This window comes from Cervus elaphus, chromosome 14 (genome assembly GCF_910594005.1).
Source record: "Cervus elaphus chromosome 14, mCerEla1.1, whole genome shotgun sequence".
NCBI lineage: Eukaryota > Metazoa > Chordata > Mammalia > Artiodactyla > Cervidae > Cervus > Cervus elaphus.
This window is the reverse complement of record NC_057828.1, coordinates 26,084,631-26,372,988: the sequence shown is the minus strand read 5'-3', so window position 1 is coordinate 26,372,988 and position 288,358 is coordinate 26,084,631. Positions and strand designations below refer to the sequence as shown.

At 41.1% G+C, this 288,358-nt stretch overlaps 4 protein-coding genes, 2 non-coding genes and 1 pseudogene across 10 annotated transcripts in view; all 7 read right to left on the bottom strand.

The window, feature by feature from the left end:
• MTARC1 (mitochondrial amidoxime reducing component 1) overlaps window positions 1-5,607 on the bottom strand; it is a 22,642-nt gene extending 17,035 nt beyond the window's left edge. Inside the window, exons 1-2 of the mRNA XM_043923631.1 lie at window positions 5,132-5,607; window positions 1,625-1,798 (exon numbers count right to left, since the gene is read on the bottom strand). Coding sequence (XP_043779566.1) covers window positions 1,625-1,798; window positions 5,132-5,403 — 446 coding nt within the window. The 5' untranslated portion in view covers window positions 5,404-5,607. The remainder of the gene's footprint in view (window positions 1-1,624; window positions 1,799-5,131) is intronic.
• A 1,180-nt stretch (window positions 5,608-6,787) lies between these two features.
• On the bottom strand, window positions 6,788-44,779 carry MTARC2 (mitochondrial amidoxime reducing component 2). The gene is made up of 8 exons (XM_043923630.1): window positions 44,135-44,779; window positions 35,444-35,617; window positions 27,623-27,785; window positions 26,279-26,419; window positions 17,006-17,067; window positions 16,846-16,917; window positions 15,585-15,723; window positions 6,788-7,646 (listed from the first exon to the last, which is right to left on the bottom strand). Exons 1-7 carry the CDS (start codon window positions 44,404-44,406, stop codon window positions 15,597-15,599), a joined length of 1,011 nt encoding a protein of 336 aa, XP_043779565.1. The 5' UTR covers window positions 44,407-44,779; the 3' UTR covers window positions 6,788-7,646; window positions 15,585-15,596.
• Window positions 44,780-63,323: 18,544 nt separating this feature from the next.
• Window positions 63,324-64,883, bottom strand: LOC122708036 (annotated as a pseudogene).
• A 10,067-nt stretch (window positions 64,884-74,950) lies between these two features.
• On the bottom strand, window positions 74,951-75,023 carry TRNAW-CCA. Its single transcript has one exon. It is a non-coding gene; the product is annotated as a tRNA-Trp (tRNA).
• Window positions 75,024-79,568: 4,545 nt separating this feature from the next.
• C14H1orf115 (chromosome 14 C1orf115 homolog) lies at window positions 79,569-91,756 on the bottom strand. Its single transcript, XM_043923993.1, has 2 exons — window positions 91,337-91,756; window positions 79,569-82,010 (listed from the first exon to the last, which is right to left on the bottom strand). The coding sequence occupies exons 1-2, from the start codon at window positions 91,631-91,633 to the stop codon at window positions 81,891-81,893; spliced, it is 417 nt and encodes a 138-aa protein (XP_043779928.1). The 5' UTR covers window positions 91,634-91,756; the 3' UTR covers window positions 79,569-81,890.
• Window positions 91,757-108,844: 17,088 nt separating this feature from the next.
• MARK1 (microtubule affinity regulating kinase 1) lies at window positions 108,845-248,319 on the bottom strand. 5 transcript variants are annotated; one of them, XM_043922801.1, is made up of 18 exons: window positions 247,955-248,319; window positions 176,599-176,802; window positions 175,272-175,325; window positions 163,030-163,078; window positions 161,867-161,932; window positions 158,067-158,137; window positions 153,426-153,482; window positions 145,774-146,010; window positions 145,567-145,686; window positions 140,263-140,362; window positions 139,123-139,235; window positions 136,247-136,400; window positions 128,076-128,269; window positions 124,444-124,544; window positions 122,853-123,017; window positions 121,179-121,433; window positions 114,879-114,923; window positions 108,845-110,972 (listed from the first exon to the last, which is right to left on the bottom strand). In XM_043922801.1, exons 1-18 carry the CDS (start codon window positions 248,003-248,005, stop codon window positions 110,618-110,620), a joined length of 2,391 nt encoding a protein of 796 aa, XP_043778736.1. In that variant the 5' UTR covers window positions 248,006-248,319; the 3' UTR covers window positions 108,845-110,617. The 5 variants fall into 5 exon arrangements, with proteins under 5 accessions (XP_043778736.1, XP_043778737.1, XP_043778738.1 ...); XM_043922802.1 differs by having other exon boundaries at window positions 121,179-121,430; window positions 247,955-248,290; XM_043922803.1 differs by lacking the exon at window positions 114,879-114,923 and having other exon boundaries at window positions 247,955-248,259.
• On the bottom strand, window positions 204,756-204,826 carry TRNAG-GCC. Its single transcript has one exon. It is a non-coding gene; the product is annotated as a tRNA-Gly (tRNA).
• Window positions 248,320-288,358: the final 40,039 nt, after the last annotated feature.

The following is a 288,358-nucleotide window of genomic DNA, read 5'->3' as shown; positions in this document are numbered from 1 at the left end:
TAGAGGAGTCATACTCTTGTTGGTGAAACCACTGCTAAATTTTCCCTAAGGAAATAATAAACAATATGAACAAGAGATTTATGCCAAGTTATTCATCACATTATTCTTCATAACCTAGAGAAAAACTGAAAACAATCCAAATGTTTAATCTTGGGGACATGTCAAAAGGCATTCAAAGACATTCATGGGATGAAATATCACACCAACATGAAAATGGTATGTTTGAAGACTTTTTTAACAATCTGAAAAATACTCAACATGTCCACTTAAGTATGTGAACCATATTCAAGACAGTCTTCTGTACTATTTCAATGGTTTTAAAAGTATTAGCAATTAGAGACAGAAAGAAGATATGTCAAAATACGAATTATAGATGTCTCAGAAGGGTTTTGTTTTCTTTTTTTTTTTTGTTTGGTATTTTCCAATTTTAAACAATGAATATGCATAAATTTTATAATCAGAAAAACCAGCAAAATGTTGTTGAGTCTCTAAGTCGTGTCCGACTCTTTGCATTCCCATGGATTGTAGTAGTCACCAGCCTCATTCTATCCATGGGATTTTCCAGGCAAGAATACCGGAGTGGGTTGCATTTCCTACTCCAGGGGATCTTCCTGACCCAGGGATTGAACTCGAGTCTCCTGTATTAGCAGGCAGATTCTTTACTGCTGAGCCACGAGGGAAGCCCCAAATTAAAATTAAAACATTATATTTAAAATTCTGATATTATGGAAATTATATTAATTTTGCATTTTATGAGTTTTGGGGTGTCTTTAGACTTTTTAGGTAACTTCCTTTTTTTTCCAATCAACTAGCTACATTTTTTGATGTGATATTATTCTCTATAATAGGCTGTGGACTAATTTAGCATTCATGTTGCATTTTAATTCAAAAGGCAGTCATTATTAGAACAGTATAATTAGATTACATTTGACTTTCCCGTAATAAGATTTTAAAAAACCCAACTCTAGACATGATTCCTTACGACAGAGCCATTTTTCCTGGAATAATTGCCCCCTTGTCCTTCTGATGTTAAGGAAAGAGCCTCTGTACAGAGCAGCCTCCTGGCTGAATATCTACTCTCACTATGACAAGGACCCCTGGACATATGCAGGTCAGGTCACTCTTCTGATTGCAGACATTCTTGTCTATTCTGGAAGTTCCTTTCATTAGGACTAAATATCATGGGCCATATAGCCATTTATGACTCCTTCCATAACTCAGATTTGGAAAGTTCCCAGTCCTTCCTAGCAACACAGAGATGATTCCAAGGTAATACATGGATCTAACCTCACCTCTTCTAGGATCCTCTCTCCACGCCTTCTGCCCCAATTTGCATCCTTTATCCACTGGTGATGTTATGTCAATATGCCTTTGTTCCCATAGTTTACTGCAAAAGACTTTTCTTTCTCTGCTCCACATCGACACATATTTTTTCTGAAGTTGCCCCCTTTCCCACCTTCTTTTAGATCATGACCACGTTGAGAACTTGACCCTACATATGGTCCATCTGCAATCAATAGTTAATTATTGATAGCATTTCTCTGAATTCCCTCCACAGCCCACAGCTTGCCAAAACTGTACGAAGACATATTCATGTCAAGATCAAGGTCTAGCCTTCCCTTACCTGCACTTGAGCACCACATTTGTGGTGGGCGTCTTGATGGGCAGCTGCAGGTCCTTGGTGTAGGCCGCACTGAGGGTCAGCGCGTCACCCTCACAGGTCAGGGAGATCAGGACCAAGCGGGGCTCCTGTCGCGCTGTGACCATGTTCCCCTCTTTGTTGATCACAAGCCAAAACCTGCCATTTTCAAAACACAAGATATGCATGGACCACCATGCCAGAGAGCCAGTCTCTGGGGGAGCTTCAGGGGTGCACTGTCATCTTTGATTTCCTCGCTGTAAGCCTGGTGTTCCTGTGTGTGTGTCTGTCTGTCCTAAACATCAGTTCATCAGTCCAGCAAGACTGAATCTGTCAGTTCATTTCACAGTGTTTAATAATCACTCATGCGTCGAACAAAATATCTGCAGAACATTCTGAGCTCCTTGATGGCACAAAAATCAAAGAAGTTGCATCTTCATCTCACTTGCCCTAAGTAGATGATATCTCAGAGAAAGACGAGGAAGCATTGTGCCTGGCACCAGGAGGCATTCCTGCTGGTGGAAGCAAGACACTGCTTATTGTCCGCAGACTGTGGAGTCCAGCTGAACAGCCATCAAGGCCACTTACCCTTCGCCAAATCCACTCCCACCTTTCAAAAAACTTAATGTTTCAGTAATCAGAGCTGTGACTTCTGCAATTTGTCAAAAGGGCTATTGTTAATGTGGACAATATTCTTTTCTGGCTCAATACTCAGAGTCTAGAGGTACTTCCCAGAACAAAGAGAAATCGAGAAAGAAGAGCAATAGAATGAACTGTTTCCAGGAAAAAAAAAAAAAAAACTTAGGCATTTGCATAGAGGGCGCTTCAGCTACCCAGGAAGCTAGACACAGTAACATTTTGGTCATTTCCATTCATTCTAAACAGAAAGACCCTGACGCTGGGAAAGATTGAAGGCAGGAGGAGAAGGGGACAACAGAGGATGAGATGGTTGGATGGTCAGAAAGACCCTGACGCTGGGAAAGATTGAAGGCAGGAGGAGAAGGGGACAACAGAGGATGAGATGGCTGGATGGCATCACCAACTCAATGGACATGAGTTTGAGTAAACTCCAGGAGTTGGTGATGGACAGGGAGGCCTGGTGTGCTGCAGTCCGTGGGGTCACAGAGTCAGACACAACTGAGTGACTGAACTGAACTGAAGATTCACACTGAGTGGAATGATTATGACAAGAGTCAGCTTGTGTTTCTTTTTTTCTTTTGCGTGTATCTTTTTTTTGGCCATTCATATTTTTTTTATTTTTCATTTTCTTAATTTTTATAATGTTGTGCTGGTTTCTCTCATACAACAATGCAAATCAGCTGTAATTATACACACATCCCATCCCTCCAGAGCCTCCTTCCCCTCCCGCCATCCCATCCCTCCAGTTCATCACAGAGTGCCAGACTGGGCTGCCCATGCTACACAGCGACTTCTCACCAGCTATCCATCTTACACCTAATAGTGTCTATACATTGATGCTACTTTCTCCATTTGTCCCACTCTCTCCCTCCCCAAAAATCCACAGACTTAAGTAAAAAATATGGTAGATAATTAAGATCACCACCTCCAGCAGGTGGCTGAGTTGCTCAGCCCTGCTAAAAAATAAACTTAGTGTAAATCCTGTCCTAAAGGAACTTCCTCTTATCGGTTCTTCATCCGGGACACAGTTCTATCCTGGGTCAGATCCCTGGTACCACCACTTGAATATTCTTTCTGCTAATCCTTCCTTGTAATGGTGGTAGTCTGATATTTCTAAAATACAAATCTATTCATGTCACCCTCGTGCAAAGTTCCCCCATAGTTAAATTTTTAGAATAAAACCCTAACTCTTCTGCAAGACCCTTTACAATCCAGCTGCCCTCCCAGTCATTCTCACCATCCGTGATCTCACATATGCCAGCCTTTCTTTTCCTTTTCAATTTTTTCACTGTGGTAAAATACACACAGCATAAAATATCCAACATATTCTTAGGCATATACCCAGAAGAACTAAAAGCAGGAACTCAAATAGGTACTTGCGCACCAGTGTTCACTGCAGCATTATTCATGATGCCAAAAATAAAAACAATGCAAATCTCCAACAACAGAGAATGGATATGAAAAAAATAGGATCTGAACCATATTTAAGCACACAATTCAGTGGCATTAAATAATTTCACAATGTTGTGCAACCATCACCACTATCTATTTCCAGAACCTTTTCATCATCCCAAACAGACACTCAGTATCCATGAAGCAATAATTACCTATTTCATTCCCATCTGGCCCCTGCCCCTGGCTATCTCTAATCCACTTTCCCTGTCTATGAACTTGTCTATTCTAGGTATTTCATATAACTGGAATGATACAGTGTTTGTCCTTTTGTCTCTGGCTTATTTCACTTAACATAATGTTTTCAAGATCTACGCTGTAGCATGGATCAGAACTTCATTCCTGGGTAAATAATAGTCCAGTGTGTATAGACCACATTTTCAGTTCCAGCTAGGAAGTCCTTCCACCCGCTCCTTCGTCTGGCTTCCCGGGCACTTGTCACATTGAGTCAATTATCATCTAGGACTGCAAGCCTGTGTTTGCTTCTCTTTATCACATTTTCTGATGAGATGACAACAAAAACAGCTCACCTTTCCACTGCCTCATGAATTACCCTCTGGGCAGCCAGAAGAGGGAAATTTACAGCCTGCATCAGTCCTGCCTGTAACTGTTCCCTGCAGAAACTGAGGACTGGTCTGGGAGGGAGTCTAAAGTGCAGCCTTACAGTGAGGCTGAAGCCAGACCCAGAAGAGGACAAAGCTGCTTGCTCTGGGCCCCGGCAATCTTTGCTGAACCCCAGGAATTCACACAGGTCATGACCACCCAGGTAGAATAAAACCAGGGTTTACAAAGCACCAGCATGCTAAAGGAAACAAGAACCATGATTCCACTCACGATGGTGTGGCTCTGAACCTGAGAGGTTTTTTTACCCATAAAAGAGTGCATGAGAGAATTAGAGAAAATAACATAAGCAATAGCACTTTTTAAGCTGCAAGAAGCTTAAGCTTTAACTGCTATTATTACGATTATGTGCTCCACCTTGGTGTGCTCCTTGAAGGCTGGGCTCCAAGGCTCCTTGTGTCCCCAAGTTCTCAAGAGATAATTGCTAAAAATAGAGTGGCCGGGACGAAGCCTGTGAAGCTCGCGTTTCCCGCTAAACTAAGTTGAAGTCTGCTCGCGCACCGGCGGACACCTGGGGACAAATGGGAAGATGCCGCACTTACTCTGGAGCGCAAGCCGTGAGAGAGCCGGTGGGAGGTGGAAATAAAGCCATATCCCCAAGGCGGGTCGGGACCCTGGGTCTGCCTTAGGCAGGTGATGGCCCCCTTTTCTCTTTTTCCTTGCCTCCCTCCGTCATCCCCCTCGCCAGATCCCATTTTGTAAGGGAAGGATCCTGCAGGCCTCCGCCGCTCCCGCTGGCGTTCTGAGCCCATCCCGCGCTGTTCCCGCGCCCGGCCCTACCTGTCCCGCAGGTGGCCGCTGCGCAGCCCCAGGGCCGTGCACTCGGCCGCGTCCACCGACACGCCCTTGCAGGACTTGACCGGGTAGATCCACAGCTCGCTCACCGTGCCCACCCGCTGCAGCCGCCGGCGCCGCCTGGACCGCGCGCGGCGCCAGGTGACGGCTCCCAGCGCCACCGCCGCCAGTCCTAGGGCGGCCACCCCCAGCCAGCGGGGCCCGGGCGGCGCGGAGAGGCCCGGGCGGGCCAGAGCCGAGGAGCCGGCGGCGCCCATGACCCAACGATCGCGGGCGCGGAGGGGCCTCCGGCGGGGCCCACCAAGGACGCGCCAACCTGAGCCGCGCGGGAGCGCGCCCGCCGCCCGGGGCTGCTGGGGGAGGTGCGGCCCTTGGCCCGGAGTCCAAAGGAAGGACGACTTCTGAACCCCTTTCCGGCCGATCGGAAGGTCGCGTCCTTCTCCCGAGGGGTGGCCCGGGGGAGCTGCGGGTGGGAGGGGGGAGCACCTCCCACCGCCTCCTCCACTTCCGCCGCCTACGGCTGCAAAGCGAAGTACCCTCCCCCATGATCGCTAAGAGTGACCATTTTATTTACGTATTTGTGGGTTGTTTATTTAACCTAAATTTTTTTTAAGAGTTCGCAGGACGCATCAGGCAGCCGGCAGATCCCTTTCTTGGGAATAAGGAGCAACGGGCACCCGGTGGCCTTCGCAGGGTGCCTGGCTGCCTTCAGCCACTCCCCTCATCTGCGGGCTGCTGGGGCCGGGGAGCTTTAGGCGGGTGGGAATCTGAGGGCGAGACAGGAGACTAGGGTCTCAGGACCTGCAAGCCCAGGTATTCAGGGCCGCAGCCGGCAGCTCCGAACAGCAAAGCCGAGCAGAGACTGCCCTCTATAGGACTGCACACTTGGCTGGCTCCTCCAGACACAAAGCCTCAGAGATGCAGCGGCATTTGCCAGGAAGCCTGGCTACGAGCACAAGGTCCCGAGGCTTCTTCAAGGCAGCAGGGAATGTCCTGGGCAACCCTTTCGAATTGTGTTGCCAAAGACTCTTGAGAGTCCCTTGGACAGCAAGAAGAACGAACCAGTCAATCCCAAAGGAAATCAACCCTGAATATTCATTGGAAGGACTGATGCTGAAGCTGAAGCTCCAATACTTTGGCCACCTGATGCGGAAGAGCTGACTCACTGGGAAAGATTTAAGGCAGGAGAAGGGGCCACAGAGGATGAGATGGTTGGATGGCATCACTCACTCAATGGACATGAATTTGAGCAAACGCAGGGAGATGATGAAGGATGGGGATGCCTGGCGTGCTGCAGTCCATGGGGTCACAAAGAGTGGGACATGACTTGGCAACTGAACAATAACAACAAATCCTTGTAAGGCACTGAGGTCAGGCTCTTGTCACGAAATCAGGTCATGTTTGGGACTTTCCTGGTGGCTCAGTGGTTGAGAATCCACCTGCTGGCGCAGGGGATATGGGTTTGATCCCTGGTAAGGGAACTAAGATCCCACATGCAGCAGGGGCAACTAAGCCCAGGCGCTGCAGCTACAGAGAACTCCACCCACTACAGTGAAGGGCCTGTATGCTGAACTAAGACCCAACGCAGCCAAAAATAAATAAATAGATAAATATTTTTAAAAAGAAATACCAAAGAAAAAGTACAATTGAGAATCACATTTATTCAATATATTCAATGATATTCAAGAAAACACAAAATTATAGGTGAGTTCATTCATTCACATGTTACATCAGTGAGAATTCTTGTTTAGTTATACCAGAATAGTTCAAAAATTACTTGCATCTAAAAAAAAAAACAGGTTCATGATTCCTTCCTCCTATTGTTATTCTCAAAATTCCTTTTGCTTTCAAACCCCATTCTCTTCTTTATCATACTTGGAATTTGCACTGTTTGTCCCTGTCAGTTACAATTACTTTTACATGGCTTAACAGAGGCATAATCAAATCAAGAAACAAAGTCTGCAGAATAATTTCCATTTCAAATACAACACAATTCCATAATGATGGGGGCAAAACCACATGAGCAAAACTCAACAGGACTCAATGGCAATGTTAAACCCAATAAGATGGATTTGTGTGTTAACGTGTTAAGGCACACTGGAAATCTTTTGTTTCCCATTTTTCCTAAAATACACAACAATACATAATAAAATATAAACATTCAGAAGAAAATTGTAGCTTTTCAGTTGATTCTTTCAACTTTCTTTACTCATCAGTATTAACGTCAGGGACTGAAGAAGTGTAATAGCTACCATCACATTCCAAATAATTTTATGGACAATTGTATTTATTTTAAAAGTCTTCATTACCTAAAACCTATATGCGTTCTTATTCCCAAATCACCTTTAATACTTTCCTTGTATTAACTCAGAACATTCGTAACTCCAAAAAGAGGTTCATTTCCAGGATGAAATTACCGGCTGGGTAATAAGGATTTGCCCAGATAGTGGTGCTGCTGCGGTCATAAAAGTGCTGATCAATGCCTCTCAGATGCTGAAATCTGAATAAATTGTAAGAGTCTCTGATTATTTTTTTTCTCTTATCATTCACAAGTAATTCACACATGCACAAACCAGTCACTTATTAAGGTTAAAATGCAGGAAATATAAAGTATGTCCCGCACCAAGTGACCCTGGCAAAGGCCAGAGCCAAGGATCTTTCTCACATAACAAGTTGGGGGCGGGTGGGAAGAATCGTTTTGAAAGCAATTGGTCAAAATGCTGAAAAAATGCCTATACCCCACAAGTCAATAATTCCTCTTTAGAAATCTAACTTATAGGAAAACAATCTTACAATGTTCTACATACAACAATGTGTATGTGCTCAGTCACTCAGTCCTATCCGAGTCTTTGCTACCCCAGGGACTGTAGCCCACCAGGCTTCTCTGTCCATGGGATTCTCCAGGCAAGAATACTGGAGTGGGTTTCCATTTCCTTCTCCAGGGGATCTTCCCAACCCAGGGATTGAACCCGTATCTCTGTGTCTCCTGCATTGGCAGGTGGATTCTTTACCACTGAGCTACCTGGGAAGCCACAACTGTGTCTACTAGAATTTTACTGGTAACAAAATTGGATTATAGCCTGAGTGTCAAATAGTATAAAGTGGTCTTTACAAAGTGTCATGTAACATTAGGAAGCCATCAAAAATGACCTTTGAACATGCTGGAGGACTATGAAAAAGCTTATGATACATGGCTTATAATTCCTAGATACATATTTATAAGCTCACAGTTCATAGATATACATGTATACGTGTGACATATGGTATGTGGACAGGAAATGCTGCCTGCCCTTTCAGTAAAAAAAAATGTTGCCCACCAACCCAGTTTTACAAGAATCAAGCCATTTGTCCTTGCAGCTGCCCAAGGAAGGTGTGCCCTGAGGGCAATTCAGGATGGAGAAAAAGAGCATTCTGTGCTTTAGGCCCTGGCCCTAGATAGTTAAGATGAATATCTAAGGAATCATTTCAATGAGCTCAGATTCCTGCATCTTCTCAAACATAGAAAAGTACTAAAATCATTAACTTGAGATTTCTATTCTTTGTGATTACCAGTAATCCTTGGATGTTCGACTACAAGTGTCAGACTCCTCCCTTACCTCTTTGGAGCAGTTCCTCAGAGCTACCTGAGAGGCTGTCTCCCAGGTTATAGTCCTCAGTAAGATCCTCCAATAAGATTTCACTCACAACTTTTAGGCTGTGCATTTTTCTTTAGTCAACAGATCCATATTTGTATATATAAATTATATACAATAAATACTTGTATTATATATGACACATATGATTCTATCATACAGATTATGATATATCATATAGATCATGGCTACCTTAAACAGACAAAAAACAACCAAAATAAAATTTACAAACAGTAACAATGGGCAATTTTTTCTTCTACATTTCTGGTGTCTTCAACATTTGCTGTGATGATCATGAATTGCATTTATAATGGAACATATAAGCTTCTATATAACTGTATTTTAAAAGGACCAAAAAAACCAACTCAAGTAACCCTTGTGCAAGTAGTAACAGCTATTTTTTTTACTGACTTTAATAAACCTGTTGGAAAAAGGAGACCCTCCAGAATCAGAAAGCATAGTAGGATCACCATCAAAGTAAAGGGGCAAGGTTATTGTTTTTAAAGCCCAACAGAAATGCCCACCAGAGAGGAAGCCCCTGGTAGGCAGTAGGGATGACTAGATACCATGTCCCCCAGGTGGGACTCTGAGGGGCTGACACTTGACCCTCATGAAGTGGAAGCATGTTTAGAGCAAAGAAGCAGGAGACAGCCATCAGGAAGCACTCGGGGTCTGTGCAGGGGAGTGGTGATGAAAAAGCTAAAAGGGAACTTAGGACCAAAGGTCAAACAGCACCTGTGGCATGCTGACAGTCTGGGCTCTCCACACTGACTCTCTGCACCTGTGACCTCCACCCCACTTAGGTCACATGCTGTCACACCTGCCTGACCTTTCATCTCTTTCCTGCCTCCAGTCCGTCCCCCACACAGCTCTCAGAAAGACCTTCCAAAAGCCCCGTTTTTTAACATATTATTTATTTGGTTGTTGGGTCTTAGTTGCAGCAGGCAGGATCTTTCACTGTGGCTCACGGAGTCTATAGTTGCGGCACATGGGCTCAGTTCAGCTCTGCAGCTTGTGGGATCTTAGTTCCCTGACCAGGGTTAGAACTCGAGTCCCCTGCATTGCACAGCAGATGTTTAACCACTGGACCACCAGGGAATTCCCTTAAGCACCTTTAACAGGCTTCACGGGTCCTCTTAGTTGACCCGAGTCTTTGTTTATTGCCCTTTGAAATGCTGATTATCACATCTACCTCATGGAGACCCTACAAGAACTGGAAAAGGCAACATGTTATCTTAGGCTCTCTAACACACGGTCTCCTGGGAGTGGAGACAACTGGAAACAGCTAGGTGTGAGCAAAACACGGGTGTTCCTTGCTTCCAACCACTGCAACACAAAAGGATCTGACTTTGAGGGGATTTGAGACTGAGCAATACAGTGGAGTATCCATCAGAGGGCAGATAGAATGGAAACCACAATTACAGAAAACTAACCAAACTGACCAGTTGGATCACAGCCTTGTCTAAGTCAAAGAAACTATGAGCCATGCCATGTAGAGTTCTGACAAAACATGGTCCACTGGAGAAGGGAATGGCAAACCACTTCAGTATTCTTGCCTTGAGAACCCCATGAACAGTATGAAAAGGCAAAAAGATAGGATACTGAAAGATGAACTCCCCTGGTTGGTAGATGTCCAATATGCTACTGGAGATCAGTGGAGAAATAAATCCATAAAGAATGAAGAAGCTGAGCCAAAGAAGAAACAACGCCCAGTTGTGGATGTGACTGTAAAGTCTGGAAGTAAAGTCTGATGCGGTAAAGAACAATATTGCATAGGAACCTGGAATGTTAGGTCCATGAATCAAGGTAAATTGGAAGTGGTCAAACAAGAGATGGCAAGAGTGAACATCGACATTTTAGGAATCAGTGAACTAAAATGGACTGGAATGGGCGAATTTAATTCAGATGACCATTATATCTACTACTGTGGGCAAGAATCCCTTAGAAGAAATGGAGTAGCCCTCACAGTCAACAAAAGAGTCTGAAATGCAGTACTTGGATGCAATCTCAAAAACGAAAGAATGATCTCTGTTTGTTTCCAAGGCAAACCATTCAATAGTAATCCAAGTCTATACCCCAACCACTAATGCTGAAAAAGCTGAAGTTGAATGGTTCTGTGAAGATCTTCAGACCTACAATGGTTCTGTTCTAGACCTACAAGCTCTAGAACAAAAAAAGATGACCTTTTCATCACAGGGGACTGGAAAAGTAGGAAGTCAAGAAACACCTGGAGTAACAGTCAAATTTGGCCTTGGAGTACAGATGAAGCAGGGCAAAGGCTAATAGAGTTTTGCCAAAAGAACACACTGGTCATAGCAAACACCCTCTTCCAACAACACAAGAGAAGACTCTACACATGGACATCACCAGATGGTTAATACTGAAATCAGACTGATGATATTCTTTGCAGCCACAGATGGAAAAGCTCTATACAGTCAGCAAAAATAAGACCAGGAGCTGACTGTGGCTCAGATCATGAACTCCTTATTGCCAAATTCAGACTTAAATTGAAGAAAGTAGGGAAAACCACTAGACCATTCAAGTAGGACCTAAATCAGATCCTTTATGATTATACAGTGGAAGTGACAAATAGATTCAAGGGATTAGAGCTGATAGATAGAATGTCTGAAGAACTATGGACAGAGGTTCATAATATTATATAGGAAGCAGTGATCAAAACCATCCCCAAGAAGAAATGCAAAAAGGCAAAATGGTTGTCTGAGGAGGCCTTACAAATAGCTGAGAAAAGAAGAGAAGTGAAAAGCAAAGGAGAAAAGGAAAGATATTCCCATTTGAATGCGGAGTTCCAAAGAAAAGCAAGGAGAGATAAGAAAGCCTTCCTCAGTGACGAATGCAAAGAAACAGAGGAAAACAATAGAATGGGAAAGACTAGAGATCTCTTCAAGAAAATTAGAGATACCAAGGGAACATTTCATGCAAAGATGGGCACAACAAAGGACAGAAACAGTATGGACCTAACAGAAGCAGAAGATACTATGAAATATGCAGTGCTTCCTTTTCAGTAAGTCACTCAGTCATGTCCAAAACTCTTTGCAATCCCATGCACTGTAGCCTGCCAGGTTCCTCTATCCATGGGATTCTCCAGGCAAGAATACTGGAAAGGTTGCCATTTCCTCCTCCAGGGGATCTTCCCAACCCAGGGATCAAACCCAGGTCTTCCACATTGTAGGCAGACTCTTTACTGTCTGAGCCACTAGCGAAGTCACATATTAAGAAGAGGTAGCAAGAATACACAGAAGAACTAAATACACAGAAGAACAAAACAGATTTTAATGACCCAGATAACCATGATGATGTGATCACTCACCCAGAGCCAGACATCCTGCAGTGTGAAGTCAACTGGGCCTTAGGAAGCATCACTAAGAACAAAGCTAGTGGAGGTGATGGAATTGTAGCTGAGCTATCACAAACCCTAAAAGATGATGCTGCGAAAGTGCTGCACTCAAAATGCCAGCAAATTTGGAAAACTCAGCAGTGGCCACAGGACTGGAAAAGGTCAGTTTTCATTTCAATCCCAAAATAAGGCAATGCCAAAGAATGTTCAAACTACCACACAATTACACTCACCTCACACGCTAACAAATACTCAAAATTCTCCAAGCCAGGCTTCAACAGTACGTGAACTGAGAACTTTCACATGTTCAAGCTGAATTTAGAAAAGACAGAGGAACCAGAGATTAAATGGCCAACATCCATTGGATCATAGAACAAACAAGAGAATTCCAAAAAACATCTACTTCTGCTTTATTGACTATGACAAAGCCTTTGACTGTGTGGATCACAACAAACTATGGAAAATTCTTCAAGAGATGGGAATACCAGACCATCTTACGTGCCTCCTGAGAAATCTGTATGCAGGTCAAGAAGCAACAGTTAGAACCAGACATGGAACAACGGACTGGTTCCAAATTAGGAAAGGAGTACGTCAAGGCTGTGTATTTTCACCTTGCTTATTTATATGCAGAGTACATCATGCCAAATGCTGGACTGGATGAAGCCCAAGCTGGAATCAAGATTGCCAGGAGAAATATCAATAACCTCAGCTATACAGTTGATACCATCCTTAGGGCAGAAAGCAAAGAGGAGCTAAAAAAAAAAAAAAACCTCTTCATGAAAGTGAAAGAGGAGAGTGAAAAAGCTGGCTTAAAACTCAACATTCAAAAAACTAAGATCATGGCATCTGGTCCCATCACTTCATGGCAAATAGATGGGGAAACAATGAAAATAGCGACAGACTTTATTTTCTTGGGCTCCAAAATCACTGCAGATGGTGACTGCAGTCATGAAATTTAAAGAGGCCTGATCCTTGGAAGAAAAGCTATGACCAACCTAGACAGCATATTAAAAAGCAGACAACAAAGGTCCATCTAGTCAAAGGTATGGTTTTTCCAGTGGTCATGTATGGATGTGAGAGTTGGACTATAAAGAAAGCTGAGCGCCAAAGAATTGGTGCTTTTGAACTGTGGTGTTGGAGAAGACTCTTGAGAGTCCCTTGGACTGCAAGGAGATCCAACCAGTCCATCCTAAAGGAAATAAGTCCTGAATATTCATTGGAAGGACTGATGTTGAAGCTGAAACTCCAATACTTTGGCCACCTGATGCAAAGAACTGACTCATTGGAAAAGACCCTGATGCTGGGAAAGACTGAAGGCAGGAGAAGGGGACAACAGAGGATGAGATGGTTGGATGGCATCACCGACTTGATGGGCATGAGTTGGAGCAAAGTCCAAGTGTTTGTGATGGACAGGGAAGCCTGGGGTGCTGCAGTCCATGGGGTAGCAAAGAATTGGACATGACAGAGCGACTGAACTGAACACAGTGGACCCCTAATTGCTAAGGTACCTCTGAGACCACTGGTTCCTTCAAATGCAAACAACATGTGAAAGATGCTGGCTTAGGCATCAGGCCGGGTCCAGTCAATGGTAGCCTGACCAGCAGGAATACAGAATCAGGTCAAGTTAGATGACTCAGGCTTGAGCCCACTTTCCCCAGATGCTTTTAGAAATGGCAGGTACTCGGGAATTTCACAAGCTTTTCTGCAGTATTTACCGTAATTGGTCAAATCCAAAGTACGTCAGTCATAAGATAACAGCATTATTTTGTGCACATTAAGGTTTTTCTAAAAGACATCTTGAGGGACTTCCCTGGCTGTCCAGTGGCTAAGACTCCAAGCTCCCAATGCAGGGGGCCCAGGTTCAATCCCTGGTTAGGGAATTAGATCCCATATACCATAACTAAGAGTTTGCATGCTATAACAAAGATCAAAGATCCCTCATGCCACAAGACCAAGCACAATCAAATAAAAATTTTGTATTAAAAAAAAGAAGACTTTAAAATGTTATAAGAAGTTTTATGATCTCAGAGGTTTTAAAATGTGGGGAAAACAGGCATTGTAGAACTGAAGAAATAGGTAACATGTATGCATAATGTCATATGAAAGATTCAATATGGTTATGTACATGCCTGACCATCACCAGTAGAAATTTCTTTTTTGTCCAGCCTCTCGCATCTTTACATTCACTATGGCATCTAACACCTGGCCTTACATGGAGGACTTGTTGCAATGATGACAAGAAAGATCATAGCTCTTATTTATGAACCACTTTTCAGGCAATGCTGCAATTTCATACGAATTAACTCTCAAAAATTACCTTTATTGGTTGTTTTCGAAAGTACTATTATTATTCCCACTTTACAGATAAGGGCACTGAGGCTAAGAGGCTTTAAACAACTCAACCAAGGTGGGAAAGGGGGCTACTAGGGTTACACATCCAAATCTACCTAAGGCTCAGTCTAGATGGTCTAAACCACTGTGCCATGGGTCCTGAAGTGTGGGCAGGCCAGAAGGTGAGAAAGCCAGGCCAGAATTAGAAAGATCCTCAAGAGTTTTGGAGATGAAGTGACTTTAAAATTGGGGTTCTGAATATTATGAGAGTTACTTATAAACTTCAACTTGAGGTCTTCCGACTGACTTCCCCATTCCTATAATTTAGGGGGGTAGGCATTTCACTCCAGGAGTCTGAATTTTATTTGACCTGATGCACTCAAGGTGAGAACAGTATTTTATTCCTTGAGATTCAGAATCCAGGCACCCTACCCTGTTGCACTGACTTTTTTCAAACTTTAAATCATATTTTTAAACTACATTTGATAAAAAGCATTTGATTTAACATAAATCCCCCAAGTTGACTTTGAATAGTCTATATATTTCCCCTTCACTTTTCTATCAGAGACAGAAAAAACAAATATAGAACTCTGGAGAATCGTTCACTTACTTATTCCTTCATGATATTCCCGAACAAACCAGGACCCAAACCTGTCTTCCTGCCAGGGCTCCTGCATGCACATTGTGTAACTGGCTGGGGAAGTGGGAGGGAGGAGGAACACTGATTGCTGAAGGGAATAAAAATAAAGGTCAGGGGCCTCCCTGGTGACCCAGTGGTTAAGACTCTACACTCCCAGTGCGGGGGGCAGGCGTTCAATCCCTGGTCAAGGAACTAGATCGCACATGCCACAACTAAAGATCCTGCAAGCTGCAACAAAGATCGAAGATCCTGCGTGCTGCAACTAAGATCTGGTACAGCCAAATAAATAAATAAATAATTTTAAACAGAAAAGTTGTTCAAAACAAATAAATAAAGGACATTTTCCACCTCCAAAGATAAGAACAGAAACTGCTCATTCTCCCAGGAGTTACAGCAGCAGAACAGAAAAACATCTCCGTACAAGAAAACGTGGCTCTGGCTTCAAGGCACTGCACTCCAGGAGCAAAGACTGCCCTTTACCTGCTGGTTCTGTCACTGCACCATCTGGTACACCGGGTCACCAACTTTCAGGCTTCCGATTTTTTCCACCGAATAATAGATTCCAAACAGTGGGGACGACTTGTAAAGTGACTTCTCAGAAGGATCACACAGGCGGTAACTGAAAGAAGCAAAAATTCACCCTGAGGCACAAGAAGGGAATAATCTAGGTGCTCTCAATGGAATTCAGCTTCCATGCTCAGCTTCTCTATAAATAACTAGGAAACCTTTTCTAAAATGTGGACAGAGAAGTCTGGGTAAGTAGTCAAACTGCAAATAAACCTGGTTTTTCTAGAATATCCTGAGAGTCTAAACAATTTTTCTATGGCTTCGGTTTGAAGTCCCAATGAAAAACTTGTACATGTCACTTAAAATACTTTGTTCCCATGCGTACCTTCAGTTTCACAAACATGGGCAATAAGTGCTCAAACAGTCTCACAATGGACCTGCCCTGAACGCCAGGCTTTCTGCCCCTCCACGGTTATAAGTCCAAACCTGGGATCTTTGATAAACAAAACTGAACACAGAGATGCTGTTGGCAGGTGGACTGGACTGTTACTGAGGTTAATTTTTTTTAAAGGCTTGTCTAAAGAAAAAATAATCACTTCACTTGGGTCTTAAAAATAAAAAACAAAATAGAATTGCAAATCTGAAGGCTTTAAGAAATAATCTCCTCTGGAACTTAAATCCATTAGAAACAAACAAAAAACAGATGAAAGGGAAACAGAACAGAATACAACTTCCAGAAAAAGTTAATTTAAGTTTAAAAATACATTCTATATTGAGAACGAAAGTTGGCCAAAATTCTTTAAGTAACAAAACACCCTAACACAAAAGAAGTTCTTGAATAAACAAACTCAGACAACTTGTTTCATTCCCCTTTTCAACTATTTCATTATACAGCTCAATTATTCTCATCCTCCTGATACTGATCCTAAAAAGTAAATGAGAGTTGCAAACAAGGTCTTAATTTGGAAATATGTGTGTAAAGGTTATTAAAAATTGAAGTCAGAGAGATGAAAATTTCAAACTGTGGAATCATACAATTGAAAATTTGTCCAAAACTCTACAAGAGTCATCTGGAAAGAAAGAAAAAAAATAAAAAGGAGGCAACAAATACTCACTGACATTAATAACACAAAGAACCAGAAGGTACAAAGGTGCCCAGACAGAGCACCTAGAGCCACAAGTGGCTCAAGGCTGGGGATAATATAAAAATACACCAGACACATAGATGTTCTACCTCTTCAGGGTTTCGAGTGGCTCCTTCCTGTCAATCACTCCAGTATCTGGGTCCACCGTGGTCATAATGCACCTGTCACACAATAACAAAGGGTCAGGGGACAGTTAAGAACCAGTGACCCTGCCACACCCCAGAGGTCCAGTCTCACAAGAATCCTTACCTGGGGCAAGCCAAAATCTTTTTCATTTCTACATTGCCAATGAGAAGTTCATCCCAAGTGTCCTAGGAGAAAAGGAGAAGATATCTTTTAAATTAAGGCTCCATCCATCCTTATTCCAGTTTATTCTTCGGCTGGTCCTATGAAGCTAGCAGAAGAACACAGTACAAGTGGATGCCACAAAGTACCCCAGAAAGGACTCAAAGGAAGGAAGGTGTGGGATGCGGAGTTTTGTGGGGTTTTTTGGCTGCATCACGCAGCACATAAAATCTTAGTTCCCCAACCAGGGATCAAGCCCTTGCCCCCTGCACTGGAAGCTTGGGGTGTTAACCACTGGACCAACAAGGAAGTTCCAGGACGCAGTTTTTGACTGGGCCTCAGAAGCCTTCCTCTGTCAGCACAACAAAATACATCTTCTTCAGGGGCCAGTTTGCCATGAGAACCATTAAGCAACTCCAGGTCAAGTTAATGATATATAATGAGAAGTGGAAAGCTTGCAAGACTGCCCACTCTTTCCTTTTGCTAAGCTGCAGTGGAAGCCAAGTTACAATCTGATGGTTCTTTGATGAGTGGGACATGGCCCAAGAGAAGTCAGTTCTAAGACGCACCCATTCAGCACCGCCGCTGGTCCTGACCAGCCATAGCCAACCGCCTGCCTAGTTTTCCCGATCTTAAACCATGGTAGGTCCAGCCAATGTCTGCCTTGGGATTTCCTTCAAACCTTATGACTAGGGGAGGATTAATATGGTCCCATGTTTACACAAATATACAGAGGCAGAGAAAGTTTACAAAATATTTTCAGGGTCACAGCAGCTAGGTTTGAAAACTTTTCTGATTCTGAAGCAGGGCTTTTAACCACCCAGCTTTTAACTATCCCCATGTCTATACCACTTGGTATAGGTCTGTCTAGTCAAAGCTATGGTTTTTCCCATAGTCATGCATGGATGGGAGAGTTGGACTACGGGGACAATGGACTATGGACTAAACTGAGTGCCGAAAAATTAGTGCTTAAACTGTGGTGTTGGAGAAGACTCTTGAGAGTCCCTTGGACTGCAAGGAGATCCAACCAGTCCATCCTAAAGGAAATCAGTCCTGAATATTCATTGGAAGGACTGATGCTAAAGTCGAAACTTCAATACTTTGGCCACCTGATGCAAAGAACTGACTAACTGGAAAAGACCCTGATGCTGGGAAAGATTGAAGGCCAGAGGAGAAGGGGACGACCGTGGATGAAATGGCTGGGTGGCATCACTGACTCAGTGGACATGAGTTTGAGTAAACTCTGGGAACTGGTGATGGACAGGGAGGCCTGGGGTGCTACAGTCCATGGGGTCGCAAAGAGTTGAACACAGCTGAGCGACTGAGCTGAACTGAAGATTCACACTGAGTGGAATGATTATGACAGGAGTCAGCTTGTGTTTCTTTTTTTCTTTTGCATGTATCTTTCCTTGGGCCATTCGTATTTGGGGGTTGGTGATGGACAGGGAGGCCTGGCATGCTATAGTCCATGGGGTCACAGAGAGTCGGACACAACTGAGCGACTGAACTGAACTGATACCGCCTGGAGTAGAAAATGGTTAGCCACTCCAGTATTCCTGCATGGAGAATTTTCCATGGACAGAGGAGCCTGGCGGACTACGGATCATAGGATCTCAGAATCAGACACGACTGGGCACACACACACATTTATATACCTATCTGTACACACGTACACAAGTACACATACATACATGTAAACACATAAGTATGGAGGTTGTACTAATACAGTATATATACATATATGAAAGTGAAAGTCGCTCAGTCGTGTCTGACTCTTTGCAACCCCATGGACTATAAACAGTCCATGGAATTCTCCAGGCCAGAATCCTGGAGTGAGTAGCCTTTCCCTTCTCCAGGAGAATCTTCCCAACCCAGGGATCGAACCCAGGTTTCCTGCATTACAGGCGGATTCTTTACCAGTTGAGCCACAAGGCAAGTCCATAAACAAACATATATATATATGTGTATATACACACACATACAAATATGCAATACACACACACACACACATATGAGGAGGATATGTTACAGGCCTCTCTTGCTAACAGGAAAGCCATCTGCAAAGCCTGAATTTCACAAGCCAATCCTTTGTCCAGGTCCCGAGGGAGACATGGGAGGCATCAGGGGATAGGTCCTCACTCTAGGCTCCATACACCAACAGTTTATCTATAACTAGATGTGTTAGGGGCTGACCGAAACTGCCCGCCCTGGCCAGGCACCATAGTAATCATTTGCATGAGTTGTTTTATGACAGGAGGTCCTGGTAAGGAACACATAACTAATAAGCCACCACCAACTGGAAGAACTCGGGAAAGGTCAAAAGGAGACACCACGTGTCCGACCACCTCCCAGAATCCTTCTCACTGGCATCCATCTTGGCTGAACAAGGCGTGCACCACCAGGAAGGACTCTGAGTCAGAATGACTGGCTAAAGACAACCCAGAAACTAATCCCATCACCATAAAACTCGAGAGACTGTGAGCCATGTGCAATGTGCCTTGAAAATTTGTTTCCTGATTTCAACCCAAGTGAGCTTTTAGAGACCATGGGTCTGAGGATTTGGTGAGAAATCAGCCTCTCAGTGAGGCAGTGGGACATCCAGTCCTTTCAGCTGGAGGCTCACTGCCCTGGGGACAGGAGAGGAGACCAGTCCATCCCTGAAGGAGGCAGGGCAGACAGGGAACGGGGCCTCGCAAGTAACATCCCCCCTCCCCTGTTAATGACCAGGCTGCAATCCTGCTAGGGACCTCTTTCAGGGTACACTAGACCACCCCACCACCCCAGGCCTATTTGGGGAGACTTAGCAAATGCACTAAAGAAAGTCCAGTGCCTAACTGGATCTTCCCAACTCAGAAATCTCTGTGGGATATGACTGAGGTAAGCAGGTCTCTGTGGATGCCTTGGGTTCCCAACTGTCATTTATGAAACTCTGTGATGTAAGAAGGGAAGTGTTATCTGCCATATCAACAAGGATGTCACAGCCATCAGCCCTCCAAATGTGAATTCCTGAGCCCAGAGGGCGCCCAGGAGAAACAATACCTGCTATCAGGCAGCCATCAGCCACTCCCCACGGTCAGCACTAAGGAGCTGGGAAGAGTGGGGGAGGGTGGGGAGAGTGGGAGGGGTTTGGGACAGGAGACTGGGAGGTGAAAAACGCAGGAATCTGGCCCTGGAGAGCTGAGATGCATGTGAAAGGAATGATTTCAGTGAGCCCAGAATCTTGCATCTTCCCATATGCAGAAAAGGGTGAAATTCAACTTGAGATATCTGTGTGTGTGTGTGTGTATGTGTGTGTGGTTAGTCGCTCAGTCATGTCTGACTCTTTGCGACCCCGTGGACTGTAGCCCACCAAGTTCCTCTGTCCATGGGATTCTCCAGGCAAGAAGACTGGAGTGGGTTGCCATTTCCTCCTGCAGGGGATCTTCCCGACCCAGGGATCGAACCCACGTCACTCATGTCCCCTGCACTGGCAGGTGGGTGCTTTACCGCTAGGGCCACCTGAGATACGTGGTCTTCCTTAATTAACAATAATTTTTCGATATTCAGACTACCTGACATTTATTGAAACTTCTATACAACCTAAATACACCCCTCCCACCCACACCTCCGCCCCTGCCTCCTAGGCGCAGTTCTCTCAGGGTCACTTGAGATGCTGACTCTAGGGTCTGAAGTCCTAAAAACTCCCATCGAATAAAACATAATTCTCCGCTTCTAGGTTGTGGCTATTTTTTAAGTCAACAGTGGAAATAACTGTTTCAAACAACTAATTGAGGGATGAGTTTCAAACAACTAATTGAGGGATGAACTATATAATAACTCCTGTAAAAGGCAAGGCCACATCATATAAAATCCTTTGTTGTTGTTATTCAGTTGCTAAGTCAAGTCATGTAAAATGGAATCTCTAGATTCTAGCCAGGACTTTTGACGAGCCATGTTCAAGTGCAACACTGCAAGACGGTCATAGCGCCTGGCTGGCCTCCTGAAGAACAGTGACCTCCCAGGGGGTGTGACCAATAATACAGCTCCCATATCTGGAAGTGACGGGTCCCTGGCGCCCGGGCCTGGAAGGAGATAACAAGACAAACACATTCTGCCACACGAGGGCGCTGCGGGCACAGGCATGCAAGCCCATCGGGCAGCCAGGGCAGAACCCTGCCGGCTCTCCACTCAGCTTCCCAACTAACCTCTCCGTTCCATTTCTTTTTACACGTGCTGATGAATTTCATATATCAAAGCCACATAGCTGTGTAAAGCCGGCCTTGTGACTATTATATAAAGCGAGAAGGCTGAAAAGTTCAGTTAGATTTCCTAGTTTACAAGACATTTAATCTGCTCCTAACCGGCTTCGCAGGTGACTCAGTGGTAAAGAGACACAGGAGACAGGGGTTTAGTCCCTGGATGCGGAAGATCCCCTGGAGAAAGAAATGGCAACCCACTCCAGTATTCTCGCCTGGGGAAATCCCATGGACAGAGGAGCCCGGCGGGCCACAGTCCATGGGGTCGCAAAGAACTGGACACGACTGAGTGACTACACAGCAGCAGAAGAGGAGCTGAAGCTCTCTAGGCTCTAGCTTCACATACTTCAGCCCCTCTTTCTCAGCCCCTGAAAGTCTCTGTGGCAAATATGTCAAGTTACCGAGATGCAATCAAAAAAGCAAAGGTATAGGGAGATCTCCTTAAGTAAAGGCAGCGACACCATCAACAGCTTCTTGGGGAACAGCTTCTTGGGGAGTCTGACGGCTCCCTCCAAACAGAACTCCCATCTCCCGTGTGCTCATCATGTTGGCTTTTCTAAATCAGGACTAATTTCCCTGAGGTCCTTTGAGGTCCCCTAGCAAAGTGGGGATGTCATAAAAGTTCCCTGGAGGAGAACAGGGACCCCTATTTGAAAGGCATGTCATAAAGGGATGAGGGGAGCCCCTGTAGTCGACCATATGCATACAACACCAAGAGTGAACCCTAAGGCCAGCTATGGACTTTGGGTGATTATGACGTCAGTATAGATTCATCCTTGGTTAAAAAATGCCAAGCAAGTGATGCTGATACCAGGGGAGGCTACATATGGGGGCTAGGGGTAGATGGGAAATGGTCACTGAGATAAGAAGCATTGGTCAATTTTATCATTTTGTTTTAATATTTATTTGTTTATTTATTTGGCTGTGTAGGGTCCCAGCTGCAGCACTCAAGATCTTTGTATCGTGGGAGATCTTTCGTTGTGGCTCACAGATGCTCTAGTTGTGGCATACGGGCTCAGTTGTGCCAGGGCATGTAAGGATCTTAGTTCCCCAACCAGGGATCCAAGCCTGCATTGCAAGGTGGATTCCTAACCACTGGATCACCAGGGAAGTCCCAATTTTATTATTTTTTAAACTTCATCGCTCCACATTCCCAGAGTTCAAGCATACCACACTGGCCCAAAGGAAACCACTTAAAAAAAATCTGCTTAATAGTCTGAATTACATGGAAAAAGTACAAAGTGCTTTGGGTCCCAAAGAGTAAATGTTGCACAATGCATCCTCCTATTGCTCTACGATTTTGCAATAAATAACAGCCTGAATTTTTGCACTATGCTTAGGTTTGCCATATGTTTATTATTAGTTGGTCTATGAAATATTTAGGTGCACTATCATTTTACACTAATATTTAACAGAGTCCCGCTAACTGGAAGGGTTATAGATGGTGCCAGGTAGACAGGTTAGTGCATCAGGCCCTTAACTCTTGGGCTTCTTAATTTAAAGGAGACTAAATCAGCCCCATTAGCATCATTTTATAGTAAAGATTTTTTTAATATGCATTTCCAAAGGACTCTTCTATTCAAATAAGAATACCATATGTACTATTTCTGTAAGCCTATCACAACGCAGGAAAAAAACAACAAATGGACATGGGAGTACAAGGTCACTTAACATTTTTTAAATTGAAAAAACAAGGCTCCACCCACTCAAATTGCCTAAGCAAATATAGTTAGGCTTACATCAGCCATGGGTTCAGTTTGACAAGTTAGAGGTGAGCCAAAAATTCTTAGTTGGCAAGTTACAGAAAAGCAAAACGTCTTTAGCCAGGAATGGGAGTATCTTTTCTTCTTCTTCCTCTGGTTCAAGATCTTAAACTAAAATTAATATCTTTAGTGGAGACAAATCAAGAAAAATTGTATTCCCTAAAAGAAAGTGTCTCATCAAAGTTTTACAGGCCAGTTTTACAGGAGTCCTGTGCAAGAATTTTTGCTTCATGGACTAATTTCTGATCAGTCTTCAGCATTATTAATACTGAGTCTCATTTCATTCTGTGTTTAACAACTATCTAATGACTCTGAACTTCTGCACACTCTATTCATCAATACAGAAAAACAGAACAGGGGAGAAATAGGTGGGTTTACTGGGAATGTCTCTGACGGGGCTTGAGCCTCAAGGTCTGGACCCTTGTGAGGCCTTGCACTTAATCTTGGTTTTGTTCTTTTCTTCTCTTAAAGAGCCCCCTCAAACTGTACCCACTTCAGGTCACACCAAATCTGGGTTATTCCTGGGGAGAAAAACAAGTCTCTCCCATCAGGCAGCCGATGCCCAGAGAACGTCAGCACTCCTATGTCTCCACCCCCTCTGCCACCCTTGCCCTTCACCCCTCCTCAGTCAGCACTTTCCTGGGCACTGTTTGCACAAGAGTCACCTAGGGTGGTGCTGCCAACATAGTCACAGGCCTGATCGTAATTCTGACGCAGGTTTCAGGTAAGGCGGGCTGATCTCCCTCTGGGGACGAAGCACGGCACGGATGTTTCTGCCTCAGTTTCCCTAACTTTCCAAGCACTTTCTAGAGAGCTGCCAGGGTAAAATCGTGCAGCTTGCAGTATCATGCAGTTTGGTCCTATTTGTTGGGTGCATGAAAATAATAATTACTTCTTTATTTAAAATCATTACCAACTCTTCCTTATCCACAATAGAAAAATCTAAACTCCTGGGACTTCCCTGGTAGCCCAGTGGTTAAGAGTCCACTTTGTGATACAGAGGACATGGTTCAATCTCTGGTTCTGGGAACTAAGATCCACATGCTATGGGGCAACTAAGCCTGTGTGCTACAACTAGAGAAAGCCCTTTGCCGCAATGAAGATCTAGTGCCGCCAAAAAAAAAGGAGTTTTTAATTTATAAAAAGTAAAATCCAACCTTCTCGGCATGGTGGCCTCTAGCCAGCTCCAGGTCCAGCCACCTCATGCCACTTCTCCTTTACCTGCAGCGTCCCTGTGATTCTGAAATTATCCCAGGCACCCTAATGTAACAGCCTGTGCTGCTTTTAGGCCTTCTAACTGGTGGCCTCCTTTACCCACCGTGACCCTCACTGCCCCTCGCCAGCACACACAACAACACACTTCACAGCACAGTTCCTGGGTAGCTTGATCTGACCCCTCTCTGCCCCCACGCCTCCTTCTCCAGTAGCTGTAGGCACTTCTACTTCTAAGCATCCTTGGCCCCTGATAAGTATGTGCATTAAAGCTCTCCTCATGCTGGCCTGCCACTGCCTCCCGGCCATTCCTCTCCTATCAGGAAATTCTGAAGGGCAGGGTCTGCATCTTTTCATCTCTGTATCCAGGATTCTTATTATGGGCCACAGCGCCAGTCTGTAATAGATGATCAATTTTAAAAAATCATTTTTAAATAAAAAATTTAATTTAAATCAATTTAAAAAATTTTTAAGAAATGTAGGGAGGGATTCAAGACATTAGATAACAAACAACAGGATAATATTAACAAGTAGATAACATCTGTATACCCTAGTTATTGCTTTCATTATCAAATAAAGTGAAGTACCTTCATGTACGAGGATTCATACTAGCCTCCATGCAAAGGTTTATCCTAAAGAACAACATTTACCAGCAAATAGGCCACAGTTTACTCACACAAAAGGATGCGGGGGTCACCCAAGGGAGCAAAGAATTGAGAAGGTATGTTAGATCCTCTAAGAATTAGCTTCTTGGGATCTCTCGATTGGAATCATGATCTCCATTCCTCAGAAGCTGGAGCTGTAAGTCCTGGGTTCTAATCCAAAGCCACTACTTCCATGCCTAACACGTTATGTAACACCTGCAAGCTTCTGTTCCCTTATAAAAAGGAGAAAATAGTACAGACTTCACAGCACTGTCCTAAGGGAAAAATAGAGTAATTTGCATGAAGCCATCCATTGATTCTGTGTCTGGCACCCAGTAAACAGTGAACGAATGGTTACTGTTATTTCCAGTGCTTATAAAGTTAAGCTTTATAATAGAATCCCAGTGTTCACTAAGATTCCCAGTACTTGTTATTACCGAGCAGCATACAACTATATACATTTCACATACAGGTCGCAGGTACAGGTGCGGATGTGGTTGTCCTTTTAGGGCTAGAAGGGGCTGAGTCTTTGGAGGGTGAAAATTTCTAGTTTCAACCACATAGCAGAGCATATGAGTCCTCTGGGAGATAATTCAGACCACAGAGGGACACGTCTCCAGGTCTGGGTTTACATGTCCATCTCCTGTATCCTCCTGGCCTCCACTTTTGGAGTCTGGAACTTTCAGAAGTCTCAAATCTTTCAGCGCTCCTGGATGGTACAGGTACAAAAATGGGCTGTTCTCTTCATCTTTTCTTCCCTGTAGCTATCTCTGAGCTATGATTATAAATACACTCTAGCCTAGTCCCATTCTTGTTGTTACTCAATCTGACTCTTTGCAACCCCATGGACTGTAGCCCACAAGTCTTCTCTGTGCAAGTAATTTCCCAGGCAAGAATACTAGAGAGAGTTGCAAATTTTTTCTCCAGGGGATCTTCCCCACCCAGAGATGAAACCTGCCTCTCCTGCGTTGCAGGCGAATTCTTTATCGCTGACCCACCAGGAAAGTCCCAGTCTAGACCCAGGCTTGCTACAATTTGGGAGTTCCGATTGCTGGCTTGGGGGCCAGAGCAGTAAAGGGTGAGAAGCGCCCCCCTGAGGCCAGAGAGGAGATAGCGGCAGCAATAAGTGAACCACTGCACGCAAGACGCAGGCGAGTCTTTCAAACCACCAATCTGGCCAACCTCGGAGGGTCCGACTTGTCGCTGACTCGGGAGCACCTCCCCATTACAGTATTCTTGCCTGGAAAATCCCATGGACGGTGGAGCCTGGTAGGCTACCTTCCACGGGGTCGCAAAGAGTCGGACACGACTGAGCGAGACCTCCTCCTCCTCCTCCTCGGGAGCACCTCCAGACATCATGCATAAAAGCAGAGAGCCGCTTACCTCCTCAAAAGCATTGCAGCCTGTCACCACGATATTTGGCCTGAAATTGTTTATTTTCACTTTCTTCTCCACCCTGGTATTCAGATCTGCCAGGGAGGCTTCCGACAGGATCATGACCGGGCTGCAGTCCGGGTACGCCACCTGCGCCAAGGACACGGCACCATCAGGCCTCGCCGCCCGGAGAACGGGCTCAGCCCAGCAGCCAGCCCGCCAGACTGCAGAAGGGGACAGCTGTGTTCAGGCGGGAGAGGTGACTCCGCGGGCTTGGAAACGGCCAGGTCAGCGCCGGAGCAGGGTTCCTGCCCCCAGCCCCCACCCCGGGGCGCAGATGGGGCTCCCTGTCCACACACAGAAAGCAGCGGGGCCAAGGCTACCCTGCAGCCTCATCTCTCGTTCCTCACGCCCGCCCAGCAGTGAGTCCCCTGCCGCATCCCCACCGCCATCACCAGACAGGGGAAGGGTCTGCTGCCAATCAGCTCTGCTCTAGCCCTGATTTTCTTTAGCTGCGCCATTCACTCCCGTCCATTTATTACGCACCACCTATGCATCAGACACTGTTCTAGGAGGGGAAATAGCATGAATACAGCAGATAAAACCCCCTGCATTCAAGGAGCTTGTAGTTCAGGGATCGTGGGGAGAGACACCCCGAGATGGATTTTGAGCCTCATCTCACTGCAGAATCAAAACCTTTGGTTTGGGGGCTGTAGCTGACTCAGGGGAGGTGAGGTGCCTTTTAAACACCAGAAATGATCACACCCCACTGGTTGTGAAGGGTGGACTTGGATAAACTCTGCTTCTGTGACTTTAGAAGACTTGGATTTAGAAAACTTCATGGACAGAGGAGCCTGATGGGCTACAGTCCATGGGGTCACAGAGTCGGGCGTGACTGAATGCGCACATAAGCACATAAACCTCACTTTGGCCTGCCAGCTCATCTTCTCTGTCCTCGACACCTGTCCAGGTAGCGCCCTCAGTACCCCCTGGGTCATCCCTTAGTTCTGTTCAGTTCAGTCGCTCAGTCGTGTCCAACTCCTTGCAACCCCATGGACTGCAGCACGGCAGGCCTCCCTGTCCATCACCACCTCCCGGAGCTTGCTCAAACTCATGTCCATCGAGTTGGTGATGCCATCCAACCATCTCATCCTTTGTCATCCCCCTTCACCTTCTGCCTTCAATCTTTCCCAGCATCAGCGTCTTTTCCAGTGAGTCAGTTCTTCGAATCAAGTGGCCAAAGGATTGGAGCTTCAGCTTCAGAATCAGTCCTTCCTAACTGGGGCCCCAAGGGAGGCTCTTTGTGGGCCCAGAAGGAAGCTGGAAGGGAAGGGCAGGTCCCTGCAAGCTCACCTGGTAATTCTGGTCCAAAGAAGGGAAAATTTCATTTGCCGCTCTTCCCCTCATGTTCTTTTCAAACTGAACCAGCCTGAAAGCGTCCGTTTTCAAGAAGTTGGTGAACCACTGAGCGGCCTCGTCGCCACAGTCCCTGCCCTGGATGTCGAGACCAAACACCCTGGAGAGGTCACGGAGAGCAGGGGGTTACGTTCATACATCAACACACAGAGTGGTGGGGTCAAGGTGGAAGCGCTGGGCTGCTGGGGTCTGACTATCCTGGGGGACCAGGGAGTGGTCCGCGGGCCAAAACTGGGCAGAGGCAGAGCGGGAGGGAGCAGGGAAGAACTCGGCAGATGCTCCTAACTCATGCAGTTACCAGCTGAAATACCGATTTTGTTTCAAGAGGCAGGGCTGGAGCCTGCTGCTCTGCATTCCTAACAAGCTTGGGGATGCCTAGGCTGCTAGTCCATGGACCACAAGTTGAGTTGCAAGGATTTAAGATGCTTCAGAAAGGGAGAGGGACCATAGTGTGGTAGAGGCACCCTGAACTTGGATTCTGATAGACCTGGTTCAAGCTGGAACTCTGCCATCTCTAATCTTACGACGTTTAGCAAATCATTAAACTCCTCTGACCTTCTGTCTCAGTTACAAATTGGAAATAATAATATATTACCTGCTTCACAAGGTGGACACAGGCTCCACCAGATAATGAAGTGGTCTTCGAGGATTTTTTGCTTGAGCGACCTCAAAAGATAAAAGCTATATACCCCCCCAAAAAAGCTATGTACCCCTCACAGAACTGCTAGTTGACATGTGATTTCTTCTTTTTTTTTAACTGAAATATAGTTGATTGACAATATTGTGTTAGTTTCAGATATAAGTGATTGAGTTATAGATATACTTTTTCAGGTTATTTTCCACTACAAGTTATACAAGATATTAAATAAAGTTCCCTGTTTTATGGGCTTCCCAAGTAGCCATAAGGAATCCACCTGCCAATGCAGGGAGAGTTGGGTTCAATCCCTGGGTAAGAAAGATCCCCTGGAGGAGAAAATGGCAACCCAATTCAGTATTGTCATCTGGATAAGCCCATAGACAGAGAAGCCTCACGGGCTACAGTCCAGCGGATCACAAAGAGTCAGACATGCCTGAGCAGCCATGCACTGTGTGTGTCCCTGTTCTATGCAGCAAATCCTTGCTGTTTATCTATTTTATGTATTGTAGTTCACATCTGTTCCTCTCATACTCTTAATTTTTCCCTCTCTCCCTCACTTTCCCCTTGGGAAACAAGAAGTTTGTTTTCTATGTCTGTGATTCTGTTTCTGTTTTGTATATAGATTCATTTGTATTATTTTTTAGATTTCACATATATGTGATAGCATATGATATTTGTCTTCCTCTGTCTGCGGTTCATGGGGTCACAAAGAGTCGGGCACGACTGAGCGACTGAACTGAACTGTCTGACTTTATTTAGTATGATTTTCTCTAGGTCCATCTGTATTTTTTATAAGTTTAATTTGTTATGAAAGATTAAATTTCCATTGAATTGTAAATATTAACATTTAAAGTAAAATTATATCATGATTTATGTGTTATACCTTAATATTATTAATGCATATAAATTATGCTTTTAAAAGCATGCAATGGAATTCAAATGTCAGGGTAGTTTGATAGCTATTTTTAAAAACTATTTTTAATAATACATGGTTAGGGACTTCTTTTATGGCCCACATTTTAAAAATTATTTTCAAATTTTTTCCCAATCTAAGACTCCCCCAGTGGTCCAGTGGTTAAGATGCCATGCTTCTGCTGTAGGAGGCATGGGTTCCAACCCTGGTTAAGGAAGTTTCACATGCCACCTGGGGCAGCCAGAGGGGAAAAAATGCTTTCTTAGTTTTACTGAGACATAATTGACATACAGCACCGCCTAAGTTCAGGGTATAAAGCATAACGACTTGACTTACATGTACTGTGAAATGATTACAAGTTTAGTTAGCAGTCCTCATCTCATATTTTTTTAAGTTCCTTTTTTCTCATGCTGAGAACTCTTAGGATTCACTATCTGCACAGATGGAATGAAAGAAGTTGATTTATAATAATTCCACTCATCCTTTGAATTCTTCTGTGATCTTTGGCACTTAGTAATCTTTCATTAAAAGTGTTTTTAATAATTTATCAGCAACAATTTGACTAGAGGTGCTTTCATTTTAGTGTAAGACAAAGACTTTGAACCACCATCTTGTGGAATGACTTTACCCCTGTCATTAGAAACATTCTCCTTTATCAATACCAGCAGGTTTTTCCCTCCCAGGGCAGTGCTCTCTACTAAGACAAGGGATGGGCAAGCCTTTCATCTGTACCAAGGAGAGGTGGAGAAGAGAACTTGCCCCCTGCAGGTAGCATCACAGCTGGAGAGAGAACCAATAAGATTCAGGGATCTGGAAACTGATTCCCTTAAAGGGATCCCAGCCCTCAGGTACCACGGGAGGTGTTTGCACTTCCCTCTGAGTGCCTCCTCCAGTCTGAAGGCCCCTGGGGTGATGTATGTGAGGGAATCCGAGGTGGACCATGAGATGCTCCCTGAGGCCCACAGACCTTGTCTGACGGCTAGACTCACCCCACCTCCTGTCAAATCTCCATGCAGTTCTGAAGTTTCTTGGACCTTTGCCTTCTCTCTAAACCCTCTTCTTGGAGCCACGGTTCGGCCTCTGACTAACCCCTGGCTCCAACCCCACGGTCCTCTCACGGTCCTCTCCCTCACCGCCCTCAGCCTTTCCCCTAAAATCTCCTCCACCAGTCTGCTACTCCATACAGATCTGCTCCCTGGGCTGAGCGCTTCCTTCAAGCCCTTCGGGACAGCCCTCCTGTGTAAGTGCACACACTTCCACCCACTCAGGTCAGCTTAGTGCGGGCTCTTTGAGAAGTAGAGAACACCCAGCGGGGCAGGGGAAAACTACTTATCCAGTGCCCCTGAAAGTTACTCCCCCCCTAATCCTCCCTCCCTCCCCTCCCTACTGCAGGCTCTACCCTTCTGTCATTCCACCTCCTGCAGTTCTCTCCAAATTTTATGAAAAGTTCACTTTCTTCCATATTTCTACATGAAATGTTCTATCATCAACACCCCACAGGAAAGAACCGCATCTCCCTGAGTGAGCATAACAGAACTACATTAGTTAGTAATCTAATTTAGTTCAGGGTTGAAGGACATCAACTCTGAATATTCACTGGAAGGACTGATACTGAAGCTGAAGCCCCAATACTTTGGTCACTTGATGCAAAGAGCTAACTCACTGGAAAAGGCCCTGATGCTGGGAAAGATTGAAGGCAGGAAGAGAGGGGACAACAGAGGATGAGATGGTTGGATGGCATCCTTGACTCAATGGACATGAGTTTGAGCAAACTCTGGGAGGTAGTGAAAGACAGGGAAGCCTGGTGTGCTGCAGTCCATGGGGTCACAAAGAGTCAGACACGACCGAGGGACTGAACAACAACAAAGTTAGTGATCTACTAATTCACAAAGCAAAATAACTCACTAAAAATACTTGAGAAGACATAAAAGCTTGAACGGACTTTTACAAAGAAAATCTAGGCAGTTTAACTGGAAAGTTTCACTAATGATCAAAGAATAAAAACTATCAAATATAAATAGAAAAAAATTTAATTGTCATTTAAAATAGGACAAAGAGATAAGATGTCTCGGACTCAATCTAACAAGAGATGTACAATTCTATTATAGAGAAAATTATGAAATTTTGTTAAAGAAATAAAATAAGACACAAATAAGGGAGAAAAGATAACACATTCATGGATAGGGAGGCTATCGACAATAAAGATGATAACTATGTGAGACCTATCATTTATAAGGGCCTGCTATGAATCAGGAACTCTTTAAATAAATACATAAATTCATTTCAATTTTCTCTAAATGGAGCCTCAAATTCAATGCAATTCCAATCAAAATCCCAAAAGGATTTTACATGGAATTGGACAAGCTGATTCTCAAATTTGTAGGAAGCAATTCCTTGGCAGTCCAGTGGCTGGGACTCTGCACTTTCACTGCAGTGGGAATGGGTTTGATCCCTGGTTGGAGAACCAAGATCCTGCCTGCCACACAGTGAGGCCAAAAAAATAAAATAAAAACAATAACAATGTCCCATTGATTAAAAAATAAAATAAAGTGTGAAGTCCAAAGATGGTCAAGACACTCGAAAGATAAAATAATGAGGAGACTCACTCGATATCAAGATATAAAGTTAAAGAAATTAAGACAGTGATGAATAGGATCAGGAATGGATACAGAATCCAGTGCAAAGGACAGAGAGCTCAGAAAATAACTGATACTTCCTAAAGAAGCAAGTGGCTCAGTGGTAAAGAAGCAGGAGATGCAGGTTCAATCCCTGGGTCAGGAAGATCCCCTGGACACGGAAATGGCAACCCACTCCAATATTCTTGCCTGGGAAATCCCACGGACAAAGGAGCCTGGCGGGCTGCAGTCCATGGGGTTGCAAGAGTCGGACATTACTTTGCGCCTGGACAACAACAACAAAGATCTTAAGATGCCACGATGCAGGTGGCATTATAGATCACTGAAAAACAAATGGGTTGTTCAGTAAAATATTGGAACACTTGATAATTGTATAAGAAAATCAAACTGAATTTCCACCTCAAATCACTATCAAAAATAAACTCTAAAAAATAAATAAATAAACTCTAGATGCAGAAACATAAGTGGAAAAGGCAAAACTTCAATAGTTTTAGAAAAAGAATAGTAGGAGAATTTTTTATAACTTTGGAATGGAGTATATTTATTAAGACACAAAAAAAGGGCTAATTCCCCCACAAAAGATTAATTAATTTGAATATCATAAAATGTAAAATGTCTATTTTTCAGAAGATACCATAAAAAAGATTAAAAAAATAAATCACAAAGAAGGATTTTGCATCTCTTATAATTGACCAAAGATCTGATCCAACCTAAAGAACTCCGCATCAATAGGGAAAACTTGGGCATGAAAAATAAAAAATAATTTCATAGACAAAAAGAACACAAGGAACCAATAACTATAAAGAAAAAATATTTAGCCTCCAGATTTCAATGAAATGCCTAGGAATGCAAATTAAAACTACAAAGAGATACCACCTAATTCATTTTAAAGATACTTGCAGAATTAAAAATATAAGAAAAGCCAGAGGATGAGGACTGGTAACAAATCTAATTGATGAGGACAAGAGGCAATGAACCCTTACTCTGGTGAGGTATAAATTGCTACAATTTTGGGAACCGATTAGGCATTTCCTTATCAAAATTAACATGCAGATACCCAATGACTCAGTAATTCTATTCCTAAATTAATGCTCTAAAGAATTAAAGATACGTAAAAAAATGTTCTTAGGACATTTTTCATATTAGAAAAAAACTGCAAAATGACATGAGTTAATGGAGAAGAGCATAAAGAAGTTGTAGCAAAGTCATATAGTGGAAACTATACAGCAGTGAAAAAACTCAACTACAGCTTCCAGCCACAAGGCACAGATGAATCTTACAAGGTTGAAAAGAACAAGCAGCTACAGAAAAATACATATTGTGTAATGACATTTTGTAAACTTGAAGCAAAACTTAACCATATATTATCTAGGAGCACATCCATATATAAAAAGAAGAGTAGCAGGAACCAGGAAAAAAAGAAATTGGGGACCCTGGTTTCTCTGAGGGGCAGGACATCATGAAGGTACTTGAAATAAATCTATTCATGTTGTATTTCCTAAGTTGGGTATGGTGCTACAGGTGTTTGTCTCAATGTTGTGTTTTATAACTTACATATGCTTTATGTAGGGCTTCCCTGATAGCTCCGTTGGTAAAAAATCTGCCTGCAATGCAGGAAGGAGACCCTGGTTTGATTTCTGGGTCAGGAAGATCCGCTGGAGAAGGGATAGGCTACCCACTCCAGTATTCTTGGGCTTCCCTTGTGGCTCAGCTGGTAAAGAATCCATCTGCAATGCTGGAGACCTGGGTTCAATCCCTGAGTTGGGAAGATCCCCTGGAGAAGGGAAAGGCTACCCACTCCAGTATTCACACCTTGAGAATTCCACGGACTGTGTAGTCCATGGGGTCACAAAGAGTCGGACACAACTGAGCGACTTTCATTTTCATACTTTATGTAGATTCCTCACATATCAAATATTTAATTATATTATATTGTCAGTAGTCAATATATCTCATAACGGAATGAAACCCAGCTAGAGAAATTTCTTCTTCAAAGGAAACTATTACTTCAATTATAAAGAAAAAAAAAACTGTTGGACTGTCCAGGTTTGAAGTCATTTCTTTCTCCCACCTAAAAATACGTTTAGACTTTTTAGACATCAATCGTTCATAAATCCTTATGATAATTAAGAAGCCCTACTGCTCTACAATCGCTCTCAAAAAAATAAAATAACATCACACAGGGTGAATAGGGAAAGCTGGTTAAAGAAACTAACAATGAAAGTTAATCAAATCCATGACACAGCATCCCTGTCTCTATGGCTGTGTTAAGGAATCTCCTTCACTTTTTCTGAGCTTGGTCTCCTCATTTGTAAATTGTACTGATATCTGCCTCATAAACTTACCGAGATAATTAACTGAAATACTATAGTCAATGAATGATTGCTTCAGGCTTTCAAAACTGTAGAACCTCGAGTGATGGGTTTCACTTCAGACACTGCTAATAAAAGCACACCATGAGGGTACAGGGGGCATTCTGAGGCTCTCCAATTTCCACATGCTGAGAATTCTCAGGTTGTTACAAAGGGAGCACCTATGACAAGTGTCTAAGCCTCTAGGATGCCCTGCTAGCACAGGACAAGACCTTGAAAAGTCATGCAACTGGATGGCCCTGCAAGGGTCCCACAGACTGAAAGGAAACCTGGGCTTGAGGTGCATGTCTGGCCAGAGGTCAAATCTCATACCTCCTGATGGAGGTGCCTAAGTCTCAATCTCAGGCCTCAGGGGCCACGGAGTCAGCAAGAAAAGCCTCAGCATCCGTATCATTCAACCCAGAGATACAGGCGGGAACATCTGCACTAATGAACGCCCTTGTCTGCTTGGCAATTCTGAATAGAAGTCCATTCCTACGTGAACAAAAGGAGACAAATCCTAAAGACTGGCCCTCTGTATCCTCTCTATATTTGTATTACTTTTCCTATTTTTAATGCGTTTGATATCTTGGGACTTGGTGATTCTGAAGGAATGCCCCCTTCCAGGGCTAACCAATTCAGAGAGATAGTAAAACACTGGGCTTTCATATGCAAACCAGCCAATCCAAAGTCCTCACTCCAACCACCTCCCCCATTGCATTTTACACTCCGGCCACAGTTCCCTGCTCTAATCACCAGGGTCAGATACCAGACAACCAAGGACAGCCTCTGTGCCGCAGGACCAATTTTCCCAGAGCCTGCAGAAAGCAGAATAAAGACTCTTGGAGGTTCCCCTGCACCCTCTGCCTCCTGGCAGACTCCGGTATTTCCCCATGTGGTCCTGCATGGTTTCTACGTGGCCTCTGGTTTCTAAGCATGTGTGAATATAAAAAAAACCTTCTTTCTTCATGACAGTCATTTCTGTGTCTGCATGTCTTGCCATATCTAATGAAAACAAATCTAAATATCCTTAACGCAGTATTCTATTTCACCCACTCACACTTGACCACTGGCTTGATCCCAAAATGGAATAGACTTCTCTTAAATATTTCTGTACCAGTCTCATCATCTACTGGACAAAGTGTAGCAAGGTGGAGCACAGGGAGAGCCTAGATGGAAATGAGTCCTGGCACAGGTCCCCGGAGCCCCAGAGTAGAGCACCTGCAGTCATGGAGCTTGTTTGAAGAATGCAGCTTGGTCGGCAGAACCAGCTGGTCCACGCCTGGAGCCCTGAGGATCAGGCGGTCATCCTCAGAGGTGATGGAGATCAACACAAGGCGAGGCTCCTGCCGGCCAGTCACCATGTGTCCGTCTTCCTTTATCACCAGCCAAAACCTGCCAAGGAACCAACAAGGGCACACTCAGAAAAGCCTTTGCCACCCACTCCAAAGCTCCCCTCTAGCCTTCTATTTCATTGAAACCCTCCCTCTCTGGGACTTCCCTGGTGGTCCAGAGGCTGAGACTTCAAGCTCCTAATGCAAAAGACCTGGGTTCGATCCCTAGTCAGGGAACTAGATCGCACACGCCGCAACTAAGAGTTCACATGCAGCAACTAAAGATCCCAGGTGCTGCAACTAAGACTCAGAGCAACCAAATAAACATTAAAACAAAACAAAACAAAACAAAAACTCCCTCTACCCCCACTCAGGACCCAACAATTTCTAGACAATATCCAAATCTAGCCAAATTCTTCCGGTCCAAGAGATAGTGCTACCCCCGACCCCAAAAGGAGTTTGTTTGGTACAAAGAACACTGGGAAAGAGCATCTGGCCAATGTATGAAAATCCCCAGTCCCCCGAATCCTGGTGAGGCTGGTGTAGGAACCTCCTCATACATTGCTCACTTTGGGCCTTTGTTTTGGTCAGAGACTTCCCCTGGTTAAAGCAAAAGGTCTTCCAGGTCTTTCTGCTGTGGAACAAGAGGGCACTGACCAAATGACGGCTGGTCCAGGGGGACTGAAACTCTAGACAAAGGTCTTGAATGTGTGTGACTCCAGTGGATGCAAACCAGCCTCTGCTGGGTTTACCTTGCTGGGACACGTGGACCTTGATCAGGAAACCCGTAAACAGCCTTTCTTCTTCATGCACACATTAAAACTTACATAACATTATAAACCAATGCCGTGTCTGTATGTGTGTACTCAGTTACTCAGTTGTGTCCAATTCTTTGAGACCCCATGGACCATTTTTAAAAAGAAAGAAAATGTGGTATGTCTATATGGTGGAATATTATTTAGCCATAAAAAGAAGGAAATTCTGCAATTTTTGACAACATCTATGAAATTTGAGGGTATTAATAGTAAGTGAAGTAAGTCAGACAGAGAAAGATAAATACTGTATAATCTCACTTTTAAGTGAAATCTAATAAGCTGGGAATTGCTGGAAACAGAAAGTAGGGCATTTCCCTGACAGTCCAGTGGCTAAGACTCCACTTTCCCAATGTGAGGGGCCCAGGTTTGCTCACTAGAAGGGGAACCAGATCCCACATGCCGCAGCTAAGACCTGGTGCAGCCAAATAAGTAAATATTTTTAAAAGAAAGTAACGGAGAGGAGATTGGTGGCTGCCATGGGTTGGGGGTGGGGGAAATATGTGACCACCTTCAGGTGGTCAAAGGGTACAAACTTTGAGCTCTAAGGGGAAAAGATGTCTGTAATGTACATTATGACATCTACAGTTAATAATACAGTATTTACACTTGAAAATTGTTAGGAGAGAAAATCTCAAATGCTCTCACAATAACAACAGCAACAAAATGGAAATTATGTGTAGTGAAGGATATGTTCATTAGCCTAATTACGGCAATCATTTCACAATATATGTGTGTATCTAATCATCACATTGTACACCTGAAACTTACTCAATGTTATATTTCAGTTATCTCAGTAAAGCTGGAGAAAATAAATGACTTAGGCAAATCATGTGTTAGATAAGAACTCACCTTCTACACAGTCCCCACCCCCCACCTCCAGTTCTGGGCTCAGCTTTCACTCTGTGTATCACATCCAGGGAGAGAGTGGGGTGCAGAGTGAGCTGAAGAATGGAATGTTAGGCTGGTTATGCTCTTATCTATAGGAATGCATATACTGACATTTTGGGTTATACCACACATATGATGTGATTACTAAGTGTGCCGCCCCTTGGGAAAATGAGTTTCAACATCACTGTTTTAGACAGAACAAGAGCAGTGGGTGAGGAACTCTGCAGACTCGGATGAGTGAACCACCACTGAAAGCTGAGGCCTCCCACACGTGAGCAGGATAAAAAGGACAGCCCCTGCTAGAATGAGGGAGATATTTCAAAATATGCCTGGAGCCAGACGGAATGGTGAGATAACCTGGTGAGGCAGGTCTCTGCCCTCTCTGCCTCTGGCAGGGAGTCTCCTCTCTGGAACCTCCCCTTCAGACAGCCTATCCCTGTCCAAGTGCTGGAGAACCCGCCTCCAAGCTGGCAGACCCGGGCTGGATCCCGAGCCCAGCTCCCTGGCATGCATGCTGCTGCGAGGGTACCACGGTGGCAGTGGCGATGGTGACAGAGCAAAGGCATTTTGGGAATTGCTGTGGCTACTCTCCCCGGAGCTGAGGATGCTGGGCAGTACTAGGTCCCCGACCCTCTGAGGAGGCCTCCTTTTTTTTTTCCCAGGCATCTTTGGCTTTCAGGGTTCCCTAGCCCATTCACCTGCAGGGTGAGAGTGGGTTCTGTGACCCAGGGCTTTCCTGCCTACCTTGTCACAGCCCTGAGATGCTGGGAAAGATTGAGGGCAGGAGGAGAAGGGGGCGAGAGAGACTGAAGTGATTGGATGGCATCAATGACTCAATGGACATGAGTTTGAGCAAACTCCAAGGGATGGTGAAGGACAGGGAAGCCTGGTGTGCTACAGTCCATGGGGTTGCAAAGAGTCGGGCATCATCAGCAGCTGAACAACAACAAGTCCCTCAGGGCTGGGCCGTTCCTTATTTCCAGCTTCATCCTTGCACACAGAGTCCTGGGTGGCCCTGCTCTGAGGAACCCCACCAAAGCCTGCACCTGAACTTCCAACATGGCCCGTCCTGCTCTGAAACGAGCCTCTCTCTGAGAGCCCCATACGACCAGGCTTATCCAGACAGGAGTCACACACCCCCACGGACCATTATTTCTAAAAGTCAGCCCTTCCCTGGGCCAAGTCTTCTCACCTCCCATCTTTCTCTTCACTTGAAACCCTGCAGTCAAGTGTCACCCTCAGCTTATTATATAATCACCTGGGTGTTAATCCCTGGGAGGAGGCAGAAGTGGTTGCTGGAAGTTCTGTGCTAACTTGCAATGGATGGAGCAAGAGGCAACTTGCAAGCAGCCTGTCACTGGGGCAGGATGATCACAACAGAGGATGCAAAGTGCTGTCGACAACACACATCAGCTACCCCCGTTACCCTGTAGCCGAAGTGATGTTATTTTTCACCTCTGGCACACAAATGATGCCCAGGAGTGAATAATGACCTCTGCTCTGCCAGACGGGCAAGAAAGGATCTGTCTGCAGTGTGGATTTGATCATGACCCACTTCTTCTCACCTGCAACCCTGAAAGCCAGCACCTTCGTTTTACACAGAAAACACGAGTGTGTGGCATGAAGAGCATTGCAGAGCCCAGAACTAAGTCTCCAAAGGAACAGCGATGCCCTGAACGACCCACAGCAGTGTTCAGGGAGCAGAGTGCAAGACAGATGGAAAGTGTCATTTCTAAACGGACAGACTGGCCTGGGAAGCGGGAAGGACCGAGCCAGCAAAGGCAGGAAAACAGGAGCCCCACCACAAGAGGGAATAGTCCGTGCAGAAGAAATGAAGGGCTGGCTTCGTAAAGGGCTGGGGTGGATTTATCAATGGGTGAGACATACAGTCAAGGAGGACAGCCCAGAATCTGTGCCAAACAGCCAGTGTGAGCGTTTTGCTGGACAGTCTTGAAACCAGCTCAAAGCTCAGGGCGCTCAGGCCCAGTGCTCACAGATATGTTAAAGGCTTTGACTAGAACAGCTCTAGAAATTGAAGGCCCAGAGCACTTATAGAGGAAGCAGTCAGCGTCTGAGAACAGTTCCAAAGACACGGGTTCAAAGTGGAAATAAATCAAGGCGGCCTTTTCCTACCTTCGTAGACTCTTCATAGTTTCATGATGGAAATCTCAAGTTGGGAGAATAACAGTGTTATAGCAAAGTTCTTTCCAGTTTGTTTTCCAGTTTCAGTTATCTCTTCATAAATAAAATATAGATTAGACAGGGACTTGGAGATCATCAAATTCAACCTCTTTAGCCAATAAAAAACAAGCTCGGAAGAGGTTAAGTGACTTCTCTGGAGGTCTCCTGAGACTTGGTGTGATCCTTGCCCTTGTAAATCACATACTGGCTTCACAGCAAGGGCATGAATGTTGCCCTCAGAGATCTGAGTTCAAATCCCTCCAGCATACAGTGGTCTTGTTGTTGTAGGAGACAGATGGGCTCCAGGTTAAATAGTTACAACTGGCCTCCTGTTTGCATTTCACAGGGGCCCAAAGAAGTGGGCTTCAGGCTGGATACTTACAACTGTTAGCATTTTCTGAGAGAAGAGATAGATGGGCTCCTGCTCATTAAGAGGGCTGCCTACACCCTTTCTCTCCACATTGCTAATAATAAACTTTGTATCAGCATTTACAATTTCTACCTCTGTGATAAGTGTGTTTTTCACTGGGGGTAAAGATCCAGGGGAAAAATAGCTTCTAGCCTCCAGCCCTTGCTGGCCTGGTGGCTAAGATCCTTGATTCTCATCCAGGCTACACAGGTTCAATTCCTGGGCAGGGAATTAAGATCTCACTTTACTGCCGCCTCACCGAGATCACTGTGATCTCAGGTAAGATACTCATCCTTTCTGATACCATTTCTTTATTTGCAAAGTGGACACAATATCTAGCCCGCAAGATTGCTATGAGGCTTAAATTATATTATCTGTTGAAAGGTCTTAGTTCAGTGTCTGCTGAGTATGAACCACCAAATAAAAGTATTCCATTGCTTTCCCCTGCCTCACCCCAGTCTCCACACCACGCTATCCCATCTCAAGTATATATTGTTCAAAACAAGGGAACGCTGATACAGTTCCATCTATTTTCAGACGTCCACAGAGGCAGAAAAGCGAAGGAAAAATATTATCTTTCCATAGAAGCCAGTCACAGCAAAGTAGTGGCAACATGCAGTGGGAAACAATAGTTATTCCTGATGAAAAGCGGACACACAGGCAAGCACTGAATCTCTGTGAAATAGCATCAGTGCTTCATGTGAAGAAGGAAGCACAAGTGCTTTTTCTCTGGATGTGCGGCATGAGAATTTATGTCTTCACTCTGGCTCAAGTCTTCCCAGCAATCAGGAGGCTTTTCTAATCCTTCACACTTGAGGAGCTGTTTAGCTCAGATTCTTCTTAATGGTCCCAGAGAAAACCCTCTAATGATAGCATCAGAATCACCTGGGGAGACTTTCACACCTGAGAAGTGGAGTATTTCCTGCCATATCAGCAAACAAGGATGTCACGTGAGTGCTAAGTCGCTTCAATCATGTCCGGCTCTTTGCGACCCTATGGACTCTAGCAGACCAGGCTCCTCTGTCCAGGGGATTCTCCAGCCAAGAATATTGGAGTGGGTTGTCTGCCCTTTTCTAGGGGATCTTCCCAACCCAGGAATGGAACCCGTATCTCTTACATCTCCTGTATTGGCAGGTAGGTTCTTTATCAGTCAGCAGCAATTTCAGCCCTCCATTGCGAGCTGGTGAACCCTGAGGGAACTCAGGAAGAATACCTGCCACTCCCTTGGTGAGCCCTGAGAAACTCAGGCTGTGAAAATAGGATGCTGGCCCCAGACAGGTATGGTGCATATCAGAGGAATGATTTCAGTGAGCTCAGACGCTTGCATCTTCCCATTATAGAAAAGCGCTAAATTCCTTAACGTGGGATATCTAGTTTTTTTTTAATTTACAAAAAACTTTTGACAATCGGACTGACTACCTGCCCTCTGTTGCAAAACTCCTATATAACCTGGCTCCTCTCTTCTGCCTCTTCAGAGCAGTTCTCTCAGGGTCACTTGAGATGCTATCTCCTGGGTTTGAGGTCCTAAAAATTCCCGCCAAATAGAACTCAACTTAGAACTCAACTTGTAGGTTGTGACTATTTTTTAAGTCGACACACCCTACACAAGCTTGTTTCACTCCTACTCCATAGGCCTGGGATGGGAAACTCAGGATACTACAGTCTTAAAAAACTCTCCAGGGACTCCCCTGGTGGTACAGTGGATAGGAATCCACCTGCCAATGCAGGGGCCAAGGGTTCGTTCCAGCCCTGGTCCAGGAAGATTCCACAGGGTGCGGGGCAACTGAAGTCCATGTGCCACAACTGCTGAGCCTGCACACCCAGAGCCTGCGCTCCTCAAGAGAAGGCATCGCAACGAGAACCCTACGTACAGCAAGGAACAGCAGCCCCGCTCACCGTAACTAGAGAAAGCACGTGCAGGAAGGAAGACCCCAGCACAGCCAAAACTAAATAACTCTCCAGGATTAGACATCTGGGTGAAAGGGGTGGAAAATCCCCTGTGAGCTTCACACAACACTTTCCTAAAACAACCGGAAGTTTTTCCATGCCGTGGGAGCCCACATTTCTTTAAGGGAAGAGCAATCTTCAGCAAAGAGAGAATACACGCATCCCGGGAGTGAACTCAGGACAGCAGACATCCTCTGCTAGAAGGCTCCCGCAACGACCAGTCTGCAAACCTCCCTCCTCTAGACCCAGGACCACAGCTAACCCATCCCAGCCAGACAGCAAAGCGTCTTCATCCTAAGGAAGCAAAAAAGGAGGTTCCGTTCTTCCTTGATCACTCTTTCTAGGGTTTGGAATCCTCCCCTGTCTCAACTACCGATCGGCACATGCCAAGGGACTGGCCATCTCCCTCTACAAGGATTAAACCACGTGTTGCTGCAGCTGCTGACCTTCAACACCTCCTGAAAGGGGTTCAGGGTGGAGAGCGGAGAGGCGCTCTGGGAAAAACTGCGAACACAGGTCCTCAGATGGTTAGACGTTTTCAGGGGCCAATTTTGTGAGCCCAATTTTTGTATCTCCTCACATTTGGAAAAGCACTAAAATCCTTGGAGGTGATGACTGTTCCTCATGACAAGCAAAGCTTCATGAGACTAGTAGAAATCTTCTGGAAAAATATGGGCTTGATTGCATGTATTCCCTCTTCCCGAAATCACATGCGTACTGACCTTTCCCCTCTGTCTCTTTGGAACAGTTTCTCAGAGCTATCTGAGGTTCTGGCTCCTGGGCAGCAGTCCTCATTTTGCCCCAAGTAAAACTTAACACTCACGTTGTGCATTTTTTTTTTTTAAGTTGACACTTGCCAGGATGGCCTTCCCCTTATGCACCTGGCACCATTCTGTGTCCACGAGTATGTCTGTGGGCTCACCTCTAGGGGGAGAAAAATGACAGGGCACCTTTTCTGAGGCAGGAGGATGAAATTCTGATGTGTCAGGTCCTATGTAGATCAGGACTTTACCTAAAGTTCTTTGCTGAAGACCACTCTGCCTCTGGGGGAGGGGACACACTATTCTTTTAGTGGCAAGTATTACACGCACGGTCCACCTGCCATCTCCTCTCCCCCACAGAAGACTGCCCTCTGCTCATTACGTATTACAATGGGTCAGGGCCCCAACCTCCAGCATGTCTCAGGAACCTTCGCCAGGGATTGGAAATGGTGAGGGACCAGCCCTGGCAAGGCCAATGTGCTTGAACAAGCATTGGTTTCAGCATTGCTCCCATCTACCCACGAGTGCCAAGAACATTTTATTTTTCTACTATTGTGTTCATACTAAGAATCAGAAAATTTAGAACAGCAACCTTGGAGATAAGCAATCAGACCCCATGTTTTTATAGAGCCTCTCCTCCAGGGAGGGACAGAGACTTTGTAAGCAAGCAGGACCCTGTGGGACTTTCCCAGGACACTCCCTCCCCCATCTCTGCTCTAGGTCCTCTCTGAAGTACCCTGTTGCTCAATGGCTAAGTACAGACTCTTTGCAAATCCATGGACTACAGCACACCTAGATAACAGTATTTGATACATATTTCCTGGGCTGTTTTACAGATATAAAAACCCTCACCAAATGGAAGATATTAACTACTAGACGACCATGAGTACACAGCTCCAGGCCTCCTGGAGCCTGAGGAATGAAAACATTAACTCCTGTGACCCTCCCATGATACTTCACTGTAAGCCAGTCAAGAGAATTGTGCAGGATCTTATTTCTGACCCTGCGACACCCCCTCACCTGGCGTTAAAAATGCTCTGTCAGGGGACTTCCCTGGTGGTTCAGTGGCTGGGACTCTGATCCCAGTGCAGGGGCCGGGGTCTGATCACTGGTCAGGGAGCTGTATCCCACGTGGTGCAACTAGTAGTTCACCGGTCACAACCAGAGATCCCAGTGCAGACCAACAAATAAATAAAGATAAATTAAAAAAAAAAAAAAAAGCTTTGTCAAAACCTTTCCAGGAGAGGTTTGGGGGAGGCCTGTGACACCAGTCTCCTTGCATGGCCCTGCAATGAAGTTTTCTCTGCTCCAAACTCCAGCCTTTCGGGTTGTCTGGCCTCACCGAGCCCTACAGGTACAGAAACTCGCAGCTAACAGCTGCAATCCACTAGCTTTCCAAATCTGAACCAGACAAGAACTTGACCTTTCCAGATACAAGATCAGAGGCAGATGACCCAACAAGCAGCCCAGGAAAGCCACGCGGCAAACCTCTGTTCTCCTTCCCCGGGACAAGCCCCAGCTCCCCCAACCCGCCCCCTCCCCGGCAGGTCCCGCGCTGTTCCCGCGCCCGGCCCTACCTGTCCCGCAGGTGGCCGCTGCGCAGCCCCAGGGCCGTGCACTCGGCCGCGTCCACCGACACGCCCTTGCAGGACTTGACCGGGTAGATCCACAGCTCGCTCACCGTGCCCACCTGCTGCAGCCGCCGGCGCCGACCGGGCCGCGCGCGGCGCCAGGCGACGGCTCCCAGCGCCACCGCGGCCAGTCCCAGGGCGGCCACCCCCAGCCAGCGGGGCCCGGGCGGCGCGGGGAGGCCCAGGCGGGCCAGAGCCGAGGAGCCGGCGGCGCCCATGACCCAGCGATCGCGGGCGGCGGCCTGAGCGCACACGGGGCAGCGTTGGAGAGAGGAGGGCGCCGGGCGCTCAGAGCTCCGGGCGAGAGGGCGGAGCCAGGGCTAGTCCAGTCACCCGCCCTGGCACTCTCCGCGCGCCGAGGCGGCGGGACTGGCTGTGCGCAAGGAGGGGACCCCTAACTGCAGCGCCGAGGACCCGGCGGTAACCGAGGGACAGGAGACAGAGCGGGCCGGGATACTCAGACGCCCCTGGGGGAAGCAGGGATCAGGAAACCGAAGCCGGAGGCCTGGCTGCCCACTCTCTCTCTCTGACCGGTCACTGTCGCTTTATTGCTCCGTCTTCCTGGTGGCCTGCGACGCAACCCCTCACCCGCCCACATTCCACCCGCTCTCCACGGCCTCTTGGCTTCCTGCACACGGCCCACTTAACTGCGTGACTGGAGCCCAGCGAACAGGGAAAGCGGACGTCGAAGGGAGCATTTTAAATGTTTAGCAGCTCCTACTGGCAGATGGCTCTGAGAACTGCAGAACTTTAGACCCATAACCCGCTCCGTGGAAAAGTCTGTGCTGTGGGTAAACGCCACCATGGCTTCTTGCTGCATAAGGCTAAGCCCCGAGGATGACCCCAGCTTCTAGTTCAAATGCCTACTTGAGAAAACTCACTGCTGCCAGGAGGTTTCAGTGTTCTGTTCCTGCCAATATCTGAGGGCTGGCCCCTGGATCCCCACCTCCTTTCCTTGTTTACAGACTTTTGCTCTGGGCCTCCTTAATCAATAGAAACCAGTAAGAGGCAGAGGGGAGACAAGAAATTCAGGCAAGGCTATGTTGGAACTTGAACTGCAGCACCAGGAAGCAAAAACAAGAAACAGATTCCCTCCCTTTGCTCTCTGAGGGGGTGGGGAGTGGGGGACTGCTGACCCCTTATGTGGGGTGAGGGCAGGGGTGGATCCAGGGGTAGAGCTGGAAGGGTAGCTTAAGTGGGTTGCCCGCCCTTCAGTGGTCCTAGGTGCAGGGTGCATGAGCAGTGCAAAAGCAGGGTGCAAAAGTAGACCCCTGCTTTTGCTGGGTTTGGGGTCTTTTTGTATCTTCTTGTTCCTAATTTTCCCCCACTGCACATGCACACAACTATTTTTAGTCCCTTGTAGTTTCTTTGTATTTTGTTGCTGCAGGAGACCTTTGTCCAGGAGCAAGCATTGCAGCAAAGGGTCCCAGGTCACAACCTGTCTCACTTTCAGAGCCCTTACTCGAAAGGCTTCACCACTGCGAATCCTCCCTCTGTCCTTTACAGATGTGTACGAATCTCCTACAACTCAGAAGTGTCTTTCTCAAGGGCCTGAGAACCATTCCTTTGAACTGTAATCATTACCGCCTGCCCAACACCATCTCATTGCCCCCATCCTTGTCAGTTTCACCTGAGACCCATTTCCTCTTATTCACCCTTTAAAACCCAGTCACCTCTGCATTCATGGGGATGGAGTTCAGTTCTTTCCCCTCTGTTCAGTCAGTTCAGTTGCTCAGTCATGTCCAACTCTTTGCAACACCATGGACTGCAGCAAACCAGGCCTCCCTGTCCATCACCAACTCCTGGAGTTTACTCAAACTCATGTCCATTGAGTCGGTGATGCCATCCAACCATCTCATTCTCTGTTCCCCTTCTCCTCTTGTCTTCAATCTTTCCCAGCATCAGGGTCTTTTCAAATCAGTTAGTTCTTCACATCAGGTGGCCAAAGTATTGGAGTTTCAGCTTCAGCATCAGTCCTTCCAATGAATATTCAGGACTGATTTCCTTTAGGATGGACTGGTTGGATCTCCTTGCAGTCCAAGGGACTCTGAGTCTTCTCCAACACCACAGTTCAAAAGCATCAATTCTTCGGCACTCAGCTTTCTTTATAGTTCAAATCTCACATCCATACATGATTACTGGAAAAATCATAGCTTTGACTAGATGGACCTTTGTTGGCAAAGTAATGTCTCTGCTTTTTAATATGCTGTCTAGGTTGATCATAACTTTTCTTCCAAGGAGCAAGTGTCTTTTAATTTCATGGCTGCAATCACTATCTGCAGTGATTTTGAAGCCCAAAAAAGTCTGTCACTGTTTCCATTGTTTCCCCATCTATTTGCCATGAAGTGATGGGACCAGATGCCATGATCTTAGTTTTCTGAATGTTGAGTTTTAAGCCAACTTTTTCGCTCTCCTCTTTCACTTTCATCAAGAGGCTCTAGTTCTTCTTTGCTTTCTGCCATAAGGGTGGTGTCATCTGCATAACTGAGGTTCTTCATTCCAGCTTGTGCTTCATCCAGCGCAGCGTTTCTCATGATGTACTCTGCATATAATTTAAATAAGCAGGGTGACAATATACAGCCTTGACATACTCCTTTCCTGATTTGGAACCAGTCTGTTGTTCCATGTCCAGTCCTAACTGTTGCTTCCTGACCTGCATACAGATTTCTCAAGAGGCAGGTCAGGTGGTCTGGTATTCCCATCACTTGAAGAATTTTCCACAGTTTGTTGTGATCCACACAGTCAAAGGCTTTGGCATAGTCAGTAAAGCAGGAGTAGATGTTTCCCACTGGTCCCATAAAATTCCTTTTTACTGCTTTAACTGAAGTCCAGGTTTGTTACTCCTTACCAGCTCCATTCACACAAGCTCTTGGGTAAACAGTGGATTTTCTTAGAGAAGTTAAGGTTTGAGGCCATTTGTTTATTTTTCAAAGACTGTCCTTTAATCTGCTGCCAGGTTCTGAAGAGTTACCAGCAGGCCACCTCCCACCATCAGGATTGGTCATTCACAGGAGAAAAAGGCTGCCCTCCAGGCTGGGAGGAGAGCAGAGGAGGGCAGGGTGCACAGGAGCCAAGCTCCCTTCCAGGGTTCCTCCTGCAAAGTGAAAGTCAATATCTCCCTGTAAACAGACCCTGTTGGAAACTCCAGGCCAGTGCACTCTCTCTCTTCAAAGAGCACATATTCTCATCATGCTCAGAGACCAAGACTTGGATTTCTTTTTCTAGTGCGGTGTTGTGAATGAGGTGTGTGTTTCAGCTTGCACCTGATCCCCTTCGCCTCTCCAGATACCAGACCCCCGAGTCTACCATCAGCACGAGGTCCTTATGAACCCATCCCCCACACTGCCCTGAGCTCCCAGACATGAGAAACTGTCTTGTTGATTGAGCATCTGTTCCTTTCCACACACACTTATTGCTCATTCCCCCTAGATTGGCCCTGGGGATTTAATATTTAGAAGAAGCTGCCCCACCATCCAGGAGCTTACAGAGCCCCTGGAAGACAGACTGGGAGGATAATGTCAGAGGGTAGGCAAGGTCAGGGTGCAATGCAAGTGAGCAGGAGAAGCAAGGAAATCTCAGGGCAAGTTGTGTCTTCAGAGGAAGGAGCTTTTGAGCTGTGACTTGAACAAAAAGGAGGGCTTTGGAGAGCGACCTGAGAGGGGATTCTGAGCCAAAGGAGCAAACTGAGAAAGGAGCAACGTGGAGAAACTGAAGGAACAAGAGCCTATGGCGTGTTTGAACAGCCACTAGAAACCCTACCTGTGTCTGCAGCCAGGGAGTTGAGGTAGGACAGGTGGGCGGGGCCAGGCCACAATACACTTGTCTCATCTTTTTTTTTTTTTTTTTTTTTTACTTGTCTCATCTTAACGTGGAGACCCCTCAGGATTCAGAACAGCAGTGAGGCGCCATGAGGCTCCAGTGTTTGAAGGTCACTCTGGCTTCTCTGGGAAGGAAAAGTGCCAAAGGTGGTTAAATGAGAGGCGCCCTAGTTCAGGCTGAAATAATCCCAAATCAGGGAAAAACAATGGAGGTGGAGATGGGGGGTAGGGGGCTCCTTGGCGGTCCTGTGGCTTAGGGTTTTGTGCTTCTCCTGACGGGAGCCTGGATTCCACCCCCTCGTCAGGGAACTAAGATCCCACAAGCCTCACTGTGTGGCAAAACCCAAAAAAGTTGGAGATGGGGCTGTGGATAGGAGAGATAGACAGACGGCAATTAGCAAGAGGTGGAGACAGATGGATCAGTGAGATTGAGGGAGAGGGTCCATGGTGACTCCCAGCTCTCTGGCGTAGCTGTCTGGGTGTGGGTGGGAGGTGCCATTCTTCAAGATAAAGAATTCCAGAAAAGCTCGTATGGGGAGAAAGGTGATGAGCTCTGTTGGGAACAGTGAGTGTGAGTTATATGTGGAACATCAAAGGAGAAATAGTTACCTGGACAGGTAACTGACCTTCCTGTGCCATCTGTAAAATGATGACTAGAGATCTCTGAGATATCAGCTCAGAATTCTGTATTTCCTAGATCCATACTGGTTGGCATCAGTTCCAACAGCCAAATAAGAGAGGAACTTTGCCATAATGAGCATGAAGTCTCTGCTACCCTCACCCACCATCACCCAGCACCTAGGCTGCCCCAACTACCATTTCACCAGAGCTCAGGGTTGGGGTGATTTCAGGGACCAAGGGTATTCCTTAGTAGTAATGTGCACACTAGCAGCCCTAGTATCTTCATTGCTAGAATTTATGAGAAGCAATGGGAGGTTGAGGATCTATTCATTTTATTGGTTATTTGCTTTTCTTTTCCCTTTTGATTTGGAAGATTGCCTTGTCTGTCTTTTTCTTGTTGATTTATAAGAGATTTTTGTAAGTTTAGAAAAATACCCTTTTATCATAGGTGACTCAGAGTTGTTGACCTTTCCCCTAATTGGTCAGTTTGGGGGCAACTTCTGCTTATTGAGACATCACTGTCTGCCTTGAGGCGCTGATACATCTAAATAAAACTCAGATGATTAGAGTACCAAGCCAGGAAGCAGTGAAAAAGTCTAAAAGACAAATATTGCTCTTGCTTAGCCAGGCCTTTATCAGGAGTGTGGGTCCCCACCAGCCAACAAAATTATTAAGTAGGGCCACTCAGCAGTGTATCTCTCATGGGCAGATGTACAAATTAGATTATCAGAATGTGATGATAATCAACCTTCAGCTCACATAAGAAATCTTATGAGTCACATAGGCTAAAATATTTTAACTATCTCAAAATCGCAACAATCTGGCAAAGTAAAAGTTTATTTTTAACTCATATCCCAATTCAAGGCATATGGACAATGGAACCAGTAATTTATTGACCCAGACTTCTTCTAGGTGGTTGCTCTCCCTTCTATTCAGTTAATGAGAGGAGAAAGCAAGCAATGCTCTAGTGTGGGAGGTTTTATAGTGGGTTGATCTGGGAAGTGGTGCCAATGCTTCTAATCTCAGAGAGACAGCAGTGAGCAGTCCTGAAGAGAGATTGTAGTTCCCTGCCCAGGAATTGAACCCGGGTGGCCTGGATCAAAACCAGGAATCCTAGCCACCAGACCACCAGGGGATAGAGGTCAGAAGCAAAGAGGCCCTAGCTCTTTCCTCCATTTGAGATCAAGAATGTTTCAAAGAGGCCAAAACTCTAAAAAACAGGTACAAAGTTTATTATTAGAGACACAGCATAACTTGTGGAAGAGCACACACAGAATAAGTTTATTTATTTAAGACAGAAGCAAGGCAGAAATACAATCCCAGAGAGAAAGGGTGTGGGCATCCTCTCTAAGGAGGAAGAGTGCAGGAAGTCAGAAACTAGACAGAAATCCACACTCAGAAAGGAGTGAGAGCGTCCTGAATGAGGAACACAGTTTAGAGGTGATTTAAATCACTTACATAGGACGGTCCTTCTGGGCTTACCTTTGTCCAATTATCTTGTTTGTTTTTTCACACCTGACTCGTCCTAGGACCCTCCCCAATATCCTTGGGCAACATTTTTTTTACTAAGATGAATCCCACTTCAGAGGCCTGTGGATACATGTCCAAACTTACTATGGGGAGGCACCCCTTCTTTTTTGGCTCCCCAAGGAGCCTTCCTGTGCAAGGGCAAAAAGGAAAGTTCTCCTTGACCTCAGGAGTAGTCATCTTACTTCATTTTACTCTTGACTTCAGCAGAGCTCAGCTTCTGCCACTAGCTTTGACCTTGGAGTGTCTGGGTGAGAACAAAGCTTCAGTTTTACTCCACCTGACAAATACCAGCTGTCCAACCCCCTTCTATACCTCACTTCTACTCCATCCAGAAGCCAGAAGCCAGTCCCTCAGTCACGTGGGTAGAGAGGTAGAGAGACTTGAGAGTGTGCAGGCTGTTGGGGACAGGAGGAAATGTAGTCTTTCTGTTCCCAGCAAACAGGGACTTTGGAACTGAAGCTAGTGAGCTCTACCACTGCTGGTGCCAGCTCCACAGCCCCTTTCTAAGAAAAGCCCCCTTGGGGTTATTTCCGTACAAATTTGTCCCCTGGGTTGAAGGAATCACCTTTACCACCCTGAGCACTAAACCAAAAGTTAACCATAAGGGAACCAACCATCTATGAAGTGACTTGACCCAAAACCTTATTTAATAAGAAAAATCCATATTGTGTAGCAACAAAGCGACCCAACTAGATCTTCTGAGAAGTTGGAATTGGGAGACACCCACAGGAACGGAGGCTCGCTGAGCGGTTGCCAGCGACGCCATGTTTTCTCCTCGGTGATTTTTCCGGCTCGTTACTTTGCTCACGTCCTCCTCCCTCTGCCTGCCTGTCTCACTCTGAGTGGGTGGCCTGGCCTCTGAATTCACAGCAGTAGAAGGCATCAGACACGGCTCCCTCAATCCAGCCCCTGAGTGTACACACTCTCCCACCACCCATTTGCCCACCTTCTCCCTCTCCTCCTGTTCGGTGGGTTGCAGGCCTCCCCTGCTGCCGGAGGGCTTCCCTTATAGCTCAGCTGGTAAAGAATTTTCCTGCAATACGGAAGACCTGCGTTCGACCTCTGGGTTGGGAAGATTCCCCGGAGAAGGGAAAGGCATTCTGGCCTGGAGAATTCCATGGACTAAAGAGTCGGACACGACTGAGAGACATTCCCTTTTTTCCTTCCCGCTGCCGGAGGCTCATTCAGCCTCTGTGCATGGGGTCCTGTTTCTACCTTGGGATCTACAGACTCTCCAGCCAGCACATTATCATCTTTCTCCATGGAACTTTCAGCCTCCTCTCACTGACTTAGTTCCTTCCAGCATTTAAACACACTAAAAATACTGAAGTATTTTTCATCTTTTAAAGACCTTTCGTGATCTACCTTTTCTCCTTTCTTTCTACCTTTTCTCCTCATCTTTACAATCACACCTTTAAATTAGCTATCTGTAGTCACCATCTATAAACACTTTCTCATCCCTTCCCCTGCCCCAGACGCAATATGGTTCCATCCTCATGTCCTGGATTGCTGCTCACCAAGAAATCATGCACCCCAAGAACACTCCTGTCTTTCCCCTGAGTTGAACTTAACCCTGGTGATCACTTGCCCTTTTTTGTTCCAACTAATGTGAGTGCATGCTAAGTCACTTCAGTCACGTCCTACTCTTTGAGACCCCATGGACTGCAGCCCACCACGTTCCTCTGTCCATGGGAGTCTCCAGGCAAGAATACTGGAGTGGGTTGCCATGCCCTCCTCCAGAGGATCTTCCTGACCCAGGGATCGAACCCACATCTCTCATGTCTCCTGCACTGGCAGGCAGCTTCCTTACCACTGAGTTACCAGGGAAGCCACCTGATAATATAAATATTTCAAGCCTATATTGGGACTTCCCTGGTAATCCAGTGGCTAATACTCTGAACTCCCATTGCAGGGGGCCCAGGTTCAGTCCTTGGTCAGGAAACTAGTTTCCACATGCTGCAACCAAATAAATAAAATAAATAAATAGATATTTTGAATTATTCAGTGAAATAACAGGAGGATTTAGAATTAACTACAGAGATAATATAGAAGTAAACATTCATTACATTCATTACTATATGAATGTTAAATATAGGACTGATCTTTGTATATTTGATATAAGAATTTACAGCACTTGAGAGCTTAATATATTAGAGAATAGCTGGAAATTTTGGAGATTCCAATTTAAATTAAATTATGTAATTGCTTACTTGATTCAGATTTTTTTAATGACAAATGTCATAACTAAAAAAAAAATCCTAGGCTTATAAACAGTGTTGGGAAATATAAGGGAACCTAAGAATTTTCTTATTTATAAGATTAATTTATTACATTACGAGAGCTATTGAAATGCATAGGAAGGCCTGTTTGTTAGTCGTACAACTGAAGTATTTAAACAGAAAAACAGTAAGTTGAAGAATGCAATTCAAAAGTCTGTAAGGCCAAACATTCATCAAACATCTCCTTAAAAAAATGATTGTAAAAAAAAAGAAAGAAGCAGCAGCAGCAGCTATGTAAAGTGGGCTTAAAAGTGTAAGGAGATTTTATTTTGAAGATTGAGTAAATAAAATGCTAATTAAATACATAAGATAGCCTCTTCAGGGCCTCCCTTGTACAAATATATATATATATATAGTAGGCGTTTGTGACACTCCAGAGTCACTATCTTACATGTAAATTTTGTCATTAAGAATCTGAGTTAAAATATCGATAATAGTAATGGTAATGATCACCTTGCATTTTACAGTACTCTACAATTTATGGAGTAAGTTGACATTCGGCGAGGTGGGGGGCTGAGGTTTGAGAGAAGGCGGTTAAGTTGCCCTGTGGAGGCAGAAGGAGGGGGTGAATGATCGGAGACAGCTGAGTGTCTGTCTATAAAGTCCCCACAGAGAGGATGGAGCAAGGATCGCCATGGCCCGGAATCTTCCTTTTCGCCCTTTAAAGCAGAACCTCTGACTTTTCAGTGTCCACGAGCTTACTGGACTCAGGGAAGAGACTGATGATGAAAGCACTCTGCTATGTTATCTACTCCCAAAGAGAAACAGCTCTGCCGGCCCACAAGCTTGGGCCTCTGCGTGACTAACACTCGCCGTCCTCCCAACCGGGACTGAACTGGGAGACAGCCCTCACCGGGTTACTGCGTGTCAGTCCGGCGCCTCCTTCAGGCCGCGCGGAGGAAACACATCCAGCTTGCGTTCGAGTTGGGGGGCACCGTGGGGTGGGGCATTGTGGTAGAGACACCCTTGGAAGTTAGGCCTCAGCTGGCAAACTTGAATCCCAGAACTTCCAGAGGCTGAGGGCTCAGAAATCCCCGAGAACGAGTCCAGTGAGAGGAGAGCCGCTTTCATTCCCGCCCTGCTGTGGGCTAGACGCTGGTCACTAGTCTTTAGTAATGAGTAGTCTCAGATCTCAAGAGGTCCAGAGCCTGTGAAGGGTAAACATCGGTAAACAGGGAATTAGGTTCAAGGGGAGAAGAATTAAATGAGGGGAGGAGAGTCTTGGAACCCACTGGACCCTAGCATCACAGACCTGCTGAAGCCAGCCTGATGAGAAACATTTTGCTAAATAAAAACAGGGTGAGGGAAGAAGGTGACAGAGAGCAGGGCATTTTGAGGAGCTAAATTCAGCATAGCCTGGAAAGTAGAGGGCCAAGGCTGAAGGTAGAGAGAGGACTGGACTTTATCCAGAAGATATGAACAGTGAGTAACATCATTTACTCAAAGAGATACTGGGTGGCTGGATACATGAGAGAGAGGAAAAGTTTTCAACTTGAACACACCTTTATACCCTTTGCATTTTGAACAGTGAAAATGATGACCTATTCAAAAAATTTAAAAATAAAACCATTTTAAAATGTATTTTAAATTATCCTACTTACAATAAATCTAGCTTCGTCCAGGCCTTGGGTGAGCAAAACCTACCCTATCAGCTTCTAATCTATGAGGTGTTTTCAACATTTTACATTCCGTCAGAGACACAGCCCCACCTCTGGGTAGATTCCAATGCCCAAGATGTATAGATAAATAATTATAATATAAGCAAAATGATTGTTATCTTAGAGATATGGCCTTAGAACTTTGAAAGCAGAGATTGGGAGTGGGCAGTTTACTATGCCTGAAGGCTTGAGGAGGTATCCTGTAAATGGGGTTTTGGTAGGAGAGAGCATGAAAACAGGAGTTGTCTTTTTTTTTTAAAGGATTATTATTATTACTTATTTGCTTATTTGGCTGCATCGGGTCTTTGTTGTGGCATTGGAGATCTTTAGTTGTGGAATGTGAGAACTAGTTCCCTGACCAGGGATTGAACCTGTGTCTCCTGCATTTGGCAGGTGTGGATTCCTATCCACTGTACCACCAGAGAAGTTCGAAATATGCTTTTCCGAAAAGGCCTGAAATGCTCTTGGAGGAAGATAGTTTGGTATGATGATCAGGACACTGTGGGAAATAGTAGGAGGTAAGGCCAGTAGGCAGGATGAGGCTAAATTGTGCAGGCTTTGTATGTGGTACTGGGGAGTATGGATTTCTTTCCTAAAATATTCAAATATACCCTCATGGGCATTGGTACTCTGGAAGCTGGTGAATAGGTACCTTTAAGATCATTTTTTTTTTCCATAGAACAGAAAAAATGACAAGAATTTTTTCTACTTTGTGTTTTCCTCTCAAATTTTTCTAATGACGTCTCTGAGTTTCCCCTGGTGAATATAAGAAATTTAAAAAATCAGTGTAATAAGTAAATATGAATGGGAAACCTCAGAAGCAAGTGAATAAACCTGTTCTTTTTCTTCCTTGTCAAATATTTTCATAGTTGTGATTTTTACATTTTATATAAGATTTTCTGTTACCAAGACTGTTCCTTGTTTATATGTCGGGATTAACTAATATCCATGCTTTTCATCTTTTCCACGGAAATCAAAGCTTCCTGACGGTTTGCAGGCCCAAACTCTTGCCTACCGCTTGATTTCTTTGGCTTCTACAATTGGTTTTGGTTTTGGTTTTTTCAATAAGAAGTTTCTAGCTTGTCTTGGAAATCCAAAATAACTGGTAATGTGCGGTCTATATTCTGCATGACAATAATCAGTAGGACCTGACTGGAGCCTGTTCTTTGTAGGCATCGCCCCCCTCCCACCATGTAGCCCCCCAGTTCCAGCCTGCCCTAAGTTCCAACCTACTCCTCTGAGCCTTTGGGCTTGCCCTGGGTCTATAGGGCAATTGCTCTACATTTCCACCAGAGGGCGCTGTGATCAGCGTTTGGGCGAGGAGGGCGGGGAGGAAGTGCTGGGAGCTGGTTCCACAGGCTTTAGGAAAGGAAGCCCTCCTTTCCTTCCTGGAGAGAAGTCCTAAGGCACAACTTCCCTTGACCCAGCTCAGCGAAAAGTCAGGACCAAGAGCTACTTGCAAACCACGTGTTTTGAAATAAAAGGTGGAGAAACAAAGCGCCCTTTCTATTACCCCTGACACTTGAATACTGCTTTGCAGTCAATACAACTCTTAGAGACACCTTGTTACTCTGTCCTCTGAGCGGTCCTCTGTCAGAAATAGGGTTCGCTGTCCACCCCTGTACCGGTGACACTGGATCCCGTGTCTCGCCTAAGAGCACCTAGCCAGCAAGAAAGGGGCAGGTCCCCCAACACAGCTGCTTCCTCACACTTTCTCTTTGATGGAGAGACAAGGACCCTGGAAGAAGTCAGGAAAACAAGGCTACGTGGCTGAAGGAAGGAAGCGAGGACCGGGACCTGAGAAAGAAGCTGAGATTGTCTGTCGTGGCTGACTTCCTCACTGTGAGACTGGCTGCCATCGCTGGGCTTGGGTGCCTACCTGTGTATCTTGGGCACAGGAGAATCTCAGTTTATATTTCGTGAATAAGTAGATTATCAAAGGAACTCACTGGGCCTCTTCATACTGGAAGGGCACTGATATCCCTTTGATGTCGAAGGCAAAGCTGGAGGGGGTTGGGCCGATGACCCTGAGGGCCAGGGACTGTCTCTCTGTCTCTCCTCTGGACAACCTGGTCCTGGGTGTCCCCCGGCCTCCTATAATGGCCATGACCATGCGTCTTGGAGGGTTTGATTCTGAGGATGTTATCAGCCAGGATGCAGAATCCTGCTTCCTCTCTCAGTTTTCAGTTGCTTTTTCTGTGTTTGTTTTCTTTGGCGGCTGCAGGGAGATTTGCTTTTCATCTGAGCAGCATGTGCTGTGCTTGGAGCGAAGGATGAAGCTGAAGCAGGATATGTGTGTCTGGAAGGGAAGAGAATCTCCTTGCTTGGGGTTGTCCTTGCCCAAACACAGCTGCTTTGCTGTATAGTAAGGGCTTGTCGCCGTGTCTCTCCAAAGTTCCTTTCTCCCGTTAATCCCCCGAGAAAATAAATATGCAAGATGTCTCCTCACTCCCAATTGGTCACACAATAACCTGTTTGCCAGGCTCCCATTCATTCTACTTTTTTAAAAAATTTAAACTGCCAAAGTCTTGAACACTTTAGTGTGTATCATATGCTCAGTCATGTCTGACTCTTTGCAACCCCGTGGATTTCCTGCAACCTCCCCAGGCTCCTTTGTCCATGGGATTCTCCAGGCAAGAATACTGGAGTGGGGTTGCCATTTCCTCTTCCAGAAGATCTTCCTGACCCAGAGATCGAACCCGAGTCTCCTGTGTCTCCTGCATTGCAGGCAAATTCTTTACTGCTGAGACACAGGAGAAGCCCAAACACCTTTAGTGAGTATGACCAGAAAATAATGACATAGGTATGATCTACTCTGCAACACTTGAGCTGCAAGTATTGTCAGTTTCTCTTTTGAAACTGAGGTGCAACTCATATACCATGAAGTTCACCTTGTTAAAGTGTACAATTCAGTAGGCTTCAGTAATGCCATCATCACCTCTAACTCATTCCAGAACATTTCCATCACCACAGCAAGAAACCCCATACCTGTCAGGAGTCAGTTCCAACTTCCTCCCCTGCTCCCTCTCCCTTGACAACCACTAATCTGCTGTCTACATGGATTTGCTTATTCTGCATATTGCATGTAAATGAAATCATATAGCATGTGACTTTTTGTGTTTGCTGTCTTTCACTTGGTGTAATGTTCTCATATTGCAGCATATTGTATCCATATTGCAGCCTGTGTCAGCCCTTCATTCCTTTTTTTTTTTTTAATCTCCTATGCACAGGTAAGAGTGTTGGGTGTCTGGTTGGGGAAGGCTGTTAGAACCACTGAGACCATCCTACCAGGAAGCAGCACAGAGGGTTACAGCCTGGAGTTTGCCTACTCAGCACCCAGCTAGGGCTCTGGGGGCCTTCTTGGAGGGGGCAGGGGAGGGAGACAGCAATGAGGCTTGGGCAGCATTCAGGTCACAGGTAGGGTACTTGGGCCAGGGTGGGGCAGTGTGTGTGAGGCACTACTAAAGGTAGGGTCCTCTTAGGAGGGGCAAGTTTGAGGGTTCACAGGAGGTGATTAAGCTGTTTCTTTTTTTTTTTTAGTTCTACCACTTTATTGCTACCAACCCATCTCCCCCCACCCTCGTGCACACATGCTCTGTCATGTAATCCCATGGACTGCAGCCCGCCAGGCTCCTCTGTCCATGGACTTTTCCAGGCAAGAATACGGGAGTGGGTTGCCATTTCCTTCTCCATATTCCTTTTTTTAAAAATAGTTTTATTTATTTATTTTTGGCTGTGCCAGGTCTTCACTGATGCCCAGTCTCTTCTCTAGTCGTGGTGAGCAGGGGTTACTCACAAGTTGCAGTGTGCAGACTTCTCACTACAGTGGCTTCTCTCGTTGTGGAGCACAGGCTCTAGGACACGTGGACTTCAGTAGTTGTGGTTTCCGGGCTCAACAGTTGTAGCATATGGACTCAGTTGCTCCACGGCATATGGCATATGGGATCTATCGTCCCAGATCAGGGACTGAACTCCTGTCTCCTGCATTGGGAGGGAGATTTTTACCACTGAGCCACCAGGGAAGCCCCTTTTTTTCCTTTTTTTTTTTTTGGCCATGCCACTCAACAAGTGGGATCTTGGTTCCCTGACCTGGAATCAAACCCATGCCCCCTGGATTGGAAGTGAGGAATCTTAACCACTGGATCACCAGGAATTCTCCGTTCCTTCTTGTATAAATGTATGTACTACATTTTGTTTATCTATGCGTAACTTTTCACTTTGGGCTGTTATTAATAATGCTTCTTTGAATATTCTTGCACAAATTTTCTGAGGCAATTTTCAATTCACTTGTGTATATATTGAGATGGAATTGGGAGAGTCATATGGTAATTATAGTTTGACTTTTTGAAGGACTACTAAACCATTTTCCACAGTGGCTGTATCATTTTACATTTCCCACCAGTGATATATAGATTTCCTTTCCACTTTTCCCCAGTTTTCTTGAGATATAACTGACTATAACATTTTATTAAAGTGTACAACATAATGATTTGATATGTGTATATTGTTAAATACATTTAATTACCATCCATCACCTCACATAGTTACATTTTTTTTTTCTTTCTTGTGGTGAGAACTTTTAAGATCTACTTTCTTAGCAACTTCCAAAATACAATACAGTATGGGGTTTTTTTTATCTTTTTTATTGGAGGATAATTGCTTTACAATGTTGTGGTGGTCTCTGCCATACATCAACTCAAATCAGTCATAATTATATGTATGTGTGTATATATATATATATCTCCCTTCCCTCTGGAGCCTCCCTCTTCCTACTATTTCACCCCTCTAGATAATCACAGACTGCCAGGCTGGGCCCCCTGTGTTATATAGCAGCTTCCTGCTAGCTATCTATTTTACACATGGTAGTGTATGCATATCAGTGCTACTTTCTCAATTTGTCCTACCTTCTCCCTCCCCTGCTGTGTCTGCCAGACCATCCTGTACGTCTGCGTCTCCATTTCTTCTCTGTTAAGAGGTTCATCAGTATTATTTTTCTAGATTCCATATATATGCATTAATATACAATATTTTCCTTTTTCTGATGTACAGTATTGTTAACTATAGTCACCATCCAGTATGTTATATCCCCAGACTTATTTATCTTATGACTGAAAGTTTGTATTTTTTTAAACGTTTATTTTCATTTATTTATTTGGTTGTGCTGAGCCTTAGTTGCAGCTCATGGGATCTAGTTCTCTGTTCAAGGATCAAACCTGGGCCCTTTGCATTGGGAACTCAGAGTCTTATCCATTGGATCACCAGGGAAATCCCAGAAGTTTGTATTTTTTAACCATTTTCATTCTTACCTCTTATTGTCCAATACCCGTTTCATTCTTAAACAAAACCATTAAGGGACTGTCTAGATAATCTTAGGTAAACTTTTGTTGTCAAAGGGGTTAAACAAAGCCAGACACCAGTTAAAATGGTAAGGACAGATTTTAATCCATAATAGATGTTGCAATAAGGCAGAGTCCAACCTGAACTGAATCCAGCTTTGATTTCTACAGAGGTGACTGGGCATCGTAGGAGGAGACTGAGAAAGGAGGGAAGGGAGTGAGCTTGGTCTTGGAAGAGCCATAGAAGTAAAAAACTACAAAAAGTGAGCCTGGTCTGTGTGGCAATCATTTGGGCTGCCCACTGTCTGCCTCCCACAGAGACTGGGACACAGAGATTGTATCTTTAGCTGTTGGCTGGAACGGACAGTAAATTCTTTCTTTCAGTAGCCTTGAGTTTCTCAGGCAGGCACGTGAATGGGGAGCTGGGATCATGCTTGCTATGTAGCCTTGAGCTGTTAGAAACTATGTTTTAGTGTTCGCTTCAGTCTTTACAGGCCAAGGTTAAGGTCTCCTCAAGTCAGAGGCACCTGGCTAGAGTTTGATCAAAAAGAAAATGAAGAAATGAGAGAGGATCTTTCTCTATTCATGTTCCCCTTAAAGTCTGCAATGAAACCTAACACTGATATCATCACTGAAAGTGAAAGTGAAGTTGCTCAGTCGTGTCCAACTCTTTGTAACCCCATGGACTGTAGCCCACCAGGTTCCTCCATCCATGGGATTTTCCAGGCAAGAATAGTAGAGTGGGTTGCCATTTCCTTCTCCAGGGGATCTTCCCCACCCAGGGATTGAACCAGGTCTCCAGCATTGCAGGCAGACACTTTACCATCTGAGCCACAAGGAAAGCTGATATCATAGCTAGTTTTTGTTAAAATGGGCTCAATGCATCCTGCTATGGAAATTCCATCAGCTTCATAGACAGCTCATATACAGCATAGCTCATCCATTGAGAAGTAGCCGGAGTTGCGTGTTTTCATGGATGTGGAATGAGAGGACAGAACTGAAATGTTAACACTGTGGGTAAGGTGTCCATCCGAGATCATCCTGGTGAAACACAACAGGAAGTACATTTGCCTGCACGATGTGCTAAAACATTGACAGGAGGAGTCCTTGCTGATTTTAGATTAAAACTTCTGACAAAGGAGCTTTGGAGAATGAATGTTCTTGGGCAGAGAATGCTACTTTAAAACTAACTCCACAATTGATACCTTTGAAAGAATCTTTCATGACAAACAGAAAGACAAATAAACTCTCACTTTGGACAACAGCCTCTGACAGCTTGAAAATGTGTATCTCACCCTCTCTCTCAGAATGAGAATAGAGAACCAGTAGGTTTAGTAAAGTGTCCCCTCCACCCCAACCCATCTCTGTCTTCCCTGTGTGAATCTCTTTTAGTCTTGTTTGTGCATCACAATCTTTAATATTGATATGCATGAATTATGGTTGAACATTTATTATGTTGGGCTTCCCAGGTGGCTCAGTGGATAAAGAATCTGCCTGCAGTGCAGGAGACGAAGGAGACACCGGTTCGATCCCCAGGTTGGGAAGATCCCCTGGTGGAGGGCATGGCAACCCATTCTAGTATTCTTACCTGGAGAATCCCATGGACAGAGGAGCCTGGCGGGCTACAGTCCATAGGGTTGCAAAGATTCAGACACAACTGAAGCTACCGAGCATGCAAGCGCACATTCATTATATGTAAGATTCAGTAGGGTTACAAAGTGAGTTTGGAGGCATTCTTCTCCTAGAAACTTACAATCAAGTGTATAAAATAAATGCATAAATAAAGTAATAAATAAATAAAATACAAGGTGAAAATCAGTAAAGTTATGTGGGAGTTTGGAATCTAGTTATTCAAGTGTTAGTTGCTAAGACATGTCCAACTCTTTGGGAACCTGTGGACTGTAGCCCACCCAGCTCCTCGGTCCATGGAATTCTCCAGGCAAGAATACTGGAGTGGGTAGGCATCCCTTCTCTAGGGGATCTTCCCAACCCAGGGATCAAACCCAGGTCTCCTGCATTGTAGTCAGATTCCTTACCATCTGAGCCACCAGGGAAGCCCCTATTGATTCAAAGGGAGGAGAAATAATTCTGGCTAGATTTGAAAGAGAGTCCTTCCTTGTTGAAAAAAGGCCAAAAAGTACCCGTGTGTGTGTGTGTGTCTGTGTGTCTGTGTGTGTCTGTGTCTGTGTTTCTTTTGGCTGTGCCACATAAGTTACAGGATCTTAGTTTTCCAACCAGGGATTGAGCCTTGGCCCTCAGCAGTGAAAGCAGAGTCCTCACCACTGGACTACCAGGGGATTCCCCTCGAAAGCACCCTTTTGAATGGGGGACTGACCATAGCATCATAGTACTAGCTATTTAGAGAAGTTTAAAAAGGAAATGCACAATCCCATAGTCAAATTTGGGATGACTGCGGCTAGAGGAAGAGAGCATTTTTACACCCGTCACAGGTAGGGATGTTTCCCCTCTTTTGTGGCTTGACTAATTCTTTTTTAAGGCCTAAAGCCTACCTTTTGTCCAACTGTTCCCCTAGTTAAAAGCTTCATAATGACAAACGCTTGCTCTCATACCCTACATTTTTCCTAATCTAATTACACTGCTTCTAGATAGTTTCTTCCAGTTCAAAGTATTTGCAACTTGGTTTTTTCTCTTTTTTTAATTTTTAATTGGAGGATAATAGCTTTACAATTTTGCGTTGGTTTCTGCCATACAACAGTGTGAATCAGCCATATGTGTTCATGTGTTCCCTCCGTTGTGAACCTCCCTCCAACTCTTCAACTTGTTTTAATATTGAAGAACAATGAAGAAAGGACCAGCTTTCCCCAATTATATGTGTAGGAATGTGTGTGCTTTTGGATGTTTATATTCTATGGGGAAGGTCTTATGGATTTCAAGTGTTACAGAGGTCTTATGACCTCTGTCGAGGTTACAGAAGGTCTTATGGATTTCAAGTGTCACAAGGCTAGAGCCTAGAACTTTTCTAGCTAGTTATTAGGATATCATTTTAAAAAATTTTAGGACTCAAAGGACTCAAAATATAAGTGTCAAAATATCCCCACACTGGCTGTTTTTATCAAGACTGGTTGGACGGTTTGTGGGTTCATGACACAGAGTGGGTTAATTAGGAGAAGATACTACAATAAGGAAACATAAGCTTCATCTTTAAAAACTTCAGGAAAGTTTCATTACTTTGTCTTGACTTGACATGGTATGGAACCCACTTCCACACCAATTATATCTGGTAGATGCTAAGCATCTAATGATAAACAGAAACGACCCTGCCTTCAAGGTGACCATGATGAGATCAATAACATTTCTCAAGTTCCTGTAGACCAAACTGATCACTCCCTTTTTTTTCCAATATCTTGAAGATCTGAGAGATCGATGACTCAAAGTAGAGTCTCTGACAGTTGTAACATCAGTCACTATAAAAACAGCAGTTTGGTTTATAGTAGACTAGTAATCTGCTGCTGTCGCTTCAGTCATGTCCGACTCTGTGCGACCCCATAGACGGCAGCCCATCAGGCTCCTCTGTCCCTGGGAGTCTCCAGGCAAGAATACTGGAGTGGGTTGCCATTTCTGTCTCCAATGCACGCATACATGCTAAGTCGCTTCAGTCATGTCCAACTTTGCGTGACCCTATGGACCACAGCCCACCAGGCTTCTCTAGGTGAGAATACTGGAGTGGGCTGCCAGTTCCTTCTCCAGGACTAGTAGTCTACTATAGTTAATAGCAGACTAGAAAACTCAGACACGTACAAGCATGTTTTTGGAAACATTATTGGTAATAGCTTATAACAATCCCCCAAATGTCCATCAGTGGTGAAAAAGATACATAAATTGTGTGGATGTGTGTCAGTATCCAGAGTTGGTACAATATTTTTTTTTTTCATTTTAAATCATTTTATTGTTTATACCATAGTCACATGTGAATTCACAGAACTGTTCCCATGACAGACAAAACTGAGGCCTGTTAATCAAGGAAAAATAAGTGAAGGTTTTCATGAAGCTTGAGGAGAGACATCCCACAGTAACTAACACAAGGATGGCTGTAGCAATCTCAGGCAGTGGTGCCAAAATGTGCGCGTAGGTAGGAAGAAAGAGTGCTCCAGCAGTTGCTGGCCTGTGTGTGTTGGCCTGAGACCACTGCTGTTTTCTGAGGGGAATTTCTTAATATGTTTGGTAAGCAAATCAGTTCTAACAGATTGGTAAGTGAAGTAGGGTGACACTTCTGCAGAATAAATTCTACAAGTTTCTGGGCAAGTTCTACAAATCTCACTGGTGATAAATGGTTGTTGAATTATGATCCTGCAAAGGTAATTCCATAAATGGACATCCAGGGAAATTGTAAAGCCTTAGGCCAAAAATAAATATTCACACATACCTAACCTACACACCATGATTAAGATGGTGTCATGTTAGGCCTTCTGAAAGAGTCAGAGCAGGAAAGCTTATTCAAACAGAAGGTCCTTGTCTTTTTCTTTCAGCCAAGAGATTAGTAGGCTCCATCACCTCTCAGCTGCACTTCAATGCTCCAAGTCCTTCTCAGATTTTTCCTTAAGAATATTTTTCTTCTTCTGTATTTTTGCACTAGTGGTAAATAACCCACCTGCCAATGCAGGAGATGTAAGAGATACTGGTTCAATCCCTGGGTTGGGAAGATCCCCTGGAGGAGGGCATGGCAACCCACTCCAGTATTCTTGCCTGGAGAATCCCCATGGACAGCGGAGCCTGGCAGGCTATAGTCCATAGGGTTGCACAGAGTTGGACATGACTGAAGCGACTTACCACGTATGTGCATTTTCTTTAACCTGCAGAACTCTTCTCTCTCTCTCTCATCCAGTTCTGTGATGATATAAGCAATGGTACATTTAATCTGGGGAATGATGACACGTTCAATGGCATTTACACACCTATTGATTATCTTAATAGCTTCATCCAAAGGAACAAAGGAAGTCTGCAGTGAAGCCAGTTCCAGCAGTAGTTCTTTGGCATAATTCCTCTTCAGTTTAGCCAACTGTTCCCCACGTCTGGCTAAACCAGTCAGTTCATAGCTGTCATTTCTTTCAGGGTGATGTTCAAATACTGGCAAAAGTCAGTATTTTTGCTACATTATCTTTCTTTGCTCTAATCTTCACTTGGGTTTTATTTACATTTTGGATAACTGTGATGCTGAAGTCCACATGTTTTGTGTGGACATACATTTTCACTTTTTTTAAGGTATATACTTGTGAGTGAAATTGCTGGGTCACGTGGTAACTCCATGTATAACATTTCAAAGAGTCACCAAAGTGTTTTGTATAGTGTCTGTACCATTTTGCATTCCCACCAAAAATGTATAAGGGTTTCCATTTCTCCACATTTTCAACAATATTTGTTATTATCTACCTTTTTGGTTATAGCCACTGGTGGTTCTGACATGATATCTCATTGTGGAGACTCTATTCAATGTTCCGTAATGACTTACATTGGAAAAGAATATAAAAGTGAAGTGGCTCAGGCGGTAAAGAATCTCCTTATGATGCAGGAGACCCAGCTTCAATCCCTGGGTCAGGAAGATCCCCTGGAGAAGGAAATGGCAACCCACTCCAATATTCCGGCCTGAAGAATTCCATGGACAAACCCTAGTGAGCTACAGTCCAAGGGGTCACAAAGAGTAGGACATGACTGAGCATATATGTATATAAATACCAAATTGCCCCAGCATCATTTATCAAGCAATGCATCCTCTCTACAGGGGTTGAAAAATGCCTCCATCATCACATAAACAGTAGCTCCAAGGAAATATGTCCCCTTGCTGCTGCTGCTAAGTCTCTTCAATCGTGGTTGATTCTGTGTGACCCCATAGACGGCAGCCCACCAGGCTGCCCCGTCCCTGGGATTCTCCAGGCAAGAACACTGGAGTGGGTTATGTGTCCCCTTAGTCTGTGGTTTTTCACGCTTCATGGCACACCACAGTGTCATGCCATTTGGAAAACACCTTGCAAACATTTTTCTCAAAGAGATAGTTGGAAACCTCCTAAATAAGTGATAATAATAGATTATGGTGCAAGCCGTACAATCACTTCACACAATGCTGCTGAAGACTTGACCTAGAGTGATCGGGCAAAAGCCCGCTCTAGTTTCCTTGGCTCGTGGAATTGCCAACGTTTTTCATTTTCCTCTTTTCTTCCATTCAAATCTTCAGTGACTAAAATATTCAGAAGACAAGCAATAAATGTTAATAAAACAAAAGCCCTTTCAAGAATTTAAATCGTTGACGATTTAAAAGAACTCATGCACGGTACATCTGGGTCCAGCACACAGAGTTATGCTGGGTTCAGCAGCTGCTGGAGTTGTTGGTGCCAAAGTCCACATGCCAGGCTCCCCAAGGGACATCCTCTCTTAGACCCCTGGAGCCCTCCCATCCTGACCCATCAAACCCTACTTCCCACAGCTGGCTCTCCCCTCCCTCCTCCTCTTGAGACAACACCAGGGGAAGCATCCCTTAATTGCATAACACAGGCAATGGGGTGGGAAGAAAGCAGGACACCCCTTTCTCCAAGGAGCAGGAAGTCCACACACTCCCCTCTCCGTGATGGCCAGTTGTCTTGGAAGCCACACAAAAGAGCTTCTACCTGAGCTTGGGGAGAGCCAACACGGCGACCCAGATCCCCTCCAATGAGAAGGTGCTGGAGGGGAGGGAGTTGTAGACTGTAAAGACCACTTGGATTTCCAGCATAAGGTATGTGGGAGGGTGGGGAAGAAAGGGTACAGGGCAAAAAGAGTGGTTCAGTCTCCACCTGGAAGGAAAACATGACCAAGAAGGTGGGGTTTGGATTTATGGGAATTAAGCAGTTTCGTGTAGGACTTTGCACACTCGTGAGGCCTCTCTGCCTCCGTTTCCTTGTTTTGATAATGGAGATAATAACATCTATATCATTAGCACAAGTTCATGTGCCTGAGGTACAGTGAGGTCAAACACACCAAAACATCCGAGTTTGGAGCGGAGAAAGGTTTATTGTGGGGCCATGCAAGGAGAAGGGTAGCTCATGCTCTAAAAAGCCCCAAGCTTCTCAAAGGGTTTCTGCAAAGCATTTTTTAAAAAACCCAGGTGAGGGCAGGGGCCACAGGGTATGTGAGTAGATCCTGCACAGTTGGCTGATGATGAGGGAATAGGGCGGGGTCACAGGGGTTAACATTATCAGTCCTGGGGCTGTGTACTCACGGTCATCATGTAGTTAGCATCTTCCATTTGGTGGGGGTTTTCACATCCGAGAAACAACTCAGGAAATGTGCATCAAATACTGTTCTCTTCAGAGAGGAGCTAAAGCAGAGGACAAAGGGGGAAGATGTGTTCTGGGAAGGCCCCATGGGGTGGTGCTCGGTTATAAGATCATTAAGTGACACGTGATATCAAGCACCCAGCAGGGCCTGGACTTTACTGAGTCGCATGTGTTCCTTCCCTCCACACGGCCCTCCTCACGTGCATGCACACAAGCAACCCTCCCTGCCCTCCCTCCCACCCCCGGGCATGGAATGTGCCTTTAAGCAAACCCGGTGCCAGCAGAGACCGGCAGGAAGAGTGTACACTGAGTCCTGGTCTCCCTTTGGGAGGCCAAGGGCAGGGACTGGGCCAGTCACGCGACTGCCCAGGCTCCAAGGTAAAAAAAAAGACCTCAGCCATGCAGGAAATACTGTGGCTGCAGCAGAAAAACCGAGGCTGGTTTGTGTATATTGTATTTCTGGCCCAGCACATAGGCATTGTACAAATTAAACAAACAAACGGCGTTTTTGGCCTTGAACTCAAAAGACTTTTGGCATTCTTCTGTTTCTACCCCCCACCCCTACCCCCAGCTGGTACTTCCCCTGTTGTTGGGGCCAGAAGCCAGAGAATTCTTCAATTCCTCTCTCTCCCTCTCCCCTCCCATCCTGGCAAGTCCCGCCACTTCTGTTTTCTAAAAATCCGCATGTATCAAATCTAGAAAAAGGGTACTGACGAACCTATTTGCAGGGCAGGAATAAAGACGAAGACGTAGAGAATGGACATGGGACACAGAGCCGGAACGGGAGTGTGGGACGAATTGGGAGAGTGGCATTGACATATACACGCTACCTTGAGCAGCATTAGAGATGAAGACGGTGGAGAGCTGACTCGCGGATACAATGGGGAAAGGGGTGGGGGGGGACGGATGAATTGAAAGAGCAACGCTGAAACATATACATTACCATATGGAAAGTAGGTAGCCAGTGGGAATTTGCAGTGTGAGGAAGGGAGCTCAAACCTGGTGCTCTGGGACGACCTAGAGGGGTGGGATGGGGTGGGAGGTGGGAGGGAGGATGGAGAGGGAGAGGACATAGGTCTACCTACGGCTGACTCAGGCTGAGGCGTGGTAGAAACTAGCACAATATTGTAAAGCAATTATCCTCCAATGAAAAATAAAATAAATAAACGAATGAGAAACAATTCATTTTAAAAAATGATAGATAACTAGTGGGAAGCTGTGGCAGAGCACAGAGCCTAGCCTGGTGCTCTGTGATGACCTGGGGGGTGGGGGCAGGGGGAGACCGAGAGAGAGGATACAAGGACACAGGCAGCTGGTTCACTTTGTCGTATAGCAGAAACTAACACAACATTGTAAGGCAATTAAACACATACACAAAAAAGAAAAAGAAATTAAAAAAAAAAAAATAGGACTCCAGTGAGCACTGTCCTTCCGGGACCCTGGCCACAGGCTCAGTCTGCAGAACAACCCAGAAGCCCCCCCAGGGCAGGGTCCACCCGGGCCCAGTCAGTCCCCATGGCAGCTAAGGGGGGGGGTCTTTCCAAACCATGGATCCCACAGCCACACCCCCACCCCTTCTGAGGACCAGCCCCTCCACTCACCCTCTCTACTGAGGCCCAGGGGCCCTTGGCTGCCGGCCTCTCACCTCTCCCCGGAACTCCCCTCCCACCCTCTCCCTTTCTGGATGCTCCAGCCACACTGGCTCCCCTTTCTCTGAGCCCCCTACCTCCTGCAGGCTGCCCTGCTTCTGACAGCTTTGCAAAGCTTTCTCCCTGGTGGGAATCCCTGCCCCAAGGCCGTCCTGTCCTCCTAGAGTCCTGGCCACCCACCCACTCAAGGCCCCTCAATTCCTTCTCTTGTAGCATCACTTGTTTTTCCCTTTGGTCTGTCCCCGCAAGGATGCAGGGGGCAGACACTTGAACCTGGTTACTTGCAGGCTCTCCTGTCTCAGTGTCTGGCCCAGAGTAGGTGTGAAGGTAAGGCTTAGTGGACAGCTGAGTGACTGAATACGTAAAAGATGGAAGAAACTGATCAGTCAATGACAGCAGACAGCCAAGCCCCCTTCTCTGACTCTCTGAGGGGCAATGCCATGGTGGGGTGGGGAGAAGTCCCAGGCAGACACCCACACACCAGACCACAGACTGGCTTAGAGCCCCAGGAACTCCCGTGGGAGCCTTGAGTACTGAGCCTTGGCGAGAACTCAGTATCAGGTGCTCCACACCCCCTCTCCAGGCTGACTGCACTCTCTCTCCTTGTCCCCTCATCAGCAAAGCCTCATTGAACTCCTGCGCACCAGGCGTCTTCAAGGCACTGAGGATGCCGCAGGGAAGCAAACTGCCCCAGCTCTCATGGAGCTTGACTCAAGTGCAGGAAGGAGACCCCCGCTAAAGAGGGAGCAGCTGAGAGTGAAGCAAATGCCTTTTGGGGTGGCCCGGAGCAGGGCCCTGGGATGGAGGTGACACCCTCTGATGGCGGTGGGGGAGGGAGAGGGGTCAGGCAAGTCTCCCACCATCTCTGCTGCAGTATTTTCATCCATGAAACGGGCTGATGACAGCCCCTCCTCATAGGGACTTTATCACAGAAGTCAGGTCCCACCCTCACCCGTTCAAAGCCAGCAGCCATGCCTTCTGTCACTAAGAATCCCGCAGGATGTCCCATCGCCAGCTCCATGGCCCCCAGCCCACCTCCCTGAGCTCATCCGCTCCTATTGCACCCCCAACTCCCTCTGGGCATCCTGCTGCTCGTCAGTCAGGCCAGGAAGCGCGTGGAACAAACTCCACTCCCTTCCAGGTCATACCTAGGGCAGGCCCGTGACCAGACCCCTGAACTGAAGCTCAGGGCCTCACCCTCCCCGCCACTCACACACACAGTCTGCACGCTCAGCATGAGGGGCAGCTGAGGGCAGCCGCAGGTTCGTTTCGATGATTCTTCTAGAGCTGTCAGGAGTTACACAAGAACTTCATGTTCTTGTTCCTCCTTGTTCCTGAGCAGGGCTATCCCATGGAGGTGTCTGGAGACCATGCACTCTGCACAGATTGTTCTGGGTTGGCCAGAAAGCAATAAACAGGGACCAGTTTTGTCCCAGATGCACTGCCAGGCTTCCTGTAGAGCTTTGTGCTGTATCTATCCCTGCCTTTCCCACCACTAACATTCATCCAGCACGTTTGAAGTGTGTACTAAGTCGCTTCAGTCGTGTCCAACTCTGTGCTACTCCATGGACTGTAGCCCACCAAGCTCCTCTGTCCATGGGATTCTCCAGGCAAGAATACTGGAGTGGGTTGCCATTACCTTTTCTAGGGGACCTTGCCGACCCAGGGATCGAACCTGCATCTTTTATGTCTCCTGTGTTAGCAGGCTTCACTTGGGAGCCCCCCTCTCTCTCTCCCTTAAGTTGTTAAGTCGTGTCCGACTCTTGCGACCCCATGGATTGTAGCCCGCCAGGCTCCTCTGTCCATGGGATTCTCCAGGCAAGGATACTGGAGTGGGTTGCCATTTGTATGCAAGCATAAGGCTATGGGATCACCTGTATTAACAGCTAACTCTAACAGAGAGCAGAAAAAAACAGGGTGAAGACTTGCTGCTGTGTCCGGAAGAACCAATTCATTCAGCAGAGCTCAGGGAAGGCTGCATGGAGGAGGAGGCCTTGAGCTGAGCCTTGGGAAAAATAAGATAACTCCCAGTGCAGGGCTGGGAGGCGGCTGCTGGAATGGGGCGAAGGCCAGAAGGTGGCCTCTCCTGGCCAATCCTGACCAATCCTGGCAGTCCTGGCCATGGGGAACCTCAGCCTAGAGGGAGAGGGGGCAGAGGGTGTGGTGGGGTTGGGGAGAACAGCCGTAGTTCCAGATAAACATCTTGGACACCTCTCATTGGCAGGGGACCCGGGCTGCTAGAGAAGCAATTCCCATTGTTTCTGTTTCCTCCGTGGGGGGCTGTTTGAAAGGAGGCAGCAGGCCTCTGATTGTCAGTGGCCTTGAGAGCTTCTTAAGAGCTCAAGAGGAAGGCAGAATAGGAAACGACCCCCTTGAAGAAATAAAAGCTGAACAAGGATCAAACGACAGTGCCCGTGGTTTTGTAAGAAGCAGGCTCTGAGAAAATTCCTCTGACTCAGATACCAGTGTAAAGAGGGACCATCCATTTCAAACTTATAATTTTACAGAAAAGGATGCCCAGTTTCTGGAAAGTGACGTGACTGGTTCAAGGCCACGCAGGCGATTGCTTTCCTGACCCCCTGTGCGGGGCTCGGGTTACTTCCTGAGGTTGAGAGCAGGCGAAAGGGAAAACCCAGGTCCCTTCTCCCTCCCTCCTGTGTTAGCAGAGGAGGGACAATTCCCAGCCAAGCCGGACAACCCCTGCCCAGGTGCCCACGAAGACTCAGGTCACAGGAAGGGGCTCAGCCGACTCTCAGGTGGGGTGGCTCCCTCACCCGCTTCCTGCCCACTGGCCTCCCCGGCTCTAAGGCCTAGGGTGTCTGCGATACCAGGTTCCAGCCCCGCCAATCAGGAGAGTGAAGGGCAGTGGTTGCACTCACAGCAGAAGGCACACCCTTGGCAAAGGCCTTCAGTTGCCAGAGTCAGTGACCCAGGCAGGGGCCTTTACCCACTCCCCGCGCCCTCCCAGCGGCCTCTCTCCAGCCACCCGGGAGCACTCAGCCTTCTCTCACCTCTGGGCCTTTGCACGGGGCTCCCATCGCCTGAAGCCCCTCCTTCCTCCTCTGCCTGGGCAGCTCTGCTCACCCTGCAGGCCCCAGCTCTGTCATCCCTGCCTTTTGGAAAGCCTTCTCAAGATGGGTGGAGGGGTCCTCCTTTTGAGTCCCTGGGTCCCCACAGGCACACGCTTATCACATGGGATCCTCTGAAACCCTTTGATCAACTGCAAGTTCCCTCAGGGCCAAACTTTCCTTTGTTTATTCTAAAAATAGGAACACCACAATGACATGATATTGAGCTCTTTCTGTGGGTTTCACTGTGGTGAGAAGCAACTCACTCTCTCCTCCTGATGGGCTTCTCATGTGGCTCAGTGGTAAAGAATCTGCCTGCCAAGCTGAGGATAGGATGATTTCAGAGAAGAGCACTGAAACAGGTATATTGCAAGTTTGATGCATGAAATAGAGCACCTGAAGCCGCTGCTCTGGGACAACCCAGAGGGATGGGGTGGGGAGGGAAGTAGAAGGAAGGTGGGGGGTTGAGGATGGGGGGGACACATGTGTATCCATGGCTGATTCATGTCTATGTATGGCAAAAATCATCACACTATTGTAAAGTAATTATCCTCCAATTAAAATTAATTATTAAAAAAAAAAAAAAAAAAGAATCTGCCTGCTAAGCAGGAGACTCACAGTCATTCCCTGGGTCGGGAAGATACCCTGGAGAAGGAAATGGCAACCTACTCCAGGATTCTCCCCTGGAGAATCCCATGGACAGAGGAGCCTGGTGGACTACAAAGAGTGCCTGAACGATAGCGAGGACAACTTCTTCGAATAACTCCACAATGTGGGTAGTGGGAGGTGTCGGGGGCTGTGGAAACAGCAATGTACCACCCACATGTGCCTGCTGGGAGCACTGCGTGCAGACAGCTTTTCAGTGAAGAGCCCTTTCAGGATTGCCTCAGCTCCTGAGAGCAGCTTCAACTAAAGGTATATGCCCCTTTCTTCTTGGGGGTTGACCCCAAGGCGGCCCCAATAACCACCCTGCCCATGAATCTGCAACAGTCTGTTTGCCACCAGGGTACAGAGCAGAACCCCTCGTCCCGATGCCTCCAGGGGAGCAGTCCTACCACCTAGCACGGTGCCGGCTGCTGACTAGAAACTGGCACTCGCCATCTGCTTCTACAATGATGAAGTCACCAGCCCCTGCAGTCACTGACCTTCATCACTTCGCCTGAAAGGAGTTCAGGGAGGAGATCAGGAATGAAGCATGCTGTACTCTTGGGAAAATGGGCAGAACAGACCTCAGATAATTAGATATACTCAGGAGATTTTATGAACCCAAATTCTTGCATCTTGTCCTATCTAGAAAACCACAAAAGACATCTGCTCCAGGTGACTAGCAGCAACCTGTGAAAATGTGAGCTTGCGTGCATCTTCCTTCATCAAAATCACATGTATACTGACCTCCCCCATCTCTTTGGAGCAGTTCCCAGAGCTATCTGAGAGGCCATCTCCTGGGTTAGAGTCCTCATTCTGCCCCAAATAAAACTTAACTCACAGGTCTCATGCATTTTCTTTTTTCAGTCAACCCAGAACACAGCACGCACTCGAAATGTATTTGTAATAAAGAAGACGTGATATCCACATACAATGGACTATTCATTCAGCCATGACAAAGAAGGAAATCCTGCTACTTGTGACAACACGACGGATCTTGAGAATATCATGCTGAGTGAAATAAGTCAGACAGAGATAAACAGATACTGTATGATCTCACTTATATGTGGAATCTAAAAAAGAAGCTAACCTTGTAAAAACAGAAAGCAAGATGGTGATTTCCAGAGCCTGGGGGCAAAAGAATGGGAGCGATGTTGTTTAAGGGCATATGTGCTTAGCGGCACAGTCATGTCCAACTCTTTGTGACCACATGGACTGTAGCTCTGTTGGAGGGAAAGAAAAAAATCCATGAGATTTTTCTAGGCAAGAATACTGGAGCGGGTTGCCATTTCCTTCTCCAGGGGATCTTCCCGACCCAGGGATTAAACCTGCATCTCCCGTGTGTCCTGCATTGGCAGGATTCTTTACCACTAGTGCCACCTGTTTAGGGGCACAGACTTGCAACTAGTAGATAACTAAGTCCTGGAGATCTAATGCACAGTCTAATGAATATAGACAGCAACATTGTACTGTTAAAAATATATATATTGTACTGTAATGATCCAACTTAGAGACTAAGTCTTAATTGCTCCCAACACACACACACATGCACACACACACACAAAGATAATTATGTGACAGGTGACAGAGATGCTAACTATGGCTGCAATGGCAATCATACTCCAGTATATAAATGTATCACACCAGCACAGTGTACACCATAAATTTACACAATATATCAGGTATATTTCAATCAAAAATATGTTTTGAACAAATGAATGAACATAAGCAAAGAGACTCCTTGGATGATTTAACAAAAGTGTGTATTTGCCTCCCCTGTCCTCACAGTTCATAATACCTAGACAGTAGTTCCCCTGCAGCTCTATGGTGGGAGGGAAGTGTCTCCAACCCTCCCGCATGCTCCTAAGCTTTCCCACTGATGTTCAGGCTGCCTGTTTGTCTTCTGAACACTTTGTGCCCCGGGGGATTGTCAGAACTTCTGGATCCCCGTGTTACAGATGAGGCCAGTCTGGGTGTTTGGAAACAAGGCCACTGGCAAACCAAATTGAAAAGAAAACATTCAGGGTGAAAGTCCAGAGTCCTTCCTCGTGGCTGGAAGAGACTAGAAACTGTAAACAGACCCTTTCCTGTCCTTGTCCGTCCTCTGCAGCCCGTGACCCTGTCCCTCCTACTGCTCTTGCAGTCACAGCCCCAGCCCAGCCCAGCTCTCCTGCAGCCTGGGCTTGTTTTCCAGCAAAGGGAAAGTTGGGGCTCTCATGTGATCTGCAGGACCCTGGAAGCCACTCAAAGCAGATAAAGGATATATTTCGGGGCAATAGAGAAAAACATTAAGGGAGAATGGGGCGGCAGGCTGTCTCCCCTCCCCTCCCCATCCACGCTGCCGGGTTTCCTCCGTTGTAGTCTTCCCCTGCCTCCCCTCCGCCTCCTCCATCTCTCAGGCCTTCTTTTCCTTCCCTCCCACAGGTCAGGACACATGGAGAGCTGAGCTGAGGAACTTGCCCAGGGTCACAGGGCTGGAGGATGCTAGCGCTGTTCCTGTCCTACAGGGTGGCTTTCTGCTACCCTTGGGGCTTTGGCATGTGGCCCAGGGACCCAGGGACAAAGAAGGGAGGACTCGGTCAATGGATGCGCAGTTGCCAGTCAATGAGAATAGTAGCTGTGGTTGCAGAAATCATGGCAAGCAAGTATATGGGAAAATAAATTCAACCGCACTGGCTTGGGCTCACAGATCCCTCCTTGTCCGCACTCTATGCCTTGACCATGGCAGAGAGGCAACTCAGCCAGCACAGCATCTTGAGAATCCAGTGTGATGGGAGGGTAAGCACCTCAAGGTGGGTTTTTTTTTTTAAAATATTTGTTTATTAATTTGGCTGTGCTGGGTCTTAGTCATGGCATGCAGGATCTTTAGCTGCAGCGTGGGAACTTGATCTAGTTCCCTGACCAGGAATCGAACCTGGGCCTCCTGCATTGGAAGCTCAGAGTCTTAGCCACTGGACCACCAGGGAAAGTCTCCCTCATGGTTTTTTTTTTTTTGGGGGGGGAGGGTTTTTACCTACTTGGAGCCATAATGTCGGAACCAGAAATGCACATTGGATGTAATTCCGTTTAAAGCATCGCTCTTCCTCATGGTTGCTGGTGGTAACAGGAGCCTGAGAGGAAAGGAAACGAGAGGCCGCTGAAACTGGCAAAAAAAAGGGAAGCTGTGGGTCCTGGTTTTAGAGCAGAATTCCCCACCTTCTCTGAGCTTCAGTTTCATTATCCATAAAGCTCAGATAATAATAATAGCTATCATGTTGATTTTGTTAATGAGAAGGAGATGAAATGGAGAATTAAATGGATGTCATGAAGCCATGGGCTTCTCGGGTGGCTCAGTGGTAAAGAATCCACCTGTCAATGCAGGAGGCGCATTTTCAATCCCTGGGTTGGGAAGATCCCCTGGAGGAGGAAATGGCAACCCACTCCAGTATTCTTGCCTGGAGAATCCCCACGGACAGAGGAGCCTGGTGGGCTACAGTTCTTGGAGTCACAGAGTTGGACGTGACTTGGTGACTAAACAATAATAACATGAAGCCACCCAGCACAATACCTTATTGACTGAAAGAAAAATGCAAAAAGCAGAAGTTATGAGTTAAGTTTTATTCATGGATCTTACTGAGGACTATGACCCAGGAGACAGCTTTTCAGCAAGCACTGAGGAACTGCTCTGAAGAGGTGTATGGTCACGCCACTCAAGAGGGCTTTTCTCATGCTCTCTGTACATCACACCCCCGCCACCCCACCTTCTGCTGGACCAAGGCCTGCTTCACCTACAGCCTACTCACATGACTGAGCTTCCTACATACTTGTCTCAGGCCCCAGGTAATGATTGTTCCCAATCACTTATGAAAGGGGCAGTGAAGGGCATGCTCCCTTGCAGATTTCCCTGGTAACCATGGTGCCATGCTGACCTAACTCCCCCTGTAACTGCTAACCTCCCTCTGCCCATGAGAGCAAAGGGTGTCATGACAGGACCTTGCTTCAGACATTCCCCCAGCCTTCAAACCATTGACATCTCTGTCACTGACTCCGGGCTCAGTCTTTGATCTCAGGGCAGCCCACCAAGAGGTCAGGGAGGTGGCAGGAACATTATACTGGGTTTCCTTGCTATCTGGAGTGATCCCATACCACAAGTGAGCTAACCACCTGGAGATAAAGTATAAACCTTAGAACTCCTCATTCTCCTGTTGCTATTGATGTACGTAATTAAAATTCCAAGTTAAAAGACACAAATGTATGCTGTTTTCTTTTTGCTGGGGAAAACATGCAATCAAGCATAAAAATATGATTGATAATCACAAAGATCAGATGTTTCAAGTTAATGGTTTTAGCGCTTTTCTATGCATGAGAAGATGGGAGAATCTCAGGTCATTGAAATTTTTCCTTAGATATGCATGTTAACTGTTGAAGCCAGTATATCTAAAGCATGGGCTGCTTCCTGCTTTTCTCCATCCTGAACTCCCCTCAGGGGCAGTGCACTATAGGTGGGCATCTGCAGTGGTTGGTGGCTTAATCCTTGCAGGACTGGAATGACAGGCGACATTTTTTTCTTTACAGCCTAGTATCTAGTACGTGTTTGCTGCATCTTGGTTCCCCTCTCTGATCCTACTGACAACAAAGCCATGACCGGGGGAGTAGGTAGCATGGAGTCCAACCACAGGAGCAGCTCACTGATTTACTGAAATGAAAATGAAGAAAGATAAATTCAAGTCTGATTTTGTTTGGAAAAACAATGGTGGTGACGAAAAGTGCATAAATCATCTATGCCCTTTTCTCTTCAATGCCAAAGACCTCAAAATACACAAACCATTGCCCACAATATAAAATGTCTCTGCTTCCTAGCTCCTTGCCTGTGGGTGTGATAATCCCTAACTTGTGCATGCTTGCTCAGTTGCTAGGTCATGTCTGACTCTTGTGACTCCAGAGACTATAGCCTGCCAGGTTCCTCTGTCATGGAATTTTCGTGGCAAGAATACTGCAGCAGATTGCCATTTCCTACTCCAGGGGATCTTTTCGACCTGGGGATCAAACCCACATCTCCTGTGTCTCCTGCATTGGCAGGCAGATTCTTTACCACTGAGCCACCTGGAAAGCCAAATACCTGACTCAAGACTCTTTAAATGATTAATGAAGTTGAACAAGTAAAGGGTTTTTCTGATGGATGGGACTCTCTGGGGAAAGGACGGAAGGAAAAGAAAGGTTATACCACCACCACGTTCTACTTCTGCAGCAATTCTAAACATCTTCCATAGGAACCCAAACAAAAACGATACAAGTGATCTCCCCTTCACTTTCAGTGAGGAAAGCTAGTCTGCATGGAAGTGGTTCACTCTGGAATTACAGGGCAAGCAAGGGAAGAAAGCGTGCCCTCTCAGCTTTGTGTCTGTCAGCACGTTTGCCCTGATTCTTCCACCTGCTTTGAACCAGATACATTTATTTAGAGCCTTGTCAACAGATGCTGCAGAAGGAATCACCTGAGAAACACCTTTAAAAAAAAAGCAAAGCCAGTGCTTGAAGGCGCTGAGTTTCTGGTCCTAATGCCTGACTCTAGATGGACCTGCAGGGTGCATGGTCCCAGGCACCCCTGGGGGGTTGGGCAGGCGAGCTCTGCTTTTACCTCCAGGCCTCTTCCCTTGGCCTGCGCTCCTGTGTGGCTTGTGTGCCCGCTGGGTTTCAGCACGGCACATTCTACAAATTCTGAAGAGATCTTCTTTCTCTTTGGCTATGATGGAGTGGCTTGGCTCGAAAACAACTTTGCTTCTTAAAAACAATATCCCATGTATTATTTTTTTGTAGTTTGCTTTTATTTTTTAAACTTATTTTTAATTGGAGGATAATTGATGTACAATATTGTCTTGCTTACCACAGTGTGAATCAACCATAATATACAGATGTCCCTTACCTCTTGAACCTCCCCGCGCCACCTCCCACCCCATCCCACCCCTTTAGGTTGTCACAGAGCACTGGATTGAGCTCCCTATGTTATACAGTGACTTCCCATTAGCTATCTATTTTACGCGTGATAATGTATATGTTTCAATGCTACTCTCTCAATTCGATCCACCCTCTCCTTCCCCTGCTGTGTCCAAAGTCCATTCTCTATATCTAAGTCTCCATTCTTGCCCAGTAAATAGGTTTATCAGCACCATTTTTCCAGATTCCATACAGAAGAGTTAATACACAAAATTTGTTTTTCTCTTTCTGACTTCACTCTGTATAACAGGCTCTAGGTTCATTGACCTCATTAGAACTGACTCAGATGTGTTCCTTTTTATGTCTGAATAATACTCCATTGTATATATGTACCGCAACTTTGTCTGTTCATCTGTTGATGGACATCTAGGTTGCTTTCATGCCCTAGCTATTGTAAACAGTGCTGCTATGAACCTTGGGAGACATATGTGTTTTTCAATTATGATTTTCTCAAGCTATATGCCCAGTAGTGGGATTGTTGGGCCATGCATTATTAATTTTTCCCCATTTCCACTGTGAGTGGTCAGGGAGTTTGAGCTTTTCTTATTTAGGAGCTGCAAGAGACACTGGCTTGACTCCCTGGGTTGGGAAGACCCCCTGGAGGAGGGCATGGCATTATAAAATAAGTTTACAGGAACATCTATAACCATTTCACAACATTTTGGGGGATGCTGGCATCACAAAGTTAAATTCAGTTCATCTCTGCTCTTGCAGCGGGGTGGGGGAGGCATGACAGGTGCAAAACCTGTCAGAGTGGCTGCCTGCATCTAAAATTGCACTGATGGCTTCCCAGCCCCACAACCGCCTTCTGCTGAGGGCATTGCATGCCCAGGAGGAAAACTGGTGGATGCACAGGGAGGTGGGAGTTCAAGTCCTGCTTCAGGGCGCTTCTTGGTCACGGAAACCAGCGGGAGCTTCTCTGACAAAGCCCAGGTGCTGGGCAGGGGGCCAGTACGGGTGAGTCCAAGGCGACGGAAGACCTCGGGGATCTGGCTTCTGCTTTGTCCTAAGCCTCAAAGTGGGTTGACACGCGTGGCCCCTACCCTGCCTGGATGGGTAATGACAGCTCATCCAGACGCTCCGGTAGGGCTGAGTGAGTGTGCATGCTTCCTGGGCTCATCAAGCACTGGCACCTGACTGACCCCAGGTCCCATCTTGGAGCCCACTGGCCCATGCCACCTGCAGCTGTCCCTGGCGCCAGCATCTCCCAGTTCAGCCACAGCAGTGGCTGCTTCAGAGTCTTCTAGACTGTGGTAGAAAATGCAGATTCCTGGCCCCACTCTAGACTCCCTAAATCCAAACTGGAGGTTCTGGAAATCTTCATTTTTAACAAATGCATGAGCTGAGGCTCCTACACAGACACCACCTCTTCTACTGAGCTTCTGGGGAACTCACCCCCCCGTCTCACCTCGTGTCCAGGGAGTCAGGGTCCCTACCCCTCCCCTTGGTCTTGGGGAGAAGCCACGGGCTCCTGCCAGGGGCCCCAGGGAGGTGTCCCTCACTCTCCGGGGTGGAGGAGAAAAACCTCACACACAGAAACATTAGACAAATCAGGTCTTTTATTTACAGACTATGACGAGAAAAGCATACAAAAGAAGCCTCTTGGTCAATTATGTAAAGAGAAAGCTCTAAAATTCAATTTTCAGTAGAATGTGGATGCTGACATTAAAAAACAAAAAGCTGAAGCGAAAGAAAAGGCAGAAAGGTACGCTGCAGCATGGGTATCCTGTCTCGGAGGAAATGACAACTCAGCTGAGTGACTGTTGAGAGTGGTTCATCTTCTGTGCACAGACCTTCACAGGGATGGCCCTGGGAAGTTTCGACTTTTGAAATTTCTGGGTTAATTCTTAACCAGAATTCCAAAACGTCGGGGCCAAATGTATTTGGCCTTACTGTGTCTCTAACTTGGGGCTGGGGTGGGAGGTTCGCTCTTGGATGGGCCTTGGCCACTCTTGTCCCTCCCAGGTCACACTCGAGGTCCCCCGAGAAACTCAACAGGGTTCTCTGGGACAAGTCAGCAGCGCTGGGCCACCAGGAAGGCGTGCTCCCAACCCACACAGGCTCCTTCCCGCCATCTGCCTTTCCTGTGATCAGCAGTCCTGACTCTCTTTCCCACTAAACGAAGCTGTGCTTTTCTTTCCACTGATGTCTCCTTCTCCATGACTCCCAGTGTGGCCAGGCATGCTATAATTATCTTACGTGTGTGAAAATGTGCCATTGGCGCTTACACAGAGCCATTTCTAGTCTCTTCTCTGCACAAATATGAATGATGCAGGAGTTAGCTCCCAGCTCATCTTCAATGATGAGCCTCCAGGACGTGAAGCAGAATCTAGCTTCACAGCTACAACGCTCTCCCCTCCACTCATTCCTTTCTGTCCATCTGTCTGTCTGTCTTCCAACCTCCTCCACTTCCTGGTGCCACCTGGCTGGGTTTGACGGGTGAAGCGTGGACACTGAGCCTTCATTCCCCGGGAAAACTTCACGGGGCAACAAGTAGGTGTTGTCACCAAGCCTGCAGACTGGTTCGTAATAACTATTTCAAACTGGAAATTATTATTCTGGAAACCAGGTCCAAACAGGGGCCTGTGGTGGGGGTTGGCAGTGGGCACCTCCCTATCCGATGACTCAGTAGCAGTCCACAGATCATCCTCCAGGTCGAGGACTCTCACCCACCCCAGCTTTTTGAATCCAGCTGAGATGATGTCAAATTGGGCAACACAGGAGAGGAAAGGCTACTCCAAGGGCAGCCAATGTGAGCTCACGGGCCTCAGAGGGTCTGGAAGCATCAGCATGGTACCTCTGACCACCTAGCCTCCCCTCGCCCACATCCAGAGCCTAAGACTTTCCAACACTGATAACCCAGACCTGGTCCCAGTGCTTCCACTTCTCTCGTCCAGCATCCTTCTTCTGCTTCCTTCATACCTCCTCCTACTTTCTGGTTCCTTTTCTAAATCATACTTTCCTTTCCAGCTGTTTCTCTCCCAAGACAGAGCACCTGCTGTCGGTTTGATGCCAAGGATGACGGGGCTGATAGTACCTTGTAGCTGGGTCAGGAAGCCCATGACCTCAGCTGGCTATCTGCCTGCAGGCGGGTCTGGCCAGCCCCACATGTGGCCGGGCCAGAATGGGCTGGACTGGGCCCGGCAGTGCTTAGGAGCCCTCCCTCCCTCAAACAACCTGCACTTGAACTTGCTGATCCTCCTTCCCTCATCACCACCTGCACATTCATGTCAGAGAAGGTGAAAGTGACAAGCCTTCATCTACTTGAAACAGTCATGACACAGTGTCAACATGGTTTTCAAAGCATCGGAGCCTTCAAAGAGATTTTTCTTTCTTCCTTCTTCTCAAGCCTGTAATTAAACTTCTGGTGGCAAAGGAGTGCAGAAAGGAGATGGGGGGAATGACTTTAGGAATAAACAGTTCCTTGGGTGCTCTCAGAACCGAGGCAGCCAGGGGCTGGGAGCTCTGTCTGCCTGAGAACTTTCCAGAATTGAACAAATTGGCTCACTTCAAATCAAAATCCCCCACCCCACCCCTAATCACCACTCTGCTGCCCACCCAGAGCACTTGCCAAGTATTTGCCTCTCAGCCACCCCCTGCAGCTCTGGGTTTGCTAATCCCAAACCTGACCTCAGCCTAATTCTCTGCAGGATTGTCCACCAGGGCCACCTGTGTCCGAGAGATGTGGAAGCTCAGCAGGTGGATGGGGATGACTCATCCATAACATTCATCTGATTCAACCAAGACAGTTTTTTCTCTTCTGAGTATTTTGTGGGTTCAAGTCTGAAATGCTCCTGGGTTCGCACTGTTCCCAGAACAGAGGCTTCCGATTATTTTTGCAGGGTCCGCCCAGGCAGCTCCCACTAGCGGACGAACGACACCACGCTGGTGGCCACGCCGAACGGGGCGGAGTAGGCAGCGGCAAATCCCTGCAGGCCAATCACGATGTAGCGGCATCCTTTGGTGATAAACTTCCCAACGTTCTATTTTTAGGAACAGAGGAGAAAAGCAAAGGGTGAGATGAGGCAACTTTGTAATCTTTCATGCACAAAGGTGCCATACATACAGAGTCATCTTGCCTCACTTTCCCAGGGCAAACGAGCAAGTCAGCAATTTCCCACCTCTCTGCCACCCCACATGGAAGCCCATCAAAACACACATTAGCACCTTGTCAAGGGCTTTCCAGCCCCACAAGTTTCCAGATAATTCAAAGATCTTGGAGACAGCCGTGAAGCTGCTAGTTCTAGAACCAAACCAGGGGACTTCCCTGGTGGTCCAGTGGCTGAGACTCCACCCTCCCAATGCTGGAGGCCTGGGTTCAATCCCTGGTCAGGGAACTAGGTCCCACACGTCACAACAAATACCTGGCACAGCCAAATAAATATTTTAAAAAATTTAAACCAAACCAATAGTGTTGTATTATTCAAAACAAAGCCCACTCTCCTCTGTCCAAGTGAAGTCACTAGATCGGAGGAGGGCTGGGTCAAGTTTTCCTTCATTCATCTGACCTGAAAGTCCACCCAGTCCTCCCTCTAACCCCAGGACACGCCCCACCTGACCCACATTTTAGGTCTCTAAAGTCTCCCACAGCTCTGTCATTGTTGTGCCCGTGGTTTGGAGTTCCTAATTCTACACTCTTTAAAGGTAAGGACTGGGCCTTCCTTTCTTGGTATCCATTCTTCATCCTCCTTGTCTTCAAGGCTTGGGGCTGGTCAGAGGGCATCCCAGGGATTCAACTGGAGTCGCAAGAGAGAAATGAAGACCACCACCACCGACTAACACTGACTGTGCTGTTGCCCCTCCCCGCTTCTCCTGCCACCCCCAACTTATGTCTCCATGACAACAGCATGGAGACCTGGTAGGTGACCTGGACATCATCACACATCTTGTCTCTCCGTCCTCAGTGTTTCCAGCTCCAATGACCACTTAAAATCCCTGATGACAACCGCAAGCTTCACTTTGACACCAACACTGCCTGACCAGCCTGGTCTGTCGGTCCAGTAGGCTGCCTGTCTCTCTCTCCCAGGTGGGATTTCTTACTGCTTCCTTTCTCCACAAGCCCCCAGTGCACACAAACACACACTGTGTCCATACCCTATTAGATGACCCCACTTTATCTCTCACTGAAAGGCTCAGAAGTCACTGGGGAACCCAGTCATCCTCTACCACTATCTACACCTGCCCTGACTTCTCCTCCCGCCTTGCCGTGTCCCAGCGGGAAAAAGTACCCCTGAGGCCATTCCCTTGACACTTGCTGTTGGCACACTCTTCCCCCTTCCCTCAGCTTTCCCTTCTCCAACATCATCACCCTCTTCCTCCCCACTGGATCATCCCCCTTAGCTTACACACATGCTCAGCTGTCCCCTTGACTCCACGGCCTTCTCTAGGTCCTGCCCGGGTCACGCCAAACCAATGGAAAGAGTCATCTGCACACACTGCCTCCATGTGCCCCCCTCTTATTCCTTCCTCCTCTACTCTGACCCATCCAGGATGGCTTGGTCATCGCCATCTGCCACTGCCATGTGGCCTGAGCCAATGAGCACCTTTCTGTCTTCCCCCGACTCTTGCCCACTTTGGATACTTCATGAAACAGTCACTGTGATTTTTCCCTTACCTCACATAAAGCCTTCTTCAGCTCTCTTTTCTATTTTTAAAAATTTTTTAAATTGAAGTATAGTTGATTTACAATGTTTCAGATATCCAGCAAGGTGATTCAGTTCTATATATAAATAGATATATGTGTGTGCCCTGCTTAGTCACTCAGTTGTGTCCAACTCTTTGCGACCCTCTGGACTGTAGCTGGCCAGGCTCCTCTGTCCATGGGGATTGTCCAGGCCATATATATATATATATACATATATATATATATACACACACACACATATGTATACATATATACGTATACATAAAACAGAATCATTTGCTGTATGTCTGAAACACTGTAAAAAAGATATATATATCTATCCATCTATATAGATAGATATAGTCTTTTTCAGATTTTTTTCCATTATAGGTCATTATAAGATATTGAATATGGTTCCCTGTGTTATAGGGTAGGTTGTTGTTGTTTATCTATTTTATGTACAGTAGTGTATATGCTAATTCAAAATTTCTAACTTATCCCTCCTCCTCCCTTGGTAACCATAAGCTTGTTTTCTATGCCTGTGAATTTATTTCTGTTTTGTAAATAAGTTCATTTGTTATCTTTATTTTTTTTAGTTTCCACATACGAAAGTGAAAGTGAAAGTCACTCTGCCTTGTCGGACTCTTTTCAGGCCAGAATACTGGAGTGGGCAGCCTTTCCCTTCTCCAGGGGATCTTCCCAACCCAGGGATCGAACCCAGGTCTCCTGAATTGCAGGCAGATTCTTTACCAGCTGAGCCACAAGGGAAGCCCCACATATAGGTGGCATCATATGATATTTGTCTCTGACTTATTTCACTTAGTATGATAATCTCTATGTCCACACGTGTTGCTGCAAATGGCATTAGTTTGTTCTTTTTTTATGGCCCTCCTCAGGTTTCTTCATGGGATTATTCTTTCAACCAAACTTTAAAAATGTTATTCTTCAGTACTGTTCCTTATTTTTTATTTTAAAACATGTTTTGGCCTAGAATTTCTCCACAGGCGGTGTCATCCATTTCCAATGACTTTGAGTATTTCCTGTATAAATTCCAAATTTATATCTTTGGCTCCTACTTAAATATTTACCTCTCTACTTGAGGTCTCTACTTTTTGAGGCCTCCTGATTCCTCTGGCAAACACTCTTCCTTGCTGCAACAAATAGGCAAATCTAACTTGGACTGGCTACTCATATGTTCCTAGAGGCCTTTGGTTATTAGGCTTCAACAAGAAGGAAGCATCAAGGAGTTGAGTTTATTTGTGATTATACAGCTGGTAAGAGGCAGAGCTGAACTTCAATCCCAAAGAAATCTCATCTCAGGGTCTGTGTCCTTCACCCCCACATACACTTCCCTTCTTTCAGGAAGGCAGATGTAACCTTGCGGTTGCTTGTAGCCTGGGCTTAAAGTCTACCCCATCACTTACTTAACCTTCCTTGGCCTCAGTGTCTTCACCTATAAAATGGGAATATTTGGTAACCACCTCACTGGGTAAAGAAGATTAAACGGGTTTATGCAAGGAAAGTACTTAGAACAGTTGTTGCTTACTTGCTAAGCTGTGTCTGACTCTCTTGAGACCCCCATGGACTGCAGCCCACCAGGCTCCTCTGTCCATGCGATTTCCCAGACAAGAATACTGAAGTGGGTAGCCATTTCCTTCTCCAGCGGATTTTCCCAACCCAGGGATTGAATCCTTGTCTTTTGCATTGGCAGGCGGGTTCTTTACGAGCGAAGCCCACTAGAACAGTGCCTGGCACCAAATCAGGCAGGACAAATGCCCCCAAAGATCAGCTAGTTTTATTGGGAAATAACCTCTGCCTCTTTTTACTTTATAGTAGTTTAGGTTTGTGGTAGTAATTTTAAAATCTAAGATATTTCGTTATCTGTTCAGGGAAGTTTCTTAAGACTGTACTTTCCAAAAAAAAAAAAAAGACTGTGCTTTCCTATGATTTCTGGCTTATTTTGGCTTTCATCGGCCTCGGGATAACAGAAGGAGGTCCTGCTCAATGCTGTATGCCCAGCACCCAGAAAGGGCCTGGGTATTTCCTTTGCTTGCTCTCAGGCCAAAGGAGGAATTCTGGGAGATGACGGTAATTTTGATGGCTTCTTTAGACACTGATTCCTGGGACACTGTGTCATCAACTTCTCAATGGGACATTAGGGTGTATGTCAGGGGTAGGGAGGTGATGCTGCTAAAAGATACATCTCTACAAATGTGTGATAAGATTCAGTGGGAGAATTTTACTTACCTGTTTGAAATAACAACAAAAACTGTCCTCTAACAGTCCAGAGCACCCTTTAGAAGCAAAGCCCCTAGAATCATGGACAGCCTACATTAAACTTGACATTATGGGTATTTGTACATCCACTTCCTTCTGCCTGCTATTTTTAAAAAACTGCTTGTCACTTCATCTTTGCCAATGAGAAAAAGATGTTACTAAAATAGCTCATTAGCTAGAACATAGTCAAAACACAGAACTTGAGAAATGTGATGCAAAGAAATGCAAAATATTACCATCGACCAATTCAGTGTCACTGGATGGAGCAGATTTTGCAATCTTTGGTCCAAGTAGAGCTTTTTTAAATCAAATGATCTTTCAGAAGGGCAGAGGGGCCTGGAGGAATCATAGGACAGTGTGGAGGGTTGGATAATGCCTTCTTCAGGATAATGCCTGAGTCCTAATGCCCAGAATTTGTGTATAGGCCACCTCATTTGGCAAAAGGGACTTTGCAGATGTCAATTAATGAAGGATCTTGAATTGGAGGGACTACAATGGATTATGGATTATCTTGGGGAGCCCGATCATTATAAGGATTCTTATATCTTTATTAATAAAAGGATCCAAATAAGAACAGCCAGTCTTATAAAAGTGATTCTGGAGGACTCAGAGAGAAGGCACTCTAGTGACAGAAGCAGAAGGACAGAGAGAAAGAGATCTGCAGATGCCATGCCAGTGGCCTTGAAGGTGGAGTGGGGTGGCGGGGAGGGGGTGCACCTTTAGAAACTGAAAAGAACAAAGAAACGGTTTTCCCCTGGAGTCTCCTGAAGGAATCAGCCTGCCGACGGTAGCTTAGAAAGGCCGATTTTGGACTTCTGGTCTCCAGGACTGTAGGAGAGCAAGTTTGTGTCGTCTTAAATCACTGTATTTGTGGTACTCTGTTACGGGAAATCTAATACAGGGAATGTGACTTTTCTAGGGGCTTCCAGGCATTCAACTAATCCCCAAAGATGTCACGGATTCCCTGCCACCTCCATTTTCCAAAAGGAAACCAGTTCTCAACAAAGGTCCTTTTCCCTGGAATATAAAATCCAGCCTTCACATCCCAGGCACAAAGCTGAGGTGGCTTGTCAGCTAAGTGTCAATCGCTCAGTCGTGTCCAACTCTTTGCGATCCCGTGGACTGACTGTATGTAGCGTCAGGCTCCACTGTCCATGGGATTCTGCAGGCAAGAATACTGGAGTGGGTTGCCATCTCCTTCTCCAGGGAGCTGACTTTTTCCCCCTGAGATACAGCTCATTAAACAAAATCAGAAAAGAACCAGTCGTACGGGGCCTCTCCTCCATCTCTTAGAAAACAGCCAACAACAGTCACAGAACCGTCATCACGTTCCAGGTGCATTCTAAGACCTCTGCGTGGATGAACTCATTCACTCCTTACCACAGCCCATGTGACAGAAGAGGAAACCAAGGCAGAAGGAGAACAGGGCCCAAGGTCACACAACCAGCAGGAGGCGGGGCACAGCTTGTGCCTGGCAGTCCGGCTCAAAGGCCCATGTCCTAACCCCCTACTTAGATGTGGGGACAAGACCCTCTTGAGCTCAAGGTCATTCCACACCCTGTGTTTTCCCCTTCCAACTCCCTGCAAGCAGCCCGATTAACAAAATTTAGTAACTTTCTTTACCCAGACCTCTCCCTGTGGCTCTCAGAGGTGCCTGGGCAAGGTGACCTCCTATGTGAACCTAAGTTTGGGGTTTGGTGCCCTTACCCCCCTCCTGCCTCCATCCTAACTGCTTCCGCACAGGCAGAGGCCAGGGAGGGTCCTGATGCCCAGCTTGGCTTCTCTCAAGCTGTGCGGCCTTGAACAACGAGCTGAACTTCCTGAAACTCCAGTTTCCTTCACTGCATAATGGGAGTCTGTGGGCTTTCCAAGGTCGTTAAGAAGAGTCAGAGCCATGGCACGTTGTGTGCGCCACGGAGCACCGGGCAGACAGTAAGAGCAGAGAAGTACTTCCGCCTCCCACACTCAGAAAACAGGCACTTTCCCAGCAACCCAGGCTCCATCTGAATATTCTGTTACTTCGAAATCAACTGGGGCCCCTGACCACCAAGAGTCCCAGGCACCCAGCCTTCGGAGCCCAGAGCTTCCTGCCAGAGGCTGGACCCAGAACAGCCCTGGGGTGACCCTACTCGGGGCCACGGGTTAGCAGAGGGTGGGGGTGCCTATCCTAGGACAGTTCACAAAAGCCAAACAAACACCTTTCTGTACATAGAAGCAGGGGGCCTTCCTTGGCGGTCCAGTGGTTAAGAATCTGCCTTGCAATGCAGGGGACATCGGTTTGATCCCCAGTCCAGGAAGATAACACATGCCGCAGGGCAATAAGCCGGTACACCACAACTGCTGAAGCCCAACTGCCTTAGAGCCCATGCTCTGCAACAAGAGAAGTCACTGCAGTGAGAAGGCTTCAGACCATGACTAGAGAGCAGTTCCTTCTCGCCAAGTCTAGAGAGAAGCCTGAGCACAGCAACAAAGATCCATCACAGCCAATAACAAATACTTTTTTTTTTTTTTCAAAAAAGAGAAGCAGGAAAGCACCTGGATGAGTGCCTAAAAGATAGAAAGGAACTTTCTTCGCCCTTCCATGGAGCTATCTGCAGGTCACTTCTTACTCCCCTGACCCAAGTGAGATAAAATTTTGCCTGGTGTACCTCCCTACATTTCTAGCTGAGCCTTGGCTAGTCTCATGGATTTTCAACAAAGAGTGGTGGCTCATTTGCACCCTGGGAGTTGAGGGGCAGAAAGGGCATATCTACCTCTAACATGACAGCGTCCTCACCTGGCTTCCTGGTCTATTGAACCAGCGTGTGACCCTGCAGAGCTGTCACTGCCTCGCTTCTGCTAGCACTCTGCCATGTACCCCATCCTTTTTCTATCTGGTGGAATTCTTTCTTGGTTTTTTTTTGTTTTTTGTTTTTTTTTAGGTGAGGTGAAATTCACATAATGTAAAAGTTGACCATTGTCAAGTGAACAACTCAGTGGCATTGAGCACATTCACAACAGTACGCAACCACCACTTCTATCTACTTCTAAATATTTTCATCATCCCCAAAGGCAAACCCATACACATTAAGCAAGCAGTCGCTCTGCATTTCTCCTTCCCTCCAGTCCCTGGCAAGCAACCATCTGCCTTCTGTCTCTCTGGATTTACCTATTCTGGATATTTTATACAAATGGAATCATATACATGATATGTGACCTTGGGTGTCTGGCTGCTTTCAACTAGCACCGTGTTTTATCCATGTACTTGATTCCTTTTTATGGCTGAATAATATTTCACTGTGTATGTGTACTACATGTTGTTTATCCACTTATCAGTTGATGGACATTTCAGTAGTTGCCACTCTTCAGCTATTGTGATGTGAACATGTATACATATATATCGCTTTGAGTACCTATTTTCAGTGCTTTTGGAATTACTGTAAGTACCATTGCGTATGGTGCGTGTGTGTGTTCATGAGTGTATGAGTGCTCAGTTGTGTTCAACTCTTTGTAACTCCATGGACTTGTAGCCTGCCTGCTGCCTCTGTCCATGGAATTTTCCAGGCAAGCATACTGGAGCAGGTTGCCATTTCCTCCTCCAGGGGATCTTCCCGACTCAGGGATCGAACCCAAGTCTCCTTCATCTCTTGCACTGGCAGGCAGATTCTTTAGCACAGTGCTACCTATATATATACATATATATATATACACACACACACATACTCTTTTTCAGATCCTTTTCCATTATAGGTCATTACAAGATATTGAATATAGTTCCCTGTGCTATACAGTAGGTCCTTGTGTATTTATACAGTAGCCATATGTGAGTTCTGTGTTTAATTTTTTGAGGAAATGCTAAATTGTTTTCCACAGCAGCTGCCCCATTTTACATTTCCACCAGCAACCCACAAGAAATCAAATTTTCCACATCCTCACCAACACTTGCTAGTTTCTGTTGTTGTTTTTTTTCTAATAATAATCACTCTAGTGAATGTGAACTAGTACCTCATCATTAACCTGTGAAGCCCTGACTCATCCTTCTGTGACCAGTTTCCATGTCACCACTAATCTGAGAAACTTGACTTTACAACCTCGTTCCTGAAGATAAAATGCCGAGGCTCTTGCCATGTAGCTCCAGGGCAGTGACCCATAGGCCAGCATCTCCCAGGAAGACTCTGCTAGGGCATGACTACATCATACCCATTTTAGATCTCTAATGCTCAGCACTACGTCTGGCACATCGTTAGAACTCCCAAAGCATCTTCAGCTCAGCCAGCCTCTGAGCTGGGATTCACACATGTATCAGTTCAGCAACTGAGGCAAACAATGACTTTTTTGGTGCTCAACTGGTAAAAAAGGAAAAAGGATGATTCATCCTTGCATGACTCTAAGCCTGAAAGTTCCAATTCTATACTTTTTACTAACATACATTTATTAATATACTTTACCACTGCCTGCTTGTTTACTGGTCCCAAAGCTGCTGACACACCTTAAAAGAAGATGACAGAGCTCAGTTGCTAGGTGTGGAGACTGGTCAGTTTCAGGGATGATAAGAGATTGCCGGAGGACACAGATAACTGGAGGGACAGTAATGAGGTGGAGCCCCTGCCCTTTGGCCAAGACAGAGTGAGTTCTCTGATTTTTTTCTGGGTTGTCTTGTCCAACTCCAGGGGCCAGGGGCAGCAGTATCTTTAAGGGTTTCCAGGCAGAAGAACTTGGGAGCAGATTTGTGGCTTTGATCTCTGAGAAAGAAACTGCCGTTGTATCCCATATTCATATTCTCTCTCTGTCACCCCCACCCCCCACCCCCCATGCAAGTGACAGTATGTTTGCAGAGAAACACACAGGGAGAAAAGTAGATTCAACGAGTAGAATACTTAGGGACTGTTGCGCTCCAAGGCCCTGGAAATCACCTTGAGAATATTTAGGGGGAATAACGCCAACAATTCTCAGCTAGTGGGATGTCCTTGAGAGGATGTTGCTGGAAAACAGATAAAGTGGGCTGTAACTCCCTGCTTTCCAACTGGGCCATCTTCTACAAGTCACCGAAACACGCTAATTCTTCAGTGTTCCCATCTGTAAAACAGGGACACTGATTCCTGTCCTCCCGACTACCCCGGGGAGTGGGAAGACACCCCCAGGACAAGAACCACCTGGTAATCGACCCTTGAGAACGTTATTCACCCGCCAGCATGGGGGAAGCCGGGGAGCTGTGCGCAAGGAAACCTCTCGTTTAGTTCCGATCCCTCTCCGCAGTCACCTTCGCCCCACTGCCCAGTTCACGGAGCCGTTTTGGGGCTCCAGGAGGGAATGGCGGGGGCGGGCGCGGGAGCAGGGCAGAGAGGCTGAGAGCGTCCGGCTGTAGGGATCGGACTCCGGCTCTCCGTCGGGATGCCCGACCCAGGGCACTGGGGGCGGCGGAATGCCTACCTTGCCACACTTCTTCAGCTTCTTCCGGTACCTCTTCTTGGGCTTCTCGCTCGGCACCTGCTCCTCCAGCGGCTCGTAGCGCTCTGGGAGGACGGCGAGGTGCACCCTGCGCGCGCCCCGGGACCCCGGGCGCCGGGCGCTCGCCTCGCTCTCCGCCGCCTCCGCCCCGCTCTCCAGATGCTCCAGGATAGCGGCCGCCTCCTCGTCCCCCTCCGTCCGCCCTAGCCCCCGGGCCAGCGGCCCGCAGCGCGGGAGGCTGCCCGCCGCCTTGCTTCGGAGCCTGGCTCCCACCGTCATGATGCCGCGGGCCCTCCGGCTGAGGTCGGGGCGTAAAGACACCAACCTTTGCTCTCAGCCCGCACCTCCAGCCGAGCCGCCCGCCCCTGCCCAGCGCGACTCGGCCCAGCCCAGCCCAGGCCAGGCCAACCCGGACGGGGCGGGAGGACTTGGCGTCGCAGCGCCCCCTGGCCGTGGGGTCCGGGATGGCCGTGGCTCCACCGGGCCTGGCCTGCGGCTGGTCGCCCCAGCAGCCAGGGTCCCAGCCACTGGGTGAGGGATATCTCGAAAGGTCAACGCACAATTAACACGCAAAGCACGTTCAACCGCACTTACAACGGAAGAAGTGAACTCCAACTACTGAGACTTCCTTTGCCCACGTGCAGACCGGCAGAGATGATGATGATGAAAAAAATGATAGTAATAAAGATCGTGGGCTTCCCGGGTAGCTCAGACGGTAGAGTCCGCCTGCAATGCAGGAGACCTGGGCTCCATCCCTGGGTCGGGAAGATCCCCTGGAGAAGGAAATGGCAACCCACTCCAGTATCCCTGCTTGGGAAATCCCATGGACAGAGGAGCCTGGCGAGCTACAGTTCCATGGGATTGCAAAGAGTCCGACACGACTGAACGATATTCAGTGCTGGTGAGGATATGGTGAAATGATGGTTATAATACAGTATTCAATGGGATGCAAACTAGAGGTAGGCTATTGGAAAGGCAATCAGAAAATATTTATTGAGTTCTGAAAAACAGTTGTAACTTTCCAGGTGTCTATGCTAAGGAAACATTCAGAAACACAAAGCAGTGAGTGGATGGTGTTCATCACAGTCTGACTCCAGTGAAAACGGGAGGCAAACCAACAGGGATGGATAAGTTAATTCTGGTGTGGGCATATGACATCATATGAAGTAATCTTTAAAATCACAATTTTCAAGAATATCACTCTGGTATACCTGCATTCTGAGATTACTGTGCATCTCAATCTGTTTGGGATATTTTACTTTCTTATGTAGGTGAATACCTGTTAATTATTGGAAATTTAGCATTAAATATAAAAACAATGTATTATTTCATTAATATTTTAATACTATCAAAATGTGTGATATGTTTAAGAACTGTTTGGATCTACTGCTTTAAGTATATAAAATAGTCATAATTTAACATAGAATATAAAAAATTAGTTTTGTGATTTCAACTTAAATTGTAAAATCAAATAAATTATTTAGACTTATAAGTTTAACTTGAAAGGAATATAAAAATAAGTTAATTTACTATATTTATGAGTTACATAGTCCTGTACATAGTTGAAGGACTTGAAAAGAAAATCACGTATATTAAGTTTATAAAAGTCACTTAAAATGTTTAAGATAATTAAATAAAGTGAATGATAAAAACCCATTACAGTGACTGTTAAATTTTATTAGGTTTGTAAATGAAATAAAACAGTACAGAAGGTTAAAAGATTATGGGAAACTTGATCTCTGGATTTGTAACTTTGCTAAGGTAACTATCAATTTACAAACAAAACTAGACTCTAATCGTCCCTTTTCTATTTGAAAAATGGACTTCAGGGACCCTCCCACTCCCAACTACATAACAAACGAAGACATAGGTGAAATGTCCGTGGGATGTGTTTTGTTTGTTTCCTATGGGTTTTTTTTTTTTTTTTTTGGCTGTACTGGGTCTCTGCTGCAGTACACGAGCTTCTCATTGCCTCATAGCATGTGGGATCTTCATTCCCAAACCAGAGATCAAACCCACAACCCCTGCATTGGAAAGTGGATTCTTAGCCACTGGACCACTAGGGAAGTCCCCATATGGTGTGTTTTTGTCCAAACAAAATAACTTTCAAATATCACAACAACATTTAGCTTGCCTGTTAAAAGTAAAACACTTGAGCAATTGAAAATTGATCCCCAGATTAAGTCTCTATAATAAGTGAGCAAACAGGACTCAAGGAAGGAGATGTAATCAGAACCCATGTTATGTTGCTCACTATCATCTCTTTAGAAGTTATTCATAGTGCGGTGTGGTTCCCTTGTTTCTACATGACTACTTCATTTGCTCAGTCGTGTCCGACTCTTTGCGACTCCGTGAATCGCAGCACACCAGGCCTCCCTGTCCATCACAAACTCCCAGAGTTTACTCAAACTCAGGCCCATCAAGTTGGTGATGCCATCCAGCCATCTAATCCTCTGTTGTCCCCTTCTCCTCCTGCCCCCAATCCCTCAATGAGTTAACTCTTCCCATGAGGTGGCCAAAGTATTGGAGTTTCAGCTTCAGCATCAGTCCTTCCAATGAACACCCAGGACTTATCTCCTTCAGGATGGACTGGTTGGATCTCCTTGCAGTCCAAGGGACTCTCCAGAGTCTTCTCCAACACCACAGTTCAAAAGCATCAATTTTTCAGCGCTCTGTTTTCTTCACAGTCCAACTCTCACATCCATACATGACTACTGGAAAAACCATAGCCTTGAGCAGATGGACCTTTGTTGGCAAAGTAATGTCTCTGCTTTTTAATATGCTGTCTAGGTTGGTCATAACTTTCCTTCCAAGGAGTAAGCATCTTTGAATTTCATGGCTACAGTCACCATCTGCAGTGATTTTGGAGCCCAAAAAAATAAAGTCTGACACTGTTTCCACTGTCTCCCCATCTATTTCCCATGAAGTGATGGGACCAGATGCCATGATCTTAGTTTTCTGAATGTTGAGCTTTAAGCCAACTTTTTCACTCTCCTCTTTCACTTTCATCAAGAGGCTTTTTAGTTCCTCTTCACTTTCTGCCATAAGGGTGGTGTCATCTGCATATCTGAGGTTATTGATATTTCTCCCGGCAGTCTTAATTCCAGCTTGTGCTTCTTCCAGCCCAGCATTTCTCATGATGTACTCTGCATATAAGTTAAATAAGCAGGGTGACAATATACAGCCTTGATGTACTCCTTTTCCTATTTGGAACCAGTCTGTTGTTCCATGTCCAGTTCTAACTGTTGCTTCCTGACCTGCATACAGGTTTCTCAAGAGGCAGGTCAGTGGTCTGGTATTCCCATCTCCTTCAGAATTTTCCACAGTTTATTGTGATCCACACAGTCGAAGACTTTGACGTAGTCAATAGAGCAGAAATAGGTGTTTTTCTGGAACTCTCTTGCTTTTTCAATGATCCAGCGGATATTGGCAATCTGATCTCTGGTTCCTCTGCCTTCTCTAAAACCAGCTTGAACATCTGGAAGTTCTCGGTTCACGTATTGCTGAAGCCTGGCTTGGAGAATTTTGAGCATTACTTTACTAGTGTGTGAGATGAGTACAATTGTGCGGTAGTCTGAGCATTCTTTGGCATTGCCTTTCTTAGGGATTGGAATGAAAACTGACCTTTTCCAGTCCTGTGGCCACTGCTGAGTTTTCCAAATTTGCTGGCATATTGAGTGCAGCACTTTCACAGCATCATCTTTCAGGATTTGAAATAGCTCAATTGGAATTCCATCACCTCCACTAGCTCTGTTCATAGTGATGCTTTCTAAGGCCCATCTGACTTCACATTCCAGGATCTCTGGCTCTAGGTGAGTGATCACACTATTGTGATTATCATGACTACTTAGGCAGTCCTATATATATATATAGGACTAATTATTAGCAGGTTCCAAATTATTACCAGGAAGGAAAGATTCCTAAGGATGGGCTCTCAGGCCATTCCACTCCCTTTCCTGGGAGCAGAGGCTAGGAGATTATATATATATATATATATACATATATATATATATATTCTGATCTCATAATCAAAACCCAAAGTTGCAAATATGTCCTCAATTTACATAATTTTAAATCTTACAATATCCAATTCCATGTAATACCCAGAGACTTGAACTTGATTTAAAATTAGTCCTCTCTCCTCCCTCAGAGAAATTCAACACCTGCAGGGCTGTGCTTACTAGCAGAAGCAGCTAAAACAGCAGAAACAGGGCTTTCATTCTAATCTGCCTTTTAAAAACTCTCAGGAGTGCCCCTGATTATAAGTTAAGTTGTTAAATTCCCTTCAGTACTCAAAGGACTCTGGAGGATGCTCACCTCCTAGCCTCTGCTCCCAGGAAAGGGAGTGGAATGGCCTGAGAGCCCATCCTGAGGAATCTTTCCTTCCTGATAATAATTTGGAACCTGCTAATAATTAGTCCAAGGGATAGCATGTTCCCAGGCAAGAATACTGGAGTGGGTAGCCATTCCCTTCTCCAGGGGAACTTCCTGACCCAGGGATTGAACCTGGGTCTCCTGAGTCGCAGGCAGATTCATGAAAATATATCATCAGTTATTGAGTTTAAAAAAATGCTTAAGATATCTCAGAGTCTTAAAAATAATTGTTTATTTGAATTAACTTGCATAAGATAGTTACAGATATCTAATTGAAAATAAAATTTCCATCTGTAGACCTATAAAGGTTTTATATCTTTTGTTTTGCAATAAATATATGAATTTGGAAAGAAAGAGGGGCTTCCCTGGTGACTCAGACAGTAAAGAATCTACCTGCAACAAGGGAGACCTGGGTTCGATCCCTGGGTGGGGAAGATGCCCTGGAGAAGGGAATGGCTGCCCACTCCAGTGTTCTGACCTGGGGAATCCCACAGAGAGAGGAGCCTGGTGGGCTACAGCATGGGGTTGCAGAGTCAGACCCGACTGAGTGACTGAACAGCAACAATAACACTTCCGATTAGCCCAAACCTCAAACTTCGGGGTCACCAGCGTCAAGAGCCCAAGGTGCTTGATCTTACAGGCCCCGGGGCTGGAAGGGAACTGGAGCACAGCGTCAGCATTTGTTCACCCCTGGCTTCAACTCCAGCAGGGCTCTGGCATCCACCACGGTTGGAAAGTTCGAGAAAGCCCACGTGCTTCCCAGCGCAGCCCCTTTGCCGCTTTCTCAGCACAATTCTGGGGATAAGGGAACCATCGCAGGGCCAAGTGATTTGTTTATTTTCTATCTGGGGCGTTTCCAGACTCCAGTCTAGCTTGACAGCCCCACGTAGCTAAGAGCTTGGCTCTTTCCTCCTCACCCGCAGGCATCGCCTCAGGGCCAAGCAGGCCCCCTCCTCTGGTCCCCACACACAGCTCAGCAACTTGCCCAGAAAATGCAGGCCGCACGCCTGCCTGCCCGTCCATGAGAGCTTGTCACTCTCTGGAGTCCATTCACCAAGACTGCCCTGTACCACCACCAGTACATCATTCTACATCAGAATTCACCTGCGGACAAAGCCTTAAAGGAGAACACGGAATAGTCAAAATCATCCTTCAACACTGTAATAAAATTGGATCTTATTTGGTTGGATTTATTCAAAAGCCACTGATGACTTGGAAAACTCCCAAGCTATTTGCACTGAATATTGATAACAGAAAAATGTATGTGTAGAGAAAAAAGTCAGAATTATGACCTTATGAGTAAAAAGAATATTTCTGATCAAACCTGAAAAACCTGCACTTATATGCACTCTCCTTTGCCAACAGTGCATCATTCAAATATTTTTATGTATAAATATAATATACATAATAAAAACATATGTATATACATTCTAATATCATAAATAACAACATTTTTCCTGAATATGTGTTAAGACATCTTAATAACTGGTACTGTATTTAGAAAACGGCAACACAGAAAACTATTTTGGCTTGTATATAGTAAAACCAAATAATTATTTAGTTTGATATAATAATACTTAGCACGAATGATGCATTGATTAGAAAGGAGGAAGAGGTAAGAAATATGAATTTGGTAGGGGTAGGGAGCAGAGATTATCAAAAACTCTCATATTAGGATAGAATTTAGTAAATGAAAATTTAATTAGAGACATGAAACTGTAGATTCTAAACATATTAAGAGAAATTGAATAGGGTGAATTTGTCATCATGGGCTTGTCTGGGTTTGTTCAGAATGCACATATATAAATCTTACACCTTTAGCTATGCCTAGAGTCATTGTCGGTGAGCCGTAAAACGACTATATGAAATTCTTGGTCAATACTCAGAAGACTGAAATATTATGGTATTTCTACTTATCTTAATGATATGAAGTTATAAAACTGACTTACTCTTTGCCAGTGACTGAATATAGCCCAAAGTAAAAAGCAGGAACTAAAATATTAAGAACTCAGAAATGTCAAATGCTGACCCTTTCAAACTGAAAATGAATGGAAACATTTGGACAGAACTCCGCTAAACCACAGAATGAGGAATTATTTCAGAGTTCTCTAAACCAAAGGAATTTTACTCTATAACCTCTGGTGCACTCTAAGTACAAAAGCAAGTACAAATACAAATTTTACTTTCATTTAGCAGTTTAATAATTACTATTCATACTGTATTGCTATTTTGGATCTTTTTCCTTTTATTGGCAAGTAAAATAAATTAGTAATTCTGTTAGCTTCATTATAAATCAAGAGCTTCACAGTGACAATTATATGTGTCATTAATGATAAAAGAAAAGAAGGCATAATTATAGTTTAAATATAGAATTAAAAATTTAAACATTATGGTTGTGAAGTAATATAAGGACTAAACTGAAAATACCTATGAATGTATTACACACTTGTGTTTATGGAGAGATAGATTGGGAGGTGGACATTTTTTTTCTGTCTACTGAAATGGCCCATAGGTCATATCATCCTAGTAGCATAAAATCAGATAAGCACCTCTCATGCTAATAGTTTGGTCTCATATCAATTTCCAAGGAAAGGTAATGGGGTTTGGGAAAAACTGACTGATTGCATGCCTGGGATGAGGAAGGTGTAAGATGACCTTGGGATATCTGTTTACTAGAAAGCAAAGACACATTTAAAAACTGTGCATTGTGGCTGGTGGCTCTGTGGACGAGAATCTGCCTGCCAGTGCAGGAGACACGGGCTCATTCCCTGATCCAGGAAGATCCCACATGCCGCAGGCCTGTGCTCCACAGAAAGAGAAGCCGCAGCAATGAGAGGCCTACACAGCACAACTAGAGAGTCGGCCTCACTTGCTGCAAGCAGAGAAAAGCCCGTGAAACAACAAAGTCCCAGTACAGCCAATATTAAATAAATATTATTTTTAAAATTGTGCATTTTAGGTTACATGGGCTAGTAGGCTACAAAGCCAGATTGCTTTTTAACCTCAACATGCACACACACACACAAAACTAATGACCACAAATAATTGAAACCAATTGAGTCAATGAAAAACCATTGGCTCATCACAATATTCTAAGAGGAAAAATATGTGCAGTATAAAAGAATGTAGTTATAAAAGATATGGGTATTTTAAAAATGTTATTTTAATATTCCTAGGGGTTTGACTCTGTTAGACTCACAAAATGTGAAAAGAATGCAGAATTCTATGAAGTTCCAGAAAATTTATGAAAGCATTACATTTTGAAATGAGGGATCCAATGGAATGAAACTGAGGTGTCTTTGTAGCCAGATTAAACAACCTGAGTAAATCAAAGGGCAAAATTCAACTGAAGCAGCAAAGGACTTTAGTCTCAAATCCATGAGAAGGCAGAAGAAATAAATATGTTCTTCATTAAATCTAGAGAACGTGAGCCATGAGAACAAGCACTTTTCAAGGGCAATGGGGTATCTTGTGCGGGCAGGTCCCTAGGATTCCAACCATTGTGGGTGGTAGGGTACAAATACTGCATCCCAGACAGGGGGTTTCTCTGCCCTCTAGTGGTTCTCTCTAGTAATAACTGGAAAGTGAAAGTCCTACCGGATGCATTGTGAACCCATGGACTTCTCCGTGCCATGGAATTCTCCAGGCCAAAATAGTGGAGTGGGTAGTCTTTCCCTTCTCCAGAGGATTCCCAACCCAGGAATCGAACCCAGGTCTCCCACATTGCAGGCAGATTCTTTTTACCAGCTGAGCCACAAGGGAAGCCTAAGAATACTGGAGTGGGTAGCCTATCCCTTCTCCAATGGATCTTCCTGACCCAGGAATCGAACCAGGGTCTCCTGCATTGCAGGCGGATTCTTTACCAGCTGAGCTGTGAGAGAAGCCCAAATAACTGGAACTAACAATTTCAATATATCAAAATTTTTAAAGAAATGGTCTGGCATTTCTGTGCTTTGGGCTGGGAATATTCATTCAATATGGGGGCAGGGGTTAATATCACCCTGACCTGAATCTTTGACTGACAAATGCATTATTAGTCCAATGCAGCTCAATAGAACAAACTTCTAAAGTTGGTTCCACCCTCTTACACTGTTGGTGGGAATGCAAACTAGTACAGCCACTATGGAGAACAGTGTGGAGATTTCTTAAAAAACTGGAAATAGAACTGCCATATGACCCAGCAACCCCACTCCTGGGCATACACACCAAGGAAACCAGATCTGAAAGAGACACGTGTACCCCAGTGTTCATTGCAGCAATGTTTATAATAGCCAGGACATGAAAGCAACCTAGATGCCCATCAGCAGACAAATGGATAAGAAAGCTGTGGTACATATACACAATGGAATATTACTCAGCCATTAAAAAGAATACATTTGAATCAGTTCTAATGAGATGGATAAAACTGGAGCCCATTACACAGAGTGAAGTAAGCCAGAAAGATAAACACCAATACAGTATACTAACGCATATATATGGAATTTAAAAAGATGGTAACAATAACCCTATATGCAAGACAGAAAAAGAGACACAGATATATAGAACAGACTTTTGGACTCTATGGGAGAAGGCGAGGGAGTGATGATCTGGAGAACAGCATTGAAACATGTATATTATCAAGTGTGAAACTGATCGCCAGTCCAGGTTGGATGCATGAGACAAGTGCTTGGGGCTGGTGCACTGGGATGACCCAGAGGGATGGGATGGGGAGGGAGGTGGGAGGGGGGTTCAGGATGGGGAACACATGTAAATCCATGGGTGATTCATGTCAGTGTATGGCAAAAACCACTACAATATTGTAAAGTAATTAGCCTCCAACTAATAAAAATAATTGGGGGAAAAAAATAAAGTTGGTTCCACAAAGAGGAATATAAAGGGGGACTATAGTCTGTGGGGTCACAAAGAACTGGACACCATGGAATGACTAACTTTATTTGGGTTTCCTTGCTTGCTCAGATGGTAAAGAATCGGTCTGCAATGCAGGAGACCTGGGTTTGATCCCTGGGTGAGGAATATCCCCTGGAGAAGGGAATGGCTACCCACTCCAGTATTCTTGCCTGGAGAATTCCGTGGACAGGGGAGCCTTGTGGGCTACAGTCCAAAAGAGTAGGACACGACTGAAGCGACTAACACTTTCACTTTTTTCAACTTGTTGGTGAAGAATTTAGAAAGTACTGGCAAAACAGCAAGCTGGGATTCCAGAGCCCAGCGTGCAAAATCTTCCTGGACCAGACTGGATAAAACCACTTACAAAAAACATCTTTGATCTCTGTTTCCTCATCAGAGAAATGAGGGTGTGAATGAAATTATTTCTCAGGCCACATCTGTCCACGATATTCTGGGAATACAATGTTTACAAGAGTTTAAAAATCTGAACCAATTTCTCAGTCTGGATTTCTTTTTTAATAATTGCAAGAAAATAAATGTTTATTAAATCTCTGGATTGGAGATTTTTTTATGGTTGAGTGATGAAAGAAATTGTAAAGGATAGGCTAGTAATTCAGAAGACAGCAGAAGGAAAGTGAAAGGCAAACAGCTGAGAAATACTGGCAACAAATAAGAAAAATAATGACAGCAAACTTTCATTGTGTCTAACATTTATTAGGGTCTTACAAAGAGCCAGGCATAGTCTAAGAGCTCTATATGGAATGTGAATTCTCAATCACTGGGTCACCAGGGAAGTATTGGGGGAATGCCTTTTTTTAAAAAAAAATTGTAATTGAAGGGTAACTGCTTTACAGAATTTTGTGGTTTTCTGTCATACATCAATAAGAATCGGTGCTGTCTTTTTAAAGAGAGAACAGAAACCTTTTAGATGCTAGTAAATTTGAAATGCCATTAGGGAAGAATCTCCAGCATCATGTTTTCTAGTACTTGCCAGGTATTCTTGTCACAAATCAGTACACTTAAAGAGGGGACAAAAGGTGATTTTAAGATGCAAAGTTACCTGAAAGTATACAAAATTGGAATTACCTGCCTTGAAAAGGAAACAATGGAAGAGGCCTGCTAAATGAAGCCAATGGCATTAAATTATATACGCTGACTTTAGAAAACAATAGTAATTAAGAACTGTAAGCCTACAGTGAAGACATGACTCCTATGAGCTAAGTTTATTTCTGCCCTTTTTGTTGTTGCTGCTCTTCTTTTTGCTTAGTTGTGGTAAGATATGCATATACAACTGACTATCTCAATCATTTATAAGTCTCGAGTTCAATGTTGTTGAGTACATTCATGTTGCACAACCCAATCTCCAGAATTACTTTCATCTTACAGAAGTGAAACTTTATACCCATTGAGCAACTCTCCACTTCCCCTTTCCCCAGCCCCTGGCGATCACAATTTCATTTTCTGTCCCTATGAAACTGACAGTGAGCTACATCACGTAAGTGGAATCAAGCAGTGTTTGTCTTTTTGTGACTGGTTCATTTCACTTTAGAGCATGCTGCCTGTGTTTTCTTCTGGGACCTTTATGGTTTCAGGTCTTAACATTTAAGTCTTTAATCAATTTTGAGTTTATTTTTGTATATAGTATTAAGAAAAGTAGTCCAGTTTGATTCTTTTGCATGTAGCTGTATAATGTTCTCAACACCATTTATGGAAGAGGCTGTTTTTTACCCATTGGCATGCCTCCTTAGTCATAAATCGACCACAAATACGTGGCTTTATTTCTGGGCTTTCTATTCTGTTCCACTGAGCTGTGTGTTTGTTCCTGTGCCAATACCATACAGTTTGATTACTGTAGATCTATAATATAGTTTGAAATCAGGGAGCATGATACATCTAGTTTTGTTGTTCTCTCTCAAGATTGTTTTGGCTATTTGGGGTCTTTTGTGTCCCCATACAGATTTTGGAATTATTTATTCTAGTTCTGTGAAAAATGTCATTGGTATTTTGATAGGGATTGCACTGAATCTGTAGATTGCCTTGGATAGCATGGTCATTTTAGCAACATTAATTCTGCCAATCCATGAGCACAGCACACCTGTTAGTTTGTGTCATCGTCTGTTTCTTTCCATAAGGTCTTATAGTCCTTGATGTGTAGGTCTTTACCTTCTTGCTTAGATTTATTCCTATTTTATTTTTACTGATGTAATTGTGAATGGGATAGTTTTCTTCTCTGATAAGTTTGCTGTTAAGTGCATAGAGATGCAAAAAAATTTATGTATGTTAATTTTGTACCCTGCAACTTCACTGAATTCATTTATTAGTTAAAATCGTTTTTGGTGACATTTTTAGGATTTTCTACATATAGTATAATGCCATTTGCAAACAGTGAGAGGGGGCTTCCTTTCTCGTTCCTTAGAGAAAAAAAGTCAGGTTTTCACTGTAAAGTATGATGTTAACTGTGAGCTTGTCATATATGACATTTATTGTGTTGAGGTATGTTTCCCTCTGTGCACTTTCAGGAGAATTTTTACCATAAATTGAAGTTGAATTTTGTCAAAAGCATTTTCTTCATATATTGAGCACATGAGTTTTGTTCTTCAGTTTGTTAATATGGTGTATCACATTGATTGATTTGTGGATATCAAGCCATTCTTGCATCTTTGGGACAAAACTCACTTCATCATGGTGTATTAGCCCTTTAATGTATTGCTGAATTCAGTTTGCTAATATTTTACTGAGGATTTTGCATCTATGTTAATCATTGATTCATGCCTGTACTTTTCTTCTTCTGTGGTGTTTTGTCTGGGTTTGGTATCAGGGTGATGCTGGCTTTATAGAACGAGTTCTGAAAATGTTCCTTCCTCTTCAGTGCATTGGAATGGTCTGAGGATAGGTGTTAACTGTTCTTGAGATGTTTGCTAGAATTCACCCATGAGGCCCTCTTGTCCTGGACCTTAGTTTTTTGGGAGGTATTTTTTTAAAATTATTGATTCAGTTTCAACACTGGTAATTCTGGTCATATTTCTATTTCTTCCCAATTCAGTCTTGGGAGATGGTGTTTCTAAAAATTTATCTTTTTATTCTAGGTTGCACATTTTTATTGGCATATATTTGTAGTAATTTTGGGATATTTTGTGTTTCTGTAGTGTTAGTTGTAATTTGTTTTTCATTCCTGATTTTATTCAGGTCTCAATTTTTCTTGATGAGTCTGATGAAAGGCTTATCAATCTTGTTTGTCTTTTCAAAGGACCAGCTCTTTGTTTCATTCTTTTCTATTTTTTTTTTTTTTTTTTAGCCTCTTTTATTTTTTGCTCTTATTTCCTTCTACTGTCTTTGGGATTGTTGTTGTTCAATTTTTCCTAGTTCTTTTAGGTGTAAGATTCAGTTCAGTTCAGTTGCTCAGCCGTGTCCAACTCTTTGCGACCCCATGGACGGCAGCACACCAGGCCTCCCTGTCCATCACCAACTCCTGGAGTTTACTCAAACTCATGTCCATTGAGTCAGTGATGCCATCCAACCATCTCATCCTCTGTCGTCCCCTTCTCCTTCTGCCTTCAACATTTCCCAGCATCAGGGTCTTTTCAAATGAGTCAGTTCTTCGCATCAGGTGGCCAAAGTATTGGAGTATTCAGCTTCAGTCCTTCCAATGGTTGGTTGAAATTTTTCTTGTTCCGTTAGAACTGGTTTTGCTGTGCTCCATAGATTTTGGATTGTTACGTTTCCATTTCTGTCTCCAGGTATTTTTAAATTTCCTTTTTCTTCAGTGACCCATTGATTACTTAGTAGCATTTCTTTTTAGCCTCCACATATTTGTGTTTTTTGCAGTTTTTTTCTTGTAGTTTATTTCCAGTCTGACAGTTGTGGTTGGAAAAGACCACCTATGTTTTCTTCTAGGAGTTTTATAATTTCAGGCCTGAGGTTCAATCTCTTTGCTCCTCAGGAGTAGCTAGGAGTTCAGTTAATGCTTGATTGCGACTCACAGAGTCACAGAGTGGGACTTATTGGGGGTTGGGTTACATATTTAGTTGTAGATTCAGTTTATCCATGGAAGTAGCCAAGTTCAGGATCCTCCCACATCACCATTTTAAACAAGAACCAGCTTATCCATGCTTTCTAAAATTTTGAACACATGCTGCTTTTTTAAGAATAAAAGTCTTTACCAACAGGATAGTGTATATGACTATTTTCATTGCTATTAAAAATTATTTTATAACTCCTGGATGGAGAAGTAACATTCAAGGGAACAGAAACAGTTCAACAGGTGAGATTTCCAAATTGCTGTAAATGTCCTTTGCAAAACTGAGCCAAGAAATAAGTGAGGCACCAAGACACTACCAAAACAGGTAAATGTTGGTCTCTAGAAAAATCTTTTGAGTAATGTAGGAAGTAATTACATTAAGATGGAAAATGAAAGATAACTATTATCAATTAGCATGGGTTCACTAAGGAAACCTTGTATCAGATAACCTTTCCCTTCTTCCTTTTGTTGTTTTGTTGTTATTATTACTAAAGCGTGTCATGGGAAGTATGTCTAAATTTAAGCTAAACATTTTGGAAAATCAAAGCATGAGTAAGCTGAATAAGAGACTACTCATGATTGTTAAATGAAATACATGCATATTCATTTCTCCATGTGCTTGTGCTTCAAGCCCATACCAGCAAAGGATGCAGCTGGGGGAGATAAGGATGGGAAAGAAGAGGGCTGTGCTTTGGGACATGGTCTTTTTTGCACTTTGCATCTGGCCCTGCAAATATTTAGAGCAGGCTAGCCTTGTCTTTGGAGCAGCAGCAGTAGCATCAGCAGTTTTGGGGGACAGCTTAGAGTAGATTCAGCATTGTAAGAGCCTTTCAATCCAGGATATTTTGATTCTTTGACCAAGTTTATTATCAGTTAATCTAGACATGGTAACAATTTTCTATACAAATTTCCATTAGAGTTGAAAATTTCATATAAAGTGTATGGTGGTATCAAATTTTAAAATATCTCATACAGAATTAGCTACAGATGGCATAAAGAGAAAACAATAAACCCAATATAACTCAGGTTCCACCTTAATAAAATAAAATTTTGAGAATCCATAGTTAACTTTAGTTGGTTTTGTGTATATGTAAGTAGACATGAGTTGGACATTTTATGTTTTAAAGTTTTTGATTTCTCACAATAAACAGGTATTAATTGATGCTTTTCTATCATTTTACTTGCTTTACTATTTCTATGACATCATCTAAGATAAAACATGACTTACCTAGAGATGATCTTAGTCTTCCTCAGCTTTTTTCAATTTCATATTTCAAAGTGAATATCATTAAAATTTAACATTTTTTTCCTTAGAAAATTAAGATCAAGATTGAAATATCATTTTCCATACATTTGGTCTATATTATCAAATGTAGTACCATCAAACCACTAAGGGTAAGCTAAGCAAGCAGCAATTATTTAGGAAATTTTACAGAACATGTCTATTTGCAATGATAATACAGTACAGCAATAGTTATCTAAGTTTCTTTTTCTTAAAAGATGATGTCTCTTGCATATGATATTCCATATCTACAAATGGTTTTGGGGGATTTATTTCCAAAACATACAGTATGTGCCAAGAGCATTGAAAAAATTGAAATATGCACTGGCTGTATTATAAATTTTTTTTTCAGATAATTCCTCATCATATACCCTTCTCCTTTACACATCTCTTGCTTTATACTCATGAACATGTACTGTTCTGTTACATGTACAGAAAAATGCAATGATGTTACAGCCCAACGAGATGAACGAAAAAAATTTAATTTTTAACCATGCTGACTTTAAAAAATTAAAAATGTGATATAGACAAGTTTCTACATAAATGTGTGATCTAATTTTTTTTTTAAACAATAGTTCAGTTAGAACATTATTTGCATGCAGGAAAACTTTTGAATGGAGGCTAAATATTATGAATATTACCATGTCAGGTAATGCATCCTTTGTATTCCCATTAATATTCTTGAGCTCTGTTCTGGAACATAGTTACTTAGAAACAGTTCTTCCGGATATTGCTTCCTAAACTTTGTTAAGCAGTACTTAATCTAGGGTTAACTGGTTCCCACTACTGAGGCAAAACTTCTGAGTACTCTCCCCATGACCCATGAGTTATGAGGTTTTTCACTGTGGCTGGCTGGAGCAGGCACTACTTCTGTATGAGGTTTGAGGATCATTCCAATATTTCAGGTGGTCCTTTCACTGGTTTCATGTAGTTTTCTCCACGTGTGTGCTGATCTCTGCCTATCTCTGGAGTTTTGGTATAGCTGTCTCCCTCCAGACTTCAGCTGCCTCGGTCTCCCTGGTCTCCCAGCTCCAACTCCTTAATGAAGGTGTACTTCATTAAGTGGACTTCCCCTCCATGTGTCACAGCCTGGAAACTCTCTCCAGGCAGACAGCTGGGTCAGTCACAAGGTTCACGTCACTTGTTTCCTCTTAGGGATCACTGTCCTTCATTGGCTGATATACAATGTTTTGAAAACATTCCATCAAAATGACAACGCCGTTCGGATCTGTTGTTTCATGTTTTGTCTTTGTTTTCTTGTTTTATATAGAAGGATAACTCTAGTACTTATCCATGTTGGATGAAAGCAGAAGTCTTCATGTACCAGCTGACAACGCGAATCATTATGCCAGGAAGCTCTCCCTGCATTCCACTCAGTAGAATATGGGCCACATCCTACTCATGCTATCCTGTTGATACAGCTTTAGAAATGTCTCTCAAATATACCCTCCTTTCAATCCTATGCTAATCATCTCTATCTAGACTATTTCATCCACGCTTTGCAGCTAATAGCCTCTGAAAAGATCTTCCTGGCTCTACCTAGCCTTCAATCATCCCACAGATTTCTATTAAATACAGTTTTGTTTTTTTTTTTAAACTGCTGTTTCCTCAGAACCTAGAATCTGATGTATATTGGTACTTGAAAAAATTGCCGAATTAATGAATTGTTCATTTACAATCAATTTATTAGGTATCTCCTGGGCTTGAAAAGGCCAAATTTCTTCCCTCTAATCATAGGTCAAGTTCAAGCTGAGGTTGCCAATCAATGCTTTACATAATCTTCTATCCATCAACCTAGGTAAACCCTGTCACATCACAGAATAAGTGGTTCATTTCTAAAATGTGTCTTACAGTCTTACTAACTTCCAGCCTTTTCTCACATGTTCCTTCCATTCACCTTCTTGAATTTTATCCATCCTCAAATCCCTCAAATGCCCTTCTTTTCTCATGCTGATACAGAACCCACCTCCTCTGAATTCTTACAGCATCTATTCTTTTGTGCTTATTTGAGCACTTTCACTGTTTTCTATTTGGGTATGTATTTTTGGTCGGGGTGTATTTATATTTTGTTTTCCCAAATGGACCAAAATCTTGCAGAAGTAGGAAAACCTCTTTTACAATTCCTTTATATATTTTAAGACACAGGAGGTCCCTCCAGGAGGTCCCTCAATAGATATTTTTAAAGTGAAAGCAGAGATCTTGATGGACAGACACATGCATTAAATCACTTATTTACAGTAAATTGGCATTTCACTCCATCACATGTCCTTTTTTTACCCACATTGTGAAATGGTACTGTTGGTGAAAATCACCTCACAATAAAGTATTTTGGGTTTTAAATAAAATCCCTTCTTAGATTATATTATTGGGTCAGGATTTTGGAGCATATTTCATCTTATTATTTATCAAATTAATACTGTCTCTACAAAATAATTTAATATTAGCAATGTTATATAAAATAATACTTAAACAGAAATGAAGGAAATCCTGATATTGCATAGTCAGTGAACATAATCTGGTATTTATTTATGCAAACATACTATAAAACTTCTCTAAATCTTCAAAAAAAGTTATGTTGCCATATAAAATGGAAAAACCTAAAGTGAATACTAATATTCATTTTTAGCTCATTAAAAAGTACTGAAGTAAAATTCCTTGCTACAAACGCAGAAGAGATAACCAGAGTGAGAAAATGTAAAAAGAAAAAAATCATTCAGCTTCTACTTTGGAAAAAGCATGTCTATTTTTCAAAAAATGTTTTAATTGATAGGAATTCCAATAAAAAGATTAATTTTTTTCTTGTCATGCCATAATGACATCTCAAATACCTACATAGATTTTACCCTGTTAACTAAACTTAGCACACACAAAAGAAACTCCCCATACAGAAGACTTCTGCACTGGAAAACAGGTAATTCACATTCTGACAAAGAGCAAAAGACAAGTGCTTTATTACGAGAACTGTTCAAGTAAAATTTCAGTGTGCACCAGTGAAAGTGAATAAAGATTTGCATCATTTTTTTTTTTGAATGAACACTAGGTTAAAAGGGGGCTACACAGTTGTTTTTTGTTTTTTGTTTCCAAACACCATCCTCTGCTAAGGCAAAAATACACTTCATTTTAGAACACAGCTGTTACAGAAGAAAGCTACATCACAGTACAGTACAGATCACCCTAGTCTGGAAGCCATCATGGAATGGCACATCACCTACGCTTAGAGCTTTCTAATGCAGGCTAGAATTACAGTATTTTGTCACAGCTTTATTTCTCTTTAAACTGATGAAATTGGAATACACTTTCTATTTCTCAGGAGTGTGCAGATGGGGCCCATATGCTGATATTACAGTAATTACAACATTAAATAACATTGCACAGTCAACCTCCAAGGCTAATTCAGTAGAAAATAACAAGTATTAAAATGTACCTTTACTAGTGGTTTTACATCGCATATATCACTAATTATGAAAGAAAAGTAGGCAAATGCCCAATTACAAAGCTGCACACTATAGGTATAATGATGTGGAATAAATACAAGAAATCTGGCAAAATATTAAAAACAAAACAGGTCACATGGGAACCAACTGAACAACCACATAAGCGTAAATCAATAATATACTATTATAAATAGCATGTTTTGCTCCAAAGTCTCTTATGTAATGACAGATAGTACTATGTCAGGGGTGGATGGAGAGGCTTGGGGGGAGCATGAGGCAAACGTTCCCAATGCCCATTAATTCCTGAGGTGGCATTATTTCTTAACTGATGCATTGTTCAACACTGTAAAGATGAGTTTGTGCTATGAAACGGTCCCAACATTATTATATTATACTTTCACAATTAATGTCATGGGATTTGGAAGGCAGCAAACCTAAGTGACACTTATATTATAATAGCCAGATAAAATATTGACTCTCTTTAATTTTGCCACTCCGATTAGTAGTGGGCCAGGAAACACTTTCAAGTTCAAAAGAAATTTGATGTAGATTTAACTTCTTCCCCAGGACTTCTTAGTTAGCTCAAGGCAAAGCTATTATTATTTTCATGTACTTTATTTTAAAACCTCTAAGTGCCAACACTGTAAACATTTTGTATCTTCTCAACTAAACCTTGTCTGATAACAAGGATAAGAGCAAAGATAAGCAGGAGTAATTCTGTGTATAACAAAGCTGATCTATTTATCAGCTTCTGGTTCAAATTTAAATATGGTTTAAAAATAACTTTTAAAAGTCCATGCTACAATTGTAAAGACTAGTTTTCTGTGCACTTTTTTTAACTCTGGACACAATTTTCAAAATTGCATGATGGAGGTAAGAATTTTAAAAACCCACCAGAATGTAAATAACAGAAAGAACATTTTCAACTCAAAGCATCAAACGTACATTTACGTGCAGAAATCTAGACAACTATACAAGTTTTTAAGCAATCATCTGTTTTATTATACAACTCTATAAACAGAAGATGAACAGAAATACACAATATACTTACCTGTACATGTGAACCTACTTTTTTAGCTACAGATATTTATTATAGTTCATACTGACTTTAATTTTATAGTTCATAACTATGTATAACCTTATTGCAATAAGGGCAAATTCTACATGGGGAGATTCACAGGCCAATCACATTAGGCATCACCAGTACATTCAAAAACTGTACCTCATATACGGGTGTATCTTCCCTGATCCTGTAAATTCAAGTGTCTTTACAGCTTCAGCTCATTTGCTACTTTAGATGCAATGTTTTTAAAGGCGATGGACGTCCCGGATATTCGTTTGAAGCGGACCCCATTGAGGGACAGTCGTGGCAACTTGCAGACTTCCATTTCCCACTGCACAAGGCTATCCTGCCTGGCATCACCATGGACGCAGAAAAGCAAAAACCTCTCTTTCTGTTCATAATCACAGTTATTTGCATCTAACACTTTGCGGATTTCTCTCATCATGTCATTGGGGTCCATTGAACTAGTGGTCTTCATGCTCCACGTGAACCGCAGAGAACGTGGCTTGGAATCTTTACCCTCCTCCTTTTCTCTTTCTTTTGGTTCCCCTGTTGTACTTCTGGAATAAGAGGACAGAGGGGGGAGGGGGGAAAATGAAGACAAAAACTCCTGTCAGCAAAGACATCAAAACACACAAAAAATATAAGCAGTCACAATCCAGGGGCTAATAAAATGACTGTTTGTAGACTACCTTCAAGTAGATACAAAGATTTGTATCATCTTGCTGTTACAAAAAGGAGATTCCAGGATGCCATCTGTTTTGACTCTTATTAATACCTTCCATTTAAAACAGCTTATTTTCTTAAATATATTTGTTTGTGGGAAATGTTTGCATCCGAAAGCAAACAACTTGATATTTTTCCTCCATATTTGTTTGAAAATGCAGATTCTCCATTTTCTATACATTTATACAAAATGGAGACCACAAGCAAGTTGCTTATAAACACACATTTTTGAAATATAAAGAAAAATTTTCTTTTTTTTCTACTTTTTTTTTTTTGCACAGGAGGTCTGGGGACCAGAAGAACAGTAATGGCTACTGTGGGATTATTTGTACCTGATGATGTGGAGAAAGAATGTGGTTCTGCAGTGGGGTAACATGCAGGAGTGCAGACATCAGATTTCAATGTTCTGCTAAACATATCCTTCAAATAGTCTACAGGGCTCCAAGTGACCTATTATACTCCAACTCCCACCCCTAACCCTCCATCTATTATTTTCCTCCTTGCTCACACCCATCAAGACACTGGTTTCCATACTGTTCTCTGAACACACGGGATGCGTTTTTGCCTTAAGGCTTTTACATAGGCTGTTCCCTCTGCCGTAAATGCCTTTTCCTCAGATGGCTGCCCACCTTCTCCCTGTGGTCTCTAGTAACTCTGCCTACTCTGGCAGGGCCAATTCCTTACCTTGCTCTATTTTTCCTCGACAGTACTTATCACATTCTTATATACTATTTAGTTCACTTATTATATTTATCGTCTGTCTTCATCACTAGATTGTAAATTCCAATAGGGCGAGGAGTTTTGTTGGTTTTGTTGACTAATGTATCTCATACATCTAGAACTGTGCTAAGCAAATAGCAGGAGATTAACGCACAACCTGTTAAATGAGTCAACGTTACTGGATTTTCCTTATAGGAGGTCTCCCCATAAATAATATAGTATCAGAAAACCTACTTCAAATAATCAAAGAATGGTAAAATTAATAATTATTTATGATTCAGAAGATGCTGTAATTAAATTTGTTGAGTAGTTATCCAAACAGGTGTTACAATTTTAACTTCTTAATCTAACTAACTTGCGTGTGATTTAAAGAAAAAAAAAGGATACAATTTGAAAGGAATTTATATTCTACTATATAAATATTTTATGCCTGTATGTACATTTTACATCAATATTATCATATAATGTATATTCATGTATATGTTTATATTTATACATTTTTATGTATTCATTTACATATCTGTTTTCCTCCTCATTCTTAGATATTTCAACAGACAAACCTCTGCCAACTATGCAAACTTGAAAAAATTGGGAAAAGAGTAAGTGTAGAAGACAAATTTCCAAAGACTATCAAGCAACTATGGAGAGCACTTATCTCAGTGTCTTCTCTATTAATCTCTCTTATTTGTTCACTAAATCTAAGCTATGACATCACAGGTCTCTGGGTGTGTGTGCAGATCCAACCAGAGTCATTCACCAGGACCATATGCAGAACATGGGCCATGGGGTCAGTGTGCTAGGGTGGGGAGGTACCCAGGAGACCATGTGATTGAACACAAATTTTAAAAACAGAACTGACAACTGGGAAACTTAAATCACTTCTCCACAGTGAAAAGCGAAGACTAGAAATCAGATGTTTTACTCCAAGTCTAGTTTTCTTTCCATTCCATCAAGGAAACCTGGTGACCTTAAGACAACAGGCACGTACAAGGTACTTTTCTACCTGTATCTCAAAGGCATCACCACTGTTGTAACATTAACTGTACAAAGTGCCTGGACATACTGACATCAAAAGTAACAGCTAACACTGACTTAGGAGTACTTACTGTGAAGTGAAGTGAAAGTCGCTCAGTCATGTCCAACTCTTTGCGACCCCATGGACTATACAGTCCATGGAATTCTCCAGGCCAGAATACTGGAGTGGGTAGCCTTCCCCTTCTCCAGGGGATCTTCCCCACCCAGGGACTGAACCAAAGTCTTCTGCATTGCAAGTGGATTCTTTACCAGCTGAGCCACAAGGGAAGCCTAGGTACCAGGGCTTGTTCTAGGTGCCTAACATGTATTAATTACTCATCTACCCCTTACAACAACCCTAGGAGGCAGTCAGAGTGAGGAAGCATGGGTGCAAAGGGTTAAAGTAACTTTCTTAAAGGTATACAGCGAGGTAAGTGGCACAGCATAGCTCACACCCATGAGGTCTGGCTCGAAGCCAGCACTATTCACCACCATGAATAGGACAAAACCTCACTGTAACAGGTTCGGTCCCACCGGTGCTCGTTACTGCTTCTTCATCTGTAAAATGTCTACTTTTCACTTGGCTGTCATGAGGATTAAATGACCAGCTGGTACCTTACTGATAGTAGGTATCTGATAAGTTTGTTCAAAAGCAAAAAAAAAAAAAAAGAGAGAGAGAGACATGTAGTCACATTAAAAAGATAAATGCATGCAGATTAACTGCAGTATCGGCAGCCACTTGTGACCTTACATGCTGTTAAATGTCTCAGAGGAAAACTGAGTAGAAAGATAGGATGAGTTGCAAGAAGGGGGCTCAAGACTAAGTGACTCAGCGAGGGAGGGGCTAACAGCAAGAGTCGTGCGTGTTTATTTAACAGGCAGACGGAGGCTGAAAATTGTTCTGCCTCCCTCTGGCTTCCTACTATGGTGACTTGGGTACCTAACCCCAAAAAAGAAACATTTCAACTATTATGATTAAACTCATACACAGCAGAGTTTGTGAAAGAAACTACACAGGGACACTCAATAAAGCTTTTCCAAAGCTGACGGTGGTTTTTTATTTTGGCCGCATGGCAGGTGGGATCTCAGTTCCCCAACCAGGGACTGAATCTGCGACATGTGCACTGAAAGTGCAGTCTTAACTACTGAACCACCAGGGTTTCCAAAGCTCATGGTGTCTATTTTACAAGTAATTTTAAAAGGAGAAATTAAATTGAGGCGTGCTTAGCTGGTCAAATATAATCCCTGAATCCCAGGCCTCTGTTCTACTGAGGAACTGCTTGTCAAGGTTCTAAGGTTTATGCTGTACCCCTTAATGCTGGTGTACGTTCAAAATAATTAAACGTCTTCATTTCTTAAATTTCCCATTTATAAATACAACACAAGCACTAACATGTCACTAATGTGGTCCACACCAGTGGCATCAATGCCCCTCCCTGCCAATCACAAACCCTAGGGGTAGGGCCCAGCCACCTGGTTCATCCAGCCCTCCACCCTATTCTGACTGTGCTCAAGTTTGCAATCCATCACCAAAATGAATACACAAGCAGTATTAAGTGTCAAATAAAATATGGCAGGGTGAGAGTTTTGAAATGTGGTCCACCAATGAATAGTCCCCTAAAATATATTTTCTAATATCACAGCTTCCTATGTATTTGGTTACCTCCATGTTCTGGGTTATTTGACTAATTTTATTTACATCATTTTTGTGAGAAAAGGATCAGTATATTTTAATCTATTAATTCTTCTGCATGTTTAAGACATGTTTTTTAATAGGACAGAAAGGCTCTAAGGCATACAATTCAAAATAATGTTTAGAAAACACAAACAAAGCTAATAATAAATACTGGGCAACATTAGGAAAACCCATGCCAATATAAAACTATAAACGCACATTCTGTCTAGTTATCAGTTCTCTCCATGTTTATTAAGTGCTGTTAAGTATTTCAAAAGAGCGTCTTCACACACGGGGACCTAGCAGCGAAGTATTAATAGTGGCTCCTCACCTTGAGGTGTCGGCTCTGCCACTGGCTTCGCCTTCACTTGGATCCCTCAAAACAAAGTGAAGGTTGAGATTTAATGATAAAAGTGAAAAAAATTACCAAGAAAACCTGTATCTAAAATGATTTTAAAATTAACTTGTTGAGCAAATTTCTAGCATGACAGATCTCTATTACTAGTCAGTCTAATATCATTTATGTTTCTCATCATAACCACACTTGACTATCATTTATTGAGCGTCTACTGGGTATTGTCAGAGAGGACATGCTAAGTGATGGCTTAGGATTTTTACGTGATCTTCCAATTTCCAGCCATGACTTTAAAGTCATAATTTATCTTTTCACTTTTAGTTCAATCTAAAGTTAAAACTATTTAATAATTATAGCAGCAAGATTTAACTTCATAATGGTTATTAACCATAACTGGAGTAGTCGCTCAATTTAGAAAAATATAAATTAATCCTGCAGTGAGAAATAAAGCTCAACATGTAAGTATTTCTGAAAATAAATACTAGTTTTTAAATACGCAAGTAACGTATTTCAGAAATTATGCTAATGATTCATGCACATGATAAAATATTACAGCACACCAAACAGCCTATCCAAGCAGGTGAGTCTAAAAACATGAATTCAATCTTAAAAAGAAACACTGATCTTACCTGGATATCCACCTGTGAAATAAAACCAGGAAAACTCCACTAACTGTTCTTTTGTTGAATGTAATTAATAATTTTAAAGTCTACCAAAATTTTAACTATTTGTCATATTCAAAGGTAATTAAGTATCTACATAAGAGTATCAAGTTATAAACCAGCTGAAATATACTGAGATGACTTGTGGTAGCAAAACAGTACTAAACAGCTGGGAAAAATCAACAACTTGAATCCTTAAGTTAACATTTTCTTAATGTTTTAATCATTCCAGAAACATTATTTATGTAAAATGAATGCAACAGGAGTAAAATCAGTACCACTTTCCTCATCCCTCAAATTAATAACAATGCTGTATATCAGTACAACAAGCTCTAAAACTTCAACCAGTTAAAATGTGAATGCCTTATATACTTCTCAGGGTTTTTAACTGTAGGAATTTCGTGACAGACGTATTAGGTAAAAACCATTTACCTATCTGAATTAAAAAGGAAAATAAGATAGATTCTCACATCCAAATAGGTTTTCTTAAATTTATATTTTTAGTAAGTGGCATCTTCCTTGGGAAGTATAGTAAAAGTTCAAAGCCATTTACACAAACCCTTTTTTACTACAGCACACTGAAATACACATTTTTCAGGAGGCTCAAATGAAGCGTGCATTTTGAGTTACATGTAGATATACTGATAGATACTGAGGGGCAGTCTTTTGACTGGGCAAGAAAGATAATAATGCCGCTGATTCCTGCCGCTAAGATAAAATTCCTCTAACAGGAAGGGACCTACGTTGCACTGGACTTTTCTACGGCTGGCAGACTGCTGCCCACCTGTAAGCATTAGGAATGAAACACACCTTAGGCCCTACTTCCCTTGTGGTAACTATTTGCAACTGATTTGTCACATCGTTCCCCATATCCTGTTCGTGCCTGCCTGGATGCCACGAAGACATTGGCTGAAAGAATTTCTGCTATTTGGCAACGGTTTCAAACAGTGCATAAGTCAGCTCCAAGCAGCCGCGGAGGGAGGCACCTGGGGACAGGGAAGTGCAGCTGGCTGTAACAGCACATGTGGTGCGTGCGGCACGGTTCTCCAATATTGAAAAGTTTAAAAAAGCCACATATCTTATATATAATCAGCTGAACTAATCAGGTTATTCCCTATATAAGAACTATGAGGTTTGATATAATCTCCAGTCTATACAGGTGGTATACAGAACTCCTCCAAAACACATCATTCTAAACACTATTTAAGACTTTGGAAATAGAATGTCTACATCCTCCCCTGATGGATTATTCTAGTGTAAATCACTTTACTAATTAGAAAGTTCTTTCTTAAGCCCAGAAAACAACTCTTTCATGTGGTCATTCTGGCGTCCAGCTTCTTACTGGCCAAGGAGAACTACTAGCTGGCTTCTTTGTGATAATGGTTTTCAAATACATGAATGATTAACTCTGAACTATTCTGTATCCTTCTTTTCTTAAAGCTTAATAATCCAAATTCCTTTACTTTTTCCCTATAAAATCCTATTCCCCCCCACCCCCCGCCATCTTTTAAAGCCTTCAGTAGCACATTGACTGAGTTGGTTCCTGAACCTGTGAGGTGTCTTGGCCTGCAAGTTGGGTTTGAGCCAGCCCTGCCCCCAGCGCATGGGGTGTGGTGTGGATCCCGCGGAGGCATCAGCGTGTCGCTCCATATCTTCCAGCTTTAGGTAGAGTGAGGTGAGGAAGCCAAAGGGAACACAGAGAAAGGCTGGGCTTGAGCCCAGGACAAGCTTAAGAAGACAAGTGGGAAGGATGATAACTTGACAGTTGAGTTGAGAATATTAAATAAGGCACTGAAAAAGTTCTCTACTTTATCGCCAAGTCTCCAACACCCTAAAGCTCAACAGGCTGCAAATGCATAAAGATCAGCTGCATGTCCAATCTGCCTGTTGCTAGAGAGTTCAGTGGGTTCATCCCTGGGATGGAAACTCAGGCTTGCCTGTCTTCCTGCATTCCTGTCTTCCTGAAGCAGAATCAGACGGCCCCGCCTCGAGCCACAAAATGCTACCCTTATGGCACTGCTGTGAACACAAACACATTTGTAAAGCCAAAGCTGTTCACAGCGTGACAAGTGACCTCCGAACAGAACTGAATTTCTTCTCTTCTCTAACCAAATCCAGAATTAATTAAAATATGCTAAAAATCAAGACATTAAAAAACCCTATTGGACTTCCCTAGAGGTTAAGTGGATAAGAATCCACTTGCCAATGCAAGGGACATGGGCTCAGTCCCTGGTCTGGGAAAATTTCACATGCCTTGGAGCAACTAAGCTGGTGTACCACAAGTAACAAGCTGCAACTCTACAGCCCATGAGCCACAACTGCTGAGCCCACTTGCTGTAACTACTGAAGCTGAGGTGCCCTAGAGCTTGTGCTCTGCAACAAGAGAAGCCACTGCAATGAGAAGCCTGCACACAGCAAAGAATCGTCGTCCCCACTAGCCCCAACTAGAGAAAGCCTGCACAAAGTAACAAGGACCCAGCACAGCAGAAAAAACAAAAACAAAAACCCTCTAGTTTCTGACAAACAACAGCAAACAACCTCCTCCCTCAGATCTTTCTTTCTGCCCCCTCAAGCCCTCTACTAAATGACATTGTTCAAAGGGGAATAAGGGCATGGTGGAACTCGAGAAACTTTCATACTAGCACCCCCAGAGGCTGGGTCTGAAACTTTTATTCCCTCAACCTTGTCCTCTCAGGACCTGTTTCCTTCAGCGCACTTATCAGAATGCTTAATAACTTTCTTTACTTTTTAAACTGTCCTCCACATTATTCATCTACTCATGGGATAAAAATTTACTGAATGCCACACTGCACGTCAGAGGAAGCATTCACTGTTCAGCAGGAGATTCAGCATAGAACAGAGCAAGCCAACCACAAGCCCCTGTTCTCACAGAGAGCATCTTCTCCTTGGGAGAGATACAAGACGAACAAGTCAGTCAAGGAAATCCACTATTTCAGGTAGTGTCAAGTGCTGTGGTGAAAAATAAAGCAGGAAGAGGGGGTGTGGAGGAAGAGGTGGTGAGGTTCAACAGGGAGTTGAGGAAGACCTCCCTGAGGAAGTGCCAGTCCAGCAAAGACCCGAATGAGGTGTAGAGCCAGCCACGCAGGTGTCAGGGGAGTACGAAATCCTGAACGGGTACGCCTGGGGTGTTCGAGGATGGTCAGGTGCCCTGAAAGGCTGGTGGGGGAAGGGGAGGAGTGGAGAAGATGGAGTCAGAGCAGGAAAGGGTGGCCAGACTACGGAGGCCACTGGGAGGGCTCTGAACTGTGTTCTGAATGAGACAAAAAGCAAGCTGAGGATTTTAAATCAAGGACTCACATTGCTGGGGACAGAACAGAACAAGGGCAGAAGCTAGGGCACCTGTGAGGAGGTGGAAGATGTACAGTGATTGAGACCGTGAGGGCAGTGGTAGGAGGGTTGGAAGCCACTAAATCCTGGAAATGCTGTGAAGGCAGCGCCAACACAACTGCTCACGGAATGACGTGTGGTACGAAGAAAGGAGGAGGTGGCAAGGATAATCCAGGCTCAGGGTCCGCAGCAACCGAAGGACGGTGTCACCATGACCTGAAACGGCACAGGCTGAGGGAGGGACAGGTTTGGGGAAGAGAAGCAAGGGCTGAGATCCGGACAGGTTCTGTTGGAGAGTCTATTTCACAACCAGGTGGAGAGGCCGAGTAGACAATTGGATACAAGTCTGTCTTTCAGAAGAGCAGTCTGGGTTAAAAATATAAACTGAGACTGTTAACATATGATGGAATTTAATGGCATGGGCCTGAGTGAGATCACCAAGGAGAACCAGATAAGACAATGTGTCCAAAAATCATGCCCTGAGGCAGGCTGGTATTTAGAGGTCAGGGAAGGGCAGGGGGACCCACAAGAACCAGCAAAGGAGCCTGAGAAGGGACAGGGAGCCCTTGAAGGCCAAGTGAGGAAAAGGTTTCAGCAGTGTTAGGGGGGTCACAAGACAATCAGGAACTGGCAGGAAGGGAGGGGCTATATCAAGAGCACCTGAAAGAGAGCCTGGCACATGGGAGGTGTTCACCTTTGTTGAACGCCTACATGGCGATCTTCCATCCTAACCTCCCAATGATGATCTCTAAGGCATGTTCTTGCTCTGACATCTGGTCCTGACTTCTTGTCCGGTGCTCCTTCGTATGTTCTTTCTATGATCTAAATTTTATTGCAAATAGAAATATTTTGCACGATGCTTAATGTACAATTAGTAATCAAGCATTAAACTCAAAATCTATTTTCCTTCACCTTAAAATCAATTCTGGCTTAACCATAAGAAAGTACTGGCTTTTAAAAATGGATTTAAATTGCCAGTCAAATGCCAACTACTGATAATCTAACTGGTGCCCAGCAGAGGGTCACCTAGCACTACTTTCCACAGCCATGGTGACAGTGCGGGAGCTTTCAGGTCTTTATCACTGTGACGTGGTAACTGCTCAAATGGTATCAAATCACTGTCTGGTATGGTTAGAAATTGACTTTGCATGAGGGTATTTAAAGTTATAAATTTAGCTGCGTGACCTTGGGCAAACCAATCCATGAACAGAGTCTATATACAGCTCCACAAAAAGGGAAGAGGCTACAGACACTGCTTCTCTTTTCTACACCCACTCTCCGAAACCCTAGGAACACTAATAACATTGCAAATTAAGTATTTAAACAATATTTTTTAATAATAAGTATAATACTTTCTTACCCATAATTTCTTATTTGCTCAAATAACTACCCGGTATGGAGACTTAACTTCTTCCCTAGTGGGAGCCCTCAGGGCCTTGCCCACACGCCTCTTGCCATTCACGGTTCATTCTGTACTGTGGCCAGTGGTAGACAGTCTGCTCCTTTTGGGGCTGAATCTTGAGGCCACAGATGCCGTCTCTTCAGCTTTGAAACTTGTTCAGCACTGAGCACAAAGCTTTGTACATGCAGGACTTTCGTGGGCCTTTAGCAGGACCTGATAGTGGACCAAACTTACATCAACCTGCACTACGTTCGGCACTTGTATAATCAACGGGTATTATATACTTATGTTACTTTTTAGAAAGGAGTACAATTTCACAATATTACTGAATTAGATTACTATACTTGTATTCCTTTTGTGTTTACTGTGTTTTGATGTTAAGATTTTATGATGCTAAATTACATAAGCAACATCTGTGACTCCAGCACATAATAGGCTTTCCAAAAGTCAGAATAAAAGGTGGACTACATGTGTGTATATGTGTCATTAGTGAGCGATTTAAAAGTATTCTTCAGTACCAGTTGATGGACAAATGTCACATTTAATTCTCTTTTCTAAACAGAGGCTTTTAAGTAGGGAATATTTTTTGTTAGAACATACAGTTTTTTATGTCAAGTTATGTTCCTCCCGCTCTATTTTACAGAATTTAAAAATTCTCATTTTGTTCTTTTTTTTTTTTTAAGGAAAAATACTTTATGTCCTCCTCGATCTTTTTCTTCAAGCTTCTGTAAAAAGAGCATGTCTTAATGAAATGTCATAAACCCATTTTGGAAAAAAAAAATTACTGTAGAGAAGGAAAAAAAAAAAAGCAAATATCCGTTAATCCCTAGAGGAAATGAAACACGGCAGTGCGTTGGTACTGACCTGCGGACGAATTTGGACGTTATTTTGCTTATTATACCAGTGGACGTGCCCCTCCTGGCGTGCGTGAAGGCCCCCGGCTCGTGGGACGGGGAGGCGGGCGGCCCGTTGTAGGCGGCGCTGCGGCGCTCGCGGAGCTGCTCCCCGTGGAAGGTGCTGCGGCTGGAGCTGCCGCGGGGGAAGCGGGTGCGGTCGGGGGTCGAGGCGCTGATACTGTGAGCAGACGGCGACGCAGCGGGCACGCGCTGGGTGGTGCTGCTGAGACACGGGAAGATGCGTTACACAGGTAACCACGGAGAACGGTTTTGCTCATGCTAAAAACTGGTAGAAAGTTGCCATGGCTACTTTCATGCGGCCCTGTTCTATTCGTTCTGGTGACAGATATGATGTTCTGTGTGTGATTACATGTGTTCACTGTAATTACCAAGACACTATCATTTCAGACTAAATGCCTTTTATAAAAATTTAGTTACTAAAGATTAAGAAAGTGCTGAAACAATTTCTCCATCTCTTTTTTGATGTTCTTTCTCAAGCCTTCATCAAGCATGGTAGAAAAGCTTTTGCATACCTATATAAAAATAATATGTGCAATACATATATTTAAAAAGCCTATCGAATTTTTGCCTAACTAAAAAATTTATTGTATTTTGATTCAATTTGTTTGACTTAGTATGAATAGAATGTTAGATTTCGAATTTAAAAAATAGATATGCAACAAGCAACAAAGGTTTATTGCATAGCAGAAGAAACTATAGCAGTATCTTGTAATAACCTATAATGGAAAATAATTTCAAAAATATGTGTATATGTATAACTGAATCATCTTGCCATGCACCTGAAACATTTTAAGTCAACTATACTTCAATAAAATATATGTATTAAGGAAAAAAAAAGAAATTACTGAAACAGGGATATAAAGATATATATCACATATACATATATTCCTGATACTGGAATTCAGTATCAGGAATGCCAAACATGGGGCACTGCATGCAATTTTTTGTCCCCTCATTGTTCTCTTAAACCAGTCAGCAATGTGGAACACAAATTTTATTGTTTATCAAAGGGCTTTGAATTGAAGGCTTATTTCCTATTTACAATTCACTCCTGAGTGACAGTAAATGCTACCAGATACCAACAATATGATTAACAAACCTATCAAACATGTTTCTGAATTTGAGAATTCTTAACATGCAGAAATACCAGAAAATAATTTAACTTTATAACTGAAAGGGATCTTTGAGATTATCTGTTTCACTGATAAGAAAATTAAAAGTTCTTCTTAAGGATAAGTGACTGGCCAGAGCCAAGAAGATTAATCAGGTCTCAACCCCCAGTCTTGTGGGTTGGAATGTTTGTTTGTTTTTAAACCATAAAAACTCAATTTATTTAAATGATAAATTAGGAACAACCCTTTATTTCATGGATGGGTTTGGATGGGTTTAAAACAAAATCCTTGAAGAAAATTCCTCTAGAAAATGACTTAAATTATAAGCAACATTTCTGGTAACAGCTGGAGGATGTAGTAAGTTTATGTTATAATTTAACTTTACCTCTGCCATAAACACTGAGTCTTTCAAAAAAGCTCTTAAAATGTGATGGCTATCAGGTATTTTTATATAGTGCTATATTTTTTAAAAACTCTTAATGACAAACGAAATGCAACCAGCATGTTACCCGGGCCTGTAAGCTTCAGAGCTGTCTTTAATGGTTGGCAGTGTGACTTTAATAGGATGGCCGGAAGCAGACATGGACTTCTGGTGCCGGGGTCGTGCTGAGGGCACAGCAGAGGCCACGGCGGAGCCTGCAGAGGACATGCTGCTCGCGGACATCTCTGTAAGGCTTTCAACATAAGCCGGTTGAGAAGATCATGGAGATATAAAAAAGAAGAAAAGCTGTAGTTTACTAAAATTTAAAAATTAGATTTTAAAAAGTCTAATATCTTTCATGACAAACACTTAAAAGAAATCAACAACAGTGGTATTATTACTGACTAACAACAATACAATATTGTTAACAGTGTACAGGGTGAATTTATCACCACCTTCCATGGAAAAGATTTCACACACTCTTGTTCTATACATGTGAATCTGAAATCTATAACATTATTTTTATGGGTAAAACGATTATGACCAGAGACACTTCACACTTTCCAAAAAAGAAAAAAAAAATCACAGTTTGGTGTGATTTATTAATGTGGCTCATCGCCCACTAATCAATAAGAATTCATAACTGTAGCAAAAATCCTCTCTCTTGAAACATCATCAAAATGCTTTTAGCTCAGTTTTAGGTTAAACTGCTACAGATTAAAGGAGCTGCAGATTAGGATTTAGTAAAGGGAAAAGAATAAAACAGAAATCAATTCCCGATAACCTCTCTAGCCTAAAGGCTCTTATGTCCAAGGAAGATTCATTTACCTTTCTATGACTCATAGTAACATTTACTTTAAGTACCTATTAACTGAGAGGAAATAAGTATAAGAATGGTCTGCCAAGTCTACTAAAATGACTAGGGATGGAACTAAACAGAATTTATTACAATAAACTCCATCATTTGGTGATCTACTGATGAGCAGTCCTTACAACTCAGGATGAAAAGAAGTCAAATTTTTTAAATAATAAAACATGATTTATCATTATTTGAAATAAAACACTCTGAGAACTGTGTGGTCTCAATGATCAGTTGAGATGGCCACATTTCTTTAGAAGAAGGAAAACACAGTCTTATGTACTTGTATATAATGATGATTAGACAGGGTGGGTGGGAAGGGAGAAGGTAAGAAGGAAGCAGCAGAGGTATAATAGAAAAAGATTCAGGACTTCCTGGTGATCCAGTGGCTAAGATTCCAAACTCCCAATGCTGGGATCTCAGGTTCAATCCTTGGTCAGGGAACTAAGATCCTACATGCCACAACTAGGACCCAGTATGGTCAAATAAATAAATAAATACTTTTTTAAAAAGAACAAGATTCAAATAATGAAGATAAGATTAGGACACTGTGATAGGTTTTGCTATAGGGAATTATTTACTATCAGATTTTATTTAGACAATCATAGATTAAGAGATTTACCTCCTATTTTCCCTAAATATTCTTCCATTGCTCTGTTCTGCTACACATGAGGAGGTGCCTTAGGAAGCATGGCTGCTTGCCACCTAACTAGTGATTCTGTTTCCTTTCCTCTTTACCTGTTCAGCTACAGGAGTTGTACCAAGAGCACAAACGCAAAGCAATGGCAACGGCAGCCCCACCGGGCGTGGTGACAGTTACCTGCTGTCTTTTCCGTTCTGCAACGCCGTGTATCGATCTGTGGTTCTTTCACAGACATACGTGTTCCTTCTTGCCATGCTACCTCCAGGATACACATTGTTCTTTAAGGAGGGAAAAAAAAATGACACACATTAAAAAATTCTAGCTGTAGTTGTGGAAAGCCAAAGAAATGAATTCAAGCAGCAAGTAACTCTGGAAAACTCCATGGTGGACTTTTAACTTATCAGAATCTTATACTAAAAGCTCTCTCTCCCACCTCTCTCTTGAAGGAATAAAAGGCAGAGCATAGCAAGTGCCTCACCATGTTTTTAGCTGACTGTCCTGCAGCAGCAGCTGTTTGGAAGCAACAAAAAAGCTGGGCTTTATTCACGCCTCTGTATGCTGGCGATGGGGTGGTACACAGGTAGCTTGAGGGGGCCATGCACCAGAGACAGCCCCACGCTAAGTATCGCTTAGCTCCACACTAAGGGTCATCACAGACAGGAACCCTGGGGCCCTGACAGTGGAAGGCCACTCTGAAGCCTGTGGGTGTCCATTCTGCACCTGCTTGGGAAACTCTCACAGCCCTGGCAACGTAAAGAGACCAAAACGTGTGCCATGCCACCCAGGGGAATATTTCCTCTTTTCAACTACATAGATATACAGTGTTTTAACTAATAAATCCCTAATTTTTGAACATGTAATTATTCCTTACTTTGCTTTTAGAGATTACTGAGGAGGTTTAACTGGAGATTAAAATTTAAGAGGAAATTAACTGGAAATTTTAAAAGTTAGAGGGAAAAATCCTGGAAATAAATAATAGAAAGAGGGAAAAAATCCTGGAAAACTATAAAACTACAAAGAGATTACTAGAAGTCTGTAAAATTATCCCATGGGATAATGTAGCAATATATGAATCCATCTTTGATCATTTCACTGTCTTGGCTGAACTGTCACACGAGTAACCTAATTTTAAACAAAAAATCTAATTTTGAATAAACTGATTGTCAGATATGCTACCATACCTCCCCTTTAGAGACCTCTTAAACGTTTCTGACTGCCTTCAGTTAAGACTGCTTTCCTTCTCCAAGTGTGATGGGTGAAGCGCTTCTTCAAAACGGGGCCTTCTGAGTCTGTGCTGCTCACAGGCCGCCTCCCTGGCCTTGTCCCTTTCATGCCATTGACGCTAATACTAAGTGGCCAAGAGAAAAATTTCTCAACCAGAATCTTTTGGCTTATGTTAAAAAAAAATAAGTGTGGCATAATAAATCTGAATGTAAGCCAATGCCTTCTTTAAATGAAAAAAATGTGCTTTGGACACCCACTATGCACGTGACCACTAGTGATTCTGAGGAAGCAAGTGTGCTGGTATATAACAGGAGGACATAAATGTGGGGAAACAACAGTGAACAATGCAAGGCAGCATACAGCTAAGAGCTACATAATGTGGTCCTGTGATCAGAAAGGCCGATAAGGTAATTTTAGAGGATTCAGTTACGGGAGGCTCCAGTAAGAAGCAGGACTCGAAATGATCTACAGAAGTGGGATTTTCATAATGTGAGGGGGAACTTTAAGCAAGAGCACCACATAGAGACAGTGGAAACCGCTGAGTATATTTATGGGAAAATAAGACCATGCTGAGTTGAAATGACTGGTAAACAGCAGAATGGCATGCAATAAAAGGTGAAATTATTTCTTTCTGTTATATGCGGTGATGACACTCTGGCAACCGTCCTCTAGTCGATATGTAAGTAAGAGGAAGTGATCTGTCTAAAAAACTGTTTATAAAAATATATTAAACCCTATTGCAGTCAAATCATTTCCAAATAGATCAGATGGAATGTAAGTGGTCATATCTATTAATTCTTAGAGTGGTTATATACAGCTATTTCATAGACCAAGAGGTAATGATCACATCACATATTTTTAAAACATATGGTTTCCATTATGTGTATAAAACAATAGGTACTGGGGAGTTTAACCCATTTACAATTAAGATTATGTTAGGCTTTCTGGTACCTTATTTCATGTTTCCATTTAAACTGTTTTTTTCTTTTTTCTCTCCTTCCCTACTTTCCATAAGCTAGATCACTTTTTTTTCTTCTATTGGCTTAAAAGTTATACATTTTATTTTTGTTCTTATATTTTTTGTCCTTAAGTTTCTGAACTCATTTTTGCTTACTGCTACAGGTGTCCCTTGTTATAAAATCAGGATTAGCTCTAGGACCCTTGCAGATTCCATGATCTGTGGAGGCTCAACTCCTTCACATAAAATGACTGAGTCCAGTCAGCCCTCCGTGTATCCACAGGTCCCCTGTCCACAGCTTCAACCAGCCATGGATGGAAATCAAGGGCTGACTGTACTGATTTCCTAAACCTCCCTCCCATCTTCCCTTTTAAGGCATATGCTTTTTCCTTTAATTTCTATCCCTATCCTCACTTCCTGGATATCGTCCAGAATTTTGGTTCTGAACTTCCACTGTTTTTTTCTTTTTTTGTGTATGTTATCACCATACATACTGTAATAAGTTAGCTGATTGCTTTCAAATTCCATATATTTCACAGAGTATTGTAGATACCTTTCTCTTCCTATGAGTATAGTTCCTCAGACAGCAGTGTTTTCAAGTGGATCATTGTATCACAAGAGTTGAAATACTTTACTCATAAGAATATTCTTCTTTACATATGTGGTCACAAAGAGTCAGACACGACTGAGCAACTGAACTGAACTGATACTTTTTTTTTTCCCTCCCTGCCCCCTGGCTGACATTTATATGACAGTCTGGTTGGGTATAAAATTCTGGATTCAACGTGCTTTTGATACTTTAGAAAAAATAATATTTTTTATCCATTTATCTTCTGCATCCATGTTGAGAAATCTGATGTCAGTTTGCATCTTGTTCCTTTTTAGGTCACCTTCTGTCTCATTCTGAAACCTTTAAAATTTTTCCTCTTTGTTTTTGGAAAGCCATATATCCCACTTTAATGAGCCCAGGAATAAGTTTTCCTTCTATCTTCTGTATGCCCTTTTGAGTCCTTTTAATATGAAGTTTTCCATCTTTTTTTTTTATTGTTATTACTTCTTCAAATATTTCTTCCCCTTCATTTTGCCCCTTTTTCTTTCTAAACTCACACTTCCTAAATGCTACTAATTCTGCTTCTATCCTTTGTATGTCTTGGCTTTCCTTTATATTTTCTCTTCATTCTTTGCTGCTGCCTTAAGGTAGATGTCTCAATCTATCTTACAGCTCTCATTATCTAATTTCTATAGTTTTCTGTTTTAAGTAGATAATGTGAGTTAACTCTGTAAATAAATTATTGCTATAGTCTGCCTTCACTGAACAGTTTATTTGTAAACATAAAATTAAATGCACCAATGAAATATACTATCAAGTAAATATCACAAACATGAAAACTGAGGCAGGAAAGTTTAATGTACTTTCCTTGTGATAAGGTAAATGTTATTTTAAGAATTCATATTTTTTTGTTCTTAAACTACATTTATTAGAAGCTTGGCCCTCTTTGCATGTTCTTTAAATGTATGATTTACTTTAAATTTTGAAACTTAAAAAAACAATTTTAAACCTTTAAATAAAAAAATTTCAACAACAAATAACTACAGCATATTGCAATATGCCAGAATAATTACTCACACTTGGAATAGTTGAAGACTTTTTCCTTTCTGGCCCTACAAGAGGGCTTGCAGTCATCTCACTTTTTGATCCAACTGTTGTGCTGCCAAGTTTACGAGCCACATCTTTGTCCCACTCCTCTTTCTGTTCACTTTCCACGCTGTTAGCCTGAGGCCTTTTGGTATATGATACAGCAGGAGGAATGGATGGACCAGCTGTAATTTTTAAAAAAGCGTAATTAACTGAAAAGCAACTGACATGTTTTCTTCTCACAAACAGAAACTTTTTTATTAAAAATAATCTTTATTTGCATACTTTACACTTTGAGCTAAGATTAAACTGTTTGATTACAAAAATTAGGTCAGCCCCTGAAAACAGTATTATATTAATCATTCAGTAATATAAATCTGTGAGAGGAGGAGCCAAGATGGCGGAGGAATAGGATGGGGAGACCACTTTCTCCCCTACAAATTCATTGGAAGAACATCTGAACGCTGAGCAAACTTCACAGAACAACTTCTGACCGCTAGCAGAAGACATCAGGCGCCCAGAAAAGCAGCCCATTGTCTTTGAAAGGAGGTAGGACAAAATATAAAAGATAAAAAGAGAGACAAAAGAGCTAGGGACGGAGACCCATCCCGGGAAGGGAGTCATAATAGAGGAAGTTTCCAAACACCAGGAAACCCTCTCACGGGCGGGTCTGGGGGGAAGTTTTCGAATCTCGGAGGGCAACCTAACTGGGAGGAAAAATAAATAAAACCCACAGATTACATGCCTAAAAGAAACTCCTAGCAGAAAAGTACCCCTGATGCCTGCATCCGCCACCAGCAAGTGGGAGTGGAACGGAGAGGAGCGGGAGGCATTGCTTAGGGTAGACCGGGCCCAAATGCCCTGAGGGCAATCGGAGGGAGCTAATGTGAGATAGCAACTTAAAGGGGGGATAGCAAGAGAGAGAGAGAAAATTAACTGGCCCGAACACACTGCCAGCCATTCACAGAACAAAGGGACTGAGCAATTCCAGAGAAGAGCTAGCTGGCTGCAGACCAGCCCATCCCCACCGGAGGCAAGAGGCAGGGGGGAGGGGAAAGGGGCAAATTCGGCCCCAGAGTCGGCACCCCCTACCAAACTGCAAACAGGCCTCCAGTTTCTAACCAAAGATGCCTCCAGTTTCTAACCAAAGACTTCCTCAGATTCTAGATGGTCGACATCCGCCGGGAGGGTCGTGGCTGGAGGCCAGCTCCCAAGAATAGACACAAGGAGCACACAGGTGCTCGGAAACTGAGGCTGGGACCGCGGAGGGGAGAAGGTGCACCGCATCCGGGGAGAGTGTGCCCGTCAAGCTCCTGGCTGCCTGAGCCGAAAACTGGAACCGCACACGACGCAGGGCCTGCTCCATGTAGAGCAGCCGGGAGCCTGAGCAGTGTAGATGGGGAAAGCACACACCCGTGAGTGGGGCAATCCCAGTGTGGCCGGAACACTGCAAGTTCTCCCCACACAGTGATATCTGCTAAACAAAGGGAACCACTTCAGAAGGGACCGGTGTAACAGATTAAAATCCCTGTAGATAACACTGACTACAACGGAAGGGGCCTATAGATATCGAGAAGTGTAAGCTGGAATGAGGAGCTATCTGAAACTGAGCCGAACCCACACTGACCGCAACAGCTCCAGAGAAATTCCTAGATATATTTTTACTTTTTTTTTTTAATTAAAAAAAATTTTTTTTGTTCTTTCCTTTTTTTATTTTTTCTCTTTTCTTTTAAAATTCCCTATTACTCCCCCATTACTCCTTAAATTTCATTTTCATATAGTTTTACTATTTTTTTTAATTAGAAAAAAAATTTTTTTTCTCTTATTTTCTTTTAAAGTCCTCTATTACTCCTCTATTACTCCTTAATTTTAATTTTCATTTCACTATAACTTTGCAAAAAAAGAAAAAAAAGGAGAAGCCATATTTTTAAACCGAACTTCATATATATTTCTAAAATTTTTTGTGTTTTTAATATTGTATTTTTAAGAGTCTAACCTCTACTCTAGATTTTTAATCTTTGCTTTTCAGTATTTGATATCAATTTTGGACATTTAAGAATCCAATATTCAGTTCCCATTTTTACTCAGGAGTGTGTTGATTACTCTCTCCCACTTTTGACTCTCCGTTTTCTACCTCAGAACACCTCTATTTCCTCCCTTCCCCTTCTCTTCCCAATCCAATTCTGTGAATTTCTGTGGGTGTCTGAGCTACGGAGAACACTTTGGGAACAGAGAACTGCGTAGATCTGTCTCTCTCCTCTTGAGTCCCCCTTTTTCTCCTCCTGCTCATCTCTATCTCCCTCCTCCCTCTCCTCTTCTTCATGTAACTCTGTGAACCTCTCTGGGTGTCCCTCACGGTGGAGAACCTTTTCACCATTAACCTAGAAGTTTTATTATCAGTGCTGTATAGTTGGAGAAGTCTTAAGACTACTGGAAGAATAAAACTGAAATCCAGAGGCAGGAGACTTAAGCCCAAAACCTGAGAACACCACAAAACTCCTGACTACACAGAACATTAAGTAATAAGAGATCATCCAAAAGCCTCCGTACCTACACTGAAACCAACCACCACCCAAGAGCCAATAAGTTCCAGAGCAAGACATACCACACAAATTCTCTAGCAACGCAGGAACATGGCCCTGAGTGTCAACATACAGGCTGCCCAAAATTACACCAAACACATAGACCCATCTCAAAACTCATTACTGGACACTCCATTGCACTCCAGAGAGAAGAAATCCAGTTCCACACACCAGAACACCGACGTAAGCTTCCCTAACCAGGAAACCTTGACAAGCCAATCGTCCAACCCCACTCGCTGGGTAAAACCTCCACATTAAAAAGGAACCACAGACCTCCAGAATACAGAAAGCCCACTCCAGACACAGCAATCTAAACAAGATGAAAAGGCAGAGAAATACCCAACAGGCAAAGGAACATGAAAAATGCCCACCAAGTCAAATAAAAGAGGAGACAGGGAATCTACCTGAAAAAGAATTTAGAATAATGATAATAAAAATGATCCAAAATCTTGAAAACAAAATGGAGTTACAGATAAATAGCCTGGAGACAAAGATTGAAAAGATGCAAGAAATGTTTAATAAAGACCTAGAAGAAATAAAAGAGAGTCAATTAAAAATGAATAATGCAATAAATGAGATCAAAAACACTCTGGAGGGAACCAACAGTAGAATAACAGAGACGTAAGATAGGATAGTGAGGTAGAAGATAAAATGGTGGAAATAAATGAAGCAGAGAGGAAAAAAGAAAAAAGAATTAAAAGAAATGAGGACAACCTCAGGGACCTCTGGGACAATGTGAAACACCCCAACATTCGAATCATAGGAGTCCCAGAAGAAGAAGACAAAAAGAAAGGCCATGAGAAAATACTCGAGGAGATAATAGCTGAAAACTTCCCTAAAATGGGGAAGGATATAGCTACCCAAGTCCAAGAAACCCAGAGAGTCCCAAACAGGATAAACACAAGGTGAAACACCCCAAGACACATGTTAATCAAATTAACAAAGATCAAACACAAAGAACAAATATTAAAAGCAGCAAGGGAGAAACAACAAATAACACACAAAGGGATTCCCATAAGGATAACAGCTGATCTATCAATAGAAACCCTTCAGGCCAGAAGGGAATGGCAGGACATACTTCAAGTAATGAAAGAGAATAACCTACAACCTAGATTACTGTACCCAGCAAGGATCTCATTCAGATATGAAGGAGAATTCAAAAGCTTTACAGGCAAGCAAAAGCTGAGAGAATTCAGCACCACCAAACCAGCTCTTCAACAAATGCTAAAGGATCTTCTCTAGACAGGAAACACAGAAAGGTTGTATAAAGGTGAACCCAAAACAACAAAGTAAATGGCAACAGGACCATACCTATCAATAATTACCTTAAATGTAAATGGGTTGAATGCCCCAACCAAAAGACAAAGACTGGCTGAATGGATACAAAAACAAGACCTCTATATATGCTGTCTACAAGAGACCCACCTCAAAACAAGAGACACATACAGACTGAAAGTGAAGGGCTGGAAAAAAATATTTCACACAAACGAAGACCAAAAGAAAGCAGGAGTCGCAATACTCATATCAGATAAAATAGACTTTCAAATAAAGGCTGTGAAAAGAGACAAGAGGGACACTACATAATGATCAAAGGATCAATCCAAGAAGAAGACATAGCAATTATAAATATATATGCACCCAACATAGGAGCACCACAATATGGAAGGCAAATGCTAATGAGTATGAAAGAGGAAATTAATAGTAACACAATAATAGTGGGAGACTTTAATACCCCACTCACAACTATGGATAGATCAACTAAACAGAAAATTAACAAGGAAACACAAACTTTAAATGACACAATGGACCAGCTAGACTTAATTGATATCTATAGGACATTTCACCCCAAAACAATCAACTTAACCTTTTTCTCAAGTGCACATGGAACCTTCTCCAGAATAGATCACATCCTTGGCCATAAATCTAGCCTTGGTAAATTCAAAAAAATTGAAATCATTCCAGTCATCTTTTCTGACCACAGTGCAGTAAGATTAGATCTCAATTACAGGAAAAAAATTGTTAAAAATTCAAACATATGGAGGCTAAATAACACTGAATAACCAACAAATCATAGAAGAAATCAAAAAAGAAATCAAAATATGCATAGAAATGAATGAAAATGAAAACACAACAACCCAAAACCTATGGGACACTGTAAAAACAGTGCTAAGGGGAAGGTTCATAGCATTACAGGCTTACCTCAAGAAACAAGAAAAAAGTCAAATAAATAACCTAACTCTACACCTAAAGCAACTAGAGAAGGAAGAAATGAAGAACCCTAGGGTTAGTAGAAGGAAAGAAATCTTAAAAATTAGGGCAGAAACAAATGCAAAAGAAACTAAAGAGACCATAGCAAAAACGAACAAAGCTAAAAGCTGTTTTTTTGAAAAAATAAGCAAAATTGACAAACCGTTAGCAAGACTCAGTAAGAAACAAAGGGAGAAGAACCAAATTAACAAAATTAGAAATGAAAAGAGAGATATCACAACAGACAACACTGAAACACAAAGGATCATAAGAGGCTACTACCAGCAGCTCTATGCCAATAAAATGGACAACTTGGAAGAAATGGACAAATTCTTAGAAAAGTATAACTTTCCAAAACTGAACCAGGAAGAAATAGAAGATCTTAACAGACCCATCACAAGCAAGGAAATCGAAACTGTCATCAGAAATCTTCCAGCAAACAAAAGCCCAGGACCAGATGGCTTCACAGCTGAATTCTACCAAAAATTTAGAGATGAGCTAACACCTATCTTACTCAAACTCTTCCAGAAAATTGCAAAAGAAGGTAAACCTCCAAACTCATTCTATGAGGCCACCATCACCCTAATTCCAAAACCAGACAAAGAGGCCACAAAAAAGAAAACTACAGGCCAATATCACTGATGAACATATATGCAAAAATCCTTAACAAAATTCTAGCAAACAGAATCCAACAACATATTAAAAAAATCATACATCATGACCAAGTGGGCTTTATCCCAGGAAAGCAAGGATTCTTTAATATCCACAAATCAATCAATGTAATACACCACATTAACAAATTGAAAGATAAAAACCATATGATTATCTCAACAGATGCAGAAAAAGCCTTTGACAAAATTCAACATCCTTTTATGATTAAAACTCTCCAAAAAGCAGGAATAGAAGGAACATACCTCAACATAATAAAAGCTATATATGACAAACCCACAGCAAGCATTACCCTCAATGGTAAAAATTGAAAGCATTTCCCCTAAAATCAGGAACAAGACAAGGGTGCCCACTCTCACCACTACTGTTCAACATAGTGTTGGAAGTTTTGGCCACAGCAATCAGAGCAGAAAAAGAAGTAAAAGGAATCCAGATAGGAGAAGAAGAAGTGAAACTCTCGCTGTTTGCAGACGACATGATCCTCTACATAGAAAACCCTAAAGACTCTACCAGAAAATTACTAGAGCTAATCAATGAATATAGTGAAGTTGCAAGATATAAAATTAACACACAGAAATCCCTTGCATTCCTATACACTAACAATGAGGAAACAGAAAGAGAAATTAAGGAAACAATACCATTCACCATTGCAACAAAAAGGATAAAATACTTAGGAGTGTATCTACCTAAAGAAACAAAAGACCTATACATAGAAAACTATAAAACACTGATGAAAGAAATCAAAGAGGACACAAACAGATGGAGAAACATACCATGCTCATGGACTGGAAGAAACAATATTGTCAAAATGGCTATTCTACCCAAAGCAATCTATAGATTCAATGCAATCCCTATCAAGCTACCAACGGTATTTTTCACAGATATAGAACAAATAATTTCACAATTTGTATGGAAATACAAAAAACCTCGAATAGCCAAAGTAATCTTGAGAAAGAAGAATGGAACTGGAGGAATCAACCTGCCTGACTTCAGACTCTACTACAAAGCCACAGTCATCAAGACAGTATGGTACTGGCACAAAGACAGAAATATAGATCAATGGAACAGAATAGAAAGCCCAGAGATAAATCCATGAACCTATGGACACCTTATCTTTGACAAAGGAGGCAAGGATATACAATGGAAAAAAGACAACCTCTTTAACAAGTGGTGCTGGGAAAACTGGTCAACCACTTGTAAAAGAATGAAACTAGAACACTTTCTAACACCATACACAAAAATAAACTCAAAATGGATTAAAGATCTAAATGTAAGACCAGAAACTATAAAACTCCTAGAGGAGAACACAGGCAAAACACTCTCCAACATAAATCACAGCAGGATCCTCTATGACCCACCTCCCAGAATATTAGAAACAAAAGCAAAAATCAACAAATGGGACCTAATGAAACTTAAAAGCTTTTGCACAACAAAGGAAACTATAAGCAAGGTGAAAAGACAGCCCTCAGATTGGTAAAGAAAATAATAGCAAATGAAGCAACAGACAAAGGATTAATCTCAAAAATATACAAGCAACTCCTGCTGCTCAATTCCAGAAAAATAAATGACCCAATCAAAAAATGGGCCAAAGAACTAAACAGACATTTCTCCAAAGACGACATACAGATGGCTAACAAACACATGAAAAGATGCTCAACATCACTCATTATCAGAGAAATGCAAATCAAAACCACAATGAGGTACCATTACACGCCAGTCAGGATGGCTGCTATCCAAAAGTCTACAAGCAATAAATGCTGGAGAGGGTGTGGAGAAAAGGGAACCCTCTTACACTATTGGTGGGAATGCAAACTAGTACAGCCACTATGGAGAACAGTGTGGAGATTTCTTAAAAAACTGGAAATAGAACTGCCATATGACCCAGCAATCCCTTCTGGGCATACACACCGAGGAAACCAGATCTGAAAGAGACACGTGCACCCCAATGTTCATTGCAGCACTGTTTATAATAGCCAGGACATGGAAGCAACCTAGATGCCCATCAGCAGATGAATGGATAAGGAAGCTGTGGTACATATACACCATGGAATATTACTCAGCCATTAAAAAGAATTCATTTGAATCAGTTCTAATGAGATGGATGAAACTGGAGCCCATTATACAGAGTGAAGTAAGCCAGAAAGATAAAGACCAATACAGTATACTAACGCATATATATGGAATTTAGAAAGATGGTAACGATAACCCTATATGCAAAACAGAAAAAGAGACACAGATGTACAGAAAAGACTTTTGGACTCTGTGGAAGAAGGCGAGGGTGCGATGTTTCGAGAGAATAGCATCAAAACATGTATATTATCTAGGGTGAAACAGATCACCAGCCCAGGTTGGATGCATGAGACAAGTGCTCGGGCCTGGTGCACTGGGAAGACCCAGAGGGATCGAGTAGAGAGGGAGGTGGGAGGGGGGATCAGGATGGGGGAATCATGTAAATCCATGGCTGATTCATGTCAATGTATGACAAAAACCACTACAATATTGTAAAGTAATTAGCCTCCAACTAATAAAAATAAATGGAAAAAAAAATCTGTGATAACTGGGGATGACACAAGGACATAAAAATGTGAACCGCCTAATGCTTAACAAAAAATGCAAGTTTGGGCAGACTTGGTCTGTCTTTGAACTTATTTGACTCTCCCCCACCATGATCACTAAAGCGTCGCTGCTTCTGGTTTGCTGAGATGCTCCGCTGGACCTTCAGGTGAGCAGGGGACTGTAGGGTGCTGTTGTTTAAGTCACTGCTGGGCCGGGACCTCTGACACAAGTTTCCACTGGATAACGATTCGCCACCTTCAAACTATAAGAAGAAGAAAGACAGCCAGCATTTTAAAACAAAAAAAGTTCACAGAAACATAATACACTCTCACTCTTCCAATTTATCCCAAGTCATACAAGGAGCAATCAGAAATAAGAAAATGAAGTTTGGATACAGGACTGAAACTTGGCAAACAGGAAGGGAGAGGACCAGCTAGAACATCCTTCCATAAGAATGTGTCATCTTCTGTTATCTTGAGCAAATGGCTTTGGGTCTTCTGGGTCCAAATAACAGCTACCAATTCTTGAATTGTTATTATATACTAGCTGCCATGCTGGAGGACTTCCCTGGTGGCTCAGATGGTAAGACTGGGTTCGATCACTAGGTCAGGAAGATTCCCTGGAGAAGGAAATGGCAACCCACTCCAGTACTCTTGCCTGGAAAATCCCATGGACTGAGGAGCCTGGTAGGCTACAGTCCATGGGGTCGCAAAGAGCTGGACACAACTGAGCGACTTCACTCACTCAGCTACCATGCTAAACTTTCTATATGTGTTACTTTCTTTAATCATTACAGCAAACCTATGATCTATTAACCTTTACTTTTTAGATGTAAAAATTGAGGTTAAGAGATTCAAGAGACATCTTTGGGATTTGAATTCAGGTATTGCTGGGATTCAAACTTGGGATGAGACCTAAAATTTTTACTTCATACACACACACATTTTTTGTTTTGTTTGGCTTTCTCCACCACATTCACAAAACAAAAATGAGTTTTACTGGCTGTGACTCAGAAATTATATCAACTTAGAACTAAGCATGGTAAACTGGGGATTGATACACTATCCTCTCTGTAACACAAAAGTATTTTGTTGCCAGTAACTTCTTACTGAATCACTGGCTTTCCAATGGGAAATCTAATACGCAAAGCTGCTAACGATAAAGAGCAGAGTAGTACTGATAATGAACACTTTAAAAGACAACAGCTAACACAAAGGACATAGTAATGTGCCAGAAAGTGTTCTGAGGACTTGAGAAGTATTGATTCATTTAAACTCTTTCAGTGACGCTAACAGGTAGGTACAATTACATCCTTGTTTTATAGACCAGGAAATTGAAGCACAGAGAAATTAAGTAAATTGCCTAAGTCACACAGCTTGTTAGTGGCTGTGCTAGGGGAGGGGACGGGTGGGAGTTCAAATCCAATGACTCTGGGTCCAAAGCTCAGGCTCTTACTACTTATAGTAGTTTTACTAATTTATATCAATGCAATTCAAACTTCATTTTAATTCATGCATGGGCTAGGTTGTATGCTTATAAAATTTAAATTAATAGGAAAATTAAAGATCTCAGGAGTAAAATCTAAAATACAAGTAAAAACAGGTCAAGGTCTTTAGAAATAATCATTTATACTATTTCCCACTTCTTAAAATTCTCTTGGCTTGGCTTCTCTGACACCACTGCCCCGGCTCTTAGCATTTCTACTGAAGACCCCTTTCCTCTGCTATAACAGTACCTACCTGGTAGGGTTGTTGAGAGGATTAGATGAATTAAAAAAGTAAAGCCCTTAAAACAGTTCCTGGCACATTACTGGGAATTAATGCTATTCAACTCATTCCCTTCAGATCCAGATCTTTATATCCAAATGACTACCGAAAAGCTCCAACCAACAGGAAGTTCAAATTCAACCACCCCAAACTGAACAAACCTCCCATCTTCCCCGAGATTCACTCTTTTCCTGTCTTGACAAATACGTCTTACATAACCAGTCACCTACGCTACCAGTCATTTCCAACAGGTTATCAAATACTGTTAATTCTACCTCTTACATGCCTTGGCTTGTTGTGGGCGTCTGTCCTCTTACATCCCAGAGTTTCCTGTGCACCCTCTCCTCAGAGCATTTCCCACACCGTACCACACTATGGACTGATTCCCTCCCCTCCACACTGGGAGCAACCTGCGAGCAGAGACCTTCTAATCTTTCTATTCCAGTATGTAGCATGATTTCTGGTACAAAGCAGGTTCAATAAATGTCAGCTGAATGTACTGATTCACTAATAGTTACTATCTACTTATAAATAATTTAATCCTATTTTACAAAATGCCTCCCTACCAACTGTCAAAGCTCTGGGCTATTCTTTTTTTTTTTTTTTTTTTTTAATTTTTTTTTTTGGGCTATTCTTGACTCTCAATTTATACCTTAGTATTTGCTGGCCCAAAGGATCATTTGCTTTTATGGTTCAATAACCACTGGCATAGTGACTTCTTTACTCTCTCTCTACCTACTATAGATCTCGACTTGCCTTGAGAATTCCCAGTTGATGTATAAAAACACTTGACACTCTACAAGGCAAAACATATCACAAAATGACCCTTTCCTGGGTTCCCACCTGTATTTTGTTTTAAACACTGTTATGTCCCTTTGTTTCAGTTACTGGTGTTCTGTGCACCGGGAATAACCATGCTGCCTTTGGAAGGCTCTTCCTTTTGGGGGATGCTGTTCTCAAGGACCAGACTGAACGGGGCCTCTCAGAGCTAAGCAAGACACTGCGTACTCTTTCCAAACAATCGCTTCGTGTTCAGAGAAATAAGATTAGTTCGTAACTTAGCACTGTGAATTTTGAATTCTAATAAATAAGAATGTTAGTGTTTTTATATTTTTTTTCATACCACCTAGAATATATTTGCTAATATTATATCTATACTTAAGCTGTAACTTAGCTTAAAAAATAATTCACATTAATCTGAAAAGGTGAAAAACTTACTTCAGGAGGTTTTCTACCTAGCAGAATATAAGTAGCCATGACTTCATCATATTTCTGATTTATTAAGGCATCATTTATCTCATCTCGTACAAAACCCATGGTGATCATGATATCTAGAAATAAAAAACAAAATGCAAAATTTCTGAAAATGTATTTTATTAAACAAACCAACAAAAATGGGCAAGTTTGTCCACATTAGATATGAAAACTAAGTTCTAACATTTTAAAGTGTAACTTTAATATAAAAACTTCTGATCTACTAATATACAGATTCTATGTAGTTAGACTGTACATCCCCAGTTTTTCAGGCAGAAACTCTCTCATGAGTCAATATATTCCCAAGCCTACTCCATTTCTGCCTAGCACATTCTTGAGCTGAGTTCCTTTGTCCAGATAGATATAGCATCTGTCTGTGACATACACAGAGTATCTTTCTCTTGCAACACATACTCAGGCACTCATGGAGCGGTTTCTCTCAACACTTGACAAATTTGGTTTCTGAACTGTAGGCAGGTTGATTCTTTGGAAGGCTTGAATTCCACAGTTCTGATCAGATTTCTAACTCCCTCAAATGCTCCTCCTTTGCTGTTCTGCCCTCAAGCAAGACAGGAGCATAGCCGAGATGACTCAGCTCTGAGTTTCTGATGGCTTTGAGAAGGAAGAGGGAGTAGGCTGGAAGCGGCACTCACTGACTGGGTGTGGAGGATGGACCCTGCTGAATTAGTGGGAAACCAAGAGGGGACCAAAGTGCTCCTCCCGCTAACTCACTGCCTCTATATTTTTGGTTAAAATACGTGCTATATTTTGCTGATATTTATCAGTCTGAACAGTGCTGATTCTTAAATCAGTCATTCCTCTTGTTAGGAACTATTGAAAGAAAAGGATGAGGCTTATTTACATTGTTTCCATTTTTATATCACTGTTGCCAACAATTGCTTTAGATTACAATACATGAGAACAAAATAAGAAACTTGAATTTTGCAATGTTTAGTGTGTATCTGCAGAAAGAAAAGATGATAATGTAAGCATTTTTCAAATAAAAACTCCTTCCAATTTACATTTTAAACACAATTTTGGTAGACTAAAGGACTCTGACTTATAGCCTAGGGACAGCACCTCTCACAATACTTAAATGCTTACCTATTCTTTTTGTGTCATTGAAATCTGGTTCAGGCTCAGCATATGGCTTTAGTTCTTCTTCTTCATGACCAACATTCATCCACCGATCTTTCATTATTTGCTAGGAAATAAACTCTACATTATGTTTGGCCAATCAGGACATTCAACCACTTATATTAGCTCTTTTTTCAGTATGTGTGAAATTTGCTAGTTTAATTAACAAGAATCATGTGACATTTTCAAACTAAAGTTACTGTTTCTAGTTTAATTAGCAGGCCAACAGAAGGTATAGGCCTGAGACATACTTGTATTAATACATCTTATGACAACTATATCCATCATCCTGCACACTCACCAAATGAACTGACTCAAAATACACTGCCTGCTGCCTATATTCCTCTAAAAGGAGTATTTTCTCATTTGAAAATTTTAACACAAAAACCTACTGATTTTAACTTCTGTATCGTATTTTTACAGTTAAGAATGATGAAGATATTTTTCTCTTGGTCTTCTACCAAATATATACCGCGCTGATTTTAAAATCATCTGCTATATTTTAGAATTCTCACTAAAACATTAGGAAAGAAGAGATCATAGGAAATGGAAATCAGGGTTAGTCAATGATGATAGCTTAGAGAATATGGGAAGAGAGGACAGTTAAGATTTAAGTCTAGAACTAGGAATTATTAAGAATCAGTGTGAAAACAGGCACTGGTGTGCATTACCAGAGTCAAATTTAAGCCAACACTGAAACAACTGTCAACCCTGGGCTATTAAAAGGCAACCTGGGAGAGGCAGTCTATGGAACAAGGAAACTATTGGCAAACCATACATCACATAAGGGGTTAATATCCAGAACATATAAACAACTCCTATAACTCCATAACAACAAAAAATTGCTCAAAATAAAAAATGGGCAAAGGACCTGTATAGGTATATCTCCAAAGCATATATTCAAGTAGCCAATAAGCATGTGATAAGAGGCTCAACATTACTGATCATCAGGGAAATCAAAATCACAGTGAGGTATCACCTCATATTTGTTAGGATGACAACTGTCAAAAAAAAAAAAAACAGAAAATAACGAGTGTTGGTGAGAATATGAAGACACTGAAACCCTTGTGCACTGTTGGTATGACTGTAAAATGGTATTGTTACTATAGTAAACAGTATGGAGGCTCCTTAATATACTAAAAATGGAACAACTATCTGATCCAGCAATCCCATTTCTAGGTATATATCCAAAATAACTGAAAACAGGATCTTGAAGAGATATTTCATACCCATATTCACTGCAACATTATTCACAATAGCCAAGATGTAGAAATAATCTAAACATCTGATGGATAAAGAAAATGTGATATGCACATACAGTGAAGTGTTAGCCTTAGAAAAGAAGGGAATTCTGCCATATGCTATAATGTGGATGAACTCTGAGGAGACTGTTAAGAAAAAATAGCCAATCACAGGAAAGCAAACACTGCATGATTCTACTTATATAAAGGATCTACTTATAAGATCCTTTAAATAAAGGATCTACTTATATAAAGGATTGTTTTAAACAAAACTCATAGTAACAGGAAGTAGAATGTTGTTTGCCTGCGTTAGGAGGAAGGAGCAACAGGGAGCTACTGTTCAATGGCCAATACACTGCACTAGACCAGGTGAACAAACTAATCCATTTCAGATTTCATTTGAGATACCTCAACACAAGAAACAAGAGGACAAACAAGACTCCAAAACTGAACAAAGTTTACTTTAGCCATCACTGCCAGTGAACAGAGATGACTACTTGATGAGAAACTCTAGCAAAATAATGGACACAGATGAATTATGAAGAATTAAACAAATTAACAATAGAAATAAAAACCCTACACATAGGTCCACACATTAAAAGACTACAGACTTTAGATTGGCCAGATGACAATACTTTTTCTTAAATTGTTTTAGCCTTTGTAAAGTATACCCCATATGCATCTGAATTTGTACTCAGAAATTTTCATTTCAAAAATGGTTATTATTGTTGTTTTTTGCTTTACTACCACTTGTACTAGGCAAACACAAGCAAAATTTTTAAGATTATCTTAGCAGCAGCTGAAAAAGATGTTAAAAGTAGAAAAATACTTCTTGAGGACTAAAAATGACAGAGAAAAAGCAGTAAGGAAGGGCTTTGCTTTAGGCTCAAACTGTTATTATTTTAAACATTTTGGTTAAGGACTGGAAAAATTAAAGAAAATATACAAAGATGAGACAGCAGAAGAGTTTTTCGGCTTCTTTCTAAGAAAAAAAAAATTCAGACATACCAATATTCTAATAGGGGGAAAAAAACAGTGCACAGCATGAAACACAAATCCTTTTAAAATCACGTGTGATCCTGTCTCTCCCATTATGATCCCAATTAGGAAGAGCTGAAAGCATTCATATACACAGCCTAAGAAAGGTATATAACTATTCAGTTCTAGAAACAACCAAAGGTCAAGCAAGGATAATATGAAATCAGTTTCATTAATTTTTTTCTCATGGAGGATTAAGGCACATAACTTATAAGGCCCTGAGAAATACATAGTCATATCTAAGAAGCAACAGGAAGGTGTGTAAGTTAAATAAGAAGTTTAATAAGACAATAAGCAGATTACTTGAATCAAGATTCTTTAAATCAAATTTTAATATTAGCAAATTATATAGTCAGGAAAGACTAGAGTTTACTCAGTAATTCATGATACTCAAATAACACTGAAAAAAAAATCAAGTTCCATTAAAAAAAAATGGGACTTGGGAAATATTTCATATCAAAATGTACAAAGTTGATATAAGTCTACAAAGCTGATTAACCAGACTCTTTTAGTCAAGCAGCTAAAGGGACACAGAGAGCTTAGACGCGAATAAGCACCCTTAACCTATTCATTAAAAACACTGAGCGTTATCTCTAATGAAAGAAACACAAATTAAGGCGATTATGACCGCATTACTACCACAAAGACATCAATTACTAGAAATTATTCTATCCAATACAGAAAGAAGCTGTGGAGAACAGATACCCTCAAGTGCTTTAGGTCACATACAATCCTTTGGCAATGATACAAAGGACCTGGCAGACTGCTTTACCTTCCGACTCAGTAACTATGGGCTTGGAGTGTCTATCTAAGCATAGATCCCAAAGGAAAAAAGTTTATCACATTAATTCTAGCAAAAACAATGAAAACAGTTAAAATATGCAACAAGCAAGAAAACAGTTAAACTTTGATACATAAAGGGAAGGAGGTCATTCTCATGATAAAGCAAAGAGTACAAACTATAAATGTTTAAGTTAAAAATAAAAAAGAATGCAATATGACATGAAAACATTACTGTATAAAAATTTGTTTACCTACTGTAGACTGGTGTTTTGAAAATGGCTGTTTTTAAAAGTTCATAGATTTTAAATCGCAAAGTTGACAATGAAGTTCATATGAAAATAAAAGTGAAGACTAATACAATTTTTAACATCCTTGTTATTTCTAAGGGAGTTTCTTAAGATTTTGTATAAGAAATCTTTTATTTAAGTTGGTATCAGGTTTCTCTGGAAAGTCAGCTCTGGGAATTATGAAGCAGAACAGCCTTTGTATAGTGATATTTGCAATATTATGGTAGCATTTCCAATGTAGACTCCTGGTTCCATGGCTGGAAAACAGTTTTGATAACCTGAAACAGGAGGTTCCAGACTATACTCAAATACATCAAGTTGAACTTCTGATGAGCAAATGTTTTCATAATAATAATTTAATTCTACTCAGAGAATTCTAATACTTTAATCCTTCACATTTTAATGTTAAGGATAAAAGAGTTAAATATTTGACTATTATTGCAAATGAATCATCGTTAAGACATCAAGTACATCTTATCAACTGTACATAGAGATTTTAACATCTATTCCCCTTAAATAAATTTTGCTGGTCTTTTTGCTCTGCTGATTAGCTGAACTGATGCCTCAACTCTGGAGATTTTTTTATTTAGTGACATGCATATAAACTTGACTCCAGTGATAAAAACGGGTCACAGAGCAGGATTAAGAGAAGTTTTTGTCCCTATAAAATTTTAGAACTGATGAGTGTCCACAATTTTAACTATTTCACTTAATTTTGTATTATAATGTTTGAAAGTAAGTTTAGAAGAGCAGTAATATGAAAAGTGGGCTTTTTTACAGCATTGATTTATCTATTAAAACATTATTAACATGTCATTTGACCCCCAAAGGAAAAAAAAAACAGAAAAAAATTATAGGAACTGATCACATTTAAATAATTCAGTAAAAAACATCTGATGATTGATTCACTGATATAAAGCATTTAACTTCCCAGTGGAAGTCACCATCCCTTAACTTCCATCCAGACATACTGCATCTTTCAGTGAACAGTACTGTGGTAATAAAGTCACAAAGCCCAAACTAACCTGAGAGCTCTGTACACAGGGATGCTCACTATAAGGCTGCCTCCTAACCAGCATGGAGTCCGTGCCAGAAAGCCCCATTGCTACACTAAAAAAGTACAGTTTACATGAGGTTAATTCTCTGAATTTCCTACCCTATCTACTAAGGCAAATAAATGAAGACAAAAAAGTACTAGAGAACAACACACACTGAATCTCTGAAATTAATTTAGTACAGGTGAAAATATTCTTAAAAACAGATGGGCAAAATACTTAATAAGTTGTTCAGATTACAGCACCAGAAGGAAAAGATGTTATACCTTTTTGGTTACATGAGCCTCTGACATCAGTGGGTGCAATATACTTAATACTTTTATACTAGCATCTATTATTATAAATATCTCACATATGTGGAATGTATATAGGCAACAAAACAGTGTGGTAAGAAATGAAATACTTGTTTTCCAACATGTTCTAGTTATTAAATATATGAAATTTTTTGTACTGACGTTGAGAGGGTTCTACGGAATTTTTTACTATCAGATACAGTCGTGGAGTATTCACTGGATTCAAATTTCACTATCTTCTTTCATCCTTGAAATATTTGTACTTCGTAAATACAAGGTTTCTATATTGGACCAAGCAATTTCTGACAGAGGCTAGGTTTTCCTTCTTCAACTAAGTCAATCTTATCCCTATTTTGATGTTGTTTGAATACTTCATTGCAGGATGAAGAAGAAATAAGAGTCTCTAGAGAAACCCACTGCACAACTTTTGAGTAGTGAAAGCATCATGTGACCTTCTCTAGTTTGAACAAAAGACAAATGAGATGATCTGGCAATTTTCCTAAAAAAACACGGGTCAGTTTCTCAAATATTTTAATTGTCAAATTTTAAACATAGGGTGGAAAAAATTACTTACCTCTAAGCTGCCTCTCTTAATTGGATTCAGCACTAATAATTTCTTCAAAAGGTTTTCACAGTCTGTGGACATGTAGAAGGGAATACGATACTTCCCTCGTAAGACCCGCTCCCGCAGTTCCTTAGAAAGCAAAAGAAAGCATTTATTGCTGGCTGATGAAATCATCGTGATTGGGGATAGAACATTAATAGCGAATTTAGCCAATACCTTTAAATTTTGGCCATCAAAAGGCAAGGAGCCACTGACTAACGTGTAGAGAATGACGCCGAGGCTCCACACGTCTACTTCAGGCCCGTCATACTTCTTCCCTTGGAAAAGCTCAGGAGCGGCATAAGGTGGGCTTCCACAAAAAGTGTCCAACTTGTTCCCGACTGTAAATTCATTACTAAAACCAAAGTCAGCAATTTTAATATTCATATCAGCATCAAGGAGAAGGTTTTCAGCCTAAGAAGAAAATAATAAAAAGGACAATGTAAAGAGCCTACACAAAATAAAATGTTCATTATAATTGTTCAGATCTTAAACATGTATTCTTGTCTCTCTTTTTAAGGTTATGTGAATTTTTTATTACTTAAAAACTTTTTCCAAGCTTCACTGAGGTATGACTGACAAAAATTGAATATATTTAGGCTTTATAGCATTACTCTTTAAAAGGGTATACAAAGTGATAATTTAATAAACCTATACATTGTGAAATGATGACCATAATCTAGTTAATTAACACATCTATTACCACACAGTTACTTTTTCTTTTTTAAAGTTTGTTATTAATTCTCACTGGAGTTTAGTTGCTTTACAGTTCTGTGTCAGCGTTGCTGTAGAGCAAAGTGACTCGTTTACACGCATACACCTGTCTGCCCTTTTCCGGATTTCCACCCCAGTCAGGCCCCACAGAGCACTCAGGAGGCGTCTCTGCGCGGCGCGGGAGGCTCTCTTTAGTCACCTATTCTACGCGCAGTAGCGTATATACGTCGGTCTCAGTCTCCCATTTCTTGTCTTTCGTTTTTAAATATAACGTCCAACTGAGAAGCCGAGCAGAGTACTCCAACGTCTGATTGTTCAGAATTACATCTATACGACTGAATTTTAACACTATCACTTCATGGCAAACAGACGGTGTATAAAAATGGAAACCACGACAGACTTTATTTTCTTGGACTGCAAAATCACTGCAGACGGTGACTGCAGCCATGAAAGTAAAAGATGCCTGGAAGGAAAGCTATGACAAACCCAGAGTGAGTATTAAAAAGCAAAGACATCACTTTGCCAACAAAGGTCCACAGAGTCAAAGCTATGGCTTTTCCAGTAATCATGGACAGATGTGAGAGTTGGACCAGAGAGAAGGCTGAGTGCTGAAGAACTGATGCTTTCAAACTTTGGTGCTGGAGAAGACTCTTCAAAGTCCCTTCTACTGTAAGGAGGTCAAACCAGTCAATTCTAAAGGAAATCAACCCTGAATATTCACTGGAAGGACTGATGCTAAAGCTGAAACTCCAATACTTGGGCCACCTGACACAAAGAACTGATTCATTGGAAAAGACCCTGATGGTGGGAAAGACTGAAAACAGGAGGAGAAGGGGACGACAGAGGATGAGATGGTTGAATAGCATCGCTGACTCGATGGTCATGAGTTTGAGTAAGCTCCAGGAGTTGCTAATGGACAGGAAGCCTGGCGTGCTGCAGTCCATGGGGTCGCAAAGAGTCAGACACGACTGAACAACTGAACAACCAGGACAAAGACTGAATTTTAACACTATACAGGAAGGTTTCATTTATATGCATATATGTAACTCTTTGGGCTTCCCAGGTAGTGCTAGTTGTAAAGAACCCACTTGCCAAGGCAGGAGATGTAAGAGATGCAGGTTCAATCCCTGGGTTGGGAAGATCCCCTGGAGGAAGGCATGGCAACCCACTCCAGTATCCTTGCCTGGAGAATCCCATGGACAGAGAAGCCGGGCAGGCTACAGTCCATAGGGTTGCAAAGAGTTGGATACAACTGAAGCAACTCAGTATGCACATGTGTGTAACTGTTTAAGAAAGGTTATTTAAAAACTGTTTTCTCCCAGAGATCATTTTAAGCCTAATTTTCTTCCTTATGGTAAGAAACATCCTGGAATTATACCTTAATATGACCTATTCTAAAGAACATAAGTCAACAAAACACTAATATGCTATGGGGTTAAACCAACCAATTTACCCAAATATGCTCTGTTTGAATAGAGTATCACTGGTTAGAGCAAGTCAGGGGTTCCATGACTAATGAATTCATTCCTTGTCCTCTCTTGCAAAATGCATCCTCAACAAAGTTCTATCCTTCCAGTAAAGGAAAGCAATACAACATTAGCCTCCATTAGGTCTTACCTGTTTTAAGCCTCTTTTTAATTTTCTAAAACTAGATTCTTTTACTGGAGGTTTATTATGATAGAAAGAAGAGATTTCTCCCTATGTTTTGAAAAACAGGTTTTCTAAAATATTCCTGAATCAAAACCATTTAATGAAAAACATTTAAATGTACCTTTTATACATGCAAATAATTTAATAAAGGACTTGCTTTTGTACACATTTTGTTTCATTCTATGCTAAACTGACAGACTAACAAAGTTATCACTTAGTTTGTAGATGTGTTTTATCAGGTTACAAAATGGAGTAAAACTTGACTAAAACAAATCCAGAGTTCTCTACACCACTTAAGGGTCTAACAGTCAGCAGAGCTCAGCAGTCAGCCCATCATATATCTTCCTTCCCTTACCTCCTTCTTTTCTTAAGAAATACTAGTTTGGGATATTTGTTTTCATCCTGTTTCAGAAAATAAAGATACAGATAATTCCAAAAATATGCAAAAAATGTGGTATATTTTAACAGCACACAGATTTGGAAGATTTATATTAGATCAAAACTTTATGGACTGTGTCACAAAACCAGGTTGCTTTGATGTTCTGATGTAAGGGTCTGGTGATTGTAAATTTCTGTGGCATTCTGGGAGCAAGCTAGACTTAGCTCAGTCTCTCTAAAGATGTCTGGATAGACAGCAAAGTACCCAAGGCTGCCCCAGAAGAGGAGAGCTGAAGAGGGTTTTGAGGTTTCCTTCCAAGTGCACACAGGAAACTCCCTCCACAGGACTGGAGAATCACAAGGTGATGAATTTTTTTTTTTTTGGCAGATATATTCCATTTAAGAAATGAGACAACAAACTAGGAATCAAACACACAGGCAGGGAAATAAATAGCTCTCCTCTTTCTCTTTCTTTGCAGCAGTGATTTCCCTTTAAAAGGCTGAGGGAGGAAACTGAGAAATAGAAATATCTGAAGCAGGAGAAACTCTATAACCTCAGAAAAATGGAGCAAAATACAGTGCTAGACTTCAAACAACTATTTAGGACAGTATATTCAAATATAACACAAATTACTGTGAGTAACTGACATAGGCAATGGGAAAAGAAGTTTAAAAAAAAAAAGACTCCGAGATAAGGAACATGCAAATTAAATTTGGAAAAAAAGAGAAAAGGGGGGAAAAAACTTTTTTAGACGAGGAACTTTTTACTTTTATTTTTAAAAAAATCAATTTGGCCTCAACCATTTCTTTCTTTTTTTAAAATTATTTTTAATAAAAAAACATAATTTAAGAGAAGTATCAATAACCTCAGATATGCAGATGACACCACCCTTATGGCAGAAAGCGAAGAAGAGCTAAAGAGCCTCTTGATGAAAGTAAAAGAGGAGAGTGAAAAAGTTGGCTTAAAGCTCAACATTCAGAAAACTAAGACCATGGCATCTGGTCCCATCACTTCATGGCAAATAGATAGGGAAAAAGTGGAAATAGTGGCTGACTTTATTTTTCTGGGCTCCAAAATCACTGCAGATATTGACTGCAGCCATGAAATTAAAAGATGCTTACTCCTTGGAAGGAAACTTATGACCAACCTAGACAGCATATTAAAAAGCAGAGACATTACTTTGCCAACAAAGGTCCATCTAGTCAAGGCTATGGTTTTTCCAGTGGTCACATATGGATGTAAGTTGGACTATAAAGAAAGCTGAGTGCCGAAGAATTGATGCTTTTGAACTGTGGTGCTGGAGAAGACTCTAGAGAGTCCCTTGGACTGCAAGGAGATCCAACCAGTCCACCCTAAAGATCAGTCCTGGGTGTTCACTGGAGGGACTGATGGCTGAAGTTGAAACTCCAATACTTTGGCCACCTGATGTGAAAAGCTGACTCATTTGAAAAGACCCTGATGCTGGGAAAGATTGAGGGCAGGAGAAGGGGATGACAGAGGATGAGATGGTTGGATGACATCACCGACTCAGTGGACATGGGTTTGGGTGGACTCCTGGAGCTGGTGATGGACAGGGAGGCCTGGTGTGCTGCAGTTCCTGAGGTCGCAGAGAGTCGGACACGACTGAGTGACTGAACTGAACATGATAATTTGATATACATACACAAAGTGAAATGATTACTAAAGTTAATTAACATATTTCCTCACAGTTACCTTTTTTTGGGGTATTAATGATGGGAACACCTGAAATCTACTCTCTAAGCAAACTTCCAGTACTTAATACAGTATTACTAACTTTCGGGGGGTGGGGTCATACTGCACAGCATGTGAGATCTTAGTTCCCTGACTAGGGATCCAACCTGTGCCCCTTGCATTGGAACCTTGGAGTTTTAACCACTGGACCACCAGGGAAGTTACCAATTATTAACTTTTTGGATTATATATCAAAAGCTCAGGCAACCAAAGCAAACATAAACAAGTGAGACTATATCAAACTAAGAAGCTTCTGCACAGCAAAGGAAACCATCAACAAAATGAAAAGAAAACATACAGAATAAGAGAAAATATTTGCAAACCACATATTTGAAAGGGGTTAATATTTAAAATATGTAAGAGACTCATGTGACTCAATAACTAGAAAACCAAACAACCAGATTAAAAAATTGGCAAAACATCTACATAGACATTTTACCAAAGAAGACATACAGTCAACAGGTATATGAAGTTGCTCAACATCACTAATCATCAGAAAAATGCAAATCAAAACCACAATGAGGTATTATCTCACAACTGGATATAGCTATATGAAAAAAATAAAAGATAAGTGTCACCAATAATGTGAGGAGCTAGAACACTGTGTTCTGTTGGGAAGGCTGTAAATCGGCATAGCAATTCTATGAAACAGTATAGAGGTTCTTCGAAAGCTGAAACTAGCACTACCACATGACCCAGCCATCTGTCTTCTCGGTCTACCTAAAGAAAATGAAATCAGTTCCTCCAAGAGGTACCTGCCCTCCCATGTTCATTGCACCATCATTTCTTGACTATCACACATACCTTAGTCTAAAGTATGCCAGTTTATACTAATCACATGCATTTGATATTCATAGTAGTAACAGTGTTAGTCGCTCAGTCGTGTCTGACTCTTTTGAGACCGCATGCACTGTAGTCTGCCAAGGTCCTCTGTCCATGTAATTCTGGACAAGAATACTAGAGCAGGTAGTCATTGCCTTCTCCAGTGAATCTTCCCAAATCAGGGATCAAACCCAGGCCCTCCTGCATTGCAGGCGTATTATTTACCAACTAAGTCACCAGGGATTCATAAAAACATTTAAAATTTTCCTAATATTTCTCTGAATTTCAATGTAAGGATGAGCACTGGCTCTTACATCAGACAAAGCTGGATTTGTACCCTGACCTTACTTCTGATGGAATGGGGCCTCAGGCATTTTTAATTAGGGACAAAGTTTCACATTTATGTATTAAGAGAAGCTAATTAACAGAATCAAATCCTCTGCTAGAAAACCTCTCATCCACATTATCTTCATTTGCTCAGTGAAAATACTGCCTTTTAAGAAAATAGTCCTATGATTTATGTCAGAGTATTTTGCCTCAGTTCTCTTCTAGGAGTTTTATGGTGTCATGCCTTGTATTTAGATCTTCAAACCATTTGGAGTTTGTTTTTGTATATAGTGTGAGAGAGTGGTCTAATTTCATTGACTTAAATGTAGCTGTCAAGCTTTCCCAACACCACTTGATGAAGAGACTGTCTTTTCTCCACTGTATACTCTTGCCTCCTTTGTCTTTGACATAGATTAATTGGTTATAGGCTGGGCTCTTGATTCTGTTCCACTGATCTATGTGTCTGCTTTTATGCCAATACTAAGCTGTTTTGATTACTGTAACTTTGTGGTTATCATCTGAAGTCTGGGAGGGCTGTGTCTCCAGCTTTGTTCTTTAGTCTCAAGATTGCTTTGGCAATTCTAGGTCTTCTGTGGTACCATATAAATTTGAGGATTATTTGTTCTAGTTCTGTGAAAACTGTCATGGAAGTTTTCCTAGAAATTACGTTACATTTGTAGATTGCTTTGAGGAGTGTGGCATTTTACCAATATTAATTCTTCCAATCCAAGATATGGGGTATCTTTCCATTTCTTTGGATCATCTTCAATTTCCTTTATCAATATTTTACAGTTTTCAGTGTTGTAGATGCATATAGGTCTTTTACCTCCTTTAGTTAAGTTTATTCCCTCAGGCAAAAGATATAAAAGCAAAAATAAATAAAAGAGACCTTATCAAACTTCAAAGCTTTTGCACAGCAAAGGAAACCATGAAGAAAACGAAAAGAGAATCAAGGAATGGGAGAAACTATTTGCAAATTTTTTAACTTTTTATTAACAAGGGGTTAACACTCAAAATATATCAACAGCTCATACAACTCAATAATACAAAAAACCAACAGGTCAATCAAAAAATGGGCAGACAACCTAAACAGTCACTTCTCCAAAGACATACACGATGGCCAACAAGCACATGAAAAGATGCTCAACAATGCTAATTATTAGAAAAATGTATATAAATATATAGCAAAAGCACAATGAGGTTACTACTTCACTATGGGCAGAATGGCTATTATCAAAAAGTCTACAATTAATAAATGCTTAAAAGGGTGTGAAGAAAAGAGAACCCTCCTACACTGTTGGTGGGAATGTAAATTGGTGCACCGGCTATGGAGAAGAGTAAGGAGGTTCCTTAAAAAACTAAAAAATAGAGCTACCACATTACCCAGCAATCCCACTCTTGGGCATATATCCAGAAAACACAAGAACTCAATTTGAAAAGATACACGCACACCAATGTTCATAACAGCACTATTTACAACAGCCAAGACACAGAAACAATTCATGTGCCCATCAACAGATAACTGGCTTAAGAAGATGCAGGGTGTCTGTGTGTGTACATGCACAATGGAATATTACTTCACCATAAAAAGGATCAAAATAATGCCATTTGCAGCAATATGGATGGACTAGAGAATATCATACTAACTGAAGGAAGTCAGACAAAGAAACCCAAATATTATATAATATCATTTATATGTGGAATCTAAAAATAATACAAATGAATCTATATACAAAATAGAAACAGACCCATAGACACAGAAAACAAACAAATGGTTACCAAAGGGAAGAGGAAGAGGGGAGGGATAAATTAGGAGTATGGGATTACCACGTACAAAGTACCATAGATAAAACAGATAAGCAAAAAGGATTTCCTGTATAGCACAGGTAACTACATTCGATGTCTTGTAATAACCTATAATGGGAAAGAACCTGAAAAAAAAAATATGTATAATATATAACTGAATCACTGTATACCTCAAACATGATACTGTAAACCAACTATACTTCAACTTTAAAAAAAGAAAGAAAATACTGCCTTTTATTAAAAAGCTGCTGTAAAAATTAAATAAAAACTAATTTTCTTCTATAATGTCTGGCACAATCATGCAATCAAAAAGATAGCTCTGACAGTATCAAATATCTGTTAATAATAAGAAATTTTTGTTATAAAACCAGTTGCTTACCTTAAGATCACGGTGAACAATGCACTTTTGATGACAATATTGTACAGCAGATACAATCTGAAATAAATATTTGGATAAAAGATTCAAAATTATTATAGTAAAAGCATCCATTTTTCCCAATTATTATTCCAATTAGAGAACTTACTAGCTTGGATTTCAAAGTTACATTTAGTAATTTCACTACTCCTTTAGTTCAGAAAACCATATGTACTAAAGTGATAAAATTTTCACTTTTAAATTCAGACAATGTGGAAAAGTAGTGTTCTCTTGCTAAAATATACTAAATATTTATCAGAGTGCCTGAAGATTTTTCCTATAGGTTGTTATATTTCTCTGTTTACACAATCAAATGTATACTTCATAGTTTTGGGTCAAATGATTTACTCCACTGTTGGAATAAGAATTTTGGCACACATGAATCAGCATTTCAAGATAGTTGGCTCAAGTTCAAAATGCAAAACTCTTATTTTAGGAATTACATTAAATGTGCTCAAGGCATGTTTCTCAGGGAGGTCAACTGACTTAAGAATTTATCAACAGGGCATTTAGCAATACTGTATTTTTGTCTGTTCATATATTACAAAGCAAAGGGAAAATTTTTGAGCCTTAAAAGGAAACCTAAGTTTCAAAACAAAAGGGATAAAAATGAAATTTAATTTTTAACCTGTCACTAATTCAGCTGGGCAAAGTATTCTACCCTTGTAACCAGATTCTGTATGCAGTCTTAATTTCTATTACCTAGGGCTCTTTGGGGATAACTGCTAACCAGGAAAGAACCCAATGGCTTAAGGGCCAAAGATACAAGTGAGAAATAGGTTATAAGCAATTCTATGATAGTTATATACTTTTATTACATAAAATACAGAAATGGAAACTATCTGATAGCAATCAGGTAAGAGTTACTTTATACATATATGTATGGTCATTTTAGCGCAGCAGAACATTCAGGTCTGTGGAGTCAGTTAAATGTAAACACGGTCTGAATGTTGAGTATTGGTTAGGCATTTACAAATGGGAACAGAAATGAGATTTTTAAAGTCTAAGGGTGATGTGAAGTATGACCACGCTAATAGGATATTGGTTAGGAAAAAAAAACAAACTTTGAAGTAGTACAAGTGAAGCTGATATTTCAGTATTATAAAATTATTCTAACGCATATTAAAATGGTTCAAAGACAGAGAAGACATGAATTCAAAACAAAATCAACATACAATGAGTAAGATGTAATTCTATTAAACTCAGTTTGATCCAACAGTTTATTGAGTACCTGCTATGTGCAAGAAAATGTGCTAGTTGCAAGGGGAACACAAAAATGAACACTATATGTGCACCCTGCCCTTAAGGAGTTTACAGTCTGATTAGGAGGAAAAAATATGTATATGAGTAACTATATATATAACAAGGCAGAATCATAGAAGCAGAGGTACAAAGAAGCAAGGGAATCATAAAAATAAAGAATAATTTCCAATTGATTGGTGATACTAACATTTGATCTAAGCCAACATGAAGGACAAATATTTTAAAATGTGGAGGCTTGGAGATGGGGATGTAGGGGGTAAGGGGGTGAAATGCCTACTGTGGAGGCAACACAATGTATCTGAAAAGTAGGTTGGAAGATGCTAATACTGGGAGTTAAACCTCGATAGACAAGTTGGTAAAAGTCTCTGAATTCCAAACTAAGCAGGTGCTACAGAACCATGAAATATTTTTGAGCAGAACAACTGTGAATGATCATAATCAATTTGAAGTGTGAGTCCCCCAAATACAGCAGAACCCTACAAGTAATATGCAGCATTCATTTTCTTAAGCAATATGCTTCAAATTGTAATATCCAATTTTCACCAAAATATGTTCATTAGTTAAGATATGCATTTATATGTAAATATTAATTCAACTTACTGACTATATCATATAGGCCATAGGACATTCATACTATAAGGCTATTTTTATATCACAGATGACAGAACTGTGCTGATAGCATTATGTTTTTCAAGTCACCTTCTCTTGATACAGCAAAGAAGGCATGCTACAGAGAATGATTTGGTTACCAAACATGAACTTCACCTTAGGATAGTTTCTATGAAAGTAGTTCTATAGGCACTTCTGGAATAACAATCTCCTGCGTCTTAAAGACTTAAGAAGGGAAAGATAATTTATAATACCACCACACTGATCTAGTAGGATACAATTTCTACAATGAAAGAAGCTCTGGCTTCTGACTCACTCACATTAAGAATCCCCATCCACAAATCCAAGTTTTACTGCATTAATCTATGGCCAGACCTTCCCATCTCAAAACCTTCTGTACCTCCACAAATGCAATGTACGAACTTCTTTATGATCCTTTTGTTACAGATCTCAAAAACATGACTGACAATCAGTCCCGCACTGACCCTAAAATAAGACATGTCAACGTTTTGCCATGAGGTGCAATTGTGGGGTTTGCTTTGCAATTATTTATAAGTGGGTCAGGAATTCCCAAGCTTCAAGTCGTAGCTTTGATATTGGGAAGGCTAAATCAACATTGTGATTTTCTTGTAGGCCTTCAACTCTTAAGGGAATGCAGAGGTACTGTAGGAGCAATCGCTGCTAAATTGGTCCTCAACTGTCGTAGTATTTTTGCTATACTTCATGGTAGAGTCAAGGACATACATGTATAGGTGTGTATACACCCTTACTAATATAGTATGTTCCCCCTCACTGTTAAACTCTTAAAAGTAATTGCACGAAATACAGAGCAAATAAAAATAAAATAAATATACATTAACTAGAGTTTTAATTAAACCTATAAAGAAAAATAAACTTGGCAAAAATAAATATAAAAACAAAAACAACTTTTTGACAAATAACTACAAAATTGTGTGTGTGTTTTCATTGTTTTTAAAAATGTGAGTTGGTTACCTATTTAATTTGGGGGGAACACATATAGATAGTAAAATATATTTAATATTTATAATAGAGAATTATTTTTTAAACTTCCATTGTTTTACATTTTAAATAGAATTCATTTCATATTCAACCTCTGATCTCATTTCAAAGTAATCCAGATTGCATTAAAAAAAAAAAGAGCCACTTAATAATTACTTGGATCTTTATGAAAATATCTGTGTCCCAGCCTCCTATCCTGCTTACACCTGTCAGTAAAGAGGAGTAAGCTCTTTAAAACAACAGGCTTTTTCACATTCTCTAATTCCATATAGTACCTAGTAAAATTTTCGACCAGTGTGTTTTTAATAATAAATAAATAAATAAAACCAACCAACTAAAAAGAAGAGTAAGCAGTGACAGTCCTTCAAATACCGATTTAGATTTCAATGGAAATATCTAATGTCAATTGGAATTTTCTTCCTAGTTGGCTACTAAAGCTAGAGTGACTGAGATGGAGAGAACAACGACATTTGAAGTGATGATTGTGGTTCTTTACTTAAGTAAACCTGGACTTGCAACCCAGCATAGAAAAGAATTTAACAGTATGTGGCTGATCGCTGTTCGCTTCTCAATGTTGCTTCCTCATTACCACCTGTCTTTAGATTCAGCTATTTTAAGTCAAATGCTTCTAAGATCCATTTCAAATATAATGAATGGCTGTATATATCTTTGGTCTAAAGCATTTTATATATTGTGTTCCAAAAAGTAATGATTCTGTCAGATATTAACAATAGATGTTTCCCAAAATAAACTCACTCCATGATCAATTCAGAGAGTGCTATGTCAAAGAAATAGTCAAAAAGGTATTTTCCTCCCGTCTTCTTCAGGACTTCTATAATTGTTTACATGTTAACATATATGCAAAAATCTCACAGTGGAACATTTCATATTAGTATGACCCAATCTTACTGATTACAGGATCACTTTAATTGCAGAATCACGCTTACAGAAGAGATACTGAACTATTTTTAAATGAATATTTTAAATTCACTAAGGCAAAGTTTGGCATATAGTAAGTTATCTGTTGAAACTTTACTTCAGTAAATTTTATGAACAATTTACAATTTATTAATCTGACATTGCTACAGTAATTTTTAAAGTGTGCTAATTTTAATTACTTCATTCCTAAAAATTAGAAACAAAAGCTTAGATGAACTTAAATTGCTTTTTCTTACTTTATCATTTATGTAACAAATCATAATCAAGTCCACCTGGAAATACCAATATCTTACCATATTCTTCACACTGGCAAGGTTCCTTCCCTACTCGACTAAATAAAATTGATCATAGTCTTTAAACCTACAAAAATAGGAGTTCCAAAAGCAAGATATCTTTAATTACTTAAAAAAATACAAAAACCTTTTTAAACAGTACACAGTTATGTTGTACACATAAAGCTAATAATACTAAATAATAATTCCTGGATAAATGTTTAAGTATTTATTTTCTATCTCACTCTAGGTCTCTACTTCCAAGACTATCAAAGAGTTATTAATAAGAGTCTCAACTATAAACATTTTACTATTTATGATGATCTGAAAATAACCAATTATAACTACTTTACAAATTTCTTTTTCAGTTTTCCATCTTAAAAAAGAAAGTATGAATTTTTCTTTTTAAAGTACCATGTACTCTGAATTCTGGTTTGTGATACTGTCCATTGTACATCACTAAAAATATCAGCAAATAAAAGTTGAAAACTACTTTCCATACCTGCCTAAATTTTGCACGGGCCTCTTTTTCTTTCATTCTTCCATGGGCAACTAAGTAATCAAATACTTCACCTGAATCAGAAAGGTAAAGCAGGCAGTAAAATATACACAGATTTTCAGTTAACAATATATGCAATGTCAAGTTTTTGCCTTGTTTTTAAAGAAGCTTTTGGCCCACACTTTTCTGATAGTTCTATATAAATTAAAACCTATTACATGATAGAAAAAAAGGGAAAAAGACATATAAAACCGAATATTGGTAGCAGCTTATGAATCAGCAAAACTCCTTTAATAAAAAAATCATAAAAACATTAAGAAAACTTTCTTTCTTCTTTCCAGTACTATGTGAAAATACAGTCAACTCTTTATTATCCATTCAAATAAAGGGAAGCCACAGCACGGGCAACCAAAAATTACATTTGGCTCTGTATTTGGGGCTTACATTTCAAATAAAATACCAAAAGCCATATTATGTTGGCTCACTCTCTTAAAGTCTACTGATCATATAATCTTGGTCAAATCCCATCTATCTCCATCCACAATGATTTCATTCTTATCCTTCATATTTTGATCACGTTCATTCTCATGATACTCATTTCACCTGCACTGGTACTTAACTCCTTACTATACAGAATGAAACCACCCTGTGTGCATCTCCTGTTACCCTAGAGGAGCTGCAACCTTCGTGAATGCTGCCATCACACCCATACTTTACCTGCATGACCATCCCCATGACAGGACACAAAGTGGATAGACAATACAAATTTGTTGAAATAATTTAAAGATACTAGAAACTAAAAATTTTCTAATAGATCCTTTACATGTAAGTTTTTTTCATTTTTCTCTAATTAATAATAATAAACCTAATGTTCAGTTACATTATGAAAGATAAAATACTTCAGTGTAAGGGATTAAAATTTTATATCCTTATAATTGGTACCATATAGACAAACATGTATACTAAAACTCACCAAGTGGCTTAAAGAGTTCTTATAAAGTACAGCAAAGTGGTTAAAAACTCAGGTTTTAGAATCAGACTAATTTTGGTATGAATCCTGATTTAGCCCTTAGTTGCTACGGAGAGATATTAGGAAGATTTCTTAACTATGTTAAGACCCCTTTTCTCCATATTGCCTATCTCACATGGCTGTTGTGAGGATTAATGAAATAATGCACGTGCTTAGCACAGTGACTGGCATATAGTAAGCACTCAATAAATTATATATTTGTATCTAGGTATACAGATATATTACATATACATATATGCAATATCAATCCTAGGACATAAGTAAAATGTTAAAAATCAAAATGCAATGATGTATGTATGTCAGATGAAACTAATACATCTACAATGTTAGCAGATTATATAAAGCATACTTAAATGATTAAATGGGATGATAAAAACAGAGAAATGAATAGATGCTCTAGCTGACCCATCATAGCAGTTAACTCTAGATATGCGAATTTAGGCTGGGAAAGATATAATATATACGGCAGGGGTTCAAGTACCTGGACTGCCCTTAAGTTCTGCCTGGAACGTTCATACCCCAGATGTTTACATGACCCAGTCCTTTACTGATTATATATTACTTGTTTATGATACGCTTCCCCAACTAGAATGTCATCTTTTTGATGGCAATGACCTTGTATCTGTTCATCCATGTGTTGCTCACACCTCGAATACCACCTAGTATGTAGTAAACATTTAATAAACAATGTTTGCATGAACAACAGGAGAAATAAACACACCATTGTGGATTAGCCCTGATGCCTACTTTTAATAGGTTCCCTTGAACAAAACATGGTTCATATAGGAGCTGCCTGCCCTTCTAATCACTGAAGATCTTTTGCCCCAGGAATGAACCAGAGTCAAGAGATGTACTCCTCAAAGAGGCCGTTTTTCATGCTAAGTTTCCAGTGTGCATGTCTGATTCAATCCTAAAATATCTATAAATTTTAGAGGAAACATATTGTTTTATTTACCAGAGTCACCTTGTCATTTATGGGTTTAAAAGGTAAAAGAAGAGGTCGATTCTAGATTTACTGCTACGGAACTGTGATGGTTTTGTTACAGGATCACTGACTGGCAAGACTCAAAGGAAACCTATCACCAGGAATCAGAATTAAGTAAGAGACCACCTGGTTCGGGATGAGCTAAAGTACACACCCCTCTAGCCTACCCTACACCCCACTGCCCCCCAGTGCTACTGAAGGAGAGCAGTGAGGCCCCCGGGTGCTGTCTATCACTCCAGCTCTTGCTCCCGTTCATCAGCACCAATAGAGCTGACTGTACTTACCATTAACTGCTAAAGCAGTACCTCATTAGCACTAACCCAGCCTTGCGGTGGGCCTTCATAAAAACAGAACAACGCCCAGAGATCTGTAGCTGTCCATGAGTTCTCATATTAAAGTCATGTCTAGCCCTTCTCTTGAGACTTTAGATCACTAAAAAAAGTTTAACTGAACTATAAACACACAGGATTCCCATACTGATGAACTGTTCATTTTCCTTTAAACTAAAGAAGAGTTAAGTGAAGAAAGAATTCATTATGTGGTATTTGAAGGTTCATTAATTTTATTATAGACTAACATTTTATGCAAGTTTGCATGACTATTAATATTTTTTAAAATCTAATGATAATAAAAAACATTAATGATTTAGGTTTTGGGGTTAAGTAAAAAACTTACATGAAGTATTTTTAGGGTTTTAAAAAAGTGATGCAAAAACCCAAATCTATTAAAATTCTAAAAAAAAAATTAAAATATTTAATATTTGTAGTAATTTTTTTAAAAAACCTAAGAGACAGTTTAAAAATACATAGCCTAGATGTTGTAGACTAAAATAAATCGTCTTTATTCAAGTTACAGAAAATCAGAACATCATAAAAATCTACATCCTTTTTTAGCTAAAAGGACTCAAAACTAGACTCAACACTGTTTTCCTATTGATTAGCAAAAAAAAGGTTAATTAGACAAGTTGGTTTAAATAATTTCCAATGCCCTCCTTCTTTAATTGCTTAAATTCTATGAGTCCTTAAAACCTTCAAGATCCTCTTTTACTTATTAAATTATTTAACTTCATAAATTTTAAACCTCTTTCTGAAAAAGTTAAGGCTTATGCCTAAAAGAATTGTGATTCTATGGCAATGTATCTCTCATTTGAGGAAAGTGCAGGAAATGAAAATGATTTTCTATATCAGTGTTTAAAAATAAATCCTATTTTTGATGCTAGACAGTCAAAATAAACATTGTATTCTACTAGAAGTGTATCTTACCATTTCCCTGTCAACTCAGTATTCTAATTTATGAAATATATACATCAATACTTGTTTAAATTGAAACATTTTATAGATTATCTTGAAGATGTATGTATAGTGAGAATCTGTAATACGTGATCAGTGAAACAAAAATGTGACCTAGAACAGGCTATAAACATTACTAAAAACATTCTGGGTTTGAGATTTCCTATTTATAGCCAAGAGAAAATAGTATTAGAAGATAATAATAATAATATAATATTAAGATGAGTGGTGAAACATTCATAGGTAACAATGCAAATTTAATTTTGAAAAACGTCCTTAAATAATTTTTAAATAAGCCAAAGTCCAATTTTTAAATGTAGGATCAACAGGTCTTGAAACCAAACACTGAATTTTCCTAAAGACACCATTGAAAGGCATTTTCATAAAATTCTACAGATTCATTAACAACAATAAAGACATAGATATTATAATGAGCTTTCAGGTATTAATAATTCTACATGTCTCATCAAAGATAACTTTTCATTCCCCTCATCCTTACCCCCACTCGCGTATTCCATGACTAAATAGAGAGTCTTCTCTGTTTCAATAACTTCAAACAATTTTACTGAAAAAAGAAATTAGAGATATAACTCTGTAATTGTGAGCATACTACATATGCTTTAAGAAAATTTAAGGTAACACTAAACCAAAGGAAAAGTTGAGCATTTACTAATAAAAATTACTACTTATAATTTAAAGTTTAAAACTTTTCCCAAGGATTATTACTACCATGGAAGATAACTATCACAAAATGATTTGGAACCAACTGTTGGCTCAAAAGAGAGTTAAGTTTCTAGGATTAAAAACCTTATCCCCTTACAAATTAGAATAAGGTAATAAAAAGGAAAATCTTAGAATAAGAAAATTTTAGTGAAAGCTTAAAAAGATACTATTATCATAATGATTCAATCAAAAATGTTAAATAATCTTTGGTACAGAAATAAAAAATTTTATAATTATGTGATATTTTAAGTTTCTGATTAAAATCTACTAAATTATCAGACTTATGTAGTTGAAATTATATAGCACAGGGAATTACATTTGTATCTCTAATATACAAGATTTTTTTAGTGCATAAGAAACACATTTCAAGAATAAACAGATTAAAAGGAGAATTGCTTTTTTACTTCTTATAATCCAATGACTTTGAGTAGTATGTAAATTAATTTACAAATAAATTTATCTGTAAATATGGGGGAAAATAGAACTTATGAAAATAAGTTCACTAAAATTGAAATAAAATCTTTATTTCCTTTAAAATTCAAACTAGTTATTTTGCCTATAGACTATGAACAAACCCAAGTCCATATTGCCAAAATATCTGGAATTATTTCTTATCAATACCTAATTGGCATGCAATCTCTATTTAGAGAGATTTAGTAAGGAGATACAAGAAACATCTGTATATAGCAACTCCAAGTCAAATGTATTATTTTAGTGAAGAGTAGAAGATAGCAAGGTAGTAGAAAAATACAATTTGTAGCCTTCAGTTAACTTCTTTATAATATTTTTACCCAAAGTAACACTTTCTGAGATTATCATTTAGGTTATCACTTTTCTTCTTTTTATATAGAACATCCTTAAAACTGTATCATTTCAAATAGCCTCAATAGTATTTAAGGAAAATATTTTATCATTAATTGTGAAATATAAATTTCATACCTATGTTAGGGTGATTCAATATCTTCATTATTCGTACTTCTCGAAACAACTGTGAAAGAAAACAGGAAACATTTCTGCTAAAAAAGAACACTCAAGCAGAGGACCAATCAAAACATCTGTTTGAAGAAATTTATCTTCTTATAAGACACTACAGGATTCTGGTCAAATAAGAGATTTATTTCACAATGCCAATTCTACTAAGACTTGGCTTCTAGGACAATGTTAATTAATTGAACTCAAATGGTTCTGTGTGTGTGTGTGAATATACCATATACAATAAAAAAACAATCAAATACTCACTACTAGGAATAAAAGAAAAATACTATGGAAATGAAACTAAACGTACATTCTTATGATTTTTATCCAAAAACAACATTCTCAGGAGGTGGGGGGCCTGACTCTTTAGTTATCTCTACTGGTTGATCACACTATAAGCAATTATGAATAAAGGTATATAAACCATTAAGCTTTTGTGTGGACATAAATTTTCAATTCACTTGGGTAAATATCAAAGAGGATGATTGCTGAGTGGTACAGTGGAGTATGTTTAGTTTTGTAAGAATCCAGCAAACTACCCTCCAAAGTGGCTGCACCATTCTGCATCCCCATCAGCGGCTGAGAGTTCCTGTTGTTTCACATCCTTGCCCCCATTCAGTGTTGTCACTGTTCTGGACTTTCACCATTTTAAAGGAGTGCAGGAAGCCCCAATGGCTCAAGAGGTAAAGAATCCACCTGCAATGCAGGAGATGCAGGAGACCTGGGTTTGACCTCTGGCTCAGGAAGATCCCCTGGAGAAGGAAACGGCAACTCACTCCAGTATTCTTGCCTGGGAAATCTCATGGACAGAGGAGCCTGGCAGGTTGTAGCTCATAGGGTCACAGAGTTGGACACGCCTGAGCACACACATGCAATGCAATGGGTGTGAAGTGGTATCTGTTGTTTTAATTTATCCCAGTTAGAGCAATAATATACAGCCATTGGGTTCCTATATCTCAAAGATGTCTAGAATATATCGTTCTATGCATAGTTTCCTCTTTTTCAGGTGGATTTCTTTTTTTTTCTTCTTTTTTTTTCAGGTGTACAGCAGTGATTCAGTTACACATATATATATCCTATATGCTATATGTTCTTTTTTAGACTCTTTTCCATTATAGGTTATTACAAGATATCGAGTATAGTTCTCTGTGCTATACAGTCAGTCCTTGTTGGTTATCTATTTTATCCTTTAGTAGTTTTTGACAAGAAGTGAGGAAAAAAACAAAAACAAGCAACAGCATAAATGTGTGTATAAGCTGGGTATGTGCTGGCTTAAAGTGACAGGCAGTGGTGGACAGAAGAGCAGCTGCTGCTGGAAGAAGTGATGACGGGGCTTTTAAGTGCTTAATTGACTTGGAACAATGAAGTTCCAGAATCATGCCCTGCCAATCACCCTTATTCCTAAAGAAACACTTAAATTGTCAGCTAGATTTGTCATCAACCTTCCAAACCTAGAGAATTTGGGTCAACTTAACAGTAATAGCACATGGATTCAGTAAAGGTTTATGATGTCTCTTCTACATGACTCCCCATAATCCCTTCTTAAACTCTAATATTCCAGTTGGCCGCACAGAGGAGAGACTGAACAATGTCAAAGTCTTCTGCACCAGTCACTTGAGTCAAAGGGAGCAGAAGAGGGAGAGACAGTGAGTTCCTTATGCATATGTGATTTTTTCACCCAGAACACATCCTTACTAGCAAAGATGCCTATCTTATCCATGCTTGCTCTTCCTTAGTAAAGGGGGAGAGAGAGAGGTGAGGGAGAAAGGAGAGTTGAACATTTAGACCAACTTAAGAAGGTTACCCTGACATGGAGAAATGTAAAAATCACTGCATGCCTGTGTACTACAAGAGACACAGGAGATGTGGGTTCGATCCCTGGGTTGGGAAGACCCCCTGGAGAAGGAAATGGCAACCCACTAGTCAAAACTATGGTTTTTCCCAGCAGTCATGTACAGATGTGAGAGTTGAACCATAAAGAAGGCTGAGCACTGAAAAATTGATGCTTTTGATCTGTGGTGTTGGAGAAGACTCTTGAGAGTCCCTTGGACTGCAAGGAGATCCAACCAGTCAATCCTAAAGGAAATCAGTCCTGAAGATTCATTGAAAGGACTGATGCTGAAGCAGAAGCACCAATACTTTGGCCACCCGACGTGAAGAACTGATTCACTGGAAGAGACTCTGATACTAGGAAAGATTGAAGGTGGGAGGAGAAGGAAGCAACAGAGGAAGACATGGCTGGATGGCATTGCCAACTCAATGGACATGAGTTTGAACAAACTCCAGGAGAAAGTGGAGGACAGGAAGGCCTAGCATGCTGCAGTACATGGGGTCTCAAAGAGTCAGACAGGAAAGAGAGAACGACAACAATCAGTATTCTTGCCTGCAAAACACCATGGACCCATAGAGGAGCCTGGTGGGCTATACAGTCCGTGAAGTTGCAAAGAATCGGACATGACTGAGCGAACTAACCATCATATATCCAGGCCAAGTCAGGGCAACACGTTTTCCATTGTTTTAGACCAACATTTATATGAGCTTCCCCCAATTTTAAAATTTCAGTGTGATTAAAACGCACATAGGAATTAACCAGGAAAAAAACAGAAGTTCATGAACATATTAAATAATCTCACATTATTATTTGACTTTCTGATTCTAATTTCTAGTCCAAGTTTTCCTCTTAAAACTGTGACATCATGATGTTCCTGGCATACACAAATTTAGCAGGAGAGCTCTGGATTCACTAATACCTTCCAAACTATTGTTTCAACTTTTCTGTTGGCTGGGAATTAAGGCCAGGGTTTTAAGACTGGGTATTGAATTAGAGAGTAAATGCTGAGAGAAGGCTTGAGATGGATGGGTCTATGACTGAAGGGCAGGGACTTCACTGTCTGGACTTTGTGACAGCTGTTCTGGTTGTTCAGAGGCTTTTACGGTTTCCTCCTTGATTCTTGACTGTTTTAGATAACTGAGGTTAGTGAACAAGCCTCAGTTCTGTGGAGAGGTGTTCACTTTTCAGTTCAGTCCTTCCTGGTTAGAGGTAAGGATCAGGATTAGGCAAACTCCAGTGAAGAACTAAAGAGTCTCTTGATGAAAGTGAAAGAGGAGAGTGAAAAAGTTGGCTTAAAGCTTAACATTCAGAAAACTAAGATCATGGCATCTGGTCCCATCACTTCATGGCAAACAGACTGGGGAAACAGTGGAAACAGTGGCTGACTTTATTTTTCTGGGCTCCAAAATCACTGCAGATATTGACTGCAGCCATGAAATTAAAAGATGCTTACTGCTTGGAAGGAAACTTATGACCAAGCCAGACAGCATATTAAAAAGCAGAGACATTACTTTGCCAACAAAGGTCCGTCTAGTCAAGGCTATGGTTTTTCCAGTGGTCATGTATGGATGTGAGAGTTGGACTATAAAGAAAGCTGAGAGCCGAAGAATTGATGCTTTTGAACTGTGGTGTTGGAGAGGACTCTTGAGAGTCCCTTGTACTGTGAGGAGATCCAACCAGTCCATCCTAAAGGAGATCAGTCCTGGGTGTTCATTGGAAGGACTGATGTTGAAGCTGAAACTCCAATACTTTGGCCACCTGATGCGAAGAGTTGACTCATTTGAAAAGACCCTGATGGTGGGAAAGATTGAGGGCAGGAGGAGACGGGGACGACAGAGAATGAGATGGTTGGATGGCATCACCAACTCGATGAACATGGGTTTGGGTGAACTACAGGAGTTGGTGATGGACTGGGGGGCCTGGTATGCTGTAGTTCATGGGGTCACAAAGAGTCGGACATGACTGAGCAAATGAACTGAACTGAACTGATTAGTGTTAATCAATACGTATTTGCCTTATTTATTTCTTCTTTGAACCACTCTGTTCCTTCCAACCTCTTCCATTCCTTCTGCTTACTACTTTTTTGATGGTGGAAAAGTCTATTCTATTTATTAGTAGTCAAGTGGACATGGCCAAGACTATGCCCATCTTATTTACTCTCAAAGCATCACAGTCAGGGACCAGTCAAACGCCCATCATCACCTCTACCAGACCTGCTCACTGTGCTGTCCTGGGACCTGTCAGTGTTAAAGGACTTCTTCATCATCTCCGTGTTCTTGGGCATATAGAGAAGAACTCTGGCCATGGAGAAATCGACAAAGGCAGTGGTCAACCTTGTTCCCCACAAGGAGAGCTCTTCTGGGCTGTCATCAGAGTCACAGTATGCTCGGCTCATCAGAGGAGGCTGACATTCATATCTTCTTGGGCCCTTTAACACAGCCTTCTTGGCCTTTCAAGTATTTTGCTCTTATTTGGGTTTGAGGAGGGGCAGAAGCTCTTCTTTGTCTCCACTGCAAACCTTGTAAAAATTCAACTGTTTCTTTCACAGCAGTTTACTGGCCTATTAACGTGAAGTGCAGGTGCTGCTGTACCCTGCAGGTGATGTTCAGTTCTAAGAGGAAGGGCTTTGTACACACTTTCTCAGAGACACCAGTCACTGAGGAATTTTATGTACAATTTGCCTATATTAACAGAACCCTACAGATTAAACTCCCAGCTTTTTAATTTCTAGCATTACCATTTCATTCCTCTTTTACTTCAGACATTATTATTAGGACATCAAATATTTTATGAAGTTATTGCTAGTACCAGTATAAAAACTTAGGCTAACTTCTTAAGTTCTTCCCATTAAATAGTTCAGAAAAAGAAATCTGAATATATTTAAATTAGTATATATTAGATGATTTCTAACTAAAAAACATAAAATGCTTAGTATTACTTCTAAACTTGACAACTTGTAGTCAATTATTAAATGCAAAATAATAGGTTCTGCCACTTTGCCTAAATTTTATCTTCATATATGAATGATAATTTTTTTTTTTATGAACTGGTACTAATTTTATAGTGCTACAGTCTTTCCAAGGGCTTGTATGGATACAACTGTGGGCTCAAGTTGTTAAGTAAATACAATTGTTTGAGATATCAAGTCAAATAACTTCAGAAAGAAGATACTAAACACTAAATAGATTAAATTTGAAAAAATGTCCAATCTCACTAGGCAGAAATCATGAAAACCAACACAAGATACCTTCTACAAGATTACGAAAAATTAAGAAATCTGATAATACAAAGTGCTGACAACAATGTGGAGCAAAAGTAAATTTCATACAAAGTTAGCAGAAGTAGATATTGGTGCAGTCACTTAAGAGCAATTTGACATTATTTAATAAATTTGAGGATATGCATGCCCTTCAACCTTGCAATTCTACTTGGAGAGACATATACGCTTCTATATTTCTTTAGAAAAATATGTACACAACAATAAATATTGCTGCATTGTCTGTAACAGCAAAAACAAAAAGCTAACTAGAAAAAAAAAGGAAACACTAAAACAACAGGAACAATCTAAATATAAACAGAAAGATGGACTAACTAGTAGCTATCTACTAACAGAATGGGTAAACTGGCTTATTTGTACAATGACATATAATAATAGTGAAAATAAATGAACTAGACTATACACACTAACATGAATAAAACTAAATGGAAAAAAGTAAGTAGCAGAAGAATAAAAAGCTTAAAAATAAATAATATATAGTATTTTATGTAAAGATACACATGTGAAAAATTTTTAAACAAATGAATGGGAATAAGAAAGACCAAATTCAGAATAGAAGTTATTTCAAGGTAGAAAGAGAAGAATAGAATCAAGAAATGACACACAGGGCTTCAACTGTATGTGTAGTTTTATCTTATAAAAAAAGATTAGAAATGAAACATTTTAGTCAAATAAATAAACATCACGAGAAAGCAACTTTTTTAAAATGGGAAAGATTAAAAAAAAAAATGGGAAAGATATTTTGAAGTCTCCATCCAAAAATTAAAAATAGACTAGTGTACTATATCAACAAACTTCCCAACTTAGAAAAGCCAGGAGTATGACTCTTAAAATAACTAAATGTGAAAATATTGCATAGTTCTTGAGAATACAGAAATAGATGTACGCTTTTCAGCCAAACAAGACTGAGAAATCAGAACAGAGGTCTTCAGAGTCAGAGGCAGAAACACAAGCATCGAAAGCAAAACCCAAATAGTCCTACTCAAGCAAAAGAGCTAAAGACTAAAGCGATGGTTTATGAATAACTCTTGGTTCTGGGCGCTTGATTTTAAGAAGGGCAGGGGGATTTAACACCTGTTGTGGAGATGGGAAAGGTTTCCCCGAAGAAATTACTCTAAGGCTGAAATGTGAGAAGTGAGCAAGAATTAAGTGAAGTGAAAATCGCTCAGTTGTGTCCGACTCTTTGCAACCCCAGGGACTGTAGTCCATGGAATTCTCCAGAACAGAATACTGGAGTGGGTAGCCTTTCCCTTTTCCAGGAAATGTTTTTTCCAGGGGATCTTCCCAACCCAGGGATGGAACCCAGGTCTCCCACATTGCAGGAGGATTCTTTACCGGCTGAGTCACAAGGGAAGCCCAAGAATACTGGAGTGAGTATCCTATCCGTTCTCCAGAGGATTTTCCCAACCCAGGAATCAAACTGGGGTGTCCTGCATTGCAGGCAGATTCTTTACTAATTAAGCTATCAGGGAAGTCCAGAAGGAGTGGTAAAAGGTTAACAATAGGGTGGGGTGAAAACCTGCAAAGGCCTGATGGCTGAACCAGTATGAACAGGAGCAGATTAAAGAAAGGCAGTGGAATTGGAGGAGGAGGGGATGAAGAGAGCGGGGAGAAGCTGGGGAGAGTTGGGGGACCATGAGATGAAAAAAGAAGGTAGGATCCATACACCATGTTAATAAACTTGATTTCCAGACTACAAAAAATGGAATGTCATCTAAAAGTTTAAATAGAAAGACGATATAATAAGGTTCTGCATCCCTGATGACTTTTTAAAGGGTATATATAAGTGTGAGTGAGTGAGTGAGTATATGCGTGTGGGGGGGTGGTGTTGGGGGGATGCAAAGAGCAGAAAAACTGGGTGGAAGGCTATTGGGGTAGTCCAAGGAAGAGATAACAGCAGCGGTGTCCAGAAGTTCGGGATGAGAAAGACATGTAAGAAATAAAATCAGAACAATCCCAGGACTGAGATGTGAGGAGGAGGGAGAGGGAGGAGCCAAGGACAGTTCTGAGGCTTCTGGCCTGCACTGCTGGGGACAGTGTCGTTCGCTGAGACGGGACACTGGAAGAGCAGCAGGCGGGCAACACCCCAAGAAGGTGGGGGAGGTCACAAGCTCGGCTTTGGACATAAGTTTGGGTTATCTTTGAGGGATTACAAGCAAATGTAGGAGGCGTTCTGAGTTGAAGAAATAAATCTGTGTTTGCTTATAGGTGATCATTTAAACCAGAGGTACCCTTGAGACAGCCTAGGAAGAAAACATTGAGAGTCCTAGGACCATGCCTTGTGAAACTCCAACATTGAGTGGCCAACAAAAAGGAATATGACTCCATTTAAAGGAAATAGAAAAAGGGGAGCAAAAAACACAGAGGAAAGCGTAAGGGGAAACATAATCTTCGTTCAATAAATATTTGCTAAATTAAGAATTAATTAACACATGCATTGGACTCAATGACATGCAGCTTTAATCACAAGGCAGTTTCCATTTCTAGCTTTACTTTTTTTTTCCTTCTTATTTCTACTCAATTTAAAAAATCCTAAATTATAATCCAGATTGACCAGTGAAAGGAACGAAGGAAGCAGTGGGAGGTATGTTAAAGACATTCAGATTAATTAGTACATCCAACCTTACAAAAGCAATTCTTTAAAAAGATTATGCACAGCTCTCAGACAGATTCTAGGCTACTGATCTAATCACACTAAAAAGTCAGAAGACTAGAAATTTCAGTCTGAAGGATAACAGCAAATGGGTTCTTAATATACTCTTTGGATATGCTTACTCTGGAAAGTAGTCTTCATATTTGCATGTAACATTTGTATGTTAAACCTGCCTATAACATGTTATTGAACTCTTTGTCCAATAACTGAGGGCTAAAACAGGGTTTAGAAAAGTCAGAGTTTTGGTCAGTGAACTGCCTGAAAAACAGTTTGGTCTTTCCAAAAAGGGGTTGCCCCAGTGGTTCAGCAGTAAAGAATCAGCCTGCAAGGCAGGAGATGCGGGTCTGATCCCTGGATCGGGAAAATCCCCTGGAGAAGGAAATGGCAACCCACTCCAATATTCTTGCCTAGGAAATTCCATGGACAGAGAAGCTGTCCATGGGGTCGCAAAAGTGTTAGATACTACCTCGTGATTAAACAAGAGCAGCTCCAGAAAATCTGGTTATCTTTAACATTTAAACCGTTGATATTTTAGTTAGATATTAACATTATTGGTGTCACCTTTTAAAAGAAACCTGTTTAGAAACTAACACAATATTGTGAAGTAATTATCCTTCAATTAAAAATAAGTTTTAAAAGAAATTTGTTTGAACACCTTCTCCCTCAAATTCATCATATTTCAGTGTGAAAGATACACTTCCCAATTCTCCACACTGTGCTACAGAGACATCTCCCAATAGCGAAGATTTTATGATAGTCCCTGCTTCCAGCATTCCTTTAAAATCAAATCGAGGTCAGAGATATGTTACCAACCAAAAATTTCATGGAGAATGAGAGATGAGTGACTTGGCACTGGATATGATCCTATGTATTCACACATCAGTATCATTCCTTGTAGGTGTGTGAATTCAGTAATGATTCAAAGACAACTTTTGCAGTCTACAACCAGCTAAATGCTAATTCTTCTCTTATGACTTAGGTTTTCATTTATCCACGAAAGAACTGGTCAAGACTTTTCCTTCAAATGACCTACACACATGAAAAGAGCTGTACACAGAAGTACTCAGCACATAAGTGGCTTTTTGCAGCTACAACGTGAATACGTGAGAGAGCAGGCACATGTGAGAGTAATGGTTTCCAACCTATGTTCCACAGGGAGATTTGTTAAGGAGTACTGCCAAGGAGCTTCTGCTTTCTTCTTGATACAAGTTTGGTTTTTTGATGTGTTAAAACAAATGTTAATTCTGAATTGCTTCCATGATTCTGTCTTCCTCTCTACTTTAACTGACCAAATTCACCAACATGATACAGATTATTTTGAAGATATTCTGGAAAACTTAACTATCTTACCAGAGAGGTCTTTGGGTTTCATTTGAAAACTCGCTGAAGTATAAATGGCTTAGGTGACCATTTGACCACGTTTTTACACACCAGATAACACACTAGCAGTAAATGAATTATGCACTCAGTAAGTCTAACTCCTAGATGTCAATTATCGAAGCTTTTTATACTTGCCCCGCTTATGCAAAATCACTGTCATAGGGATTCCTGTTCTGTGTAACTGGGATGCTGCACTTCTCGTTATTAATGAGTTTTAGTAGTCTTGTTTCTGTTTTCATTGCAGGCTTTACTACTCAGCAGATGACTTCTGAACCACTGTGCTACTTTTGTGATTTTGAAATATAACGCAACACAGTAAAATACTAAAAGATGCAAATTAATAAGTAATATACAGAAGATAAACTGCACCTTGATGATTGTAAGCGGAGACAAACTAACACAAACTTTGTCAATCTGTGTATAAACTAACATGTCCAAGTTTCAAAACTTGGTGGAATTTCAGGGAAAACAACAACTAATCTTACATTTCAAGTTAGTCAACTATGAATAAAACTGCTTCATCATTCTGCTTTTTCTCCATCAGTAATAAGCTGCTTAAAAGATCCCCAGGGAATCACTAGTATAGTTCATAGACCCTACTCTAAAAAATCACTAATATGTGAGGTGGGAATCATGCTCCAAAGAGGAACAAGTAAATAAAACATCTATGCTAAACAGTCTTAAACTATGAAAATGTATTAAATTGGATTCCATTAATTTAAAATATGTAATACAAATAATACAAGCATATTACATGAGCAATGCTGAAACTAAAGATGCTAACAATGCCAAAGACCAAACTGTTTTTAAGACCTCTATATTTCAGAAGTTTGGAACAGTTGGGGTATCAAATTTAGATTACTTTCATCTATCACTAATGCTGGCAAAGGAAAGTAATATTCCCTATTAATAGGCTATACAGAAAAGAATAAACAAGAAGGACCAGCTTAAATTCAGATCAAGTCCAGAGCAAGACTTAACCAAACACTTTTGGGCTGAGATGAGATTAAAATGAATCCTTACTGCAAATATGTGCTGTCATAATCTGCCTCTTAACAAGCACACCTAAGGCACGGAAAGCCATTTTGCTATTTTTTACTATTACTTGACTGTCAGTGCTAAGGGGGGAAAATGATTACTTTTAATTCCATGTTTTATATTTTTATTTCTTAGATATGACTGACTGGCATATGAGATGCTCCTAGCATTCAATGAGTAATGCCAAATGTTGAATATTCTACAATGCATGAAAACTAAGCAAGCCTTGATCTGTTCTTTTCTAAATCTTTTAACAAAAAGCAAAGCTATGAACATAAATAAAAATTATTCTGAAAACAACAAAATACACATGGTGTACTGGCTACATTTAGTAAATTTCAATCTTTGCTTTTATTTTCACAGATTTAAGAAAACAAAATTGCCATTATGTTTTATATGCCTGTTTGGAAAAGCAACCCTTTATCAGCAAGATTAGCAGAATTTAGCAGAATCTGTAACAGAAATTACATCAGCAAGCATATCTTTTATCTGAATAACAGTTCAGCTTCACATCTGCATGTCTGTATGTTTCAACAAGCATGACTTTGGTTCCACAACTTTCTCTGGGCCCCTCTGGGAAAGACAAAGTGGGGGTCACATTACCCTGCATCCAACAAGCACAACAGGCCTAGACTAGTTCTACATGTCACTCAAAATCACTTAATTTACCAGAGTATCACACAGATTAACCTCAGAAAAGAGGAGAGGCTAGCTGGGTCATGAATGGAGCCTCTGGGCTGTTATGCAGTCTCTGTGTTTTAAAGGGATTCCCAGGAGAGAGGTGGGCAAAAATTTGCCCCACTGTGGCTCTAACACAGGAAGAAACAGCATCTTTGGATAATTCGTCTGCCCAAGGAAGATGCCTTTTTATAACTCATACCACTAAGTCATGATTAGCTGAGAGACAGGTACTGGAAGTTTCTCCCAAAAAACATCCAACAAGGCATATATCATCTCACACTCACAGAGAAAAAAAAAAAAAAAAATCCAGCAAACCTTTCATGTTCATACAGATGAGAAATACCAATACTATGAAAAGCTATACTGGTTGGCAAATTTAAAAGGAATCTCAGTAAGTACAAGGACAGATTCAAATTTCTTAAGTAGAAATATATAAAATAAACTGAGTTTTCTGGTACTGAGACAAGTGGGAAGTCTTGATTATCACTGACCCAAATTTTTCATTTAATGTCAGAATCACAGAAGGTGTAGTTACATACACCACACTAAAACTTTCTTATGGAATTCTGTTTTAGAAACCCAGTTATTTATACCATACTTACATATGTAACCACGATCCATTATATTCTCATAAAAATAATAATGTACTTATGTATAATTACACATATATATATATATTATATATTACACAGTGAGCTATATATAAACAACATATATGGCACAAATGCTAAAGTATTTGCTTCGTTTTTAAAGAACCAAAATGTGTATCTGAGAAAGTCTTCCCAAATAAATAATTAATGAAGCAACATGAACCAGCTTTACTAAATCTACCAGGTCAATTCCCATCCTACTTGCTTTTTTTGGTCCCTATGCTGTTTTATATATTCACCCTTTGAAGAAATGTTTATATCTTCTACTGTAAGTTAGCATACAGTAACTTCTACAGTAATTGTCTACTGTAGTTTTTGTGGAGGAAGGAAGAAAAGCAACTGAAGCAATAGGAAACCCATTGCTGCTAACAGTATCTCATAAGTTGATTAGAATGAAGCAGAATCCTAAGTACTTCAAAATACCTGATACAAAAAGTTTTATTCTACTGTATTAAAAGACATAAGTTCCTTTGACATGGTACATGCATTTGAGGAGTAGATATTTTTCAAACATTTGATAAATACTTAAATATTAACAAATGTAAATATTATGTTTATATCAAGTCTTTTCTTCATATATACTGATGAAATGTAGAATTGTACCTAACGGGAAATTAAGAATAACTGATTCTACAGAGTATCATATATTGACTATAAATCACATTATAATTACTTACTATTAAAATAATTAAATACCTTTTGTAGACTGGTAGGATTTAGCTGAGTTTTGTCTATTATTTTCACAGCAACCTGAAAAAGAGAACCATTAAATTTTGAGAATACATATCTTAAGGAATAAAATTTATAAAGAAAACATCTTTTGTTTCATCCTAACGAGATATAGCTATACTGGGGGTTAACATAATTGGATGGTAAAGTTTTGATAACTAGACAGCCTAAGAATATATTCTATTGACCCAAGTCTGTAATCTATTTGATTCTGAGTCAGTGAAATTACACCTTTGTCAAAGTTCTTCCAAGTTTCCCCTTTTAAAGTAAAAATCATTTGTACCTTAATATTTGACTCATGATCTTGATAAGTCATAATTATCAGAAGGGAGAGGCTTATAAACTTTTAGTAAGTTAAGTAATATGTGGGGAGAGAGACTGGACACCCAAACTTACAGCAAACTAACAAAATAGGTTTAAATGTCCTCTAAGTCTCTATCTAATATAGCCTGTGTCCTAATAGCTCCTGGGGTCAAAATGGACAGAGAAGACTAAATTTAACCATAAGTGACAATAATATTATGTACAAAACAAAATGGCAACTTAGCAAAAATGATTTATGACAGACTTTTCATAATGTCCTAATTGGATCCAATCATGTAATGTAGAGTGTTAGATGTTTAACTATTTTGAGTCTTTAACACATAAATTATTAAATATATTATTATTATTAAAACATACATTTTACTATGTAAATATACCTACTTTGAAACACACAGGATTTTAGAAATCTGATTCTCTTATTATCTGAGAAAAACATCTGTATAACTTGCTCAACGTAATCTCTAAATAGATTAAAAATTAGTGGCTAATTTCCTACACATTTATACCTAATTTACTTCAAGTAGTAATTTTTAAAATTTATTTTTTATTCAGGTAACAGTGGCTTTTAACATTATGTAAGTTTCACATGTACAACCTCAGATTTCTTTCCTATAAATAGTACAGCTTAAGCAGTAATGAATCAGAAGTTATCCTAGCTTCTGGGAAGTTATCCTAGTTCCTGGGGTTGGGTAGCAAGGGTAATCTGAAATGTTTATGGAAACCATATAATGAAAGACAGAAGTCTAAAAAAGCCTCATGTGCAGCACATCTGATTTATAAGAGATGCTAATATGTACGGACAATTTTTCTGTGCCAGGTATAACTACCTATGGACATTTCATTCACACATACCCCATTGTTTACCGTATTACAACTGTTAATTTATTCCCAGAATCAGCTATAGGAAAGCTTTTTTAATAAGACTCTGGAGAGGTCTAAGTAAGTATTAAAAGGCATCATGAAAACTTACCTCTCTACCGGTTAGAACATGCCTTGCCAATTTCACTTTGGCAAAATTTCCTTTTCCTATTGTCTTTTGTAAACGGTAATTTCCAATGTGAGGCTGTTCATCTGTTGCTGACGTAATGGAGTTTCTACACCGAGGGATGTTCTGTCTGCTACTTGATTTGGTCGGCTGGATATGGGGTTCAGTATATCCATCCACAGATGTATGCTAAGAAAAAGATTAGAAGATTTCATCATTAATTAAACTATATAATTAAAGGACAGTTCAAAAAACACTACAAACAATTTTCATTAATAATTCATCTCTAACCTAGAGGGGTAGGATGGGGTAGGAGGTGGGAGGGAGGCTCCAAACGGAGGGGACATACATAAACCTATGGCTGATACATGTTGATGTATGGCAGAAACCAGCACAGTAATCTAATTATCTTCAATTAAAAATAAAGAAGAAAAAAATAATTCATCTCTAATGAAAATAGATTCCACTATACCATTTCTGAGCATTCTGTCTGCAATTTCTACTTGACTTTAGTTCCCTTTGCCAGGGGGAATATAATCATTTAAAATGAAATGTTCTGCATAGCTTTAGGCATGTGCTTTTGCTTTTAAAAAGATATAAACGGTTAGATAGCCAGGAGCCCCACAGATGATTACTATTCTAAGGGTGTTAGCCCTGTAGGCTGAGATGACGATCCAGATCCAGACTGCTTCAGTACAATGGCAGAATGTCTTCGGTGCCAAGACAACCTCGAGTACAGCTGTTTCTCTAAACCAGTCCAACTACTTGTCCTGGCCACTCTTTCATTTGCTGGGCACATAACTCTGGCCAACTAACCAAGCGGTTTCCCACTACAGGTATACCTTTCATCAACTCCTGCTCTGCCCCTCACCCAGTTTCCCACGCCCAAGTAGGAGCCATCAATAGCCCTGTCTGGATCCATGACTTTACGTCCACTGCCTTCCTCCTCCGTGCCCTTTTCAAGGAAGAGATATCACTCTGTCTCAGCATCTCACACTGGCTCACGATCACAGTAACTGACTGTGCTCCCCTGGGGCTCAGCACCTCAAGCCCCAGGTAAGGATGCCTAAGGAACCCTGTCTGCCCAGCTCTGAGTGTCCCTGCTCTTGGCTAGTTTTGTCTGCTTTCCGAAGTAAATATAATTTCTAGCATTTTCTGTAAAAATGTAGAATTATGCATGACAAACATAACATCATTATCTGACATCTTAAAAATAGCTGAAGATGAGTACAACAAATTAACAAAAGAAGGGGGCAGCTTTTTTATTTGCAAAGTAATTCAGACATATGTTGTCCAACCTATACCACCAAAAGCAGGTCTAAAAAATTTTGATCAGAAATTTCTTAAAGGCAACTTTGAAGATGACTCCATTTACTAATTTCATGCAAAGAAGGACTCAAGATCATTTTTCTATTTGTTTTTACTTTTGATATTTTTTGAAACTTGGCTCAGGATTAAAGGATTTTCTGTGTCTTACACACACTTGCAGCCATTTTGAGTTGAGTCACACTGGGGTATTTTCACAGCAAACTGTACTTCCATGTGATTTGACCCACTGCACTGTCATACACTGACTTCTTTGTGTCTGCCCCCCTTACCATGAGCAACTTGAGGACAGACATGTTCTTTCTACTTTTATATACTCACCACACTGCAGAGCGCCAGATATACAGGAAAAGTTCAATAAATCAATAGTTCTCCAAGTGCTGTCCTTGGACCAGCACCAAGAGCATCATCTGGGAACATGCTAGAAACGCAAATTCTCTGACCCTGTTCCAGACCTACCTAACAGAAAACTCTGGGGGTGGAACCCAGTAAGGAGTATTTTAGCCAGGCCTCCAGGTGATTCTGATGCAGGCAAATTTGAAAGCTACTGCAATAAATAATATAAGTAGGCAGTAATCACAAAGTTACTCACTGGTTCTTAGTGACTTTTCTATTATCTGAGCATAAACAAGAGATTTTAATTATAATCATTTTCTCAGACTCAACAGATCACTATAATAATTCCTACAAATAGTACTTCTCTACCTGAACTTGTCCAGCAGGGACTATGGACTTCTCTATCATTCAAAATTTAGTTTTATCTCCTCCTCAACAAAGTGCTCTATGTGTTTCACAAAGCAGAACTGATTACTCCTCTTTTCTGTTGCTATCTTTATATCCAGGAAAAATTTCTACTATTGGACTATCACACCATCTTCTTAAGTGTTGGTCTATGGTCAATTTTCATTGTTAGACCTAAATCTCCCCTAAACTCCAGAAATTAATATGGATAGTTAGCGTGTGCTCAGTCGTGTCTGACTCTTTGCAACCCCATGGACTGCACCACGCCAGGCTTCCCTGTCCATCACCAACGCCTAGAGCTCACTCAAACTCATGTCCATCGAGTCGGTGATGCCATCCAACCATCTCATCCTCTGTCGTCCCCTTCTCCTCCTGCCTTCAGTCTTCTGCAGCATCAGGGTCTTTTCAAATCAAATCAGTTCTTCACATCAGGTGGCCAAAGGATTAGAGTTTCAGCTTTAGCATCAGTCCTTCCAATGAATATTCAGGACTGATTTCCTTTAGGATGGACTGGTTGGATCTCCTTGCAGTCCAAGGGACTCTCAAGAGTCTTCTCCAATACCACAGTTCAAAAGTATCAATTCTTCAGCACTCAGCTTTCTTCACAGTCCAACTCTCACATCCATACATGACTACTGGAAAAACCAAAGCTTTGACTAGACGATCCTTGGTTGGCAAAGTAATGTCTCTGCTTTTTAATATGCTGTCTAGGTTGGTCATAACTTTTCTTCCAAGGAGCAAGCATCTTTGAATTTCATGGCTACAGTCACCATCTGCAGTGATTTTGGAGCCCCAAAACATAAAGTCTGTCACTGTTTCCATTGTTTCCTCATCTATTTACCTGAAGTGATGGGACCGGATGCCATGATCCTGTTTTCTGAATGTTGAGTTTTAAGCCAACTTTTTCACTCTCCTCTTTCACTTTCATCAAGAGGCTCTTTGGTTCTTCTTCGCTTTCTGCCATAAATGTGGTGTCATATGCATATATGAGGTTATTAATATTTCTCCCAGAAACCTTGATTCAAGCTTGTGCTTCATCCAGTCCAGCATTTCTTATGATGTACTCTGCAAATAAGTTAAATAAGCAGGGTGACAATATACAGCCTTGACGTACTCTGTAGTCTGTTGTTCCATGTCCAGTTCTAATTGCTGCTTCTTGACTTGCACACAGATTTCTCAGGAGGCAGGTCAGCTGGTCTGGTATGCCCATCTCTTTCAGAATTCTCCAGTTTGTTGTGATCCACGCAGTCAAAGGCTTTGGCATAGTTAATAAAGCAGAAACAGATGTTTTTCTGAAACTCTCTTGCTTTTTTGATGATCCAATGGATGTTGGCAATTTGATCTCTGGTCCTCTGCCTTTTCTAAAACCAGCTTGAACATCTGGAGGTTCGCAGTTCACGTACTACTGAAGCCTGGCTTGGAGAATTTGGGGCATTACTTTGCTGGCACGTGAGATGAGCGCAATTTTGCGGCAGTTTGAGCATTCTTTGGCATTGCCTTTCTTTGGGATTGGAATGAAAACTGACCTTTCCCAGTCCTGTGGCCACTGCTGAGTTTTCCAAATTTGCTGACATATTGAGTGCAGCACTTTTACAACATCATCGTTGAGGATTTGAAACAGCTCGTCTGGAATTCTATCACCTCCAGTAGCTTTGTTGGTGGTGATACTTCCTAAGGCCCACTTAACTTCTCATTCCAGGATGTCTGGCTTCTAGGTGAGTGATCACACCACCGTGGTTATCTGGGTCATGAAGATCTTTTTTGTATAGTTCTTCTGTGTATACTTGTCACCTCTTCTTAATATCTTCTGCTTCTGTTAGGTCCCTACCATTTCTGTCCTTTATTGTGCCCATTTTTGCATGAAATGTTCCCTTGGTATCTCTCATTTTCTTGAAGAGATCTCTAGTCTTTCCCATTCTATTGTTTTCCTCTATTTCTTTGCATTGATCACTGAGGAAGGCTTTCTTATCACTCTTTGCTATTCTTTGGAACTTTGCATTCAAATAGGTAAATCCTTCCTTTTCTCCTTTGCCTTTTGCTTCTCTTCTATTCACAGCTAATTTGTAAGGCCCCCTCAGACAACCATTTTGCCTTTGTGCATTTCTTTTTCTTGGGGATGGTCTTGATCACTGCCTCCTGTACAATGTCATGAACCTCCGTCCATAATTCTTCAGGCACTCTATCAGATCTAATCTGTTGAATCTATTTGTCACTTCTATAATCATAATCATAAGGGGTTAGATTTAGGTCATACTTGAATGGTCAAGCGGTTTTCCCTCCTTTCTTCAATTTAAGTCTGAATTTGGCAATGCAATCTTAAAAATGACAAGAATGATCTCCATTTGTTTCCAAGGCAAACCATTCAATATCCAGTAATCCAGCTCTATGCCCCGACCTGTAATGCTGAAGAAGTTGAATGGTTCTATGAAGACCTACAAGATCTTCTAGAACTAACATCCAAAAAAATGTCCTTTTCATTATAGGGAACTGGAATGCAAAAGTAGGAAGTCAAGAAACACCTAGAATAACAGGCAAATTTGGCCTTGGAGTACAGAATGAAGCAGAGCAAAGGCTAATATAGTTTTGCCAAGAGAACACACTGGTTTATAGCAAACACACTCTTCCAACAACACAAGAGAAGACTCTACACATGGACATCACCAGATGGTCAATACCAAATATGGTATTAGGCACAAAAAAGACAATACAAATACAAATCAGCCAAGTAAAGAAACTTATGGTCCCTGTGCTCCTGACACCTATACTCGGGATGACTTATGAGGAATGATGTCTTGCTGTCCAGATCTCTTAAGAGCAGAATGAATTAAGATATTTGAGTCATATTTCAATGCTGGTTGCACAGCATATTCTGATTATAAACCAAACTGATAGACTGAATTATTAGCTCCAAATTTCCACATCCTTTGCCATGTAACTTTCCAATGTCCTCCCACTAAAGGCAGAATATAATTTTACACTCTTTGGGCATCCAGTCATATGATTTGCTTTGGCCAATAGAATGAGTTCAAAACGATGGCAGAAGCCCGTCCCACACTAGTCATCAAGAGGCCGTGCTGTGTTTCAACTTACTCGCTCACATGTCTGCCATCCCCATGAGACGGACGTGTCCAGGTTGATACCAGAAGGAAGATGAGAAACACATTGAGCAGAGCCGCTCCCAGCTGAGGTCAGATTAAATCAACTGATCCCCAGATAACCCTGTGACTCATAAGAAACAACATATGCTTGTGAGTTTGAACCACTCAGTGTTGGGATGACTTGTTACAGAGCAATACAATAAGAGTTATCACTACTCTCTAAATAAGAGGTCATATAGGAAAAATGAGTAATTAGGAGATTCTTATCAGACATGCTCAACTTTTAGCTAAGCTGCAAACAACAAAAAGAGAGGGCAATATAATCAGTTCCCTGAGGAGAAACTCTTGATCAGGTAACCTATCAATATTTAGGGGCAGCATTCTTGACTGTTCTGTGTCCCCAACAAGTATGGTGAGGCACAGAGGTCAGCCAAGTTTTCTATAAAAAGACAGACAATAAATATTTCAGGTTGTGCAGACTCCACTGTCCCTGTTGGGTATTCATTTTTAAAGGAACTTTCTTAGCTCAGGGACATATAAAAACACACCCAAAGGCTGCATTTGGCCTATAGGATGCAGCTGGCCAACCCCTACTGTAAAATGTCATGGTTTGAAAGGCAGGACTAAATTGCTTCTGGCCAATCCTACCAACAGAGAAGGAGATTCTAGGAAAATATAGGTATGGCAGTGTCTGTACTCAGGAGAGGAGGGGACAGAGGGCTCTTGCAAAAATACTATTCTTTCTTATCCCACTCCTAGAATTTCAAAAGGTAACATATTCTCCAAAATCCTTTTTAAAAATGAGATCTCCTAACTTTCAACATTAAGTATGACCATTTTTAGGAGCCATCCAACTTTCTCAGAATGAATTTAGAGTCTTAAATTAGAAATTATAATGGAATATAAAGCATGCTTTATATTATGATTCTAACTATAAAACACCCACCCAAACAAATATTCTTCCCCTCAAACCCCCATTTTTCTTTAGGACTGCCACAGCACCACTCAGCAGCAGAATCTTTCCCCAAAGGAACTTTTTGAAGAGTCATTTGGGATAACTGGTCTCACTCCATGCTGATCAATATATTAACTCTCAAACAGGAAGCCTAGGAAAAAGTGTTTATGCAGCATGGGCTGAAGTCATGCTGTGCTGTGCTTAGTCGCTCAGCCCTGTCCAACTCTTTGTGAACCCATGGACTGTAGCCTGCCAGGCTCCTCCGTCCATGGGGATTCTTCAGGCAAGAATACTGGAGTGGGCTGCAATGCTCTCTTACGGCTGAAATCATAGTTAAGTTTAATTAAGGCTTAATTAAACCTTAAGGCTTAATTAACCCTAAGGCTGATAGGTACAAGATATTATGCAAGCTCAATTATATAATGGCTGTAAACTCTAGTCCCTCATCTTTGGCTGAAAATACAAATTCAGATTTTATTTTCTTTCTTCAAGTTGTCCACTCAATCCAGTAGACACTGAATTCCTTCATTTTTCTGCAGCAGTGGCAACATGAACCTAAATCTGGGCTTGAGATGTAGTGTATTCAAAGTAATTACAGGTAGTGATTTCATTAGTTCTTCAAGGAACTAATCCCATGAATTATCAGACTTAGAATTCCTGAATCATAATAGATTATTCAGGTATTCCCTGAATAGAATATTCTATTCCCTGAATACTATAGGGAGTATTATAGGGAATAATAGAATATTCAGGTATTCCCTGCTTTCAACACCAACTGAAATGAAATTTTACTACTCACTAGCTACGCATCCCTGGGCAAGTTGTTTAATCTTTATGTGCATGTTTCCTTATCTGTTAAAGGAACTAATAATAAAGCCTACCTCATAGCTATTCTGGGGATTAGATAAAATAATTTCTGTAAAGGTGCTCAGAAGAGCACATAGTAAGAACCATACAAGTGCTTGCTGTTTAAAACTATACTAACAAATAAAGAAACAAAAGTAACCCATCTCCTAGGCCAGAAAACCAATCCCAAATTTCTGCCACCTCCCTGAGTGTTGCCTGCGGTGACTTCTGGTTGTGGCAGTCAGGCGGCCTGTCACCTGATGTGTAGAACCTGTACTAGTTTCTGTATAGTCAGCTTTCTTGTCTCTAAGCAACAGAAACCAACTGAGGCTGAGTTTAAGAGAAAGAAAGGGGGGGATTTTTTTGAAGTCTACTGGTAGACTGAAAAAAATCCTGAAGGATACAACTTGTCTTCGAGTGAAAGAAGACAAGACTATGCACATAGCCAAAATAAAATAACTATACTTGGTAATATGGGGTAAAAAGGAAATAAAATGAGGTGATGTAACAAGAGTGTCTAGGGAGGGAGTTGGGGTGAATGCTACTAATGGACTAGATGTAATAAAGAATGCTTGCGCTGGACCCAACAGACAGCAATGAGCTAGATAAACATGAGAAGAGCATTTCAGGCAGTGAAATGAATAAACAGAAAAACCCCAAGGTGAGAGGACACTTTCTAAAGTCAAAGAAGAAAGGTACCTAAGAAAATGGTACATTAAATGGAGGATCTTTTTCAAAGACCTACAAGTTGAAAATTCAGTTGTCCAACTGAATACTACTGGAATTCAAACTGTTTAAGTTATGGATATATAACTCTGTACACTGGACCACACAGAATCAGATTTAGAAGGCAAAATATGGTGTAGCTGGGCTAACCTATTAGGTAATGAATGAATAAATGAATGCATGAATGAATCGAATGACAAATACATGATAAAGAAGGAATATTCCTGAGAAGTTATATACCATGTAGTAGACCTGAAGCTGGGGATGTCACGGCTCACTTCCCAGAACTCTAGAATATGTCACTTTGTACACCCTAACTACTCTTCAGTCAGTTGATATTACCACCAATACAGGTCATAACAATTTAGAAACAATAACCACATTTCTATTTCTCAAAGTCATTAAAAAAAAAAGTAGGGAAGTTATGGTTCTAATAATGGATAAATAGTTGTATCTGGATAATATACTAGTAAATAAGAATACAATCTCCAGACAAAATATTAAAACCAATTGTTTGGTGGCCCTGAAGAGCCACAGTAAGAAGCCAAAAACTGGAAGGAGATTGACCTTTGTAAAAAGGGAACCACATAAGGTGAAATTTTTAGTTTCCACCTGGGGTCAAACTCTTTATCCACCAAGCTCCCAGTGACTGAAATTCAAGCAGAGCAACAAGTCTTACTGGCTTAAGGAGTCAGAGGATGGAGCTGACGGCTAAAAAAAGAATTGATCTAAGAGTGAAAAGGAAACTCTGATGAAAATAAAAATACAAAGGATAAAACTCTTAAGACCTCACACAAACTACAGGTTCGTTGCTGAGCCCTAAACCAAACGTGAACAAGAAAACTCCAAAGAACATGTCAGAAGGAGACAGATGGAAGGATAGGGAAACAATATAGATTTGGCTGCTGCTCACTACTGGAAAGGCTGAATTTGAAGTCTGAGTTAAGCCAAATTAACTTCCTGTCAAATCAACACTTTTCAGAGGAAGATAAATAATCCAGAGACCCTGTTTAGTACTATCAACAATGTCCTGTATACAATCAAAATTTACTAGATACATGATGGAACAGAGGAATGAGACTGTCAAGAGAAACAGCAGTCAATAGAAACAGACACCAAGATATTCTAGAAGTTGGACTTAACAGGCAAGAACTTTAAGCAGTTATGATAACTGTTTCTAAAAGTAAAGGATAATATGATTAGAAAAAACAAACATGGGAAATATCAGCAGAGAAATGGAAACTATAAAGTTAAAAAGTAAATGGAAATTCTAGAACTGAATAGTATAATACAACCCAATTCACTGGACAGGTCTATAGTAGACTGCAAAAGAGAAAGGGTCAACAAACTTGAACACAGATGAATAAAAATTAGCCAATCTGAAGAACTGAGAATATCAATTAGTCAATCTAAAGAACTAGGAACATTAAATAAAAATGCAGAGAGCCCCATGATCTGTGGGTCAGTAACACACACTAATACATGTGTAAATGGGGTACTAGAGAAAGAATAAGAAGGAAACAAGGGAGAAAAAATTACTTGAAGCAATAATGGTCCTATAATTCCCCCAAACTATGAACTCCAAGCCAGATAAGCTTGAAGAAAAACAAAAGGAGGTACACCACAGTCTAACTACTAAAAACCAAGTATAGATGGGCAAAGGTGGGTGGAGAACCTGAAGAGGAGTTAGGAGAAAACACAATACATACAAAGGAATAACAATACAAATGGTAGCTCACTTCTTATCAGAAACAATGGCAGTCAGGTGACAATAAAAGATTTTTGATGTACTGCAGAAAAAAAATAAATGCAACCCCAAATCCTTTACCCAATGAAAAAATATTCTTTAAAAAAAAGACAATTATTGTAAATCAATAATACTTCAATAAAAATTGTAATAAAAAAATGAAGACAAAATAAAGATTTTTTAGATGAACGAGAACTGAAAGAATTTGCTGCCAGAAGACATATGCTATATGAAATGTTAAGGATAATTTTTCCAGCTGAAAGAAAGTGACCACAGATAGTAATCTGAACCTACAGAAAGGTAAAAAGAGCTCTGGAAATGATAAATATGTGAGAAATATAAATGATACATATTTTTTCATCTCTTTAAAAAGAAATATGACTATATAAAGCAAAAAAGGTAACATCATATTGTGGAGTTTGTAACATAAGAAGTAATGTATGTTAAAAAAAAAAAAAGATCAGGAGAATTAAAAAATTCTTTTAAGATTGTTAATTTTATCTGAACTGTTACAATATCACCCTATGTAGACTGCAATAATAAATACATGGGTGCATTCTGTAATCTCTAGAACAACCAATGGGGAGAAAACGCACTGAAAAAGATACCAAAGCATAGGTAAGTCAACAAAGGAATTAGAACGAAATACTAGGGCTTCTCTGGTGGCTCAGTGGTAAAGAATCTGCCTGCCAACACAGAAGACAGAGGTTCAATCCCTGGCCCAGAAAGATCCCACATGCCACGAAGCCCATGCATCAAAACTTTCCAGCAGCTACCAAGCTAATCACTGCATGAACCCAGCGGGCAAAAGTTACACAGGGTAGTGATCCTGCCTGTCTGTAACAAGTAACTGCATAATTTTACCAACTTTCTTACAATAAGAGATCTCTGATCTGATCTTTTTTTGGGAACCAGAAGTGGGTTTGATTTTTAAACACCTCAAATTTATGATGCTAATGAAGAAATGTGGCCGATACAGTTTACAGGCAGCCCTTGTTTCACCGTGCTCTGCTTCACTGTGCTTCATGGAGTCTGCATTTTTTTAAAAACTGAAGCTTTGTGGTAACTTTGCATTGAGTACGTCTACTGACACCATTTTTTTTCTCACAGTATTTGCTCATAATGTGTCTCTGTGTCACACTTTGGTAATTCTAGCAATATGTCAAACTTCATCATTATTATTATATTGACTGTACTGATCTGTGATAGTGATCTTTGATGTTATTACCACAAGAAAATTACCAACTCACTGAAGGCTCAGATGAGGGTTAGCATATTTTAGTAATGAAATATTTTTTTTCTTTTTTTTTTTCTTTTTATTAGTTGGAGGCTAATTACTTCACAACATTTCAGTGGGTTTTGTCATACATTGACATGAATCAGCCATGGAGTTACATGTATTCCCCATCCCGATTCCCCCTCCCACCTCCCTCTCCACCCGAGCTTCCCTTATGGCTCAGCTGGTAAAGAATTTGCCTGCAATGCGGGAGACCTGGGTTCGATCCCTTGTTTGGGAAGATCCCCTGGAGAAGGGAAAGGCTACCCGCTCCAGTATTCTGACCTGGAGAATTCCACTGACTGTACAGTCCATGGTGCCACAAAGAGTCGGACGTGACTGAGCAATTTTCACTTTCACTTTTTCCCAGAGGAATCGGGTGGAGAGGGAGGTGGGAGGGGGAATCGGGATGGGGAATAGTATTACCCAGAGGAATCGGGTGAAATATTTTTTAAATAAGGTTTGCACAATTTTTTTAAGATTTAAGATAATGCCACTGCATACTTACAAGTCTACAGTGTAGTATAAACATAACTTTATATGCACTGGGAAACCAAAATCTTCACATGCTTAACTGCAGTGGCCTGGAACCAAACCTTCAATATCTCTGAAGTCTGCCTATACTATATAGAGGTCAAAGAAACCTAAACAAAAGCTTCACCACTATTCAACAACATATTAAAGAATTATCATTACAATCATTTAGGTATATGACCTAAAAAGGCAAAGTTAATTCTATATAAGAAAAACATTACAACTCACCACTTCAATTTGAAAAAGAGTAGCTCTGAGTGATAATCCATAAAAACACAAACAAGACAAGATCTCATGAAAAACTCAATTTATAGTAGTGCTAGATAGACCAGTAATGCTTTTGAAGAAGAAAAAAACAGTGGAAAGATTTACTTGTATCATCTTTCCACTGTTGACCTGAATATAAACCTAAAAAATGCAAATAAATAATAAAATATCTTCTGGAAGTACTACTTGAGTTCAACAAAGTTACAAGAGAGAAAGCATCCTTAACAATCAATTAGATTCTGAGTCATTTGGTGAACTCTGAACTCATCCTTTCATCTTCAGCTTATGCATTACCTCCCAGGAAAAGCCATACATCATATCAGAGCTTCTATTCCAAACCCCTCTACTTAGCTGAGTTCTGTGCCCATTTTTGGTCTTTCTACAGTTATCTCTAGCAATGCACTGCCCTAAATTTTAAAGTCAATTTTCACTAAAATGATACATGATGCTTCCCGAGTAGCTCAGCTGGTAAAGAATCCAACTGCCAATGCAAGAGGTATAAGAGATATGGGTTCAATATTGGGGTGGGGAAGATTCCCCTGGAGAAGGAAATAGCAAACTGGTCCAGTATTCCTGCCTAGAAAATTTAACAGAGAAGCCTGGAGGGCAACAGTCCATGAGTTGCAGAGCGGGACACAAGTCAGCATGTAAGCAAAATGATACAAGCATATGGTCAAAAATGTCAACTAACTCTTTAACAGGCTATGAACAAAAAACATCAGTCCCCTGTACCACCCTTTAAGATGTCAAGCCTGCTCCCCAGAACCTTCTCTTTTTGCTTTTTCTTCTAAAATTGGCTTAAATGTTTCAAAACAAACTGCTTTCATTGCTAATTCTTAGTTCATCACTAGAAACCAAGTAGTATACTATGATGTTTCTGCTAAACTTTCTTTCTATTGGCTTCATCATGGAATAAGTAACACACAATGAAATTCACCAAATGTAAGCATACGAATTGTGACAAATATGTAAAGTCATGAAACACAATAACTAATATGTAAAACATCTCGTCAAAATAAAAAGTTCCCTGTGCCCCTTTGCTGTCAATGCCCTCCTCTCACTGATCTGCTTTCTAACACTATACTCTTAACTTTTCTAGAATGCTAGATAAATAGATGAAACCGTACAGAGGTTTTTTTTTGTCTCTTTGTTTTACTTTTTAAAAATTTATGGGTAGAAGTCAAGGTGCAATGAGCTGGCAGAAGGTGGGAAGTGAGGAATGGAGGCTGCTGGGCAGTTAATGACCCTGATAAGTCTGTCTGTGAATCAGAGGCAGGAGTATGACAACTGGAGAAGAAAAAAAGGTGTGGAAATAAAGGAGGTTATTGTTCATTTGCTTGTTCTAAGATGGAGGAGACCTGAGCATGTTTAAATCCCAAAGGAAGGATCCAGTCGACAGGGAGGAACTGATGAGACAGGAGAGGGAAAAGATAAGGAAAGTTTCCGGGGAGGTGGACAGTGAGAAGATTCAGGGCACAGATGGAGAGATTGCCCTTATGCAGGAAGAAGGACATCACTTATCCTGCAAAAAGAAGAAAGGAAGAGAAGTTAGATCTAGATGTAGAAAGGTGCATACACTTGATGGCAGGAAGCTGAGGGAGTTCAAATCTGATAGTTCTTCCTTTCTCTGGGTGGTTGGAGGTAAGGTCACCTTCTAAGAGAGAAGGGAAGTTTGCAGAGAATAAAAAAAGACTGGAAATAATCTGTTTAGAAAAATGAAAAATGAGTTAACCAAAGCAACCTGGTGGGGCTGCTGAGCAATACTGACAGACTCATTGATATCGGTGACCATGAATTTACTATGGCTCTATTCTGTCCAGTTTTGTCTTTTTTTTTTTCTCCCCAGCAATACTCAACGGCCCACAGACAGATTACTGAGGAAACAGATAAATGAGTTAATTCTGGCCTGGAGTTTGTCAAACAAGTACCACCAAAGAGAAAGTGGCAAGACAAGACAAGTTAGGTTACTGGCAAGTTACTGAGATGATGGGTCAAAAATCTAAGCTGGATAAAGAAGAAAAAGCAGACAAAAACAAACACTGTTGGATAGGGAGTAGTAGCCAAAACAGCAGAGGGCCCAATGAGACCAGAGAACAAATGCACCAAGACTAGCTAAGAAAACCATGAGCTGGCCAAATACTTGTAGTCAGGTGATTAGACTAGTGATAACCGGAAGGACAGTAACCGGATGCTTTAAGTACAGAATGCCTTGTAAAAATCACCAGGAACTATTTTGCCTATTTTTCATTCTTTAACATAAAGAATTGTATTAGACATCATAGCTTCATTATTAGAAATTATTTTTAATTAGCTATAATCATTACTGGTTACATTATTCATGGTACTTTCTTACATCCTACAATTCCCTTTCTTTGGTTAACTTTTTCTAGTTGGTAAATTGTTTTCAGATAGGTGTGTAGGTGATACACTTTCAAAATTATTGTGGCTAATTTTTCTAATGTGGCTAATTTGATTTCTATAAATCATAACTCACTTGGATACAGAATAAGATAGAAAGAAACACTTTCCCAATTATTTCTGGATTTGTTCCAGAAGCTTATATTTTATAGAATCATGATTTACTAACAAGAAGAAGATCATTACAATTAAATGGTGATCCATGAATGATAAAATAAAAGTGACAAAATTTTTACAGAATTTTATCTAAGGAACAGATTAAAATCCAAAGGAGAAGTTGTCAGATGCCAACATCAATGTTCAGTTCAGTTCAGTTCAGTCACTCAATCATGTCCGACTCTCTGCGACCCCATGGACTAAAGCACGCCAGGCTTCCCTGTCCATCAACAACTCCTGGAGCTTACTCAAACTCATGTCCATTGAGTCAGTGATGCTATTCAACCACCTCATCTTCTGTTGTCCCCTTCTCCTCCTGTCTTCAATCTTTCCCAGCATCAGGGTCTTTTCAAATAAGTCAGTTTTTTGCATCAGGTGGCCAAAGTATTGGAGTTTCAGCTTCAGCATCAGTCCTTCCAATGAATATTCAGGACTGATTTCCTTTACGATGGACTGGTTGGATCTCCTTGCTGTCCAAGGGACTCTCAAGAGTCTCTCCAACACCACAGTTCAAAAGCATCAATTCTTCAGTGCTGTTTTCTTTATGGTCCAACTCTCATATCCATATATGACTACTGGAAAAACCATAGTTTTGATTAGACAGACCTTTGTCAGCAAAGTGATGCCTCTGCTTTTTAATATGCTGTCTAGTTTTGTCACAGCTTTTCTTCCCAGGAGCAAGCGTCTTTGAATTTCATGGCTGCAGTCACCACCTGCAGTGATTTTGGAGCCCCAAAACATAAAGTCTGTCACTGTTTCCATTGCTTCCCCATCTACTTGCCATGAAGTGATGGGACCAGATGCCATGATCTTCGTTTTCTGAATGTTGAGTTTTAAGCCAGCTTTTTCACTCTTCTCTTGCACTTTCATCAAGAGGCTCTACAGTTCTTCTTCATTTTCTGCCATATGGGTGATGTTGTCTGCATGTCTGAGGTTATTGATATTTCTCCCGGCAATCTTGATTCCAGCTTGTGATTCATCCAGTCCAGCATTTCACATGACGTATTCTGCATATAAGTTAAATACGCAAGGTGACAATGTACAGCCTTGACCTACACCTTACCCAATTTGGAACCAGTGTGTTGTTCCATGTCCAGTTCTAACTGTTGCTTCTTGAGCTGCATACAGATTTTTCAGGAGGCAGATAGGGTGTTCTGGTATTCCCAGCTCTTTAAGAGTCCTCAACAGCTTGTGATCTACATAGTCAAAGGCTTTAGCATAGTCAGTGAAGCAGATGTTTTTCTGGAATTCCTTTTTTTTTCCCCCCATCTCTGGTTCCTCTGCCTTTTCTAAATCCAGCTTGTACATCTGGAAGTTCTTGGTTCATTACTGTTGAAGCTAGCATGTGAAATGACTGCAATTGTGTGGTAGTTTGAATATTCTTTGGCATTGCCCTTCTTCGGGACTGGAATGAAAGCTGGACTTTTCCAGTCCTGGAGCCACTGCTGAGTTTTCCAAATTTGCTGGTATATTGAGTGCAGCGCTTTCACAGCATCATCTTTTAGGGTTTGAAATAGCTCAGCTGGAATTTCATCACCTCTACTAGCTTTGTTCATAATGATACTTCCTAAAGCCCACTTGACTTCACGCTCCAGGACGTCTGGCTATCACACCACTGTGGTTATCTAGGTCATTAAGACTTTTTTTTGTATGGCTCTTCTGGGTTTCCTTGTCACCTCTTCTCAATATCTTCTGCTTCTGTTAGGTCCATAAGGTTTCTGTCCTTTATTTTACCCATCTTTGCATGAAATGTTCCTTGGTATCTCTAATTTTCTTGAAGAGCTCTCTAGTCTCTCCCATTCTATTGTTTTATTTCTTTGCATTGTTCACTTAAGAAGGCTTTCTTATCTCTCCTTGCTATTCTTGGAATTCTGCATTTAGATGGGTATCTTTCCTTTTCTCCTTTGCCTTTTGCTTCTCTTCTTTTCTCAGCTATTTGTAAGGCCCCCTCAGACAACCATTTTGCCTTTTTGCATTTCTTTTTTCTTAGGGATGGTTTTGATTACCACCTCCTATACAATGTTATGAACCTCTGTCCCTAGTTCTTCAGGCACTCTATCAGATCTAATCCCTTGAATCTGTTTGTCACTTCTACTGTGTAATCAATTGTAAAGGATCTGATTCAGGTTATACCAGAATGGCCCAGGGGTTTTCCCTACTTTCTTCAATTTAATTCTGAACTGTGCAATAAGGAGTTCGTGATCTGAGCCACAGTGAGCTCCTGGTCTTGTTTTTGCTACTCTATAGAGCTTCTCCACCTTCGGCTGCAAAGAATATTATCTATCTGATTCCGGTATTGACCATCTTTTGATGTTCACGTGTAGAGCTGTTTCTTGAGTTGTTGGAAGAGGGTATTTGCTATGACCAGTGCATTCGCTTGGAAAATCTCTGGTTTTGTGTGTGTTAGTTGCTCAGTCGTGTCCAACTCTTTGCAACCCCATGGACTATAGCCGGTCAGGCTCCTCTGTCCATGGAACTCTCCAGGCAAGAATACTGGAGGGGGTTGCCATTTCCTTCTCCAGGGGATCTTCCCAACCCAGGGATTGAACCTGGGGCTCCTGCATTACAGGCAGATTCTTTACTGTCTGAGCCACCAGGGAAGCCAAGTGGTCTTGGAGGGCACAAACAAAATCTTGCACTCACCAAGAGCAGCGGAAACAAGCAGTGACCCACAGAGACTGAATTAAAACTACCTGCTAGTGCTGGGGAGCCTGCTGTGGAGGCGTGGGTCAGCAGGGTCTCACCACAGAGATTGGGACACTGGCAGCAGCAGGCAGGGAAGGCCGCCCTGGTGTAAACCCTCTTGGAGCTCACCAGTAATCCTGCCATAGAACCTGGAGAGCCCAGGCCTGGATCACTTCAGGCCAAACCACTCCCAGGGAGGGAGTGCAACCCCACCCATCAGCAGATAATTGGATTAAAGCTTCACTGAGCAGACCCTGCTCACCAGAGCAAGATCCAGTTTTCCCACCACCAGTCCCTTCCATAAGGAAGCTTACACAAGCCTCTTAGCCTCATCTATTAGGCGACAAACAGAAGAAGCAAAAAGAAGCACATTCCCACAGGTTAAAACAAAAATCACATTACAGACAGTTAATCAGGATGAAAAAGCAGAAAGTTATGTCCCAGATGAAGGGACAAGATAAAACCCCAGAAACACAACTAAATGAAGTGGAGATAGGCAACCTTCCAGGAAAAGAATTCACAATAATGATAGTGAAGATGATCCAGGATCTTGGGAAAACAATGGAAAAGATGCAAGAAATGTTTACCAATGACCTACAAGAACTAAAGAACAAACAAACAGAGATGAATAATACACTAGAAGGAATCAAAAGCAGAATAACTGAGGCAGAAGAACAGATAAATGACCTGGAAGACAGATGGTAGAAATCACTGTCACAGAACAGAATATAAAAAAAGAATGAAAAGAAATGAAGACAGTCTAAGAGACCTCTGGGACAACATTAAACACACCAACATTTGAATTACAGGGGGTCCCAGAAGGAGATGAGAGAGAGAGAAAGGGCCAGAAAAAATGTTTGAAGAGGTAATAGCTGAAAATTTCCCAAACACGGGAAAGGAAATAGTCAACCAAGTCCAGGAAGTACAGAGTCCCAAGCAGGATAAACCCAAGGAGGAACACACCAAGACACAGTCATCAAACTGACCAAAATTAAAGACAAAGATAAAATATTGAAAGCGACAAGGGAAAAATGACGATATACAAGGGAACTCCCATCAGGCTATCAGCTGATTTCTCAACAGAAACTCTACAAGCCAGAAGGGAATGGCATGATACATTTTAAGTGATGAAAGCGAAGAAATTTCAACCAAGAATACTCTATCCAGCAATAATAGTCTCATTCAGATTTGATGGAGAAATCAAAACCTTTCCAGATGGGTGAAAATTAAGAAAATTCAGCACCATCAAATCAGCTTTATGACAAATGCTAAAGGAACTACTCTAGGCAGGAAACACATGAGAAGGAAAAGACCTACAGAAAATAAACCCCAAACAAGTAAGAAAATGGTAATAGGATCGTACATATCAATAACTACCTTAAATGTAAACAGATTACCACCAACCAAAAGACACAGACTGTCTGGGCAAATGAAAACATGTGCATGCATGCACTTCCACTTAAATCACATCACTCTGCTTGACCACTCCACCAAATTGTATATAATTATTTTATATTGTTAGGTTAATCATGTTCCCATTATGACTTGCAATTATCTTTTATTTTTTGTCTGGCTATTGATTGTGAAAACTGATAAACATCTATTAATAGCACGATTATGCAAATATTACTCACTTCACACCACTGTATCATGACTGGTCAGCAGAAAAATAATAGAACTCTGTATCACCAAAGCTACAATTTAATAGAAAAACTTGTAATCACTTTTTAAAATCCAGATGCATAACAGAAGTATCTTGAAATTTTTTGAAAAATACAAATGCTTACGTATTGCTTTTTTCCTCTGGAGCTTCAAATATGTTTCTAATGAGCATTCATGTTTAAAAACAACTGGACTATATGATGATCTTTTACTTCTATCTAGTTTGTTTCACTTTTTCCATTTCATATCAGTGCTCCCATTTCATTTAGTTTATATTTTCCAATTTCTCCATCTCTTCTTTTTTTTTTAATGTTTTCTCAAGCCCTTACCAAGTGTAGTAGAAATGCTTTCGTATACATATATATAAATAATATGTATAATATATATATTTTAGAAAACATGGATTTTTGCCTACCTAAAAAATTTATGACATTTTGATTCTACTTGTTTGACTTAGTATGAATAGAATGCTACATTCCTAATTAAAAAATAGATATGCCTCAAGCAACAAAGGTTTACCGTATAGCACAGGAAACTATAGTCAGTATCTTGTGATAACCTATGATGAAAAATCATTTCAGAAATAATATACATGTATGTGTATAACTGACTTACTGTGCTGTGCTGAAACACTGTAAGTCAACGATACTTCAATAAAATATATATATATATTAAGAAAAAATAAATAAATAAAGGTACTACTAAAAAAAAAAAAAAGATATTCTGCATTCGCAGGTTGGACGAATTAACATTGTTAAAATGCCCATGTTACTGAAAGCAATCTACAGATTCAATGCAATCCCTATCAAAAGTCCAAGGACATTTTTCACATAACTAGTACAAAATGTTCTAAAATCTATATGGAACCTCAAAAGAGCCCAAATAGCCAAAGCAAACTTAAGAAAAAGAATAAAGCTGGAGGTATGGCACTCCCTGATCTCACACTATATTACAAAGTCACAGTAATCAAAACAGCTTGCTGTTGGCAGAAAAAGAGATACGCAGATCAAAGTAACAGAAGCAAAACCAGAAATAAACCCACACATAGATGGACAATTAATTTATGACAAAGGAGCACAGAACATAGAGAAAGGACAGTCTCTGTAATAAGTGGTGCTGAGAAAATCAGAGAGCCACATGCAAAGAAAATGGAACTAGGCCATTATTGTACACCATACACAAAAATCAACTCAAAATGGATTAAAGACTTGAACTTAAGACCTGAAACCATAATACCCCTAGAAGAAAACATAGGCACTATGTTCTTTGACACTGGTCTTAGCAATATGTTTCTAGATATACCTCCTCAGGCAAGGAAAACAAAATGAAAAATAAACAAATGAGGATTATATCAAACTAAAAGCTTCTGAACAGTAAAGGAAACCACTCACAAAACAAAAGACAGCCTAATGAATGGGAGAAAATATCTGCAAACAATATATTCAATAATGGGTTATATCCAAAATATACAAAGAAATCATACAACACAAAAACAACCCCATTAAAAAGTGGGCAGAGGAGTTCAACAGTTTTCCAAAGAAGACATATAGATTGCCAACAGGCACTTGGAAAGATGGTCAAAGTCATTAATTATTAGGAAAATGCAAATCAACACAATGAGCTATCACCTCATGTCTGTCAGGATGGCTATTACCAAAAAGGCAAGAAATAGCAAGCATTGATAGGGATGTGGAGAAAAGGAAACCTTTGAGCACTATTGGTGGAACTGTAAACTGGTGCAGCTACTGTGGAAAACATGGAGATTCCTTTAAAAAAATTAAAAACTACTACATGATCCAGCAATTCCTCTCCTGGGAATATATCCAAAGAAACAAAACATTAACTCAAAAAAATATGTGCACATGTTTGTAACAGGATTATTTATAAGAGCCAAGACATGGAAACACCCTAAGAGTCCATCAGTAGATGAATGGATAAAGAAACTGTGGTATACATATATACATTGGGATAAGTATTCAGTCATAGAAAAGAATGAAAGCTTGCCATTTGTGGCAACATGGATGGATCTTGAGAGTATCATGAAATCGAAAGATAAATACAGTATGATTTTCACTTAAATGCGAAATATAAAAAATAAATGAACAAACAGAACCAAACAAAAACAAATACATAGACACAGAGAACAGAGTAGCTGTTACTGGAGGGGAAGGATGGGAAGGAGAGGGGAAAGTGGGTCAAGGGGATCAACTGTATGCTGACAGATGGAAACTAAACTTTGAGTGGTGAGCACATGGATGCTATACAGAAGTAGAACACTATACACATGAACCTTTCATGTTATAAACCAAAATTACCTCAATAAAAAATTAGTCTTAACAAAACAAAACCCTCTCCTCAAACCCAAGTAGAAAGAGAAATAATAAACCAAGAAGAAGATACTTGTAACATGTGACAGGCAAACGGTTCATTTTTTAAATACTAAAACCTTTGGCAAATCATTAAAAAAAATTCAAAGAGAAAATGAAAATAAACAAAGGATAGGTACAAACAGTTCATGGAAAGGACAAATACATCATTTTTGAATGCATTAATGTTTTTCATATAATAGTCGTAACAAGTCAAATACAGATTTGTTAAGCTACAATGAAACACTATTCCTCACTTCTCAGATTAGAATTTGACAGCATTAGCTGCTAAAGCTACAGTGGAAATAAGCACACTCACATGGCACAGATCAGAATGAAAACTAATACAGACTCGATGTAAAGGAACGTGGTCATACCTATCAAAGAAATTCCTACAATCAGACTAGAAATCTTACTTCTAGTAATTTATTCCATACACATGATCACTAATGAGTCAGAAAGATGAGGGCATATAAAGTAATGTATTGCAGCACTTTCTGTAATAGCAAAAGCTAAAACAAGCATCAGTGTTCATCAATAGGGAACTGGTTATGCATGTATGTATGGTAGGTGTGTTTTTTGTATGTGTGTGTGTACTCATGTACAACCATTCCCAAGCTTTGATAAGAAAAGATCTCCAGGAGATTACACATGTGACCTAAATGTAAGTAGTTCTCACTTCAGGTAGGAACTAGGGTATCAGGAAAAAGAAAGAGAGGGACCACTTTCTCTTTCTAATGTATCTTTTAAAATACTTGAAATGTTATTTTATAATATTATGTAAATACATTAACTCTTCAATATAATGAAACAAATGATTTTTTAAAGTTTATCTAAGAGAATGGGCCAGGGATGGGGGAACCAGCATCTGCTGAATGTCCACTAGGTACCATACATTAACTGGTTGAATAACTGACCTAAATTCAATTCAATAACAACTTCCACTATTGGTATTCAAAACTCAGGTGCAATAAACTATAAATGTAGTTAGAGACATTTTTTTAAATTATAATTTGAAGTAACGCTTTTGGGGGCAAATGGTAAGTGACAGCACACCTGTATAACTTCCTCTGTATAACCCTTTGGTAGAAAATATGAAAGAACCAAGTTAGAGTGTAATAATGTGACCACAACCCCATTCCTCAAACTTTAGATTAAAAACGGTAAGTGAATAGTTTCAAAAGGGCCTTATTAATAATCTCTAACTAGGAGGGCTGATGATCAGATGCATAGGCAGACTACAAAAGAAATGGCAGGTGCAGTAGTTGATACTGAAAAGAACCATGTGGTAAGATCATTTTAACTTTCTCCAACTCAGCTTCCTCTCTAGCAAAAATGGTTGTAAATCTGCTCATTCAGGACAGAATGACCAAAATCAAAGAAGTATTCCTTATGGGTTAGATATTACTCTAAAACCCTTAAAATTCAATAAAACTGTCCTAACAAAACACACCGTAACTGAGGTTACTTGACCCCGCTTGCCCCAACCTCCACCACAACCTCAATCCCCTTACCACGTGCCACTTCTCTCAAGCTACTAAGAACTGAAAAGAGAATATGAACTGATGTATACTTAAACCCAGCTGTCAGCTCAAGTCCTACTTCCACTAAAGGAGAATTAAGTCAAGGAGAATCCACATACATTATTCTTGGGCAAACAGCAAGCCTAAATAAAATTCCCCATTTGGAGGATGAACTATTAAGTAAAAGGTTCCCACACTGTCCCTATGTTTAGACACTGGAGGAAGGCGGGGGGTGGGGGGAAACTATGAAGAGATCATGAAGAATTACTCTAGGACACAGGGAAGGAAAAAAAAAAAAGCCAAACACGTTAATTAAACTTTCTCTACAACATATATACACATTTGCTTATATTTGCAAAAGAACACTAAGATAAACGGAAAATTAAAGAAAATGGTTACCTATAGGGGAGGGAGGGAACAACGAGAGGAAGTTAAGACGGTGCTGAATATACCTTGTTACACAGCTTCAATTTAGAAACCACGTGAATATTTTAAACACTGGACAAACAAAATCAAAACTAGAAGTAAAAAGTAATCTTGAAATATTTAAAACAAAACAAATGAACTTAACTATACGTCAAATTGGTAAAACAAACAAAATAAAAAACATTATTTTAAGGACTTTAGAACTCTGTTTTGACTATGTTCTTAGTGGAATAACATTTTTACACAAAGAACAGTTAAATATCATTTAGTAGTCTGATTAATAATGATATTTTTTGGAGACTATATTTTATATATGAACATATGCATATATAAAGCAAGTAAGTAATTATGTATTCATGTTATTTTAAAATGTCATCATAAAATCAATGTAAAATCATGTAATATTAAATCTGAAGTGCTAATATCAGTATGAACTCATGCTTTTTTACTTTAGCAAAATGCCTACTTCCTGATAACCCAGATAACCGAGTTACAATGGCACTCTCATTAAAAAAAATTGGCTGATTCCAGGTCTGGGTGGGGTGGGCAGGAGATTTACAAGATAAACCCGGGACATCTTGTGCCAGAAGCAAAAAAGCCGGCAATTATTAAAATGAAGTTGTGTCAAAAGGACACAGGAGCCAGTCTGATCAGGTTCCCAGTGTTGCTCAGCTGTCTATTACATAGCAGAGCTGAGAGTGAAACCCAGGGAGTACACCTCCAGGAGTCACATTCTTAACCACTATTCTAGACCACCTCTCACACAAGAAAAATCTGATGAAGAGAGGAGGGGGAATGAGATGAAAATCAGAGACCAGAACAGAGGAAATATCTTGACTCACACATCTCTTGAACGAGTTGATCCCTCCTTCCTTCCCCCTTAAGTTCCTTCTTTACTTGGCTTTCACATATTCCTCCCGCCTGACTGCACCTTTTCAGAGTTTGCTGTTTGCTTTCCTTCTCCTCCACTTCCTAATACTGAAAGCTCCAGGAATTCAGATCTTAGTATTCCTGTCTTCTCTGTCCACACTATACCAATTCCCTTGGTGATCCTATTCAGCCTCATAGCTTGAAATAATTTGTATATGCAGACAGCTCCTAAATTTCTATCTCCATTTATCTCTCCCAACTCTAGACTGCCACCTCAACATGTCCATGTAGATGTTTATTGGTATCCCAGCCTCAGCTTGTCCCAAAATGATCTCCATCCTGCATACAAAACCTGCGCCAACACAGCCTTCTCCATCTCAGTGAAGACAAATCCACCCTTTCTGGCGCTCAGACCCAAAACTCTAGGGTCATCTTAGCTCGGACCCTTCCAACCCTCCCCAACTCTCTCATCCTACATTCACTCTGTCAGGAAATCCTATTGGTTCTACCCTAAAATATACCCAGAATCCAGCTACTCCCACCATCCCTACTGCAACCACTCAAGTCTGAAGCTACCTAGATTACTGCATTAGCTTCCTAACAGGTCAGTGTCTCTAAATTTACCCCATTCTACTCAGAGTAAAACTCCAAGTCCTTATAACGGCCCAACAAATTCTGGCCCCCTATTACCTCTCTGAATGCACTTGCTACCACCCCGCCTTTTCCACTCTCCTTGCGCAGCCAGTGTGGGCTCACAGCTGCTCCTCAACCATGGGGACACACCTGTATAGGATGGCCTTTGGTCTAGCTATTCCCTCTGCCCAGAACATTCTTCCCTCAGACACCTGTCTGATCAACTTCCTTAGCAATCTTTCCCCAAATCTCACCCTCTCAGTGAGGCTCATTCTGATCTATCTGATACCACATTTCCCCTGCTGTACTTACTTATTAATGTTTTAGCTTTCCCTCCACCCCCCCTCCGCCTACTCTAAGAAGAGAGGTATTTGTCTAGTTTGTTCACTGTTGTATCTAAAGTGCCTGACGATGTACAACATCAAGCTGCACTAAAAAGGTTCAAATAAAATAATGTAACAAAGCTAAATCTATCATATCATTGGCACATAAGTGGGTTATTTAAAATTAACTATTCAAAAGAAAGACTTTTACACTGGGGAAGTGTTAGGCACTCAATCGTGTCCAACTCTGTGAATCCATGGACTGTAGCCTACCAGACTCCTTTGTCCATGGGATTCTCCAGGGGTAGCCTAAATTCACCTCTATGCTGCCTGTAAGAGACACTTTTAACACAAATGGAGTAAAAAAAGTTAAAAGTAACAGAATGTACCAAAACACCAAGTAAATACAAATTGAGAGAAAGTAGGAGTCATGTGGACATTAAGAAGACAGCCCTTCAAAACTAGACAGGCCTAGGATCTAAGTGTCTACACCACTAAATAGTTCTGTGACCTTTGGGAAGTTACTTCACTAAGCCTCAGCTCACTCATCTATAAAATGGCAGTATTACCTATACCTCAAAGGGTTTTTAATGATAATTACATGAAACAAAGCATTTAACATGTTGTCTGGCATATAATCAACACTGGAAAATGCTGTAACGACCTTGTACTGTACCAGAATGGAACAAATATCTTTCAGTGTTTCTGATATCAAAAAATACAGTCTTTGTAAGAGTTGTTTTAAAATAGGAGGAAACACCAGAGCAACAATTCTAGCTTTTAGGCAGCTATTCAGGTTTCTGAAGAGGCCTAAAGAAGCATTCAATGTTAAAAGGCTTACTTTACAAGAGCCTACCCTAACTATCCTTCCTTCCCTCTCAGGTAAAGCACAAATATTTATTATGCCCTGTTAGAGGCTTCTTACAAACTTTCTCCATGAGGGAGCAACCCTACACTACTCAAAAAAACTTAGCGTACAAATAAACTCCCAAATGTGAGAAACGCAAGGTGACATTATTAGACAGACTTACTCACTGCAACACAACGTTTATAATAAAAAAAGGCTAGAAACAACTTAAATAGCCATCAGTAGGAAACATGGCTAAACATACCCATATAGTAGAGTATTAAGCAATTTTTTATTTTTGTATCTTTTTTTAAATTTTTTTTTTTTAAGCAATTTTTTTAAAGCAGACCTTTATGTAGAGATACGGGATAACCTCCAGGATATAGTCTCAAAACAAATCAAGGGCTGCCCTGTGTGTAAAGTCTGGGGGGAGGAGATCTATATTTGCTTATATTAATAAAATATCTCTGGAAAAAACTTATGATGATGAGGGACTAGACTAGGAAAAGGCATACTTTTTTGGACTTTTAAAAATTTTCACCTATTTGAACGCATCACCTGTCATAAAAAATATTTAAGTAAAAAGACTATTGAGTAAGTTAGTTTCTCTCAGTGACAAGCAAGGTAAATTCTGCCTGAATATTCACCAAACATTAATTGAATACCTCCTACATGTTGATGCTTTTATCTTCAATTTTAGGATCTGATATCAAAAGCAAAGGCAACAGAGCAAAAACAAATGAGCTGGACTACATCAAACTATAAACCATATTTACTGAGCAAGGCAAGCACAGTGTGTTTATCAACGTAACACTTGCATCACTTCCTCTTTCAAAATAAAATAAAATAAACCTCTAGCGATGTTTGCAAGGAGTAATGTGCTTGATCAGTAACAGTTTTAAGCACAACTAGTTTGATGTACAGATGAAGATCCAGACTAGAAAATGCCAGTGGTTAGAGCTATCATGAAATGGTGTGCTCAAGATTATCCATTAACAGACCAATGAAGAATAAACAGCTTATATTTATGTTTTCAATGGTGGTTTTCTCCTCTGGCTGCTCTTTGCTCTTTTTGTCCTAACTCTACTATGACCAGAATACATTGGCACCTACTCATAATCCCTGAAAACAGGAATAACATCACTACCATTACAATAATAGAAACAGTAGCCATCATTTATTCAACACTGACCATGTCCTCTGTGATGAGTGCTTAATTAGACATGATTTTATTTAATCCTTAGGGTAAACTTAAGAAGTGGATTATATTACCCACCTTATAGATAAGAAACTAGAAACTTAGCAAGCAAAACAAACAGCCAGGGGGCCACACACCCAGCAAATGGCAGCTGTAGGATTCAAGGCCAGGTCCAGCTTACACTAAAGCCTATGCTCTTCACTAGAAGGCTAAGTTACCTCCCTAAATGTTCCTCCAATCCCAACATTAACTGTATCTGAAAATAGCAAAAGCAGTCTTTCTGAACCCTTTCAGAGGTGAGCACTTACAGAGAACACACGTCCTTATCAGCTCTCGTTCATCTGCAGGGCAGGCTCTGCCAGAGGCCTATGATTGTCCAGTCTTGCCAATAGTTAAAAACAAGACAGAGAGAGGAAGAGAGCAAAGAATGAGAATTCTTAAGGGTGTGGACAAGGAGAAATCCCATCTGTACTGCTCACTGGCCACCAAGACCTGGGCAGTTTCCTCGACCAGAGCTTCTGGGCTGGGGAGGCCTTTCCTCCACCCACTCCCAGTATAATATGTTGCTCCAAATGCCCTTCTTTGCAGTAGACACAAGACCAAGGTCTCCCCATGTACCCAGCCCTCACAGAATAATGCAAGTAAAACAACACTTTCATCTTTCAGCACTTCCTTCTATACCTCCAAAACCCTGAGGAAAACGTCAACAACCTGAGATCAGGGACCAGTTTACCAAGTCAAAGTAGCACTCTCAACTTCATCATCAGAATTTTGGTGGTTCCCAGAATAACTTCTCTATTGTGGCAACACCGGAAATCAGTCATTAGCTAATCAAAGATATTCACAGGCTCCAAGTGATGGTCATGGCTAAGAAAACTGATCATCTATTTTACAGTTTAAATGCTCAGTTAGAAAAGAATGGGAAAATACCTGACAGATGTGATTAAAATGTAGTAATTAAATTTCCCCCTTAAATTCCAGTCATTTTTCACATCTACTATTCTATTGAAGAACTGCTGTAAACAATGTCTTACTGAGATATAAAAGTAGAATGGTACATACTTGGAATTTTATATCCTTTTACATAAAACAGGTTATCTTTGTACTGGCCTAAATTATAATAAGGAATGCTCCTCCCTCAAAAAATACAGAAAGAGAAAAAAAGAGAAGAGGTAATCTTGTAAAGAAGAGAATGAAAATTAAAAAAAAAAAATAAAGAAGAAATTATTTTGGAGGATTCCCCCTTTAGAATTTGAATAAACTTTCTTAAAAATGAAAAAAATAGTATGACTTCGAGATGAAAAAATAGTATGACAGGATGAAATCTGTAAACCACAACTTTACATTGTTTAGTTTAACGAACTTTAATTGAAAACCTACAATTGCTGAAGGAACATGACGATAAGTGAAGTGAAGTGGAGGTAGCTCAGTCGTATCCAGCTCTTTGCGACCCCATATACAGTCCATGGAATCCTCTAGGCCAGAATACTGGAGTGGGTTGTCCCTTCTCCAGGGGATCTTCCCAGTCCAGGGATCGAACCCAGGTCTCCTGCTTGGCAGGCAGATTCTTTACCACTGAGCCACCTGGGAAGCCCCCATCATTATAAGAAATGACTCTAGATATAAGAAGTTAGTGGGAAAAACTAATACAAACAGTTTTGATATGAGACAGTAATTAATTAGTAACAGGTATACACAGGGTACCATTTTTCTACCCGCTAGAGCTGTTTCCCAGCATCAGACAGTTATTCTCGGGCCACCTGAGCTGTAATTCAGTAAATCTTCCTTCATCCCTCTTGTACCACATGAGACCTATTCAGAAAATATATATAGGAATAATTTGCATATACATCTGGTCTTTCACATTTCTAGCAATTACCACTATAATTAAATAATTAATTGTACATATCCAAGGAGATGCTGATAGGCTTCTCTCTCATCCAGCAAAATATCTTGTACAAGATACCTGGCCTACTCTCATGTGTGAAATGAACAAGCAAACACCCAAAAATATAAGACCTGAGACTGGGCTTCCTCCATGCAATCTCTGATCCTCGTTAGATTACACAGAGCCTTCAGTTAAACAGAGTTTCAACTCTACGCCACAAAAAGAAGTTACAGGCCAAAGAATCATAAACCAAAAGACTCTAAAGCACTTGTATTAAATGAAAATTACAGAGAACAGAGAGAAATTAAACCCATAGGCTACTTAAAAGCCATTTAATGCAATAGTTTCTACTCTGTTCCTCAGCAAACTAATGTTTTTAATGAATAAGCATGTAATCTATTTTCACTTAGCAACCCTTCTCTTTTCTACTGCTGTCCTCAAACAGACTTGCTGATTTACAATGAAATGGCCCAAAGGAAGACCCAAGGCAAATGGCCCAAGGCAGGTGAAGAAGGAGAGCAGTAAGTCTGGAGAAAGAGGACTATCAGTTTTTAAAGCAAAAAATGACTGAGTTCAAAGAAAATATTTCCATGGAAAACATGATTGATAATTCAGGTCCACAAACTTTAGCACAGTGATTAAGGGAAATGGGTCTGGAGTGGGGCTGCCTGGCTTGAATCGTGGCCTGTGCAACCTTGGGCAAGTACCTTGCCCTGGGAAACAGGGTGATAACAGGACCTGCTTCAAAGCGCTATGTTCAACCATCTCCCACCAGCACTGAGGGCCTTCTCCAACCACCATGTCTGAGATTCTCCCACCAGTTTCTCTCCATTCTTTAACTCCCCATTATTACCTTCATATGACTTACTACTATCTAAAATTATTTTAAAAGTTACTTGTTTTCATATGACCTCCCCATTAAAAGTAAAAAAAATCTTGTCTGTCTTACTTCCACAGCCCTGGTGCCTAGAAGCAGTGCACAGTACACAGAAGTAGGAACTTGATAAATATTTGTTGAGTCAATGGATGAATAACACACAACATAGGGAGATGTATGTTGTAAGCATTCAATAAATGGCAGCCAGTATTATCTAGGTAATAAATTCAGGTAAATAATTCAGGCTTCAGTGTTATATCTTGAAATAATTACCCTCATAGTCTTTGCAGATCTTATTTACCATTCACCAAAACCAAGAATTGTACTAATTTAGGCTTGAAAGGATTTTTTCCTTCCACTATTAGGTGTTGCCCTTGGGGTAGATTACTTCACTGAAATTCATCTCAGACATTTATTGAGCAATATGCTATGATCTGCATTCTGTAGATACAGCAAAGACAGACAGTCCTTCCCAGTCAAGAGGTTTGTGTCTAAGTTTTGTGCCTGTCTCTGGCCTGCTTAAATGCAGTATGAGGAGGAGATGAGGATTTGTGCAGAAAGTAATTGGATTGGGCAAAGTGGAAGTCTGTAAAGGTCCCAACCGTTTAATGGAAATCATCAGATGATTCTAATGTGGAACTTCAAATTCCTTAACTCATTATGCTAAAATTCTCCCTTAGCTACCGTTTTTGTTGATAACAATATCACCAAGAGACAAACTAGGTTACTGCCGAGATCCTCAAATGAGCAAGGCAGGTGTTTCTGAAATAGTCCCCAACAGATGGAAATTTACATAGGTCCTCAGCAAACTAAGGACTGCATACTTGTGTATGTATGTGAATGAATATACATTGTCAGTGTAAGACTGCCAAATGCTCTCTCTTAAAAGGACTATTCTCTATTTTGAGGCTCTGTCCTTCTACTCATTTATGGTTAGCTGTCCTTTCAAGTAATTATGTTGGTAACTCATGGTGAGTTTTTTCCCATTTACTTGACAAATTAAAAAGTTCTTATTTTTGCTTATTAAAAAAAAATTATCAGTGAAATTCTGAAATCTAGAACATCTAGAAGTAAACAGAACACAATTAACAGCTGCCTGGCCAAACTCCAAATGCAGAATTCGGGATCTTTCATTTGTTAACACACTGTCTCTTCACTCACCCAAGCCCAGTTTTCCTTAACCATTGTCTACAGCCATTGTCTATAGTTTGTCGAGGGACTTTCCAGGTGACACTACTGGTAAAGACCCAGCCCGCTGCCAATGCAGGAGACGTAAGAGACACAGGTTCCATTCCTGGGTCAGGGTGATCTCATGGAAAAGGGAACGGCAACTCACTCTAGTATTCTTGCATGGGGAAGCCCATGGACAGAGGAGCCTGGTGGGCTACAGGCCACAGGGTCACAGGGTCACAAAGAGTCGGACACGAATGAAGCAACTTGGCACAAACAGCACATGCCTTCTATGTTTTCAGGGTAAACAGAGGGGGGAAAACGGAAAATCACTGCAGATGGTAACTGCAGCCATGAAACCGAAAGACGCTTACTCCTTGAAAGGAAAGCTAAGATAAACCTAGACAGCAGATTAAAAAGCAAAGACATCACTTTGCAGACAAAGGTCTGTACAGTCAAAGCTATGGTTTTTCCAGTAGTCATGTATGAATGTAAGAGGTGAACCAAAAAGAACATTGAGCACCAAAGAATTGATGATTTCGAACTGTGGTGCTGGAGAAGACTTGCGAGTCCCTTGGACTGCAAGGAGATCAAGCCAGTCAATCCTAAAGGAAATCAAACCTGAATATTCTTTGGAAGGACTGATGCTAAAGTTGAAGCTCCAATACTTTGGCCACTTGATGTGAAGAGCAGACTCACTGGAAAAGACCCTGATGCTGGGAAAGACTGAAGCCAAAAGGTGGCAGAGGATGAGATGGTTAGAACACATCACCAACTCAATGGACATGAGATTCAGTAGACTCCGGGAGATAGTAAAGGACAAGGAAACCTGGCATGCTGCAATTCAGTGGGTCGCAAAGAGTTGGACACGATTTAGCAAATGAACAACATTGTCTATACTATTTGAGCAGATCTAGATTATAACTCAACTTATAAACAACTTATAGACAATATAAACACAATTTTCCTCATCATTTATGCATCTAAGAGTAGAATGGCATGGACCTTCCTAGAAAATTCTTAAATCTTATGATGTACTGATATAAACACTATAATCAAACTATATTCTTGACTTTGTGACTTTCTAATTTTTCATGTATCCTAAGTAAGTCTTGTAATAGATGGGTTGAGAGCATTTAGAGCATTGATTTGAAATAATTAGCTCTTGTCCCCAGAATATTCAAATAGTCTTGCACTGGAATATTCAGTTTTCTTCAACCTCAAAACCTCTAATCCACTGACCCTTCCTCATTCACCACTATACATCCTGGTTGTGTCTTCATGTTATCTCCTCACCCAGGCAATACGCTATGATTCTCTACTGCAATTGCTCCTTTACAAAATTCCTTGACTCCTCTGCTTTTCAGTAACTCTTTCACATTTGCATGGCAAACCCTCATTGCTGTGAAATCCAATCATGCTCCAATTCAATACCCGCTCAACGTCATTCAACATCCTTAAGAGACACATTTACAAGTGGGGTCCCTAATTCACTTACATTTTGGGCTACAAATCCCAAATGAGGACTCAACATCATCTGACAATCCTTTGTACTTTGAGAACACTAATTTTACCCTTTAAAACCCTCATTTCACACTTTCTCCTCCCTCCTCTTATATTCCCACTTGCCAAAGGATGTTTTGTTTTATAGTTCATTAATAATATGGAAACAATTAGAGAGCTACTCAGTGTTTTACCCACATCAAAACTGCGACCTATCCACAACCTTTATGAAATGTCCTTCCTGATACCAGAAAACCAACTCACCTTCCATACTATGGATCCCATTTAACCTTACCTTTTCAGGGGTCTTGTTCCTAAACTTACTCTTGTTCACTTGAGTCATCAGTTTTCAAACGGACTGCCCAATATCACATAAACATACTCCTGTATCTCATTTGAAAAGAGGAAATTGTCCTGTAACTATATGCCCCTTCTAACTCTACTTCCTATACATAAAAATGTTAAGTCATTCAGTTGTTTCTAACTCTTTGCGATCCCATGGACTGCAGCCATCAGGCTCCTCTGTCCATGGAATTCTCCACCAAGAATACTAGAGCGGGAATTCTCCACCAAGAATACTAGAGTGGGAAGTCATTCCCTTCTCCCGGGGATCTTCGTCACCCAGAGATCAAACCCAGATCTCCTGCATTATAGGCAGGCTCTTTACTATCTGAGCCACCAGGGAAGCCCTCTCTACACATAAAAATAGTTATCAAAAGAAACTTTTGTGACTGCTGGTAAATTACTTCCCCATCTTTGCTTCAACCCACTCCAAGCAGAACTGTCTCCACCATTTCACTGGGACTAGTTTTGTCAAGGGTACCAGTCACTTCTATGTCAAAAAACCCAACAGTTGCATTTGACACAGCTGCCTGCTCTTTCTTTATCCTCTTGGCTTCTCCAACACAACTCTCTCCAGATTTTCTGCCTAACCTCCTAACAGTTACCTCAGGGCCCTTTGTTCCTCTTCTCATGTACCACGGCCCCGTCCTAAACAGATTTTATTTATCTTTTCAAAGAACCAGCTTTTGGTGTCACTGATGTTTCTTGTTTTTGTTTTTCCATTTTCTTATCACCTGCTCTAATTTTCATTATTTTCTTCCTTCTATGTTCCTTATGTTTACCTGTTAAATTTTAAGTTGTAAAATTCAACTTACATTGGCCTTTTTTTTTTCTAATTAATTCTTAGTCCCTTGTTTTCTATTATGTGTATTCAGAGCAGCAAATTTACATCTTAACTGTACTTTAGCTGAACTACTCTACATACGTTCAAAAACAGCATATTCTGTTTTGAGTATACATTCTATACATGTTCACTGAATAAAACTTATTTTACTTGTTCCAATATTCCTTATCTTTATTTTTTAATTTTACTTATTTTATTATTTACTTATTATCCTTAACAGAGAAGCCAACATTGCTTCCAGTTGAGAGCAGCCTATGTTCATGTGGGCACACTCAGTTACTACGTCATGTTGGACTCTTGAGACCCCATAAGCTATATCCTGTCAGGCTTCTCTGCCCACGGAATTCTCCAGGCAAGAATACTGGAGTGGGTAGCCATTCCCTTCTCTAGGGTATCTTCCTGACCCAGGGATCAAATCCGGGTCTCCTGCATTGTAGGTAGATTATTTACCACTTGAGCCATGAGGTTTATCTGATATTAATCTTAAATATGCCAGTTTAATTACCTTTTTCAACATTTCACTCACATTAAACTTTAAAAGTTTTCACTTTTTAATTGCTGGAGTTAGATTTTACTACTTTTTATACAAGAAGAGAAAAACCTTTTTTTTTTTTTTAAATAGGGAGCCTAACACCCTTGTATCTATCCTGTGAATATTCTATCAATTTTTTTCTTTTTCTTCCTTCTACTGGATTTAGTTTAACTTTCCTTCCCACTACAAGCTAGTACACATTCAATTTCTTTTATTTAAAATGCACAATACGCCTTAAATTTTTAAATAATCCATTTTAAATCCTCCTCCCCAGTAAAAAAAAGTCTCAGGAGTTTTCACTCCAATGATTCCCCTGTCACTGTTTATGTTATTCTTATCTAGCATTTATGTTTTTTCCCAGCATCCTAAAATAAACAATTACCCTTTGTTAGTGTTATGGTCCATGTTTATAGTGATCAACCTGGAATTCTTTGCTTATTGTAATTTCTTACATTTGTTGAGAAATACAACATATTTCTCTTAAATCTGTTGAGATATGCTTTGTGGACTAGCGTGTGATCTACCCTAGAGAACTCATCCATATGCACTTGAAAAGTATTTGTATTCTGCTGATTTGAGATGTTATATCTATCAAGTCCAACTGATCCATTGTGTCACTTAAGACCACTGTTTTCCTACCAGTTTTCTGCCTGGATGATCTCTCCCCCTTGATGTAAGTGTGATGTTAAAGTCTCACTATTACTGTATTATTGTCAGTTTTCCCCTTTATGCCTGTTAGTATTCGCTTTATATATTTAGGTGCTTGTGTACTGGGTGCATATATGTTAGTAAGTGTAATATCCTCTTGTATTGAGTGCTGTGCTGTGCCTATGTTCTTTTCTAGGAGTTTTATAATTTCAGGTCATACAGTTAGGTCTTTACCCCATTTTTAGTTTATTTTTATATAAAGTAGAAAGTGATGTTCAGATCTTCCTCATGTAGCTGTCCAGTATTCCCAGCACCACTAATTGAAGAGACTCCATTTTCACCATTGTATATTCTTGTCTCCTTTGTCACAGATTAACTGTCATAAATTAACATACAAGCATGGGTTTATTTCTGGGGGCTCTAGTCTGTTCCATTGATCTCTACATTGGGTTTTGTGTCAGTCAAAATATATAGGTAGAAAAATCTGCCTTTATTTGTCTGAAAATACCTTCATTTTGTCCTTGCTCTTAAAGGACTGTCTAAGAAGATCATTTGTGGTTTATAGTTATTCTGTCATATTAAAGAGACTATATCAATTTTATATATTTGCTACTGCTAATGAAAAACATACTGTTCATCTAAGTAACAACTTCAGAAATCATGTTTTCTCTTGACTGCTATTCAGATTTTCTATTTTGAGTTAGCAATTCCACTGGGTATGGATTTCTCTATTCTGCTAGGTATTCAGTGTGTACCAATCTAAAGACACATTATGTCCTCAACTGTGGATAACTCTCAACCATCATCTTTTCAACAATAGCTTCTCAAAGATTTCTTTATCTCCTTCTCAAATGTCTATTAAAGGTACAGTGTACTTTTTCATTCTATGCTCCACATTTGTTAATCACTCTTCAGCACTCTCAATGTCCATTTCTTCACGTTTCACTCTAAATAATTTCCTCAGATGTGTATTTGAGTCTTCAAGGCTATTTTCAGTTAGGTATATTCTGCTGCTGTTTTAAGGTGAAGTGTAGCTGACTGACAATATTATATAGTTCAGGTATACAGCAAAGTGATTCAGTATTTTGACACATTACACTCCATTAAAAGTTATTACAACATAATAGCTATAATCCCTGCACTATGCAATATATCCTTGCTGCTTATCTATTTTATATGTAGTAGCTTGTACCTCATAACCCCCTACTTCCAGTTTGCCCCTCCCCCTCCCCTCTCCCCTCCAGTAACCACTAGTTTGTTTTCTGAGTCTATTTCTGTTTTCCTAAATACATGTGTTTGTATCATATTTTAGATTTCATATATAAGTGACATCACATAGTACTTGTCTTTGTCTGTCCGACTTATTTCACTAACTGTAATATTCTCGAGGTCTAACCATGCTGTGGCAAATAGAATTTCCTTCTTTTTTAAGGCTGAGTAACATTACATACATATATGCCACATCTTCTTTATTCAGTCATTTCTTGATGGACACTAAGGTTAGTTCTGTATCTTGGCTATTGTAAACAGTACAGCTATGAACACTGCTGTACATGTCTCTTTTTGAATTAATGTTTTCTTTTTTTCTGGATACACACACAGGAATGGAATTACTGGGTCATACTGTAGCTCTATTTTTAGTTTTTTTGATGAATCTCTGTACTGTTCCAAAGTGGCTACATCAATTTACATTCCCACCATTCAGTGTACAAGGGTTTTCTTTTCTCTACATCCTCTCCAACATTTATTATTTGCTGGCTTTTTGATGACAATCACTCTGAAAGAAGTGAGGTGAGGTGATAATTCATTGTTCTGATTTGCATGACTCTGACAATTAGCAATGTCAAACATCTTTTCATGTGCCTCTTAGCTTTGTGTATTATTCTTTGGAAAAATGTCTATTCAGGTATTTTGCCCATTTTATAATTGGTTTCCTTTTGAGATATTGAGTTGTATGAGCAATTTATATATTTTGACCTATCAGTCATATCAAGAGCAAACATTTTTTCCCATCCAATAGATTGTCCTTTTTATTGGTGGTTTCCTTTGCCATGCCAAAGCTCTTAAGTTTAATTAGGCCTCATTTGTTTACTTTGTTTTCTTTTCCTTTGGGAACCAAATCCAAATAAAATTGCTATAATTTATGTCAAAGAGTGCTGTTACTATGTTTTTTTCTAGGAGCTTTATAGTTTCAGGTTGCACAGTTAGGTCTTTAATCCATTTTGAGTTTACTTTTATATAGAGTGGGAGGTGATGTTCTGATCTTTCACATGTAGCTGTTCTATATTCCCAGCACCACTTATTGAAGAGATTCCATTTTTGCCATTGTATATTTTTGTCTCCTTTGTCATAGATTAACTGTGATAGATTAACATACATGTATGGGTTTAGTTCCATTGATCTCTATGTCTGGTTTTGTGCCAGTACCAAGCTGTTTTGATTACTGTAGCTTTAGAGTATAGTTTGAAATCTGAGAGGGTGGTACCTCCAACTTTGCTCTCTTTTCTCAAGAATGCTTTAGCAATTCGTTTTCTTTATGGTTCCATATGAATTCTATGATTATCTGTTTAGTTCTGTGAAAAATGTCATGGGTACTTTTACAGAGACTGCATTAAATCTGCAGATTGCTTTGAGTAGTGTGGTCATTTTAACAATATTAATTCTTATAATTCAAAAGCATGGGATATCTTTCCACTTCTTTGTATCATCTTCAATTACCTTTATGAATGTTTCATACTTCCCAGAAGATAGGTCTTTCATCTCCTTGGTTAAGCTTATTCCTAGGTATTTTATTCTTTTTGATGTGATTTTTAAACAGAATTGTTCTTTACTTTCTCTTTTTAATAGCTTCCTATTATTGTATAGAAAAGCAGTATATTTCTATATATCAATATTGCCTCCTCCAACTTTGCTGAATTAGTTCTAAAAGTTTTGGGGTAGAGACTTTACAGAGTTTCCTATATATAGTTATCATGTCATCTGCAAATAGTGAATTTTACTTCTACCCTACCTTTTATTTTTTTTTCTCATGTGACTGCTGTAGCAAGTACTTCCAATACCATTTAAATAAAACTGGCAAGAGTGAGCATCCGCATCTTGTTCCTGAATTTACAGGAAAGGCCTTCAGCTTTTCGCTACTGAGTATGACATTGGCTGTGGCCTTTATTATGTTGAAATATGTTCCCTCTATACCCACTTTGATGCGAGTTTATTTTTATCATAAATGGATGTTGAATTTTGTCAAATGGTTTTTCCACATCTATTGAGAGGATCATGTGGCTTTTCACCATTCCTTTTGTTAATGGTGCATCACACTTAGGACTTGAAAATATTCAACTATCCTTGCATCTCTGGAGTAAAGCCACCTCGATCATGGCATATGATACTTTTTTGTACATTGGTGAACTAATATTATGTATTTTTATATTGATATGGCCTATAATTTTCTTTTTCTGTAGTGTTTTTGTCTGGTTTTGGTATCAGGTAATGGTGTTCTCATAAAATAAATTTGGGAGTATTTCCTCCTTTTCAGTGATTTTGGAATATTTTGAGAAGGATTGGTATTAACTCTTCTTTATACATTTGGGAGAATTTTCCAGTGAAGCCAGCCAGTCATGGACCTTAGTTAGCTGGTAGTTTTTTTCTTTTAATTACAAATTCTATTTTACTAGTAGTGATCATTCTCTTCAAATTGTCTGTATCTTCTTGATTCAGTCTTGGCAGGCTGTATGTTTCTAGAAACATGTATGTTTCTTCTAGATTGTCCAACTTATTGGCATATAACTGTTCACTGTTCTTACGATATTTTGTATCTCTATGGTATCAGTTGTTAGCTTTCCTCTCATTTCTTATTATGTTTACTTGGGTCCCCTATCTTTTCAGTCTTGATTAGCCTGCCTAAAGATTTATCAGTTTTGTTTATCTTTTCAAAAAATCAACTCTTGGTTTCACTGAGGTTTCCTGTTTTGTTTGTTTTTTAATCTCTATCTAATTTTTTTCCTCTTTGATTTATTATTGACTCCCTTCTGCTAACTTTGGGTTTTGTTTAATTCTTCTTTTTCTAATTCCTTTAGGTAGCAGTTTAGGCCATTTGAGATTTTTTCTTGTTTCTTTAGAAAGACCTGTATCACTATAAATTTCCCTCTTAGAACTGCTTTTGCTGTATCCCATAGATTTGGAGTGCTGTGTCTTCAAGTCAAGTCATTTATCTTGAGATATTTCTGACTTCCTTGATTTCTTTTTTACCTTTTTAGTAACGTGCTGTTCAGTCTCCATGTGTTTGTGCTTCTCTCATTTTCCTTTAACTGTAATTGATTTGTGGTTTCATCCTGCTGTGGTTGGAAAAAATGCTTCATCTAATTTCTATCATCTTAGATTTGTTGAGATTTGCTTTGTGGCCTAGCATGTGATCTACCCTAGAGAATTCATCCACGTGCACTTGAAAAGAATTTATATTCTGCTGATTTGGGATGTTATATCCTATAGATATCTATCAAGTCCAACTGGTCCATTGTGTCATTTAAGATCACTGTTTCCTACCAGTTTTCTGCCTGGATGATCTCTCCCTTGGTGTAAATGGGATGTCAAATTCTCACTATTATTGCATTATTGTCAGCTTTTCCCTTAATGTCTGTTAGTATTTGCTTTATATATTTAGGTGCTTATGTACTGAGTGTATATATGTTAGTAAGTATAATATCTTCTTCTTGCATTGACTCCTTTACCATTATATAAAGTCCTTCTTTGTCTTTTGTTATAGCCTTTGCTTTAAAGTCTATTTTGTCTGATATGAGCATTGCTATCCCTGCTTTCTTGTCATTTGTTTGCATGAAATAACATTTTCCATCCCATCACTTTCAGCCTGTGTATGTATTTGACCTAAAGTAGATCACTTGAGGTAGCATATTGAAGTTTATTGTTTTTTCACCCCATCAGTCACCCTATGTCTTCTGTTTGGAGCATTTAATCCAGTAACATTTAAAGTAATGAGTAATAAATATGTGCCATCTTTTTACTTGTTTTCCAATTGTTTTTGTAGATCTTATCTGTTCGGTTCATTTATTTATTAGTTCGTTTACTAAACAAAAACTATTTTGTTTCTTCCCTTGTGGTTTAGTGGCTTTCTTTGTTTGTGTTCTGTCTCCTATCCATACAAAGGTGCTGGAATCACATTTCACAATGTGTACACTTTAAGGGCTGTCATGCTGTCAATCTGTGCTTTCCTTTTGGCTTTTGATTTCTTTTCATTCCTTCCTCCTTTAAAGCTCAGTTATGTAGTAAATACACTTAAAAAATTATATTTAAGCCAATTCATGTTTTTGTAGCAAGAAGGAAGGAACCATGTCAATTCCTTCCACCAGAGAATTAGTACTCCCCGTATTCATTTTTATGGGCTTCCTTGGTAGCTCAGATTACCGGTAAAGAATCTGCTTGCAATGAAGGAGACCTGGCTTCAAAAGATCCCCTGGAAGAAGAAATGGCAACCTAGCCCAGTATACTTGCCTGGAGAATTCCATGGACAGAGGAGCCTGGTGGGCTACAAGTCCATGGGGTCACAAAGAGTCAGACACAACTGAGAGACTAACACTTTCTTTCTTCACTTTCTACACAATTTCCCTAGGTAAATTTACTGTCCTATGATTTTCAATATTAACTATACCACATGACTCCCAAACCTTTATCTCCAACAGTCCCCCTTTGAATTTTAGACATATTTTCTGACAAAGGACTTCTACAGAATATATTATTTTTTAAAAACTCCTATAAATCAAGAACAAAAACACAACTGACCCAAATTTTAAAATAATCAAAAGATGTGTACATACATATCATAAAAGAATATATACAAATGGACAATAAGAACACTAAAAAAGTATACATCATCACCAGTAATGAATTGTAAACTGAAAATCATAAGGAAATTCCACTAAACATCCACCAGAATGCCTAAAATAAAAACAACTGACAACATCAAGTGTTGGTGAAAAATCATCAGAATTCACACAATTGCTGGTAAGAGTGTAAAATGGTACAATCACTTTGGAAAATATCTTGTCAATTTCTTAAAAAGTTAAAAACATACCTTTGCTACAATTCAACAATTCCAATCCTATGTTTTTTCCCAGAAGAAATAAAAATAAAAGTTAAAAAAAGATGTGTACGAGATGTTCATAACAGCTTTGTTTTTAATAACCCCAAATGGAAACAATCCAAATGTTTGTCAATAGTGGAATGGATGAACAAATAGTGGTAGTTTCATACAAAAGAATACTATTTTGCAATGAAAATGGCTTACTGGCTTATATACACACAACGTGGATAAGTAAATGACATAAGGAAAAAGGCTGAAGTGAAATTTCTGGAATAATGGAAATGTTCTTTTATCTTGATTGAACTGGCTTATACTTTAATCAAAATTCACTAAACTGTACCCCCAAAAATCTGTGCATTTGTGTTTGCAAATATTACCTTAACTTAACCACCCGTCATCCTTTTACTTAACTATAACTTAAATGCCTGGGTTTCACTTGACCATTAGATGCTTATTCACTAATGAGAGCTAAAACACACCACAAAGTTGAATACTGAATATACATACCGAATTGTTCTAAGTAAACATATACTAAAATATTTAGATTTTCAGCCATGTTTTAGAAGGGGGGAAACTTTTTCAGAAGCATCTCACTTGCCAAAGCTACCATTCTGAATACTGTCCAAAATTTAGAGTAAAACATTTCTTATGTGTTTTCTAAATAAACTGTATACTCTCACTTCCTTGCAAGTGTAGTCATCAAAAGCCACAATCTATCAAAAGCTATCACCAATTAACATTCTGATCAAAAAAAGCTCAGACCGTCAGAAGCTTTGTTGGTCTCACACAAAGCCACATACTAACCCTGGGCAGGGGGCTGTGCTGCACAAAGTCAGGGCACAAATTCCACATTCCAGTCCAGGCCAATGGTACCCATGGACTTGTACACAGCCACCCTCAACAGCCCTGACGTCAGCTGTTCCAAATAGGTAAATAAACTGAGGTAGCAATAGATATCACTATATATAAGCAGCATACATCAGCTCAAGGTCAATATCAGTAATAACAACTTTTCTGTACTCAACTTGTGGTGGTTTTGCACCATCATTTTAACTAAGCTGTGATGTTTCCCACAAATTCCCTTCCCTCTATGTTTCTGAGTTTTTATTTGCCATGAGAAACTTGTACAAGATTTGTAAAGCAGAAGTGTTACATTCTGGTTCTAAGTCAGGTGTTCTGTAGCTCACATTGTGACTTGAATTAAAATACAGTTACAGCCTTCAAACAATTCCCAGACTTGAGTACTTTCAAGACCTAAAGCCCCTCGAACAAAGGGAAAGCTAGGTCTGGAAGAAAGACAATATTACTTATCCCCAAATGCATACTGTAAATCCTCCTCCTAACTTTCCCCCAAATGGAGCTGTGTCAGTTTATTAGCATGACTATGCACTGGTGATATGGAGTAAAAAAAAAATACAAACTGTCTCCAAATTAAGAATAACTCCTCAAAACCTAAAACTCCACCGCGTTCTACCAAGTCAGAGCTGGGGCTTAAGGAAATCAGATGATCAATGACCTTCAGAACTGGGCTTACTTCACAGTGGAACCACTGGGTCCCCAGATGGGTCCTATGGTTATTTCCCCAGTTCTGGGATACACAGTTGGAATACACAAACTCAGCACCTGCCAGAACCTAAACACTGGCTCCCAGACCTGTGAATTAATATGAGGGCCATCAGTCTGAGGAAGGGCAGGTGGAAATTATTAGAATTATGCGGTCTTACCAAAACAGTAAACCAAAGCAATCCCGGCTCCTTGAGGGACTGCAGAGATCAGTGACAGCACAGAGATGTAGGGATAGTAATCCCCCAACACATCCATTCCCACCCCATATTCATTCAACTCAGGTATTTGGTCTCAGCAAAAAGCAGATACATTTTGAAAAATGACTAAGTTATCAAAACTTCATCATTTGGTAATTCCAATTAAAAATGCTATTTTAGATGTGATTTCCCTGCTGAATCAAATCAACATACCCTCTGGTACTGAGTGTGCAGCTACTGAGCTGATGAATGCTTTTTCCGCTATACATCTTAGAAAGAATATCTGAAGCAGTCTGTTGCTCCATTCACTATGCTACTTTGGAGATATTTCAAACCTCCAGCCTTATCTCGTAATCTAGTCCACACTTTCTCAATCTTGGCACTACAGACATTTGGGGCCAGATCATTCTTTGCTGTAGGGACTGTCCTGTGCATCACAGGATGCGTGACAGCATCCCTGGGTCTCTGCTCACGAGATGCCACTAGCGCCCCCCACACACACACACACTTGTGATAACCAAAACTGTGTGCGGGCACGGCCCAATGTCCTCTGCCAACTCTCCACAACTGAGAACCACTGACCTAGTCCACAGGAACCTCGTCTTTCCATAGGACATCTCACTGGTCTGTTACACCGATGATATCATGCTGACTGGATCTGGTAAGCAGGAATTAACTACTCTGATACTTCGATTAAGTTATGTGTATGCCAGAGAAAATAAATTCCACAAAAATCCAAGGGCCTGTCTCCTCGGTGAAACTCCTAAGAGTTTAATCATCTGGGATGTGTTGAGATATCTTCTTCAGGGTAAATAACAAATTGCTGCACCTGCCTCCCCAGATTCTAAGACAGGAAGGCCACAGACACGGAGTGAAGGCAGCACACACACCTCGTTCCCATTCCAGGCAATCCCAAAGCGTGCCAGTCGTGTCCTGGGGCCAGAAGAGCAGGACTGTGTAAGATACAAGGCTGTTGTCAAGCTGCCCTGCCACCTGAACTCAGAAGACTCAATGGTGCAAGAAGCATCTGTGGCCAAGAGAGACCAAGTACTGAGCGTTTGGAAGGCCCCTATATGTGATCACAGTGCAGACTTTTAAGACTTTGAAGCTAAACTATGCCAGCCTCAGCAAATAACTATTCTCTTTTGGGGAAACTGCTTCTAACTTGAAACTGGGCCCCAGGAGAGACTGAATAGTTGATCATTCAACATGAGCTTCCCATTATGACTTGGGTATTGTCCAACTCATCAAGGCAAAAATTTGGGCATGTACAGCAACATTCCACTATCAGATGGAAGTGGTGTATATTAGATAAGGCTTGAGAGGATGCTGAATGCACAAGCTGCATCCACATGGCTGAAATGTCCCTAGCCCATACTCCAGATTCCCTGCTTATTCTCTGTATTTATTCTAAACCCACACCTAAGGCCTCATGGGACACTTCCTACGGCCACATGATAGAGGAAGAAAAAAATCCAAATCTAGATCACACTCGCTTCTGCACAATATTCTGGTACCACCCAAAAGTGGACAGCTGTAGCACTGCAGCCCCACTTTGTGCTGGCACTGAAGGAAGAGTAGCAAAGAAAACTCCCCACGGGTGGAACTTTAAGCAGTGCGCCTAGTTGCTTACTCTGCCTAGAAAGAGAGTGTGTGGATTATCGATCTACAGAGATTGGCAGACTAGTGCTTGTGGTTTGGCTGAACGATCAAGGACTTGGAAGGAACATGATTTGAAAATTAATGACAAGGAAGAAGTATGCTAACAGATCTCCCTAAATGAGCACAGCATGTGGAGAGAGTTGTACGATGTGAAAAAGCTCACCAAGGATGACTCATGTGATTGATATCAGCCAGCCTCTTTCTCTGGTCACCCATCTTCCTAGCAACATGGACTAACATCCACCACGGCTGATCTGCCGAGTGCAAAGAATAACACTGAGGTCCTCAAATGATACCACCACTCCCAGAAGGAACAAGTAAGTGCAGCCTGGTGGCAGGCTGATTACATGGCTGATAATCATACACTATGTGATTGTACTCTCATCACAGAGGGGGCAGTGCTTCGCTCTCACTGGAATAAACATTCGTTGTAGATACGAATTTGCCTTCCTTGTCCATAATGCTTACGCCAAAACCTCCATTAGGAGGTTTACAGAATCTATTTTTTGCCATCATGGTATTCCACAAAGCATTGCTTCTAAGCAAAGAACTTGTTTTATAGCAAATGAAGCAAGACAATGGGCTCAAGTTTGAACAGTTTACTGGTCTTATTATGTTCCCAATATCGAGAAGCAGCTGGCTTGATAAACCAGTGGGATGGCCTTTTTTAAAGATTCTGTTATGACGCCAGATGGGTGACACTTTGCAGAGCTACCCTAACATCTTCTAGGATGCAATATGTACTCTGAATCAGTGACCATTATATGGTGCTATTTACTCCATAGTCAGAATTCATAGGTCCAGGAATCAAGAGACAGAAATGAGAGGAGCTCTTTTTTTCGTTACCCTTAGTGATCCACCTGTGAATTTTTTCTTTCCGGTCTCTACAACTTTGGGTTCTGCTACCAGAGAAGTCTTAGCACCTAAGGCAGGAATGCTTCCACCAGATGTCGTAGTAATGATCCATTAAACTGCAAGTTGAGACTGCTTCATGGCAGTGAATCAGTAGGCAAAGAAGGAGGTTATTATACTAGCTAGGGCGACTGATCCTGACTATCAAGGGGAAACTGGGTTGCTATTATGCAAAGGCTTAAAGAGGAGTATATCCAAATGCAGAAGCTCCTCTGGGGCACCTCTTATTACTCTCATGTCCTGAGATAAGTCAATGGAAAATTACAATAACCCAATACAAGTAAGGTTTCTGATGGCCCAGCCTCTTCAGGAATGAAGTCCTGGGTTACCTCACCAGGCAAAAAATTGTAATCAACTGAAGTGTTTACTGAGGGCAAAGGGAATATGGAATTAGTAGTAGAAGAAAGTAATTATAAACAACATCTATCCCCATGTGACTAGCTATAAAACAAGGACTGTAATACTTATGAATATTTCTTCCTTATTTTACTATAAATATATCTGCCTATATATCAACCAATTATTTCTTCCTTTATATTCCCCTCCCCCATCCCCCTAGCTTTTTATATGAATATTGAAATTACAAGGTATAAAAGGAGAATGTGACTCAGAAGAGGAGTGACCATTACCCGAAAAGGGATAAAGGTATTTCATGTCTTTCGTCTTTCAAGGAGAGGGTTAACATGTTTTTGGTCTACCTATGAGAGCTGTGTCATATTAGGCAAAAGCATAATTTGCTATTATCTTTATTTGGAAGTTAGGTATGGCTAAGATTGGTGTGGCCACATCCCATACTTAAAGGGGATGTCCAAGGTGACACGGGACAGGCTGTGGTGGCTTCTGGTATGTGAACTTAGCTAGGCTAGAGCTACAGTTCCCAGAGCTACATTTCCCTTCCCTCTATGGTCCTGGGTTAGTGTTCCGAGCATTTAGTTGCTAAGTCATGTCCAACTCTTTATAACAGTTTGCACTGTAGCCCACCTGGCTCCTCTGTCCATGGGATTTCCCAGGCAAGAATACTGAAGTGGGTTGCCATTTCCTTCTCCAGGGGATCTTTCCAACCTAGGGATCAAACTCGCATCTCCTGAATTTCCTGCATTGCAGGCAGATTCTTTACCCACTGAGCCACGATCTGGGTTAGTACTGGCACATTTATTTGCTCTGAAAGTCCATGCAGGGCCAGACACAGCTGCAGCTCATGCCTGACACAGAGAATCTGTTGGCATGTCTTGTGGACATGAAGCAGCAGCCAGGCTTCTGCAGCTCCTTCAGCCCCACGGGACCACTTGCCTCAGCTGCCCTGCATCCTGAGCCAGGTGAGTGCGCATCGCTACAGTGAAGGGCATCAGCCTAGCCTGCAGGTCACCCTCCTGAGAGGCTGGAAAGCGATGACAGAGACAGACACTTAAGTGCCAATCTGTCCTCAGAGACTCCAATGTGTCTTGTTCCCCACTACTTTCACATTCGTCTTTCCTTCCTGACTGGAAAGCCTTGTAATTTCAGCTTCTTAATACCAGACTCCAAAGCAGCAACCATATATAAAACACTTAGCCAGTTCTCACAACTCTGGAACTTTAATGCCATAGCAAAACCCTTAATCTATATCATTTATAGGATTCTGCTTCCCAGACTGAATTCAGATGTAATAATATAGATAAGATTGCCATGGTCTTACTTGTGGAAGGCAGTCAAACATGAAAATGTATTCCTAATTTAAGTCACTATTATGCAAACTTCACAAAGGTGAAATTAATTCCTCTGAAGAGAAAAACAGCTATCAAGCATTATTTCTAGAAAAATAAATGTTATTTCCTTATAAGAGAAGGAAGACAAATACAGAATTAGAAGAACTCACAACTTCACCAAAATTTTGCTCATCAAACCATTACCTATCATTTCTAAGGGGCAAAAATATAAGTATCACAATTCAAAAAAGACAACAGAAGAACATTATATTTCAGCATACATGATGTCACTACCAAAATTATCTTCAACTTGTAAATACCTGACTTAAAACCTGCCTTTAAATTTGGGTTCAATAAAATCAATGCGGTCTCAAGAGAGAGATTCCATTAGCATGTTTAAAGCAGTAATCGATGCTAGTACATTTGCACTCTGTCTGCAGAATGAGTGGACTGACATGAAGAAAATGGTAAGCATGGGAAAGAGGGAAGCATAAACACCGTTACGTTTAATTGTGTATCTTCAACACTGTGGGGTAGAAGAAATGCATCCTAATGAGCAATGTGAATCTTCTTGTCACCTTGGTTTCGTTTCTTTGGTACCATTACTGAACACCTAACTATTGCCAAGTATGTTCGGTTCAGTTCAATCGCTCAGTCGTGTCTGACTCTCTGTGACCCCATGAACTGCAGCACGCCAGGCCTCCCTGTCCATCACCAACTCCCGGAGTCCTCCCAAACCCATGCCCATCGAGTCGGTGATGCCATCCAACCATCTCATCCTCTGTCATCCCCTTCTCCTCCTGCCCTCAATCTTTCCCCGCATCTGGGTCTTTTCAAATGAGTCAGCTGTCTGCATCAGGTGGCCAAAGTATTGGAGTTTCAGCTTTAGCATCAGTCCTTCCAATGAACACCCAGGTCTGATCTCCTTTAGGATGGACTGGTTGGATCTCCTTGCAGTCCAAGGGACTCTCAAGAGTCTTCTCCAACACCACAGTTCAAAAGCATCAATTTCTTCAGCACTTAGCTTTCTTTATAGTCCAACTCTCACATCCATACATGACCACCGGAAAAACCATAGCCTTGACTAGACGAACCTTTGTTGGCAAAGTAATGTCTCTGCTTTTTAATATGCTGCCAAGTATGTAATGTGTATCTATTAACTTAAACCTGACAATCTAACCAACCAGGTAAGTATTTTATTCATTTTAGATAAGAAAATATGCCTAATATTATACACCTCTGTTGTTGTTCTGTCGCTAAGTCATGTCCGACTCTGCAACTCCATGGACTGCAGCATGCCAGGCTTCCCTGTGCTTCGCTATCTCCCAGATTTTGCTCAAACTCAAGTCCACCGAGTTGATGATGCCAGGCAACACCTTATAAATGAGTTAAGTTGGGGATAAGCACCCCAAGGATGTCTTATCCACAAAATTTATGCTCTTAAGCATCACACCTATCACAGGTATGTCCCCTGCCACTGAGAACACTGATGTGACCACACATCTATCCTCCTCTGTGCCCTGCTCTAATCCTTGTTTACCAAGCCACCTCACACAATTCAGACTTCCATTTGGCTTTCTTGTACTTAATAGCAGCATTTCAATGAGCCAGAATATTATACTTCACACTGTAAATTTAATGTATTAAAATTTACCACAATTATTACTTTTTTGGTATAAAAAGGAATAAATCCATGACCTAAACTACAGAAATTCTAGTTAAAATCATGTGTAATCCAACAGTTCTAAGGTAAGAACTTAAAACTTTGGCATGCTCACTTCCTTTATTTCAATGTAATAGTAGTAGTGGCGGTGGTAGCAGTAGCAGCTACGTCACACAGCTTCTCCTGGGGGCTTGGCACTCTTCTAAGGGCACGATATACATCCAGTCATTTAAACCTCACGACAACCCTAAAAGATGGTCACTACTGCTATTCCATTTAACAGATAAAGAACCTGAAACATAAAGAAAGGAAGTGCCTTCCCAAGATCACAGAGCTAGTAAATGGCAAAGCTTGGCTTTGAATATGCCCTAAACTCTGGAGTGACACTGCTTTTGCATCAGAGCTGGGGTATACAAAGGGTGACTCCCCCTCTTCAGGAGGTGGACAGGGGTGGTTGGCCTGTGTCTTATTTCCAGAGACACTCCTCCCTGAGACACTCCCCTAAACCCCAGGCACTCCCCTGGGACGGCTCTCACTACAGCTTGCCAGAAGACCTTACAAGCTGACACAGCTGAGTCACCAGGGGATACAAGAAAACATGGGCCTAAATTATATCTAAAAATATGGTACACTGTTCTAGAAACTTCCGAGTTCTTTCAAGTACAAGTTCCCCCAAGTACTAAAATCACACGGCAAACTCGTCAGAAATTACAATGGATGTTTGTTCTTTAAAACATTAAAATACTCCAGTACTCAATGCTTTAGTCTAAGACTTTCAGTTTAGATATAGTTACTAAGCTAACAAAATTCTGTAATTTTCCTGAATATAACAAGCTAATAATCATATCAACTTAAATGTCAATATACTTTCTGAATAAATCTTTTAAATTATAGTAAAATTTTAATTGATGACCTATGAACATGAACATGAGGGGTAGAGGGAAATAATCTTCAAAACACCACAGAAGTTCATTTTAAAAATGACCAGAATTTAAAAGGCAAATACCTTATCTCCATAGCCAACGCCTCAGATTCTTAAAGCACTTCAACATTTTCCAGAGAGTGCCATCAAGTAGCTACTAGGTGTACAGGACTGTGTGCCAAAGGACTTCTGGAGAGGCTGTATTTTACTGACATATCCTTGCTATTTAATATGACACAGCAACAATTCTGAAAGGTTCTGAAAGCAAAAACTATACCAGCACCACTGGCTGACTGACACGGCAATCAGGAACAGGGATCCAAGTCTCCAGGAGTTTGCAGCACGGTATATAGAACAGACTTAAGGAAATCTCAGTACAGTGTGAAAGGGCTGTCCTTTGAGGGCACACAAGCGAGAATCCACGGCATGATACTCAACTCCACCAGAAGAGAGAGCACAGTCTCCTGCTTGACACACTCTTCCCTCCTTGGTTCTACCCCTCCTGGAGAGGAAGGGAAGGTAGGGAAAAAAGGTGGAAGTACTCAACCAAGGTGGCAGCAACCTTATCAAGGCTTTCCTCCTTAGCATGTTTTTTGGCCACTGGTCTTTAAGAACTTACTAAAGAATCAATCCCCATGTTTAAACACGTGGCCACTGTCACAGAACTTATTTCCCTCCAGCTTTGGTATTTAAGCAGTAAACAGAAAGAATCTAGAGTGGCCAGAAGGACCAATGGCATGACTCAGTAGTGCTCTTCAGTCAACAAATAATTTCTGTAGTGAAAAAGGAAGTACCAAAATTCATGTGCGTGCTCAGTTGCTAATTCATGTCTGGCTCTTGGAAACCCCACCAGGCCTCTCTGTCCATGGGATTTTCCAGGCAAGAATACTGGAGTGGGTTGCCATGCCCTCCTCCAGGGGATCTTCCTGGTATACCAATGAGTGTCAGAAGAAAGGGTAAATAACTTATCCAAGATAACTAGCTAGTGACTCATTAGAAGCTAAATAATGTTCCCCTTTAGTTCAACTCTATTCACTACTAATAAAAATCACAAAGACAGGGTGCCATGAACGGATAATGAGTTACCTACCTCAAGCATTTGCTAAATCCTTGTCCTAAGCCCTTTACATCACCCTATTCTTCTGCCCTAAGTCTAGAGAGGCTCTACTTTCTGACCTCATTTTTTTAAGGCTACTCTGGACTTCTTTAACCTTATTCTCAGTACCTACTACCACGGTGAAATGTGCATGGGATTTCACTACGAAATGTGAATCTTTTCTTAAATGGTGTCAAAGAAATAACTACCTTGATACTTGTTAAACAGTAGGAAGAGTTTATTGAAGATTACTGCACAGGGATATTACAACAGGGGTGAGAGATCACCTCTGAATGCAGCAAAGACATCTGGGGCTTTACAGCCAAGGGGCACAGGGAGGGTGTCAGTGGCAGAAAAATTACCAGGAGGAAACATCAAGGGTAGGGGGTTCTTGCTAAACTGGCCTAACAGGATTCTTACGGGTCAAGAACTTCGACATCAAAGACAGGGGATGAGAAACTTAATTAGATATCCAGGGTGGTCAGATAGCCAAGAGTTGGGAGTTCTCACTTAACTGACGTCGCTGAACTCTGCTGAGACTGGACTGTGCAGGCTCTGCAAGGACAGGACAGACAGGGAGGCCGAGGTCACAGCCGAGCTGAAAAGAAGGCTCAGAGGAGCCTAACTGAAGTTTGATCAAGGACCGAGATGGACAGGCATTCTCCTTTACCAAACCTTTCTCCAAGTAGGCCAAATTAAGTAAGTCTCCTATTATAAAATTTTTATAAGTCCCCTATTAAAAGCTCTTTCATGAGCCATGAGAAAGCAGGACACGGAATTTAAAAACTGGAATGTTTCTAAAACATGCCAGCATACCTAGAATACAAATCTAATCCTGCTGACCCTTTACTTGCATCGCCCAAGGGCCACCAGTGTCCCCAGGACCACTTCCTGCTGACGCAGGCTGCAGGGCCCTCACTAGACACGGCCATTCCCAGGCTACTGTTTGCCTCCTCTGACTCCACATGCATAATGCTCCTTTAGCCCAATATTCTCTTCCTCCCACCAAATCAATTTTCCAGAGAGCTGGCTGTTGGCAAAGGACGACTTATCCTTCAAGCCTTAGTTCAAAGGCTATTAACTTTTCTTAAGCACTACCTCCTGCGTCCCCCCACCCTCTTCAGTTTGTGTTCTGACCACTCAGACAAGGAGCTGTAACTTCCAACTGCACTCTCTATGACTATCTTCCTCTCCAGGCTCTGAGTCCCTCCAGAGCAGGGAACAGGTTTCATCTGCCTTTGTATCTTGACTGTCTACAGCTAAGGTGAAATAAATAGGAAAGGAAATAAAGGAACGCCTTCTTTTGAAACTGAAAGCAGCACTGCTGGTTCCCAGAGGACAGGTACTGATAGCGCGGGCTCATTCACTCAGTCGTGTCCAGCTCTTTTCGACCCCATGGACTGTAGCCCGCCAGGCTCCTCTGTCCACGAATTTCCAGGCAAGAATACTGGAGTGGGTTGCCACTTCCTCCTCTGGGAGGTAGTCCCGACCCAGTGATCAAACCTGTCTCTTGCGTCTCCTGCACTGGCAGGCAGATTCTTTAGCACCTGAGAAGCCCAAAGGAAAGGCAGTCATGCTTCAAAGATTCAAAATAAACCTGACACTATATCCCTTACAGGTAGTTCATTAAGACTTTGGTCCATTTCTCAGTTTCCAACTTTTTACAGCCTGAACTAAACTCATAGAAGCCAAAACAATACTAACTAGCACCTCCTCAGAAGAAAGAGGCAGCCTACATCAGAGGCACTGTACGGGGAACTCCTTGATGTTGGCACCTTCCCTCGCAAACAGTTAACCACATAAAGCTGGGAGACAGGAGGAACACAAAATTCCTCATTACCCCCTTCTTCCATCTTCCACCTATAAGCGCCACACATGTACCTTATTATTGTCAAGCAAGACAATTCCAGTATTTTCTACTGCTGTCATCACCTACCAAAAGAACTGATTCATCATGTCTCTTATCCCACTTGCTTAGTAACCAAAGATAATTTTCTTTTCACTTTAATCAAAAGATGAGACTTATTACACTGTAACCATCATCATCATCATAGCTCAGTGTTTTACAAAGCCTAGGTGGTGGATATCCATATCAGAATTACTTGGGCTCTACCCTAGAGAAACTGAGTAGGAATACAGACTGGAGAGAGCAGGGAATAGGGAATGAGAATTTGAAATGGTCTCCTCAGCTGGTCTGAAAACTCACTATATTTGATAAAAAAAATAACTCTGATTTATCAAAATGCTGAGGGCCAAAAACTGTGCCAAATACTATGGTAGGTAACATACAATATACACAAATAATTTGGAAGTAATCACTGACAAAATTTTCAGTTGAGTTAGGAAGGTAAAATTTATACACAGAGGAACTATAGAACAATCTTAACTTTTATGATATAGAACGGCCTTCAAAATTTAGATCAAGTGCCCAATCTTTAAAATCTTTAGGCACAGACCACTTTTAAGAATACTGACATAAATTGTATATGTATTACTTTACTCACAGATCTTGTACATAAAAAATAATAACATAAAACAGGTGAAAGGTTCTTGAAAATACACCAAAACTAGAGTAGTGCAAACTTTATAGTAATTAATAAACTATTACTAATACTATACAATATAAATATGCTTCCTGACTTTTAAAATTTTGATTTAACAATTGGTGATACAGAGATTGAAGGACTGATTATAAGTTAAGCATATGTCAATATTTAATTTCAATGACTATCATGGATTTTAAAAAAGTACCCCATATGAATAAAAGTAGTTCATTTCTGGTTACATTTATTTATTTATAATGTCCACATTTCAATCTATCCACCAATTATGTGAAAAATTTTTATAAAAGTAATTTAGGAGACACCTACCTGATGACAATCAGCTGTTCTTGAAAGGTAACTATTTTAACAATTGTAACAAATGGCTTCCACAGTCTACTAAGATTTTTTTTTTATCTACAAGACTTATAAACAGCTTGGAAAACTGTCCACATTTTAAAGTATACAGATATGAGTATTTCAGATATGACACACAGTTTAGGGTAATAAATTATATGAGTATAAAAACTTCTGAATTCCCATTTTCAAAAAACTTATTACAGCCTTTCTGTAGTATAGTAGGCAAGATACTGTAGTGGGTCCTCCAAGATAAAGCACACTTTTTAAAATGCATTGTTGAGCTTGAACGGAATAAGAGAAACATCGAAGAAAAAACAAAACAAACAAATATATAAAAAACAAACTCCAGCTAAAAGCTACCACAGAAGCCATCATTGCCCTAGGGCCAAATACTAAGCCTTGGACCCGCTACAAGGAGGGAGACTCTGAACCTATAACACCCTCATTAAGCGAGGATCCCTATTAGGAGACTGAAGTGGACCAGGTCAGAAGGGGCTCCCATCAGGGGCAAAGACAAACACAAACCCTCTGCAGAGGAAATCATCCTCAATTTAGTCTCCCAACTTTCACACAGATAAAAGTCAGACAAATATGAGTTCATCAGCAAAGATCAGCAAATACAGAAGAAAAAAGTCACAGTGAGTAAGCAGGCCCAAACAAGAGCACTAAATCCCCAGGGCCTTGAGACAACGGAATATCCAGATTCAGAATGTAAGTAACTATGTATTAATGTTTAAGAAAATGTAGATTTTATCACAAAAGGAAGCAAAGATAAAAAAAATATTTAAAAAGCCAGACTGACCTAAGAGAAAACCTTAGAACTGGTAGAGATGAAAAGCTGAATTAACAAAACTAAAAATTCAACATATGGGGAAAGAGAAGAGTGGAGAATGCATCCAACACTCTGGCTTTTCAGGGAATCGCCCAAGGGACTGGTTTCCATCCAGCTCTGCTCAGGTGCTGATGGGAACTGGCATATGCTAGATGCCAAGTGGCCGCTGAGAACAAAAAGACTGGTTCAGGGTGTTGTGCTGCTTCAAAGAAACCACGGTACAGCAGACAGACACCAGAGGGAGCAAAAGATTGCAAGCTGCCACCCTTAAGGAAAAAAAATCCTAAAATTTCTCTAATCAGGAGTCTAGCCAGACAAGTGAAAAAGACAACTACAGAAAAGATTGGAGAGCTCTGAGAATCTCCAGTTGAGTTGAACAGTGAAAATCCTTCCTTGTATCAAGGCAGTACAGAAAGACCAGGAGAGGTAGCCATTTTTAAATTGTTTGGGTAACAACACAAAACTACAAGGAACATGAAAAGAAAATTAAGAAAACAAAAAACACTATGATCCACTCAAGGAAAGAAAGAAAGTTTCTAGAAATCGAGCCTAAAGAAACAGTCATATGCACTACCTGACAAAGGGTTCAAAATAACTAGCAGAAAGATGCTCAATGAGCTTATGAAAACGATGCATGAAGAAAATAAGAATTCCAACAAAGATGCAGAATCAAACAGAAGTGCTGCAGCTGAAGAATGCAATAGCTAAACTGAAAACCTCATTAAAGAGGTTCACCAATCCTTGATCAAGCAGAATAAAGAATAGCAAACTTCAAGACAGGTTCCTTGCAGTTATCTAGTCAAAATAATTTCCCTGGTAGCTCAGTGGGAAACAATCCACCTGCAATTGGGTTTGATCCCTGGGTCAGGAAGATTCCCTGGAGAAGGAAATGGCAACCAACTCCAGCATTCTTGCCTGGGAAATCCCACGGACAAAGGAGCCTGGAGGACTGTAGTCCATGGACTTGCAAAAGAGTTGGACATGACTTAGCAACTAAACAACAAAACAAAATAACAACAAATAATGAAAACAGAATGAAGAAAGTCTAACATAAAAATGGAATGCCTATGGTATTTATAAGGACCAATATCTAGATTATGTGGCTTAGAGGTAAAAATTCCACCCACCAATGCAGGAGATACACGTTTGACCCCTGAGTCGGGAAGATCCCCTGGAGGAGGAAATGGCAACCCACTCCAGTATTCTTGCCTGAAAAATCCCATGGACAGAGGAGACTGGTGGGCTCCACGGGTCAGAAAGAGTCAGACAGGACTGAGGGACTGAGCATACACACACATCTACACAGAAGATGAGAAAGAACAAAGTTTAATTTAAAGGAAGAAATGGCTGAAAAATCCCCAAATGTGGAGAAGGAAACAGATATCCAGATTCAAGAAATGCAAGAGAATTTAAATAGCGTGAACCCCAAACATGGTAAACCCACAGACGTCCATGCCAAGACACATTATAATCAAATTCTCAAAAGTCACAGACAGAAGTTTTAAAGCAGCACAAAAAAAGGGACTTGCCACATACAAATGAACACCCAAAAACCTAGTAGTAGATTTCCCAGAAGAAAGTTGGCAGACTAGGGGGAAAAAAGCAGTAATACATTCAAACAGGTAAAAGAGGAAAAAGAATAACCACCGGCCAACCAAGAATGCTGTATCCAGGAGAACTGTCCTTCAAAATGAAGGAAAGAGAAAAAAAATTTCAAAGATAAAAGCTAAGGGAGTTTATCACCACTAGACTTGTCTTACAATAAATGTTAAGGTAAATCATTCAAATTAAAACAAAAAAACACTAAATAGTAACAGGACAAGTATTATATATAAATGCATATACATGGAATCTAGAAAAGTGGTACTGATGAACCTAGTAGAGAATGTACTTGTGGACACAATGGGGAAAGGTGAAGGTGGGATGAACTGAGAAAGTAGCATTGAAAAATATATAATCTCTGTGTAAAACAGATAGTGGAAAGTTACTAGATAACACAGGGAGTCTGGCCCGCTGTTTTGTGCTGACCTAGAGGAGTGGGACTGGAGAAGGCAATGGCACCCCACTCCAGTACTCTTGCCTGGAAAACCCCATGGACGGAGGAGCCTGGTGGGCTGCAGTCCATGGGGTCGCTAAGAGTCAGACACAACTGAGCGACTTCACTTTCACTTCTCACTTTCATGCATTGGAGAAGGAAATGGCAACCCACTCCAGTGTTCTTGCTTGGAGAATCCCAGGGTCGGGGGAGCCTGGTGGGCTTACATTTATGGGGTCGCACAGAGTCGGACATGACCGAAGTGACTTAGCAACAGTAGCAGAGGAGTGGGACAAGGAAGGGAGGCAGTCTCAAGAAGGAGGGGATATGTATATATAATAAAGACAGATTCATGTTGCTCTATAGCAGAAACCAACACACTGTATTGCTATTTTCCACCAATTAAAATAAATAGTGACAGGAAAGCATATAAAAATATAATGTCAGTAAAGGGAAATACATAGATAAATACAAAATTCTGTAATACTGTAATGATGGTGCATAAGCCACTTTAATTCTGGTACATTAAAAAAGAAGTATGTTTAAAAACTAACTATAAATATATGTTAATGGACACACAATATAAAAAGACCTAATCTGCACAATCAATAGTATAAAGTATTGAGGAGGGGGAAATAAAAGTGCAGAATTTTTGTATTAAATTGCAATTATCAATTTAAAACAGACTGCTACAACTATGAAGTATTTTAAGGAAGTCCCATGATAACCACAAAGAAAATACAAAAGAGGCACACACACAGAGAAAAAGAAACAAATGAATAAAGCATGTCACTACAAAAAATAAATCAGAATACACATAAAGACAGCAAGAGAGGCTGAGACCAAAAAAAGAAAAACAAGACAAAACACAACAAAATAGCAACAGCAAAGTCTTCCCTATCAATAACTATTTTAGATATAAATAGATTAAACTCCCTGATCAAGTCAGAGTGGCTGGAAGGATTTAAAAAAAAAAAAAAATCCCAACTAGATGCTGTCTAAAAGAGCCTCAACTTAGATTTAAGGACACACATGTGCTTAAAGTAAAAGGACGACAGAAGATATCCATGCTGGTAACCGGCAGGGGTGGCCATACTTATATCAGACAAAATAACTTTAAGTCAAAAACTGTCGCAAGAGACACAGAAGGACATTACATTAATGATAAAACGGTCAATTCACCAGGAAGATGTAACAATTATTTATAGATTCAAAGACAGAGCACTTAAATACAAAGCAAACACTGACAGAAATGAGGGGAGAAATACACAGCAATACAATAACAATAGATTTTACCACCTCACTTTCAATAATGGATACAATCCCAACAGAAGATCAAGAAGGAAACAAAAGACTTAAACAACACTATACATTAGATGAAGCTAACTGAAATACACAGAACATTTTACTCAACAGCAGAATACACATTCTTCTCAAAAGCACATGTATGCCTCCAGGTGACAAAATGAGTCTTAACAAGCAGAAGAATATTAAAATCATACCAAATATCTTATCCAAATTGATGGTATAAAATTAGAAATTAATAACAGGAAGAAAAAAATGGAACACTCACATGTATGTGGAAATTAACACAGTCTTAAACAACCAATGGATCAAGAAGGAAATAGAAGAGGAAATTAGAAATATATCTTGAGACAAATGAAAATATACTATATAAAAAATGTATGGGACACAGAAATAACAGTACTAAGAGGGGCACTTATAGCAAAAAATGCCTGCATTTAAATATATATGTATATAATAATCTAACTATATTTCCAGGAACTAAAGAGAAAAAACCTAAGCCCAAAGTTAGCAGAAAGAAAGAAATTAAAACTAAAAGAGTAGCAGAAATAAATGAAATAGAGAATTAAAAAAAAATAGAAGAAGTCAACAAATGAGTTTTTTGCAAAGATCAACCAATGACTTTTTTTTTTAACCTTGGCTAACTAAAAAAAAGAAGATGCAAATAAAATTAGAAATGAAAAAGGAGACCATTCGACCGATACCACAGAAATATATAGGAACGTAAAAGACTGTTATGAACAATTACACACCGACAACAACCTAGAGGAGATGAAGAAATCCCTACAAACAAAATCTACCAAGACTGAATCATAATGAAACAAAATCTAGGGATATAGGTAACTAGAAAGGAGACTGAATCAGTAATCAAAAATTTGCCAACAAAGAAAAGCCTGGTACCAGATGGCTTTTCTGGTGAATTCCATAAAACATGTAAAGAACTTACACCCATTCTTCTCAAACTCTTCCAAAAACTGCAGAGGGTAACACCTCGTAACTCATTGTATGAGACCAGCATTACACTAACACCAAAGCCAGAAAAAGACACTACAATAAAGGGAAATTAAAGGCCAAGAACCCTGATGAATATAAATGCAAAAACCCTAAGCAACATATTAGCAAATCAAATTTAAAAACCTATTAAAAGATCATACACTATGACTAAGTTGGATTTATCCCCAAGATACAAAGATGAGTCAACATATGATAATCAGTATAATACACCACACAGGACAAAGGATAAAAACACATGATCATCTCTACTGATACAGAAAAGGCATTTGACAAAATTCAAAGTCCTTTCGTGATAAAACTCTCAACTCTCTAGGAACAGGAAAATTACCTCAGCATTACATGGTGGCTCAGTGGTAAAGAATCCACTTGCGATGCAGGAGACATGGGGTCAATCCCTGGGTTGGGAAGATGCAATGAAGAGGATATGGCAACCCACCCCAGTTAGCTTGCCCGGAAAATCCCATGGATAGAGGAGACTGGAGGGCTACCGTCCACAGGGTCGCAAGGCTCAGACATGACCACTGAGTGACTGAACAAGAACAAATAAAAGCCACATATGAAAAGTCCACAGTTAATATCATGCTCAGTGAAAGTCCTCTAAAATCAGGAATAAGGCAAGGATACCCACTCTTGCCTCTTATATTCAACACCGTACACTTGTCTCTCAGTATGCTTAGGACACAGCTTCCAGGACCCCCCCTCTACGGCTACTTGGCTGCTCAAGTCCCTTACATAAAAGACAGAGGATTTGTATATAACCTACACACATTCTTCCATATATTTTTACCATTTCTAGATTAACTACTGTAATAGCATGATGTAAATAAAAACTACATAAATAGCTCAATGCATAGCAAATTCAACTTTTGCTTTATGAAAATCTGTAATTTTATTTTTAAAATATCCTTAAATCTACAATTGATTAAACCCATAGATGCAGAACCTGCAGATATAGAGGGCTACTGTACTGGAAGTCCTAGTCAAAGCAATTAGGCAAGAAAAATAAATACAGATAAGTAGGTGGGACTACTAAATACAAAAGTAAGTAAATGGGACTACATCAAATTAAGAAGCTTCTGTACAGCAACGGAAGCAATCAACAGAGTGAAAAGGCAGCCTATGGAATGAAAGGAAAGATCTGCAAACCATATATGTGAAAAGGGGTTAACAGCCAAAATATTTCAGAAACTGCTACAACAGCCAAAAAAAAAAAAAAGTGATTTTTTTTTCTTAAAATTTGAGTAGATATTTCTCCAAAGATGTATAAATAGCCAACAGGTATATGAAAAGATGCTTGACATCATTAATCATTAGGATTAGGAAAATGCCATCAGGAAAATGCATGTCAAAACCACTGTGAAGAATCACTTCATGTGTTAGAATATGTTTATCAAAAAACAAAACCAGGACTTCCCTGGTCGTCCAATGTGAATGCCACTGTCTGCCAATGCAGGGAACACAAGTTCTATCTCTGGCCTGGGAAGATTCCACATGTCACAGGTCAGGTGAGCCCATGTGCCGTAACTACTGAAGCTCCCATACTCTAGAGCCCATGTTCTAAAGCAAGAGATGCCACCACAACCAGAAGCCTGTGCACTGCAACTAGTGAGAAGCCCCCGCTACCCACAGCTACAGACAGCTGGCACACAGCAACAAAGACGCAGAGCGGCTAAGAAATAAATAATGTTTTAAAGTTTATTATTAAAAAAAAAGAAAAGAACAAGTAACGACAAGGATGTGAAGAAACTGGAACCCTTGTGCACTGTTAGAGGGACTGTAAAATGGTGCAGAAAACAGTGTAGACAGGCCTCTAAAAGTTAAAAATAGAACTACCACACGACCCAGCAGTCCCACTTTAAGGTATTTATTCAAAAGAATTGGAATTAGTATCTCAAAGAAATATTTGCAGCATTACTCACAATAACCAAGATATGAAAACGACCCAAACGTCCATCAGTATCTAAGTGTATAAAGAAAATGTGCGATACACATTCAGTGGAGTATTTTCGACCATAAAAAGGAAGGGAATTCTGTTATATGCTACAACATGGATGCACTTGGAGGACACTATTCTAAATTAGTCACAGAATGAATAATACTGCATGAGTTCAGTTGGGCCAAGACGGCAGAGTAGAAAGACCCTAAGCTCTACTCGTCTTAAGAACACACCGAGATCACAATGAACTGCACAACCACCATCATTGAGAAAGATCAGAAACCCACCAGGACACCTACAACTGAAGGCATAAAGGAGGAAACGCAACAAGACAGGCAGGGTCTGTGGACGCGAAACCTAGTTAAGTCCCATATTCCCAGATGGGTGACTCACAAATGACAATCAGTGCAGAAGTTCTTCCACAGGAGTTAGAGGCCTGTGTCACATGCTCCCAGCCCCAGGTCTCATACCAGGACAAGCCCCCAGAGAATTTGGCTTTGAAGGTCAGCAGGGCATAATTTCGGGAGCCCCACAGGACTGGGGGAAGTAGAGAATTCACCATTAAACGGCACAGACTAAAGTTCACACGCTTCAGGACCCAGGACAAAAGCAGTTATTTGATAGAAGCCTGGACTAGACCTACTTGCTGACCTAGGAGAGTCTCCCAGAGAGGCAGGGGGTAGCTGCAGCTCACACGAGTGATGGCTTTTACCTCATGAATGCTTGTGCTGGCAGGTGCCATTGTAAGATCCTCCCTCTAACTCATTAGTACCAAGGCTTGCCCCCACTCCCAACAGCCTGTAGGCACCAGTGCCAGAAGGCCTCTAAGTAACTAACTGGCGAGGAACACAGCCCCACTCAATAGCAGACAGACTACTAAAGAGACCTCCTGAGCCCACAACAGCTATAAGCACACCTCAAGACATGGCCCTGTCCACCCGAGGACCCAGGACCCAGATCTACCCACCAGCTCCAGAATCTCACATCCTAACTCCCCTGACTTCCAGGAAGCCTGCTTTAGCCTCTGGAGCAGCCTCACCAACTAGGAGGCAGACACTAGATGTAAGAAAACCATAATCCAATAGCCTATAGGTCCAGCCTGCCCACAGCAGTCCAGACCCTGACCAGTTGGACCACTGCCCTGCCCACTAATGGGCCAAGTTCAGGACATCCTGACCTCATATCCAACTCAGTCAGGAATCAGACCCTCAACCAGACACCACCTCTGGGATCCCTAGGCCTCTGCAACCAGACTCCAGGGTCCAATGCTGTCTGCCAGCAGTCCAGCATCAATCCCAGGACCTGGCTTCACCCACCAGTGGGCAAGCAACAGCCCCAGAATCTTCTGGATTATGACTCTGTCCAGCAATGAGCCAGGAAAAGCTCTGGGGAACCTAGGGATTCCACAAACAGCCACTTCACGACAGTGCCACTAACCTGCAGCCAGCAGCCTTTCTACGAGGCAGGGCCTAGCAAACTACTGGGCTGGGAGCCAACCAACCCTATGAGACTGCCCACACAGCCCACAACAACAGAAGATCCATGCAGCCCTCAGAGGAGGAACTCCTAGAGCACACAGCTTAGGTGATGAGGACTTCATTCCTGGGACACACAGGATGTCTTCAACAAAAGGCCACTTCTCCAAGACTGAAATATGTAGCCAACCTACCAGATACAAAAAATATAAAACATAACTTAGGCAAAATGTGGTGACAGAGGAATGAGATAAAACTCTTAACAAAAGAACAAGACAAAACCAGAAGGACTACTAAGTGAATTAGAGGTAAGTAATCTACCCAAGAAGGTGTTCAGGATAGTGATCATAAAAATGATCGGAGAACTCAGGAAAGAATGGACGCACAGAGAGAAGTTAGAGGTTTTTAACAAAGAGTTATAAAACATAAAGAACAACCAAACAGCAATGAAAAACACAATAACAGAAATGAAAAATACAGTAAACAGAATCAACAGTAAACTAAATGATACAGAGGAGCAGATTAGCGAGCTATAAGACAAAGTAGGAGAAATCACTGATGCTGAAGAGAAAAAAAGTAAAAAGAACGAAAAGAAATGAGGATAGTTCAAGGGACTTCCGGGACAACATCAAGCACACTAATATTCACATTATTAGGGGCCCCAGAAGAGGAGAGAGAAAGGAGCAGAGAATTTATCCGAAAACAGCATCGCTGAAAACTTTGCTAACCTTGGAAAAGAAACATACACCCAAGTCCACAAGGCAGACACAGAGTTTCACAGGGGATTAACCCAAAGAAGAACACACAAAGATGCATACTAGTTAAAATGACAAAAATTAAAGAAAAAGAGTATTAAAGCAACAAGGGAAAAGCAACAAACAATATACAAGGGAACTCCCATAAAGCTATCAGCTGACTTCTCAGCAGAAACCCTGCAGCCAGAAGGGAGTGACACAATATATTTAAAGTAATGAAAAGGAAAAGCCCACAACCAAAAATACTCTACCCAACAAGGCTCTTGTTCAGATTTGATGGCAAGATTAAAAGCTTTACAGATAAGCAAAAGCTAAGAGTTTAGCATGACCAAACCACCTTTACAACAAATGTTAAAGGAATTTCTCCAGGCAAGAAAAGGCCACAACTAGGAACATGAAAATCACAAAAATGAAAAAGCTCATCAGTAGAGGCAAATATAAAGGTTGGAAATCATCCACACACAAAGCTAGTAGGAAGTTTAAAGTATGAAAGCAGTAAAACCATCTGTATTCACAATAATAAGTTAAGGGATACAGAAAATAACTAGATATACATTATGATATCAGAAACAGCACCTTTGAGGGAAGGAGTACAAAGACACAGTTTTTAAAACTGCATTTACAATTAAGAGACGAGCAAATTAAAACAATCGTGTGTGTGTGTGTGTGTTTTCATCTAAGACACATGAAAACCTCATGGTAACCACAAACCAAAAATTTTTAATAGATATACACACAAAAAAGAAAAAAAGATACTAAACATAACACTAAAGATAGTCATCAAATCACAAAAAGAAAAGACAGTGAGGGAAAGAGCTATAAAAACAACCCAAAACAAGCGACAAAATGGCAGTAAAAACATACACATCGATAACTGTCTTAAATTTAAATGGACTAAATGTTCCAATCAAAACAGAATAGCTAAATGGAAACAAAAACAAGACGTGTTTATATGCTGTCTGTAAGAGACTCACTTCAGATATAAAGACACTCACAGAATGAAAATGAAAGGATGTAAAAAGGTATTCCATGTAAATGGAAATTTAAAGAAAGGTGGGGTAGCAATGCTTACATCAGACAAACTAGACTTTAAAATAGAGACTATAATAAGAGACAAAGGACACTACACAATGATCAGGGGTCAATCCAATATGAAGATATAGTCGTTGTAAATATACATGCACTCAACATAGGAGAACCTAAATATTTTGAGCAAATATTAAATGACACAAAGGGAGAAATCAACTGTAACATAATAATAGTAGGGGACTTTAAAACTCCACTGACATTAATGGATAGATCATCCAGATAGAAAATCAATAAGGAAACATTGGCTTTAAATGACACAACAGACCAGATGTACTTACTTGGTATAGAGAGAGCATTCCATCCAAAAGCAGATCACATGTTAGGCTACAAAACAAGCCTTGGTAAATTTAAGAAAACTGAAATTCTATCAAGCATCTTTTCCGACCACATTATGAGACCGGAAATCAACTATGAGGGAAAAAAACTGCAAAAAACACAAACGGTGGAGGCTAACAATATGCTACTAAACAACCAACAGATCACTGAAGAAATCAAAAGGAAATAAAGCATCTCAGAAAACAATAAAAATCTCAAATAAGCAACCTAACCTTACACTAAAAGCAACTAGAGAAAGAACAAAGCTCAGAGTTAGTAGAAAGAAAGAAATCATAAAGAAAAGAGTAGAAATAAATGAGACACAAAGAAAATAACAGAAAAGATCCATGACACTAAAATCTGGTTCTTTGAAAAGATAAAAAAGTTGATAAACCTTTAGCTAGACTCATCGAGAAAAAAAGGGAGAGGACACAAATCCATCAAATTAGAAATGAAAATGGAAACATTACATCTGACACCACAGAAATACAAAGGAACGTGAGAGACTACTAAAGACAACTACACGCCAACAAAATGGAGGACCTAGAAGAAACGAACACATTTTTAGGAAGGTACAGCTTTCCAAGATGGAACCAGGAAGATACAGAAACATGAACAAATCAATCACAAGTAATGAAACTGAAACTGTGATTTAAAAGGAATATAAATGGGTAGAACCAGTATGGAGAACAGTATGAAGATTCTTAAAAAAAACTAAAAAGAATATCATATGCTCCAAATCACTGCAGAAGGTGACTGCAGCCATGAAACTAAAAGACGTTTACTCCTTGGAAGGAAGGTTATGACCAACCTAGACAGCATATTAAAAAGCAGAGACATCACTTTGTCAACAAAGGTCCATCTAGTCAAGGCTATGGTTTTTCCAGTGATCATGTATGGATGTGAGAGTTGGATTATAAAGAAAGCTGAGCGCCGAAGAATTGATGCTCTTGAACTGTGGTGTTGGAGAAGACTCTTGAGAGTCCCTTGGACTGCAAGGAGGTCCAACCAGTCCATTCTGAGGGAAATCAGTCCTGAGTGTTCACTGGAAGGACTGATGCTGAAGCTGAAACTCCAATACTTTGGCCACCTGATGCGAAGAGCTGACTCATTTGAAAAGACCCAGATGCTGGGAAAGATGGAGGGTGGGAGAAGAAGGGGATGACAAAGGATAAAATGGTTGGATGGCATCACCAACTCAATGGACATGAGTTTGGGTGGACTCCAGGAGTTGGTGATGGGCAGGGAAGCCTTGCGTGCTGCGGTCCATGGGGTCGCAAAGAGTCAGACATGACTGAGCGACTGAACTGACTGATGATTCAGCAATCCCACTCCTGGGCACATATCCACAGAAAACCATAATCTGAAAAGATACATGCACCTCACTTTTCACTGCAGCACTATTTACAACAGCTAGGATATGGAAGCAACCTAAATATCCATCAATACAGAAATGGATAAAGAAGATGTGGTACATGTATACAATGAAATATTACTCAGTCATAAAATGGAATGAAATTGTGCCATTTGCAGAGACATGGATGGACCTAGAGACTGTCATACAGAATGAAGTAAGTCAGAAAAACAAAACCATATACTATCACTTGCATATGGAATCTAGAAAAATGATACAGAGGAACTTATTTGCAAAGCAGAAATAGAGACACTGATGTAAAGAACAAACATGGCTACCAAGGCAGGGATGGGGAGTGGTATGAACTTCTAGGTTGGGTTTAACGTGTATATATCTATGTGTGTGTATATATATACACACACACACTATGTATAAAACTGATAACTAGTGAGAATCTACCATATAGCTCAGGGAACTCTACTCAGTGTTCTGTGATGACCTAAATGGGAAGGAAATCCAAAAAAGAGAAGATATATATGTATAGCTGATTTACCCTGCTGTATAGCAAAAACTATTAATAACACAACATTGTAAAGTAATTATACTTCAATAAAGATTAATTACAGGAAAAAAACTAAAACTAGAGTTACCACATGATCCAGCAATCCCACTCTTTGGCATACATCCAAAGAAGATGCAAACTTTAATTCAAAAAGATACATGCAGCCCAATATTCACAGCAGCACTATTTACAACAGCCAAGATATGGAAGAAAACCTAAACAGCAATCAACAAATGAATGGCTAGAGAAGATGGAGTATATATGCACAATGGAACATTACTCAGGCATAAAAGAAGAATAAAATAATGCCATTTGCAGCAGCAACATGGATGAACCTAGAGATTATCACACCAAGTGAAGAAGTCAGAGAAAGACAAGTATCATACGGTATCATTTATATGTGGAATCTAAAAAAATGATCTAAGCAAACTTATTACAAAACAGAAATAGACTCACAGACACAGAAAACAAACTTATAGTCACCAAAGGAGAAAGCGGGGAAGGGAGAGATAAATTAGGAGTCTGGGACTAACAGATACATACTGCTATATACAAAACAGACAAACAAGGACTTACTGTATAGCACAGGAAACTATATTCAATATCTTGTAGTAACCTATCATGTAAAAGAATCTGGAAAATATATATGTGTATGTATCATATATGCACATACATATATAACTGAATCACTTTGGTATACACCTGAATCTAACACAATATTATAAATCAACTGTATTTCAATTTAAAAAATAAAAAGAAGTTAAGACATGGAAGAGTTAAGGTCCAACATAATCTAATCAGAGTACCAAAACAAAATTCTAAAGAGCCCAGAAGCAAGGCCATGTTCAAAAAAATAATAGTTAATAGTATCCTAGCTTTTAATTAAAAAAATAGGAATTCAAAGACAGGAGATACAAACAGGAAGAAAAGAAATCTATACTTAAATACACCGTTGTGAAAGTATGACACTCAAGAAAAAGAGAGAATCTTAAAAAAAGAGGGAGAGAGAAAAGACACCAACATACTGGCAGATGACTTCTGAACAGAAGCAATGGTAATAAGAAGACAATGGAAAAGCAACTCAGAATTGGAGACTGAGCAAGGCTACCTTTCAAGAAACGGGCAAAATATGTTTTTATATTAAAAAAAAGTTTATGACAATTATCACCAAAAGATATCTATAAACAAAAGGGAAAATGACCTCCAAAGGAAAACCTGAGATGGAAAAGAAATGGCAAAAGAATAGCAATTTTAAAATATGTGGCTGATTCTAAACCACCTAAGATTTAGAGGAGGAGGGGAGGGAGAGGAGGAGGAGAGTTAATAATAGCCTTGAGGTCAGAAGGAAGACGATAGAAGGCAAAGACATTTTTTTTCTCACAATGGATGGTCCTGCATACCCACTCTGGAAACCAATGGTATGGACTATACATACACAGATGTTCAGTTACAGCAGACAGCAATGTTGGCTACAATCATTTCAAAAGTCTTCTTAAAGAAACTTTGGGACAAGGGGAAAACAACAAAGGTTTCTTTGAGCAAAGGTTCAGGAATCAGATGAGCATGGCAGACCCTGTTCTTCCTCTAATTATCTCATATCATCATGAATGTTCTTTTAAAATCTCTGAGACAGAAACAAAACAAAAACCTGAAGAAGCAATAGCACGAGCGCAGCAATGGTAGAAGACATCAGAGACTGGTTATGACCTTGGGCAGCTCACTGCACTCTCTGAGGGCTTTGTAATATGTTCCCTTCCCAGTGTTACTAATATATTTTGATGACAAAGGAAAAAATTCAAACGGGAAATATTATACAACGGCTCTCTTATATATTACTGCCAGTCATTGTGCTGGCACTGGCGGTACAGAACAAAGGAGACAAAGTAAATTAGCAATTAGAAGGCAATATGATAGGTCCCGTGACACGTGATGTACGCACATGGTACTGATAAAACCCAACAGTAGTGGCAAAAGCATACTTCTCTCCTGCCTTTTCACATAATTAACAATTGTTCCCATGAGGCAAACTATTGACGTCCACCTTAGTAGTACCATTATGGTCACCATAGTGAATTTCGGATTTTTGAAAAGAATCATCATCAAGAGTTTTGTTATTAAAAGTTTCAAGACAAATTTATCCAAAGTCCATTTTACAAGATCCTAAGACGGAATCAAGTCAATTTCCTTTGTACTGATCACAATTTCACCACAGAAAGCTAGCTGGGACACTTTGGATCCATAGTAATTAGCAAAATTGGTTTTCCTAAAACATGAGAAAAAATTGTTTCCTAAAACATATTTCAGGAAAATTGTTTAGAAAATTTATGTAGAAAAATTATTTCCTAAAACAGGAAAAAAAACTGTTATTTACAAGCACAAAAGGGTAATGGCAATATATTCTCTATAGCCATGCTGGAATTATCCAAGTATAATCTAACAGAAGTAAAATAAGGAAATATCCATTCAAATACCCATTCTCTTTCTAGACTTATTTACAACCTAAAATCAAACACATTTTGCATAAATTAATTCTACGATACTCAACATATGTTTTCTACCTCACTAGGAAGTATTCATTGCCTTTAAAGTTAATCATCGGTTGTTCTATTGTATTTAGCCATTTGAGGCCTATTAAAAATGCACACACAAACCCTTCATCTAAGAAAATACTTTTGAAAAAACACACAGAATGTTCTCAAAGAAAAGCAATTCTTTCTCATTCTACTATACACCAGTAGTAAAGAGAAGAATATTTACTACTAATGTTACAGTGCTGTAACATCAGTCTTCTGAATTGTTTTATATATAATATTACTGTTTACTTATATACCCTCGATATATATTAGTGAAGGGTAGATACTACATATTTCCAAAGATACCAAATCCATTCATGTATCACTAAAATGTTTATAACAAGTGCAAATGACAGTAAAATTCAAAGGTTCTTTAATTATTTTGTTTAAATCATTTTTAGCAATCATAAAAGGTATTTAGTTATATCCTTAATATTCCAAAAGGCTTACCAGCATTTGATAGTCACGCGAATGTAAATTTTTCACAATCATTTTTTTTTAAATGTCAATTTCACTGAGAACAGCTACAAACAAATGTTCATTTTGATTACCATACTGGTCTTTGTATATTAGCTAACAAGTAGATTTGTTGCTTTATCTCACTGATGAGAAGTAAGCAAGAATGAGTAATGACATTTACTACCAACCAGAGAATAGAGACACGAATGGTGATTCAATAGCCATCACTGGTGATCCCTCTAATTAAAAACCTATAGCACCTATAAAACAATTCAGCCATATTTATACATAGCTTTCTACTGTACACTATCTCTTTGAGACTCTATTTACCTTCCTTCTTAAGTTCCTTGAGGGGAGAGGCCTTGTCTTAAATGTTAATACTACCTCGGCATCCCTTGTAGCTCAAAAACAGAACTGAGTGCATACTTGCTGATAAATTAACAGCTATAGTACAACAGATACTTTTCATGGCAATCAGGAGAATATCAGGATGTGGGTAAAGACAGCCTAAGAGAGTATAGTTATGCACGACAGAACCAACAACAAGGGACAAGATCATAAAAGCAACTTAGAAAAACCATGTCCAGAAACAGAGCAGGTGAGTTTACATAGCATATTCATTTTCAGAAGCAAAATGTAGTACACTGCTATTGCTTAACTGAACTCCCCCCTTCTTCCTGGTTTACATGTGATGCTGCATTCTGTACTATTCCCTGATAGATATTTGTATAATGCTATCTCATGTCTGTATAAAGCAGACATGAGACGGTGGAAAAAGCCGTACTACTCATAATCCAAAAGAAAATAAAAACAATGTATTTTTCCACCTTTCTTAGGTTAAAAACGCAGTGTCTTGCTCATAAAAGCAAAGGTCATCATTTGCCTACTTTTCATTCATACTGAATGACACCGTTTTTTGAAGATTTTTTATTAGGAAAATCCTGTACCACCTTGGCTTTAAAATCAGCTTTAACCTAATTTTGCGTCTTTTCCCGTCATCTTCTTCAATCTCTCAACCAAAATTATGTATCAATTATATTTTTAAAAACAGGCTTTTAAAAAACAGTTATGTTGTAAACTAAGTTATAATTTATGGTGTCAGCAGCCTTGCACTGTATCTTTACCATGTGAAACGCAGGACACTAAACAGCACATAAGCATACTCTGAAATTTCTTGGACCTTCGACAGTCTCTTACCAGAATTTCGTCTCCCTTCTATCAAGTTTCTACGTTCCTCTATGCTCCAAGATTAAATAAACTGTTTATATACCTCCCTCCAACACTTTGGCGGTGAGTTTGTATGTCTTCTCTCTTGTATCTTTTGTCTAAGAATGCCAAAGCCCTTCATTATTTTATTTTACCAACCCTTGGAAGGCTCTCCAACCAAGAGCTGGAGAGTCAAGGAGTTGACTTGACAGAGATTGGACAGCAGACCAAAACTCAGTACCCCTCTAAGGGGTACTCAAAACCGGTCAGAAAAATCAGCCAAGGCCCTCTTTACAGGTCATGAGGACTTAAAAAAAAAAAAATTTTTTTTAAACCCTTTGCCACAAAGAAACTCATGCATTCACACACAATTGTACTTTTCAGAACATGGAAATAACAACTGATTTGGCTCTTTCGGTTTTCAGAAGTTTAAACACAGGGGACACCGGCAGCGAGATGAAAACTCCTGAGGGCAATTTGATCAAAGACACAGAAAATCCTTCCTTCAAAGAAATGCACCTTGTGACACTCCGAGGAGGAGGAGAGGTATTTAAAGTAAAACCTGCCCTGAATTATTACCACTGACTTGAGGAAGAGAAGCAAAAGCCGTTGGCTTCACTGGGCTTTTAAACATTTTGCTGTCACCCTGGAACCACAGAAACGGGTGATGAAATTCTTCCACTCATTTCTATGGAAGAGTATCACACAGCAGTATAAACTCACACCCCAACACACACACATACACACACACACCCGTCTCTAGTCCTCTTCTCGTCCCTTCCATCCCCGACCGTCCCCCTTTGGTGCCCAAGACCCAACTGTGGACCTAATGTGATAAAAAGCAAAGTCATGGGGCAATGCAGGGGGGTGGGGTGCGAAGGACCGAAAGAGCCAGAAAAGCAAGGGGAAGAAGAGGCAGTCGGCCGGCTCGCCTGTGATCATAGAGCAAACATTCGGGTGGGGAATACGGAATGCCGAGTGGAAATAAAAACCTCCGGGATGCCCACTCTGCCATCTCCTTGTGCCTCTCTGCCCTCCATCACCCCCATCCTTCTCCGGAGGACACCTCCGCGGGGAGGGCGCCACCGACGGCGCCCCCCAACCCTCACCCTTCAGAGGAAAGCAGCGAAATGGGGCTGGAAAGGAGGACAGGGGCTAAGCCGGGGGGCGAGGGTCACGCCGGGCTCCGGGTGGAGACCCTGCGGCGGGAGGTCGCCCTGGGGACCCCGGGCGGCCCACGCGGAAGGTGAAGCGGCGGTCGGGGGGCAGCGTCCGGCCCCACCGCTGCCGGGGAGGCTCCGGCTACTCACGTTCTCCGTGTCCCGCTCGTTCACCGTCGGCAATGGCGTCCGGGCCGACATTTTGTGCGGGCGGCGGGGTCGGGCCGGGGTCTCGCGGGCCGGGCAGGGCCCGGGCTTGCTGCGGGCCCCGGGGGCGAGAGGCAGGGGTTGCGGCCGCTTCGCGCGAAGCCGGGGCCGGGCCGCGGAGAGCGGCTCCCGCAGGCCGCGGGCGGTGCAACAAGCGGCCGCGGCGGGGGAACGGGGGGGACAGAAGACGCGGAGGAAGAGGAGGGGGAGCCGCTTCCCGCGGCGGCGCCGCCGGGGGGACGCGGGCCGGGCCGAGGGAGGGCTCCGGGCGAGGGCGGTTGCCCGGCGCGGGCCGGGCGGCGAGGCCGGCGGGACGCGACGCCGAGGCTGGGAGGCGGGGCTGGAGCCGGAGAGGGGCGGTGGGGGGGGGCGGTGTCCGGGCCCCGCTAGGCTCTCCGGGCCATGGCCGAAGGCGAAGCGGCGCCGCAAATCACTGCCTGGCTCGTCCCGCCGAGCGCAGCCGGGAGCCGGGAGCCGCGGCCCTGACAGCACCGCCCGCGCCGCGCCCCCACGCCCCGCCTCAGGTGAGCGGCGCCGCCCGGCCGAGCCGCAGCCACGCGCCCGGGGCCCAGCGCGGCGGCGTCCCCGCGCCCCCGGCGCGCCAACCCAGACTCAGAGTCCCGCGCGGTCTCCGCCGCCGCCGCCGCCGCCGCCGCGCCTGAACCGGGAGGAGCGGCCCGAGCCGGCTGCGCGAGGAGCGGCGGGCGCGGCACGCTGCGCCCGGAGGCACTTGGCGGCCGCCGCCGGGTGGGCGGGCGCCAGCCGAGGGGGGCCTCTCCATTCATTCCCTCATTAGGGATGCGGGGCCGCCTCCTCCTCCTCCTTCCGCGCTCCATCGCCCGTCTGTCCCCGTGTTTATTTTTGTTTCTCGCCCCCACCCGCGGAGTACGGTAGTCTCTCAGAGCTTCTGGTGGATTTAATTTTTGAATTGTGTTTGGGTTTTGCCGGGGCGGGGAGGCGGTGGGGAGGTGAGAGGGCGCTGATGCAATTGAGTGGTCCTTTTTGTCCGTTTCATGGGGGTGGGGGGGGGGAGAGAATCGGTACGATCCTACGCTGGATCCTATCTGCTATCTCGGGACTTTTCCTATTCTTAAATTCATCGCCTCCTTCGCCGTTCCCCAGCTTTCTCAGTTTCTGTCCTCCCCCGAGCTCTCTCGGTCCCCCTCTCCCGGGAAGCCGTTGGGTTCAGGTCACCCTCATAGTTGGGGAGAGGGCATAAAAGCCCCCCTAAAAGTGCCAGCAGCCTCGGAGGCGGTGCTCCGGGACGCTGTGCGATGGGCTCCGGCCAGACGGCTCGCCGATATGCCGGGACAGGATGGCCTCCTAGGGAGCCCGGCCGGCGGAAGAGGTCGCCAGGCGCCCACCGCGGCACCCCCGGAGTGGCTGAGACCCGGGAGTGAGGACGTCTACTCTGGCTGATCGTCACTTCCTGGGACGCAAGGAAGTGTCACTTAGGCGAGCTTGTTTAGGGAGGGCGGAGAGCTGGCTCTGATTTGTCCTGTCCTACCTCCTCCAGGTGGTTTTATCACCCGGCCACCCACCTGCCACTTCTTACATCCTGCAGACCCACCTCTGTAACGCGTTACCCAGGGCCCATTGGCCCCCTAAAAAGCAATGCTGCTTCTTTTATCTAATTTGAAAGCTTACATTTTGCACAGTCAGCCTCTAGGACAAAAACCATACCATTTCCCTATTCCTCGTCTTTCCAGTATGTCTTTTTCACATTCTTTCATGACTGGAAGATAAAAGGAGCAGTAGATAGAAGGGGATAAATCCCATTTTTGAGCTACTTTCTCAAACCCATTGGGAATCTTAAGATGATGGGAAATTCCTCCTTTCTCCTGAAGTTCATCCATTTGCACCAGATGGCTTTTACCCTGACTCATTAAAGGTTGTTTCTGAAAACGTAACACTTGACCCTTAAAACATGGTACAAAAAACTTAAAAATAGCAGACACGGGGGTCCTCTGAGGAAAAAAATCTCACCCAGCATATAAATTGACTTCTAGACCATCATCTATGTATTTGTTTCTTTAACATTTTATTTGTAGACACATCTCAATTTCACAAAGCCAGTAAAAAATGTCACAAGATCCATTAGGCGTTCATCACCATTCCACAAACAGAATACAGGCATTAGAACTACAAGGCTGCATGCTAAAAAATGGTGTGCAATTGAGAATGCCAAGCTTTCTCAGTCCTTCTGCAGAGGTCCTGAATCATCAAGATGTACTGAAGTTGCCAAGGTAGAAGCTTGTACTTTTCTGATCAACTACAGCCACTGCTACAGTCCAGGGTGCAGCCACTCAAGAGTACCTTATGTGGCAATAGTACCCTGTTAACATGAGCAGAAACAAGCGTCTGTGAAAGGGTGTTCAGCCCCATTGGAATATGAATCAGTCCTTGAACTGGTAGCTTGGATGTTTTTTCTGTGTCCACTCACATGTTATCTATCCGTATGGTGACCCAGACAGGCATATTTCTTCCCATTTTACAAAATTCCACTCAACTGGCTTATTCAAAATCATGGATGCACCAGGTTAATGGTGTACAGAAAAAAAAATAACTAGAATATATGGTACAGTTCAATCTTGCAGTGGTCAAAAGATCAACAGCTCTCCCCTGACCCTGTAAGGTCATTATACCTCTGAGATGCGATGGCTAATTAGAGACAGAGCTCAAAGGAGCACCCAGGATTCTGGCCTAATAGCTTCTAAAATGTTGACGTACACATTCGCAGTCTTGGGTAATATTCCATTGTATGTATATGCTACACCTTCCTTCCAATGGGCTGTTACTCAGCCATAAAAAGGAATGAGATTGAGTCATTCATAGAGACCTGGATGGACCTAGAGTCTGTCATACAGAGTGAAGTAAGTCAGAAGGAGAAAAACAAATATCGTATATTAATGCATGCATGTGGAATCTGGGAAAATGGTACAGATGAACCTGGGTCAGGAATGGAGACGCAGATGTGGAGGGTGGATGTGTGAATATGGGTGGGGGGGTGAACTGGGAGATTGGGATGGACACATTCCCATGTGTGCTACTTAGTGGGAACGTCCTGCATAGTGCAGGGAACTCAGCTTGGTGCTCTGTAATGACCGAGGTGGGTGGGATAGAGAGGGGAGGGAGGGTCAACAGGAAAGGGATATATGTATACATATGGCTGATTCACTTCATTGTACAGCAGGAATTAACACGACAGTGTAAATCAACTATACTTCAATAAAAATTTTTTTAATTAAAAAACTGTTTTAAAAGTCTTCAGTAAATCCCTTAGCTATATTTCCTACACAGTGCTCACATGTTGAAACTTACTGAATATTCCATACTAATAATGAGGGATACCTATTTTTAAAATCAACCCATAAAGATGGCTTTATAGCAATGGAACTATATTCAAAGACAGTTGTTACTAGATGGATAACTCAAATCTGTAATTATGGTTAACAAAATAGACTAGAAACAACTCTATCCAAAAATGGCGTTCAAACAATCCTATTCATACCCACAATTTTAGGCTTGGTACATAAATTTCACTTTACTTGGGTTAGAAAAAAGTCATTTTGTCTTTTAAAAGACATCACTTTCCTGACAAAAGTCTGTATAGTCAAAGCTATGGTTTTTCCAGTAGTCATGTACAGATGTGAGAGTTGGATCATAAAGAAGGCTGAGCACCATAGAACTGATGTTTTTGAAGTGTGGTGTTGGATAAGACTCGAGAGTCACTTGGACTGCAAAGAAATCAAACCAGTCAATCATAAAGGAAATCAGTCCTGAATATTCACTGGGAGAACTGATGCTGAAGCTGAAGCTCCAATACTTTGGCCACCTGATGCGAAGAACTGACTCATTGGAAAAGACCCTGATGCTGGGAAAGATTGAGGGCAGGAGGAGAAGGGAATGACAGAGGATGAGATGGTTGGATGGCATCACCGACTCAATGGACATGAATTTGAGGAAACTCCCAGAGATAGTGTTGGACAGAGGAGCCTGGTGTGCTGCAGTCCATGGGGTCACAAAGAGTTAGTGACTGAAAAACAACTACAAAAGTGAGTGTGTACTACTATGTGAGCTCACCCCCCTAAAATGGCATGAGGCAGTACTGTGATTGAATGAAAACTGTTTAGCCATAGTCCTTAATAGTGAGAATGCTCATAAGCATATTTTTTTGTGTCACTATATATAGCTTCTTGTGCCAGTGACTATGAAGAAATGACCAAAGCAATATCTTAAGGATTTTAGTAATTTTCCTTTGGATTGTTAACTAAATGGGGCATGTTTAATATAGAGATTTCTAACCTCTAAGGTGTTAGGGTAATACAGGTTTCAGAAAAAAAATTGAAATAATGCAAAAACAAAGAAAATTTAAAATATATATGAGGTGCTAAACCTACACTGAAATGTGCTGAATAAGCACTGTTTTCCAGTAACTCTATGGAGCAGAATTCTCTAGAACTACACTGTTGTATACAGCAGGTACTAACTACAGGCAGCTACTGAGCTCTTGACTGGTTGCCCCTGTGACTGAGGAACTGACTTTTTCATTTGATATCACTTCAAATAATTTGAAAACTGACATTTGATTCAGTTATTGGAAAATTTTAAATTATGTTGGGTAAAACTTGGGTACATGAATCTATCTTTTCAACTATAAATATTCTGAAATCTAAATACAGATTTAGATAAATTTAGAAAATTTATCATCTGGATTGAGATGTGCTCTGAATATAAAATGCATGCTGATTTTTAAATACCTAGGGAAAAAAGTGTAAGGTATCACTTTAATAGATTTTATATTGATTATATATCAAAATCATAATATATTGACATGGGTTAAATAAAATATATTATTATATTAATTTCAGCTGTTTCTTTTTACTTTTTCAAATGTGGATACTGAAAAACATAAAATTACGTATGTGACTTAAATCATATTGGTCAGCATTTCTCTGTAAAGTAAAAAATGACAATAAAGAGATTTAATTGCTGAAGAATCAAAGGCCTTGATTAGAAGCCATTAATAATTTGTTCTTTGACTCAACAAACATTTATTAAGTGCTACTCTACCACATGCCAAGCACTGAACTGCTCAAAGGATGTATTCTTCACCTAATAGTTACTGGCAGTTAGCATTATCATACTGTTTTTACGGAGCTAAATAAAAAACATGGTGAATTCATACAAATGTTCACAGATAATAGTCATTTATAAACAATTTATCAAATGTGACAGATTCAGCAGAACTTATAACAAATTCAGAAAACTGTATATTTTTTATCATGTGCTTTAAATGTATCCAGTGTCTGATAGACTTGACTGTTGGGGGCATACTTTGTTTCAATAGCTGTCTCCAATCTCTCATTTAACCCACAACAAAGAAACTTACAAGATGAGAGGTTTTGTAAAGCACCCAAGAGTTATCCCAGCTAAAGAGAAACATGGTTAGTTCCTTTCAAAAAATAAACTGGATCCTGATTGCTCTCCTATGATTAACAAGGTAAGTTTTTATTTCGTGTTAACAATCACTACTCAAAATGGTGAATCACTGAAATGGAAAATGGTCTCAAAAGAAAAGATATAATTTATCTTATAAACTGTCTTTGTTATTTAGGTTGGGCCACTCTGCATGTTGCAAACACAATCACTGTCGAGGTGACATTTAATCTCCTTCCGTTCCCCACAAGGACTCTAGGCTCAGCAATATCTCACTGTTTGGAATTCCCCACATGTGGCATATTGCTTTATTCCTCTGCACCTTTGTCATCTGTTCTCACTTTTTGGAATATTCTCCCCTCTTTTCTGCCTGATGGAATTCAAGTTGATCTTTAAAAACCATCTTTTGGAAGGCTTCCCTGACATGCTTACTCCTTCCCATACCACAGAGTTAATTAATCTCCCCCAGTCCCACTATCTCCGGGATTCCCTGGTGGCTCAGATGGTAAAGAATCTGCCTGCAATGCAGGAGACTTAGGTTTGATCCCTGGGTGAGGAAGATCCCCTGGAGAAGGGAATGGCAACCCACTCCAGTATTCTTGCCTAGAGAATTCCATGAACAGAGGAGCCTGGCAGTCTACAGTCCATGGGATTGCAAAGAGTCAGACGTGACTGAGTGTCAGCCACTGTCTATACCTTGCCCAGTCTTCTACTGTTGGTCCGTTTGAGCTGTGTGTACCTGACTGGTCCCCCACCCTACTGTGAGTTGAGTCAAGGAGGGAAATATGTCCTGTTTAACTCTTTTCACCCAACACCTAGCAGGAGTACTTAGAAATTAGTCGATTTCCCAAATGACTTTTACTGAGTTGCCTCCTGTTGTAAATTTTCCGACACTTACACATTCTGAGTTTCTAAGAAGCATTACATGGGAATTGAAAAGATGTTATAGCAGAATCATTCAAACTTACAACCAGGGACTTCAGGAGTACATAAGAGTTCACACAGTATACAAAATATTTTCCTAAATAAATGTTACTAATTGCACAGCAAAGAGACTGTTCTGTCTCCTGTAGAGCAGTTGCTTAATGCAGTGCTGCTAATTTTACTATTTTGTGATTTTACTGTAATCATTCATTTTTATCCATATAGAAGAGTTGCTGCTCACTGATATTTCAATAAAACAGCCTTTTAAATGTATATCTGCATAAACCAAGGTGTACTAACAGTAAGTCTTAGTCAGGAGGAAGGACTTAAAGGTAGGCTGAAAAATTAAAAGTGGAATAACATGATGACAGAGCACTGAAAGCAAGAAAGCTGGTAAATCAACTCCAGGGAGGAATCCTCAGCAATCAGGTGGCTCTTTCTAAGCAAAAACAGCAGACTGAGCACCACAGCATCACTCAACAGTGCAAATTGGAAGAGCAAAATGACTACTGGAGATGAGTGATGCATGAGTCTTTAGCAACATCAAAAAAAAAAAAACCACAGATGAAAATCAGCCTTAATAGCATCATCTTCAAATAAAGGGACATTGGTTATGTATAGACTCATAGAGGTGTGGATACACCCACACTATTGCACCTTTCAAATTGTAGTTTTATAATGTCACATAGGAAGCAAAGCAATCCTTTCAAAGTCTTATGGTAGCCACCCAAAAACAAGAGTTTGGTCATCTTTCACTTGGCCTTTACAACTGCAAACTGACGCATAATGTAATTCAACATCCATTTAAGCAACCTGTAATTTGATTAGCTGACTTCATAGATAGTATACTGGATGAATGGTTCCTTTAAATTCTTATACTTATTTTCTGAGTATAAAAATATCAGTTGTGTAGCTTCTTTCCATAATCTCTACTTAATTTACTCAATCCCTTCAAACTGCTTTTGCCATATTAAATGTTATGTTACTTACACTTTGATGATTTTCTTTCCTTCTTACTTAAATATGGACATCACTTGTTACTTCGCTTTTCTTTCATTCATTCATTCTTTAAAAAATATTGAGCCCTGCTAATGCCAGGCACTATATTAAGCTCTTCAGAAAGAGCAGTAGATAAAATAGACAAAAGACCCCATCCACAGGAAGTTAAAATTTGGCTAGGCACTTTCAGTGTCTAGACAGTTCAAAAGCAGAGGCTTCCATCAAACAAATAGCATTTTCTGAAACTATGCATTGATTATCTTGCGCTTTTAGCAAACAGAAGCTCCCAGGTCTAATTTATTTTTTTAAGTAATGAATTGCAGTAGTTAGATCTTTTCTTCAATCCAAAGGTAATTGCTTTCTCTCTTAATACTTTGGCCTTTCTCCAGTAAGCTTTTGTATAAACGGCTTCAACTGGTTCCACAAGTAGCGTGGGTACTTTAAGATCATAATAAAGATGCCTTCATGACCAGGTGGCTTGTATTTGATCTACATTTTGTAATATTATCCTTTCTTATCTTGACACCAGCATATTTACCACATTTCATCATTAGGGACTGCTTTATCTTCTATCACTGGTAGTTTTTTTTTTTTTCCTTTTTCTATTAGCCTCAGATAAACTGTCAATATTTTAGTAGTTCAGCAAGAATCATACAATAGATAGGAATCTGCATTTATAACCATTTTAGCAGAATTTTTTTCAGATAAAGAAATGGTTTTGGAAATTTCCTGTCAGTCCTAAGAAAAAAAGCCCCACTACTCATTTTAATGGAACATTTTATTTTCCTATGCAGCTCTTACGCTAATGATGATAAGGAGATTCTGTGGGTGTATTTTCCAGTGCCTAGAATATGGGGATAACTCAACAATGATTAGAGAAATGAATCATCAGTTTTATAACTTCTCTGAATTTAAACATATGTTTTCAGATCCTAGATTTCTTGCAGACAACCTTGGCATATTGCCACTCATACATGAAGGAACCACTTTAGGTTTCCCTCAATATTTTCAAACTATCTCTTCATAGTCACCCCTTAGGCCCTTCCATTGCTTAATAGGTCAGTTGCCAAGGATCCAGATGAAATTTTCCCACTCTTTGCCAGTATCTTTCTTTTCTAGTTCTAAAACAAGTATCCAAATTCCTAAAGTTAGAAATGCCTCTTTTTAAAGGCATCACAACCATGAAATATGCATCTTAGAAGACTACCACAGCTAGAATCCAAGTTTACTTTTATGTGAAAAAAAAATGTATTTCCTTTGTAATATTTTTAGTCATTCTTGCTGCCTCCTTGTCTCATATTAAATCTTAATTCCACCTTAACACCATGCTACAAATCCATTGCACATTACCAAGTGTTAATGTCTACTATGTGCTCTGTGCTATATATGCTAAGAGGAGATATACCAAAGTCTGACACTGACATGTTACAAATAATTTTTACATGCATAGAGCAAGATTTACATGTCATGTGTTGAGCTGAGCATTCCAAGTGGTCACTCGGGAGAAGTCTGTAGTGCTGTGATGGCACACATCGGGAACCCCTCTTTTGTAATTGCCTCTGGAGCCTGTGACACAGCTATTGTGTATTCTCAGTGGTGGTAAGTCATCGCCTTTCAAGGGTTTATTTTAATGAAGAGTCGTTCAGAGCAAACCCCATCACATGGTATGGGTGATTCAATTGGATAATCTCACATTTGATCAAACATTAGAAATTTAATATTTGCAAAATATTTTCTTGTATTCGTCAAGCTGGATCATGTTTTAAAGAAGTATTTAAAGCATTGAAAGATGACAGCCTCTTTGGGGTAAGTATAGAACCTTAAAAAGTGACTATTTTAAGACATGTTCTCATTGTTTTATCATTGTTTTCAGAATCACTTCTGCTTGTGGTTATGTGGGTCTTAAAGTTAAGGAACATGAACACTTGATAGAATGACGTGAGAAGTTGAATAACAAAATACAGTGTTAATTGCTAAGTGCCCGATGGGTATGAGAGGCAGTGTTTACAGATGGCCAAGAAACATATGAAAAGGTACTCAGCACCACTAACCATCAGGGAAATGCACATCAAAATCGCAACAAGATATCACCTCACACCTGTTAGGATGTTTATTATCAAAAGACAAGAAATCACAAGTGCTGGTGAGGATATGGAGAAAAGGAAACCCTGTGCGTTGTTGGTGGGAATGGAAATTTGGTGACTATTGTGGAAAACAGTATGGAGATACCCCATAAAATCAAAAACAGAACTACCACATGATCCAGCAGTTTCACTTCTGTATATATATCAGAAGAAAATGAAAACACTAATGACATATATATATATATGCATATATATATATATATATATAAAAAATACACTTCCATGTGTTAAATAGATAGGTAGTGGAAGCTGCTATAAAGCACAGGAAGCTCAGCTTAGCACTCTGTGATGACCTAGAAGGGTGGGGTGGGGTGGGGTAGGAGGGAGGTCCAAAAGAGAGGGGATATATGTGTACATATAGCTGATTTACTTAATTATATAACAGAAACTAATACAACATTGTAAAGCAATTATATTTGAATGAAAAATATATGTACCCCCCCCCATATTTATTACAGCAGTATTTACAATAGACAAAACATGAAAACAATCTAAGTGTCCACCAATGGATGAATGGATAAAGAAACTGTGGGAAATATATATACATATATATAATGCAATATTATCCATCCATTAAAAAGAATGGAAACTTGCCATTTGCAATAACATGAATGGACCTTGAGGGCATTATGTTAAGTGAAAAAAGTCAGACAGAGAAAGACAAATACCATATGATCTCACTTACATGTGAAATCTTAAAAAAGAAAAAACTTCACATACACAGAGAACAGATGGGTTGTTGCCAGAGATGAGAGGTGACAGAAGGTAAAGTAGATAAAAGTGGTCAAAAGTTACAAACTCCCAGTTAAAAATAAATAAGTTATGGGAAAGTAAGTATAGCATGGTGACTGTAGTCAATAATACTACATTAACAATATGATTATCACATATATCATAGTTACTAAAAGAGTAGATTTTAAAAAATTTTTGTAACTCTGTATAGTGATAGATGTTAACTAGATTTATTGTGGTTATCATTTCTCAAGGTATGCAAATATCATATCATTATGGTATATACCTGAAACTAATATTATATGTCAACTATATCTCAATAAAAATAGAATAAGCCAATGTTTTTGTGTATTTTCTAAACTTGTTTCTTTGTGTTATCTCATGTAATCCACACTCAAATTCTGATAAGCAGACAAAAATTCTTAGTTCATTCCCCAAAGGAGAAAGCAAGTCTCCAAAGGTGAAATGACTGCCTGGTAGCATACATTTCACAACAAACATCTGAAAACCTGGATCCTCCAGCCCTAAACCCAGGCCTCTTTTCATTCATTTCTGGGCCTCTTGCTTGTACACCTGGGCATCTACATGAGGATTGCTGACCCACACCCATCTCCCTCATTTCCCTTCTGTTATACTCACCCTGAAAACCACTGTTAGCCTTCTGAAATTGAGAACATCAGTGCAGCTGAGACATGGAGGTGAGTGTTAGGGACAGGAATATATGTCAATAGCTGAGTTTACCTTCTTACACGTAAAGTAAAATCAAGTCTGGCCCTAGAGGTAGGATCCAGGCCAAAACTGTATTATGTAGCTTCTTTGATGTTCTTATATGGATGATATCAGATTAGAATGAAAATCAAGAGCAAACGAGAATTAGGAAAGAAATAATGAAAAGATATAACTTACAGCCTGGAGAGTATGTGTTTGTGTGTGAGGGGGTGTGATTATGGAGAGGACAGTTCAGTTCAGTTCAGTCTCTCAATCGTGTCCAGCTCTTTGCGATCCCATGGACTGCAGCACACCAGGCTTCACTGTCCATCACCAACTCCTGGAACCTGCTCAAACTCATGTCCGTTGAGTTGGCGATGCCATCCAATCATCTCATCTTCTGTTGTCCCCTTCTTCTCCTGCCTTCAATCTTTCTCTGCATCAGGGTCTTTTCTAATGAGTCAGCTCTTCACATCAGGTGGCCAAAGTATTGTAGTTTCAGCTTTAGCATCAGTCCTCCCAGTGAATATTCAGGAGTAATTTCCTGTGGTCTTCTCTTGTGGCTCAGTTAGTAAAGAATCCGCCTGCAACGCAGGATACCTGGGTTTGACCCCTGGGTTGGGAAGATCCCCTGGAGAAGGGAAAGGCTACCCACTCCAGTATTCTGGCCTAGAAAATTCCATGGACTGTATAGTCCAAGGGGTCACAAAGAGTCAAACACAACTGAGTGACTTTCACTCACTCCTTCAGGATTGGCTATTTTGATCTCCTTGCAGTCCAAGGGACTCTCAAGAGTCTCCAACACCACAGTTCAAAAGCATCGATTCTTCAGTGCTCAGCTTTCTTTATGGTCCAACTCTCACATCCATACATGACCACTGGAAAAACCACAGCCTTGACTAGACGGACCTTTGTTGGCAAAGTAATGTCTCTGGTTTGTAACATGCTGTCTAGGTTGGTCATAGCTTTTCTTCCAAGGAGCAAACATCTTTTAATTTCATTCCTGCAGTCACCATCTGCAGTGATTTTGGAGTCCAAGAAAATAAAGTCTGTCATTCTTTCCCCATCTCTTTGCCATGAAGTGATGGGACGGGAGGCCATGATCTTAGTTTTTTAATGTTGAATTTTAAGCCTGTGTGTAGAGGTGGACAGAGGAGTTGCCTGGGCGATGGTTGTGAGAGAGCTTGTGGACTAATTAAATAGTTAAAGGCATTAGATTTTTTTTAGTTTTATTTTATCTCAGAGTATACTTGATTTACAATGCTGTGTTAGTTTCAGGTGTTCAGTAAAGTGACTCAGTTATACGAACCCAAATGTCCTGCATTGCAGGCAGATTCTTTACTGTCTGAGCCACCAGGGAAGCTGTATACATATACATATACCCATTCTTTCTCAGATTCTTTTCCCATATAGGTTATTACAGAATATCAAGTAGAGTCCCCTGAGCTATAAAGTAGGTCTTTGTTGGTTATCTTGTAGATTTATCTATTTTATACATAATAGTCTATATAGAGTAGTATGTGCTGTGCTGTGCTTAGCCACTCAGTCATGTCTGACTCTTTGCAACCCCATGGGCTGTAGCCTTCCAGGCTCCTCTGTCCATGGGGATTCTCCAGGAAAGAATACTGGAGTGGGTTGCCATGTTCTCCTCTAGGGGATCGTCCCAACCTAGGAATGAAACCAGGTCTCCTGCATTGCAGGCAGATTCTTTACCAGCTGAGCTACCAGGAAAACCCAGCTGTGTGTATATGTTAATCCCAAACTCCTAATTTATCCTCCCCCACCACCTTTCTGCTTTGGTAACAGTAAGTTTGTTTTCAAAGCCTGTGAGATCTTTACTGTTAGTGGGAGTAGGCAACTATCAAGCGTAAATAACTCCAAGTGCATTCAGTTGGTACACAGTTATGAATAGACAGGCTCCCACAGGGCAAAGGTTGTGGATGTGAAATCCCGTCTAGCAGTTACAATAGGTGGATGTTTGAGAAAATGTCTGGAACTGGTACAATGAAGAAAGGGTAGGCAGGATGGGCTGACTCTCAGAAGACTGAGGAAACTCAGTCCTCTTTGTCAATTGGACAAAAAGATATAAACTGCCAGAAATAAGAATAACAAAACTTGCTTGTAGGCAGGGCTGGCTTTTCGGGCACACAACCCAAGTAGTCACACAGGGCCCTACTCATGAGGACCTGAGCTTGAACCTGGGCTTAAGTTAATACTTTGCTCCCACCATCCTGAAATTCTGAATAATTTTAAATGAGGGACTTGCCCTGAGCCCACACTTCATGCATCCAGTCCTTCTTGCCAAGTTGTTCTGAGGATTAAGCGAATTAATACATGTAAGATACATTACATAGTTCTAAACACCATAACTGCCTCTCAGTAATGTTATTTATTGTTTCTTCTTCCTCTTCTTTTAGTTGAATGAAAGACTCTTTAAGTTCTATAGTGCTTTACATTATTATCATTATTATTATTATTAATTACTATTATTAGCTATGCTCCAGAATACGGGGAAACCAGGCAATGACCTCAGTCCAGCAAGCGTCACTAAATTCATAACCACCTGCCTCAAAGGATAAGCCATAAATGGAAGACTGCTGCTGCTGCTGCTAAGTCGCTTCAGTCATGTCCGACTCTGTGTGATCCCATAGACGGCAGCCCACCAGGCTCCCCCGTCCCTGGGATTCTCCAGGCAAGAACACTGGAGTGGGTTGCCATTTCCTTCTCCAATGCGTGAAAGTGAAAAGTGAAAGTGAAGTCGCTCAGCCGTGTCCAACTCTTTGTGACCCCCGTGGACTGCAGCCCACCAGGCTCCTCCGTCCGTGGGATTTTCCAGGCAAGAGTACTGGAGTGCGGTGCCATTGCCTTCTCCGAAATGGAAGACTAGGTGTGTCCCAAATGCCAGTGTCCGACTAAATGACTAGCCATCCAGCCCAGGAGAGTAAATGTGGGCCATTTCTAGTAAGCAAACCACAACAGCAAGAAAACAGCCAGCCATCAGGAAGTGAGAGCTCCCATAGAGTGCCTTGTACACTAGAATCTACACAAATAGAAGGCTCCTGTTATTTAACAACCTACTGAGCCCCCAGCAGTTTCCATTTATTATTTTGTCTAATCTCCACTGGAGCCCTATGGGACTTGTCCAGAGACATGCACGCCATCACAGAATATGTCAGACTCCACTGTGCCCAGATGCCAGCAGAAGGAAGTGTCCCAACTCTCCAGGAGCTCACGCTCGAGTCAGTTAGGCCAAGACCCCTACTCTCATCTCCACTCACCCTGATCTACCACCAGGATCTGAACACACACACACACACACACCCCACACACACACACCACAAAATCAAAAGCAGCTATAAAGGACAATAACTGCATAGGAAGATGGTACACAAGGCACCTGTTAGGGCCATGAAGAAACAACGAAGTGGGTCAGAGTTACATGGGGTTCATTAAAAATGTCTTTCTGGGGAGCAGAGCTTTGAGCTGCATTTTCAAAGACAAAAAGACCAATACACAAGAAGAGGTGTGAATCAGGTATTCTCTGAAGAGCAAGTGATGGGCAACAGCTCGGAGACAAGAATGAGCATGCTGGGGACAGGAGATGACAAGTAGATGTGTTGGACAGCCATAGAGTTTTCAGCAGTCCGGAAAAATCATTCATGTGCAAAAATATTTAAGGACTCAACTCTGTGTGCTTATACGTGAATGTCAGTCTTTCCCTGAATAGAACCATGAGCTTCTACTGAGCCGGCTTTAAAATAATGCTGGGAACCATCGCTTGCTCTTTTTAATTCCTTAACAGTTTTGTCCCAGGGGGACCATTCAATCCTCCTTGTCTTTGGGCTGCTCTGAATTCTAACAGAACTCACTCCCTTGGGTCTATTAGACCCCAAAAAAGAAAAATCACAAAACTCTCTCTTTCCTTGAGTAAATACAATTTCAATTTAAAATTGAAATGTATTATTGTGTGTTTTCTGACATTCTTTCCCCAAATAAGACCACAACTATTTGTACTGCAAGGCTATTTTGCAGTTCGACATGTGGAAACTCATTTTATTAAGATAGCTTCATGCATTACTGAAGAAATGTTTGCTTTCTCTGCTGCTTGTTATTTTTATAGACCATTTCTTTGTGATAGCAAGAGCTTTAAATGATAAACAATACATGAACACTGTCCTGACTCCCCAGAATCTCCTCTGGGGAGGAAGTGGGGTCTGGATGTGAAGCCATACCAGATGGATGGAATGATCAGAACTCTCGGTCTGATTTCTGGTTTGAGTGTGCCTCACTGATTTTTCTTCCCTGGGTCTCAGTTTTGCTACCTATTAAATGGAGAGAGCCATTTCCACTTCACAATAAATGCTTTTAAAATATGTTCAAAGCCCTAGTGAGGTACAAATAGAAAAAATACACACACGCACCCAAACATGCACACACAGGCTTTAAAGTACTCACTCCCTTCTATTTATGGTAAAAATTCAAAATCTCCATGACGTCATGTTCCCAGAATAGAGCACTCCCCATCCACCTCAACCCTCTCAGATGATGACCAAAGTGCCACTGGAAATCATATTCACGGAGACGAGGCCCGGTTCTGAGGGAGGCGTTCATAGCTCTGGTCTTTGCATCATTCTCCTAGGCTTCTGAACTTGTGTCTTACTGCTCCAGAACAGTGTTTTTCAAATGAATTACACTCAAGGGCCAGATTTCCCTCTCCCCCTGTTGTAGCCGCGTGTTCTGGGAAACAAGCTCACTCAGAAGGACGATGCAGATAGTGGAGTGCAGTTTATTACACCAGTGGGCCCAAGGCAGAGTCTCCTCTTAGCCAAGGACCCCGACCAGCCTTTGTGAAAACCTTATATACCCTAAGTGTACGTGCACAAACCCGCCTCCCCCAAATTCCCTGAAACTGGTCTGAACAAAGGAAAAAGAAAGATACAGCCAAAGTTAACCCGTGATTCATATGCCTTCCCAGGAAGTTAACAGTGGACAATTATCAATAGGCCTGTGGTCAAACCCCAATAAGCTTAATAGAATGTATGATTCTATTCGGTTACACAGATAATTAGTGTATTCTTTTAGGAGAAGGAGAGCCCTGGGGCTCTTCCTTCGGGGGGCCTGGTTTCCCAGTTGGTACGTCACTTCCATAGATTCGGGGCATACAGCTCAAAGTCCACAGTCCGGCCCAAGATGGCGTCCTGCTTTCAAGATGGAGCCTGTTCTCTTTCCTCCTTCAGCCCAATTCCAAATCTGCCCCAGCTGACACTTCTGTCAAAATACGCGTTATTCACAGCATACTAATATTTTAAAATTAGACACACACAGTAAAAGGTTAAGTTTATTATTAGACCCCACAGACATAAAATCACTGTAAAATTCTAGATGTTTCTAAGCATTCTCAACATGTACTTAGCGTGTTGCTCAGAGACAATGAACACTTCTGTGTGGCCCTGGTGAGAGGAACGACCGTGTTTTGAGTAGCGCTGTTCTAAAGCACCCTCCTGAGAACTAAAATATTGCCTGCCGTATCAGTAAATAGAGTGTCGCGGCCATCAAGCCATCACATTAGAGCTGGCCCTCTGCCCTGAGGGAACTCAGGATGGAGGCAGGATTTGCCCCCCCCTCCACCTAGCAGTCAGCCATGGCAGCCACCTCCCAACGGTGCACCCAGAGGAGACTCAGGATGAGAAAACACAGGATCCCGGCTGCTCCGTAGCTGGAGTGCATATCAAACGAATGAGTTCAGTGAGTCTAGACTTTGTATCTTCCAACCTGTAGGAAAGGGCTAAATCCTTTTAACTTGAATTATCAGGTTTTATTAACAGTAATCCTTTGATGCACTGACTACCTGGTCTTTCGCTGCAAAAACTTCTATATATCCTGACATCCCGCCTTGTCTCTTCAGAATAGCTTTCTCAGCATTATCTGAGATGCTATGTCCTGGGCTTGAAGTCCTCAGAAAGTGCACCATATAGAACATAACTCTCAACTTTCAGGGTGTGCTTTTTTTTTCAGTTGGCACTCCCCAAACTCTCTTTCCTCTACTCTCTCCTCTGCCCTCCCAGAAACTCTTCTTAACACTGAAGCTCGACTCTGCACAGAGGAGTTTTCAGTTAGTGCTGGGAGGGAGAGCATTTTCTCAGCTTTTGTCTCCATTTCAAGTGCAGAGATACATCTGAGTCATTCCTTAATTAAATAGCTGTTACCCAGTCCAAGCTCACTCTGCTTGCTGCATGAGAGGCCAATGAATCCGAGGGACAAGGTGTTGAGGCAAGGAATATAACCTTATTCATAAAGCCAGCTGACTGAGATTAATGTCTCAAATTATCTTCCCGGGATCTGGATGCCAGGTTCTTTTATGGATCTGAGATGTGGGGAGGTGAGGAAACCAAGTAAAAACTCACTTAATCTTGCAAGTATCTCTTAGAATGGCAAGCATCATACAAGGAATGTGTTAATTTCTTCCTTCTTGCCATCTAGAGCAGAACAGGGTTCTGAACAAAGGCACTTTAGCTTAACAGTCAGGCAGAGGGGCTGGATTCTCTGAGGCAGGCCTTTATGTGTGATTATAATAACAAAAGTGGACAAAGAAAAAAATCAAGCATGGAAGAGTAAAAATTGACTCTTCCTTATTACATAGCCTTCTTGGAAAGAAAGCTAAATATTCTAGGCTTGCCCAAACAACTCCAAAGTCACACACCACTGCTAGGCTACCTCGGGGATTCCTGAGACGTGCCACGAAGGTGCTTAGTCACAGTCTAATGCTAGATCTTCCACATCCTAATTCCTGGCCCAGAGCCAGAGAGGCCCAAGTGAGTCAGACTCTGCAGAAGTCCTCCTCCTTCCTACCCTTTGTATTAATGACCTCTGCCACCTTTGGTGGGCTTCCCTCATAGCTCAGTTGTTACAGAATCCACCTGCAATGCAGCAGACCCTAGTTCTATTCCTAGGTTGGGAAGATTCACTGGAGAAGGGATGGGCTACCCACTTTAGTATTCTTGAGCTTCCCTTGTGGCTCAGCTGGTAAAGAATGCGCTTGCAATGCGGGAGACCTGGGTTTCATCCCTGGGTTGGGAAGATCACCTGGAGAAGGGAACGGCTACCCACTCCAGTATTCTGGCCTTTGGTAATGACCTCTTCTCCAAAAAAAAATAGATTTTTCCCATCAGCCATTCTTATCCTCTGGCAGCATTTTTCTCTAATGACTACATTCCTGTGATATCAGATAATCATAAAAAAAAAAAGAAACACTGCCAATGGGTATCAGCCTTTATGACTGTAAGATGAAAAGACTTCAAGCCCTCCCCACCATGACATCATGACAGGAGGTTGCCCACTCTTTACTCTTGCTTCTGATAGAGCTGCGATTAAATGAACGGTTGTTTATCTAGAGTTCTGAGACAGAGGAAGATCCAAAAACTCCCTGAAAAGATATGAGAAAGTATGTGTGCATGTGACTTTTCCTGTAAAATGAAGCCTTTGTGTTAATCAGATTACAAGAGTTGCATTAAAAAAAGTTAAAACCTCTAACTTAAGGAAAATGATTTTCTACAGTATTAACCTCAAGCCTTATATAATATTTCCTCTCCATCTAGACACTGTATTTTCCAAAGTACAAGTTGTGATCTGTACCATGAATCACTGTGGACATTAAAAAATGAATTAGAATGAATGAAATAATCACCAGTCATAATCATCACCAGCCTCACATGTACTCAGGATCTGTACTATTTCATGACACTTTTATCCTGTGTGTGTATGAGAACTTGTAAAATATATTTCTTACATGGTGGGGCCAAAATGGGTTGAAAATTGCAGATGCAGAGATTCAGTTCTCAGACTCGTGCATATATAAGAATCACCCAGCAGTGAATTAAAATGCATATTCCCAGGCCCTTTCCACACAAGATCTGCTTACTATAAATCTGCCCGTGGGCAAGCACCTCAGGAGACCTTAATGGAGGTAGGTAGGTTATGAGCTTAAGGTAACTATTACGATGCTGATAGGAGTTTATTGGAAATTCCTTAATCAGGGTGATTTGTTCTATAGTTAGGTGGTTTGAAAGAAGAACCATTGTGCATATATTGGGTTGCAAAAAGTTCATTTAAGTTTTTCTGTAAGATAGTATGGAAACCTGAAGGAACATTTTGGCCAACCCAACAGAACCACTGGCTCACTTCAGGCCTGTCTTAGACATGGGGGAGGAGGGATCACAGACGGTCCTTTCAGCCGCAGCACCTGGCAGTGTGAGGGGAAAGCAATCTCTTGCCCTCTCGTCTCCAGGAACTTCTCAGCAGCAAGGTGAAAGCCCACCCCCTTGATCTGTCAGTACAAGTTCAGTAAAGCACTTTCAAGATCTAACTCTCAGAACTTCATGTGAAGTAGAAATCAAGTATGGTTAACATAGGTTTAGAGATGAAAAAATAACATGTAGAAAAACTCACTTGTAACCTCTGGGCCAGTTATCTACATGCTTCTGTCATTATCTCTCTGTTTCTGACTCCCCAAGTGACATTCCCACCAAGGCCATTCATTTCTGACCTAGCTCCAGGGAAATTTAAGTATATTTCTACTGAAACACCTTAATCTCAAATGGGCTTGAAACCAAACTTTGCATGTTTGTTGTTCAGAATGGCTTCTATTTTGGACTTTCCAATTTGTTTCAATACCCTGTACCAGGACCTCAGGTTTCTCTCTAACTTATTCGTACATACACCTTTCACACATAATACACATTGTTTGTATTATAATTATGCATGTGCTCCTCTATTGACCCTACTGAATTCAAGTTTCCAGAGGGCAGCAACTGTGATTTATTCTTTTATAAATGCCCTATCAGCATAAAATAAGCCCATCCTCCATTTCCATAGAGATAGAGGGTGGAGGGCACACACAGTAAACCCTGCCTGGAGCATTTCCACCTCCTCTTCCTTGCTGCCTGTTCAGGTTGCCAAGTAAGGCTCCGGTTTTCCCGGTGACTGCAACAATTAAATGCTGCTTAAGTCTTGAGACTTAATCCAAATGTCACAATTTGCAATTCTTGTATTTCCATTAAGAAATATTTGCCTGGAGGGAAGATAAATTAGAAATTTGGGGTTAAAATATGTATGCACTACTATAGAAAATAGATAAACAACAAGCACCTACTATACAGCACAGGGAACTATATTCAATATCTTGTCATAACCTATAGACATATATGGATAACTGAATCACTTTGCTGTAGACTTGAAGCTAACACAGCATCATAAATTAACGATACATCAATGTTTTTTAAAAAAGAATAGGCTGAATGACAGAGGAAAAAAGAAATATTTTCCTGGGATGGAGTTGAGATGTGTAGGACTTCTACTTATGTCATTGGGTAACAAAGTAACACAATTTGAAAGTACTTAAAATTTAAGCAAAGCTTCCCTGATAGCTCAGTTGGTAAAGAATCTGCTTGCAATGCAGGAGACCTCAGTTCAATTCCTGGGTTGGGAAGATCCACAGGAGAAGGGATAGGCTACCTACTCCAGTATTCTGGCCTGGAGAATTTCTTGCATGACTTTGGAGGATGTCTTGATACCTAGGACTACTCTGATATATCAATCAGTCCACAGACTGAAGAATAGTATGTCAATCAATCACCTGTTAGGTCAAGCTCTAGCACACTATTTCAAGGCATAGTTTTTCAAGCACCTTAAAATCAAGTTGAGAGAATTGTCTATGAAATTAGAAACATATTGGAGGGTACTGACATTGTATAACTGGCTATACATTTCAGCGATGGTTGCAAAGTAATAAGATTAATATGTGCACAAATGGCTGAAGGAAGGCTGCTTGTAGGTGGGCCTGGGATTGAGCTCTGAAGGATGAAAAGAGTTTACAAAGATAGAAGGGAGACAAGAAAAGACAGTTGGGGGAAATCACAAAGTAGAGTGCTTTCTAGGTGGCTCAGTGGTGAAGAATCTGCCTGCCAATGAAGGAGACATGAGTTTGATCTCTGGGTTGGGAAGATCTCTTGGAGGAGGAACTGGCAACCCATTTCAGAATTCTTGCCTGGAAAATCCCATGGACAGAGGAACCTGGTGGGCTATAGACCATGGGATTGCAAAGAGTCGGACACAACTGAGTGACAGAGAAAGCACACATAAATCATTAACAAGGTGAGCGTGAGTCCAGCACGTATGGAAGTTCAGTCCAGTGCTTAGTTGTGTCTGACTCTTTGGACCCCATTGACTGCAGCACGCCAGGCTTCCCTGTCCATTACCAACTCCTGGAGTTTACTCAAACTCATGTCCATTGAGTCGGTGATGCCATCCAACCATCTCATCCTCTGTTATCCACTTCTCCTTCTGCCTTCAATCTTTCCCAGCATCAGGGTCTTTTCCAATGAGTCGGTTCTTCTCATCAGGTGGCCAAAGTATTGGAGTTTCAGCATCAGCATCAATCCTTCCAATGAATATTCAGGACTGATTTCCTTTAGGATGGACTGGTTGGATCTTTTGCTGTCCAGGGACTCTCAAGTCTTCTCCAACACCACAGTTCAAAAGCATCAATTCTTCTGTTCTCAGCCTTCTTTATAGTCCAACTCTCACATCCATACATGACTACTGGAAAAACCATAGCTTTGACTAGACAGACCTTCGTTGGCAAAGCAATGTTTCTGCTTTTTAGTATGCTCTCTGAGTTGGTCATAACTTCTCTTCCAAGGAGCAAGCGTCTTTTCATTTCATGGCTGCAGTCACCATCTGCAGTGATTTTGGAGTCCAAAAGAATAAAGTCTGTCATTGTTTCCATTGTTTCCCCATCTATTTGCCATGAAGTGATGGGACCAGATGCCATGATCTTCTTTTTTTTTAATGTTGAGTATTAAGGGAGCTTTTTCACCCTCCTCTTTCACTTTCATCAAGAGGCTCTTTAGTTTTTCTTCACTTTCTGCCGTAAGTGTGGTGTCATCTGCATATCTAAGGTTATTGATATTTCTCCTGGCAATCTCGATTACAGCTTGTGCTTCATCCAGTCCAGCATTTCTCATGATGTACTCTGCATATAAGTTAAATAAGCAGGGTGACAACATACAGCCTTGACGTACTGCTTTCCCGATTTGGAACTAGTCTGTTGTTCCATGTCCAGTTCTAACTGTTGCTTCTTGACCTGCATACAGATTTCAGGTGGTCTGGTATTCCCATCTCTTGAAGAGTTTCCCACAGTTTGCTGTGATCCACACAGACAAAGGCTTTGGGATAGTCAATAAAGCAGAAGTAGATGTTTTTCTGGAAGTCTCTTGCTTTTTCAGTGATCCAACGGATGTTGGCAATTTGATCGGATGTATGGAAGATGAGTAAGAAAATCAGCTAGTCTGAAGATAGGAGTTTATATTTGGGAATAAAAAGCACCTTAGTTTGTATGTTTATGCTAGCCTGGAACATCGAAGTCTTGAAATGATGAATGGACTTTGAACTTAATCGAACAGGCAACAAAGAACAGACTCTTTTCAAGGATTGCAATAGCATAGGCGTAAGTATCTGTCATCTGTGCATATGATTATGGGGAAGATGAGAATGATGGAGTGATGAGGGGATGGAAGGTTTGTCATAATCTATATGGGAAGCAGTGAGAGGCTGGGCAGCAGTAGAGGCAGATACATGGAGGGGAAAAAAAAGGAAGGAATCTGAGTTGTTGAAATCCAGTATTCACTGAACGCCTGCTGAGTGCAACAGCTTCTGCTCTGCTCTAAGATATTAACGGCAAACAAAGTACGCACGGGTCTACTCGCCCAGAGTTTGCCTCCTAGTGAGGGAAGCAGACAATTCAAGAAGCAGACTATCACGGTACAGCATTACGAGATTCCGGTGGGAAGAGCAGAGGAATCATCTCCATGAGCACCTACAGAACGACTCCCACCCCTAAGGGGCAGAAAGTCAGGGAAGACATCTAAATACAATAACACTTGGTATAGGAAAGTGCGAAGGGCATGGCAACCCACTGCAGTATTCTTGCCTGGAGAATCCCGTGAACAGAGGAGCCTGGTGGGCTACAGTCCACGGGGTCACAAAAAGTCAGGCATGGCTGAAGCAACTGAGCTATAGGAAAGTGAAAGTGAAGTCGCTCAGTTGTGTCCGACTCTTTGTGACCCTGTGGACTGTGGCTTGCCAGGTTCCTTCATCCATGGGATTTTCCGGGCAAGAATACTGGAGTGGGTTGCCATTTTCTTCTCCAGGGGATCTTCCCAACCCAGTGATCAAACTCAGGTCTCCCACATTGCAGTCAGATTCTTCACCCTCTGAGCCATCAGGGAATCCCTTGGTATAGGAGAAGAGGATTAAAGAAAGAAAGGTATTCCAGGTAAAGGAAATCATATGCAATAAAATGGAAAATAATGTCACACAAAATACACATGGAAGACAAACATGGATTAGAAGCCCCTTTCAGTCTTCAAATCATTTCTCCTTCATAAATGACAGAGTCCTGAATGTAAGTCTTCTTTTTGGACTTGAAGATAATGGAGATGGATAAGATTTGTATCCTTGTCTTTTTCTCCAGAAATATATGTTCTTGAAGTATAGCAGGAGGGTATCAAGAGCCTCGTTCTAGGCAGCTGCTGGCTGAAGCCAGAAAAGGTTACACTTCAAAATATGTTTAGAGGCAAACAAGGCTTTAGCGAACAATCACACCAGATTTTTATATCTACAATGATACTCTGTTATATGCTGACACCAAAAGCATTTCTACAGTTACAAAGACCCATGCACAAGGGGAAAGTGGAGCATGGAAGCACCAGCCTATGTATTCATGATGTGATTGGGGAAATAAACTTTAGTTCAGTTCATTTCAGTCGCTCAATCATTTCTGACTCTTTGCAACCCCATGGACTGCAGCACATCAAATTTCCCTATCCATCACCAACTCCCGGAGCTTCCTCAAACTCATATCCATCAAATTCGTGATGCCACCCAACCATCTCATCCTCTGTCATCCCCTTCTCCTCCTGCCTTCAATCTTTCCCAGCATCAGAGTCTTTTCCAAGGAGCCAGTTCTTTGCATCAGGTGGCCAAATTATTGGAGCTTCAGCTTCAGCATCAGTCCTTCCAGTGAGTTTTCAGGACTGATTTCCTTTAGGATTGACTGGTTGGATCTCCTTGTAGTCCAAGGAACTCTCAAGAGAATTCTCTAACTAAGAAGCTCAGGGACCACTGGAATTGTCGATGGCCTCGTTCTTTAATAAAGGGAATATACAGGAAGGAAGGGCTTCCCAGGTGGCACTAGTGGTAAAGAACCCACCTACCAGTGCTGGAGACTATCACAGGATTTATTACAGTGTCTTGTAACCATGGATTTCCTTGTTAGTCTCACCTACTGAACTGCATGTGTCTTAGGGGTTGTGATTGTGTCATTTTGGTATAGTAGTTTCTAGTCTAGTACATGGCACAAAAAGGCAGTACATGTAAATAATGAATTAGTAAATATGCCATAACAAGATAGAGGCTTTACGTCTGAAAAAAGGACCCTGATCTTGCTGCTAGAGAGCTACTGGCAGAAGAAATCTCACATGTGTCCAAAGTGTGAACAGCAATAGCCTGTGCAAGAGCCCAGTGCAATCAGAGAAACCCTCAACTTGCAAACCTTTATGGCTTTCTGGGTGGAAGACCTCAGAGAGCAATTGTTTCCACTTGCCACTTCAAACACACATACACAAAATGTCACCAGATTCCCAGGGCCCGGTGCTGTTGACAAGCCCCATAATGAAGACTTCCTCTCCGAGTCTTCTCAACTACCTACGAGGTCCAAAGACAGAACAGTTAAGAAAGGAACATGGCCTTGCTTTTCTCTGTGCTCTTACATAAGGTTTTCTGGCCATATGCATTTCCTGTCATGAGATTTTAGTCCAAGGTCACAGGAGGGACATTGCTGGATGCAGAACTCAGGTTTTCAACCCCCAGAGCAGCTGATTCTAACATTCTTCAAAATGAGCTCCAGCCTTTTCTCCTGCAAGAAGCATTTGAAGGCCTGCTGCACACTCACATTAAAATGCCCTCCTCCTTGTTCTCTGCAAAGTGCAGGCTTCTATAGTAGCATTTATCACAGTGGTCAGAAGAGGGACTGGCTGACTGGTCTGTTTTCCTCTCCCAAGCTGGGAGAAGTGGAAAGCCATTACACTATCTCATATCTAATGCCCAGTGCTGGGCTCCACAGACTTTACATCACTTATCTCCCTGTTCTTTCCTGGGGGGCAGGGGGTGGGGTGTAAATATCCTTTGAGGTCCCTCCTCCTCCTAATGGTCTACACTTTTGGTGAAATCCGTGATTGGATGTCCCACTGCTGCCGGTAGCAGAAACATTTTCATGTCATGTTTCCATGTTAAGATAAAGATAGATAAGGAAGATGGGCTTCCCAGGTGGCTCCATGGTAAAGAATCTGCCTGCCAACATAGGAAGTCAATATTTGGTTTCCTTTAATCATCGGGCAGCTTCCTGGATGGCTCAGACAGTAAAGAATCTGCCTGCAATGCGGGAGACCTGGGTTTGACCCCCTGGGTCGGGAAGATGCCCTGGAGAAGGAAATGGCAACTCACTCCAGTATTCTTGTCTGAAGAATTCCAGGGACAGAGGAGTCTGGTGGGCTAGAGTCAGTGGGGTTGCAAAAGAGCTGGACACGACTTAGCGACTAAACAACAACAAATGAAGAAGATTGCCTAAATAAACTCCAAGGGTCCCTCCAGCTCCAAAAATCGAAAATGTCATTTGATCCACCTTCCTTTCTCTCTTCTGTGCCAAGCAAGTTCTGCTTCTACACAAGAGAAGCCACAGGAGAGAAGGCAGAGCTGCCCTCAGCTCCGCAGACATCTGAAGGCTGATGTTATAAACGCTCCCTGGGACCTCCTAACAGCTGGGAGGGCTGAACTGCTGTCAATTTAGAGACAGTCCAGCTGCTATCCTGGGATGAAGGATCACGGGCAGAAGATGCTCAAACAACTGTTATAGATTTTACCGGCAGTGGCTTAGGAGAGACTAGAATCGAAATGATAATTGGTGAAGACGTCTCAGAGGTCACTAGTGAATAGGAGAAAGCTCTCTGGCTTTCTATAATAGCAGTCTCTGCCTGAGTGGAATAATAACCTTGAGGAGGGTGGCTTGAAAGATGAATTCATATGGGGACAACGTCTGGGAACACCTCTAAATAGCAGCTTCTAGCTTTTTAGAAACAGTGCTATAATGAGAGTGAATGTTTCTCTTTAAGAGGCTCTCTGCTACCCCATTAAGGTAGCCAAATAGCTGCACCCCCGTTTCATCAAGAAATAAACCTCCTAAATTAACAAATAAGCCCAAGTCATTAGCGGGTATTTTCAATAGTGAACGTATGTTTCTTAGCAGAGTAGAGAGGTTCTAGAAGGTAGCGTCTCCTTCCTGACTGCAAGTGACCTTAAAGGCACTGTTAAATAATAAATGTCCATTAAATAGTCTTGAAATAATTGCATTTAAACCAATTTTATGATCCTATAGAACCACATGTGATATCATAACGGAGCAAGAAGAAAGTGCTCTGTATTGCAGATATTAGCCAATAACAGAGGTGGTTTTGTGAGAAAGATTAACTTTCAGGGCATCAAAAGACCCCAAGTGTTCCCAAAATATGGCATCCCTACCCTGTGGCATCAGTCTCTTCTTCTCCCATCAAAAGAACTAGAAACCAGATCATACCTGTGACAAAGTTGTTCAAAATGTCACTCTTAAATGGCAGGTATGTGACTCAACAGAGAGTTTATCTAGACTCCACCACAAATGCAGGCTTTTCCAACTACCTTGGAAGATAGAGGAAACCTGCTAATATTTATCAACACCCTAGAGCCCTAGAGTATCAAGGAAGTGAGGTGTAGAAACACAGGATATCATTTTATATTGATACATCTGTTAGTAGGTTTTCTTTGCACATTACTTATGTTTATCATCAATATGACCTGAGTTTTTAGGTACACATCCAAGCGTTCCAATGCAGTGATAAAAAAACTAGACAGAGAAGCAGCCCACTTTTTCAGGTCTAGACTCCAAATCAAGACAGAGAGAGAAAGAAACTTCTTCTCAAAATTAAAAATTCTAATATACATTCTTGGTATTCAGTAGGAGAGTTCCTATGCTTGTCTGGAAAAACAAGGAAATAAAATCTTTAGGGAGAAACCAAGTATGTCGTGACACTATAGAAAGTCCTGCAAAGGATTCAAAGTGAAGAACCTGTGGCAAGTATAACCAAACAAGAACACTATTGCAAATACACCAGTGGCCTTGGTGATAGCCTAGGTGGGTACAGACTACGTGATGCTAGATGAAGCTCCACCTTAAAGGATTAGGGTTAGGGCAAATGTGCCTGTATGCTCCTGCTTTGCCCTATGAGATAAAGTTACACTATATGAAAAGAGTACATGTCCTTTGATAGAAAATCTGCCCCTTGCTTTCATGAGGATGGTCTTCCCACTCTAGTCAGTAATTCTGAATCTTCTGATACAGTTAGGGAAGGTGGGATGATCAGGCAGGGGTCAAGTCAAGAAAAGATGTCAGTAGCTTTTCCTTTCATGTTTTCAAGTTATCTCCACTTCAGCCCTACACACTTACAGGAGTCCGGAACACCTTGTGGACTTGGACTTATTAATATTGACTCTAATTTCAAGGCAGGGGCTCCCCAAAATGGCCGTGAAACACATATACCTGAATAATATGTCCAGCATTACTTGAAAGACAGGAGGAATGAGTGAGATTTAGACTGTGTCAGAGCCCGAGTTGATGAAAGAAAAGAATAGGAATGTCCCTATCCTCCAATCCCCAGGAGTGTGCCTCTACCATCTCCCCACAGAGGGAAGGGAGGGGGCAGTCAGCACCTCCCAGAAGCACTGCTCCTCCCAAACGGGTGGAAGTCCCCGTGGAGGCATTAGTCTATGTTGGAAGTAGCTAAAATGATGTGACCACAGAACAGCAGGCTGTTTTTATACATTAGCATGATTTGACAAGTCTGCGAGGTACCTTTTCTTCATTTTTTTTTACTTGACTTCTTAAAAAATAATCATTTTTATTGGAGTATAGTTGCTTTACAATGTTGTGGTTTCTGCTCTACAGCAAAGTGAATCAGCTATGTGAATATATGCGTGTGTGTGTGTGTAAATCAGCTATGTGAATATGTGTGTGTGTGTGAATCAGCTATGTGAATATATGCGTGTGTGTGTGTGTGTGTGTGTATTCCTTCGTTTTTGGATTTCCTTCCCATTTAGGTCACCACAGAGCACCAAGAAGTTTCCCTGAGCCAGCCAGTAGGTTCTCATTAGTTATCTATGTTATACATACTAATGTATATATGTTAATCCCAATCTCCTCATTCATTTCACCTTTGCTTTTCTTCCTGCAAACTACGGCTGACGGTTTGGTTGAAATCCATGTGGTTGTGGTCACCAGGCATGGAGATAGCCTCAGAATGCTAACTTCTAGTCCCACATCTACGGGACAAGAAACTCTGAGGGTGATTATTCAGTTTACCTAGGGAAACTTTTCAAAATACCCTTTTCACTGCATAGTCTCTGATGCAGTGTACTTTGAAAACCCAGGAGACTGTGATATCCACCCCAGATTAGTTATCATTCATCACCCAGGAAGACATTCTCAGTTTCGAGTAAGAAGTGACCCAGGATAGAGCCAGCCAGGACAGGAGTGAGGACTAGCAGTCATTTAACTTCATCTACCTCAGTCTTCACATCTGTAAAATGGAGATGGATGTGGGATTTGTTTCATGGGATAGCTATAAGCATTAAATGAATAAATCATGGTAATGCATATAATACGGTGCCTGGCTCCTGTATATTCTTGATAAATATTAGTTGTTGTTGCCTTTGTCTAGCTCTGAACCTGCCTAAGTAGAAATTGGAGATTGCAGCAAGGCTGTTTGAATGGGACTTGCCTGGAAAGGGTCCAGAGAAGACAGAAAAAAAAAAAAAAATCCAGTGCCTTTAAAAATCCAGAGAAGAGATGGTCATTCTCCTGTTGTCAATCTTTGAGGATTAGTATTTTATTAATCCACTTAGGGTACATCATGCGAAATGCCAGGCTGGATGAAGCACAAGCTGGAATCAAGATTGCCGGGAGAAATATCAATAACCTCAGATACGCAGACGACACCACACTTATGGCAGAAAATGAAGAGCTAAAGAGCCTCTTGATGAAAGTGAAAGAGGAGAGTGAAAAAGTTGGCTTAAAGTTCAACATTCAGAAAACTAAGATCATGGCATCTGGTCCCATCACTTCGTGGCAAATAGATGGGGAAACAATGGAAACAGAGACTTTATTTTCTTGGACTCCAAAATCACTGCAGATGGTTACTGTAGCCATGAAATTAAAAGATGCTTGCTCCTTGGAAGAAAAGTTATGAACAACCTAGACAGCATATTAAAAAGCAGAGACATTACTTTGCCAACAAAGGTCTGTCTAGTCAAAGCTATGGTTTTTCCAGTAGTCATGTGTGGATGTGAGTGTTAGACTATAAAGAAAGCTGAGCACCGAAGAATTGATGCTTTTGAACTGTGGTGTTGGAGAAGACTCTTAAGAGTCCCGTGGACTGCAAGGAGATCCAACCAGTCAATCCTAAAGGAAATCAGTCCTGAATATTCATTGGAAGGACTGATGTTGAAGCTGAAACTCCAATACTTTGGCCACCTGATGCGAAGAACCGACTCATTGGAAAAGACCCTGATGCTGGGAAACATTGAAGGCAGAAAGAGAAGGGTAGACAGAAGATGAGATGGTTGGATGGCATCATCGAAGCGATGGACATGAGTTTGAGTAGGCTCCGGGAGTTGGTGATGAACAGGGAAGCCTGGCTTGCTGCAGTCCATGGGTTTGCAAAGAGTCAGACACAACTGAGTGACTGAACTGAACTGAACTGAACTGAAGCAAGATCATTATATATTCATAATTTATCAGTTCATGTCATCCCCAAAAAGTCAGCATTTGCTCAAAAAGAAAAAAGAAAAAGGAAAATAACTTACCTATAATTCAGATTTTGCTTGGTAACTCCTGACATACATTCCTAATAAAAAGTGAAACATTCTCAGCATTAGTATTTAAATTCTAACTCAGATCTCTAGTCAGGGCGGTGTATTTGTTACTTATAACTGTGTAACAAATAACCACAACCTTAGTGGCTTAAGACAATACACATCTATTACCTCAGGGTTGAATTCTCATGGGCTGACAATTCAGGCACAGCTTGCCTGGGTCCTCTGATTCTGAACCCCTCACTCTGAGATTGATTGAGATGCCTACCAGAGCCGAAGTTTATATGAAGGCTCTACTGGGGAAGGATGTGCTTCTAAGCTCATGTGGTTGTTGGTAGGATTTAGCTCCTTATTAGCTCAGGCCAAGGCCCCTGTCCTCATCCCTTGTCATTTGGGCTTCTTTAATATGTCAGCTTTCTTCATTAAAGCCAGCAAGAGAGTGATTCTGCTAGAAAGACAGAAGTCATGATCATATGTAACCTAATCATAGAAGTAGCATCCCATCACCTTTGTTATTCTCTGCTGGTTAGAAGTAAGCCACAAGACTTCCCTGGTGGCCTAATGGTTAAGAATTCCCCTTGCAGTGCAGGGAGCATGGGTTTGACTCCTGGTTGGGCAACTAAGATCCGACATGCCACTAGGTAAATAAGCCTGCCAGCCACAACTAGAGAAGCCCATACGCTGCACCAAGGCCTCAACACAGCCAAAATTTAAAAAAAAAAAAAGTGAGTCACAAGTCCCATCACACTTAAGGGGAGGGAGTTACACAAGAGTATGAATCCCAGGAGGTAGGGGTCATTGGCGTCCTTCTTAGAGTTGACCTGCCATAGACACATTCCCCAAACTAAGTTCCCTGAAACACTATTATGTCTCAAGACATTAACTATATTCTGGAACACAAAGTAAATTGAACCAATGCTAATGATTATTTGTCATCTAGATGTTCTTAGGGGAATGCAAAATATACTTTTATATAATGACACCACATATTATCTGCCATACTCAAGAAAATTTTCCTTGAAATATTAACACTTGATACAAGAATGTAAAATGTACACCCTGTATGTTGATGCAAAACTGAAGCTCCACTGATTCCAGGTTGATCCATGCTGTTTGTTCAATGATGATGTATGCTATGTATCTTGTTTTACACTTTCAACGTTAATTAATATTTAATGTTTCTTATATATTAAATATTTATATTACACAAACTCATTCTCCACAGATCCGTGCTGAAGGGAAGGATGTTTTCAAACAAAAAGGAGAGTCTCAAGCGTCTCAGACTGTGCCACAATCAAATAATCAAAGGTAAGAGCACATAAAAATGAAGGTTACAGCTTTTCTTTCTAAAAATGCCTGGAACCAAGCTGTCTGAAATAAAACAATGGATTTTTCTGGAATAATCTGAGTCAAGAATACCAAGATCTTGCAAAACGTGCAATTCCTTTCTCCATAACACGTGTGCACAACAAGGAAATTTTGCAGTAAAAAGAAAATATAGATTTAATGCTGCACTTCACATTTGGATTTGAGTCAACAATATTCTTACAATTAAGGCAACTTATGAAAAAAAAACAATAAAAATGAAACACTATGTTCATTGAAAAAGTGTGTAGTTTTAATGTCACATTTTATATTGACATGTAAAATATGTTCTTAAATGTTCCCATTGTTCATGTATTCCATTTTTAAAATTTTTTTGTGACAATTTTATATAAGTAACAAAATATGTAATCTGACACACTCTTTCCCTTGTCAAACCTTCTGAAGAAAATCCTACACTTAATGTTTAGTTCCATGTACTTTTGTTGTAATGATAGGATAAAAAGGTGGTAGACACCATGAGAAGGTCAGTGAATTCCTAGAAAAAGATCACACAAAAAAAGAATGACACAGAAATTTAGAGGCAGACAGAGGTCATCAGAACTTTCAAAGACAGAGAAGAGAGCTGGAGGCAGCATTTGTAAATAGTGGAGCTTTTGTATTGAGAAGGATGGACAAAAACCTTCTAGTTTTTCTCTTTGCTTTGCGGTATAATCCTCTCTTTTGCTATCCCCTCAAGGTAACCTTCAACAGGAATCATGATTAGTCTTTAAGACTTTTGAAGCCAGATTTATTAATGTGTTCCTTTTAGTTGTGTGACTGTGCTGGGGTGGGCTTCCAGTGGGCACACAGAAAGTGGCCTGTCTTCACAGCATCCTCTGTGTTTGCCCTGTGCCCTTATGGACAGCACTCCCAACTTCCCACTCAACAGGACATGAGTGTGCAAGGTGGACTTTACTGAAGATTTCACGGTGGAGACCAAGGAGATGTTTCCTTCGCATCATGGATAACTTCATTATGCAATGTCCCCTGGAACATTCTCTCCAGGACTGTCTTCTTGCCTCTGTTTCTCCATCTGCTTTTTCCTCCTTCCTCTGCTGGTACACCCCTCTAGCTCTTCCAGACCTGCCTACCAGTACCCTACATGGCAAACAAAACACCCTCCTCAGAAGTCCATGTAGGACTATGTAGAAATGTTTTTCATTGTCACGTGAAGTTAAAATAAACACAGATCCTGTTTTACTCGTTTATTATAGCAACTGTTCTATCAGTCATTTTTATGATATGAATATAAACCCCAATTACAAGTCCCCATTACATCTCTTGACCTATCAATACATTCGAATTTGAAAGGGCTTTTGATGTCTCAGTGGTCTGGGAAAATTTATGGTATGATGTCCAACGGGAAGTGGCATCCTGAAATCCAGGTTAGACAGGAGGGTCTGGGCAAAACCTGGGTAAAGTTGTTTGCTCAGAAGGATAAGTCACTTGGAGAGGGAGTGGCTGAAAAGTTCATTCATTCAGTAAGCATTAGTTGTACACTTACCCTGAGTCAGATATGGAGTTGGGGCTATGAGAAGAACCAAGGTGGATGTGGTCGAGAAGCCTGTAGTCTAGTGACAGAGATGAGTAATTAAACAAACGACTTGAATATAATGTGGTAGGTGACAGGGGGAGTACAGCATGAAATGGACCAGCTGTCAACACCCCCTGACCATTTATCCACAATAAATAGAAAAGAGGTGGGGAGGGGAGGAGGCGGGGCCGTTGAGAGAGGTAACAGCAAGGACCGAGGTGAGGAAGCAAAGGAAGCTTGGGCGGCTTGAAGTGCGTCAGGAAAAGGGCTCCTCTTGGCTCTGATGTGGGCTCTGAGTGGGGCAGGCTAGGCAGAGTCCAAAAGATGCTGGAGAGTTTAACAAAAATACATGTATTATCTTTTTTTTTTATTTTTGGATATGTATTTTTTTTTACCTTTCAAATTTTACTTTTGCTCATGGAATGAATTGAAATCTAGTGTGTAATTTCAGATTAGACACAATGACAAATGTATTATTTTTGTTTTAAGAAGTATAAATATATTACAAGCTATGAAATTAGCAATTAACCAATCGGTGAAATTGACCTATATATAAGAAAATGTATCTGATAGCTAATACTTTAATTTGTACCCATTTTATAGCAATATTTACTTCCAAAGACTTCTAAATTTGTTCCTGACTTTTAGATAATTATTTCTCATCTCTGAATGCCCTCCTGTAAATTCTGGAAACTGAAGAATGTATTTGTAGATTAGACATTAACTTGCGTTTACTAACTATAGCTTTTTTTTTTTTCCTCTCTTTGTGGTATGCTATTTGAACTATTCTTTATAGGCTTTATATTCATGGGATTCTTCTTTCATATGCTGATTACAAGATTGACAGCTATTAAGTATGATGGTAAGTGAAAATAATTTACTTTGATGGAGTGTTCAAAAAGCAGAGTGCTGTGTTTACATCCACCTTTCCTTCTATGGTTTGACCAGTATTATCAAAATACATGTATTTTCTTGATACAAAAGAAATTAATTTCACATTAAGAATTTTTTCTGAGACTATCTTGAGCAACCTTCAAAATAGTAGCAAAAAGCCTGGTATATTACAAGCTGATTTTGAAATTCTTTTCCTTAAACTGAATATTATGCTCTTTGGAAGTGAAAACACAGGACTAGCTCGATAACCAGGAATAGCTGCATCTTGGGGCTACATAAGAAAATGTCTCTCCAGAGTGCCCACCATCCAGGAAACGTGCAAAAAACAGCACTAAAGATTCCTGTGATAAGAAGAGATGTAAAGGGCATTGTTAGAACCTAGATATGAGGCATGGAGTTAAATGTGAATGGCTGGGTAAGGCTCACTGGGGAGGTGATGTTTCACATCAAGGAAGACGGTTTCTCTTTGCCCTTTCTCCCTTTCCCCTATTGCCTGATTATTACTATTCACCCAGGATTTCTGGGACCACGTGCTCAATTACCACACCACTGTAGTAATTAGGTAAAAAGACTCTGGAATAAAAGCACTCTGGATATGAGTTTGGAGTTCAAAGAAGAGGAACTTGTTATTTTTCATTTGATTTTTAAATTTTTATTTTATTTAAATTTAGCTGATTTACAACTTTGTGTTAGTTTTAGATGTACAGCAAAGTGATTTAGTTATATATATATATATGTATATATATACACATATTATTTTAAATATTCTTTTCCATTATAGTTTATTACAGAATATTGAATATAGTTCCCTGTGCTATATAGTAGGACCTTGTTGTTTATCCATTCTATGTACAATAGTTTGTATCTGCTAATCTCCTAAGTCCAAACTTCCAATCCATCCCTCCCACCCTTTGTCAACCACAAGCCTGTTCTCCATGTCTGTGAGTCTGTTTCTGTTTTGTAGATAAATTCATTTGTGTCAGATTTTAGATTCCACTTGTAAGTGATATCATATGGTATTTGTCTTCCTCATTTTTACTTCACTTAGTATGATATGTCTGAGTCCATCCATGTTGCTACAAATGTCATTATTTCATTCTTTTTTATGACTGAGTAATATTCCATTGTTTTTTGTACCACATCTTCTTTATCCATTTATCTGTCGATGGATAATTCCATGTCTTGCCTATTGTGAAGAGTGCTCTTGGAACACAAATGTGCATGTATTTTTTTGAATTATAGCCTTAAAGGAGATTTTTCTTGATCACAGTCACTTTCTCTGTCTCAAGCCCCTTTTCATTGCCATGTCTTCCCCCCTGACTTCTTGGATTCTTTGACCAGGAAGATATCCCCCAACCAACAGGCAATGAGATGGTAACCTAGATGGTTTCTAAAGACTCAGGCATTCCCCGCCCCAGCACAGGAATTAATATCCAGAGGAGACAGAGAGCAGCTAACCAGAAAAGACCCTCAGAAAGAGAGGGAGGGAGCTTCCCTGGTGGTCCAGTGGCTAAGACTCTGCACTCCCAGTGCAGGGGGCCCGGGTTTGATCTCTAGTCAGAGAACTAGATCCCACATGCTGCAACTAAGAGTTTGCATGCTGCAATTAAAGATCCTGCATGCCACAACCAAGACCCATTGCAACCAAATAAATGAATTAAAAAAAAAAAAAAGACAAGGAGGCAGAGACCAAAAGATACAAGTTTAACTGACAGGGACAGAGATACCCACACAATTATATGAGGGAAAATGTACTATCTTGGACAGCATTTGTCCTAAACAACTTGATAAATTTTTTAAAACTTGATATCTAAATGGAAAATGACAATAAACATTTGAGGTAGAGAAGTCAAATCAAATGGTGCTTTTTTTCTTCTCATGCATCTTATAGTCACTCTGGGAACAGACAGCCCTTTGTTGAATAGGAAAATTTGGATATTCTAGGTAGGCTTAATTATCTGCAGTAGTTATCTTTTTCATTCATTTGTTCATTTATACAACAAAAATATATAGAACTCCTCCTACATGTCATACATTGTGAAACCAAAATATAGATAAAATGAGGTGAGTCTAATGAGGGAGTCAGCAAGTACAGTACAATGATTTAAATGCAATGTAAGCTTCAGAATGGGCGGGCACCATATTTGTATTCAAAATTCCATCCTTAAAGCAACACCTGACGTATAACAGGTATGTGTCAAATGATGTGTGTATGTGTCTAATATACAGCATAGCATGGAAGCAGGACACATAATTAGACAGGGTAGGGGAATTAGGAATGTTCATCTGAGCTTGGAACCATGTCTAGAGTGGCACCATTCTGCTTGACTGTGTGAGTTTATGCAGCAGTATTCAGCTGCTTGATTTTGAATGGGATCATTGGATAATTTGGATGATAATAAAATAAGTTCCAGAAGGAAAAATATACAGGAGCAGAAAGGCAAAGGGCCCTCCTGGAAGCAGTTGAAGCATAAAGTCTAGAATGAAGAGAGAAGGAATGAAGCGCAAAGAGAATGAAAAAGTGGTCAGTGAACCAGAAGCTTCATGAGGTTTCAAGATTGGAGAATGGGGCTTAAAATGAAGAAACAGGACAAAAAGGGAAATGTGCATGTATAAAAATGGGAAATGGAGCCATGGAGGATTATGTCAGTTTCCAGTGGGTATGCAGAAGTAGCTGTAGTTCAGTTGCTCAGTCGTGTCTGATTCTGTGACTCCATGGACCGCAGTACACTAGGCTTCCCTGTCCTTCACTATCTCCTGAAGTTTACTCAAATTCATGTCCATTGAATCAGTGATGCCATCCAGCCATCTCATCCTCTGTCATCCCCTTCTCCTCCTGCTTTACAATCTTTCCCAGCATCGGGTGGCCGAAGTATTAGAACTTCAGCTTCCGCATCAGTCCTTCAAATGAATATTCAGGATTGATTTCCATTTAAGAAAAGAAGGTCAAAGCAATATGTAACACTTGGGTGGTGGTTGGGTCACCTTGGTTGTGTTGCACAATGGCAATAGTGGTAGGGGAGGGGAAGAGCCCCAGGCCAAAGACATCACGGGAGCACTGGCAGGAAAGTCAGAAAGTGGGCATCAGAGAGGGAGAGCCCAGGTGGACTGAGCCTCAGCGTGAGTCTCAGCCAGGGTTCCCCCAGAAAGCAGAGCCTGAGTTAGTTGAGCTTGCCTGTAGTTGATTGATTTTAGAAACAATCCTAAGGAAGAGGATGAGAGAATGGGGAGGGCAAGCAATGAACACCACTGTGAGTGAGGTGGGGGGCGGGCTCAGTCCTGCCCTCAAAATCTTCTGAGAAGCCATATGGAATAAACCTTAGAATTTACCCACTGGTGTCTTCTCCCCTTCGTCAAGTGTTTTGCTGGGCGGCTGAAACTTCCCATCAGTGAGGCGGCACTAGTGTGAGCGCCAAGCAAGTTTGTGCAGATGTCTTGTGCTAAAGCTTCTAAGATGCCCCAGGTAGAAGTCAAAAGATAACAGAGTGCAGCTGAGGCAATACGCCATCAGGTTTCCACCAGCCTGAAGCTGAATGGCACAGCAGTACTGGAGGAAAAGGTGGGCAGAGAGAATGTGAGGTGGAACGCAAGAGGTGCTCCTGTGACATTGGGTTAAAGAGTCATTGTCTATGAGCAGTAGGTGGGAGCAAGTAGAAAGCCTAGGCACTCAGGGTGCCACAGACGGATGGTCTGGGTGGCCAGAGTCTGATCGTTTTGGCCCAGGATGCCAAAGGGAAATGAATGAAAAGTCATTTTTGCCTGAGTAAGACCCAACCCTGAAGAGGAGACTGAGATTAGAAGCTCTAAGCTCATCGGGGCTTTCAGATGTTTCCTAGAACTAAGCAGGTTTAACCAGATCTAGAAATCTAATCATGGAGAAGGCAATGGCACCCCACTCTAGTACTCTTGCCTGGAAAATCCCACGGACGGAGGAGCCTGGTAGGCTGCAGTCCATCAGGTCGCTAAGAGTCAGACACGACTGAGCGACTTCACTTTCACACATTGGAGAAGGAAATGGTGACCCACTCCAGTGTTCTTGCCTTGAGAATCCCAGGGACGGGGGAGCCTGGTGGGCTGCCATCTATGGGGTCACACAGGGTTGGACGACTGCAGTGACTTAGCAGTAGCAGAAATCTAATCACGGTATGGCTGATTGTGAAAGCAAGCTGTGACCTAATCAATAGTATCACGATTGAGATCAGAAGTGTGGTCTGAAAGTAGAAATGTGTAAGATTATCCATCTATATCTATCATCTATTTATAACTATATTTACCTATCATCTATATCCATATCTATCATTCTATCATCTATCTATACATTTATACGTATGTATGTGTGCATGTGCACTTTTTCTGGTAAAAGACGAATGGAGAAGAAGGCGGCATTAAGTTCAGTTCAGTCGATCAGTCGTGTCCAACTCTTTGCGATTCCATGAACTGCCTCCCTGTCCATCACCAACTCCTGGAGCTTGCTCAACCTCATGTCGATCAAGTCTGTGATGCCATCCAATCATCTCATCTTCTGTCACCTTCTTCTCCTGCCTTCAATATTTCCCAGCATCAGGGTCTTTTCTAATGAGTCGGCTCTTTGCATTAAAATATTGGAGCTTCAGCTTCAGCATCAGTCTTTCCAATGAATATTCAGGACTGATTTCCATTAGGATTCAATGGTTTGATCTCCTTGCTGTCCAAGGGACTCTCAAGAGTCTTCTCCAACACACAGTTCAAAAGCATCAGTTCTTCAGTGCTCAGCTTTCTTTATGGTCCAACTCTCACATCCATAAGTGACTACTGGAAAATCCAGTAGCTTTGACTATACGGATCTTGTTGGCAAAGTAATGTCTCTGCTTTTTAATATGCTGTCCAGGTTGGTCATAGCTTTTCTTCTGAGGAGGAAGCCTCTTTTAATTTCAAGACTGCAGCCACCATCTGCAGTGATTTTGGAGCCCAAGAAAACTGTTTCCATTGTTTCCCCATTTTTCCCATGAAGTGATGGGACCGGATGCCATGATCTTAGTTTTCTGAATGTTGAATTTTAAGCCAACTTTTTCACTCTCCTCTTTCACTTTCATCAAGAGGCTCTTTAGTTCTTCGCTTTCTGCCATAAGGGTGGTGTCATCTGCATATCTGTGGTTATTGATATTTCTCCCGGCAATCTTGATTCCAGCGTGTGCTTCTTCCAGCCCAGCATTTTGCATGGTGTACTCTGCATATAAGTTAAATAAGCAGGGTGACAATATATAGCCTTGAAGTACTCCTTTCCTGACTTGAAATCAGTCTGTTGTTCTATGTCCAGTTCTGTTTCTTCTTGACTTGCATGTGGATTTCTGAGAAGGCAGGTGAGGTGGTCTGGTATTCCCATCTCTTGAAGAATTTTCCACAGTTTGTTGTGATCAACAGTCACACTCTTTAGCATAGTAAATGAAACAGAAGTAGATGTTTTTCTGGAATTCTCTTGCTTTTTCTGTGATCCAGTGGAAGTTGGCAATATGATCTCTGGTTCCTCTGCCTCTTCTAAATCCAGCTTGAACATCTGGAAATTCACAATTCATCTGCTGTTGAAGCCTAGCTTGGAGAATTTTGAGCATTACTTTACTAGAGTGTAACATGAGTGCAATTGTGCATTAGTTTGAACATTCTTTGGCATTGCCTTTCTTAGGGATTGGAATGAAAACTGACATATTCTAGTCCTGTGGCCACTGCTGAGTTTTCCAAATTTGTTGGCATATTGAATGCATTACTTAAACAGCATCATCTTTGAGGATTTGAAATAGCTCAATTGGAATTCCATCACCTCCGCTAGCTTTGTTCATAGTGATGCTTCCTAAGGCCCACTTGACTTCACATTCCAAAATGTCTGACTCTAGATGAGTGATCACACCATCGTGGTTATCTGGGTCATGAAGATCTTTTTTGTATAGTTTTTCTGTATATTCTTGCCACCTCTTCTTAATATCTTCTGCTTCTGCTAGGTCCATACCGTTTTTGTCCTTAATTGTGCCCCTTTTCTCATGAAATGTTCCTTTGGTATCTCTAATTTTCTTGAAAAGATCTCCAGCCTTTCCCATTCTATTGTTTTCCTCTATTTCTTTGCATTGATCTCTGAGGAAGGCTTTCTTATCTCTTCTTGCTGTTCTTTGGTACTCTGCATTCGAATGGATATATCTTTCTTTTTTCCTTTGCCTTTAGCTTCTCTTCTTTTCTCAGCTATTTGTAAGGCCTCCCCAGACAACCATTTTGCCTTTTTGCATTTCTTTTTCTTGTGGATGGTCTTGATCACTGCCTCCTGTACAATATTACGAACTTCTGTCCATAGTTCTTCCTTCAGGCACTCTATCTATCAGGTCTAATCCCTTGAATCTATTTGTCACTTCCACTGTATAATCATAAGGGATTTGATTTAGGTCATACCTGAATGGTCTAGCGGTTTTCTCTACTTTCTTCAATTTAACTGAGCCTCAAAAAGCTCCAATTTATAAAGATATAAGTTATCTGATCCACTTGAAAGTTTTCTTCCTCGAAGTAAATTAACAAATTAACATTCTGATTTAGATAGAAGTCTTTTGAGAGTTTGTTTAGCCAGCTAAGCTCCCC

Coding starts and splice junctions, on each gene's coding strand:
- MTARC2 (XM_043923630.1), bottom strand. CDS start 44,406: ATGGGCGCCGCCGGCTCCTCGGCTCTGGCCCGCCTGGGCCTCCCCGCG. Junction 27,786..35,443: donor AACAAGCTCCATGACTGCAG/GTGCTCTACTCT, acceptor TGACCTCTCCAG/GGTGTTTGGTCTCGACATCC. Junction 17,068..26,278: donor GCTGCAATGCTTTTGAGGAG/GTAAGCGGCTCT, acceptor CTTTTCTCCTAG/GACACTTGGGATGAACTTCT.
- MARK1 (XM_043922801.1), bottom strand. CDS start 248,005: ATGTCGGCCCGGACGCCATTGCCGACGGTGAACGAGCGGGACACGGAG. Junction 163,079..175,271: donor ATCCTACCAGTCTACAAAAG/GTATTTAATTAT, acceptor TTTCTTTCACAG/TTGTTTCGAGAAGTACGAAT. Junction 121,434..122,852: donor TCTGAAGCTTACAGGCCCGG/GTAACATGCTGG, acceptor CCCGTGTCTCAG/CAGCACCACCCAGCGCGTGC.
- C14H1orf115 (XM_043923993.1), bottom strand. CDS start 91,633: ATGACGGTGGGAGCCAGGCTCCGAAGCAAGGCGGCGGGCAGCCTCCCG. Junction 82,011..91,336: donor AGCTGAAGAAGTGTGGCAAG/GTAGGCATTCCG, acceptor TCCTAAAAATAG/AACGTTGGGAAGTTTATCAC.